General features: G+C 36.8%; 43 protein-coding genes, 1 long non-coding RNA gene and 2 pseudogenes across 59 annotated transcripts; 26 read left to right on the top strand and 20 right to left on the bottom strand.

The window, feature by feature from the left end:
* The first annotated feature begins 4,686 nt into the window (after window positions 1–4,686).
* Window positions 4,687–7,119, top strand: LOC114757462 (probable indole-3-pyruvate monooxygenase YUCCA4). Its single transcript, XM_028946522.1, has 4 exons — window positions 4,687–5,322; window positions 5,490–5,738; window positions 5,844–5,966; window positions 6,898–7,119. Exons 1-4 carry the CDS (start codon window positions 4,687–4,689, stop codon window positions 7,117–7,119), a joined length of 1,230 nt encoding a protein of 409 aa, XP_028802355.1.
* Window positions 7,120–13,320: 6,201 nt separating this feature from the next.
* LOC114757439 (transcriptional corepressor LEUNIG-like) lies at window positions 13,321–23,305 on the top strand (annotated as a pseudogene).
* Window positions 23,306–25,747: 2,442 nt separating this feature from the next.
* Window positions 25,748–26,864, bottom strand: LOC114757461 (gibberellin 3-beta-dioxygenase 1-like). Its single transcript, XM_028946521.1, has 2 exons — window positions 26,410–26,864; window positions 25,748–26,327 (listed from the first exon to the last, which is right to left on the bottom strand). Exons 1-2 carry the CDS (start codon window positions 26,862–26,864, stop codon window positions 25,748–25,750), a joined length of 1,035 nt encoding a protein of 344 aa, XP_028802354.1.
* A 1,929-nt stretch (window positions 26,865–28,793) lies between these two features.
* LOC114757460 (gibberellin 3-beta-dioxygenase 1-like) lies at window positions 28,794–29,913 on the bottom strand. The gene is made up of 2 exons (XM_028946520.1): window positions 29,456–29,913; window positions 28,794–29,373 (listed from the first exon to the last, which is right to left on the bottom strand). Exons 1-2 carry the CDS (start codon window positions 29,911–29,913, stop codon window positions 28,794–28,796), a joined length of 1,038 nt encoding a protein of 345 aa, XP_028802353.1.
* A 1,225-nt stretch (window positions 29,914–31,138) lies between these two features.
* Window positions 31,139–56,776, bottom strand: LOC114757477 (protein TIFY 8). Of its 2 annotated transcripts, XM_028946540.1 has the most exons (10): window positions 56,671–56,776; window positions 55,806–55,810; window positions 36,848–36,858; window positions 36,390–36,664; window positions 35,545–35,578; window positions 34,147–34,300; window positions 33,600–34,048; window positions 33,401–33,488; window positions 31,542–31,719; window positions 31,139–31,448 (listed from the first exon to the last, which is right to left on the bottom strand). In XM_028946540.1, exons 1-10 carry the CDS (start codon window positions 56,753–56,755, stop codon window positions 31,348–31,350), a joined length of 1,380 nt encoding a protein of 459 aa, XP_028802373.1. In that variant the 5' UTR covers window positions 56,756–56,776; the 3' UTR covers window positions 31,139–31,347. The 2 variants fall into 2 exon arrangements, with proteins under 2 accessions (XP_028802373.1, XP_028802374.1); XM_028946541.1 differs by lacking the exons at window positions 55,806–55,810; window positions 56,671–56,776 and having other exon boundaries at window positions 36,846–36,855.
* On the top strand, window positions 38,803–43,428 carry LOC114757481 (photosynthetic NDH subunit of subcomplex B 3, chloroplastic). 3 transcript variants are annotated; one of them, XR_003741568.1, is made up of 8 exons: window positions 38,803–39,099; window positions 39,238–39,351; window positions 39,696–39,749; window positions 40,317–40,379; window positions 40,493–40,555; window positions 41,068–41,246; window positions 41,628–41,804; window positions 41,903–43,428. XR_003741568.1 is itself a non-coding variant. In XM_028946546.1 (6 exons), exons 1-6 carry the CDS (start codon window positions 38,917–38,919, stop codon window positions 41,101–41,103), a joined length of 513 nt encoding a protein of 170 aa, XP_028802379.1. In that variant the 5' UTR covers window positions 38,804–38,916; the 3' UTR covers window positions 41,104–41,464. The 3 variants fall into 3 exon arrangements, 1 of the variants encoding a protein (XP_028802379.1); XR_003741567.1 differs by having other exon boundaries at window positions 41,628–41,818; XM_028946546.1 differs by lacking the exons at window positions 41,628–41,804; window positions 41,903–43,428 and having other exon boundaries at window positions 38,804–39,099; window positions 41,068–41,464.
* LOC114757476 (cyclin-A2-1-like) lies at window positions 44,882–50,028 on the top strand. 2 transcript variants are annotated; one of them, XM_028946538.1, is made up of 12 exons: window positions 44,882–45,009; window positions 46,120–46,474; window positions 46,671–46,941; window positions 47,263–47,384; window positions 47,680–47,772; window positions 47,954–48,087; window positions 48,534–48,609; window positions 48,745–48,821; window positions 48,895–48,928; window positions 49,015–49,164; window positions 49,253–49,387; window positions 49,639–50,028. In XM_028946538.1, exons 2-12 carry the CDS (start codon window positions 46,178–46,180, stop codon window positions 49,699–49,701), a joined length of 1,452 nt encoding a protein of 483 aa, XP_028802371.1. In that variant the 5' UTR covers window positions 44,882–45,009; window positions 46,120–46,177; the 3' UTR covers window positions 49,702–50,028. The 2 variants fall into 2 exon arrangements, with proteins under 2 accessions (XP_028802371.1, XP_028802372.1); XM_028946539.1 differs by having other exon boundaries at window positions 46,115–46,474.
* LOC114757474 (serine/threonine protein phosphatase 2A 57 kDa regulatory subunit B' kappa isoform-like) lies at window positions 50,505–53,673 on the bottom strand. The gene is made up of 2 exons (XM_028946537.1): window positions 51,933–53,673; window positions 50,505–51,175 (listed from the first exon to the last, which is right to left on the bottom strand). The coding sequence occupies exons 1-2, from the start codon at window positions 53,088–53,090 to the stop codon at window positions 50,831–50,833; spliced, it is 1,503 nt and encodes a 500-aa protein (XP_028802370.1). The 5' UTR covers window positions 53,091–53,673; the 3' UTR covers window positions 50,505–50,830.
* Window positions 55,928–60,101, top strand: LOC114757478 (E3 ubiquitin-protein ligase At1g63170). 3 transcript variants are annotated; one of them, XM_028946544.1, is made up of 6 exons: window positions 55,928–56,108; window positions 56,578–56,732; window positions 56,822–57,449; window positions 58,731–58,859; window positions 58,937–59,222; window positions 59,500–60,101. In XM_028946544.1, exons 3-6 carry the CDS (start codon window positions 56,848–56,850, stop codon window positions 59,731–59,733), a joined length of 1,251 nt encoding a protein of 416 aa, XP_028802377.1. In that variant the 5' UTR covers window positions 55,928–56,108; window positions 56,578–56,732; window positions 56,822–56,847; the 3' UTR covers window positions 59,734–60,101. The 3 variants fall into 3 exon arrangements, with proteins under 3 accessions (XP_028802377.1, XP_028802376.1, XP_028802375.1); XM_028946543.1 differs by lacking the exons at window positions 55,928–56,108; window positions 56,578–56,732 and having other exon boundaries at window positions 56,764–57,449; window positions 58,734–58,859; XM_028946542.1 differs by lacking the exons at window positions 55,928–56,108; window positions 56,578–56,732 and having other exon boundaries at window positions 56,764–57,449.
* LOC114757479 (dnaJ homolog subfamily B member 1) lies at window positions 60,087–63,053 on the bottom strand. Its single transcript, XM_028946545.1, has 3 exons — window positions 62,554–63,053; window positions 61,694–62,079; window positions 60,087–60,762 (listed from the first exon to the last, which is right to left on the bottom strand). Exons 1-3 carry the CDS (start codon window positions 62,716–62,718, stop codon window positions 60,324–60,326), a joined length of 990 nt encoding a protein of 329 aa, XP_028802378.1. The 5' UTR covers window positions 62,719–63,053; the 3' UTR covers window positions 60,087–60,323.
* A 1,196-nt stretch (window positions 63,054–64,249) lies between these two features.
* Window positions 64,250–66,418, bottom strand: LOC114757485 (polyadenylate-binding protein-interacting protein 5). Its single transcript, XM_028946554.1, has 3 exons — window positions 66,287–66,418; window positions 65,240–65,746; window positions 64,250–64,770 (listed from the first exon to the last, which is right to left on the bottom strand). Exons 2-3 carry the CDS (start codon window positions 65,669–65,671, stop codon window positions 64,609–64,611), a joined length of 594 nt encoding a protein of 197 aa, XP_028802387.1. The 5' UTR covers window positions 65,672–65,746; window positions 66,287–66,418; the 3' UTR covers window positions 64,250–64,608.
* Window positions 66,419–67,625: 1,207 nt separating this feature from the next.
* Window positions 67,626–71,692, top strand: LOC114757484 (psbP domain-containing protein 5, chloroplastic). The gene is made up of 12 exons (XM_028946553.1): window positions 67,626–67,750; window positions 67,853–68,028; window positions 68,223–68,331; window positions 68,660–68,709; window positions 68,928–68,995; window positions 69,091–69,189; window positions 69,417–69,476; window positions 69,738–69,797; window positions 70,202–70,256; window positions 70,587–70,636; window positions 71,427–71,564; window positions 71,606–71,692. The coding sequence occupies exons 1-11, from the start codon at window positions 67,671–67,673 to the stop codon at window positions 71,523–71,525; spliced, it is 906 nt and encodes a 301-aa protein (XP_028802386.1). The 5' UTR covers window positions 67,626–67,670; the 3' UTR covers window positions 71,526–71,564; window positions 71,606–71,692.
* Window positions 71,693–71,903: 211 nt separating this feature from the next.
* Window positions 71,904–86,073, bottom strand: LOC114757483 (uncharacterized). 2 transcript variants are annotated; one of them, XM_028946551.1, is made up of 23 exons: window positions 83,755–86,068; window positions 82,851–83,049; window positions 82,690–82,749; window positions 82,136–82,240; window positions 80,954–81,094; window positions 80,672–80,734; window positions 80,023–80,253; window positions 79,841–79,924; window positions 79,209–79,360; window positions 78,493–79,012; window positions 78,112–78,282; window positions 77,910–77,969; window positions 77,607–77,729; window positions 77,106–77,381; window positions 76,384–76,449; window positions 76,034–76,165; window positions 75,139–75,960; window positions 74,760–75,040; window positions 74,303–74,553; window positions 73,527–73,765; window positions 73,201–73,392; window positions 72,548–72,820; window positions 71,904–72,211 (listed from the first exon to the last, which is right to left on the bottom strand). In XM_028946551.1, exons 1-23 carry the CDS (start codon window positions 85,680–85,682, stop codon window positions 72,065–72,067), a joined length of 6,516 nt encoding a protein of 2,171 aa, XP_028802384.1. In that variant the 5' UTR covers window positions 85,683–86,068; the 3' UTR covers window positions 71,904–72,064. The 2 variants fall into 2 exon arrangements, with proteins under 2 accessions (XP_028802384.1, XP_028802385.1); XM_028946552.1 differs by lacking the exons at window positions 71,904–72,211; window positions 72,548–72,820; window positions 73,201–73,392 and having other exon boundaries at window positions 73,712–73,781; window positions 83,755–86,073.
* Window positions 86,074–88,093: 2,020 nt separating this feature from the next.
* LOC114757447 (DNA ligase 1-like) lies at window positions 88,094–91,441 on the bottom strand. Its single transcript, XM_028946509.1, has 3 exons — window positions 90,722–91,441; window positions 89,090–89,345; window positions 88,094–88,816 (listed from the first exon to the last, which is right to left on the bottom strand). Exons 1-3 carry the CDS (start codon window positions 91,034–91,036, stop codon window positions 88,452–88,454), a joined length of 936 nt encoding a protein of 311 aa, XP_028802342.1. The 5' UTR covers window positions 91,037–91,441; the 3' UTR covers window positions 88,094–88,451.
* A 1,484-nt stretch (window positions 91,442–92,925) lies between these two features.
* On the bottom strand, window positions 92,926–95,915 carry LOC114757446 (DNA ligase 1). The gene is made up of 3 exons (XM_028946508.1): window positions 95,186–95,915; window positions 93,819–94,074; window positions 92,926–93,479 (listed from the first exon to the last, which is right to left on the bottom strand). The coding sequence occupies exons 1-3, from the start codon at window positions 95,501–95,503 to the stop codon at window positions 93,097–93,099; spliced, it is 957 nt and encodes a 318-aa protein (XP_028802341.1). The 5' UTR covers window positions 95,504–95,915; the 3' UTR covers window positions 92,926–93,096.
* On the top strand, window positions 93,046–116,673 carry LOC114757453 (uncharacterized). Its single transcript, XR_003741565.1, has 3 exons — window positions 93,046–93,114; window positions 114,330–114,343; window positions 116,660–116,673. It is a non-coding gene; the product is annotated as an uncharacterized LOC114757453 (long non-coding RNA).
* Window positions 96,905–100,337, bottom strand: LOC114757452 (syntaxin-32-like; annotated as a pseudogene).
* LOC114757440 (uncharacterized) lies at window positions 100,834–108,218 on the top strand. Its single transcript, XM_028946501.1, is given in 7 exon segments — window positions 100,834–101,085; window positions 101,217–103,449; window positions 103,452–103,720; window positions 103,947–105,650; window positions 106,559–106,814; window positions 106,905–107,544; window positions 107,631–108,218. Coding segments are annotated over 5 exon segments (4,932 nt in total). The 5' UTR covers window positions 100,834–101,085; window positions 101,217–101,312; the 3' UTR covers window positions 107,471–107,544; window positions 107,631–108,218.
* LOC114757443 (molybdate transporter 1-like) lies at window positions 110,195–111,821 on the bottom strand. The gene has a single exon (XM_028946504.1). It carries the CDS (start codon window positions 111,790–111,792, stop codon window positions 110,386–110,388), a length of 1,407 nt encoding a protein of 468 aa, XP_028802337.1. The 5' UTR covers window positions 111,793–111,821; the 3' UTR covers window positions 110,195–110,385.
* On the bottom strand, window positions 115,312–117,820 carry LOC114757444 (FCS-Like Zinc finger 11-like). The gene is made up of 3 exons (XM_028946505.1): window positions 117,681–117,820; window positions 115,927–116,985; window positions 115,312–115,828 (listed from the first exon to the last, which is right to left on the bottom strand). The coding sequence occupies exons 2-3, from the start codon at window positions 116,970–116,972 to the stop codon at window positions 115,678–115,680; spliced, it is 1,197 nt and encodes a 398-aa protein (XP_028802338.1). The 5' UTR covers window positions 116,973–116,985; window positions 117,681–117,820; the 3' UTR covers window positions 115,312–115,677.
* A 5,656-nt stretch (window positions 117,821–123,476) lies between these two features.
* Window positions 123,477–124,966, top strand: LOC114757450 (uncharacterized). Its single transcript, XM_028946512.1, has 3 exons — window positions 123,477–123,608; window positions 124,010–124,061; window positions 124,498–124,966. The coding sequence occupies exons 1-3, from the start codon at window positions 123,545–123,547 to the stop codon at window positions 124,646–124,648; spliced, it is 267 nt and encodes an 88-aa protein (XP_028802345.1). The 5' UTR covers window positions 123,477–123,544; the 3' UTR covers window positions 124,649–124,966.
* LOC114757445 (DDT domain-containing protein DDR4) lies at window positions 124,751–129,415 on the top strand. Of its 2 annotated transcripts, none has more exons than XM_028946507.1 (11): window positions 124,751–124,832; window positions 126,284–126,443; window positions 126,808–126,918; window positions 127,373–127,459; window positions 127,546–127,583; window positions 127,667–127,748; window positions 127,862–127,968; window positions 128,052–128,208; window positions 128,277–128,369; window positions 128,482–128,542; window positions 128,969–129,415. In XM_028946507.1, exons 2-11 carry the CDS (start codon window positions 126,318–126,320, stop codon window positions 129,163–129,165), a joined length of 1,059 nt encoding a protein of 352 aa, XP_028802340.1. In that variant the 5' UTR covers window positions 124,751–124,832; window positions 126,284–126,317; the 3' UTR covers window positions 129,166–129,415. The 2 variants fall into 2 exon arrangements, with proteins under 2 accessions (XP_028802340.1, XP_028802339.1); XM_028946506.1 differs by having other exon boundaries at window positions 127,667–127,763.
* Window positions 129,416–130,043: 628 nt separating this feature from the next.
* On the top strand, window positions 130,044–133,688 carry LOC114757448 (endonuclease V). Of its 2 annotated transcripts, none has more exons than XR_003741564.1 (9): window positions 130,044–130,194; window positions 130,293–130,560; window positions 130,642–130,704; window positions 131,115–131,154; window positions 131,387–131,451; window positions 131,667–131,783; window positions 132,086–132,210; window positions 132,726–132,787; window positions 133,023–133,688. XR_003741564.1 is itself a non-coding variant. In XM_028946510.1 (9 exons), the coding sequence occupies exons 1-8, from the start codon at window positions 130,124–130,126 to the stop codon at window positions 132,783–132,785; spliced, it is 813 nt and encodes a 270-aa protein (XP_028802343.1). In that variant the 5' UTR covers window positions 130,044–130,123; the 3' UTR covers window positions 132,786–132,787; window positions 133,023–133,688. The 2 variants fall into 2 exon arrangements, 1 of the variants encoding a protein (XP_028802343.1); XM_028946510.1 differs by having other exon boundaries at window positions 132,086–132,214.
* A 266-nt stretch (window positions 133,689–133,954) lies between these two features.
* On the bottom strand, window positions 133,955–136,612 carry LOC114757442 (glucan endo-1,3-beta-glucosidase 5). The gene is made up of 2 exons (XM_028946503.1): window positions 135,774–136,612; window positions 133,955–135,071 (listed from the first exon to the last, which is right to left on the bottom strand). Exons 1-2 carry the CDS (start codon window positions 136,118–136,120, stop codon window positions 133,976–133,978), a joined length of 1,443 nt encoding a protein of 480 aa, XP_028802336.1. The 5' UTR covers window positions 136,121–136,612; the 3' UTR covers window positions 133,955–133,975.
* A 1,579-nt stretch (window positions 136,613–138,191) lies between these two features.
* On the top strand, window positions 138,192–146,509 carry LOC114757441 (protein arginine N-methyltransferase 1.5). Its single transcript, XM_028946502.1, has 23 exons — window positions 138,192–138,671; window positions 139,548–139,665; window positions 139,905–140,014; window positions 140,727–140,816; window positions 140,921–140,986; window positions 141,524–141,603; window positions 141,769–141,844; window positions 141,942–142,028; window positions 142,290–142,359; window positions 142,696–142,781; window positions 142,865–142,900; window positions 143,009–143,077; window positions 143,373–143,441; window positions 143,580–143,633; window positions 143,752–143,826; window positions 144,388–144,480; window positions 144,573–144,676; window positions 145,034–145,082; window positions 145,163–145,249; window positions 145,453–145,558; window positions 145,710–145,797; window positions 145,999–146,092; window positions 146,199–146,509. The coding sequence occupies exons 1-23, from the start codon at window positions 138,534–138,536 to the stop codon at window positions 146,280–146,282; spliced, it is 1,929 nt and encodes a 642-aa protein (XP_028802335.1). The 5' UTR covers window positions 138,192–138,533; the 3' UTR covers window positions 146,283–146,509.
* Window positions 146,510–147,205: 696 nt separating this feature from the next.
* On the top strand, window positions 147,206–150,128 carry LOC114757459 (pre-mRNA-splicing factor cwc-21). Its single transcript, XM_028946519.1, has 3 exons — window positions 147,206–147,598; window positions 147,919–148,489; window positions 148,530–150,128. Exons 1-3 carry the CDS (start codon window positions 147,243–147,245, stop codon window positions 149,364–149,366), a joined length of 1,764 nt encoding a protein of 587 aa, XP_028802352.1. The 5' UTR covers window positions 147,206–147,242; the 3' UTR covers window positions 149,367–150,128.
* Window positions 150,129–150,404: 276 nt separating this feature from the next.
* Window positions 150,405–154,791, bottom strand: LOC114757458 (uncharacterized protein At2g24330). The gene is made up of 7 exons (XM_028946518.1): window positions 154,451–154,791; window positions 153,687–153,953; window positions 153,214–153,358; window positions 151,968–152,233; window positions 151,829–151,848; window positions 151,499–151,767; window positions 150,405–151,007 (listed from the first exon to the last, which is right to left on the bottom strand). The coding sequence occupies exons 2-7, from the start codon at window positions 153,939–153,941 to the stop codon at window positions 150,748–150,750; spliced, it is 1,215 nt and encodes a 404-aa protein (XP_028802351.1). The 5' UTR covers window positions 153,942–153,953; window positions 154,451–154,791; the 3' UTR covers window positions 150,405–150,747.
* A 1,002-nt stretch (window positions 154,792–155,793) lies between these two features.
* LOC114757449 (uncharacterized) lies at window positions 155,794–158,218 on the top strand. The gene is made up of 3 exons (XM_028946511.1): window positions 155,794–156,187; window positions 157,510–157,647; window positions 157,728–158,218. The coding sequence occupies exons 1-3, from the start codon at window positions 156,114–156,116 to the stop codon at window positions 157,876–157,878; spliced, it is 363 nt and encodes a 120-aa protein (XP_028802344.1). The 5' UTR covers window positions 155,794–156,113; the 3' UTR covers window positions 157,879–158,218.
* A 1,533-nt stretch (window positions 158,219–159,751) lies between these two features.
* Window positions 159,752–162,429, top strand: LOC114757457 (glycosyltransferase BC10-like). Its single transcript, XM_028946517.1, has 10 exons — window positions 159,752–160,033; window positions 160,602–160,700; window positions 160,956–161,056; window positions 161,145–161,216; window positions 161,335–161,425; window positions 161,541–161,621; window positions 161,736–161,795; window positions 161,876–161,998; window positions 162,159–162,197; window positions 162,301–162,429. Exons 1-10 carry the CDS (start codon window positions 159,752–159,754, stop codon window positions 162,427–162,429), a joined length of 1,077 nt encoding a protein of 358 aa, XP_028802350.1.
* Window positions 162,430–163,587: 1,158 nt separating this feature from the next.
* On the top strand, window positions 163,588–166,734 carry LOC114757489 (uncharacterized). The gene is made up of 4 exons (XM_028946557.1): window positions 163,588–163,945; window positions 164,612–164,708; window positions 165,045–165,104; window positions 166,414–166,734. Exons 1-4 carry the CDS (start codon window positions 163,692–163,694, stop codon window positions 166,498–166,500), a joined length of 498 nt encoding a protein of 165 aa, XP_028802390.1. The 5' UTR covers window positions 163,588–163,691; the 3' UTR covers window positions 166,501–166,734.
* Window positions 166,735–166,860: 126 nt separating this feature from the next.
* Window positions 166,861–168,237, top strand: LOC114757487 (fasciclin-like arabinogalactan protein 3). The gene has a single exon (XM_028946556.1). The coding sequence runs from the start codon at window positions 167,151–167,153 to the stop codon at window positions 167,994–167,996; it is 846 nt and encodes a 281-aa protein (XP_028802389.1). The 5' UTR covers window positions 166,861–167,150; the 3' UTR covers window positions 167,997–168,237.
* Window positions 168,238–175,025: 6,788 nt separating this feature from the next.
* LOC114757490 (flowering-promoting factor 1) lies at window positions 175,026–175,806 on the top strand. Its single transcript, XM_028946558.1, has one exon. It carries the CDS (start codon window positions 175,068–175,070, stop codon window positions 175,410–175,412), a length of 345 nt encoding a protein of 114 aa, XP_028802391.1. The 5' UTR covers window positions 175,026–175,067; the 3' UTR covers window positions 175,413–175,806.
* A 4,848-nt stretch (window positions 175,807–180,654) lies between these two features.
* Window positions 180,655–186,547, top strand: LOC114757467 (protein ACTIVITY OF BC1 COMPLEX KINASE 1, chloroplastic). The gene is made up of 14 exons (XM_028946528.1): window positions 180,655–181,156; window positions 181,512–181,718; window positions 181,806–181,895; window positions 182,012–182,158; window positions 182,558–182,722; window positions 182,878–183,018; window positions 183,131–183,310; window positions 183,710–183,905; window positions 184,484–184,611; window positions 184,907–184,978; window positions 185,549–185,661; window positions 185,753–185,900; window positions 185,982–186,051; window positions 186,152–186,547. The coding sequence occupies exons 1-14, from the start codon at window positions 180,818–180,820 to the stop codon at window positions 186,214–186,216; spliced, it is 2,061 nt and encodes a 686-aa protein (XP_028802361.1). The 5' UTR covers window positions 180,655–180,817; the 3' UTR covers window positions 186,217–186,547.
* Window positions 186,548–188,606: 2,059 nt separating this feature from the next.
* Window positions 188,607–192,045, top strand: LOC114757473 (uncharacterized). Of its 2 annotated transcripts, none has more exons than XM_028946534.1 (5): window positions 188,607–188,759; window positions 189,497–190,481; window positions 191,329–191,372; window positions 191,547–191,629; window positions 191,663–192,045. In XM_028946534.1, the coding sequence occupies exons 2-3, from the start codon at window positions 189,637–189,639 to the stop codon at window positions 191,363–191,365; spliced, it is 882 nt and encodes a 293-aa protein (XP_028802367.1). In that variant the 5' UTR covers window positions 188,607–188,759; window positions 189,497–189,636; the 3' UTR covers window positions 191,366–191,372; window positions 191,547–191,629; window positions 191,663–192,045. The 2 variants fall into 2 exon arrangements, with proteins under 2 accessions (XP_028802367.1, XP_028802368.1); XM_028946535.1 differs by having other exon boundaries at window positions 188,607–188,782.
* A 1,123-nt stretch (window positions 192,046–193,168) lies between these two features.
* Window positions 193,169–195,955, bottom strand: LOC114757469 (cytoplasmic 60S subunit biogenesis factor REI1 homolog 1). The gene is made up of 5 exons (XM_028946530.1): window positions 195,630–195,955; window positions 194,313–194,894; window positions 194,047–194,216; window positions 193,697–193,915; window positions 193,169–193,550 (listed from the first exon to the last, which is right to left on the bottom strand). Exons 1-5 carry the CDS (start codon window positions 195,732–195,734, stop codon window positions 193,391–193,393), a joined length of 1,236 nt encoding a protein of 411 aa, XP_028802363.1. The 5' UTR covers window positions 195,735–195,955; the 3' UTR covers window positions 193,169–193,390.
* Window positions 195,956–196,992: 1,037 nt separating this feature from the next.
* Window positions 196,993–202,611, top strand: LOC114757468 (protein KAKU4). Its single transcript, XM_028946529.1, has 13 exons — window positions 196,993–197,510; window positions 197,873–197,940; window positions 198,468–198,580; window positions 198,674–198,789; window positions 198,858–198,988; window positions 199,103–199,276; window positions 199,749–200,016; window positions 200,172–200,251; window positions 200,361–200,391; window positions 200,689–200,761; window positions 201,308–201,393; window positions 201,600–201,696; window positions 201,917–202,611. Exons 1-13 carry the CDS (start codon window positions 197,222–197,224, stop codon window positions 202,287–202,289), a joined length of 1,899 nt encoding a protein of 632 aa, XP_028802362.1. The 5' UTR covers window positions 196,993–197,221; the 3' UTR covers window positions 202,290–202,611.
* A 647-nt stretch (window positions 202,612–203,258) lies between these two features.
* Window positions 203,259–207,778, top strand: LOC114757470 (COP9 signalosome complex subunit 5a). Of its 3 annotated transcripts, none has more exons than XR_003741566.1 (7): window positions 203,259–203,843; window positions 204,178–204,459; window positions 204,539–204,686; window positions 204,845–204,927; window positions 207,106–207,183; window positions 207,284–207,455; window positions 207,540–207,778. XR_003741566.1 is itself a non-coding variant. In XM_028946532.1 (7 exons), the coding sequence occupies exons 1-6, from the start codon at window positions 203,436–203,438 to the stop codon at window positions 207,371–207,373; spliced, it is 1,089 nt and encodes a 362-aa protein (XP_028802365.1). In that variant the 5' UTR covers window positions 203,259–203,435; the 3' UTR covers window positions 207,374–207,415; window positions 207,540–207,778. The 3 variants fall into 3 exon arrangements, 2 of the variants coding, with proteins under 2 accessions (XP_028802365.1, XP_028802364.1); XM_028946532.1 differs by having other exon boundaries at window positions 207,284–207,415; XM_028946531.1 differs by having other exon boundaries at window positions 207,284–207,778.
* An 8,443-nt stretch (window positions 207,779–216,221) lies between these two features.
* Window positions 216,222–222,442, top strand: LOC114757466 (plasma membrane ATPase 4). Of its 2 annotated transcripts, none has more exons than XM_028946527.1 (16): window positions 216,222–216,278; window positions 217,771–217,890; window positions 218,032–218,268; window positions 218,352–219,113; window positions 219,213–219,335; window positions 219,429–219,533; window positions 219,625–219,769; window positions 219,939–220,103; window positions 220,204–220,442; window positions 220,550–220,582; window positions 220,687–220,768; window positions 220,932–221,092; window positions 221,233–221,406; window positions 221,505–221,687; window positions 221,770–221,943; window positions 222,055–222,442. In XM_028946527.1, exons 1-16 carry the CDS (start codon window positions 216,222–216,224, stop codon window positions 222,076–222,078), a joined length of 2,784 nt encoding a protein of 927 aa, XP_028802360.1. In that variant the 3' UTR covers window positions 222,079–222,442. The 2 variants fall into 2 exon arrangements, with proteins under 2 accessions (XP_028802360.1, XP_028802359.1); XM_028946526.1 differs by having other exon boundaries at window positions 221,770–221,951.
* A 131-nt stretch (window positions 222,443–222,573) lies between these two features.
* Window positions 222,574–224,586, bottom strand: LOC114757472 (peroxidase 16-like). The gene is made up of 4 exons (XM_028946533.1): window positions 223,860–224,586; window positions 223,540–223,737; window positions 223,191–223,356; window positions 222,574–223,111 (listed from the first exon to the last, which is right to left on the bottom strand). The coding sequence occupies exons 1-4, from the start codon at window positions 224,073–224,075 to the stop codon at window positions 222,705–222,707; spliced, it is 987 nt and encodes a 328-aa protein (XP_028802366.1). The 5' UTR covers window positions 224,076–224,586; the 3' UTR covers window positions 222,574–222,704.
* A 1,113-nt stretch (window positions 224,587–225,699) lies between these two features.
* Window positions 225,700–230,201, bottom strand: LOC114757430 (uncharacterized). Its single transcript, XM_028946489.1, has 12 exons — window positions 230,085–230,201; window positions 228,721–228,769; window positions 228,598–228,646; window positions 228,068–228,138; window positions 227,805–227,863; window positions 227,589–227,681; window positions 227,302–227,359; window positions 226,989–227,125; window positions 226,855–226,911; window positions 226,522–226,619; window positions 226,239–226,447; window positions 225,700–226,138 (listed from the first exon to the last, which is right to left on the bottom strand). Exons 1-12 carry the CDS (start codon window positions 230,157–230,159, stop codon window positions 226,068–226,070), a joined length of 1,026 nt encoding a protein of 341 aa, XP_028802322.1. The 5' UTR covers window positions 230,160–230,201; the 3' UTR covers window positions 225,700–226,067.
* A 5,428-nt stretch (window positions 230,202–235,629) lies between these two features.
* LOC114757491 (uncharacterized) lies at window positions 235,630–238,412 on the top strand. Its single transcript, XM_028946559.1, has one exon. The coding sequence runs from the start codon at window positions 236,620–236,622 to the stop codon at window positions 237,874–237,876; it is 1,257 nt and encodes a 418-aa protein (XP_028802392.1). The 5' UTR covers window positions 235,630–236,619; the 3' UTR covers window positions 237,877–238,412.
* Window positions 238,413–240,371: 1,959 nt separating this feature from the next.
* On the bottom strand, window positions 240,372–244,731 carry LOC114757482 (E3 ubiquitin-protein ligase MBR2). Of its 3 annotated transcripts, none has more exons than XM_028946550.1 (6): window positions 244,626–244,731; window positions 241,975–243,102; window positions 241,829–241,879; window positions 241,653–241,751; window positions 241,202–241,366; window positions 240,372–240,849 (listed from the first exon to the last, which is right to left on the bottom strand). In XM_028946550.1, the coding sequence occupies exons 2-6, from the start codon at window positions 243,076–243,078 to the stop codon at window positions 240,691–240,693; spliced, it is 1,578 nt and encodes a 525-aa protein (XP_028802383.1). In that variant the 5' UTR covers window positions 243,079–243,102; window positions 244,626–244,731; the 3' UTR covers window positions 240,372–240,690. The 3 variants fall into 3 exon arrangements, with proteins under 3 accessions (XP_028802383.1, XP_028802380.1, XP_028802382.1); XM_028946547.1 differs by having other exon boundaries at window positions 241,975–243,112; window positions 244,626–244,730; XM_028946549.1 differs by lacking the exon at window positions 244,626–244,731 and adding an exon at window positions 243,590–243,848 and having other exon boundaries at window positions 241,975–243,112.
* Window positions 244,732–249,562: 4,831 nt separating this feature from the next.
* On the top strand, window positions 249,563–250,910 carry LOC114757456 (nucleoporin NUP159-like). Its single transcript, XM_028946516.1, has one exon. It carries the CDS (start codon window positions 249,563–249,565, stop codon window positions 250,877–250,879), a length of 1,317 nt encoding a protein of 438 aa, XP_028802349.1. The 3' UTR covers window positions 250,880–250,910.
* A 313-nt stretch (window positions 250,911–251,223) lies between these two features.
* LOC114757455 (putative peptidyl-tRNA hydrolase PTRHD1) lies at window positions 251,224–253,129 on the bottom strand. The gene is made up of 2 exons (XM_028946514.1): window positions 252,743–253,129; window positions 251,224–251,668 (listed from the first exon to the last, which is right to left on the bottom strand). The coding sequence occupies exons 1-2, from the start codon at window positions 253,127–253,129 to the stop codon at window positions 251,486–251,488; spliced, it is 570 nt and encodes a 189-aa protein (XP_028802347.1). The 3' UTR covers window positions 251,224–251,485.
* Window positions 253,130–257,676: 4,547 nt separating this feature from the next.
* On the bottom strand, window positions 257,677–259,122 carry LOC114757486 (uncharacterized). Its single transcript, XM_028946555.1, has 2 exons — window positions 258,425–259,122; window positions 257,677–258,313 (listed from the first exon to the last, which is right to left on the bottom strand). The coding sequence occupies exons 1-2, from the start codon at window positions 258,694–258,696 to the stop codon at window positions 257,869–257,871; spliced, it is 717 nt and encodes a 238-aa protein (XP_028802388.1). The 5' UTR covers window positions 258,697–259,122; the 3' UTR covers window positions 257,677–257,868.
* Window positions 259,123–262,859: 3,737 nt separating this feature from the next.
* Window positions 262,860–265,844, top strand: LOC114757454 (uncharacterized). The gene is made up of 4 exons (XM_028946513.1): window positions 262,860–263,091; window positions 263,173–263,221; window positions 263,750–265,568; window positions 265,782–265,844. Exons 1-4 carry the CDS (start codon window positions 262,860–262,862, stop codon window positions 265,842–265,844), a joined length of 2,163 nt encoding a protein of 720 aa, XP_028802346.1.
* Window positions 265,845–272,592: the final 6,748 nt, after the last annotated feature.

Raw genomic sequence — 272,592 nt, 5'->3', positions numbered from 1 at the left:
CCTATTATATACTACTCATGTCCTAAATATAAAACCCCTTTTGTAGTGTAATTTACACTATAAAAGTGATTTTATATTTAGAACCAGAGGAGTATTAATTACATCTCACGTTAAAAAATAATAATAATAAAGGAAGTGTCTAATGCTGTTGAGTTATATACATTGACATAAGACGCAGCTATATTGGAAATAAAAAGGAACAGGCTAGCTCGTTGTTGCCTAATAACATAAAAATATTTGTTTTATAATTTTGAAGGCCATAAGTTTTATTCTATATATCTAGCTTAAAAGGCAAAAGCTCAAAGTTAAGACCCGTTTGTAATCACGATTTTAAAAACAAAATTTATTTTATATTTTATAAATCATTTTAAATGGGCGCGTGATATTTTTCTAAGAAGCTCAATAACATAAGCATGTTTATTTATGAAGAATAAGTAAAATAAAAGAAAAATATCAAAATGAGATCTGCGTCCGGGGCAGACTGATTCGCCTTGGACTTGGCGTAATCAGACGTTCGAATCAGCGTCATTGCCTCCCCACTGCCCTACTCCCCAAAGCATGCTTTGTGAGCGACGTCTGCTGACTCGCCCCAACCCCTAACTTCAGTCAAATCTTTCTATTCCCCGCCCCTCAACATACCATTTCGCGACACGTGCCCTCCCCCTAATGACCAAACTACCCTCCACCGTCATTTCAGGCCCCCAACCTTTCCTCATTCTCATCGTTCTCCGTCACCTCATCGAGTTATCGTTAACGTGTTTTCTCACTTTTCTGTGGGAGGTCCTTCCTTGTCATTATAACTACAGCTCCCCTGGCTTCTATCTCCTACGCTCGTCTCCACTGATTCTTAACTGGCCAATCCGTCCCACGCGACTCGCTGCCCCTTCGTCACGTGACATCATCCTCGCCTTCCGTGTCCGTGACGCAAACTTGACTCTGCTCTATTTTCACGTAAATACAATACAATGACAGTCCATGCTCTCCCTGTCTCTCTCCTGGGTGGGTCTTGCTTGATCCGAAGTCCGACCCAGAATCTCAACTTGTGCTGCGATATTTCCTCTGTGATGCTAATTGGCAATTATTTCTAGGGTGTGTTTGACACACCCCAAACTATGGTTTGGGAAAAATGTTAGCCAAACACCCTTAAAAAAATCAAAACCATGGTTTGGGTTCAAAACCATGGTTTTGAGAAAAGCAGAAATTTTTTACTTTTAAAGGAAAAGGGGAGAGTGTGAGAGCCTATAGGATATGTATCTTATTGTTTTTTTATAAACATATTTTTTATAAATATATTTAATCTTATATCTTATAAATATATATATACATATTAATTATTTATTAATTATATTATCTTATATATTATTAATATATGTTAATAAAAAATATATTATTAACAATTTTATTCCTTCCAATTAAAATATATCATAAAATATATTTTTTTTATAATTATCATATTAATTTATGCCAATTTGTATATATAAAAAGTACTTCTAATAACAACTATCCAAACACTCACACTTCTCAAAATCACTTTTTCACAAAATCTATTCTTCCCAAAATCTATTTTTTTCAGAATCTATTCTCCAGAAGCTATTCTCCAAACCATAGTTTGGTTTCATCCAAACACACCCTAACTGTCACTGTGGGGACCTCTTTTAGTTTTTCATGTTGAGGAATTGTTAGTGTCAATGGCAGAAAGAAACCCCAGAACCGTGTCATAGAACTACGTACATATAATAGAGCTCTTATTCCGATTATATCCCTGCTTTAATAATTGTTGTTTTTAACGTTTTAGTTAAGGTGATATGTTTTGATGTAATCTTCTCCGGAACCTATATCGTTAACGATGATTGGAATCAAACCCTTTTGAATTGTATTATTATAGCCGTACCAGGAACAACCTGCGTAGTGTCGAATGATCGTTATCATGTGTGTTTGTGTGTTAGTCAAAAGGATATATGATCGATTAGCAGGGTAGTTTACTGATGGATTTCTGATGAAAAGGCTTAAGGCCTTTGTAAACTGCCTGAGCTGTACGTGTAGTGCAGAAGTTTCAGATTGATGCGTTAATTTAAGCAAAGAGAGAAACACACATCACAACGTTGTCAGCTTACGTACGTTTTCAAGAGAGAAGCTAGATATTATAGCCTAATGATAGATATAAAGGAATTTGTCAGTTCCTGCTTTCTTCAAAGCCCTTTTTTGGGTTGAGGGGAGATCAAAGATTCTCTTCACGTAACTTCTACTTTGCAAGGTACATTAACTTAGAATAGATAAACAAAAAAGATGCAATAATATATAGCTTGTGAAGTAGCTCACCTGTTTGTGTGTTGTGAATGACAACAACACAGAGCTTTTTATCTTCAGATAAAATTTATATACTATCATTCCTGTACTAACTAGACATGCCACGATAGGTATGTTGATGGATATATAGAGTGGGTGTGTCTGTGTGTTCATTGACATCGATTGTGGTTTTTGTTGTATAGGCTCCGTAGGTTTGTCTTCTTATTCAATATATAGACAGCCAAATGATGATAACGAATGAATAATACTACGGGACTATCATGTTATGCAAATCCTTGAGATTTTAAGTAGTTGCAAGAGATTTTGCTTCTGATCTGTATATATATAACAACACATAGCTAGAGGTTGAAGATTCGACAACTCAGATCTTGTGTACGATGCTTAATTATGAACATCACATAACACTGGAACCGAACCCGACCCATCGACTTTAATCCGTCACATTCACTTTTTTTTTTTAATTTGCTTTAATCAGACTATATATCTTTGTTACCTATTGCTGTTTATTTTGCGGTGATTCAAGCAGGAAAAGTCACTAGCTTTGGTTCGAACTGGACGTTATGCAAACGTCAAAGTAGGCATCAATTAATTAACAAGAAGTCCTTTAATTATCCATCTTTTTTGGGAAAGCAAAGCATTGATCGGGTTATTGATTTAATTTCAAGATCCATGTGCCTGTCATAATATGATCATTCACCACGATCGAGTTCAAAAACTATATATGGAGGCTTGATCAATTTTTTCCAGAACTAAATAATGCATGCATGTATCAATATATAAAACGCTAGAAGTGTTTAGTGTCTGGAAAAGCTTTCCCCACTACTCCACGAAAAATTAGAATACACTTGGATCTTTATTTATCGTTCAACGTGGGAAAACAGAGAGAGTCTAGTTAATATTGGTCAGGGATATTTTCATAAAAGACATCATTAAATATTCATATAAGTCTATGTTATTTTCTTTGTCGTCTTTGATAACAAAGGATCTTTTAAATTGTTTCTTAAATTTGACAGTGGAAAGAGTGTACAACTAAAATACAAAAATATCATAAAATGTGATTAGTTTTATGATTACTATTAAGAAAATATATATACTGTTCCGGTTCTTAATATAAGACTCATTTAACTAATTTGATTAGATAAAAGAAGTTAGGTAAGTTAGTTAATTATAAAAAATGTGATACGTTTTTTCTAAAATACCATAATTATCTTTCTTAATACCCTCTCTTCCTCTTCTACTTGATTATGGTTGAGAGAGTATCTATAAGGGTAATTTATAAAAAAACTGATAAATATAAGAAATAAGTCTTATATTTAGAACCAAAACTAACTCAACAATTAGGTCTTATATTAGGGATTGGAGGAGTATATATATATCTGTGTGCATGTATGTGTATATAAAAGTAATGTCAAGGATCCATCACAAACTTTAACCCCCGAAAAACACACACACTTGTTTGGACATGCACATATAACATGTCATGATATGAGGCGAACTTAGGAATCCGGACATGATGTTGTAATAATTATACCTAGGAACTAATAACCACAAGCATGATATAACTGAACTGGAGGCATGTCCGTTTGACTGCTTCAGTTATTAGCTTGTTAATAATTCGTGGCGCGACCATGCAAAATATATAATTATTATCGTTGTTGTTCTTTTCAATCGAGATACACGCACACAGAAACGTGTGTGTGGCTACCTCAACTCCCTCGTAATCCACTTTACTAGGATCCCATGGCTTCATATCTAATTTGATTTTCAGATATCGTTTTCTTATTTTTCGGTTACTATAAATAACACTACTCATAGCAGGCCTCAAGTTTGAGTAATAATACATGTATATTTATTATTTGACTTCATCTATACTTAATGATTCGTCTCAGTAATTAATCGATCCGATCGATCTATCAACTGATTCTTCTTCCCCGACAATTATGAACATAACAGATAACACTGACTTTCTATTTTTAAACCCAAAACCAGACGGCATTATCTATATAAATGAGACTGACAACTCCAACCAAATGCATCAAAACCACTGAGAAACACAGAGCATTGAGCAACTCATACGGACGATTTGCTGGTGTTTATTACTACATAAACACTGTCTCTCTCTATATATATATCTCTGTCCCTCACTAACTCTCACTTGTTTCAAATACAAGTTTGTCGCTTACTGGCTTTCTTTTGCATTTAGAAGGCACGGTTCTCATTTCAAAGTTCTAACAGACCGCTATCCATCTTTTATTACCTCTTAGAATTTTCCATCGCGTCGTAAGAAACCGAGAGAAAAAGGTTACTCTTTTTTCTTTCTGCTGGGTCCTTCCTCCTTTTCCGGAAAAGCAATCCGCTTCTTGTTTTCGGCTTTATTACATGGCTTCTTGCAAATCATCACAAGTCGAAGCAATGTGCGAGGTTGTTCCAGGGCCTATCATTGTAGGTGCTGGACCCTCTGGCTTAGCCGTCGCAGCTTGCCTCTCTCAACAATATCGAGTTCCTTCACTCCTTCTTGAGAGGAGCGATTGCATTGCTTCTCTTTGGAAGAACAAAACCTACGATCGTCTCAGGCTTCATCTTCCAAAAGAATTTTGCGAGCTTCCTTTAATGGGTTTTCCTGAAAGTTACCCAAAGTATCCTAACAAGTTTCAGTTCATCACTTACCTGGAATCCTACGCCTCACGTTTCTCACTTCGTCCACGGTTCAACCAGAACGTCCGTGAAGCCCGCTTCGACCCCACCTCGGGTTTATGGATCGTTCGAACTCAGGATTTCGTCTACATTTCTCGGTGGCTCGTTGTGGCCACCGGCGAGAATGCTGAACCCTTTATTCCTCAGATCTTCGGGATGGAGAATTTTCGTGGACCTATTATTCACACCATCGATTACAGGTCCGGCACTGATTATAGGAACAAGAGAGTTTTAGTCGTAGGTTGTGGTAACTCTGGTATGGAAGTTAGCTTGGATCTCTGCAATCACAATGCAAAAACTCACATAGTTGCTAGAAATGCTGTAAGTTGACTTCCCTCTTTGCTTTCTTTAATCCTCAAAATCGACGATGTTATCCCCCCCCCCCCAATTCGGGCAAGTAATCATGAAGTTAGAAAGCGTGTCCTTTTTACTCAAAAAAAGAAAGCGTGTCCTTTTTACTCACTTTTTTGCACAAATTTATATTACAGGTCCATGTTCTCCCTCGAGAGATGTTTGGATTCTCAACGTTCGGACTAGCTATGACCCTCCTTAAATGGTTTCCGTTAAGAATAGTGGACATGCTCCTCTTACTCTTGGCTTATTTCATCATTGGAAACACTGATCAGCTCGGTCTCCGGCGACCCAAAACCGGCCCAATGGAGCTCAAATGCATCGCCGGAAGGAGCCCTGTTCTGGACGTCGGTACCCTCGGAGAGATCAAAGCCGGAAGAATCAAGGTATAAACATACCATATGTTTCAACTTAACAAGACAATAATCTTAACTGCGAGCCAATTAAGATGCTCTGAGATGTGAGCTGATTAAGATTTCTGTGGGTTTCAGGTGGAGGATGGCGTGAAGGAGATAACGAGAAATGGTGCCAGAATGATGGATGGACAGGAGAAGGAGTTCGATGCAATAGTATTGGCAACGGGGTACAAAAGTAACGTGCCTAGTTGGCTTAAGGTAAGAATTTTAACCTCTTATCTTTCTTACGTTTTTAGCTTTATCCTATTATTATGAAACACTCGTGACTTTTCACTCTCTGGTCTCGGATATCGGTCCGTGCAAATATCCGCCACCACCGCCACCACATGTACCTACAAATGTCTTCTTCAAAGCATGCCAAAAAAAAAAAAAATCCTTCTATAATACTCTTTCAGTTTTTATTTACTATAGGATCTAATTATTAATTTAATTTTAGTTTTAAATATAAAATTTATTTTTCATATTTATCAATTTTTTCTAAATTATTCTTATAAGTAATCTCTCAACCATAATTAAATAGAAAAAAGAGAAAAGATATTAAGAAAGATGATTATAATATTTTAAAAAACATATATCATATTTCTTATAATTAAATAATTTTTTTAATTTTTTTAATTTAATGAAATTAATTAAATAGGCCTTATATTAAAGATAAGAGGAGTATTTTATTTTTGTACCTTTAAAAACTGCTTTAAATTCAAACTTCGTACTTCTTGTGACGAACATGACGAGTAACAATCATTGGATATCGTGTTGTCAACTTGCAAAATCACATCCAGCTATAAGATGTCATCTTTTCCCGTCTTCTGCAGATAAAACCCAATTAATCAAACTGACTCATCCTTCAGTCAATTCCCTCCGATCCTATTGATTCTTGTTTTCTTGTATGATACTGATCGGTATTTGCCAGTAACACCCAATGTTTGCACGTCACTGTCTTTAAAAAAAAGCTCAGCAAGAGTTCTCTCTGTTTGTTTTTTTCCCCACCGGAGCGAAAGTTCTCTTTAGGGCATAGTAGATAACTATATCTGAAGGGTTTATCATATAGTACTGTTATATTATTATAATACCTTGTTTCATCTTCAAAGAGTTAATGATGTGTTTGGGAATGGATATTTTTTGTGCACAGAGCTGTGAATTTTTCACCGCCGACGGGATGCCAAAAACGCCGTTTCCAAACGGATGGAAGGGAGGGAATGGATTGTATACGGTGGGGTTCACGAGAAGAGGGATCCTTGGAACCGCCTCGGATGCAGTGAAGATCGCCGGAGACATATCGGATCAATGGAGGAATGCTAAGGACCAGAAGAAATACTGCGATCCACAAACAGTCCTAGCCAACAGTTCCTAAACCTTTGTTTTTATTTCTTAGTTTTTTTTTTTGCCTCCCTTTTTTTCCCCCTAATTTTTCTGGCCAGCCATGATCCGATAGTATTTTTCGGACAACAATTTTGTAGAGAAATAAGAGCCAGATATTAGATGAATAAGTAGCTAGCTAGCAAAAATCCTAGGCTAGGCTATCGTATTTTTCCTTTTAAGGCTCTCAGGGATGAATAAATTGTATGCACAATTTTTTGTATTGCATCTATCAATGATGATCTAGTCTTTTGAGTAGTTTCGACTCTTATCAAGTTTTTTTTTTTTTCCATGTAAAACTTAATTCATCGTGTATGACTTGCAGAGAAAATAAAGAAGCTTATGAAATGGAACGATGGCGCCCAGTCTCAACAAAAGAGTTAACAAATTAATTCCTACTTCAGCTAAAACATAAATATTGACCCATGTATAGTCTGAAAAACGTTTGGTGTGCTTTTAATATTAAAAAGTGAAAATAAAAATGATGAAATTAACTACTGCTAGTATTGTATAGTAATAATTAAAATATCAATGCATAAACAAACAAAAAAAAAGGAGAGGAACAATAATCTATTTCCTCCAGGCAGTTGCACTGGGCATTTCTACTTGCAGCTTTCCATCACTCAAACGTTGCATCAAAGAGGAACCTACCTCCCAACTGAACCAGCTGGAAAAGGCTTTGAGCCACAACTTGTTTAGGAGAAACGTACGTGCATACCAAGGCAAACTAAAAAGCAGATAACGGGTATGTTTAGATAACGGCTATGTTTGGATTGACGTTGGGCAAAACTGACTTCTAATCCAATTGACTTTTGTAATTGAAGTTAGAGTAAAATTCAGTCAGTGTAATGCGATTTGTGTTTGGATAGGTGCTTATAAAAAGTTAGTTGAAAAAGTTGAAAGTTGTTTGGATGATTAATAGAAAAGTTAGTTTAGTTGTAAAATGACTGAAAAGGGCATGGACTTTATTGAATAGTAGTGTTTGAAATTTTATGTTTTTAATGTGATAATAGTTTGAAAAAAATATGTAAAATTATTATGAAAATATAAATAGTTTATTTGTGAGATTATAAAATAAAAATATTTGTTACGGAGAAAATTTGAAAACACATTGTAGATAATTAATTAAATATACATGATGGACAAACATGAATATAAATTAAAATTCATTTGGTCTCTAATTAAAGTAAATGAAATCAGATAACTAATTAGATCATAAGCTTTCCACAATTTTCCCATAAGTCAGTTAGAAAAGTTGATCCAGATTGCGTTGGATAAATCAGTTAGAAAAGTTACTTTTTCCCATAAGTCAGTTAAAAAAGAAACCCTATCCAAACAATCTTCTGAACCACAATAAGCCACTAACCTCAGTTTCACGCTTCCCCAGACACTTTTGGCTTCTCCAACTGCAATCCAAACATAGTCAACATATGCACACACGCAGCTAAGGTGATGTTTGAAAAACACTGGAATCAATTTAAAAAATATTTTTACATAAATCAAGGTAAATTTTTTTTTACATAAATTTAAAACTAATTCAAACACGCCTTAATGCCTTAATTAATTAGGTGATTTAGTGCAGTCACGGAAATATAGGAAGCTTCAATCCTTTCCTTCACACACTCGCAAATCAGCATAATATGTTAATTTCAATATTGTTTTCGAGTTAAAGTGGTGAGAGAAGGCAACGAAACGCTGCGAGTCAGTGTCTGTGGTTATATAATGGAGACTATGATAGGGTGGTGTCACTCATCTTCTGCACAGAGACGTTTGTACGAAACCATCAGTCCTCTCGACCTGATCTTTTGCCGCCATACGTAAGGACAATGGACAGATCAGACTCTGAAGCGAGAAGGGGGAGAAAACAGGAACTTGAGATGGCTTTGATGGTTTCTTCCTTCAATGTGCATGAAGAGGAAAATCCAACGGGTGAGTTAAAACTTACAAGGTCGTGATTTTAATTCCCCCCACTATTCCATGCACGCCTTCTACTCTCCTCTCCTCTGCTTCATGTACGTCATTTTCCTCTCTCTCTCCTCCCCATTTTGATCAGTGCGTACGTACACAACTGACCGCTGAGATTATTATTATTATTGCATGCTTTCCTTCCATACTGTGCCTCCTCGCTTTCATTTCGTTGCGGTTATTCCATTTGCTTCTCTCTGGAACCACCCCCGGTGTGTGACGCCAACGCGCCGCTCAACAATGGCAGTGTTGCAGGCCGCCGTCGTGTGTATAGATTGGCGCGTTAACACTCTGCTACGGATGCTGGCTTCCACATGACGTGAGAAATGATCATGTACGTGCATGGGGGTGTGTGGGTGTGTAGGCGGATGGACGAGGCTATGTACGAGTCGTTGTAATACTATTCGGTGGGTGGTGGGATTGAATTTTACATCGGTGGCGTGCACTAGCCAGTGTACTGCAATGAGAAGGTCAAAAACAAAGTTGTCCGTGTTGTGACGAGGTGACGACGACGACGACATAAGATAAAACAGAATTTGGGAAAGCCTGCCCAGTCAGCACTTACACGGGGCCCACCCATCCATTTGTCTCATCTCCGCTTTTCAACATCGCAAGTCAGAGCTCAATTATTTAGATTTAATGTCAACAGTTGAGATTTATTTATTTTTATTTTTTAAAAATGTTTTTTAAATAAGTAAATAATTCAAAATAAATGTGATATTTTAATTGTAAGTTTTTTCAAAATAATTTTTTAATTTATTCATTAAAAATTTTAAATCTAGACTATTAAATTACTATATCTGAATGATGTAGATTTAACCGTAAAGATAATATCATGGTGCTCATCACTGCATCAAAACTAGTTCCTCCAATTACCTTTGCCCAACATTGACAGCTATATTTGATAACTCCTTAGATTTGTGTGATAATTTGACTGAAATAAGGCGTCATGCGTGTGTGAGAGAGAGTGAGAGAGAGTGAGAGAGAAGGGAAGAAGCCGAACAGAAGGGAAGATTGATGAATGTTGCATCGCGTAATTAATTTATGTTCTAGCTCCATTTCCTTCTCAGCTCTGTAACAACATGCATATCTTTTATGTTATTACTCTGCCTTAAAAAAAAAAAAAAGGATTCGGAAAATCGGAAATGTGTTTTATTGGGTCGAGAACTTGCAAACCCATTTTCTACACGGGCAGGGCCATCAAAAGTGTAAATGGACGGTTGAGCCCGCGAATGCAGAAGCATGGGTTTGGGCCTATTAACATTATTGTCAACAAGAGAAGAAGCATCAAGGTTGTTCCCCTAGTGTTGAGGTGTCAATTTCTGATTGGAACTGACGGGGGACAAAGATACTTCTTGATTGGACGTGATCACAGAGCCAGACCCATTATGCCCAACAACCGGCTTGGACAACATTAAAAAATATTTATAAACATATTTTATGTGGGATGAAACAAAATTTTTTTAATATATTTATCTTATATTTTATAAATTATAATTAAAAAATTATTCATAACTTATTTCAAACGGATTCTAAATTGACCAAGTTAAAAAAAACATAGTACAAAATTAGAAGATTTAAAATATATTTTTGCCTATATTTAAATTTGATGTCGACGATGGCAACAATTTTCTTTAATCACCTCCTTGCCATAACTTGTATTTTATTACTACCCCGGTTCTAATTATAAGAGTCAGTTGGCTAATTTGAGGAGATTAAGAAAGTAAGTTGAGTTAGTTATTTGTCCTAAACAGGTATTGTCTTTCTTAAAATATCATTGTTAATCAAGTATATTGATTATAACTATTAATATTAGAATGACTATTTTGGAAAAAAATGTATAAATATGAGAGACAAAATGGATTGGAATCTTATATTTAGGACCAAAATAAAAGTCAAACAGGATCTTATACTAAGAATCGGAGGTAATATTAAAAGTAGAGGCAGACGAGCTTGAGCACATTCTAGGGGGAAAAAAACAATAGTTTAGCCATATTAAAATAAAAAAGTGTGATGGTCTTCTTACAAATACTCTTCTAATTTTAAATATAAGACTCTTATACATAATTGTTAAACCCTTATACACAATAATATAAGAATCTTTACATTTAGGATAGAAGAGGAGGAGTACATCAAATCACAGGGGCTACTCAAAAAGTTAATAGTTTTGTGTACGGCCAAACTACTAAAAATACCCCACGCACGTGACATGAGTAGCACGAGCCGCTGTTGATTTGTTTTTATTACGTTATTTTTGCAACAGAAAAAAGGAGTTTAGGGGAGTTTGGGAACTTTCGTGCTTTTGAACAATTTGACAAATTTAAAACTCATCCATAAATAGTCTGTCCTGTCATCGTCATCTTAGCATGGTATATGTGGATACACGTCAAACTCTGAGACCAACACATTGTGAGATAATCAAGACCCAGCATCATGGTCAAATTGATTTGAAAAGTATTTAGGTGAAGAACAAATCAAAACTTTAAAAATAATTTTATAATATACAGAGTAAATATGTAAAAAAGATCTATGAAAATAATTTTTAAAAATATTTTTTGTTTCACCAAACATATCCTTAGTCAGTCAATAAAAATAGTACTCCCTCCGTTCCTTATTATAAGAGACATTTGGTGTTTATGGTATGTTCCTATATATAAGAGACACTTAAAAGTTATCTCTACTTTTTTGTGTTGATTTCCTATTGTACCCATATTTATTGTCTCTAATTCACACACTCTCTCCCTCTCACTTCTCTTTCTTTCAACAATTTAATTATTCTCTCTCATACTCTCTCTCCTTATTAATGAGGGTATTTTTGGAAAAAAAATTATATTTTTTACACATTGATTGTTCTTAACTACTTTTAACTGCTTTTTTGATCAACGTAATTCGGTTATTCGTCTCTTATAATAAAGAACAGATGGAGTATTAGTTATAGAAATTGAACAAACATCATAAATACATATTAAATGACTAGTTCCTGACAGAATGTAGCAACCTAATTTTTTTTCCTCCAAAATTAAACATCAATATTAATATCAGTTTAATCGGTGTATAAAGTTGACAACTAATAGCATTATCTAGTAAATTGGTTCATTAGCTCATCTGCTTTACCCTAAGTTTGCTATGAGGAGAATTAGACTAGAGCAAAAATTTTAATGAGTTCGATTTAATACATTAAAAAAGTTTGGTTTTAAAATTTTGATAAAAAAAATGTAAGATAAAAAAGAAGAAATGTTAATTAAAAACTTTTAATCTCGTTTTTTTTAATTTTTTTAAATTGAACTCTATTAAAATTTTCTCCACATCTCTCTTCCTTCCACTTCCCTATTACCATGCCCACCTTCAAACTAAGAGTTAGAGTCATTTATAAATTGTTTCCATCCTTTTTTTTTTTTTTTTTAAAACGAGCCTAATAAACGCTTATAATTTAGTGGATGAAGGCTGAAGTTTAAATTATTTGGCGTATTCCCGTCGATATTACATCCGATACGTGTTGATACTCTTTATACAGGTACGTGATAAATATCAGAATATTTTTTTTTTAAAAAAAACATGTGCCTGGTATTTTTGAATATGTTTATGGAAAATGGACGAATCATAAGAGAATATACTATTAAAATACCAAGGTATGTTTATGTACCTTCCCGTATCTAACTGCGTTCTTTGTGTTTTTTTTTTCCTGACCAAAATTATCTAATCGCTTTCAAAACACGAGTACATACATAATTCATACTTATAATTTTTCTACTAAAATACTACATTCGGTCATAATTATAAGAACTAGTTAAATTCTAAAATATTTTTACTAATTAAATTTGTTGGCTAGAACTACTATTATTAGAAAAATTATCTTAAAAAATAGATAAACATAAAAGATAAAATGGATTAGAATTTTATATTTATAATCAAAATAAAAATCAAATAAGATATTATATCACAGGATGTAACATATTATTATTTATAAGCAAATATACTACTACTAAATAAAATTAGTTCAAAAAAAAATCGAGCAACTGAGATATGATTACTAACCCAATCTAAAGTGTAAACTGACAATTCTTGTTTTTTCGGGTGCCAGGAAACCATCATCATTCACTAATAAGGCTTAAATCAACAATTAAAAAAAAAAGATCAGAAAAATCAACTGATTAAATTAAATGGATAGAAAACGAACTACGAAGGGGGTTTTCTCGGGGAGAATGAATCGCGATTAATTGAGGCGTCGCTTCCTGTTGATCCGCTGGATTTTCATTTTCTACGCCGATTCTTCCTCTTCCTCTCTTCCTCCCTCTCTATCTACAGTGTCTTCGCTTTGTCGTATGCTTCTCTCTGCTGTAGCAACACGATTGAAGTCCTTCTCTCTAGCGGCTCCCACATCGTTGAGAGCCGAACAAGTCATTGCCTGAGAGTTTCCCTCCTTATTGGCTTCTACCGAGTCACAACAGCATGTCTCAGACTAACTGGGAAGCTGATAAGATGTGAGTTCCTTTTCCGCTTTATTTATTTTCTCGATATCCGCTTGTACTCTTCCCTTGCTGTGTCATTTTGCAACTCGGGCGATGTTTCACTGACTCACTCCCAATTAGTGTCTCATCTTCATTTCTCCTTCCTTGTCGATTTGGGTTATTGATTTTCTTGGAGCTACTGTGTTTGGGTTTTCGATTGGGGCCATGTTTATTTCCGCTGGTTCGGTATGCTTGGTATTTTGTAAGTGTTTCGGAATGTTATATTGGGCATCTTAGGGTTTGTGGTCTCTGCAAGTTTAAGGGACATTCTGTGGAATTGTCACTTTTGGCTGCTGAACTTTGGTTTTAGTATGTGGGTCGCCGACAATTGACATCAGCGTCTACTTACTGACACTGTAGTAGCTCAATTTTTTGTCATCTGTTCCGTGTTAGTGTGTGTGTGAATTTATCCTTCCATTTTCCAATTCTCATGACTGGTACAACGCTTTCTTGGAAAAAAATAAATTGAAATATCAGGTTAGATGTTTATATCCATGATTACCTAGTGAAGAGGGATTTGAAGGCTTCTGCTCAGGCTTTTCAAGCTGAAGGAAAAGTATCCTCGGATCCAGTTGGTAAGCTGCTGAGAAACAGTATATAATAAATAAGAAGCTGAACTTACTTGTATTATTTATATCTATATATTTATGTATTTTCTGGCTATAGCCATCTCTTTTTGCTTTTAGTTGATTTGATGTTTTTTCCCCTTGTGGTGGAGCTATTGATGCCCCCGGAGGATTTCTGTTCGAGTGGTGGTCAGTATTCTGGGATATATTTATCGCCAGGACTAATGAGAAGCACTCAGAAGTTGCTGCATCTTATATTGAGGTTTGTATTTGAATACATTTCATTGTTTTCTTACTATATGTAGCATTAGTAATGAGAAGCACTCAGAAGTTGCTGCATCTTTCTTATAAGGTTTAAACAACACTACATTCATTAAATCAAATCTGTCAGACGAAGTTTCTGATTGCAAGGAAATAAAATTATGAATTATGAAATCCAAAACAAAGCCAAGAAATGAATTGAAGGTTTGCCCACCAAATTTTGTTATTACTTACCTTTGTATGTTGATTAATGATTGATAAAAGACATTTGTGGCCGAAATTCCATGATTTCTATTTCTTGAGTCTTCACCTCTGTTTATTTATTGGATCTTCTGCTTTCATATCTAATCTATGTACAGCGTCTTTAATTTTTAATATGCTACTGTCCGCCATAAGCTTGTAGTTAAAATAAAAATTCAAGTCTTTCAATATTGTGATAAATGATTTTGTCATATCCTTTTGTTGTATTAAAGCCAAAAAGGAAAAGCCTTTTGACGTTGCTTTAATTGCTTTGTGAAGCTGCAGACATTATAGAAATATTTGATTACTTTAGTTATCAACAGCTAGTACTGTTCACAAAGTTGAAATGTAATAAGATAATGTTATGCTGGTTTGTGGAATCTAACAACATGGTTTAAAAGAGAAACAAGAGAGAAAATCCTGCATACCTTTCAAAGCTTATGAAGTGTGAAACTGCGATTGCAGACACAGTCAATCAAGGCAAGGGAACAACAGCAGCAGCAACAGCAACAGCAGCCACAATCCCAGCAATCACAGCATCAGCAACAGCAGCAGCAACACATGCAGATGCAGCAATTCCTAATGCAGAGGCATGCACAGCAGCAGCAGCAGCAGCCGCCGCCGCCGTCACTACCACAGCAACAGCAGCAGCCACCTCCACAACAGCCGCAGAGAAGGGATGGGCCTCATCTCTTAAATGGCAGTACAAATGGGTTAGTTGGAAACCCTAGCACTGCAAATGCCATGGCAACAAAGATGTATGAGGAGAGGCTAAAACCTCCCCTTCAGAGGGATTCTTTGGATGATGCAGCCATGAAGGTAAGGGGATGCTCAATCTTCTTATTATCTTATGAACTGTTGTTCTTATGATACACGTTTACCATAACCCTCTGTGGATGTTTTATACAGCAAAGATTTGGTGACAACATGGGCCAACTCTTGGACCCAAATCATGCCTCAATAATGAAGTCAGCTGCAGCTTCTGGCCAGTCGTCGGGGTGATTTTTCTTAAATTATTCTAATATTCGTTATTATTTCATTTTTTTTTCAAATTTGTATATTTGCTTAGGAAGGAGGTGGTCACACTTGATTAGTCTATAGCTGGTGGTAAAGTTAGTTTAATTTGGTTATAAATAGATGAGTTGAAGCTCACTTCATTAGGGTAATACGAAAACTGGATCTTTCATTGTAAATTTTGTCATAGTCATTTCCTAGTGTGTTTTGGTGGTCGGTGGTGGAGGTAAAATTATTTACAATGCCTCAGAATTCACAGTGATGTGCTGTTCAATTAATAGTCTTTAGCACTTCTGATTCTCTTCAAAGATAAGTGTTGACATTTTTAGCATAAAAATTTATACACTCCAGACAAGTTTTGCATGGTGCTGCTGGTGGGATGTCTCAACAAGTTCAAGCTCGTAGTCAGCAATTGCCAGGGTCTACTCCAGTATGCTATTGTTCTTGAAGTGATGTTATTTCCTTCTATCTTCTTCTGTAGTAGTTGTGCCCTGACATGCCACTTGGAATCCAGGATATAAAGAGTGAGATTAATCCTGTTTTGAATTCAAGAGCTGCGGGTCCTGAAGGATCATTAATGGGAATTCCAGGTATTCTCCTCTCTCATTCTTTTTATGTTGTAACCAATTTTGCATTATTCCTTTGGAAACTGTAGCAGGCATGCGATGGGAACTGAGTTTCATCTATTCTGATTCCTTGCCATTTATGATACTATGACTGAGGATAATTTGGGATTTAACGTTGAAATTTTATGATGTTTCTTGCTGTTCTAGTGTTCTTACGCATATACTAAGTTAACAGAAGGTTTTCTTGCGCCAGGATCAAATCAAGGCAGCAACAGTTTGACTCTGAAAGGATGGCCACTCACAGTGAGTCATTTTGAAGTAGTTTACGTTAAATGTTTTTCTTTTGGTGAATATGCTATGTCTTACTAAACTTGGTGATCACTCTGAAACTGAAAAAATATATCATGCATGCGAAGAGGTTGTAGATGGTCTTTCTTTACTTACTATTAAACATGTTGAACCTTTCACTGTTTAGAAACAATTGCATCTTACATAAAGCATTTAGCAATCTCCATCGGGATGAGTTTTGTACCTGCTCAGTACCATTTGTCAGTGAAACTGGACACTGGAGTAATTAAGTTTCCCCATACTTGTCCTCCTTTGCTTATTAGGACTTGGAACAACTGCGCTCTGGTATTCTTCATCAACAAAAGCCTTTTATACAGGCTCCTCAACCCCTTCATCAACTACAAATGTTGGCACCTCACCATCAACAGCAGCTTATGCTTGCACAGCAGCAAAATTTGTCATCCCCATCTGCCAATGATGATAATAGGAAACTGAGAATGCTACTGAGTCAAAGAAATATGAGCCTAAATAAGGACGGCCTTTCGAATGCTGTCGAGGTGGTTCCAAATGTTGGATCACCTCTTCAAGCTGGTGGCCCTCTTTTGCCCCGTGGGGAGACAGATATGCTAATGAAGGTGCTAGTTTCATTTTGATCATCATTCACACTCCATTTGTTGTGGCCTTTTAGTTTGTTCACTTGTCCTATTTATATATCTTGCTGATGGTTACAAGTCTTGTGACTGGCATTTTCTGAAAGATCCTATTATTTGTAGTTAAAATTGGCTCATCAAATACAGCAGCAACAGCAGCAGCAGCAGAGCAACAATCCCCAGCAGCAGCAACTTCAACAGCATGTTCTATCGAATCAGCAGCCTCAGACTTCAAACCATAGTATGCATCAGCTAGATAAAGTTGGGGGTGGTGGCAGTGTCACCATGGATGGTAGCATGTCAAACTCCTTTAGAGGAAATGATCAGGTCAGTTCTTTACTGGTCGCTCCTATCTCACCTGTAACTATTTATACTTTGCGGTGTGACTGGGCTAATGTTTTTCATGTTCTGTGAAGGAAAATGCATAGTTCTAAATGTGGTTGGTTACTTTTTCAATGCACAAAGTTTCATTTGTTGTTAGAACAACCCATATGTAGAACAACCCATATTCTGAAAATCATACGGCATTGATAGAGTTGTATGATAATAGTTCACCATACCTTTGGCTCTGCTATGTTGAGGCCCAAAACTCACCGTCATAGGAAGCTCCCTCTTGTATCATCCTCATTCTCTGGCTTTCTACATGCTGTCTTCAAATATGTGTTCCCTTTCATGGTTAGCCTCTTCGTGGGAGAAATAGATTGGGGATCCATAGGGGGTATTGGATCTGGGTGGGTGTGTTTGCTTGCTCATTTTAATCAAAAGATCACAAATTCATATCCTTAACGACTGAGGAGTTGGAAATGGATTTCACTTCTCACCAAAGCCTTTTGAACAAATGTATGGAATAAACGATTGTGGCAGCCACGTTGAAAATGACCCTTTTTTTTTTTTTTTTGCTTGTCATTTGGTAATCACAATTTAAACCCACATAAAATAGGTTCCTAACATGGTTTTACTGAATGCGCTTTAAGGTTTCCAAAAACCAGACTGGGAGAAAGAGAAAGCAGCCTGTATCTTCTTCAGGTCCTGCAAATAGTTCTGGCTCATCAAATACAGCAGCAACAGCAGCAGCAGCAGAGCAACAATCCCCAGCAGCAGCAACTTCAACGCATGTTCTATCGAATCAGCAGCCTCAGACTTCAAACCATAGTATGCATCAGCTAGATAAAGTTGGGGGTGGTGGCAGTGTCACCATGGATGGTAGCATGTCAAACTCCTTTAGAGGAAATGATCAGGTCAGTTCTTTACTGGTCGCTCCTATCTCACCTGTAACTATTTATACTTTGCGGTGTGACTGGGCTAATGTTTTTCATGTTCTGTGAAGGAAAATGCATAGTTCTAAATGTGGTTGGTTACTTTTTCAATGCACAAAGTTTCATTTGTTAGATGTAGAACAACCCATATTCTGAAAATCATACGGCATTGATAGAGTTGTATGATAATAGTTCACCATACCTTTGGCTCTGCTATGTTGAGGCCCAAAACTCACCGTCATAGGAAGCTCCCTCTTGTATCATCCTCATTCTCTGGCTTTCTACATGCTGTCTTCAAATATGTGTTCCCTTTCATGGTTAGCCTCTTCGTGGGAGAAATAGATTGGGGATCCATAGGGGGTATTGGATCTGGGTGGTGTGTGTTTGCTTGCTCATTTTAATCAAAAGATCACAAATTCATATCCTTAACAACTGAGAGTTGGAAATGGATTTCACTTCTCACCAAAGCCTTTTGAACAAATGTATGGAATAAACGATTTGTGGCAGCCACATTGAAAATGACCCTTTTTTTTTTTTTTTTGCTTGTCATTTGGTAATCACAATTTAAACCCACATAAAATAGGTTCCTAACATGGTTTTACTGAATGCGCTTTAAGGTTTCCAAAAACCAGACTGGGAGAAAGAGAAAGCAGCCTGTATCTTCTTCAGGTCCTGCAAATAGTTCTGGAACAGCAAATACTGCAGGCCCATCTCCGAGTTCTGCACCCTCAACTCCCTCGACTCATACACCTGGAGATGTGATGTCAATGCCTGCTTTGCCTCATAATGGTAGTTCTTCAAAGCCTTTAATAATGTTTGGCACTGATGGTCCTGGAACTCTTACATCACCCTCAAACCAGTTGGTGAGTGACTTTCTCTGTTCTGTTCTATAGATGGAAGGAATGATATGTTCCTTGCATGCAGACTCATTGCCATTCCATTTTGGCAGTGGGATGATAAGGATCTTGAATTGCAGGCTGATATGGATCGTTTTGTGGAGGATGGATCACTTGATGACAATGTTGAGTCTTTTTTATCACATGATGATATTGACCCTAGAGATACTGTTGGTCGTTGTATGGATGTAAGCAAAGGTGCAGTATACTAATGTAGTTGCCGATCTAAAAATACTTCGGCATTGTCTTCCTTTTTTTTTTTTTTTTGACCAACTGGCATTATCCTTGCAATAAAGTTTCTTGTGTATGCCTGTTTCTGATCTTGATTGTTACTAATGTAATTAGACTATTCTCTGTTCATTTTTGCCCCTTTAAATCCTCTTGTCAGCTTAAAACTGATATAAATTCTATCGTTACTGTAAAGACCTGCATTGTGTTTATATTCTATTTTGATTTCTTTCTGAGGGTACTAATTTGCTCCTGTTTCAGGCTTCACATTTTCTGAAGTAAATTCTGTACGAGCAAGCACAAGCAAAGTTGTTTGCTGCCACTTTTCATCTGATGGGAAATTGCTTGCAAGTGGTGGCCATGACAAGAAGGTTGGTAGAAGTATTAATCTGGAAAAGCTTATCTGGTTTAGTGCTTGAAGTATTTAACTGATTTCCTAACGTTAGCTGCAAATTTGTGCTTTTGACTTGGAGAAACATGGGAAAACGATTGGGACCTCTATTTTTCATTCTAATTAATGTGCAATATGACATTTTCCCTCAATGTTTTTTTTAATGCAGGCTGTGTTATGGCACACAGATTCTTTAAAGCAAAAGGCCACTCTAGAAGAACATTCATCTATGATCACTGATGTCCGTTTCAGCCCAAGTATGCCTCGTCTTGCAACATCTTCATTTGATAAAACTGTCAGGGTTTGGGATGTCGACAATGTTAGTAGTTCTTTCCCATTTTACTCAACCAGTATCATTTTGGTGATTTTTTTTTTAATTTAATTTAATTTTCATTTTCTTAAACGCAATGAAATCTAATTTGTGGAGGATAATGGTATGAGTATGATTGTTTCATCTACACACAAGGTTTATAAATAGTTTTTTTTTTTAACACATAGACGTGGGTCTTAGGTCTGGTATATTTTTGAATGTAAGGGTTGATACATGATTGTGTTTATTGTTGGTCATTATAGAATTACATAAACTATGAGCCAAATGTCAGGTTAGATTGAAGAGGATTTTCCAGTGAAATATGCTTGTTTTCCCCCTTGAATTATGATAACATGTCTAGGATAACTGTCATATACATTTTGAACATAATGAAATAGATATGGTGACATCCCTCTGAATCCGATGCTAGTCAATCAAGAAGCATTTATTTGTCAACAAGATACCAGTGGCTTGTGGGGCTTTCTTGTGAGGGATTTGGTATACACATGATACCTGTAAAGCCATGGAGACATGCAGAAGCAACTCGTATTGACATCTGATGGCATTGGTGTTATTTATGTCAAAGAGTGGGTCTCTTGTTGAAGAAAGCTAGTTTCAGCGAACAACCTTCAAAACAAAGTTATTTTGAAGCATGAATCACTGCAGAATGTGGAGGATATGGAACAGTGGTTTTCTAGCCCACCTTAAAAAGATTCGATGATTTATTGTCAATTGATTATTTAATTTTACGACTTTAATGTTAAAATTATATAAAAAACGAACGTTTAATTATCCAGACACTAATGAATCATGAAGCAAGGCATCCACTAATTCGTTGACCGGAACCTAGGCCTAGTTTATAGAGGTTATGATAAGATTTCTAGGATAACAGCTGTATACATCTTAGCATTTATTAAACATAGAAGATTAGATATGATTAAAAAATTATATGATTGGCCTATTGTTCATTTGCAGTCCTTTTCTCTCTAGTTTTAGTGGTATTCTTCCTTTTTTCACATCGCTATCCTGCTTGAGCTGAATATATCAATTTGCCCATTATGCAGCCTGGATATACAATTCGCACCTTTACAGGACATTCTGCATCTGTTATGTCATTAGATTTTCACCCAAATAAGGATGATCTGATCTGCTCATGCGATGGTGATGGTGAGATACGATATTGGAGTATAACCAATGGTAGCTGTGCTAGAGTCTCAAAGGTAGAATCTGAGTTATTATTGTATTATGTGCACGCCGTTTTTGTATCACTGTTATTGTGTACCAGGTTTTCTGCACTGTTTATTATGTATTATGGTCACTGATGGATTTCTGATAGGGTGGCACTGCTCAGATGAGATTCAACCTCGTATGGGGAGGTACCTTGCCGCAGCTGCAGAGAATGTTGTCTCTGTACTTGATGTGGAGACACAAACATGCAGATATTCATTACAGGTTTCATTTTCATGATATAAGACGCATTTCTTCATCATTTATAGAGAAAATGTTTTATCAATTAGAGGCATGCATTTCTGCATGAGTCGTGCTAAGAGCTACAGAGTTGATGTTTTCTGTCCTGTCTAGTTGTCATTGCAGGATATAGAGCAACAGTTCCTATACGTAGGAAAAATTTGTTGACTGGCAAATTCTGTCTTCCTTGCAAGTTATAATATTGCAAGGTTGAATAGTTTTTTGTTTGGAAGGGGGTGGACAAGGCTTTGCACTTAAATAAAATCTTCCATATAATGCATTTTGATGTCTCTGAAAGCATGTCAGTTGGTAAAAGATTTAAAATGAGTTAAAACATTTTAGGCCAGCTGAAGACATATTGATTTGTTAAATGATTTAAAATGGTGGTTTGGATAGTAATTGAACTAGCACTGTTCTAAGTAAACTACCCGCCAGAAGCTGTCTTTGCTGGGGGGAGATCTAGGAAGGGGACATTATTATAGTTTTTGTCGGAAACTCTACTTCTTTGCAGTTTGTCTATTGTCTCTGTTATGATTTATTGTCAATGTCGACCTTATATTTTCGGCATCTGGGAAATGAATTGTTGTCTAGTGCCCTGTCCCAGCCCTGGATCACTAACTTTCTCTTTTGGAATATGATGATACTATGATTGTAGGGACATACGAAGGCAATACATTCTGTCTGCTGGGATCCCACAGGGGAATTACTGGCATCTGTGAGTGAGGACTCAGTCAGGGTTTGGACTCTTGGGACTGGTAGTGAAGGAGAATGTGTTCATGAGCTAAGCTGTAACGGAAACAAGTTCCACTCCTGTGTTTTCCATCCGACTTATACGTCCTTGCTGGTCATTGGCTGTTACCAGGCAAGTTACATTTTGTTCCCGGTCATTTCATTTTGGTGTTATGCTTTCTTGGCGTCCATGAATTTTTGAGTAGCATATAAGAGGCAAGTCTAAGATTCAAGGCGGTTCATAAATGCGGAGTTTTGGAAGGATTTTTCAAATATTTCACTAGATAAAATTTTCATATTTGGTCATACTTGTTAGAATGATGTGGCTGCTATGAAGCTCTGTCCTAGTGGTTTTGTTTTTCCTCTTCTATATTCTGTAAATGACTCTGGTCAACGATAAGAGTGTAATTCTGACATTGTATTCTTGCTAAATGCTGTCCATGAGCAGTCCTTAGACCTTTGGAATATGGCGGAGAACAAGACGATGACTCTATCTGCGCATGAAGGTCTCATTGCTGCCCTGGCAGTGTCTCCAGTGACCGGTTTGGTTGCTTCCGCTAGCCATGACAAGTTCGTCAAGCTTTGGAAATAACCTTATCTTGTGTATTGTGCGTTGTAATGCTTGCAATTCGGGAATAGGTCTTACCACTGTTGATCACACGTGTCTCAATCACCCATTACCCGTCTTTTTTTTCTTTTTTTCTTTTTGGCTTTTTAGTGTATCCTATCTTCTATGTAATTTTAGATGCTAAGGTTTTTTTTTTTCCTTCTAATGTTGCATTTGTCGTGGTCGAATGCCTGTTCCAATTATTAGTTATCAATATATACTTTGGAGATTTCTACATCTGTGTTTTGCATCATTGTTATATTTTCAGCTCTTAACTGGTATTGATGATGGAGTTTGCTAATCATCTTTAAATATCGTGAGAGTGGGGCGAGCTATATATTTAGATTTCCAAGGCATCTATGAGACCAACATACTTAAGTGTCTGAATTTTGTTCTAACAGGAAAATGGATCCCCTTAAAATTTACTTTATCTTGTCCTTTGTTGTAAACTTTAAAATAACGAATATATTGTAACAAGCCATTATTTAAAAATAATAAATAAGTTATTAGAAATATATTTTTATTTTTAAATTTGTCTTTATAATAAATAAGAAAAAGAATAAAAAGAATATGTTGGGAGATGCAATGAGAAAATGATGAAGGGCAGCATAAAAAAAAATTAAATATTAAGATAAACACAAATTAAAGTTTATAAAATAATTTACGTCTCTTCTCAAATCTGACGCTTTATAAAAAGAAGCGGAGTGAACATGAAAAAAAAAAAAAAAAAAAGCTGCGGGGGCAAAGCGTCTTTGACTGTACTATTACGTAACGACTTTTTTCCAGGGGGCAAGAGAAGGGAGGATGGGAAGGGGGTAGGTGCGGGGGCAATTTAAATTAAAATTAGCAGCTGAAGATATATATATATAGGAGAAATAAATGAATGGTCATTATAATTTTCCTTCATTTTTCTGATGACCTTCATATCAATATGCTCCTTCGTACATGAGGACTCTGCGAAGACGAGGAACAGAGCCGCGAGGAGCAAGCAGGAACTCAGGCGGCACACTTTGGAAATGAGAGTACGAGGAGCGCATCTAGCTATCTAAGTCAGCATTCAGTGGGACCCACCCACCCCCTGTCCCTTGTTTGAACACTTCCAGCAGTCCATTGTTTAATTAGGGTTTCCGTTTGAGCTGGGGCCGTTGTGTTGTGCGGAGCCAAACCCATGCCCCGGCCCGGATTTGGACAATACGGGTATGAGTTTATTTGAAGTACGTGATGAGGCGCCTTCCTCACATACTATCCAATTCCTTCTCATCATCATTAGAAATATGTGTGTGTGTCTGTATGTATATATATATCCCCATCAAATTCACTATTCTCTCCGCCAGATCATTTGCTAGTAGTGCCTTCATTTTCGTCTCAACTTGTTCCACTTTTTTCGCTGCATACAAATGCATATGATTACTAATCACTTGATCCATCAAACATACACAAGTGACAAAACAGGAAACATAACCATCATGTTCAGGCAAAACTTTCTTAACATCGTCGTTGGAAGATCCGAGAATGGTGAAGCCTTCGTGCCACATGGACTTGGGGTAGTACGACGATATGTAAGCCGTGCCGTACCCGGTGGTGATGTTACGCGCCGGTCGTCTTAAGGCTTTCAGCTTTTGCTCAGATGGGAAAGAGAAAAGGTGCTTGACCTCATCGTCCACATGGTTGAACAGGGATCAGGGTATTCCATGGTTTTTCAGTACAGGACAATACCCCACTCCTCACATGCAACCCTTACTGCTTCCATCGCGTTCGGATCCTTCAGATCCACCACCGCTATGGATACCGACCCGTCAATTTCGTCCGAGCATCCATTTGGCCACCATGTGTGAGAATCTGGCAAGCTCCCCACCGAAGAGAAGTCTGCGGGCATATTTTTGGCTGCTGCTTTCTGCAGGCAAAGCTCCGGCCATTTTCAAGAAAATATTGAAACAAGTTGGAATAGTCATAATACTTTTGGCGTATTTATAGACGAGGGGTTGGATTAATTCATCATCCCTCTATTATTTAATTATAAACTACTCCTCCGATCCTTATTATAGGACCTAATTATTAAGTTGGTTTTAGTTCTAAATATAAGACTCATCTCTCATATTTATCAATTTTCTCTAAATTATCCCTATGGATACTCCCTCAACCATAATCAAGTAGAAGAGGAAAAATGGTACTCCTCCGGTCCTAATTATAAGACCCAATTGATTTATTTGAGGAGATTAAGGAAGTAAGTTAAGTTGGTTATTTATAATAAATAAGTGTTGTCATTCCTAAAATATCCTTACTAATTAAGTATATTGGCTAAAACTATCATTATTAGAAGGATTATCTTGAAAAAAAATGCATAAATATAAGAGACAAAATGGATTGGGTCTTATAATTAGGACCAAATAAAAAGTCAAATTAGGTCTTATAATAAGGACCGGAGGAGTATTAAGAAAGATGATTATGGTATTTTAGGAAAAACGTGTCACATTTCTTATAATTAACTAACTCACCTAACTTCTTTAATCTAATCAAATTAGTTAAATGAGTCTTATATTAAGGACCGGAGGAATATATAATTATGATGAGTAAAAAATTTATTATTATCATCATAACAAAGAGAAACATGCATTATTTCTTGCATCATAACATGGTGAGAGTTCATCCCTCTCTCCGTTGCAGAAACCGAACATTATCAATCAAATGGAGATGGAAGCCAATGCATTGTGTCGATCCTTGGCCTTGAGGGCGTCATATTCCTTCAAAGTGAGAGCTCGAAAACGAGGAGGAGATTTGAAAGGAGAGAGAAGAGCTTCAGCTGAGGGCCTATGGAAAAACGCATACGAATATCGATTAGCTGACCCGCTCACTGTGACCCGATGGAGCACCGAAGGGCACCTTCCATTGGACAGAATCTCCAGGATGTCACCAATCTGCACCACAAACATGTCTGGATCAGGGCGAACTGGAACCCACCCGATTCCTTCTTTGAAAATCTGGAGCCCACTGGTTTGGTCCTTGGTCGGGATCTCGCTCCTGGTCTGGGTTTCCACTTGGGTTTGGTGCAGAAATGTGACTATGGAGGTGTCTTTGTGCTGAGCAAAACCTATGGCCCGATCTGGCTCTGGACATCTCGGATACAAGTTCATTTGTAATGTAACGTTATCGCTCTTAACCCATTTCTTCTCTTCATCACGCACCTCCAGTAACTCCAATATTACACCTGTCACCTTCTCTGTTACTCTCTTCAGTTGCTTCTGAATTTCTTCCATTGTTTCACTGCAAGTCCACAAAAGTATCAATACTTATAGGCAGAAAAACAGTATAATATATTCCACACAGAGAACAGGCATATATATACCAGAAACGAGCAAGATCATGATCAGGCAAAACTTTCTTCGCTTCGTCGTAGCAAGAACGGTTAATGGTAAAGCCTTCGTGCCACATGACTTTGGGGAAGAACGGCGAGATGTAAGCAGAGCCGTACCCGGCGGAGCCTCCCGGAGGCCTTAGGGCTTTGGCCTTTTGCTCGGTTGGGAGAGAGAAGAACCGTTGAATCTCATCGTCCACCTCCTTCAGTAGAGATAAGGGTATTCCATGGTTCTTCAGTTGGAAAATACCCCATTCCTGACATGCAAGCTTTATCGTCTCCTTGGCATTTGGATCGTTGAGGTTCACCACCGGCACGGATACCGACCCGTCGATGATGTCGGAGCATCCATTTGACCACCATGTGTGAGAATCAGGTAAGCTCTGTGTTGAAGAAAAGTCGATGGGAATGTCCTTGGCTGCTTCACCAGAGAGAGCTCCTGCCATCTTCAACAACCTTGGGTTTTAAGGTTTCAGGAATTCTGGATTCAACTCAACTGTTGGAATGCTCAGAATAGTTAAAGAGTATTTATAGACTTACAAGGTGGACATTGGATTCATCTCTCTAGTAAATTCCACCTAATATATATTCATTACTACACAGATTTAGTATAATTAATTACATACATGCATCATATCAGATACATTTGACTGGTGTATATACACAAACAATCAGTTACTCTGCTGGACCAACAATTGAGAAATGGACAGGTGGCATGTGTATGAACGCTACACGTGTCTAAGTCCTAATTGGCCTATTCCCAAAAAGGCGACCGGGGCAAATGGGTTGCCAGATAGAACTTACCTATTAGAACGTCCTATCCTATACCATGCACACATATGTACTCTATAATTCTTCTAAATATAAGTTTTATGGAAACCATGACTTACGTAATTTTAGGCACGTTTAATTTATATATGTAATTTTTCAAAATGTATGTTATTCACGCGATTAATATATAGGAGATCAAATTCATATACTGCATGTACCAATTCCAATGCACATGCATCGTGCCATTTTATTTTACTTTTGTTAAAGTATTGGCCTGGTATCATTTTATTGGAGACAATTCTATTTGATGTACTGTCAAGCACTAAATGTGGGCACTTCTTCTAACAGAGATTCGAACCTTAATTCACGACGTTGTGATAGACTAGCCCCTTCTGCTAGACCCAACTCCTGTTAGTTTGCATCGTGCCATTTTAGATATTACTGAATTGACGTACTCTTTTTCGTACAGTACGAATAGGATGAGTTGCATTCATTTTAGGTATATTATTAATGAGGTTTTTTTTTTCAACGTACAGTATATAACTCACTCAACTAGTATATATGCATACACATTGAAAAGAAACTTTAATTTGGTCATTATATATTTCTTTATTCACCATTATGCATGAGTCATTTTCTGAACTATCTAGAAACTCACATCTCTCTGTTCAAAGAATCAGAAGAAAGCCGGTGCAAATGCATTGGATTCATGATAAGTTTTAAAATATAAGTTGTTTGCAAATCAAGGAAATTCATAATTATTTAAATACGAGTTGTCGTGGACGTAGTCACGTTTACAATTAACAGTTAAAGTATGTCAAAACTGAAAAAGTTATATGGGGATGCCCAAATAACCCATATTTTAGTTGTTAAAGTGAGAGTACATGTACAGTTGTAGAAGATAATTAGAGGTAAACGTATTAGCTGATCATTTTTTGGTCAACAACGCATTACCTCATCGGAATTGCTGCCCGCTGCTATCATCTTCAGTTTTTCTTTTCTTTTGTTTTTCCTCTACGTTGGCCGAGGTGAACAATTCTGACATCTTCAATTTCTCATGGACTACATATGAATAATATGATACTGCCAAATCGTGCATGTTCACTCGGAAATACTTTCTTAGCATCATCATAAACAGAACCGATAATATTCCATCCGCCCTTTGCTTAATGTTTGACTATCAAAAGAAGTCATGAAGATTTGGAATTCATCAATACTCATCAAATTTTAACTATTTAAATTTAATATGGACGGCTATCTATATGATTAGTTGATCAAATCTTATTTCATTCTCTCTCTCTTTTTTTTCTGTATTTTGAATTTTGATATTCAAAAAATTAAACATCCCTTGACCATGAAGGGTGGGAGTTATTCGATCTATTTTTGTTAAAAAAAAATATCTATTCAAATCTAAAGGGTTAGTCACTTGGTAGGGACAAGTAAAGAGTGAAAATTAAAAATTATGGAAAAAAATGGAATTCTTTCACTTGATTCACTAAAAGCACTTTTATTCCAGGAAGTTAAAAAAATAAAAAGTGAGAATTCATCACTTGCACAACACAAATGAGAATTTATCACTTTTCACAACAGAAACGGAACAGTAATTAAATGGAGATGGAAGGCATTGCATTGGCTCGACCCTTGACCTTGAGAGCATCAAGTTCCTTCAAAGTGAGAGCTCGAAAACGAGGCGGAGATACGAAAGGAGAAAGAAGAGCTTCAGATGAGGGCCTGTGGAAATATGCATACGAATATCGATGAGCCGACCCGCTCACTGTGACCCGATGCAGCACCGAACCGAACCTCCCATTGGACAGTATCTCAAGGATGTCACCCACCTGCACCACAAACACATCTGGGTCCGGGTGAACCGGGACCCACCCAATTCCATCCTTGAAAATCTGGAGCCCTCTGGTTTGGTCCTGGGTTTGGATCTCGCTCCGGGTCCGATTTTTCACTTGTGTTTGGTGCAGGAACGTGATTATGGAAGTGTCTTTGTGCTCAGCCAAACCTAGGGCTCGATCCGGCTCTGGACAACTCGGATACGAGTTCATCCGAAATGCAACGTTATCGCCCTTAATCCATTTCTTCTCTTCATCACGTACCCCCAATATCTCCAGTATTACACCCGTCACCTTCTCCGCTACTATCTTCAATTGCTTCTGAATTTCTTCCATTGTTTCACTGCAAGTGTCCACAAAAATAATCACTAGTTATATGTATCTGTGATGGGTATGTCACACACAGAGAACAAACGGATATATACCAAAAACGTGCAAGCTCATGATGACCGGGCAGAACTTTTTTGGCTTCGTCGTAGGACGAACCGACAATGACGAACCCTTCGTGCCACATGGACTTGGGGAAGAACGGTGATATGGCAGCCGGGCCGTACCCGGTCGTGCCGGGACGACGTCGTAAGGCTTTCAGCTTTTGCTCAGATGGGAGAGAGAAGAGGTGCTTGATCTCGTCGTCCACCTGCTTCAGTAGAGATAAGGGTATTCCATGGTTTTTCAGTTGGAAAATACCCCATTCCTCGCATGCAAGCCTTATTGATTCCATGGCATTCGGATCCGTCAGGTCCACCACCGGTATGGATATCGACCCGTGAATGATGTCGGAGCATCCGTTTGGCCACCATGTGTGAGAATCTGGTAAGCTCTCTACTGAAGAGAAGTCTATGGGCATCATTTTGGCTGCTTCACCAGAGAGAGCTCCGGCCATTTTCAAGAACCTTTTTCAGGAATATTCCCGTGCTTTAGTAATTCCAAAAAAAGAAAAAAAGAAAAATAGAAGTTCCAGTTATAATAGCAATGAATTTCATTATTTTAGGTACATTTATCTGAGATTTTTCAAGATGTACATGTTATTATTCATACGATAACATGTACAGTTGAATTAATGTTGCATGTACCAATTACAGTTCATGCATCATATCATTCTAGGATTTAATTGAATTGCGTCATTTATTCCCTGGTACAGTGTATAAAAAAACTACACTAAACTTGGTACATTATCTATGAGATTTTCTTTCAAAGGTACATAATTCACTCAATTAATATATATAATCATTGTGTAAATTGAAAAAAAAAAAAAAGAAGGACTTTGATCATTATACATTTCTTCGTTCAGCATTATTCATGAGCAATTTTCTGAACTATCTATACACGCATATCACTGTTCAAAGAATTCGAGGAAAGCCGGTGCAAATTCATCGGATACATGGTAATTTTTAAAATATTAATCACATGCAAATCAAGAAAATTCATATTTATTATTTTTGCCACACTATATATAAATAAGCACGGTCTTGTTGTGTGCCCAGCAAGGCGTTTACGGCAATACGCCCTTACATCTGCAATAGTGATTAGAGCCAGGGATATGGATAAGTTATGAGTTAGCTTAGATAACTCATATTTTCCCAAATAATTGGGTTGAAAATTAAAAATCGACTCATAAAAATGAGCCTTTTCTGGCCCAGTCATGTAACCCATATTTCCGAAAGATTTTGTTAATGGCGTTTAATAACATGAAAAATTATGTGTTGTGTGTTTAACATGTGGTGGCTTATATAGTTTTTCATTTAGCTTCGTCCCAGGAAGATCCAATAATTGTGATCCCCACCCGTTGGCACCATCAGGATGTGGTTATTAAGCTTATTTTCTATAGGGAAATCTAATTAACTAAGGCGCTGGATCAAGCTCTTGTAAGATAGAGAGAAGTATTTTCATGGTTCTTTAACTGCAGAAATAAATATCTTCTTCATTATTACTATTTTTTGTTTAGTTATACGAGATTCAGCATCACTGAATCAAATTTGAACATCACCAAGCCTAATTTATGATAATCCTCCAAAAGAAATTATCTGCATTTACACATATTGTCAGGCCAGAGCTATGAATTATGAACGACACTACGCTTTCTTTGGTTAGATATGTGAATTCTTTCCTTTGGGCATCACCAGTTTTAATACTAAAAGTCATAATCCAACAATTCTAAGGCACTTGCACACATTCATTGAATATTCCTGGTGGACTTGTTTAAACATTTGATATGATGAGGATGAGAATGAAGCTCATGATGATAGGAATAATCATAACAGTGAGAGAAGAGACTTGTTTTTAATCAGACAGATCCAAAACCAATCAACCAAATCCATCATTCGGCTCTCTTCTCTTGCGAAATGGGATCTAGCTCCGGTACTTCAACTGGGTTTTTTCTCGTATCTTCTTTAGCAGCAACACTTGCTTGAGGTCGCCCTAAAATCAACCAGGTTCACATTATTCCGTAATCAATTGAAGAAAATAAATCAAGGGTCATATCAGATTTAATTGTAGTTGAGGAATGAATACCTGGTGCTGGTGCTGGTGGTGCAGTAGTGAAGCGATCAGCAGAGGGAATGGCATGAAGCTTCCCAGTTTGAGTTTCTGCAGTATCATGAACCAGCTGTTTCACAGGAGGCTTGGACGAGCATGTGCTTGTGGACCAACTTCCTCCATTTGACCCTGCTAAGCTCATTATAACATCTGCCTGCAAACAACATCCGTCTGCATCAGTGGCCATAGCTATATCGCGCGCCCAGCCAGACGCGCACACACATGCACACGCATAAACCCACATTAACGCAATCATACATGTGTGCATGCAAAGTCAAAGTCAAATGAATAATCATGAACGGAAACAGAGTATGGAGCAAAATTAGACGGGATTGAGTGTAAAATGTTTGCCACAAGTACCTAGTAAATTGTAATTGCCTGTTTGCAATATTCATATAGAGACTTGTAGAATACAATCTCTAGAAAGAAGCAGCACAAAATTACGCAAAACATCACTATCATCTTTGAACGCAATATAAATGACCAGATTGTCTGATACTGATGTTGCAGAAAAGTTCAAGACGATGAGGAACAAAACTATGCTCAGCATCAACACGTCTTGATTCTTGACAGAGAACATAGCAGTTACTGTTAACTTCTAGTTTGTCTTGTATAATTCTAAGCCACATATGCTGTACAGCCTATGTCATTTTTCGCTCTAGCCTTTTGATGAATGCCAAAAGCATGGTTCAAAAATGTAAATGCCCGCGGGTGAAAAATAAACACCGAGACATGGCATTCCAGGAAATTAGCTACTATCAAATCAGTAAATAGATTGAAGTTAACGACAAAAATGTGAATCAAGACACACAAAAAGACAAAAGCACAAAAAACATCCTTGATACTATCAAGTCTCTCCACAGAAAAGCTGGTAGAAGAGAAATCCTGCAAACCAACATGGAAAAGAAACCTGATTCCAAACCAAACTTGTCAGGTACCAACCAAATTGAAATATAGAAACGCAAACAATTAGGATAAGGAGTATATAGCATGCTCATCAATCTTTTGTACTGAGTATTACCACAACAGAAGCTTCAATTCCTTTCCACTAAAAAACGAAAAAAAGGCTTCAATTCGTCCTTGGAATGTGAGTGGCAGTCCAACATAATATTTTACTGCCAGTACCTATATTCCACTCATTTTGAAGTAAGATCCAAATTCCTTATCTGAAGTTGAATCAGGTGACAGAGAGTTTTGGCAATCACTTTCATGCACAAAAACGCCACTAGGTGCAGATTAGTAGGATTTAACACTACAAACCACTTGCTTACCACACGCCATGAATTAAACAACAAAATGCACCAAGCATATATTACTTTCTGCATAAAAATTAAAGTATATATTCTTGTTACCTACGCTAGATATAAACATGGATAAAATTAAAAAGTATAATAATTGTACTAGTAACTGCCAATAGGTAATCTTCAACAGTGACTTTCACCAGGTCAATGAGCATTTTATGCAAATAGTTACCCTTTTTTCAGCAACGGTTACAAATTCAACATACACACCAGATTCTGCAGGCCGTAGTAGATTATTGCACCAATAACATCACATCTACAGAAAGAACTTATAATATCAAGGCCAGACATCTTTTCCAATTAAATCAGAATCACTGAACTGAGTTTAAACGTTTCACGCAATGGGGATCTGCAAAAGTTGTTGCCTCAACAGTTTCATCATGAGGAACGACAATCATGGAAATAAATTCAAGAGTAAACCATTAAAACCAGAAATACTTTCCTGCAACAGTTCACATATATACAGACCAATTTTAGGCCTAAGAACATTAAACACAGTAGAATAATACCGCCACTAATAATCAAGGATCGGACCTTATTCGGGTGGACATTATCAAACACATGAGCTTGACCTCCATAGAATATGGTCATCTGGCAGCTGGCAGATCTTGACTCATGTTGGCTGTAGTCAATAAAAGTTACAAATAATCAGTCTTCTTTTCACACAGTCAAGAAGTTGAAAATAAATAGCATCATGAAACATAAACGGGACAAGTGTATTCACCATATTTACCTCGGAGGAGTGGATGATTCTAAATCTATTATATTCATCACAGGCTTTGGCCTGCCTCCACCAAGCACCACAGCAGAAGGAGTTTTCTCAGGCGCAGCAGTTGTGATGTTTATAGAGCTCAAAATTCCAGGGCCTTTCATTCCAGTTCTAGATCCTTCATCAGCAGCTGACTGAGAGATAAATGAAGGACCAATATTGGTCTCCCTGACCTTGTTTGAAGCTATTTGGTGTGCAAAAGGTGTTAATTGAGCCCCACGTGGTGGATGCTGCATAGACGGGCCAGCATTCATAACAACAGACCGTTCCCATCTATTGGAATCAAACTTAGTTCCAGCAAGAGGCTGAAATATCTGAGAAGCTGACGTTGGCTTCAGTGACTGCATGCCAAGAAAAACTTCATCATCATTAGACCTTCTGTGAAGCTCTCCTCCCGCTGTACTCCGGAACATCTAAACATAAACACGGCTCGGTATCAAAGAATAAAAAACGGGAAAGTTATTGGCGGCTATTGTGAATGTAGGAGAAGAAAAATTGTCATATATCATACTTTCATCAAATGTGAGTTTTGAATGGAGTCAGGGACCACTTGGAAGGCATCTCTGGAGGATCCCATGAAAGCGGACTCGGAACTACTTCTCTTGTTTCCTATTAGCCTGTTGCTCAACCCAGTGTCAGAAAAATCACTCCTGGGTCCATAAAATCAAGGTAAAAAAAACCGGACCGGACCGGCCGGTTCAACCGGAAAACCGGTGAACCGGTCGCTAGTCCGGTCTGGTTTGAAGAAAAAACCGGAGGTGGTTTGAACCGGTGGGGAACCGGTCCAACCGGTAAAAACCGGTGTTGAACCGGGAAAAACCGGTTGGGCGGTTCACATGTTTTTTTTTTTGGTTGCCTAGCCACAGAAAACGACGTCGTTTTGTCCAAAAAAAACCAGAATGAAAACTCTTTGTCCCTCCCTAGGGTGCCAATCTCGACTCAAGCTGCCGGTCCTCCTCCAGTCCTCCCCATTTGGCCATTTGTGACCAAATCGCTGAGATCTCTTCCCCCTCCTCCAAGTCCCAGATTCGTGCCGTGAACCCCAACAAAATCGGATCTATGGCGTCGCCTCATCACTGACAATGGCACTCCTTCCTCTTTGGCTCCGTTCGCCGCTCACATTGCTTCGCATTCGCAGCTCTACTTCGCCTTCGCCGGTCGCCTTCACCTTCGCCTTCGCCGTTCACCTTCGCCGCTCACATTGCTTCAGATTTGTAGCTCGACTTCGCCTTCACCGTTCGCCCTCACAGCTCCCATCGCAAGTCATGAGTCTCCATAGTCCATCCTGCTTCACCTTCATCATTCACGGACGTCCTGCTTCAACCTTCGATTCAGGCATTGAGCTCTAGCCTTGTGGGTAAGCTCAATACCTTTCCTTTTTAGTTGGGTTGTTTTTTTTAAGATCGAAGAGCTGCTTCTCTCTGTGCTATGACCCTGTGACTGCTGTCGTGAGATTTCAGATTTGATAAGGGAGGAGAGTGTTGTTTGACTTGATCCATAGCTGTGAGATTTGAGAAGGGAGGAGAGCGAGATTTAAGATCCATAGTCGTTGATTGACTTGATATTAATTTTGTACAGAAGAGAAGCTATCGTTCTGTACTTCTGCATTATAATTTTGATTATACTGTGAGCTTAGTTTTTGCTGTTGTGCTGATGTTGATCTTCACATATATAATTTAATTCCTTTTGTTTAGTTGTGGATTGGTGATGGATATTTTGATTGTAAATTATATATTCTGGAATAGATTTAATCCAAACTTTAGGTGCCTAACTGATTTTGTGAATTAAATTATATTATTTTATTATGACCGGTCCGACCCCGGTTCGACCACGGTCTAACCAGTGACCCTTAACCCACTACCTGGACCGGTTGAGTTCCCGGTCCGGTTTTTTGTTCCTTGCATAAAATGGAACTCCCTCGAGATGATTTCCTACCTGTCTTTCTAGTAAATCGATGAGGAGAAAACATCATACTCTTTCAGAACTAAAATACCCAAAAAGGACCACAGAAGCTTGCCATATATATTTCGATGTTAAAAAAAAAAAAAAAAAAGATAAGGACTGAGAATCTCCCATTTTGATTTATGAAATATCAAAATAAATAATAACAACAATACAATAATTATGCGAGGACGAATAATAAATATCATCATCACCCAATTCACAGGTGTTGGTAAACACGGTAGTATGCCGAATAATTTTTGTAGTTCGAGTTTCAAAACTTGGTATTGTCTAAGCACGCATTCAGTTCTTTTCTCCACATGTATTTGAAAGCAGAAAACCAAAACAAACAATATATTGCAAAGTTAAATTATGAACAAAGAAACCTTGAATTTACAAAACCTTCCACAAAATGCTCTTGCTGACACTAGACAAATGCTCGAGGGAATAATAAAAACAACTTGGGAAAAAATGTTAAAACAAATTATAGCATGCAAATATACTGTACAGGAAAGGATGACCTGACAAATTACCTAACCAATCCACTCCATTTCTGACCTCACTAAGATCAGTCCATCAGAAAGATTCCACGCTATGAAGAAGCGAGAAAGAGAGAAGAAACGGATGGCAAGAACACACAGTGAATGAGAATCAACAGACAAACACAAAAAATCAGGTCTTCCCACAAAAAATTCTGAACCCTGCCCACCCAAATGCTGGAAGGATAGCAGTATATGGTACCAAAAAAAGTTTACTTTTTCCATTTAAACTGCAATAACTGAAGATTTAAAAACACATGGGAGACTCACTCACCAGAGCCGATGTCGGATGTGGTTGAGAAGGGACCACGGCCACCGGCAGAAGAGGCGGCAACAGACACCGATGTGGAGGACGGCGAGGCCTCGGACAGCCTCACGTTGGCGGTTTTGGGGGCCAAAACGACAAGGGAATCATGGGGCTTCGAGCCCAGAAAATCATGGAAGACAGGCTTCACTAACTGTTGGCTCGCACTGTTGTTGCCATTGTTATGCTGAGCCATTACCAGCACGACTGTAGCGCGGCCTTCTCGCCCTCCATTGCTGCTTCCGCTCAACACGCAGAGAGAGAGAGAGAGAGAGAGATGTAAGCAGAGAAGAGCACGATCTCCAGAAAAGATAAACAGAGGAATCAGAATCCTTTTATGTGAGAGAGAGAATGAGAAAGCAATAAAAAGCAAAAGGTTCTCTAGGCTACTGTACTCCTCTGCTCAACTAAATAGGCGCATGTCTGTCTCTCTCTCTCTCTCCCCCCTTCCCCCCTGTTGTCTTTTTCCTCAATTGTTTATTAGGCTGGAAGCAGGAGATCAATCATTAACATTGCGGTAAAAAATATAATTGACATTAATCTAATATTTAATTTTTATTTTGATCATAAATATAGTAGTATCAAATTATTTTATCTCTTATATTTATATATATTTTTAATATAGTTCTTTTATTAATGATAGTTTTAATTAATATACTTGATTAGTAAGAATAGATTAAGAAAGACGATACTTGTTTATTACAAATAACTAACTTAATTTTTTTCTTAATCTCCTCAAATTAGTTAACTAAGACCAAAAATAATATTATAAATATACTCCTCCGGTCCTTAATATAAGACCTCTTTAACTAGTATGATTAGATTAAAAAAGTTAGATAAGTTAGTGAATTATAAGAAATATGATACCTTTTTCCTAAAACACCGTAATCATCTTTCTTAATACCTCCTCTCTTTTTTTTACTTGATTATGGTTGAGGGAGTATCTATAAGGGTAATTTAAAAAAATTGATAAATATAATAAATAAGTCTTATATTTAGAACCAAAATCAACTCAATAATTATGTCTTGTATTAAGGACAGAAGTAATAGTATGCTAAGAACAAACCACACTGTTTACTAGCTTTGTACATTTTAAATGATCCCAATCCACCGTCCGCTAATTATGCTGATCTGCATGCTTTTTTTTTTTTTTTAAATGTTATCTTTATGTAGCGGATTTCCTCGTCTAACAATATGTTTATCTTAGATACTGTTAACTAATTGAAATAAAAATTGGATTTGACGTTAAATGTTAGGTAAATTTTTCTATTTATAAGTGACTGGATTTTGCTTATCAGACATGTTTCTTAAGATTTTCTTAAAAGTGAAGTTGTAAATTCAAACTTTTTATGTGGTAAATTTTGCATTCACTAACCTTTTTTTTTATTTTTATCTTAGTCAGCAAAATTTAGAAAGTAATTTGGAATGTAAAAACCATAACGAAAACAGTACGGAATGATATGGTAATCTGTGCAGGTTCCTCATAAGATATAGGTGAGTGAGAAATCGGCAGGCCAGCTTGTACGGGCTTCGCCCATACCTATTTTCTCACACAGGACATCGATGCAAAGGCGACTCGTTATGTATAGGGCCTACAAGTCGGCAAGGAAGTTTGTTTTTTTTCCCCCGAGCAAATGAGCATGCATTTAAATTCTATCAATCCTTCCAAAAATATTAATAATGAAGAGAAAGTAGGTATAATAAAAAGAGTTAGTCTTTGATAATGTGAAAATCAATATTTCAATTCACATTCAGAGAGGTACTTACATTTAGTATCTGATGATGTCTCGAATCTTTAATAGGAAGATAATTATGCTTATAAAAAAGTATCAATAAGATTTGGTCTAACAAAAGAAATTAATCCCTCACAATATGAAGCATCAATATTCAAATACTCGTTGAAAGAGATATGTACAATTAATTTGGATAGTGTCTTGAATATAATTATTTTCAAATACAAAGGGAAAAAAATCTTCCAAAAATTCATTTGATAAATTCAAGATTCTCAAATTCTTCCAACAAATTTTGAAGTCATTTTAGATCCTGAATGAGTTTTAAAAATGAAGCACTGATCTGAAATCTTAACTTGTCTGGAATTTATGATAATTTTTTGGGCAAAGCAGACCGAAATGAAATTTTAAAAAAATAGACTAAAAACAACTTTTTATGTTAAAAAAGGTCCTTGACACCTCCAAATAAAAACAATCATAGGCTAATTTTATCTCCTGAAAGAGAAAATACTGCAAAAGAGATTAGTATATTTTCAGTCCACTTCTTGTTTTTACGTGCACAAAGATTAAAAAAGGGTTCATGATCTCTCAACGACGCGTCGTTTTGGTATTTGCTAGAAGAGGGGATCTATGGAGCGAAGCTTCCAGCAAAACCGGAGAATGAGATAAGAGTGCGGGAACCCAAACAAGTCGACGCGGGACAGGTAGCGAGAGTCGAAACCCGTAAGGGGAAAGCGTGGGCTCGAAGCAACGGAAACTTAACAACAATGGCTTCCATTAACATACTCTCAGCCATTTCGCATCGTTCACCTGAATTGCCTGCAGGTGTCCGAACCTCTCAGAATCTAATAAGCTATTACCCCCGCCGGCGGCCCCGCTCAGTCCTGTGCGCCGGCAGTCCCTCGGGAACTCCGATCGAGAAGCCTGAGATCGAGCTCGAATTCATTGGGGTACCAATTTATATTATCATCTAGAAATTGATGCATCTTTATTCTAAAATAATGCTGAATTGTAGAACGTGAGAGGGCTTGTGTTTTTAGTTGTATTTAGATCCTTAAGAATAAGCAAGTGAAGATTAAATTTGGCAGCCGAAGCCGGGAAGTGATGGATCGTATCCTGTAGACAAAGCTAAGGCAATTAGTGGAGAGAAGCTGCTGAGGAACATCATGCTGGATAACAAGATCGAGCTTTATGCCACGTATGTAAGTATCAATATGTCATTATGTCGGTTCGACGTCGTTTTAGCGTCTTTTAATCATTTCCACATCCCGCACATGGCAATGCAATTTTGCATTTCGAAAAATTCTTGAATAAACGTGGTTTAGTTCACAAATCAATTTATGCAACAGACTCGTAAAATTTACAGCTGGGATAAGCTTTTATGTGTGCACGGCCTTGTCAAATCGATTACATGCTTCAATGATTCTTTTTCCTTTTTCCCTGAATCACAACTAATCATGCTTGCTTAATAATGAGTGCTCTTTTACGGGTTTATGTATTTTGGTGTTTTTCATGATTGCGAACCGGTTTTTCACTGTCTCAACAGGGGAAGGTGATGAACTGTGGGGGAGGTGGTAGCTGCGGAACATGCATAGTAGAGGTACATAACTAGCGCTTTTAATTGGAGCCACATTGTGAAATTCTGGTAGTACTGGCCAATGCCTCCCATAGCTTATAATTTAAAAGGGTGAAGGTTATTGATTTTTCGAATTAAATTCCGCTTGAAAATTGGATTTTGTGGATCTGAAGCTCTCTAAATTAATAGTATTTTATCGACATCTCATGGAAAAAGCTAGAAGGCATGTCATTGTGCGCCTCTTGCGTCTTATTATACATACTTGCTTTCTTCTGTTTGATTGATTGATAGTGATAGTGCAATAAAAAATATTTGGAATCTCTGAGATTGATTTTTTATTTTATGAATTCTAATATGTTGCTTGTTTGAAATGACATCAGTAAACGAAATTCATACACGAAATATCCTAGATGTTAAGATGATTTCTAAATATCATTTTTTTCGATAGGTTTTGTATTTATATTTACAATGGGCTTTTCAATTCTGAGTAGTGTTCAAATTTTACTGAACTATCTATCCATACGATGTCTCCATCACACGAGTATCTACTTTTAAGAAACATTATTTTTATTATTTTTTCTTCTATTGCAGATTATTGATGGAACGGATCTTTTAAATGAAAGAACAAATACTGAACTTCGGTATTTTAAAAAGGCATGTTCTGTCTCTACCCCTGTCCCTTGCACACGCAGAGACAGACATCTCTATGGTTCTAATAGTATGATTTATTTGTTAAAATTAGCTATGTATTTTACTTGTGGCTACAGAAACCCGAATCCTGGAGGCTGGCTTGTCAAACAATTGTTGGAAACAAAGAGAATTCCGGCAAGGTAGTTCTTAAAAAATGATGGTTCTTTGTGTATAGTTATCTTTCATGTTTGTGTCGTTATGAGTGTTCCGTGGAGGATGTGTTTTGCTTGAAGTATTAGTAGTGCAGAACATTTCAGGATTGTATCCGCGATAAAAGTATTTTTTTCCCCCTCCTTTTTGATTATTTAGTAAGTCTACACTGATTGGATATCATTTTTAAAAAGTCACATAACGCTATCTTATTTTTAATTTCAGTAGACTAATACTATATCATAATCGACTAAAATCAACAGTAACATCTTTATCAATAGGTTAAGTCTGTAGGTGGACACATATAATATGCCTGAAGTCAATTTTCGTACTCTTTGTCATCTTAAAGCAAACAAATCTAATTATTGACTGGGGACACCCCTACTGATTTTTGTGGCTGTCCTAAAAAAATGAGGTATAACGATATTGAAGGCCTGGTTATGTCGTAACTGGCTTCAAAAACAGATGCTTGCTGATTTATGTCGTTGCAATGAGTTGTCAGGTTGTTGTTCAAAGGATTCCACAGTGGAAGAAGTAACAAGCCAGGGCAAGCCAGAAAAAACCAAGCTGCACCTTGTGATGCTTAGCCTCGAAGCACCATATGTTTAATTGAGTAGGTTATTTGAGTTGGAGGCGACATGGAAATATTTTTGTGAGCGCTCGCCTGAAGCATCACCCCAGGTCATTTGTCGTACTAAATTGTACGATGATTTAGAATGTAAATGACTAAATGCGCATTTATGTGTAATGTAATTTTTTTTTCCCTTTCCATGTTATGAACGGCTTTATAATGCTTACTCCTTGGTTTATCTATCATATACAAAACTCCAAATGCTATAATTCCATGTGTAAACTATTTGATCCCAATAGTGATGATGCGGAGGTTTGGAGTAATGTTACAATTAATGTTTTTTATTATTAATTTCTGTTGTCAAGACAGGGAAGACAATCAAAATAATGCGAAATCCAGAGGCATTAGTTAGCTTCAAGTGGTTCTTTTCCTGCATCCAAGTGACAGTGCCCTACTCTTAAATATTCGTAGTTTTCTAATTTGTCGAATAGGACAGTATTGATGAGCAGTGAGGAGAATTAGAGATTATATGTTCAGACCAGACGTTTGGTTCAACTGGACTGGAGCATTGGCTCGGATCTTGATTTTGATGCGTATAGCTGAGCTGCAGAAACTTTCACTGAGCCCCTTTGCAAATTCGTCTTTCCAACCACTGACCTGTAGTCATGGTTAATAATAGTAAGTTCTGTTTTCCTCCCAATCCTCTAGTTTGTTTAGAGTTACAGCAATTTAGCATTCTGAGATTTTCTTTGCTGCTTCTGTACAGATTTGAAGGTCCCATGTGCATCCACCGCACGCTGATATCCTTTTTCACGAGCAATGCTGATGGCCCGCTGGAGCGCTGAATGCCTGAAAGAGTTGTGTCCGGTATAGTCAATGTTTGCTTTTATCTTTTATATCTAGAAAAGTAATGAAGCGGTGCGACAGTAAATTGGAGCCTCTGGCGCCTATGGTAGGTATTCTGCATCTCAATTCTTGGCCAAGCAAGCAGCAATTGTTGAAAAAAAGCTCAATGAATAATCTATACCCCTATTAGTCATTACTTGCTGTTTCAGAAATTTCAAATTCACTGAGATGTTACTTTCTCTGTATGGGGCTGGAAAGATAAGTCTGAGAAGTTGCTTTTACTCCAAAAAGAAGGAGCAGAAGGGTTGCTTTCAAATCTCGCCCACTTTTTTTCTTTGATATAGAGAGCGTTTTGGAGCTTTTCTTTGGCCTTTTCTCTTGAAGCAAAGAAGCCACCTATCCTGGGCTTTTGTAGGGTTTTGCACCCGCGCTTCGTCTGAGATTCCTGGAGAGCTAGATTGCCAAGTCAGAAATGGTTTTATTATGGTGGGATCTCTGGGCCAACTTTGATTTTAAAATTTTGAAAAGGTGGGAATGAGATATCTTGTCAATCAATGAATGCCCCCACTTAATCCCTTCAGCTTTTAAGATTGCACAAATAGCGTCTCGTCCCTTTGTTATCCATTTCATTATTCTTATTATTATATACATGGGGGAGCGGGGAAGTGAGACAATACCAGACCACTGTGTTGGGTTCTAGTGAAGTTTCCATTATGGTGGCTCTGGCCCTAGTCCATGTCTCCATTATGGTTCTTTGAAACATATTTTTTAGTTTATGAGCACCTGTTAGTGATTCTTAATTAAACTATTTGTCGCGGCCGAAGGTGCTGAACCTCGTGGATTTTGTTGGGACCCTTGCAAGTTGTGGGCACAGAATTATAGGTGGATTCCATTTCTTCGGTTTTCAAGTCGTCAGCCTCATTCATTCAATACCATTGCCTGTGGTGGTTACATTTATCAATAGCTTTAGTGGGCCAATCTCCTAGGGTTGGACCCCAAGTGTAGTTTAGTGTACCAACCCTCTTTCACTACGTTTCTCCAGTAGCAAGATGCTACATCGTCATCGTGAGCATTTGAATTATGAACATCAATTAAAACCTTAAAATTATAGTTTATTTTGTTCTAATAGTCGGTGAGTGAAACTAAAATTACAAATCCAAGGATCTCTTCTAGATGATCTTATTGGTTATTAATATATTGCTTGTAGCGGGTCATGTTAATCAATTCAAAATTCATATATCTTTCTTTTGTACTTTTTTCCACTCATTAGTCAATCATATTGTTATTTTTATAAAATAAAATTTGAACTTTTGTTGTTAAATTTGAATCTTTTCCCTAGATCTGCTGCCCGGTTTACTAAGAGGTAAAAGTTCTTGGTGATTTGACCTTTTCTTGTGAGGTGTCGGGATCATTATTATTATTACAGTGAGAATTCTGATTGAATATAATTCCCTCTTTGGGGTTTATTGTGTTGGCATACTGGAAAAGTTTATTGAATTATCATTGTTCCTCGATATAGCTACGAAATTGCGCTGAGAAAAAAACAAAACACATGCATGGTTGTCAAAACGTTGGTTACCAGGTTTTGATAGATTTTAATGATATTAAATATTCAATTTTAGAATAAAAATAATATAGAAATTAATGTTATTCATGAGTAGTCTCATATAATAAAATGTCACTTGAAAAAAAAAAACAAACTTGAAATTGCGCTGGGAAGAATGGAGCCTCGTTGACCTCTTATACAATTCTATTTACGTAGTTATTACAATAGTTTATACTCCTCTGATCCTAAATGTAAAGCCTTTATACACACTAGTATAAGGGTCTTATATTTAAGACTGGAAGAGTATCTGTTTTTGGAAAATAAATGACAATTATATTGTCATGCACATAACCATCTCTGGCAGGGTCACTCCGCGAGTCAAGCAATTTCCCACTTTCCACTTATATGGATTCTCATTAACGCTGGTCATGAATTTCGTTTTAGCATTTAATTGAAATCTATAGAGAAAAATACATTTCGGTCAACGAGATTACAATTTCCATGTTTTCCGGGGGTTGGTCTGAGTTTATTTTATTTATAAATTATAAATGGTCTGAATTTATTAAAGGATGACCATCATTAGAGTAATTTCGTTTTTACTTCTAATCTGAAAAATTGATTTTCCACGCTGGTATGCTAATAGATATCAAGTTCAATTCTTAACGCCTCAGAAAAATTCTCAAATCTAGTAATTCGGACACATTTATCTACAAGATTTTTCAAATGAGTCATTCCTTTTTGAAGTGATCCTCATCTGTATTCTATATAAATTAAGAAAGAAAATGCGTGCTTAAAGTTCAAACCCTCTTAAAAGAATAAAGTAAAAATATTTTAATCATTTCTAAATTTAACCGAAGTCGAAAATGTTATTCCATGCTAATTATGCGTGTAATTCCTGGAACTAATCCTTTCCATTTCTTTATACAATTATATTTCAATCATAAAAGTTTTGACTGGAGAATTTTTTTCACCAAGGAAAACCTGAAAAGCAAGACTTCAGTGCCCTCTCTCTTTTTATAACTTTTTACGTGCGAAGAAATTCGAATGTCTGAGGAAGGAAAAATTCAAATTTAATTTTATCGTTTTCTCTCTCTTTTTATTATAATTATTAGTTTTTTAACATCAGAAATTTAGAAGCGTCCAGCGAACGAAGGTCGTGGGCAGAAAAGTCAAAAGGGGCATAGCGGAAACACCAGATTCGAGAGTGTAATAAGAGAAAACAAATTATTATTTCTTTTTTTTTTTTGGGCAATTCGCAATTTTGAAGTTTGAACTGTTTCTCTTACGTCCCGCTTCCGCTCCGCTTATATCAACATCAATGTCCTCTCACACTAATCACTCTGTCTCTGCCTCTATCTTTCTCACCGCCCTTCACTTCCATTTCATACGCTCTCACCCACCGCTTCTTTCTCCTCCTTCCTCCCCTTTCCATTAGAGCTCTCACAGCCCATCGTTGAAGGTCGAGAACTCCCAGTAACTTAGTAAGTTCAGCTCGCACTCTTCTTTGTGGATGAATGACCCCCCCCCCCCAAAAATGTTTCTTTGTTTTTGAAACAAAAAAGAAAATTTCTTTCTGGGATTTTATTCTTTTGGATGTAGCTTATCATTTCTGGTGAAGTGGAGCACTGGAGCTTGATTGAGAGCTTTTGTTACGAAAATGTTTGTACTTTTTGGTTCTAGTTTGTGGATCTGGGCTTGAGCTGCATTGCTTCGTATTTTCAGGAATCCTATCTTCTTTTTGTCTCCTTTGAGGGGGAACAGAGAATCCGTTTCTTGTGGTTAATTTTTGGAGAATTTTCTACCTGCCTTCTAACTTGCAGCTGCACTTGATTGGAGCTAATGCTGGAGAGTTTTTCTCATTTTCGTTTGTGTTTGATTATAAAACTTAAAAGGTTGAACATGCCTGGAGTTGAAATAACATTTGTCATTAAATCAGGGCTCTTGATTGGGTTCTCGAGAATATGCTCAGAAAACCCCGCGGGCATGCGTGTCAGCAGATAAAATTATTGTAATCTGCAAAATTCTCTTAGGTTTAGTACTGAGAAAAGTGCGCATTGAGCACAAAAAAACTAGACTTTGAGCATTGTTGCATTGCCTTATTTCTGTTCATGAATCGCATTCTATAATTTTTATTTATGATCGCAAGTTTCTTCGGTTCCAGCTACCAGGCAGGAGATATGTACCCTGATTCAGATTCTAACTATTACGCTGGCTTATAATATTCTCTTCTTAACCCGTTCTCTTTTGTTCTTAAAGGTATTATTCAAACGATTACAGTACATCCGGGAACGTTTAAGGGATTTAGGAAAAATAATTTTTGCAGAATGTATCTGTGTCATTGATACAATGTGTTTGCTAGAGTGCACTTGTATACAACATTAATTGCATTTTACGATCTGTTATCAACCAACAAGGTGGTACAAACAAAAATATCATATATGATAAGTAAGATAAATTGGGAAAAACAAGAATTTTCACTAATAACATTCGCCTTACATACATCTAAGTGAATGCACAAATGTTTGTGAAATTGTTATATCTAGCTGTGTTTATTGCTGTTATCTCATGGTGTTTTGATCTTTGAAGAGCAGGCATGAACAAAATTATCGTCTGAAGCAATCAGGTTGCTTTTCTTCAAGGCACACAAAAATGAACAAGGAAAGTACTGTTTATGCTGAAGATGCAAAGTTTCCAGTCCGAATCACTAGAGCAAGGGCCAGAGCCTTGGGATCATTGGGAGGCATACCTCCTTCCTCAAGGCCATCCTTTATGCAAGAACAGAAGCGCGCCCATCCAACGAAGTCCAAAAGAGCAGCATCTGATGAGAACAAAGCTTCGGTCGTTACTATGGACGGTCTCCAGAATAAGAGGAGGGCAGTGCTCAGAGATGTAACCAACATCTGTGAAAATTCAAATGATAAAAGTACTGACGCTTCAAGTTTTCAGGTATGCTTGAAGCAACTCATAGGTTGCAAAGGCAAATGCCAAATTATTAATAGTTTGTACATCTACTGTTTTGTTTTGTATTATGAACTATTCTCGCTGAGTATTTGTCATTGTTTTACTGAGTTGCAACGTTCATATATTATCATGAGATATGGTGGTGTCAGTTGATGATACCACTTGGATGTCCATTACGTAGGCAAAAGGAGGTAAAAACACAAAGTCAGCTTCAGTTGTATCCACAGAAGCTTCATCGACACAAGAAGACGTTAAAACAAAGTTAGCTGAAGAATTATCCAAAATAAGGATGGTAGAATCACGTAACACCACTAATGCATTTAAGTTAGAAGACAAAATGCCACCACAACGATGCATGTCCAATGGTACAGAAGATTGTCTCTCGGCAGGCCCCATGCTTTCAACGCAGGATTCTGTGATGTCTGATGAGATCCTGACCGCTCCAGATAAAGGTTTTCTAATAATTTTATGGGTCACCAGTCATCTCTATTTCGCCTGCATTATAATACAGGTCTATGCTATGACTTGATAATTATATAAATGACATTTTCCTCGAAGGCTCAATGCGTGAAGGTTATTATTTGATTTATAGTGCAAGCTTGCAGCTTTTCTTCTGCATGTTTTTTCCTTTATTTAAGAACATTTTGCGTGGCTCCCCTTTTTCTAAAGCTTAAGACGTTACAAGAGCAACCCACTAATTGCCTGCATCCAAATTTTATTCGTTGTCACCCCTAATCAACGAAGTCTGAAAGTATCTTGATTGGTTAATGCAGAAATAGGGAAACTAAGAGCTTCGGATGACTTGGGCATTGTAGACATTGATTCAGAGTTAAAGGATTCTCAAGTTTGGAGTTTATATGCCCCAGATATATACAATAACATACGTGTCACAGAGGTTTGTGTTGTGGTGTTGTCATTTTGACATTTTCTTCTGATTATTGCTTCTATGCTCTTCTGTATCTGTGACAAGTAATAAATGTTCCTTATCTTGTGTCGTCCCAATCTGACAGTATTATAGCTTTATAATAATGTTCTTTCAGGACATAAGAATTAGAACCTCAAAGTTTTCTTCTAGAAATATTCTGATATTGTTGCCTAAAGAATCTTTATATAACAAAGATTTTTCAGTGGTATGAGAAAAGTAATAAGCTTCAGTAAAAGTAGTTTGATGTTAGTTGTTGGGAATCCAGCTTGAAAGAAGACCATCAACTGATTACATGGAGAAGTTGCAGCAGGATATCAATCCAAACATGCGCGGAATTCTGATTGATTGGCTTGTGGAGGTTAGTTCCTCAGTATTCTTCCCATGTTATGAATCAAAATCTTATCAATGTTTTCACTTTCTCCTCTAGAGCCTAATTGACCTAATATTTTCTCGTTAGAGTTTAACAACATTCTGATTACTATCCCAACTGAGTTTAGCCATCGAACTTCATTGTTTAATTTTCTCTATATTTCTTTCAGGTTTCTGAGGAATATAGGCTTGTTCCAGATACTCTTTACCTCACTGTGAATCTCATTGACCGGTTTCTCTCTATAAGTTTAACAACGAAACAAAAGCTTCAGCTTGTCGGTGTCGCTTGCATGCTGATTGCATCGTGAGTTCCCTTCCTTGCGATGGTCCTGATTCTTTAATGTACAATTTCTCTCATGCTTAAATTTATTCACTTTATAGATGGCAACCATTCTTTTCATCCTCGTCGGATATGGAGATAAATACAATGATGACTGTTAGTCGTTTCACAGATGTGATATATTCTGTGGCATTGTGTTGAGCTTTTAGCGTGATTATCTTGAGAACTAACAAATTTTGCAACTCGCTAGTTGTGCGTAAGACGCAACTTTGAAGCGGCAACATATCTATTGTTAAGCTATGGTCACATGGCTGTAAAAAGTTAGAAGAAGGTGACATTATGGATATAATCTGTTCCTGAAACTTTAGAGCATATGTGATGCTGCATATAAGTGGTGATGGAATATATCATCTGTTATTTCTTAACCTTTCAGGGGCTTCTAACGTTTTGTTTTCTTTCTTGGCTTGAAGAAAGTATGAAGAGATTTGTGCTCCTCGGGTGGAAGACTTTTGCTTCATCACGGATAATACATACACGAGAGATGAGGTACTTACTTCTGAGAAATATAAATTTTATGGCATTTCTATACGTTTGAGAGAATTACTTAGCAGTCTGATCAAACTTTAAACATTGATCATCAAAAGTCGTATATAAGACACCTGAATCACTGACACTTGACAGGTACTGAAAATGGAGAGTGAGGTTTTAAATCTTCTGCATTTTCAATTATCTGTTCCCACCACCAAAACATTTCTCAGGTATACATTATAAATCTAGGTTTTATTTCTGGGAAATTCCGTTCAGTTAAACTGAGCTGCTGTAATCTTTCAGGAGATACATCCAAGTAGCACAATGTTCCTACAAGGTACTAAGTTTTTAGCCCGTTCTATTACACTGACCGCAAAATAAAGAAAACCAATAAGCTAATGCTTATCTGTTCGTCTTGCACAGCTTCCCTGTGTTGAACTGGAATTCCTGGCAAATTATTTAGCAGAGCTTACACTTGTTGAATACAGCTTCCTCAAGTTCCTACCTTCCCTTGTTGCTGCATCTGCTATTTTCCTTGCCAGATGGACGCTCAACCAGTCAGAACACCCATGGGTCTGAACTTTTTCTGACTGCACTTTTTTTTTATTTTTTTGCGCGTCAATTATTCTAAGAGGATTTCCACTGCGTGTACTGTTTGCAGAGCCCAACTCTAGAGCATTACACAAGTTACAAAACCCCACAACTTAAAGCTAGTGTTCTTGCCCTGGAAGATTTGCAGCTCAATACCAAGTCATGTTCCTTGAATGCGATACGTGAAAAATATAGACTTCAGAAGGTAAGAATCACGCAAAAATACAGAAGACCGGCCCGTTCTATTTCTTTTCATGGCATATATTATACTGTGAAGTTCCCTTCCCCCCACATTAAGGTTACCTTGTTTGAAATCTATTCTTGTGTTAGTTTCGTGGTCCCTAGTCTCTTTCATATGCGGTCCATTCATTAATTAATAGCAGGAGGTTGGAATTAATGCGGTGACCTTAAGATAGTGACATGACGGTGAATTTTGCTTCTCTTCTCTTCTGACAGTTCAAGCGCGTGGCAGCATTGTCTGCAAAATCAGTGCTACCTCTTTTCGGGACTCAATTGTAGATGATGATACAGAGCTCTGAAGAAGAATCACTTGATCAATTAATGGGACTTGTGGGCCTGATTGTGACGCGATTCTGTGAAATTGGTACAGCAAGATAGTTTTCAACCAGTAGGTCTGTATGTAATGTAATGCCTTTTAGAGCTAAATATTCTTTGGTAACTTGCTAGCCTCCTACCAAATAGTGATATTGCTAACATCAACATCAACTACTCCCTTCAGGTTGCTTTCTTGCAACAAGCCTCGTTGCTCTCTCTGTCAAGGTTCCTATTGTACCCAAACTTGTGTAATGAAAAATGCCCAAAAATATATTTACGTTCTGTCTTTCACTTTTCGAGTTGTGGCGATGTCAGAACCATTGAGTGATCAAAATGTTACAAAATGGTTACTTCCCTAAAACTAAAAAGCGAAAATTTACACAAATAAAGTATCTGAATCAAATTTAAATTAACATCCTACCACATAAAAAAAATTCATGTTAAACCCAAAAAATGAATACAGTAGCTGTACTCATGTTTGTGTCCTGTCTTGGATTTGACGAATTTCATTACACATGTTCGTCGAAGCATGAACATCAATCTACAGGATGTATTAGTTAGAGCTCACTCGAATTATGATGAGTCATTTTCTGCCATAATAAACTGATATTTTTTTGTTACTAATATCATAAATGACTGCATAGTGGCATTGAAATGGTCCCAACCGCCACAGGGTCAAATAAGTAATCAAAGTAAAATGATGTGACTCGTCCCGCCCCACGCCCCCTCTTTCATGGCGGAAAAAAACGCTTACCCGGAAGAGGAGATTCTTAAAGCATAATCTACTTAAAATATCCACATAACTATTTGTCGTTGTCCTTTGCAAAGCACATATGGTCATTAGATAGTCTACCTAAGAAAAATATATATTTTGTCTGTTAATAAGCTCATGCAGAAAATCGATAGATCTACTGCATGGTCCTTCTCATAACTTACATACATGAGTTAACTAGCATTCCACACAGTCGCAATCAATCCAAAACCATGATATACAACATCAGGCTGGCAGAAGCATATAGATATCGCCAAAAACATATACCTTAACGCCCCTATTAACGGCCATTTCCACAACCAAAAACAGCTAACATGTAACTCAGGTTGTCAAGGGACACACTAAAACAGCTGTATTTCCTATCACAGGCCGGAGGCTAGCGGCATGCTCTAGTTGTTCCCATGCTTCTTTTCGCTTCTCAGCTGCTGAAATCGAGAAGGCTTCTTCCTCCTTGAAGTGAGAATGGCAGGACAGAAAGAGCTTGTCATCCATCTCTATGAACATCTTTCTAATATTAAGAGTTAAGTTGAGCACAGTTTGGCTCCAGTGGCCCTGACAGTTTCTCTCTAGTGCTGGAAATACTATGGGCAGGATCACCTGACAGTTATGTGCGATCAAGTTCACAATATGGTCATTGTTCCATAAGAAAAGGGCCCTCTCAGCCACCTGAAACAATCCAAGTTGAATAGAGCTGTAATCATTCAGGAAACCAGCAAAAGGGAGAAACGTTGCAGGGATGTCTATGGATTGGAATTGGAAATAACCAATTTCAAGAGAATCAATATAGGGAAGTGGTTTGCTTTAATGTCGTGGAAACGATTTCAGAACCTACTAGGTAACCAAAAATCTAACAAAGCACCTCCACAGAAGAATTTCCCAACACAAGGTTCAATGCAGTTAACCGCAATTCACAAAAAGTAAAGGCATCACAACTGATGCAACTGACACCATAGCCATTGCAGGTAAGCAAAATTATTTGACAGAAATGGGAGGCCCAAAAATGTTATGGATGATTAAAGCAATTCACGAAAGTAAAGACACGATAGAGCATATAATTTGACTATCTTCTCCTCCATAGCACTCTTAAGCTCTTACAATAACTATCACGGTAACAACAGAAATAACAATTTACCTGCCATAGCAGAGAGCAGATCAACCCAAAACATGCTATAGCAGAAAATAGTAACCAAACAACAGAAGAGCTAAGAGAAACTAGAAAAACAACCGAAAGAGAAGTATTTTGATGACTTGAACCTCTGATGTAAATTAAAGCAAAATGGTAATGCCACAAATAAATATAAAAGCAAAATAGATTAACAATCTTGGAAGTACCGATGCATTGCGTTTAAAGGTGGACAAATAAACAGGAATATGCTATTAAAGACGAGAATTCAGCAAATAAATGAAGTACATAACAATTTACCTGAAAGTGTAAGCTATTAATGCAGCAACTAATACGCCAAAATAACGGGACCATGACCCTCTGGAACTCTAGCATGTTGATTACTTCCAAAATCTCTTCCACTTCGCCCAAGAACATGACCTCCTTCTGACTATTTGTTATCGGCCAATATTTTAACAAACCCCTTATAACAGTGCTGGCTAGCTTCGGCTCCTTCTCTACAAACTGAGTAATACAATAAGACAATTGCTGGAAATAAACACCCATGGATTTAGGTTTGTGCAAGGGGATCAAAACTCTCCATAAAAAGATCTTGTGCTCCTCTTTCAAAGGCAAGGCAAACCCACAAATGATGCTCCCAAAAATCTCCAATAACTCAGCGATGCCATTGTGTTTCTCAGTCTCATACACAAATCGGTAAAATATGTTATTAATAGATTTCCGAATATAGGGCCTATGCACCATGAACTTTCCATAAACCTTGTGCAGAATAGTCTTCAAGCAGTCTCTTTCTCTTGGATCCTCTGAATCAAACAATTCAAGTAATCTCGAGATAAATGAATGATCGATATACTTTTTCGCCACCTTCGCATCAAGACACGGAGAATTAATAAAATTAAGCAACAATTCATACACAAACTGTAAATGTGACCAAGCAGGGTCAAATACTGGTTCATCATCATCAATCTCGCCACCAGCACCACCCCTATTAGATCGATACGGTGGCGGGAAAGCCCTAAAGAGATTAATAGCACACATTCTACTCATAGCAAGAATAGCAGGTTCACTGAATTTAGTCGACCCAGAAGCGACAAAATCGACGAGTTCAAGCAATGTTTGCCTTTTGACATCTTTTTCCACAACATTCTTACCGGCGTCAGTGAAATCGAAAGTCACGCAACAAAGGCTCAACTTGCTCACAAACAGGTTCATCTTCTCCGCATGAGGCACGTCTTTGAATGGCACCAGGGGTTCGATTCCAGACACGATGCTCGCAGGAAAAACCGCCGACGAAGAAGTGCGTTTCGCAGAATTAGACCGAATGGCAGAACTCCCACCGTTCGGCCGGTTAGCCCTGCCGGTGACGCGCGGTGTAGCGGCCACTGGGTCCCGGCATGACTCCCCCCCATGGGATTTGGATGATTTACGAGGAATCTTACTGAAGAATTGCTTCAACATAGCTATATGAAGCAAATATTGATGGACTACTAAAGCTTCAGATGGAACCCATGAAAAACCAATCCGGCCAGAAATGAGAAAATTCTAGACAAGCCAGGAAAACGAATGCATGAGGCAGGTTGTTAAACCCTAGATCTCGCTCATGGAAGCAGGCAAAAGTTAAGTATTGCATGAAACTGGGATCAACATACCAGCGTATGGATGGGATTCAAGAAACATTGGTGATGCTGCACGATATACCTCGGCATAAATTTTTTTAAAAAAAGATGAGGAATACTGAAAGTAAGAACGAAGATTAACAGTTAAATCTCCTACCCCTAGCAACCATTTCGAAATTCGAACTTCCCCCTCCCGAATAAAAGGGAAAGTTCAAAAGGAAACGGGAGGTGGAGTTAAGAGGATGAGGCTTTACGGCACAAAATCAGAAAATGGAAGCTCAGAGGGTGATGAAGATCACGGAACTACTGTTAAAGATTTTTGGCAATGCAGCATCAGAACTGTTTCTTTCAGTTGATAATGACCGATCTGAACGAAACTGGAAACCGAACAATATAAACCAGTACTAAATTCCATAATACTACATCCACATCCACAGCGTGCCTATATATTTAGAACTTATCGCAATCATACAATTTATTATTTATTTAAATTAAAAAATAATATTGAATTATTATTTATTGATCCAATGTCGAATCAGTATTTATCTTATGAAAAGTTTTAGTGCTTAATTATTGGCATTTTCAAAATAACTTGACACACACACGCGTCATTGATCATTGAAGGGAGTAAAACTGTAAAACAAAGGACGAAGGTCGATGATTCATGCTCGTGTGTCTGGGCTGGCCTCCATACAATACCCAAATCAAATGGTAGCTGCTTCTCTGTGTGAAAATCTGCCATCATTTCAGTTTCAGGCGTGGCATAATCACTATCACTATCACTTGCAGGATTTCACACAACTCATTACTTCCTCTCTGCTCGTGAAAATTAAAAGCCATTAATCATGGCCCTTCCTTTAAAGCTTACCCCACTATTCCCTCGGCACGTCCCCTGCGAATTGATTTCATTTATTATCATACTGATGTTCTGCAAAAAGCGGAATCATGAGCACGCTTCATAAGTTCTAAAGCTGGATTTTCCCCTCAGATTCCACACAAAGCTTAACCTGCTGTTTTTAATGACACAGCTCCAAAGGACATACATTAACAGCTTCAAGTTATATGGTTACAGGCAGAACCCAACATGTAACTTTTACTTACAGAAGTGCTATAAATCTGTCAACATATTCTTTACTGTTTAATGAGTTAACTCTCGAAATAGATATTGGACTTTGTCTGACATTACCAAGGTGAGATTGCTTGTATCTTTTAGTTAGCATCCCGAGGTTTCGCCTTTTACAAGCGTTGATGATGTGAGTAGAGATTAAACCTTCCTGCATTTTGAAAGGGACAAGTGATTTTAAACTTCGTTTGCTTTGTTTTCCTTTGATTTTGTTTCAAGCTGTTCATCCCAGTGGTTTAGCTGTCAAGGTACGTTTTTGCCTTTGCTGTTAAAAAAAGTATTGCCCTTTATCTCACCCTAATTATACTATATAATTAGGATAACCTAGAAAGCAAGTGGAAGCAAATTCAAAACTTACCTTTCCCTCTTCAGGCCTGTTCCAAAAGTTTCCGCAGGACCCACCAGAAGATTTGGATTCTTAATGACTTGTTAAGCTTCACAGGTTTGGTATTATACGTTCCTAACTATACCATGATTCAGCCATGAATTTTCTTTCTTTCTTTCTTTTCTTTTCTCTCTCTGTTTTTTTTTGGCCAACTCCCATTTTCAAACTTTAAACTTTACTCATATATATAATTCATTATTCATGATTTCATGTTCAACCACTATTTAATACTCCGCCTGCACATTCATTACTAACCCACTTGATTACCTACCTTGTCCTCGTGTCATTTACATTTGCGCGTAAATAGTAACTCCTCTCCTATTTTTGTGCTTTTTTTTTGTGACATTTTTTGTGCTCTTTGTTTTTTAGAAAACAAACGAAGGCATTTCATGTAAATATATTTCAAATAGCTGTTTTAATTCGTAAGCATCAAGTTCGAAGTTACTGTAAATTTGATGAAATGACCATTGGATACAAGAAGAATATTATATGTATCTTAACATGTCATTATTCATACAAATATATGAATTTCACTCATTTTTAATTGATTAATTTATTTATGAGTTGTTGTAGGAACATTCTCTACTTATTATAAATAATTCTCTACTTTACTACTACTAGACTATGAAGATTTTTCCCCCACCCCAACTAAACAAGTTGCTAGCGTCGCGTCACAAGTTGGGAGGGCCGAGTCATTTATTTTATTTATTTATCTTGTTGATAATATAATCTGATCAGTGGCTTCTGAGTCCTCGGTATTATTGTAAAAATGTCACTGTACAAATATATAAAAATGCTTAAATTTGAAAAGGGTCGTCCTTTATATATATTTAATCACATATTCAATATTATTATTAAAAAAAAAACTATTCATATGTTTTCAGCTGGTCATAACCCATAGCCCGTAAACACGAGGCTTTTTTACAGTGTTCATATTGACTAAAACGTGATCGGTGCGCTCAGTCGTCGGTATTACCAAAGATAATGTTTATTTCTTTCCTATTTTGGCCTTAGAAAACAACCCTTATGGCGATAAAACCTATCCCAACCCGTGCTCTTTTCAGTGGCTGGTATGAGCCGAGAGGGAAAGGAGAACAGGGGTAAAAGGGTCAGCGGGTAATTACACTAAAAAGCAAAAGATATTCTCAGGCGACTCTATGAAGCAAAGAAGGTGGGACTGAGATTTTAAGCGGTTCGACGCCATCCCTTTTCCCTCCGTCACGAAGTGGGCCCCATCCACAAAGTTAAGCAACTTACGGTACTCATATCCGAGCCAAGCCACAAGATCACCGCCCTCTCCACGGCGCTGTTCCATCGTCTCCGTCGCCGAGCCCAGCCGCAGCTCCAATCCGGTTTCTCTCTGCTTCTGTTCTGGTTTAGTTGCTTCCCATTTCTCATTTTAATCGAGATTTTTGCGCGTTTTGCGTTTTTATTGGCTTATGATCTTGTTAATCTTGCCGTTGGGTTTGGATTCTTTCTGTGCGGGATCTTTTCTGAATGTAAGTCAACGCATGGATTCTTTGGTTTGATTTCTTTCCTGTGTTTTAATTGGTGGACGAACGGAATTGCCGTCATTTTATCCACTGATAAACCGGCTGTTACCTTGAATTGATTTCTTTGTGAAGAGAAACTGAGATAGAGTCAAAAGAGAAGGAGATTATTGATCCTAGGGTAATATGATTGTCCAGTCCATGAGAGCCGCAAGAATTACTTTCATCTCCGTTAGTCGTGTTTTTCGTTTAACATGCTCAAGAGTCAAGAGTGATATCTTCATCATAATTTTCCAGACAAACAATTGTTTATTTTGTTTCCTCTTTGCAGGCGGGAATGCTTACGAACTTTATCAGTGGCATCTCGTGAATTAAGTCATACACGAACTGCTAAATAGATTTTTTATTTGCGAAGCTTATATACCGGAGCGGAAGAAGCAGCATTTGCTTTGACTAAGTTCAGAAGTCAAGGTGTATTTATAGATGGTATACTTTTTATGTGATTCCATGCTTCATTGGTGACTTGTGTTGGTGGACTTAGATGAACGTTCCCTCACCAAAACTATATCCTGAAGGTTTATACGACACTTGCCCATTGTTGATGGAGCATTCTGGGCCCTTGAACTGCAGTCAGGTCACTATCGACGTAGCTGGGAGTAGTGAAGCTTCCACATCTACCTCTCCGCATGATAGACATTTTAACAGCGGAGGTACATCACAACATGAAGACAGACCTAGTAGTGCAAGATTACCGGCTTCTCTGCCTTCAGTTTCTATTGCATCTAATGGTACAAATCCTAGGAATTCTTCAGTTGTAAGACGAGGGGAGACCCGTCGGAACAGGAGTCCATTGAATTCAGGGTTATGGATATCTATTGAGCTAGTCCTCACAGTAAGCCAGATTGTTGCATCTATTATTGTTTTGTCTTTGTCGAGGCATGAGCATCCACGCACTCCCCTGTTTGCATGGATTATTGGTTATGCGTGTGGATGTGTTGCTACTATCCCCTTGCTTGGTTGGAGGTATTATCATCATAACCAGGGTAGAGAGCTAAATTCATCTCAACCACGTCAAGCTTCCCCTCGAGTTAATGTTTCTTCAAGGACACTTCTTTCTGTTTCAAGAACTAATGGGGAAGAAGACGATCAGGCCGTTGTTTCATCCTCTAGAAGCAGTCAACATCCAGTCATGATGAATCCAAGGTGTTGGTTTATTATATTGTGGTTAACTAAGTGTGTTTTAATTATTATTAATTTTTTTCATTATGATGGAACTACGTCCCCTGGGTCTCTTTAAAATTATGTGCAGGATATCTGAGGCCATCATGAGGACATAATTAGTTGCTGTTTTTTAATTATCACTTGATACTATATTTTGGTTAGAATGGCAGCTTTGGTTGAAAGAATGATAGATTTCTTGCTCTTAATTTGGAAGTTATGAGCTGAACGAATGATGCCAAGGGCATTTGCAGTATTTTTTGTGTTTCATCACAACCTTTTGATAATCCTCTTTTCTCACGAGTTTTGAAGTTTGTGATTGCTCTGTACTTTATCATATCCCCTTGAGTTGTAAGTAGCCATGGTTGTCAGATATGGTAATCACTGGTCAGTGTAACACTAGGAGTAGATATTCCTCTTCCCAGGGACTGGTGTTGGCCCCTTAATAGACAGAAATCAAATATCTGGAAATTTCATAACGAGCCTAACTGACACATGCTTGTGGCATATAACAAATAAAAGCATATGAAGGAAATTCCAGCCAAACTTTTTTTTGAGTCAGAATATTGACATTAGGTGATGGCTACATCAGCTTGAAGTCTCCTGAGAGATATATCTTTAGAATCCAGATGACATTCAAGGTTTAGAAAAATTTTACGGTATTATCCCAAATGGGCAACACACAAGCAACAACCAGAGAGAGAGCTTCCCACTTATAATGCACAGACACGCTGCTTGTTGCTGGTCTGACTTGTCTGACCCTGCCAAAGTCATGATTCACTGCCTACTTGTGTCCAACCTGTACGTAGACATGTCTTTATAGAATATATATTTCTTTTCCCTCCTCTTGGCAGCTTGTTTTCGGATTAGGGCTGGGTAATGTTGCATTTGCATATGTGCTTGTCCGATAAAATGTCTTTATCTCATGATACTTCTGGTGTAATATTGAGTTATTACTTTGCAGATCCTAAACAACAAATTGGGAATATACGTCTAATTTACTAGCTTTATGGAGGTGGTTTATATGATGATCCCTCTTGTAACCATAAATTGAACATGCAATCTGATTTCAACATATCAAGCTTGGCAGGCCATGGCCCATTTAGTAAATTATCATCATTTTTCTTTGTTTTTTGTTTTTTTGCCATTAAATTATCATCATTCAATTTTGAGATCTTGATTTTCTCCCCATGATTATATAAGCTGTGGTATTTGAATAATTTAAGAAGCTGCCAAGTTCCTAACTAGTTGGTCTTTCTTGCTCAGCAGACTGAAGTCACTAGTGGAATATTTCAAAATGGCCTTAGATTGCTTTTTTGCTGTATGGTTCGTTGTTGGCAATGTGTGGATCTTTGGGGGGAACTCCTCTGCTACTGATGCTCCTAATATGTATAGGTATTGCCTTGGATCAGATCTTAAACCTTGTGCTTTCTCATAGAATCTAAATCTGTTTGCTTGCTTCTCCTTTGCAGGTTATGTATTGTGTTTCTGACATTCAGCTGCATTGGCTATGCTATGCCCTTCATTTTATGTGCAACAATCTGCTGTTGTCTGCCTTGTATAATTTCCATCCTTGGGGTTAGAGAGGATCTGACACAGACAAGGGGGGCAACATCTGAATCTATTAATTCCTTGCCAGTATACAAGTTCAAGGTGAAGAAACGTAAAAAAGGTGATGAAAGCAACTCAAATGCTTTAGAAGGTGGGATTGTGGCTGCTGGAACTGAAAAGGAGCGTGTGATCTCTGGAGAAGATGCAGTAAGTAGGCCAATCTGATGGGTTGGTTGGCGAATACCTCAGTTTGTGCTTGTTCCATTTTATCATTGCTTGCTAAACTGAAAGTGATTATATTTTTTACTTCTTGGCCGATGGTCAACTTATTATCACAAATCCCTCACTAATAGTGTTAGAAAGATCCTGCAACCCAGTTCGCCTCTCTCACAACCCTGGACTTTGATTGTTATTCTTTTTGTTCAAGGGTTTTGTCCTGCTCGCCTTGACTCTGGTTTCTGTACCATTCTGTGGTTTTCCACAGGTTTGCTGCATCTGCCTGGCAAAGTATGAAAATAACGATGAGCTGAGAGAGTTGCCATGTTCCCATCTTTTTCACAAAGACTGTGTAGACAAGTGGCTGAAGATTAATGCATTATGCCCTCTCTGCAAAAGTGAGGTTGGTGGGAACCCAATAGGACCAGTCTCCGGCGAAGGTTCCAACCAACAAAGGGGTGAGAACCGAGTTGGAGTTAGCCCAATCAATAGCATAGTATAATTACCTTGTATACGTAGGCAGCATAGGTTCTGTAAAGTCTTTTGTTTTTTTGTTTTTTTTTGTTTGGGCTTAGATAGATGGTCAATTCTCAGTATATCCATTCCATTCCATTTTTTATGATATTTTCCTATCTGGGTGTTGACAATTGTCTTCTATAGTCCTCTTTTGGTGCTGGTGGTGGTTCAGGGCCGGGCCGAGCCAGGTCCTGGCTGTGGCGTGGGAATACAATGCCTCCCTTGCAAAATCTTGCGTCCCAACATTGAAGATGGCAAATAGTTTTAAATAAAATAGGCAATCAGTCACTCAGAATACTGTTCGTAAGCTGTACCTTTTGCAAGGTTTCAATTCAGTAATTTTTGTTTTTCAAATATTATGTTCTAGAATCTAGTCTGGATACTTAACATGGTCAATACAAGTACGGATACCTTAGCACGACATTACAGTAGAATGGGCCATATTACACAAAAAACGCGAAAGAACGTTAAATATCACACAACAGAAATGGGGACTGGCAATTTTGTCTCCCCAGCATTCAACTGTGTCAGTGAATCCAAGGCAGTAAAAATGCTGCAAATATGAAGAAAGGATTCTCAACCTCCCAATGCTCGTTTGAGCCCTGCTTGTTGCTCTGACGTCAACCTTGTTGGGAACTTAACCTCAAATCTGATCTTCAAATCACCCCTATTCCCAGGCTCCTTTGCTATAGGCATTCCTTCCTTTGGAACAAGAAGCTCATAGCCAGGGCTCACAATGTCAGTCACTGGTATTGATAGGCTCCGTCCATCAAGTGTGGTTAGGTTCACCGTTGTTCCTCCTATTGCCTCTGCTAGTGAGACCCTTTGGCTCACAATCAGGTCATTCCCATCTCTCGTGTACAAATCATGAGGCTTTTCATCAATCACAAACACAAGGTCAGCTGGCAGTTGATTTGGTTTTTGATTCCCTTTATCTGGGAAAGTGATCCTGGTACCTTTCTTCCACCCGGGTTTTACATCAATGCTTAATATCTCTGTTTCTGTCACCGGCCGTCTTCAGTGTCCCCCCCCCCCCACCCAAAGCCACAGAAAAGAAAAGAGGTTAGCGGACCTGCACTGTGTATTGCAATAATTTTCTGACAACGTTTGTGTAAAAGGGGCATGTCCACACAGAGAGGGCCATGGCTTAAGCAATTATTGCTGAATAAAATTATTGACTGCATGTTATTTACTGACTGACTGTGCATCAACATAAATTTCTCCAGCTCCTTTCTTCTTGGCGAATATTTTTATCGACTTCTTGCAACACGTTACTTGCGCAATGAGTTTATTAATGAAATCAAAATAATGTCTCTCCCCAAGCATGCAGTCAATTCTTCAGTCGATCCAGAGTAAGATTAAAGCTAGCTCTCTCACCACTTATGCAGCTTTGAGTGCAGAGACATGAAGGGCATACCATATTCTAGTAATATATATTATATAAAGTTTATTTTATAGCCTAGGCATGCGTGCCAACATGGAGGGATTTGAGGTCAATTCCTCCATTTGATTGTTGCTTCAACCCTCTAATCATTTTAAAAGCTTGACGTGAAATCAACAAATTATTGACATAAGGAATATTAGGTGATCAAGGTCGACGACCTTGAGCTTGGTTAACAAACAAATGCTTTGGGGCTATTGAAATTTTATTGTGAAAGAAAGGAGGCCTTTACGCACAATTCTTCTAACTTCAAAGGAGTATACACACCGAAAGTAAAGGTTAAAGGAGTTTATTTACCCAAAAATACCTCAACACCTCAAGCCTAAACTGACGATGAGCAGTCTATTACTTGACCAGCGAAGAACTTCACATAATGTAACTCGACAGTGCAAAGGATTAAAATTGCTATAAACACCGCAAACCATCCAGCATATACCTAGGGAACTAGGATTAAAGGGACACAAAACTTGAACATGAAAATAGGGAATGAGATTGGTACGCATACCCATTGGCATCAATAGTCCTTGAGATCTTCATTTTCCTCGTAGATCCAGAGTATAACTCATCCAGGCTGCAAGGCAATTTGCTCTCCACAGCTGGTGGCTTTTTTGGCATTTGCTTGCCTTCATTGTATGTACGGAAAATGTTGTCGCCTCCACCAAAACCACCGTATATTCCGGGTCCTTCCGACTGATACCTCATGGACTTTCCTGGTCCAGATGATCCAGATCCAAATCCAAAAGGGCTACTCCCAAAGAATTCCGCAAATATGTCCTCAGCGTTTCTGGGATTAAACCCACTTGATGGTCCATTCCCTGGCGGTGGCATATCTTTCAACCCTTCCTCTCCGTGCTGATCATAAATCATCCTCTTCTGAGGGTCGCTTAGTACCTGAATGGACAAAAAAAACTTTGTACATTTTCAAAAATTGTCCCCGCATTCAACTTCCTTAAAACCTCAAACTTGTCATCTTTCTAATATATTCATAAATTTGTAGACATCCATATTCAGAGGACAACTCATCCAATAAAAAGTTGAGCTGTTGCAGTTCAATAGTATTCCACATTAGTGATTTCAACAAGGAAGGAAATCATTCTCAAATAATGTTAATGAACAAACAGGGTGTTGCTGTTGTGGATTCCCATTCTTACATAAACTTTCTCATATACCAGGGCCCTTTCGTGATTTACCCGCAGGAAGTTCGTTCTGATCATTCGATTTAATTATCAGATTTTATGATACCTGACGCACTCAGAAAAATGATCAAATGAACACAAATCTGTTAATTATTTCCCTTTTGTTTTAATTCCAGCGCACATTCATGGAAGATAAGGGAGAAAGAAATTGATAAGAAGAAATGCTTGCCTCATAGGCTTCTGAGATCTGCTTGAATTTGGCTTCAGCTTCTTTTTTGTTGTTGGGATTTTTGTCAGGATGCCATTTCATGGCCAGCTTTCTATATGACTTCTTCAGATCGTCGTCTGTAGCATTTTTATCAACCTTCAATATATTGTAGTAATCTACACCCATTTTATTTTTCTCAGAGAAACTCTATACGTTACTATCTGATCCTAAAACACCAATTGTTGTTGGGATCCGATCCTTCTTCTTTGTCCCTAGCTTACAAAATCACTGCTTCTTCCCGCTAAGAACCTCATGCAATCGTTCTTTATCTTTGGAGTTGACGTTCCACGACGATTGTAAAAGATGAAGGAGACAACGCGATCAACACAACCAGAACGAAAAAGATCTGATCAAATTACAAATTTATTAGCTGGAGAAGGAACGCAGTGCATATAATCTTTTGAAATTAACGAAAGAATGGTTTGTAGCGTTTTGATGAATATTCAGACAAGGGAGAAGAAATATATTTGAACATGCGGAATCAGGCTTTGACGTGCATTCTGATTTTCCAACAGAGCAAGAAAGAAAGGATTAAATATTAATTGACCGAATGATTCTGGTGAAGATGAACGATGATGAAACAGATAAGCGGGAGTTACGGAAACTTTTATTATCTGTTGCCCATGAGCGAGCGTCTTTTAAAAGTAGTGAAACGAGATTACATATACGAGAATATGAAATTGCAAATCCCATCCATTACCATTTTTATTCACTTTCATTCAAATTTATATTTATTTTTTTTATTTCTTCAGGGTTTACCCGTTTAGCGCCCAAAGGGCCAAATAAAAGAACAATACTCCTTCAGTTCTTATTAATTTATACTCAACCTGGTCTTGTTTATAAAACACTTCCAGCATGTTTCACACAAACAAAAAAAAACCTTAAACCTCATTAACTCTCATTTAAAATTTAATAACTTTTCAACTTTGTCTATATTTAATATACATTATACTTTATGTAAATCAAGTCAACACAGTAATAAATAAGGGATAAAATTATATATCATTACAAAAAAAATTTCTCTCAATACTCTATAAATAGGACAAAAAATGTCTTCTCTCTCTGCTCTATAAATAAGATCAGAAGAGTATTAGTTAAGCAAGCATGATCACCGAACCTACTAACAACATTTCAATTTAGGAGCAATTAAGACATTATCATTATAAAACTTCAAAGAAAATTGATACCATGATATGACATGGTGGTCTACATTGCACGCCGAAGGAGACCAGAAAGGAAACTCATTATCACTGACTTAAAAAGCGTGTGTAGTTAGTATTCAACTCTTTGCTCAAAAAAGTTAGTATTCAACTCGTTTGATTCCTATTATATTTCCGACATAAAAAAAAAATCCGGGTTTTTTGTTCTAGCAAGTTATCATACAGGTCAAGTTTACTTCTGGAAGGGTGGCCCAAAAAAACAGAGTTCACTTCTGGAAGAATATGTGATATGATATTCCCATTAACGAGGAATACCAATCGAAAGTCCTAAACCAAACTGGTTAGTAATCCAAATTTGATGCGTCGCATAGGCGGGTGTTGTAGCATTCCTCTCCTCTAAGAAGCTACTCAAGCACAGCATCCTCAGACGAGAAGGTCTCTTTCTAGCTATTTCGCTTATCATTAGTAGTCTTTGGACAAAAGAAAGGAAACAGAGGTGAATTAAAGATGCTGCATGAAATCTATTGCATAAAGAACAAAAGTTACTGACCACGGTACAATGTACAGGCAGTCAAATCCATCCCCACCGAAGATTATCATCTCAGATGAATTTGAATCCCCTTTTTGACCGTCCATTTCAAAATGGAAAGCTGCACAATTCCACATGGCACATTGCACAAGCAAACCCAGCAAAATAGAGACAATTCAGATTTGATCGCCACAACAATATAAGAAGCTGAGCACTATACAAAAGCATGAAACTGAACCATGTATGAGAGATGCCCCCCCACCTCAGTAGCCCTGCCCTAATTTTACACTTCTTAAAACACCATAGGAGTATGACTTTCTGAACAATTTACGAGACAGTAGCTGGTGCTGAGGGAGTAGAAGAAGTGCCGGCTTCGGCTGCCGCATTCTTTAGCTTCAATGAAGCAGAATCAGCAAAATTCCCAGATTCTGAAATATCACCGATATCCAGTGTCTCTGGAAGACTTTCAGATGAATGGACACCATCAAACTGTAAGCAGACAAGTGATACCAACCCAGAGAAAATTAAATGTCCATTAGACTTGAGCTACTGCTGATAAAACTGATCCATTAGACTTGAGCTACTGCTGATAAAACTGATCAGAATATTGAGTTGATTCTAGAAAATCATACATCTCTAGAAACAAATAAGCCAAAAGTGAAAAGGTAAAGAAGTTTGTTTTCACCTATTATCTTCGAATATAACACAGGACAATTTAGTTGACAGTTGATTATAATCAAAAGTCCGACCTATGGGTTACAAACAACAGTATGGAGTGATAGATTTAATATTATCTTAAGAAATTTAGCAGAGAGCCGAGCAAAATCTAGTATGCATAGAAAAATATTTCCAGTCACTCAGCAAGCAGGTGGCAGAGGAAGCAACTGTTATGCTTATACATCAAAGACACGGAGGAAGAAAAAAGTTAATCATCCATAAACATATATTATAATATTACCTCAAGCTGGCTCAGCATGTCAATAGCAGATTCCAGATCACCCCCGTTGACCATGTAGACATCGATAAGGGATTGATCAGATATACCAGGAAACGTCATCCTAAGATATTCCAGATCCATATCAGATTCTTCATCCAGCATCTGTTTATCTGCCATCTGAACTGCACCCTGAGCTACTGAACCGGAAGAACTAGATTCAGGTTGGCCCTTCACATGATATGCCTGAGAAGTAAAGAGCTTTTGAGAAGCACGAGTGCTAGGGTGGAGGCGGTGCTGATCTTGTGTTGTATGCTGAGGAGTCTGAAACCCAACAGGCCCCTCATAACTCTTATAATCACCGCCTGCTACACAGGTTCCACCATCCGCCTCCCTTTTAGAAAGAGGAATATAGGCGGCCGCGTATGGATTCAAAGAAGATGCTCCTGGCTTCATGGACTTTGCTCAGATAGACAATGTAATTTTCTTCCTTCTTTTCGATTGCGGAGCCCCCAAAATCCAAAGAACCAACTAGACAACATGCCACACAAAACATTCGAAGTGTCTTAAGACCAAAAAAAAAAAATAGTGTGTGATAAACCAGTCTGCATTAGTGATCAAAACAAAAGTTATTCTTGGTGACACATCTGTCTAGAATTTTTTACGAAGAAAATAATTTTGGCGCACATTGATATGGTATCCTAGGAATCTCCACTTGGAGCACGATTGGCGCGGCGATCGCGGAACAAACTATCCTCAGCGACATAAGCATAGATTTTAGAAGTAGATCGAAGGAGAAAGAACCAAAACAAGCCTCAAGATTATGCTTCATAATTCGTTCATATATCCGCCACTTAGTAAAAATCCCAGCATTTCTTTTCTCTAAAAAAATATATGCAAGTAAGGGGGGAAAGAAAAGGATAGGCACTGAGACACCGATCAGGAACAAAATGGATTCCAATTCGATTACTTTTTCGATGGCTACGATTACTGAAAAATAACAGTGATTCGAAAATAGAATCGCTATGATCAGAAGAGTAAAAGCACAACGCAAAGAAAATAAAGAATTACCAAAAGTGACGATGAAGAATCGGAACAAACCAACTGGATCGGAACACCGATGGGAAACAAAAGCCTGATCTTTCAGATCGCTCGAAGTGCAGAAGAATGATTGAAACGCAAACTTGTTGGGAAATAAAAAAGACTTTTCCCTCTTTAGCGTAACCGCAATTTGGTGGGAGATCACAATTTATTTATAATAATAAAAAAACGAAAATATAAAAAGAAAGCAGTGACGACGCTCGGTGAGTGGATGATTGACTGCGCCGACTCAGAAATGTTGGCTAGTGCCTGTTTGGAACCTCGATTATGGTATGACATGTTTCGGTTAACGGAGATGAGGCCTAATAAAAAACTTAATTAATTAGTAATTTTCAATCCAATCCAAATCAACTGGATAACGCATGCCTGCATGGAAGTACTATTTATTTTCACAAGTTAATTGTTTTTTAATGATAAAAAGTGTGGTTCTAATTTTAAGAGCTAGTTGACTAATTTAAAGAGATTAAGGAAAGAAGTTAAATTAGTTATTTGTCATAAATAAGTGTTGTCTTTTCTAAAATATCTCAAGTGTATTAGTTAGAACTATTATTATTAGAAGAATTATTTTGAAAAAAAAAACAGATAAATATTAGAGACAAAATGGATTGAGGTCTTATATTTAAGACCAAAATAAAAATCAAACGAGGTTCTATATTAAAGACATGAGGTAGTACTTTGTTTATCAAACATGTAATAAAAACTTAATATATACTACCTCTAGTCCTAATTATAAGAGCTAGTTAACTAATTTGAGGAGATGACGGAAGTAAATTAAGTTAGTTATTTGTCCTAAATAGGTGTTGTCTTTTCTAAAATATCCTTGCTAATTAAATGTATTGGCTAGAACTACCATTGTTAAAAAGACTACTTTGAAAAAAAAGTATAAATATGAGAGACAAAGTGGATTTGAGTTTTATATTTAGGACTAAAATAAAAATCAAACAAAGTCTTATATTTAGGATAGGAGGTAGTATATTATTTTCATTACGAGAAAAACATAAACTATGTCATTAATAATACTACTATATTCATTTATAAATCCATAATTCATAAATAATTTTTTTATAATCAACTACATATTATTTTAATACTTCATATATAATATATAGATTATAAAAATAATATATGTAGATATAAAACACAGACAGTTCATTCACAAAAATATAATATGAAAAAACTATTCGATAAAAAAATGTACATAATATAAAAACTTTAACAACATCTCATTTTTCAAGACAAACTTTATAATAAAATAGAGGATATGGTAGAGTAACTCAAAGTGTGTGTTCGATGCGTAGAATGAGGCGAGACTAGAAAAGAAGCGAAGCTGGCTAGCAGCAGCGACAGCACCGCAATGGCTTTAGCTATACACTCAGCCAGCCCTTGTCTCTTCGCCCCTACTGGCAGTAGTAATACCAATCTCTTCTTTTTCAGGTACTCATATTGTTTATTCAATCCTTCTCTGTTTTATCTTTATGTTTTCTTCCCCTGCCTGTCTTCTTTCCTCTCTGAAATCCTTGTGCTCTTGGTCCTCAGAAATCGTAGCAGGATAATTCTAACCCAGAAGAAATGCAGAGTTGGAGTATCCCAGCATAAACGAGAGATTTCTCCTTGTTCTCTTGAACCCTGTCCACAAAGGAGGATTTTTAGGAGGGATTTGGCTTTGGTGTTGTTGGGGCTCTCTTCGGTGTCCGTAACTTTTCCATTTTCTGGTATGCTTATCCTGCGCCAGGACCTCTTACTGTTGAATTCGAATTTACATTCTTCTTGAGGAAAATTAACTATGCTTCTAAAACCAAACAGTGCGATGCATAGTTCTATACATGTAGATGACTAGAGATACTTTAGTTTTGTCATTATTCTTTACCATGAATTTATCTACTCTTAATCTCCACCTTTTTTTCAGCGGCTCTTGCTGGTGAAGAGCTGAAAATGGCTTCGTTTATGGATGAAATAAATGCTTATTCTTATTTGTACCCTGTGGAGTTGCCATCTAAGAAGTTTCTCTTCAAATGGTGCGCCATTGACACTTATTTTCATTTATTTATTATGCACATTATTTGGCTTATATAAGCATTCTTTTTTGTTTTTGATAGTTCTTCATTTAGTATGGGCTTGATTGCGCATTGAACTCTAAGTAAGACTTGCACTGTTCGCATTTTTTATGTTACCTACATTGATATTCACTGTAGCCAGCAGGGGACTAACATAGGTGCTGGTGCATGTCATGAAACTTTCTGCTATAATTGGCTAAATCGCTCCCCTTTTTCTCTGGCAGTTTTCCTTGATCATTTGATCCTTAAATTCTGGAAGTCTAATTTTTTCCCCCTAATATATTTAAAGGGTAGAATCCAGAAAGCCAGAACGATACTCATCAGCTGCACCACTTTCTCGTAAGTTGTGTTGTCTTTCTTTATATAAGGGCAAAAGTTAATCCAACTAAAAGTTCATATAAAGATTGAGGTTGGTTCCACTTTGAACTTCCTTACCAGCAGCAATTAAGTTTTATTTTAATTACTGAACTATTTTTTGCTTCAACGTATCTGAATGAATGACAAGTCGTTTTCAATAGAAACCTTGAAATTTTGATTGCTTTGTAAATTGTATGCAGCTGATGCTCACCTGCGCATTGTGTCTGAGCGTGTTGATATTATTGATAATCTCATAATTTCTGTTACGGTATGATCTCGATCACGTACTTTTGGTCATAAAAACAACACTTTCCAATTATGTTTTTTTCTTTTAGCCACATCAATTATTCCTGTCTTATTCAGATAGGTCCACCAAATTCAAAGTTTATAAAATCAAAGGACAAGAGTATGTGGACCGCAAAAGATGTTGCTGATTCAGTTTTGTCTGACAAGTCTGCTCTGGTAACAACATGTCGCTTGATTATTACTTATATCTGTTTTGCTCTTGCTATGCTTACCTATGCAGTTTAGAGCTTTTTAAGTATAAGTTCAAGTTAATTATTAAAGATAATAGTTATTTCAAATAGCAGCTATTTGCGCTGAACTGTTTGCATCACAAAAGTGCTTTTCCTACAGTCTGTGGTGGAAATCTTTGAAAACTTTTAAGTGATAGCTATAACATTTTGCAGCGAGTCACCTCAAGCCAGCGCTTAGCTGAGAGTTCAGTTCTTGATACACATTCTAGTGAAGTAAGCTCTATGACTTATCTCTTCCTCCCTTCTCCAATGTTATTAGGGGGGAAATATTTATTAGCATGTTGCAATAAATATATTTCTGTTGATTGAGGGTATTTATTACGAGTGGATATTTCCAAATGGACAATTAGCAAATTTGTACAGATTTATGAGTACTCTAGACTCTAGAGCTTAAAAAAAGAAAGAAAGAACTATGCATCCATGCTTAAATGAAAGTTAATTTGCATGTTGATCTTACCTTTTGTCACCTCACAGATTGATGGCGAGCGTTATTGGTATTATGAATACCTTGTTCGGAAATCACCAACAAGGCTGGTGAGTAATTTCCTATCTTGATTATACATTAATGTGCTCTCACTAGTTAGTTTGGTAGAGCAATTTAGCCTTTACGATTTTCAATTTAGGCAATCTTATCTCTTTATTTTTCTTATTTGAACATCTTAGTCCCTTTAGTTTTAAATAAATTGTGCTATCTTGTCCTTTAATAAGTGGGTTAAAAAGGATTTGAAAATAGTTCAAGTTATTTTTCTGATGTAACGGAGGTTATCAATTGTCTATGCGTCAATTATTGTTCAGTCAGTAATTAGAGGTCAATATTGATTCTAAAACCGGAAGGACTAGGTTGCTTTTTGTGAACAAACTATTAAAATTGAAAGTGCAACTAAGCCAATTTTGTTCTTGTTCTGAGGTTATTTGATTAGTTATTTGTGATCATGTAGGACCAAGAATCAAGTATATATCGGCATTATCTTTCTTCAACAGCCGAAAGAGATGGTAAATCCTCTTATTTGCACCAGTTTTTTTAATTTTGGACGTTTGGATTGTTCCTACCTTTGTACATTGTCCTTTGCGTATTCATACAAAGCACATGAAAGAAGTTGGCGGCAATGATTTTCTTTTCTCTTTCCTGTTCTCCTATTCAATGAGGATGGTGATTGAAAATTAAAGAAAATATTTCAGCTTTAATCCATCCCTTTATATTTGTGGGACACATCAATGATGTTGACATACATCGGTTTCTTCTCATGTAACTCCTGAGCTCTCCAGCTTATATCTTCTTGCCTGGGATTTCAGTTTAAAACTTCTCTTATGCTGCTGGTACAGGTTATCTGTATTCTCTGAGTGCTTCAACTCTCAGCACACAGTGGAAAAAAGTATCTCTCTCTCTCTCTCTCTCTCTCTCTCTCACACACACACACACACACACACACAGAGGATGGACATTTTTACATTCATGTAATTTGTTGGATATAAACCTAGCCACTACTCTGCTAGCATTAAAGCCTAACCTTTCTAATTGATGGACGGGAGAAACAGGCGTAACTCTTAGTTGACATGACACAGTTAGGCTGACCGGAGACAGTCATGGCTGTTCCCTGATTTATTTATTGAAAGATCAAATAAAAGATGTGTAACAACCAAAAGGGACTATGACTGAAAACTGGCACGATCTTTTTCTTTTCTTTTTTTTTTTTTGGCGTAAAAACTGGTACGATCTTATGATGATAGATGTAAACTTGCTGATGTCCATGCTTAATTAGACTTCCTGACCTTGGCGTTTAGGTATATGGTGTATCCTAGTATCTTCAGCCTCCATGCATATTGGCAATATGAAGTATTGTGTCATTAAATGCTTTTGTAATGCTTGTGAGGAAGAAGAGTTTTGCTGCAAAACTAGTTTGATATGTCTTGTCGAGTTATTGGAAGTACATACTTCCGTGGGCGCTGAATTTCCTGAATAAATTGAGGTCCTACTAATCCGTGTATATATAGTCACCTGAAACAACGATCTCCATCATCTTATTTAAGCCATGACCGTTATGAATTTTTACCTTCCTGATTTTTACTATGAAGATCTGATATGATGTCAGAGTAGTTTATATATATCGCTTCATTTCATATCTAATTAATTTTAGCTGTGGAATGTCGATGTCATTGATGCAGATGGGACCTTTCCTTGAAAAAGCAGTGAATTCTTTCCGTCTAGTCAGTCCAACAGAAGATTATGTCCCTCCATACAAAGATCCATGGAGATTTTGGTAAACACCCAAATTTTGTTTATTTTGTTAGGCTATCATAGTCATTTATGATTCTTCTTCTTCTATTTTTGGGTGACAGTCATTTATTATTCCTCTGATTAATGCAAAAATGACATTGTATTATATTCGTTGGGTTGTCTTTGTAAAAACTCTTCAGTTCTGTTGTTCTCATTCGGTATCCTCGCTCTCGGCTACACTTGCTGAACCAACATGCTTCCCCGCGTAGAAGCTGTCATAACTCTGAACTAGTCAAACACGTTGAAATGGACTTGTGACGTGCCCAAGCTTTTTGGTGGGGGAAAAAAAGAGATTATAATTCACAATTACAAGTCAACGACCTATGATTGATTTTTAAAGTCGATGGGAATAAATCATATTATGATTGGGCCTAAATTGATGTATTTCCATTTATTATAAATTGAATATTCTGTACAAATAGAGCTCAATCCGAGCAAAAAAACAATGCGCGTGTACACTACTGCACATCTGGAAATGATTCCATATCCACTTCCCTTGTACAAAATGCTTGTGGAACAAGTCCAACTAATCCTGGGATGTAGCAGAATACTCAAAAAGAAGGCGTTTGGATGGAGCTGATTGTAAGAGCACTCGCAAGCGACTTGTAAGCTGGTAGCTCAATGTCCACCGCATTGCCATCTCTGATTCCTTCATCTGCCTCACGATTGTTGCCTGATACAACAAAATCATTTGTTTTAGATAACAATAACAATCATAATAAACGAATACAAGAGAATATCAGTACAAACTGCAGTTGCAGAAGCCAAAGAAATCAATTGGAACCATTGGATAACTACCACATCAAGCAATCTACTTTAAGTGGATAGCTTAATGGAAACTAGAGTTCTCAGGAATGAATGACAGCCTGTATCCCAGAAGACATTTAGCCATAATACCTAATCTTTTCCCCACTACCGCCGATCTATTTGATGTCTACTTATTGAGAAAGGTAGGTAAAATAACCACGTCTTCGGAACAAGACGGATTTATGAGATCTATAATGCTTACCTGAAGACGTTTCCCTAGCTGAACTTCGACCTCTGTACCAAACGATATATTACTGGCAAGTGACTTGAGAGGATCTACTGTAGGATCAACAGTAACCAAATTAGGTATCTGTGGTGCATATACTAGTCTCCACCTTGCCTGCCCAAACTCTCCCTTCCCTTCAATTCTCGGCATTAACTTTTCAAGAGTTGCAGTTGCAAGTTTTTCAAATGCCAGCTGACCATTCCCTTCCAAGATGGATTCAGCCAACTGACTCTCAAACCTTCTGGCAGCCTGCGAATATAGAAACAATTATAGGACCATGATGCTTGGAGTTCTGATCATGAACGTCCTAGCTTCCCAGATGAACTTATTTATGGACTCGACAGGCTAAGACTAGACGGTGCAAATTTTAAAGCCAGCAGCAAATATAGAATTCAGGTAACCAGAGCAGAGTGAATCTAATAAAATCAATTAAGATGATCCATGTTCATTGTTTTCATCACGTTCTTTTAGTTTGGCTTCAATTATTCCCCCTTTTTTCCTTCTCTTCCTCTAGTTCTCTTTGCTGGAGCATCTCTTATTTTAAAGCAGTCAATGGGTTTGTCTTTCAACAATGGAGGGTTTTTTTATCAGGCTATGAAGCCTTCATAAGGATGGCGGTTTTATTTTACCTCAGTCGGTGATAACGCATCCTGTTCCACAGAACGTGTTGAGGTCACCACAAGTTTGTCCTGCCAATTGCTTGCTCGACCTTGAATCCTAAACTGCCACTCAGATCCAACCAAGGCTATATCCAGCATGGGGTCTAGTCCATATTCAGGCTCAAATTTGGCAACATTTAGATGCTCTCGTTTTAACCTCACCTGCATTCGAAACGGATGGTGACATTAACAATGAGTTAAGGACTTGAAATCCAAGTCAAATGAAAAAAGCCAACAAGACTCCCAATGGTAACTGTTAATGCTACAAGAGCTAAGAAATAAGGGATTGGACAAACCTGTGTTGCAACTAGGTCCACTTCACCATTCTCAAATGTCAGTATGCCTCTAGGTTTTATCCATTTGGGGTCAGCAAGACCATTCAACTCAAGCTCTCCACTAACACCAAAATTAAGAATCAAAGGATAAACTATCTTCAACTCAGGTCCAAACACAAGTTTCAGATCACTAAGACGGGCTTCTACATTTGGTTTAATCCGCACTTGCTCCATGTCCTTTTCAGCTTGAGTTGACTTAACTGCATTGTGACATTTCTAAAGAATTGTCATGATATGCAGAAAAAGGATATTCTAATATATAAAAGCATAACAATAAACCCTAATAATTAATTAACTACATAAGAAGTGTCAAAGATTAAACCATTAAATTGGATTAGGCAGCACCTACTGTTTGTGAACAACCATGCGCTGCATGTAAAAGTAGCTTAGAATGTTTTAAGAAAGAATAACATGACCTCCGATTAAGTTTTTCGTATTGAAGCTGTACCCGTTCATTGTGCTCTGTGCAGAAACGTTGAACCGTTTCAAAATAAACCAGTTTATTCCATATTTTGGCAAGATAGAGAAACACACTGGTGTGTGCAGACTGAGAAATCTGGTCGGGAAAGAAACATCTGTTTTTCCAAGTTCATAGAATGGCCTTGCTTTCGAAGGTTTCTTCATTTTCACGAGGATATCTCACGATTATTATTTGTAATTTTATTTATTTCTTTGTTTATAATTTTTCTGATTCAGAAACAAATACAGAAAGTAATCAAAAGGTACAGTAGGGTTACCGGAAGATTGAGAAACTTTGGTCCTTGAAGCAGCAGATTTTGAGCTGAAAAAACGGGAGACATATCTGGAAGCAACTGCTTGACTGACACCAGCAGGAGGAAGCATAGACTGATTTGATGGGAATCTATTAGTAGTAGCACCACCCCTATCATGAGGTAAATATGCCTCTCCATGGCTAAGTTTAATATTCCCAGATATATTTGGTTGCAATATGGAACCAGTTATTTGCACCTGAGAGTCAACTTGACCACTGGAAGAAAAAAAAAGGGAACATACGTTAAGGAAATTCATGTATTCCAGAGAAAAAAGTCAGTTACATTAGTCAATAACACAAATGATTTTCAAAAAATATATATACATATAATATTAATGATTTGAAGGTCAAATCAGTTACATATACCCACAAACAAGTCAAGAATAACTTAAGCACCCTTCTGCAGAAGTTAAGATAACAACCTCAAAATATTTTTTGCTCGTACTTCCAGAACTTCACACTTCAACTCAATCTTGTCGTCAAGGGCTGCTTCACTAGTTCTAAGAGGAAGGTTCCCTTTTACAAGCAGTTTTCCTTTTCTGCTTACCCTGCTCTCCAATGAGGTGATGCATAACCTGTTTGATTTCACATGAACAGTTCCACCAAAGTTGGTAAGTGGCTTTCGTAGCACCGGTGAAGTTATAGATGCCCTGTGGAATGATGCATATCCATCAAGAACCGGTTGATCAACTGTGCCTCTGACCTATTAAAAATGGAAATAGGAGTATAGGACACACATTAGAAAAGCAAGCATAACTTGAATAAATAGAACTGGGAGGAAATAATATTGACTTCACCCACCTCAAGCATGACATCAGCATTACCCTGGAGCCAATTGGCATAAGGAGATAAAGCTGTCAGCAGCATCATTCCCCCATCTTTTATGTCAGCATCAATCCTGACTTCTCCAACATCCAAAATCTGCCAATTTAATCCTTTAAGGCTTTCTGCTATCTGAGTATTCCAACCTTCTTCATTTCTATCTCTAGAAAGTTTTTTGTCACTGCCATCATCAATATTCCCCTTATTCTTTTCCTTTACCCAATCAGGAACCCAAGTAGCCCCATTTTTGTCCAATTCTACCTCTTCCTGTAACGTGCTATTTTGTACAAAAGTGACAGGAATACTTCCTTGAATGAGTACATGACCATTCTGGATTATGGGTTCGCATTTAGCATTAAATAGAAAACGACTGGATGATGTAAGAGAAGCAACAACTTCTGCTCGCCCAAGATCAATACCACCAATGGCACCATCCAGGAGCCTTACTTGCACGTCACATTCTGGTTTTGCTAAACTTCCTCTGAGATCTCCTTCCATATGCAGTATACCCCTTATGGGTGCTAACAATTGCCGCAGAGAGTGGACAACATCTGTTGCTGTAGATTCAATGACCTGAACCAGAGTTGGGACCAAACTAACAGGAAAATTTAAGACAGCGAAATGTAAGTTTGTTTTAGACCCTAACAAAGTTCCATCTGCATGAATGGTGGCGTTATCCTTCTGGATAAAAATTTTCTCCAGGTGGAGTCCATCATCATTACTGTAAGCACCAACTGCCAAGACCCGCTGGGTTTTGTAATCTCCCCACTCCCAGTCCTCACCATGGAAGTCAAATTCGGCCTGATATGACAAAGAATGAGAAAGCAAATCTTCAAACACAAATAATAAAGAGTGCAAACGGAGCAAAGTTTACCACAGTGTCTCCATTTCCTCCGCCACTAGCATCAAGAGAGCCATGCCAACGACCTTTAAGTTCAGATAAACCAGGAAGGTCTAAATCTTCTAGAACTACGTCATTTAATGGAGCATGATGTCCCCTTGTTATCTGCAAGTTGTCCAAATATTCACTAACAACAGTCACTGGAGACTTCAATTCTTTCAGTTCCAGCTAGAGACTCTTAATTAATATGATTATGAGGAAAAAAGGAAATGAAAGAAAGACATATCAAATGCACTTTACGCTAAATTATGAGTACAAACTCAGATGCACCAGGTATTGCCACTACTGAAATAGAAAAGGATTTTATGATCTCTTGAAAATACCTCAAGCAGTTGTTGAAGGCTTTCACTATATAATCCAACTGACAGCAAACTCTGAATAAAAATATCCTGCAACATGCAAAACTTTTCATCAAATATATATATGTATAAACAGACAGACTCACTAAACTACTAATTGTTGAAGGAAGCAACAAAACCACGACAGAAACACTTTAAAGTCAGTGTCCATGCTGTAACAATTAAGCATAAAATAACGGATAACAATCAGCTTACAGAAATGACTGACAATTGCAGTATTATATGTTATGTGTTGTGGCCGCAGGGGGCGGGACCACTAGTAATGAAAAATTTTACTAGTACAAAGAATAATGAAAAACACAGTTCAGTAGGGAACTATCGGAGAAGCACAGGCATAAACAAATCCTACATATTCAGATTATCCATTGTACAAAGGTCTCCTTATAACATCTGTTTAATCCTACAGTATATTCATATTTCTGAAAATTAAATAAAGTATATATTCATTCTTACTTACAGGATCACTTCCATGAAGTTAAATTGGGTTGATTTTAATTTTTAACTATGGGCGTCATATATTTTTGTCTTTCCAAAAACTTAGTGGGAGAAATGATAATAATAACGAAGATAGCTGGAGTTGCGATGCTTTAGACAATAATATTACACTAATGATCTTATGAAAATCGAAACAAGAAAGCATGGTTGAAGACAATGTCATAATTGGTTTAACAGAAAGCATTGATGACCTTTGATCTTGAATGATCAGCAGGATCTGCACTTCGAGAAAGAAGCCTAGCAAGAGGAAGCATCTCAGCAACCTCAGCTCTGCTTACTTCAAGCTTCATTCTCCACCTGCCCATTGAGGATATAACATTACCAAGATGCCCAGACATAAGCTTTTTCAAAAAGCCATCCCCCTTTCTGCCTACAGGGCTTCGATCTCGGGTGCCAGGCAACACATATTCACCTTGAAGTTCATAACGACTGTAGTGTTGTTCCAAAACAGTTTTCTCAATAGTGATCTGAACAACAGTGCATCGACTAATAATCAGTATCAAACAGAAACATCACAACTTTCCATATGTGCAAAATGAAACTAAAGATAAAATAACAACATAGTTCATACAATCAACTCTAGGACATGCAAAACAAACTTATTCCTTAAATTCCCAGGATAACCAAAAGTCAACTAACATGCAGCTTAAATTCAAGTTCCAACAAATAAAAGATTGGGTCAAGGAACTCACAACATCTCCACTCCATCTAGCTGCCACATCAAGGGCTTCACCAAGTAGACCACTGAACTTAGGCCGAAGAACAGATAGAACTCCGTGTCCTCTTCTTTTCTGAAGATTCAGCTGGATTTCTGCCTGAAAACATACAAGCAACCAACCAGCTGAAAAACAACATGTATTTGAAACTTGCCAGTAAACTCCGTTCTGCCTGACATAATTGGACTAACTTAAATATAGTTGAGCTACGCATGGAAGATTATAGCAGTGCAGAGAAGAGATAGAAGACAATGAAGTAGGAAAGCATTTAAGTCATACCCTTTGTATAGTACCCCTGAGGGATGCAAGCTCCAGCTCATCAAGTGGAAAATGTCGTACCTATGAGTGAATGCCACAGAGAGATGAAGAAAAGGATGAATTTCTATGAAGTCTTTTGGAGAAATATGAAGAAAATCAAAATTTTGCAAGCAGAAAAGTCAGCAGACTCCAAACAATGGACCCAAAATTAAAACAGGGATACCTCCAAGTTAGCTGAATGAAGGGGTTGAAAACAAATGTTAGCTCTTAAATGACCCTTCTGAAGGAATATGGACAACAGTTTTCCGCTTTGTGGACCATCTTCACCACTCGGCTGTAGTGGCCCAACAAATTCCAATGCAAGACTTTCATCAGCCCGGCCAGAGGCATCCAACTGTATTCAAAAAATGGGTCAAGAAACTTTATATTTAAAAAAAAAAAACCACAAAAAAGTTTGATCGGAACAATACAGAAATTAATATTAAACTCCAACTGATTTAATTTTAACTTGTCCTTGATGATATTGGCAAGCAGTCGAGTATAATATCACAAACTAAGAAAATCTCTAGATAGAAAGATTTGTAAGAAGAGAAAGTTTAATGACCTTGATACACTCAGGAGAGACTCTCAGCAACCCAAAAAGCTGAGGTGCCAGCATCAGTTGATTCAGTTTGAGACCAGAGATTGAAACCTCACCAACAAGCCCATCTGAACTTCCTTTCTCCAACATTTGCTTCTGATGCCTGTCCTCAAACTTTTGTTCCTTATCAACAGTACTAGGTTTCAAGACCTTCCCCTGAAACTTAACCCTTCCAGTTGCCTTGAGATGCAAAGGCCTTAAAGAATCAAAAGTATATGGAGAAACCAAATTGAAGAATTCGAAGCCATGCATACGCAAATCCAACTCAACTCCATCAATAGTAAATGGAATGGTTCTTGTTGCATAAAACTCTTCTCTTTTAAGAGGAAAGTCATCAATGTAAGATGTTTGAACTCTCGTATACAAATCAAATCCAGCTGAGGAAGAATTGATGGTAATGTATTCATGAGAGATAATGATGTCTCCCCTAGCATCGCTAAAAGACCCTTCTGCTTTAGCTGCAGTCCATCTTATATCAAATCTCCTGCATTAAAAATAAATTAAATTAGGATATTTAGTGATAGATGAAGACATTCAATGAGGAAATAAGTATCAAGAAAAAAATGGAACTAGGCAACTTCAAGTATAAGAGCATAATAAACAGGAGGGAGAAAAAGCAGATAGCAGATGATATCAAGCAATAACAGTGAAATTTGGAAATAAAACATGGCTATTCTTACGGTTTCAAAAGAGGTCCTGAAACTTTTGTCTCTCCATTTAAGTCCCCTAATTTGAAAGATTGAAAATAACTGGGCATGTAACGAAGCATGATTTTATCAATGGCCAGACTTCCAGAGAAGTTCACATCTAAAGCTGTCTCATCCTCCTCACCCTGAAGGGAAAAAAGAAAATAGTATACATTAGGAGGGAAGCGGCACCTGTAGGAGACATGGCCTCCCTTAACCTGGGAGGGCAGACAAATGGGAAATGATGTTCACATTTGAGATTCCTTCCAGCCAAATAGCTGAAAACCCTAACTTTCCTGATTTGTGATAATCTGTGAATGCAAAATTCACTACATTAAGGTTTATGAATATCACTTCCTTGTACAATACTGTATGCAACCAAAGCTCGTGAGGAGGATAAATTAATACTCCTAGTAAACTTAAAGAGACATTTTTTCCTATAAAACATCAAGGGAGCCTACTTGATGGCATTGCAACCTTACATGAGCACGCTCATGCCTCCAAGTTGTTTAAGAAAACCAAAAACGAATATAAGAGAGAAAAACATGAGCTCTTAGTTTAACCAAGGTATAGTATCCCGTTGCTAAGCTGAAAAAATACAGGTCTTCTAACAAGCATCTATATACCTCTGGGCATATCCATGCATTTCCAGCCCCTCTAATTTCACCACCATCTATAAGGCTTGCCCTAATTCCATATAAATCAGCAACCTGTTGCACGAATAAGAAGATTAACAGAATATAAGATAACACATTTACAACGTGTCACCATGCCAAACTGCCTTGTGCTAGTTATCGTAACAGCTTACACAGTCATCAGTATTGAAAGTGAAATTGGCAGACACATATGAGAAAGGAACGCGATCAAATGCTGCTAGTGCACCAGCCTCTTTACTTTTAGCGAGTACTTCAAATGCTGCGGATGTAGAGTGGTCACCATGCAGTTGAGAGAATGTCCTAGAAACCATTGCACTACCCACAAATACAGGAGCATCCAATGGGCCTTGACAATTAAATAGAGCAGTTGCTGAACCAGCAATCTGCAATCAATAAATCTTAATTGAAGAATACCAAAATTGATATTGGCTAAGCAAATACAACTTTATCAGCAAGAGGAATGAATCTGAAATTGATCATAGAGGTGGCTTTCATTCATTAATTAAAAAATGTACACTTAACCCTTACAGTATGTCGTCTACAACTTACTAGTATTTTTGAAGCATTCAAACTTTTTTTTTTTTAAAGTAAAAGATTAGCTAATACTCACAATTAGCAAGAAATAAAAGTGCACTTGTAATGCCCTAAAGCAAAAGGCAAAGCAAATGAATCTTGGGAGAATGTTTCAGGAATTAACAATTTCTATTTTCGAATTTCAGAATTGCAAAACACAAAAATACAGAACATAAAAATGCAAATAACTTTATAGAAATAGACGCACTGAACTGAAGAGAAACATACAGGGAATAAGAGAGGTCTCATCTTAAAAGTTCTCATCAGGGAATTCACTTCAACGCTAGGAACCTGGACATTTGAACATATAAAATATTATAACATAAAGGAAACAATTTGAACTATCTGCCAAGACTTGAATGAGATATGGAATAAGCGAAGTAAGCTAAATACCTGCCACAAATAAATCATAATTTCTTGAACAAGTAATTGCTTAATTAGAAATATTTATATACTGAATCAACTCTTCAATAATGTAAAATTTATGACCATTTCAGGCGTCAACTACACCTGACACATGAGATGGAATTCTCCTTCTTCAGGATGAATGCCAAAATCTCCTGATGCTTCTAGAGGAATGCTGCCAAACCAGCCATTTGCATTGTGTAAGAATATTCTTTGGCCGCGAAAACGTAAACTAACCAACATGTTCTGCAAGGAGATTAAAAAAAAAAAAGAACAAATTGGAGAGGAACCAATTTAATCAAAGTCAGGAAATTTAACTCAAATACATATACAGAGTATAAAAGTTAAAACATTTTAGAGGATGGGAAGAAAATCAAAATATAAGTCCATGGAAATTAAATAAATCTAGAATTAAGGTTGAAGAACTAAAAACTGAACCCATAGTAATTGAGCCTCATCAATTCAATAAGGAAAGTGCCTGATTCTTATACCTTTAATCAGGCTAACTCTTCTACTAACCTACAAAATTTTCCTCAATTCCCAATATTGCTTAATACCTAAAAAACATCACTTCGTCTACATATAGCATCACCTCAACAGTGTGATTTTCTCTATTCATGCTACTAACCATATAATCATTCAATTGTCTCCATGATCATCATTCATATCACCTTCACATAGAGCAAATTTTGTTTTGTTATAGCTTATACCTGGGCACGTCCATATCATCAAGTCACTTGGTTAATCTTTCTTCTTATTTTCAGATGAGACTTTTATTCTCCAACTTTCCCCCAGATACTCTGTTTTCCCTGAATTTAGTTTTCTATATGCATGGGCTTGTATTCTTTGAGCCTAAAAAGCCTCAGGTCACAACCTTCTTTTTTTTCTTTTTTTTTTTTTTTTGGCCTAAACTTGTACTCTTCAACCTCAGAGGCCTCAAATCCATCACTTGTTTTAGGTTCTGAAATCTTACAGCCGTTAGACTTTGATATCATGTTAAGTTTTGGGTGAGCTTATTCTTAGACTTGTCCATGTCAACAAAATAGCTTAAGCTATTTGCTTAAAATTGTCACAAGCTTATATGCTTTTCACCTATCTCATTACTTCTATATTTTAGACTTGAGACTTTTATTACTTGGTGAGCATTATATATAAGTAGTAACCATATTTCTTCTCAAACACAGTCGCACTTTTTCTCGTAATAATTCACAAAATCTAGAAAACCCGATACATGGCAAATGAAAGGACAGTATAAGGCATTCTAGTACAGATGAAAGTAATACATACAGAAAATGATGATGGAGCATCCAATAACTGGAACTCCAAGCCCGCCACATCTAGCTGTCCGTGAAGATTGGGAAAAGTTTCTCCCCTTGACATGCACAAGTGAACCTAAGCGTGTAAACACAAGATAACTAGTAGGTGAAAATACATGAAGAGGCCAGCAGTAATTAAGCTCCTAAAAGCATCATAAAGTTCAACATCAAGTAGTCTACCAAATATTTTGATGCGTACATTGTCACATGTAAATCAAATTACAATTCTAATATCATCTAGGAGTGACGAGTGAGAGAAAAATTTGGCTATAAGACCACCCAGAATGACCAGCCACAAGTATATGCACATTGAATGTATATATGCATGTGTATGCCAGTGCGTCTGTTCATGTTTGTATTTATAAGCATACATGCACATGTAAACATGGCAGAAATATGCTTTCTAGCTGGATTCCACTATGAATCATTTATAAGTCCAACGTCAAAAATCTCATAAAATCCTAGAGTTAAAAGTTAAAGTAAATTTGGCCAAAGGAGGGCAGTATATAAAGGTTAGAAAAGCACCTCACCACTGGCTCTCCCTTTAGACCATGTTATTGGAATTTCTAGGATCCTTTCAAATAGCTGGAGAAAACACAAATCCAATAAAAGAAATGTAAGCAGCCTATCAAACTTTAATGGCAATGTAACAACAAATTGGAATTTCAAATTAGATTATACCTTACCGGTACAAACAGATTGTCAATTTTTAAGTTAGCATGCCATTTCTGCTCAATAATGTCAACAAAAACATTGGCAGACAACCAGCCACCATCTTTAGACATCATATTTGATCTCCAAGTCTTGCAATTTCCACTCAATTCCACATGTATGCGGCTATAGTGGTTCTGGAACTTCACAAGGCCATTGACATTCTCCATCTCCCTGACAGTTAAAAAAAATATTAAAAAGCCGACTTGACGCAGCCCAGCATTTCTAGTGTATAATATAATTATTTCACTTAAAAATTCCATGACTCCACATTAATACTACCTGTAGAATCAAAATACAAGAAATCCAAAATATTTTTCTCCAATTCAAACCTTGAGATTACAAAATACAACAGCCTGAACTCACAAGACTATAAAATACACAAATTATAAGTTTCCAAAAGAATCACATAGGAACAACCAAAACCACGCCTCAAACAGTAGATTGAATGAGTCATGGAATTTTGAACATCCCACGCCGGGGTACTGGAGAATTCTCTATCAAATACAGCATAATATGAAATATATTTACTTCTGAATTTTAGGTTTTTTCTTTTCTTTTCTTCTGCTTTTTTTGGGGGGGGTGGTTCTGCAAAATAGATATCTCGCCCTTTACTTTTCTTTATATGGGTCCCTCTTTCTAATAAAATTTGATCTTTTGTATGAGACCTACATATATTGATTGAATTCCTATACATGCCAGTAAGGATAGTTCATCAAACATTTCAATATAATTTATTGCTATACCATAAGGAAAACGGATTTAACAGAACATCTTTTAGTTTTTCAGAGCAATATTTAAAATCCTAAGCCAGTTGAAAGGCATTTCATCACATCAGCCTCGAAGTAACCAGTGGATCATAAGATAGGAATGGCTCACCTAACTTCTCTGTCACCATATGCAAGCAACATCACCGTTGCATCTCTGAAATGAACAGAATCCACTGTAACAGGAAGCATATTAGTAATGCCTTCAGAATGCTGAACACCTACACCATCAACATGTTCAGTAACAAAATCTTCAACTTTCAGACCCAAGTCGGGCTTCAAATTTTGAATGGGACTGGAAAGGAAGCAACATAAGAACTTCCCAACATTTCTAAAAAATGAGACTGAGCTAGATTTCAGAATCAATGGTTTAATGGACACTTGAAAATATGTTGCCAATCTAGGCTTAGGCTGGGAGAAACTTGGACTTTCAGATGTTAAACCTCTTTGAATCCCTGGCATGTTATCATCAATTTGTTTGTCAGCAATATCAAGTCCCATCTCCTCATTTTCCTCTTTACAACTATCAACATTACCACGTTCTGCAACATCACCACCAGACTTCAAATTGTCAAATTTACTCTCTTTCGTCTCTAAAGATGAATTTTGGTCACAACTGACATAATCTGAATGACCATTAACATCTTCGCGAATTGCAGGAGACCAAATTCCCAAATCTCTGACATGTGTCCCTAGTTTGCTACTATCACTTCTATTTTCATCAATGTTGGCAACAGATTCTGCACTTTTGTCAACCTCACTGATAACCGGGAGCTCATTATGGTTCATAAAACAAAAACACTCAGAAGGTGATGAAGCATCCCCAAACTTCCCATGTGGACCAGAAAAATATGCACGAGCAGCCGTTGCACTGCGTTCAAAAATTCTTCTTTTGATGGCAATGCCAGACGCACAAATGTCAATCCCATTAGCCTTCCTTTTAAACTTGTGTGCCTTACCCCTTTTTATTACTCTGGACCAAAATCTAAGCCCAGAACCAGGAAATTTCACCCCAAATGATTTTTCCAACTTTGCATGTTTTATATCATAATCAACGCCAGTGTCCATGCAATGATGATCATGCTTCTCCTCGTTTATGGAGAAAAAGGATTTGGGATTCCCTTGTACCGCAGGAGTTGCAATCTCCTTTAAATCATCATCCTCAGACAGACCAAAACACTCAGAAATGAAGTAGCCCGCCTCAGCAGCTTCCCTAGCTGCAGCATCCCTTTCTCTCGTCCAGCGAGCACCTGCTTCCTCACGTGCAAGCCTTCTGATTTTCGTCCTATGATCTATCCCTTCTTCGGTTGATAAGTGTCTCTGTACACCACCTTCTGATAGTGGTATTCCCAACCAAGTAAAGTCCTTCTTTTGTGCTACCACGACACTAGGTTGGGACAAAACAGCATCGATCACCCATTTTCCCCTCTTCAGACTTGCAAAGGGGCGAATTCGAAGTTTGACCGTGGGAGCCTCACCACATGAAAATTCTTCCTTATGTGGCCCAAATGAACATGATTCCAATGTAATGCTTAACGGTGATATTCTTCGAACCTTACCAAACTCGAGGTCCCGCTGAATGTATTCACTAATTGCTGAACAAACAGAAGGCAACAGCTTGGCTTCAATGAAACCCTTGGCCTTATTCTGCCCGTACCACGCCATTAGACATATTCCGGATATAACGGCTGTATAAACAGAGGCTCTTACCAAAAGAAGCCCCTCTTTCCATAAAGGGTTCAAATAACCAAGCAGGTCCTTGCTTCGAGAAAAGGGTTCCTTGATGCATTTTAATCTCGAACCATTCCTTAAAATAAGGGATCTCCTCAAAAACTCTACATTTTCTCCAGAAAAATACGAAAACCTGGATTCTTGGATGATTAGATTACTTTGTTTAGCAGATATAGCACATCTACGACGATCCCTTTTTGGCAACCCCCTCGTCTCCAGATGAAAGAGGTTCCTACAGTTGCTGCTACCTTCCAAAGAACCATGCAGCTCAGTCCCAAGAAATGCGCAGTAACTTTTCACGCTCGACATCTTCCCTCAAAAACCTCCACCAAATTGTTCGTGGCTCATACAACAGGGACCAAGAAGCTGTCCTTCTCAGTCCCTCACTAATTCAGGAGAACCCGAAGTATCGAGCCATTTAGAAAATGTGGGAGTAGCCAGCTATCTGGCTTTATTGGCTTCTCCTACGAACATTGGAGTAAAGGACGACCTTTCCAGGCTACCCTAATCGAAGAAGCCTAAAATTTCGCTGGTTGAGTAAGCTTTCTTTCTTTTACTCACGGGACTCTGCTTTCGAATTTTGTGAGCTTGGATTTGTTGGGCTTTGTTCGGAGGTGGGAGAAATGAAATAGTACTACATGTAAGACGAATATTTAGATGCATGGCTTGACGGAAAACCCATCGTGGCGCTTCAAAATGACAAAAACACCGGCCCTGACGGCCTGAAGTCCTGAACCGAGATTTGTATATGTATCCCCGTCATTCACGTCATTCAAGTTACACCCTTTTTTCCCAGATTTGTTATCAAACCCTGTATCTATTTGTAAGCACAGTTTGCTTAGTGGCGAACCAAGAGACCCTTAAAAGGAGCAAAATCTATTTATTCAAATTCTAAAATTATTTTCAAACAACCTACTAAAAAGGTTAAATGGATCAAAAGAAAAAAATGAAAGTGCATAAAAATTATTAAATTTTGAGGAGAAATTTAAGGTGCCCTAAAAAGGCTCGCATATAAAACTTAATTTTTTAGGGCTACCATTAGTTATTATAAATTTGCATCTCCACGAACCGATATTTTTTCGCGCGTGCAAATGAATAGTGGATACAGAGAAAAAGGCATCTGTTCAAACAAAAATGAAAAAGTATTCCTTGAATCTGCCTACTTGGACTCTTTTTTAAAAAAAAGAATTAGTAAAAATCCCTCTATAACAAATTAATTGAGAAATGGCACCTTTAATAGATTTAAAGTTATGAGCTCCTCAAATGTCAATAAGAGTGATAGGAAAAAACCGTATTGCGCTCATGGATGCCAACTGTATATAACAAATTCTCACTTACACATCACAAATCCTAATTACATATAATGGATACCTAGTTGCATATGGAATTTTATTACATATTATGGATCCTAATTATATATGATAGATCTTCATTTGCATATGGTGGAGATATTAGTTACATATGGTATATTATTGCATATTGTTAATCTAAACTTTCATATTAATAATTCTAATAGCATATTGTACATGCCTAGTTGTACATGGTATCTTATTACATAGTACAGATCGTAATTGCACATAATTTATCCAAAGTTGTATATCAGTTATTCTAATTATAAATGTAAATATCTAATTGTATATGAGACCTTCTCACATATCATGGATTCTAATTGCATATTATTGATCTAAGGTTGCATATGCCTAATTCTAATTGCATACTACAGATGTCTAGTTACATATGAGACCTTATTGCATATCACGAATCTTAATTATACATCACTGATTAAGTTTACATATTGTTGATTCTAATTGCATATGTATTATTATTTACATAAGCAAATTTCTTTGTGATTTACAAACAAATTCTTATCTACAAACACTAATTGCATATGACAGATCCCTTTTCTACCATATTAATTTGTATATAAGAATTTGTTTGTAAATACTGTATAAAAAAATTTGTTTATAAAAATAGTAATATATATGCAATTAGAATCAATAATATGTAAATTTGGATCAATAATATAAATTAAGATCCATGATAGATATACAATAAAGGCTTATATGCAACGACGTATCCACATATGCAATTAGAGTCACTAATATGCAACTTTAAATCAATTATATACAATTAAAATCCCTAATATGCAATAAGATACTATATACAACTAGGTATCAATAATATGTAATTAGAATTAGTAATATACAAATTTAGATCAATAATATATAATTAAGATCTATAATATGGAATAAAATCCCATATGCAACTAGTATCCACAAGATGCAATAAAAATTCATTCATAGCATGCAAGTAAGAATTCATCATATGTAATTAGCATCTGTCTGAATAATATGGTCTTTCTCTTATCATATTTACTGATATTTGAAGGGCCAATACTTTTACATTTATTACAGGTCTCATTCTCCAATTAATTTATCAAAAGAGGACTTTTAACTAATTTTCCCTTTTTCTTTCCCCTTGGTTCATTCCATTAGTAACGATTAATTCTGCGAAGTCCATCCAAACACGCTGTTTAAATCTCTCATTTTTGCGTCCCTCCCCCGCCGTTCAACTCTACTTGAGAGCGTCGGAAGCGCAACAAAGTCTCAGTTTAACAATCAGTTATCCTCAGATATCACCCATCTCCACACATAACTACAAATAGAGACGATTGGGGGGGAGTAAATAAACTTACTCCGGAGTTTATGGCAACCAAAACAGATTGTAAATTAAAAATTATTTCTCCAGTTCAACTATATGATCCGCCCAAGGACAGAAGAACAATGCAAAGATGTAATGTTCGTTTACCATTACACTACTAAAATCTAAAGTTATCTGTTGCAAGAAGACACGTCCGCAACAATTGAGCAACAGCTAAGCTCTTCGGGAGAGAGAATGAAAATTTAAGCTAAAGAACAAAAAGGGAAAAAAAAATCTCAAGTCCGTGACGATACAACGTCATAAGACAACTGTTTATTCTGCACCATCAAAGTTATAAACAAGTAATACATATTCCTAAACAGAGCAGACACTTTTACTGATGGCCCCGCCCCGGGGGGGGGGGGGGAACAGATACTTTTACCGCACAGGTTGCTGGTTATAATGGTTCTTCTCTTTTTTCTTTGCTGCCGCAAGCCTAGCACTTCTCGCAGCAGCCTCTTGAGCAGCAGCCCTTGCTGCAGCGTCCATTTCTTTACTTGATTTCTTCTTCTTAATCGAAGCAACTTTCTTAAGGCGCTCTTTAACATCAACAGAGGACGTATCCTCGTCCACATTTTCTGAAGCAGCAACCTCATCACCAACATTCATTGTATCTGTAGCGTTGGGCTGATCCTGCGATTCTCTCACCTTCTTTTTCTTCTTCTTGGCACTTTTGGACTCCACGGTAATATTTTCTTTCTTCTCTCCATCAGCCTCAGCATCTTTCTTATCCTGAGGTGCACCTGAAATGCATTATGAAATAATTTAAGAGAAATTCAACAACCTAGTATAATTGCCAGCTCATGCTACGCATAGAAGTTTACTTTTCCACATAAAGATAAGGTTTAACAAAGGCAAGAGTTTTAGTTCAGTATCGCCAGCTTATAGTTTAACAAAGAAATGCACCTAAAATGCATTATGATGAAGGAAAATGCATGCCATGGCACTCAATGTAACTTAAAAAACAGAGAGGAAATAATATATAGATCATGAAGCACATAATAATGCATAATTACCTCGAGACTCATCTTGACCATTACTCTCCTTCTGTGTAACACCAAAATCAGCCAAAAGAGCCTCAAGTTCTGCAAGTTCTTTCTTCTTCCTTTCTTTTTTAGAGAGCTGTCGTTCTGCCTCTTTTGGTGCCGCAGAGACTTCAGCAGGCCTCTTAACCTCATGCTCAGGTTTTATGGAGAGCTCAGGTTCATGATCATGCTCTTCCTCAACATCATCATCTCCTTCATCTAAAATATCTTCCTCACTCTCACTATCCTGTAGTCAGAAATTATCAATTACTATATGTCAAATCCAGACCAGCATCACATTCCTTATACACAAGACATCAGGATGGCCAAAAAAAAAATGACTTGGAACCAGTGGCAGAATATTTATCATGAGCAGAAAAAAAAAATTTAAGCTTACTAATATAAGTTGAAGAATCTCTGTAATTTTGCCTTCATATGCAACTAGAACAAACCCAATGTCACCTAGAATGAAATTATCCACTTTTCCCAAAAATAAAAACCCAAAACATCACATAACATGCAATAAGCACAGGCATGCAAACCTCCAGATTCACTAAAACTAGGAAGACACGCCCAAAAGGACCTTACAAGATTCCATGCCAAATAATGAACCTTTCGCCATTTTCACAACATTTATGGGTAACTATCCCCCTTATAAGATTCAAGCTGCCGAAATTCTTAACTTCAGATTTGAAGAATGTCAATCCCATATCGTAAGTAAATTATGTTCTACATAATCGGTTTACATTTATCACTCGGGTCAAATAATATTTGAGCAATGAAGAACCAAGTAGTAAAAGTTCAAAGAAAACAAACACCCACATACCAATGCCTTCAACCCTCACAAAACACTGGCTAAAAGCATCTCAACTCATTTCCACAAAACGGATACAGCGCTACAATTTCTAATGAGTTCCCAGTAAGCAAGAATACGAATAAAGCCACCATAAACATGGACAAAGAGGTTGCAAATCTTACAGAATTCATTCACAAGCAAGGTGGTAAATACAAGAGGCCCTTAAAGCTCAAGACACAGAGGGGCACTAAAACGCAATGAGCCCAACGCACTAAAATAGCTGAGAAATTAAAATGTGGCTGTACTCCCCCTATAATCAAGAATTTCTTCTTCATTTTGTCGTTCATGTGCTTTATAGCGTGCCTATGGTCCATGCTGACTTTGCTTTTTTGTGTTTATGTCTGCAAAACTTAAAAATATAATTGCCCGAATAACGTTACAAAATAAGAATAACTATTTCACCCCATTCTCTTAATTCTCTAGGGCTAGGCTAGATTTTTAGTAACTACTTATTCTATCCTATAACTTTTATTTATTTATTTATTGGGTTTGTGTTTATAAAATGGCCCTTCTCTTTTCAAAGACAGGCACCAAAGGTGGCCGGGGAAATCGCCAAAGGCACGCACCATCGCCTCACATGGTGTGAGAGGTCCTAGCCATGAATAACAACTCATGTCAAAGTCTAATGGGCTGAGGCAAACGACACTGACATCACTGATAACAAGTATGACAACACGATTATCATTGCAGTCGTGTTACATCGATTCAATTTCAAAAATAGGCTTCGTTCATATCAATGAACAGAATATAAAAGCAATTATTCCCACCTCTACATAACTCGGCTTCTCCTTACTCTGCTCCGGCTCGGAACCGCCCCAGACAGCCTGAGGCGGGGCAGTGGTCGCAAAATAGTCCTCATCGTCATCGTCGTCAACGTCCGCCCAAGATTTAGCATTTAAGGGAGTGGGAGCCCAAAACACCTGGGATTCAGGCTCCTTCGACTGAGCCTCTGATTTAGAACCCTTGCTCTTGCGCTCCTTATCGGATTTCTTCTTCTTCTTGAGGGCATCAAGTGCAGCAAAAACATTCGTGTTGTTAATCATCAACGACCCTTCGTCTCTTCTGCTTCCACCCCCTACCATTGCTTTGTATGCCGAGATCAATCAAAAGCACCAGATGTCGAGTGATGCGTATAATTTTATCAATCGGATGTCCGAAACGTAAATTTTATCTTGGTAATTTAAATACAGTTACTCAGAATAAAGGGATTGCCAATTGATGATAACTCCTATTGCGTATAATTCAACTTAAAATACAAATTCTCGAAGGACTCCAGGGGATCTGATATTCGGCCAAGACTACTAAATTCTCGATAGAAAAATCAATACAAGCAGGGTTTCTATATAATTTTCAAAGGATTATAAAGAACACGATACAGAAAGAAGGTTACGGTTTGATAGCCTCGTATAAAGGAAGAGGGGGCGGAAAGGAAACCCGGTATAAGATAAAAATCCAAAGAGGGCCCAATTTATCCGGTAATGATAACTAGGGTTTCAGCAGAGAAGATAATGTACAGAAAGTGCAGAGAGCTTTTATAGGTAGTATGGAATTTCATAGAAAACTCTCTTTAGATAAACCTTTATCTTTTTAATAAAAATGAAGCAAGCCACATAATAAACTAGCAAGTGGCAATGCAGTAACGTGTGTCGATTATAATGTCGTCCCAAAAACAAATGAGTGGTTAATAATAGAATTTATTTATTAAATTATACTCTTTTATCTTAAATATAAGATTCATTTCATAATATAAATTATACTATAAAATAAGTTTTATATTTAAAACATAATAATTATGATTTTAGTTTATATTTATTTTTTTGTGAACTTCAGTTTATGTGTATTAATGATAATTTTGTGCCGATATACTTTGTCCTTAATTCTTTCAAATTTGAATGAAAATTCAATTAGCACATTTCCCAATATTGTCGGGCACGTCCTTGAAAATATTTAGATAAAAACCACACTATAATTTTAAAAGTACTTTTACGGTTTACGAAACAAATATATAGAAGAGTTTGTCTTATTTTACAGAAAAATACTTCTGAAAAACACTTTTCAAGGTTACCAGACACTCCCTCATCTCATTTGTCTTGTAACCCCTTTCCTCACATAAATGACTTCTATCCGCTTAGTAATAATATCAGCTCATCAAATAAATTTTGCAAAGTGAACAAAAAAGGTTTAATAATTTTCAAAATACAAGCCAATTTGGATCAATCATCAATAACATTTGATCTACACAGTATAATTTGTTTCGACTTGTTTTAAAAAAACTAATCCAATCACCTCAAACATGAAATAAGATAAACACACAAGCCTAATCGATCGCATGTGATCCCGTGAGGTAATGACACGAGTTTCATTTGATGCTAAATGATGAATAAATCTTTACAGTGCAATAATTTGCAACTTGAGAATCCAGAACAATAGTACTCCTCCGGACCTTATTATAAGACCCCATTTATTTGGTCCTAATTATAAGACCCCAATCCATTTTGTCTCTTATATTTATGCATAAGATCCTTCTAATAATGATAGTTAGCCAATATACTTAATTAGCAAGGATATTTTAAGAATGACAACACTTATTATTAAAATAACCAACTTAACTTACTTCCTTAATCTCCTCAAATAAGTCAATGGGTCTTATAATTAGGACCGAAGGAGTATTTTTTCGCAAAGAACCGTGAAGCTCACACAATTGGTCACCCTCAGGCCTCAGATACCGCCTCTCTTCACATTTAACCACAAATCATGGACTTATTCCGCAGATTTATGGTAAGCAAAACTGGTTGTGAATGAAATATCAATCTCTCATTCAACTATATGATCCAATACAAGGGGGAAAAAAAAAACAACGCAGAGATATGTTGTTTGTCTAGCATTACACTACTAAAATTTCCTGAAGCAAAAAAGACATGACCATAACAATTGAGCAACAGCTAAACTCAAAAAGGAGGGGGGAAAGAAAAGAAAACGAACAGAAAATTTCTCACGTCTATGATAATACAACCAGGGTCCTCAGAGCCAACTGTTTATTCTGCACCATGATATGAACAAGACATACATATTTCTAAATGGACGTTAGTTGAGCAGACAGATACTCTTACTGATGGCCCGAAAAAACAAGGGGCAGGTGCTTTTACCGCATAGGTTGCTGGTTATAATGATTCTTCTCTTTCTTTTTTGCAGCCGCAAGCCTAGCACTTCTCGCAGCAGCCTCTTGAGCAGCAGCCCTTGCAGCAGCGTCCATTTCTTTACTTGATTTCTTCTTTTTAATCGAAGCAACTTTCTTAAGACGCTCTTTAACATCAACAGTGGACGTATCCTCCTCCATGTTTTCTGAAGCAGCAACCTCATCACCAACATTGTTTGCATCTGCAACATTGGGCTGATCCTGCGATTCTTTCACCTCCTTGGAGGATTTGTCCTTCTTTTTCTTCTTCTTTGCACTTTTGGACTCCGCAGTAATGTTTTCTCTCTTTTCTCCATCAGCCTCAGCATCCCTCTTATCTTGAGGTGCACCTGGAACGCATCATTTTTTTTTTGGGGGGGGGGGGGGGGAGTTGTTAAAGCAAAATTCACGAACACAAGTAACCCAGAATAATTGCAACCTCACGATCCGCAATGGAAGTTTGCTATTCCAACCAAACATGAAGTTTAACAAAGGCAAGAGTTATAGCTCAAACGAACTTAATAGTTCCAACAGAAAAAATAAAGGGGAACAAACAAGAAGCAAAAACTGAACTTTTTTCAAGGGATAAAGTATGATGGGGAAAAAACATGCCATGGCACTCAATGTATTTTACAAAACAAATAATAAACAATGTCTAGGTCACGAAGCATATAATAATGCATAATTACCTCGTGACTCATCTTGACCATTACTCTCTTTCTGTGCAACACCAAAATCTGCCAAAAGAGCCTCAAGCTCTGCAAGTTCTTTCTTCTTCCTTTCTTTTTTGGAGAGTTGCCGTTCTGCCTCCTTTGGTGCCAGGGAAACTTCAGCAGGCTTCTTAACCTCATGCTCAGGGTTTACAGACTGCTCAGGTTCATGATCATGCTCTTCCTCAGCATCATCATCCCCTTCTTCTAAAATATCTTCCTCACTCTCACTTTCCTGAAATCAGAGAAACTATCAATTATCGTAGGTCAAATCCAGGACGTCACCCTCCTGATACACAATACAAGAGATCATGATAACAAGGAAAAAAAAAGGCATGGAGAACAAACCAAATGTCATCTAGAATGAAATCATCCACTGTTTCCAAAAATAAAACCCCAATACATCACATAACATGCAAGAAATGAAGGAGATGTTATATTCTTTCTTTCTTAAGGATGTGAATGTTATGGGGTGTTTGGCAACCTCCAAACCATGGTTTCATAAATACTTTTCCACAAAACGAGACAAATTCCTCCACATATTTACTTCGTAAACGTAAAAACCCTTCTGAAACCATGGTTTGATTTCTATCCAAACACCCCCAAACCACCTTTATTTACCACTATTTTCATTATTCACCGTCATTCATCAAGAATCAGACCTATTGTCCATGGAAAGGGATGTCTGGCAATACAGACATGAGTCGTATGACCCTTATAGCATTCAATCACAAGCAAGGTGGTAAAAACAAACGCCCTTAGAGCTCAAGATGCCTAAAACACCTTCCAGAGAGGCACTAAGAAGCAGCATTCCCAATGTACTAAAATAACGGAAACTCAAAATGTGGTCGTCATCCACCGATAATCATCAATTTCTTTTCCGTTTTGTAGATCATGTGCTTCGTAGTGTGGCTATGGTCCCTGCAGGCTTCCCCTTTTTGTGTTTTTCTACAATACCCAAAAAATATAATTCCTTACCCAATGTTTCAAAATAAGAAACAGCTATTCAATTCTCCTAAATCTCTGAGGCTAGATAAGATTTTTGTAACTATTTATCTTACCCTGTAACTTTTTTCCTAGTTTGTGTTTATAAGATGACCCTTTTCTTTTCAACTACAGGCACTAAAGCGGCCAGAAAAATCCCCAAAGGCACTCACCATCGCCCATGGTGCGAGAGGAGCTAGCCATGAATAACAACTCATCTCAGCACCTTAGGAGACGAATTTGACATCACTGATAACAAGCATGACAACACGATCATCACAGTGCTTGTATTATATCGATTTGATTTCAAAAATCGGTACCAATCAGATCAATGAACAGAATATAAGAACAATAATCCCCACCTCTACATAGCTCGGCTTCTCCTTACTCTGCTCCGGCTCGGATGCACCCCAGACAGACTGAGGCGGTGCAGTGGTCGCAAAATAGTCGTCATCGTCATCGTCATCAACGTCAGCCCAAGATTTGGCATTCAAGGGAGTGGGAGCCCAAAACACCTGGGGTTCAGGTTCCTTTGACTGAGCCTGTGATTTCGACGACCCCTTGCTCTTGCGCTCCTTATCGGACTTCTTCTTCTTCTTGAGAGCATCAAGCGCAGCAAAAACGTTCGTGTTGTTAAGCATCAACGAACCTTCGTCTCTCCTGCTTCCACCCCCTACCATTTCGTCGTATGCCCAGATCAACCAAAACCACCAGATGTCGAGTGATGCGAATAGTTTATATCAATCCGACGTCCGAAATGTAAACTTATCTCGGTAATTTAAATACAGCTACTCAGAATAAAGCATTTGCCAAATGAGGATCACTCCTGTTGGGTATAATTAAACTATAATACCAACTGCCAAAGGACTCTAGGAGATCAGATATTCGGGCAAGACAGTTGACTTCTCGATAAAAATATCAATACCAGCAAGGATAATTTTCAATTGATTACAAAAAATGAGATAGAGAAAGAAAATTAGGGTTCGAGAGCCCGTACGGGGAAAGAGGAGGAGCGAAAGGGAACGCGGTAAAACAAGAAAATCGAAAGTGAGGTGCCAACTTCTCCGGTTAATGATACCTAGGGTTTCAACGGAGAAGAGAGGATAACGTAAGGAAACAGGCACAGGATAGAGCTTTTTATAGGTAGTGTGGAATTTACAGAATATTGGTTTTAAGTATTTTACTCGCTTGCGAGTTGATTTTCGGATATTTCCAAATGTGGAAGGAATAAACACAAGGTGTCGTTTCAAAAACTTACACTCTTTCAATGTAAAAGAGGGACATACTAGTAATAATTAATAAACTAGGAAATGGCAATGCTGTAATGAGTGATAATGTCACGTTGGCAACAAAAACAAAAAAAAGGAGTGATCATGTCACGACAATAAGAAAATGAGTGATAAATAGTACATTTTATTTCTTAAATAAGTTTATCAATATGTACAAGTTTTATTTTAGGAAAATCATGGCATACGTAATAGAACAGTGAGTGTGTAATAATTATGATTTTTGTTTACTTGTATATTAACGATTGATGATTCTGCGCCAATATATTTTTTCCTTATTTCTGATGAAATTTTGCTTGGTAAAATAAAACTCAGTAAAAATAAAATTAACAAATCGGATTAAAAATTAAATAATTTCTGAAAGTAAAAGCAGAGTTAATTAATGAAATAAAAAGTACATATTTCTAAGCAGTTAAAATAAGATTTAATATACAAAAATATCTAAATTAAAATCAACTATGATTTATTGGTTGTATACTACCATGTGCAATGTAATGTGGTGCTCCCGTATCTTGGTCAAAAAACAAATGCAACGCACCTTTATTCTTCCATAAGCCGGAATTAAATGATCATATTAAACTGTAAACGAAAACAACAGAACCCCTTAGAACAACAACCTCGATTCCAAGATGGCATCAAAAGTACAGATTTGAGGTTGAAAACTCATCCAAGTTCATCATCCTTCCAGGAGATCCCTAGGCCTAGTAAAGACGAGATGCTCATTCTAAATGGAACACCTTCAGTTAAATTATGAACCAGAAAACTTATCAGATGGCGTATTTACAGCATTACTACAGTAGTAGATAAACAGCCGTCATGCCCAGCCGTTCAAAATTATAAAACTCATGGTTCGTAACCTTGTTACATAAATCATAAAACACAAGTCTCATAGTTGTCATACAGGGTGCTATATAAAGTATAATCATTACAAAAACTTGGGAAACCGGAAAGGAACTTAAGACTGAAGAACTCTATAAACGGCTAATCAGTTATCACCAGTAAGAAGACCGTCACTTCTGTTTTCATATTCGTTAGATTGTCTTTTAATAATGATTAAGCCACAAAAAATAGGAAAACCATAAGGAAAAATATTAGTACGAAAAATATCTTGATCATCAACCGCTATTAGAAGATATGCTATTCAGATACTTTAATAGAGCCCCCTGTGCTCCCTCTACATTTGCCAACGTGTCATCCATGTTCTCATCAATCCTGTAAGTAGAAAACTTACTCAATCTGAATGTCTTAAATTCAATAGCCAGCGCCAGATAGAAAACAAGGAAACAATTATCAAATACCAGGAAAATGAAAGCCAGTTCACCTGGTCTGCAATCGAAGCATATCTAAGCAATTTTGAGGTGTTAAACTATAAATTTTTTTAATAATTACGGGATTTTCCTCCATATTCACTTTTATACTCGTCAAATTGCCTTCACTTGGAACACATTGTGGTGATGATAAGACAGTTGTAGTTGTGCCTTCTTTCACAATCAAACGAACGTAATAACTATAAATCAAGCATTAGATGGGAGGAACAACCATCCATAAACAAAACTATCACTGCCTCTAGTGCTGCTGCCAAATATGAACTACAAACCAGTCCTCCTCAGAGATTCATTTAGGACCTCAGGGTATAGTGCAGACTATTCAGCAACATCCCATCCCATTGATATTTCCAAGATATTAAAAATCAAGCTCATATGTCACTCCTCATTTACTACCAGAATATGAATAGTTTAAAAAACGCAAAAAATATTCATAAACAAGGAAAGAAGGGGAGATGAGCTAGAAAATGAACACCTAGATTTTCTTCATTTGTATTATCGAATTCTATCCTCCCAAAGAAAGATGAGAGAGTAGACTAATTCGCCCCGCATACTGAAGAGGAAATAGGTCTATGCCAAGACTATAACAACTTAAAATAAGTAGGATCAGGGAAGTAAACTAAAGCAATAAGAGGAATGAAAGCATGTGATCAGACTCCTTTAAAGTGTAAGATACATTTTAGAGATAGAGTGTAGACAGTGAACACAATGACCATCAGCGAAGGAATGAAAGGTTTTGAACCTTTTTTTTTTTCAAATCCAAGGACTAGGGGTGCATAACGTCATGAAGACCCAAAACATTGACAAATATGTTTTAGCAAGTAGTTACGTTGAGCACAAGTGAAGGATTAGAAGAAGAGGAAGAACCTGACAGCAATCTCTCCTTGTTGGGAAACAAGTGTTGCCAATTGATTGAAGATGTTGCCTAACTCATGAATAGTGGACTCGACATTCTGAAGAGCTTCAGCTCTGCTTTGCATGTAGCTATCTTGCAACGGAACTAACTGGTGTTGCTACTGCAGCAAAGGTTGACGATCTTCCTGCGACTTTGATCCGAAAAAAATTGTTGGTGGCAATGGATTAATCAGTTTAGGAACCAGTTCAACGGCATAATAGGCTATTCATCTTATGGGGGCAGGGGTATTCATCGGATAGGAGTATTTTGCAATTAAAATATTTGATCTTGGCCATTTCATCCTTAACCCCATCCCCCAATCCTTTCTATGGACTTAGGCAATCCATTGCCAGCCATCGTTTGGTGAAAATTTCTTCCCAATAATGTCAAAGTTTTTTTGCCCATGCCACTCCATTTCATTCCACCGAAAATAAAATTCCCAAACATATAGAAGAAAAAGCCTCAGATCAAGGCGAGCAACCATATAAGTAATTGAAGGCAAGAAATTAAGTTAAGCCAATGAAGATCTCACCGAAATCAAAGGCTGCGAATTTTTGCTTCTGTAGTAATAAGAACTTAGAATCATCCCATCATAGAGAAAGAGATGATTCAGGATATAGTAGTTATACTGATACTAGTTCATAGGATACGAACATTGGTGCTGGCCGTCAATCCTCAACCTTAACTAAAACCAGGGTAATGTAAAACAGAACCATAACTTACTTAGAAGCCATATGTGCTGAAGACGATGGCCCACTAGCCCATAGGGGTGCAATGGCATTAGAAGCACTAGCAGCCATTCTCGAAGCTAACGGGTGTTAGCGGACAAATGGGTTAGCAGAATCCTTTGAAGAAGTGGAAGAAAACAACTGTCTTCTGTTCTCATGTACTCTCAAGTTCTTCATAGAAATATAAATAATATCACACACCAGACACGCAAGATAATGTAAAATGTGAACAAGATCAAAGGGGAAAAAACAACTCAGTCAATTGAATGTGCCAAAAAGGAAAAAAGCAGAATGGCATCATGAAATAATAATTTTACCGAGCAACCACGCAATTGCACTAGCAACATACCTCAGTTCGCATGGTTAGGACTTCTCTAAACTCTTTCGTGGCACTCATCAATCGATTTTTAAGGTCGTCCACAACTGTGGTTGAATGACTAGTTGTGTCGCTAGAGATAATTCCACTCTCATGTCTAGAGACTCAATAGCTAAAGATCCACCACGACTGAGTTCAATGCAGTAATATCTTGCTTAATAATTGCGGTAAGCTCTTGAATTTCCATCGCTGGGTCATCAAAAACCGAAGTCCTTTTTGCCACTGTGAATCAAAATGAGCACAACGTGACTTGTCAACATTTGCGAGGTTTGATTGTAACTGCTCCATGAGCAGCATTCGGCACCAGCATTCACCATGTAGTGGTGATTTTAGCAGAAGTTAGCAATCAAACACACCACAGATCTCGAAATACATTTTTATTGTTTGGGGGGATTCATCTTGTTTAACTTGTTAATTTTTTATTATGAGGCCTCAGTCCAATGAGCTTGTGTATGACGACGGGAGGAGGGTGCACGGGAAGGTCTAATCAGATTATGGTATAAATATTCTCCGAATTCAATTATACTTACACTTCACCAGCTTAGCGAGCTTGTTAAGACATCTGGTGTATTCGATATCCAATCTTGGAAGCCCTCCTATTGAACTCTGACTGGATTGCTACATCAGATTGCAATTCTTCCTATCTCGAACTGCTGGTTGGCCCATTTAGCCCTGATCCTGAAGTTAGTGATTTCTTTAGCCTTTCCCCAATGCTCTCAAATTCTTGAGTACGATCCCTAAATGAAGATTGTGTTGATTTCACAGACATATTTGATGCCCGCCGTTCAACTTCAGAAATCAGACTAAAAAGTTTTGAATATCAATTACCCGTAAAAAAAATGCCAATCCATAACCTCAGTACAAGAAATCCGATTTTCGCTCTGGCGAGAACCAATAATAGAAAGGAGAAAAAGAAAAAAATTTCAGTAAGCTGCCTAGCTGTTTGGTACACAGGAAACAAAAAGGAGAAAAAGAAAAAAATTTCAGTAAGCTTAATTTAAAATTTTTTCAAAACGGGGTTAAAACAATTATTTTTTATTATTTTTTTATTAAAATTTTAAAATTTCACTTTTTTAATTTTTAAAATCCAATTTATTAAAAAAAATTTCTTCCTCCCCTCCGCACTTTTTCATTTTCCCGGTACCAAGCACTTCCTAAATCTTTTCACCCGAGCCAGACCCAACTTCCAGACCCTCGGCTGAAAGGGTCGAATCCTAGCCGTTAATATCTCAACCTCCTCCTCGAAAGCTTACATCTGGGTCGTTGAATGTACACATCGACGTAGAAGACCCCGAACCTGGCCAAAGATTTTCAATCCAACGGAGTCCTCTCTCCCACGTGTAGAATCTAAAAAATTCTCCGTAGTTTCGAGCTATTTCCCATTTCGATCAGTTCATCTTTTGTTATTTTCGATCTAAACCCTGGCTCCCCAAGCCCTAGTTCTTGCCCGTCTCTCGCGGTAAAATTGGACCCAAAAAAAAAAAGAAACAGAGAACTCGGAATTATCGTAAATTTAATATCATACTCATGGGCTCTTTTAGGGTTCCAATTCCCAGTTGTGAGATTCAAGCCCCAACCCATGATTCATGATAGTGATCTTCATGATTCGTTGGAAGTAACGATTACTTCGTGTTCGTGGTGTGTCCGTTGAGGTAGGTAACGTATTATAATTTTGCGATTTATATGTCTGGTGCTGTTCATTGAAATCCTCCTAGTGCATTGGACATTGTCTGTGGCCTTAGTCTTTGTGTTGGTTGAGGAATTATTTTTTATTTTTCATCAGTTTGGTGTTACAGATCTGTAAGACGTGTACAGGAATGTATAATGGAATGTGAAATTCAAAAAACTTCGTTCCGGGTGTCTGTACTGCTTGTTGTTAATGGAAGATAGAACAGAGAACTCCCATGGCATTGCAATTCCCAAAAAATCGAGATCATTGGATCTTAAAAGTTTATATAATCTGAAAGTTCCAAAAAAGACTCCTAAGAAGAACTTGAAGAGACGAGGTGGTAGCCATGAGGATGGTGATCAGAAAACGAACCAGAAAAAGAAGATCAGAAAGGAAATGTCTCTGAGTAGCTTAGAAAATGCTGATTGTAATATTAAAAAGGTTGTTGATGGAGAATGTTGCATTGGGCCAAGTTCATATGAATTGCAGTCAGGTCTGAGTCAGAGACTGAGTAGCAATAATGGGTTTTATAGGGTTTCGCTTGGTCTTGGTGATAATGCTGTTCATATCCCGAAGCGAAAGAGGGGTCTTGTGAGGCGTAAGAAATTTGAAACAGGTCAAGGACAAAATTTGTCCGGGCAGACTAGTAGTAAAAGTGGCCATGGTGATCAAATGCCTGAACTAATTAGGGATGATTCGGGCCAGGGTGCTGAGTCTTCAATGTTTAAACAGAAGGATATTGATGAATTTAAAGAAAACATGAGTAGTGATTCAAATTCAGTTCAGCATTTCGAGGGATATGAAGACTCTTCCTGTTATGCTGTTGTAAATAGCGGTGATTCTATAAAGACGTCAAGGAAAAGAGACAGGAAGCAAAAGATTTTGGCTCCAGATAGTGTTCCCATGGAGGCTGGAACTGCAATTAGAAATAGTAAACTTTCTGGTAATTTGAAGGAAGATGATGAAGAGAATCTTGAGGAGAATGCAGCAAGGATGCTATCCTCAAGGTTTGATCCCAGATGTACTGGCTTTTCTTCTACTGGTAATTCTTCTATGTTGCCATCAGAAAATAGTGTATCCGTTTCACTATCTGCTGTTCGAAATCTGGTAAGCCATGGGTCAAAGTCTCTGTCAGGTTCAGAATCAGCATCAGTTGATGCAGCAGGTAGAGTCTTGAGGCCAAGGAAACAACACAAAGAAAAGGGTAGTGCCCGGAAGAGGCGTCATTTTTATGAGATTTTCTTAGATGATCTGGATGCATATTGGGTTTTGAACCAGAGAATAAAGGTTTTTTGGCCGTTAGACCAGCGTTGGTACTTTGGAATGGTCAATGACTATGACAAATCAAAGAAACTTCACCATATTAAATATGATGATCGAGATGAAGAATGGGTTAATCTTCAAACTGAGAGGTTCAAACTCTTGTTACTTCCCAGTGAAGTTCCAGGAAATGCAGGCCATAAAAGATCTGCAATGAAAAATAGTTCTGTTCAGCAAAAAGGAAGCAAGTCCCGAAAAGAAAGACAAGGAAAATTGATTACAGAGGATGATAGCTGCAGTGGAAGCTTTATGGATTCAGAGCCTATAATCTCTTGGCTTGCCCGGTCTTCTAATCGGGTTAAATCTTCTTCTTTTAATGGTGTGAAAAAACAGAAAACCTCTGCTACATCTTTGAAACCGGCCTCATCATTATTGTATGAAGAACCCGCTGGAGGTCAGGGAGTACCTACGAGCTCCTTGAGAGGAGGTAAAAGCAATCCGTCCTGTGATTCTGTATTGCTAGATAAATTAGGTGATAATTTTAGAGAGCAGCCGTCATCAGAAAATGCTACTTGTTCTAGAGAAGGTAAAATGCCTATTGTTTACTTTAGAAGGCGGTTTCGCAGGTTAACTCTGGCATCCCATCATGTGTCCGAAGGAGAACCTGTTATCATAAGTGCCCCTGGTTCTGTTTTCTTTGATCCTTTGGTTGACAGGCTAAATGATATAAATGAACCTGATAATAAAAGCTTTGACACTGATGGGCCTTTGTTCTTCACTTACAATGTGGGAGGTATATCAGAAATAAGACTTCTGGACTTGGAGTCAGCAGCACTTAAAATTGACATAAACCTTCCAATAAGATCGGCACGTAATTATGAATTGGAGAGCTTGTGGTTGCTTAATGCTGTATTGCTTCTTCAGTATGGTGCAGTTATGACGAAGTGGCCAAGAGTTCATTTGGAGATGCTTTTTGTTGATAATGTAGTTGGGTTGCGGTTTCTATTGTTTGAAGGCTGCTTGATGATGGCTGCAGCCTTCGTCTTTATGATCCTTAGGGTATTTCTTGAATCTGCTGAGCAGGGAAGTATGTTGACATGCAACTACCAGTTACATCTATTAGATTTAGGTTTTCAGGTGCGGATGATGTCAAGAGGCAGGTTGTGTTTGCATTCTACAACTTCTCTAGATTACAGAGTTCAAAGTGGATGTATTTAGATTCTAAACTTAAGAGGTATTGCCTCCTCAGTAAACGCCTCCATATCTCTGAATGCACATATGATAACATCCACGCACTTCAAAATGGATTAAGCGAGTGCCCAATTGCTGCCATCAATGGCAAGCCGTTCTCATTTAAGGTACTTCCTCAGTATTTCCTGTAACTAATTCCATATCTCTCTTCTCTCTAAATATTTGATATTCGATATCTAATTTATTAAATTATTCTTTTCCCTCAATGTTAAGTTTGAATTGTTATAGTTGAACATTTTTTCCTGTCAAAACTCCCAAGGTTTTAAAATTCACGTCAAGTTTATTTATGTCAGGAGTATCTTAAATGAAATTGTGTAACATCTGCATGAACAGGTCATGCCTAAGAGGACGGGAATGGGGATTAATTTTATGGGAATTTCCTCAGACTTCGCTCCAGTTGATGCTAGTCAGCCTTCTGTTGCTGCCAAGAGGAAGCATCCGTTATTTGCTCTTTCTTTTGCTGCTGCACCTACCTTTTTTCTTAGTTTGCATCTCAAGTTGCTGATGGAGCGGTCAGTAAATCATTTAAGCTTCCGTGATCATTCATCAGTAGATGATCAGGAAGATGGTTACTCTAGCATTGATGATTGCTCTCATAGCAATGCAGAAATTAATTTAAAGAAAGATATGATGACTTTGTCAAATGGTGTTGCTTGTGCTGAACCAAACCTCATAATTAGTCCCTCTGTTTGCAGTGATCAAATTGCCCCTGGTAATTGCCAGATCATTGGTCTTAGTGCTGGTGGCATTTCTGGTTCCCCTGGTTCTGAGAGGCTCAGTTCTATTCAGTTGCACGAGTGGCAATCCCATAATTCTGGGTTAGAACTATGCTCTTTACCTTCAAGCTCCTTAGTTGACAAAGATAAGGCCGATGATGTTCCCCATTCTTTTCTGGGAGACCTCAATGTTCAAATTCCTTTAGCTGACCAAATCGGGAAGCCTGTGAATGATGATTTGCAGAGTGCCCATGATTCTTGTGATTTGTCTTGGAATGTAAATGAATGTGTCACTCCAAGCCCCAAATCACCTGGTCCCAGAAGTTCTTGGCAGCGAAACCGAAATAGTTCCTCAACATTTGGCTTCCTGTCACAAGGGTGGTCTGGTGGAAATGTTGACTCTTTTCACAATGGTTTCAGTAATGGACCCAAGAAGCCACGAACACAAGTTTCATATTCACTGCCATTTGCTGGGTATGATTTCAGTTCAAAGCACAGAAACCCTAATCAGAAGAGCTTTCCTCACAAGAGAATTAGAAAGGCTAATGAAAAGAAGTCATCGGATGTTGCCAGAGGCCCTGAAAAGGATTTGGACTCCTTATCTTGTGATGCAAATGTTTTGATCACCATTGGTGATAAAGGGTGGAGAGAATCTGGAGCCCAAGTTGTACTAGAGCTGTTTGATCATAATGAGTGGAAGCTTTCTGTAAAATTTTCAGGGATTACTAGGTATTCATATAAAGCACATCAATTTCTGCAGCCAGGATCAACAAATCGTTACACACATGCTATGATGTGGAAAGGAGGGAAGGATTGGACCTTGGAATTTGCTGATAGGAGCCAGTGGGCCCTTTTCAAGGAGATGCACGAAGAATGCTACAATCGGAATCTCCGTGCTGCTTCTGTTAAAAATATACCTCTCCCTGGTGTTCGTTTGATTGAGGAAAACGATGACAATGGGACTGAAGTTGCATTTGTTCGTGGCCCAAAGTATTTTCAGCAAGTTGAAACAGATGTTGAGATGGCTTTAAATCCTTCTCATGTCTTGTATGACATGGATAGCGAGGATGAGGAGTGGGTTTCAAACATTCAGAATTCTGAAAAGGGAAACAGTAGTTTGGAGGGAATTTCGAAGGTGTTTGAGAAGATAATGGACATGTTTGAGAAGGCTGCATACTCTCGACAATGTAATCAGTTTACATCTGATGAAATAGAGGAAATCATGGGTAATATTGAGCCCTTGTGTTTAGTCAAAACCATCTATGGGCATTGGCAGCAAAAAAGGCAGCGAAAGGGAATGGCTTTAGTTCGGCATTTTCAGGTACTTTCCCAATTATAGATCTTATTTAAGTATTTGTTTATCACCTTCTGGGACTTTGTCTATGTTGGTCCCATTTAGTGACTGAATATAAAGTAATAGATTACCCAGGAGAGATAAAGAGTGGTCTCATGTGGGGATGGGAATGGGAAAGGAGGTTCAAAATTAAGAATCAACTTGTTCACTTCAAGTTGAAGATGAGAAGTTTTGACTCTGTAGCAGCGCTCAATTTAGTAAAATCCCCCAAAACCGTCTGTTGACCCGCAGGAAGTCAAGAAAACAACTGTCTTACCAAAGATAAGAGTGGATGAAAAAACTCCTGATTAAAAATCCTGTTATGATGTTGTTAAAAAAAAAAATCCTGGTATGATGTTCCATTTGTGAACACCTAAATCTCCAGAAGATCACACTTTTAGAGAATCCTAGAATGAATTGACAAGAAAAAAATTATGGAAATAAGACTCCTGTGATTGTATGAAATTATGTGGTTTTGGGTGGTAACATCCTTAATTCTGTTTGTTTTTGTGGGTTGTTGAGCATTTGAAAGATATTGTTAATTCCAGTGATTAAATGCTTGCATGAACTGCTGCAATTTGTTTTCAGAGGATTTGATGTTCGGGGCGTGCATCTACAATTCACTGTTTTGAATCCTCAGAGTGTTGTGCTCCTTTGTTATTTTAGAAAATAAATATTTGTATATCTGAATTGCTTTGGTGAGTTAAGTTTTATGTTTTATTGATTAGTTAAAACATTTGAGTGTGATGAACTTTGTTTAATTTCTCTATTGCTCAAATTGCTGCACGACTCCTACTATTTCCCACACTGATAATGTTATATTTCTTGTTTGCATGATCTTTATCATTGATTATTAATTTTCTGAAATATAATCTCTAAATGTTTGCTTTGCTCAGCCTCCTCTGTGGGAAAGATATCAACAAGAAGTAAGAGAGTGGGAGGCAGCTATGAACAAGAATAATACTCTCACTTCTTACGGAGGCCTGGACAAGGTTGCAGCTTTGGATAAGCCACCCATGTTTGCTTTCTGTTTGAAACCAAGGGGTTTGGAAGTACCAAATAAAGGATCGAAACATAGATCACAGAAGAAATTTTCAGTTTCTGGGCATACAAACAGCATGCTAGGTGAACAGGATGGTTTATACAATCTTGGTGAGTTTTTATTTTCTTGCTGACCCCAGTACTCTTACCTCATTAACACATAACGAACCTTTTCCTTACATGCGAATGTTGTTCACTCAGGAAGAAGAATGAATGGCTTTGTGTTTAGTGATGAAAAGCTCACATACCTAGGCCCTAATTATGACCCTTTGGATGATTCCCCGTTGCCACTGACCTCACCAAGGGTATTCTCACCATGGGAGGCTGGCAGCATGGGATATTTTTCACTGAGCAATGATGGGTATGATAGAAATCGAGTACCCAAACTTTACAGCAAGTCAAAAAAATATGGGTCGTTATATCATGATGATTCCCAGATGATGGCTCATCACGGTCATAGAATGTCCGGAAAGAGAAGTGGGGCTGGTAATTGGAATTTGAGTTATCACTGGCCAGGCCACAGGCAGTACAAATTAGATGGCCCTTACAGGCATGGGATTGAACAATTTGATGGTTCAGACCTTGATGAATATAAGTTGCGTGATGCCTCAGGTGCTGCTCAGCATGCACTTAAGATGGCGAAGTTGAAGAGAGAGAGGGCGCAAAGATTGCTCTACAGAGCAGATCTAGCAATCCACAAGGCTGTGGCTGCTCTTATGACTGCTGAAGCAATGAAAGCTTCTGAGGACTCAAATGGTAATAGGTAGATGAACCGACAAACATCTGACATTGTGGCACGTCATGGATTCCTTTAATTTATGACAGAGCTGCATAGAGGCAAGTAAGTAGATTCCTCCTCCTCCTCCTCCTCCTCTTCTTTTTGTGTGGCTAGACACGGGTCTGGTTTTTACTTTGTCAATTGTCCAGATAATCCGTAGTGAACTTCAGTCGTGAGGTCTGAGAGCAATGAGATGGAGATTTTGTTGCTTCAAAGCGTACTCAGCAAGCTCTGACCGCCAGACCTCTCTTCAGGTTGAGATCTGCAGTGCAGGACTGTTTCACCGCTGCTATCGGGTCTATGGAATTTTGGCTGTTAATATTTGTACAGATTTTTTCTTTATTTGGGTTTTTGCCCGTCTTCCTACTTTTCCTCCTTAACCTCGGGTTCAAATGTGCAAAATGAGAAGAGGTTGGGCTCAATAAGAAAAAAACACTTTGAATGGAATTACACCCTTTCTTTCAGAGATTAAGACGTAGTAGTCTGGCGTCTGATTTGCAAGGTAGTCCGCTGCTTTCTGTGGCACATGGCCCAGTGAATGCGGTTGCTTACTTAAAAGATTGGATAGTTAGACATGGACCAAGAAAAGAGAAATTAAGCCTTGAGAATGTGTTGGTTCTGCAGTGAATTGGCTATGTCATAGCATATGGTAAATACCCGATCCTCTTGTATTATATGTAAACATGATAACATGATATAGCCTTTCTGATCAGTATTTAACCATTGCTTTAGAATAGTGGCCAGGTACATCTTCAGCTCTAACTCCCTCATTAACATCTTGATTTTGAGCGCTAAACTTGAGGAAGTGGGGAATATGATGTGAAATTATTGTGCGCATCACGATGTTAGAGAACAACAAAGATCCTAGGCCCATGAACTGATGATGGATTAGCTTATTCTACTGTTGTGTTTCAATATCTCTGGGAAACGTAATGCTGATTTTGATGTCGAAGTATCACTTTGGGAAAGAATATCCGTTTGCCTGATTTCACTGCGAAAGTGTTGTCGTTGCCTTTTGTTGTATAGTAAAGTAATAAACTACTACACATTAAATTACTCAAAGGGGGAAAAAATTAACGGATGGCATTGAAGAATCTTTAGAGTAGCCACTGTTGGTTATATTGGTGCGATAATGACCAATCGTTTGAGAAGTATGAGTCAAGCTCCAAGCTGGAACATGAGAAGCAGACAGGCAACGTCGGATTGGAGCCTTACGGTAGTGTGCCCCTCAAAAAAGTGAAGGCAAAGATGTAAATATTTTACGCTCGCCATATCTAATTAGTGTCTTGTTAGAAGATGGCCGTCCACTTTATTGTAAGCTTCGCCGAGTGCTTCAAGGTTTTTATCCTTTTTCCTTCTAACATTCTGTCCCTTGGCGTCAACAAAAGTGCGAATAATTTTACTTTAAACGCCTATGTTATAGAGTGCGTAAGCTTGAGGTAATTCTGGTTCCAAGTAAAAGACCAATTCTTAAGGCCCATATATTTCTGACTAAAATATTTTGAATGTAGACTGACGCTTTTACGCGGAGCATCATTTTTTTTCTTGGTCAGATTCGGTTAACATATGTTTGAAGCACGTAGCTTGCGTCTTTCATTTTAAAAATTTTTATTTTTCAAATGCATAACGTTGAAATAGAAACTTAAGAATTTTTGTTGATGAAAATAATACTATTGAAATTATTTTGGTTATATTTTATTGAGAGAACTTTCCAAGATATGGAGGACATGCAAATAACACTTCCCAATTTATTCTATTCCTTACATAAAGGTAATCACTTACTCTAAAAACGAGAACTTAGTTACTCGTGTCAACCTAAATCTACAATAGAATGAATTCTACTCGTTGAATAAGGAAGAATCAAAAATTAAATTTAATGAATGCAGATCTGATGAAATAGGCAGGATCTTTTAATTTCAAGCTTGTTGAGTGGGATATTAGCTTAAAGGAACAAGTGGCTGATGAATCATGGATTCGGCAAATCATCAATCTATATTCTCATTCTTTACCGTGATAATGGAGATTGCATTCATAAGGTGAGAGAGTTGGTGAAAGCAGAAGTCTTATTCGGAGGAAATGGTCAAATGCTGATAAAGCCAATATGTTCAAATTATTGGTTTTTTGGGGGATTCCAAGAATTAATGCAATGGCGTCATGCCACAGCATTTGGCCACTACTAATCAGTTTTGCATCTGATCTTCAACTTCAAGAGATATATAATATACATATATATATGTGTGTGTATATGTATATATATATATATATTCCATTCCAGGCTGATTGATGACTTCTCTTGAGGTGATGATGGACACACAAGCTTGTCTCTTTTGGTCTAGTGGTTAGTTGTGTAATGACTTGAAAGCAAGAATCTTCGCTTCTTTTATTCTTGTCCAGCAAGAATCCACACCCACTCGCTCCCACTCTGTCATGCACACACAAATGGATACTGATGCAATGGACTCAACACAATCAAAAAAACTTATAGCCCCCTTTGCCACGAAGCAGGGGAGATTTTCCCCCTCTTTTAGTATTTATCATACTTCTAATCTTCTATAATAAGAGCAACGTGGCCTCTTTTTTTTTTTTAATTTTCCTTCTTTTTTATATCAAATTATGAGAGAAGTTTTTCTTTCATGAGGCCCCCAATTGAGCATCACATAACCAAAAATGGAAGGAAACACTCCATAATCTTGAAAAAAACATTGTTTTTTTGGTTACTCAGGGATTTAGAAGATTGAATTCAAGACCAAGTAGTTATCCCAGTCTCATATACCACATATTATATATACCAAACAACATTAACAACAAACTTTATTTCACTAGATGGGATAAACGAAGAAATTGCACTATTATATACCAAATCTTCATACATACGCGCACAAACTCATACATCTGGGGAGCTAATCAAGAGGTTCCACGCATCCAAATGGTTGAAAGTGGGTCACCTTTTGTCCAGTTCCTTAGATTGAGAAGAACAAAGACAATAACTCCACACAAGAACCCAAGTGCTGCACTCGAACCCACCAGTGAAACTGCTGTGCAAATGAGCATGACAAAGGAATCCTCTTTGGTGTTCATGTCCCTTGCAGCCATAGCCAGCTCTATCCCAGCAAACAGAAGCAACACCCCTAAGATACCCACTGGAAATTGATTCAATATCTGAGCTATTGAGCTTCCAAGAACCAAACCTAAGATTAATTTGGCTGTTCCCAGAAGAGCCACACACCCTCCACTTCTGCCTCCAAACTTGTATTGACCTGCTAGCCCACCTGCCCCATGACAGCTTGGCATGGCCCCAAACCACCCACCTACCAAGTTCATTAATCCCACTGTTACAGACACTGAAGTCACTGAAACTTCCTTTCCTGGAAATAGATCTGATGATAGCTTGCACACTGCTATGACTGAGTTCAGTATTGATAATGGGAGTTGAGGGACTGTGCCCTTTATGAAGCCTTGTTTCCATGAGTGTTTGGAAATTTTCACCAGTTGAAAAGAGGATGGTCCGAATTTGATGTCATGCACCACTTTGGGATTTCTTATGAAGGCCAGAATGACACCTAGTACAAACACTATGAAAGCTGAAGGAATAGAGAACATTTTGTTTCTGACTCTGCTTCTTCTCTTTATTGTTGCATCTTCTTCCATCTTGCGTTGTTGATCATTCAAATTGGTGCTTTCTCCGCCATGATGATCTTCGCCAGCTCCGTTTACTATGACAATAAAGCAAACACATACAAGAGCCAGGACCAACCCGTCCAAACCAAACCATCCTCGGTTCCCTAAAGACTTGGACTTTGGCAAGTCTTGTATCTTTCTGACGTATTTAACAGCGGTCAAAGCGAAGGATAGGCCTTGTGCAAGCTGAACCCCCCTGACAACGCATAAAGGAATGAACCTGTACACGAGCTGCATCAACCCCGTTATACCCAGCAGAAGCAAGACCCCGCCGGTCAAGATTCCGGAGGCCATGATCTCCGGCACTGCGAAACTGGGGTCGGAGATGGATTCGGCGGCGATGGACTTCATGGGCTGGACAGGCATAGGAACCCCATAAATGGCACCGGTGATGAAGTTGTAGATGCCAGTGAAAATCAATGTGGTGCCCAGGTTGAGGTCTCTGGCTAGAGTGAGAGCCAGTACTATAGGTATGTACGTGCCAAGGTCTCCCATGGCTCCATTCAGTTCCGCCCATTGAGAACGGAAAGCCAAGTTGGCTTTCAGTTTGAGAATCGGGTTGGTGGAGAAACCAGAGGCTTGAGTGTTTCGGAGTGCCTCAAGGTCTGAAAATGGTGTGTTCTGGGACGCCATGGATGATATTCGCTCGGACAAGTGTGAGTATGAATGGGAGTGCGGTTTACTTATAATGAGATTTTTTGGGGATGAGCTGATCATGTGAAAGGGAATAATGAGCAATTGGCATATGTACTGTGATAAAAATAATAATAATTTATTCCAAATCAATTTCGCCGTGTCTAAAATGTCCTAGTTATACCCCCACAACTTAGGTGCTCGTTCTGATCCAGAGTACTCCTCTTATTTTTAATATAAGATATATTTAATTACTTTGATTAAATTAAAAAAATTAATTAAGTTAGGTAATAATCATAAATATGACATATGTTTTCCAAAGTACCCTTAGTTAACTTCTTTAAAAAACTGACATTTCAAAAAATACTTTAAATTATTTTATTAAAAATATAAAACGGTAGAATTGATGTATGTGTGGAATTAATGAGTAATAAGTACTCACTTACTTTGTAAAATATATAGGTGTATTATTAATGAGTAATAAGTATTATTATGGTATTCAATTATTTAATACGGGTAACTTAGGAAAGAACTGGTAAATATAAGAAATAGGTCCTATATTTAGAACTAAGATCCACTTTTTAATTAGGTTCTATATTAAAGACCGGAAGAATAATAATTAGATGTATTGATATTTTATACGGAGTTTTGAGAAAATAAAACATATTTTATATTGATTAATTAATGTGTCTCCTTGAGGTGTTACTATACACCATGCAGAGAGGAAAATTACTTTAATACGTCTGCGCATGCAATGCTGCCAATGCACGACTGGCGCACCCTACTTTGACTCTAATAGAATAAATTATTTTAATAAGAAAATAATTTATTATTTATGTTTTAAAATATAAATATTTTTTATATTTTTTATTTCATTTTACATGTCTTTTTCAAGTTATTTTTTACCATGCTCTTATTTATGAGATGATCACTCCACATCAAGTATAGAAGTTAGTTTAAGGGTGTGTTTGGATGAAACCAAACCATGGTTTGGAAAATAGCTTCTGAAGAATAGATTCTGAAAAAATAGATTTTGGGAAGAATAGATTTTGTGAAAAAGTGATTTTAAGAAGTGTGAGTGTTTGGATAGTTGTTATTAGAAGTACTTTTTATATATACAAATTGGCATAAATTAATATGATAATTATAGAAAAAATATATTTTATGATATATTTTAATTTGAAGGAATAAAATTGTTAATAATATATTTTTTATTAACATATATTAATAATATATAATATAATATAATTAATAAATAATTAATATGTATATATATTTATAAGATATAAGATTAAATATATTTATAAAAAATATGTTTATAAAAAAACAACAAGATACATATCCTATAGGTTCTCACACTCTCCCCTTTTTCCTCCAAAAGTAAAAAATTTCTGCTTTTCTCAAAATCATGGTTTTGGAGTCAAAACCATGGTTTTGAACCCAAACCATAGTTTTGATTTTTTTAAGGGTGTTTGGCTAACATTTTTCCCAAACCATGGTTTGGGGTGCTTGCCAAACACACCATAAGAAGAGACCTTTCTCTCGAAATGTGTTATTGGATCTTCAACTTGAAGTCCATCCAATGGGCTTGCACCCTTTATCTTAATCAAATCACAACTTGGCCTTTTCAAGTTTTACAAAGACAATGAGACCAACACTTCCCAACTGCATTTGTTTTCTTATAGCCCCTACAACTATTTCCAGTGCTAAAAATTTCGCGCATTCTCATCTTCTTAATGCTGCTTTATGAGGGACATATCATATGCTTTGAGAATTTTAAAAAATTCAGACTTCAAACAAAAATAAGATTTGATGACAATGAATCAAAGACAGATCCTGTGTTTACACGTTATTTATCTTTAGGGCTCTCCCTGATCACCGTTTTACGTTAGATTCCATTGTTTTACACCTGTCAGCACATGGGCAATCAAGTTCGTCATTCTATGTGGTAAGTGGGATATCATGCATAACAAATCCTTAAACATCTATCTAGGCCCTCCCAAATCTAGGATGTCTCTCCTGAAGACTACGACGGGGAACCCCTCCATTTTTAGCAAGGGAATGCGCTTCTTACCGTTGAACCCACAGACAAATAGGTAATTGTCCTGCTCTCTGTTTCCTAATACTTGGATATTTCAAAAGCATAACCTTTTTTTTTTTTTTTCTAAAACACGGGTATCCTCTTATTGAAGATAATCCTATTTGAGATACCGTCAGGCATTAAATATGAACACCTTTCTTAATAGGGATTCAAATCTTAGTTTATTATGTTATGAGAGACTAACCATTCTGTTAGACCCAACTTTTTGGTTTCAAAAGCATAACCGGAGATGGTAAGGAAGATCATTGTAATTTTCTGACTAGGCCCAATAGTAAGCATTTAGATGATCTACCAAACAGGCCCTAACAGAAAAATAAAGCCGAAGGGTGCAGGGAGAAGTCTTGGTGCGAGCTGGGCCTGAGGCTTGACCGTGAGCAAACAAGAGGAGCTTGATGACGGGTGCGATAATTTTAGCAAACAAAAAAAATATTAAAAGCTAAAAAGAAAGCGGTAGGTGAAAACTATCCTAACTATAAAAACTTGTTTATAGTCTATAAAACAGGTTTTATAATTAAGAGAGAAAGTAGTAAAAAAATAAAGGAGCCTGGTGTGTCACTTTATGTCAAAAGCTAGATGGAAGGCCACGATCTCATCATCTCAATTCTCAAACCTTTTCGTACACATTACAAAAGTCTGATGTGCATTCGCTTTTTACCAAAAAGATAATAAATTTCAGAGATTGCTTAAGAAAGGGATGAACGCGATTTCGGTTAGATTGATCCCATTATATCATATCTGATCAAAAAAGTCGTTTTAATTTTGCTTTGATTGGACTTAATCGAGTCTTTTGAGTTCTACTGTTGCCCGGCACGATTACTTCGCTTTCCCTTTCTCCTCTCCAAGATTTTCTTTTCTTTTTGCTCTTTTGGAGTGGGATTCTCAAAACCAGGTAATATGGTATCACATCAGGTTCTGATAATGATAACGAGAGCCTAAGCATGCTCGATTGCTTTGTTCCTTTACCAATTGGTTATTTAGAAGCAACAGCATGTTCCATGTTTCATGGGCGCTGTGGAACAAGTCCAGCTGGTTCAGATTGCATTTCAGACAATTAACGTAAGATCCAGAATGTTGATTTAATACTATTGATCTAGGGAAAATTAAGGCTTGAGTGCATTAATGCAGAACGGAAGCCATTTGACCTTAACAGAAGCGACGAGTTTATTATCTTATTCCTGTGAGTTCGGCCACAGGAGTTTGCGGGTTGAACATCGTTAGGATGAAGCAGACATCATCGTCATAACATTTTTATCCATATGGATGGATTCTGCAAACATGGACGCATGTTGGAGGATGTCTGTTCTCCTCAACTCGCTCCTGCCCTTAGCCGGGAATTAGCGAATCAGTGTACCAGCAAATAAGCATCAAATTTTCCTTTGGCGTAACATGATCAGGGGAAATGAAGCACAGGTTGTACATACAATAGTAATATATAATTCAGTTAAAAACTTGTTCGGGCTGTATACGTTGATCCTTGAGATTATAAATGACAATGCAGGAAAGTCCTGAGGAGAAGCCAGAAAAATCGGCTTCTATAATTTGATGACACGTGTATGTGTATATATATATATATATGAAGTTATATTGATACTGGAAAAGCTTAATGAGAGCCATCATCCACCAAAAAGACGAAGTCTGAGAGCCCGAAGGCGCACACAGTGATGTACAGAACGATCATCCATGGCTGCAGATAGATGCACATAAAAGACAGCACTTATGTGAACAGATGATCAACTGCGTCTCTATTCTCATGACCATGGTGGCTGTGACTGAAAAGCTTCTAGCTACGTAGTAGTGAAGATCCTGGTTTCAAAAAGTTCCTCCTTGCTAATCTCTTGCTCTTGAGATTTTTCAGAAGGACTGGATTTCTGCAGTTTCTCATCAATCATGATCTCCAGATCACGGCAAGTCAAACTGCAAAATGCTTCATCACCTCTGCAGGATCACAAAGGAAGCCAGCCTCAGATAAATTTCTAACCAGCAAAGGAAATGCAAATCAAAACAAGAGATGCAATTTTGATAAGGCCACCAACCTATAAATGTAGATATCTTTTCCTTCATCCAGTTTCTTGTTGCAGTGGTAACAAAAACTCAGGAAATTGTTAGAGGGATACTGGTTTGGAGTCTGCGAGCAGTTAGTCAACGGGGAAACTCCATTTTCCTTCTCTTCATTCTTACCATGACCCCTAATATAATTAGAATGAGTTTCCAAGATGCAATCACCAAAAATATGAGTTGTTTTGGGATTGGGACCATGGGAAATCACACATGTGTAGTCTTCAGAGTTCTCAATCTCACCAGCAGATAGCGACTCAACAAGCTCAAGAGATGATACATGTTTGGAGTTCAATTCTGTAGGCAGGGAGGTGTTTGAGTTATGGTTTCTTTCGATAAAATGAGGAAAGATTCCTTGGGTGGACATATCTTTCACTGATGAAAAACCAGAGTCCGAATCATAGTTGGAAAGATTCAAACCAGAGAAGCTTCTAAATGGATTGCAAGAATCCATTGAAGAAGACCAGCTTTTCCTAAATGGTTCATACCCTAGGCAGGTTTCTCCTATTTCGAAAAGAGTATTGGAATCACCCTTGTGAATAGCAGATCTATTCTGGGTATAAGGAAGTTTACAAAAATCTCTGGGCAAAGACTTGGATGCCTCAAAAGAATTAGCATTGTTTAGACAATTTGAGAACTTAATTTTCATTCCGGGACTGATAACTGGAATCTTACTCTCTGATGAAGATATGATCTTCCCAGAAAATTCAGAAGAATCATTAAAAGAATCAAGTATGCTTAAGCCTACTTTGCTGCAATCCCAGCTCCTCAGGCATGACTTTGGAGTTCGGGCAGTGTCACCTGAAGTTGGAACCACTTTAACATCAAGAGGAGATGTTGGGCTCCTCATTGAATCAGAATCTAACAAGCTGTTTGGTACAAGACCCACAAACAAACGAGGGATGTTGAAAATTAAGTTGTTTCTGAAATTTGTCCCCAAACCGTGAGACTGAGAATGATAGTCCCAATTATGACCCGCGCGATGTTGATCCTTCTGGAGAGACCTGTTCCTCTTCCGCAGCATTGTCTTAAATCACCTGCAGAAAACAAACCAAGTTTGATCATGTAAGCAGAAGAACATAGAATGAGTTTTCAGTGAACAATATCAATATCCAGTGACAACGCAGAATAACATATGATGCCATGACGCCATATCTGTGAAAAGATTAAACCTTCTTGAGTGCGCATGGAACAAAGCAAGCATTTATGTTTGAAAATTTAAAGAAATTTGTGATACCACTTTTCTATTGGAAAAAAAAAAGAGCCAGAAAAGAAGATAAATGAATGAAGAAGCAATTATAGAGCTCCGATTAGACGACGAAATGTCATCTCACAAAGCAGAGAAATAAACGACATTATTGACGTCAAAAATACAAAATACAAAGGTAAAACGAAATTTTGAAGACTATCATAATAATGCTCGAGTCAATCCACATCCCTTCGCTAAACAGAGCAGCGTGATAATGAAGTCTTTAAAGAAAATGAAAAGTGAAACATCCAGAAATCGCACAAGCAGAAGAATCCCAGATAGAAAAGAAAGAGCATTTTATAACTATCAGAAGCTCAAATGAAACAGATTTATCATGCATACCAAAGGACACCTCAGAAGCCTTCCAGAGTAAAGTTGAGCAGAATCAAAACAGAAATGGACTAGAAATCAGAATCATTCAATCGAAAAAAAGGGACGGACAGTCATGACGAAGTGTGAAATAACAGAGAGGGAAAAACCGACCGGGGTCTTCTCTCCTTGTGCTCTGAGAACTTCCCAGGGATGGATGCTGAAGAAAGAAGTTCCAAATGCAGTAAAAATAAGGGCGGGGTGAAACTTGTGCCGTACTCTGCTATCTCTCTCCTCTTGCATGCCTCAAAATCAGCGAAGCAATGAGCTTCTGAAATACTCCCCTCTCTCTCACTAGACAGAGACGCGCTCTCTCTCTCTCTCATAAATAAAAAATAATTACTGTTCTGATTCTATTTATATAGAATAGAGAGACAGTTTTTTTATTTTATTTACAAGTTATTTTATTAAATTTTTATCATAAATATATCATAAATTGTTATATTTTAATAAAAAATAATACAATTTAAGATTTTTTTTAATTTATATGAAATATGTAATGTGTTAGAAGTGTTTTATAAAAAAAATGAAAGGAGTATACGACAGTACAATAGCCCACAGTATTGTATGCTTTTTCCCGTTTTGGCTCGATGGGTTCATAGCAAATCAGTGATGGGAAAAATAGGACTCATCCGGTAATAAATCGTGGATGAATCGAAGGGTTAGGCTGCAGTAGCATTAACCTTTTCGTTGTTAACTGGACAACGACTTGCAGACTCAAATCAAGGGGGTAGACGTCCAATTGTATGTTACTTATTGGCTCAAAAATCTCTTTTAATTAAAGCATCTTGTTCAATATTCAGCCTCTCACACGTCAAGTTCAGGTCATTATGACTCGTCTCTGCACACGAATTCCGTTTGATTAAGGGGTTTTACAGTATTCATTCATTAATTACTACCACATCATAAAACGTGTTACGTTCAACTTATTCCAAAGAACAGGGCTTTTTATTAAGAACAGAGCTTTGATGGATGGGTCAAATGAAAGGGAAGGTGAAAACAGATTTAAAGGGGCAAGTACAGCAGCAAAACCGATGGGAGAGGGGAGGGGTATGGGGGAACAGTGAATTCTGGAGAGTGGAGACGACAAAATAGGGAGGGAAGAAAGGGTGAATTATAACTGACAAAAGTGTCTGGTCAATTGACTGAGGAAAGCAGGCCCATTTCTCGCCCCTGTCCTTTCCCCATACATAAAACAACACACGCACCATTCTACCCAACAACATTAAAAATCAAATACAATAAAACTGTCCATGCGCCATTAAATCCCCGCTTGCTTTGAGTAGAAGACAAGCCACTCTCCTCCTGTTCTCTCTCTCTTGTCTCAGTAGAGAGGAGGCTTTGAATTACTGAGGCTGGGGGCTAAAAACCTATCAATAATCATTCCTTCTAAAAACATGAGAGGTGGCGGGTTTAATGTCGTTCAAAACTCTACGTTAGTAGTATTTGATTATCTAACTAGAAAAAGAAGAAAAAACAAAAGAAAATCTTCTGGTACATGATTTTATGCTGTTGCATTCTGGTTCTGGGAAACGGATCGTTTGTATTCCTAAATATTTTTCTGTAGGGAAAGTACTAATAGAGGTAACTTGACGGGGATGCCAGAAGGTCTGATAGTGTGTATCATGATAAAGGGTGGAGGATAGGTGTAGGTTTTAGCTGTGGCAAGGGCTCATCATGGCCTCCCACTCCCAGATTTCCCCCGCGTTTTTTTTTTTTTTAAGAGTTTAGACGTGAGTATGCATTAAATGGGAAAAAAAGAATTACTGATTATAATAAAATAATAATAAATTTGTTATATTATATATCTTCCCATGTCTTGTAAAATGCTAATTCACTCTTTAATAAGGCAATCAAATAAACGATCGCGATGTTAATTATTTCGTAGTAGTACAACCCAACTGAAAGTTTCCAAATTTGCACCCTATTTTTTTTCGCTTCCTTCCATTTTTTTCTTCGTTCGGTCGGTGCTTCAGTTCTGGCTCTTGTCGTTTTATGTGACTCAGATTCAGCTTTTCAGGAGCTCGGTGCGCTGAGAGTCGACACGTGTGCGTCTCAAACGTGCAGCCCTTTTTTAAAATCCGGCAGCTGTGAGAAGAGAAGATTCTTTAACATTTATTTAGTTTTTTTATGAGTTCAGAATTTTAAATTATTTTAATATTAATCTCTCAAATTTTAAATTTCTTGTTTTAGTTTATAAAATTTAGTCCATCTTCAAATATAAGTCTCTAAAAATCTGACAATGTTAAAATCTATATTAAAATCTCATAAACAAAGTTAAAGTGATGATGTAGACTTACCAGATGGCACTTAGCAGAATCATGATTGTGTTGACATCAGAATGAAAGAAAAAAAGAACAAGTCTTTAAAATGCAGCCATTTACCCTCCTATTTTCTCTTCAGCACTATTCTTTTTTTGGAGCTGTTTGCTATGGTATATTTTATTGTTCACACAAGATCTAATTAGGTGTTATCTAGTGAGTCAACATCACTACTTTAAATATTATTGATGATATCGCAACATATTTCAATACCGTCGCACTTTCATGAACTAACATTTCAAGGCAAACTAAATTTCACGAAGTGAAATAAAAGATTTAAAATTTGAGGGGCCAAAATCAAAATAAGTTCAAATTTTATGGACTAAAAATTATATTAATCACTGTTTTTATTTTAATAAAGCTTCAAACATTTTATAAGTCGCAATAACCCCATGTCAAAGCTGGTCAAAAAAAAAAACCCATGTCAAAAGCATAAAATATGAGGCAAGAAAATATAATATCGTAACAAATGAAATAAAATACTTACTCACATATGTTTTATTATTACCCTGGAGCGAAGTTCCGATGTTGTCTTCAACGGCCAGTATAATAATGTGCTTGAATTAAATATGCATAACCAAAAAGAATAAGAAATGGCTCTAACAAACCTCAAATGGGATTGCTTTCGTGTAAAATAAAAATCAGGCGCAATGGTGCGATGCACCAACCAGACGCAAAGAAGACGACATGAAATAGTGAATGAAATGTATTGGCGACAACTTTGTCAATGTCAGCCAAAGAAAATACAAGACGATTACCAAGTCCCAAAAAATGCTTGCAGGGCATTTCATGTCAGCCCCGCCATTATTTTATTTTGAGGTATGCCATCAATTCAATGGTACACGTGCAAAGTACCATTGTCATGCATGCGAGTCAAATATTTCAACTTTTATTCATGTTTTCATGAAAAGCCGGGTTTTTCTCTCATTTTTATTTATTCGTCTTAGTTTACATTTTTGTTTTATTTTTAAATACATTTCGTGTTTTGAACTTTTAAGACATAATTATTTTTTATTTTTAATAATACACTTTCTAGGAGGAGGATATTAAATATACGTAGCTAAGATTTAAAATAATAAGGATTAAACTAAAAAAATAATTTCAAAATGGCGCATAGATTTTACTTTCCGAAAACAAATAAACAGGGAAGCAGTGGCGTTAAATGAGAGGCGGAAGAATCGATGGGGGAGAGGTAAATAAATTCAACCCTCTGACTCGTTCCAAGCTGACGTCACCTTTTTTGAGTAATGACCAATGTTTTAAAAGCCGGACCGGAAGTCGAACCGGAAAGATCAACGGGTCATGGTTTAATTGGTCGGATCGGTCGGACCGTTTGGTCAGACCGGTGATGCAATAATTAATTTAAAACAATATTATATACATATAATTAGTATATATGAAAAATATCAAATTATTAAATAATTTAGAAATGCATTTAAATAATCTAAAATTATAATGAAATCATTGAAAATGGACTAAAACCTTATATATTAAAATTTATGTATGTTTAAAATATTTAATGATATTACAAATTATCAATTCATTCAAATCAAAATATTTTTTTAAACGATAGACCAAATATCAAAACAAAAAGACTAGCGACTTACGATTTTAACACCACAATATATGAAATTTTCAATGAAATAATACTCTATGGTTATAAATAGTCTAAAAATATATTAGGATATTTAAGGGGATCAATTTTTTTATTTTTCTTCTATTTTTTTAAAAAAATTTTAGTATTTTTTCAGTCAAGCTAAAAAACCGTCCGGTTTTCTGAAAACCGTTCCGGTTCCCGGTCCAACTCCGATTTCCGGCTTAATAACGGCTCAACTCCGGTCCAATCCGGCTCAACTATATGAACGGTTTTTTGGTCCAAACCGAGCCGTTAACGAGTCCGGGTCATGGTTCAACCGGTTCGACCGTCCGGTCCAGTCCGGTTCTTAAAAACATTGGTAATGACTAATGAATGAAGCATTCGTTTCCAACCTAACCTTCTTTTTTTTTTTCCACAAAAAAAAAGTGTTTTTTTCCCTTAACATATGCAGAAATTCCGGTTAGAAGACTCATCCACCACAGTCAGGTGCATGACGCAGATCAGATCTAAATGTAGTCAGAACAAAGTTCCGGTGAACTAGATGGGCAATCCAAAAAAAATATTTTTTTAAAAAACAAAAAATATTTTTTAAAAGTATTTTTTTAATAAATCGAGACAAACCTCTTCATATATTTATTTATTATATTATAAAAGTATTTTTAAAATTATGATTTTACTTCTATCTAAATATTTTTTTAATTTAAAATTATGAGAATATACTAGTACATAGTCAGCAAAGTTGGAGAGTAGGACCCAAATTCACGGACACCCCGCTCTGACCCCCCATGTATCCTCAAGCCTCTCCCATCTGGAAACCTGAAGACGAAGGCACGTCTCGGCCTTTCTGTCTCATAGTACCTCTTTCAATCTCAATTATAAGTCTATAATAACAAATTTACACAGATTAATGAGATTAATTGGAATTATTTATTTATTTAACACGTCAAAATTATCCTCAATAGAAATCATTAATTCGAGGAATTGAGCAAATTAGTTCAGAAGTTTTCTATTTAATTAGAAATGTTACGTGAAAAAATTCACTTTAAGTAACATTAGGCGCTATATTTTATTGAAAATTCAATGTCGATGTTGAAGATTGTCCATTTTTTATATGAAACGACGAAACTGACTCAAAAGTCAAAATGGTGAACAATATACACCCAAAAATTAAGGGTGACCACACAATCACGAGAGAACAAAACCTGATAGTATTTCCAGTTCTTAATATAAGATTTTGTTTGATTTTTATTTTAGTTTTAAATATAAGACTCCAGTTTATTTTATCTCTTATATTTATGTATTTTTTTCTCAATGTAGTCCTTTTAATAATAGTAGTCATAACCAATATAATTGATTAGTAGAGATATTTGAGGAAAGACAATACCTATTTATTACAAATAACTAACTAAACTTATTTTTTTAATCTCCTCCAATTAATTAACCAGATTTTATAACTAGAACCAAAAGTAGTACTATTTAGCCCGGTGATGCATGGGATGAGGTGACATGATAACTCTCACCAAACCAAATAACCTTTTTTCCATAGTCAAGTTAATGTGGCTCATCCAAAATCAAATCTAATATCTTCAATAAATGCCGTAAGAATCTTGAAAATATACTAAAAATAATTCTTAACAAGATCAATAGTTACACCGCCAAGCACAATAATAAGTTTTTTTTTATTATTTATTACGGACGGGTATTTTAAAAGTGATTATTTTCGAGGCATCATCGGAGACACCTATATAATAATAAGTTGATGACAATCGACATAGAGCAAAGCTCAAACCTTCTTTGTCCCGGAAAAAAAAAAAAAAAATCACCTTCCCCTTCTAAACGCCCGCAGACACTCGCACCAAAAAAAAATTTGTTGGCATGTAATTTTTTCGTCATTAAATTCCATTTTTTGCCCCGTGACGCAGCCATTGGGCCTCCAGAGCCCAAAAGATAGCTCACACGAAGCACGCACCCCGCCTCCCGCCATCCTATTTATATCATGGAGAGTGATTTCCCTCCAAAGTGGCAGATAGGCACTCTGGCTGAGCTTGTATCGTATAGCCATGGACATGGAGCACTCAACGTCGATCCCTGAGCCCGAAAATCAGCTTTCCGCTCTCGTTACCAGTGAGTCTTTCCGTGTTGCTTCTAATCTGATTATTATTGTAACTGCTGCTGCTGTTATCGTTTTCAGTTTTCTTTTTTCCAACCGAATCTTGCTTCTGAATTCAAGAATTCAAGTAGCCTATTTTGAAATGCCTCAATAATTTCTCGATTTTCCAGCATAACTTTTTGTTTTGAAAAGCATTTCGTCTGTTTTGTCGCGGGCGCCACATGACTTCACAAGATCAAGCTGTCAGCAATAACACCACATGCTTAATCGCCTGCTTTTAATTGATTCCGAGTTTTGAATCTAGGAATCAGACGTATTATTTCATCTACTGAGTTCTAGGACTAATCTTCGAGCTATTGAATGGGAGCGTCGCATAATCTTCTGAGTTCTTGATTTACTCTGCTAATCTGTGCAGGCATACCGAATGAAGTTCAAGTGATGGTGGAGAACATGCTTAAGATGGTCGAGTAAGTTGTGCAGAATACTGGTCATCGTTAACTTCAGGATATTCGTTTGTTAATTTAAAATCAAAACTATGACGGTGATGGCGGTGACGTACCTTTATCTAACCGCTCTAACAACCACGAGATATTTGAAATTTGTCAGTCATTTAGTTCTTTTGTCATCCCTCGTTCATGCTTCAACTTCGAAACGCTACATTGGCATTATTTATCTGCATATATCAGCTTAGAAGCCTGCTTTAGCATTATTCATTGGTATTACTATTTATTAATATGACAACATCGATGATATTTTTCCAACACATCAGGTCGGAGCTGTCCTTTTGGACTGGCCTGTACATTTCAAGCCATCGCTTACTATCATTTTTAAATTTTAATTGGTACTCTCCAACAACCATATATCCTGATTCCTGAGCATTTTTGCTTCAATAATCATATACAGTGGAGTCAAAGAACATTCTGCCTTAATAGAGGAGGAAATAGAGAAATGCAAGGATTCTGCTCTACAGAGGAAGAAAACCTTGGATGAAGAGAAGGAGCAATTTCAGAAAGTTGCTTCTGCTGTCCTGGACATGCTCACAAAAAATGATTAAGAGGCTATAAGACATTCAGTGCCTCAAATTTCAAAGAAGAAATCTCTTTCTCTAACTTCTGCGTATAGTTCTCCACTGTGGTATATATGCAGGGCCGCAGGTTGTCAGTATTCAGCTGCTTGTCGATAAAAGAAGGTTTGGAACTGTCACCTGAAAAGTAACAAATCTCACAGACCGACCTTCGGTCAGTACTGAGTGCTCTATTTGATCTTTAGAGTATATATAGAGAGCTCATCTTTCTCTCTAAATGCGCCTAATTTTATACTTCGAAGTCTTTCTATGAAAGATGAGACTCGACAGTAAATCATCATTGATTTAGTCAGCCATGTAGAAAAACATGGTACAATAATCTCTAAACAAGAAATTGGCCTCGAGTGATTTTGAAAACAAGGATTGAAAACAAAACTATATCTAACTTATATTTTCTTTCGACTTTTTAAAATATGAATGTAATTTTTTTTTATGCATCAAATGATTCATTACATCCTGTTTGGTATCTTGCTGCCATAGGCGATGAAGATGAGTTACATTTTCCACCTACGTTTGGATGTAATTTCTTTTATCCATGAAAATGTCTTATTTGTCAATTCTTTCTTTTTTAAACAAACAAGTGCAAGAGTATTTTTTGTAAAATCTATGTTACTCCAAACATCAATTATTCCCTTCTCTATTGTATGCCTTTGTGCAGCTGGTTAAAAAAAAGGCATCACTTTTTGCAGAGGCCTCTTGGGTCCCGATTATATTGATAGCGCCGACCCTTTTTGCCATCTTCACAAAACGGTTTCGTGTCTTAGATTCGAGGACTAAAAATAAATGGTGTTTGTCGTCAATATGCAAAGAAGAGTTTCGGTCAAAGTAGAGTTATAACTTATTATTATTAGTTTTTGCCAGCAGAGTTAAAACTTATTTGCACTTTAAAAACAAGTCCTAAAGATTCACTTAACAAACTCCTAAAAATGGCGAAAAAAGCACACCAGAATTTTTGTTGTGAAAAATGTAGTATAGTGAAAATGCTTCATTTATACAAAAAAAAAAAAAGAGAGAAGAGAATGCTTCAAGCAGCGCATATTTACAATTAAAAGTCTTTCAACCAAAGAAGAAATGAGGAAAATTTTCATAAAATGTTCTGATGTTTTCATCTGATTTATTATAATTTAGAAAATGCTTCAAACAACGCATGTATTTAGTGCAATGACATAAAAGATCAGTTGTGGTTCCCGAATTCTGCAATGCTTGTTGCTCAAAAAAGAGTAGAAAGTAATAAAAAGTAGAATAAATTTGTAAACTAGAATAAATTTACAGCTACACTAATCAAAAGTAAAATATATTCTATATAACATACTGATTGATATATCAACTCGTCTTTGTGGATCCAGCTGCCCAGAAAATCTATTTATCTAATTAACTAGTCAATATAATGTGGTTAATAACTAATTCATTCTTCTTCTTTTTTTTGGCTGGGAGTTAATTTTTATGATTAAATTTATTGGAAACAAGACAAAAATTTAGGCGGGAAGGCGCCCCGTTCTCTAAAATTTTTCCGCCATTCGAACGTTTCGAGTTTTTCAGTTCCACGCCCTGCGTTCGAGTTCTCTCGCTATACCTTACGTTTGCCTTTGCCCTGCGAAACTGCAGTTGCTGTGAGCGAAGCGAGGCCGCCGGTTAGGTAATGGGAACTGTAGGAGGCGGAAGCAACGAGAGGCTGACCACCGTTGCGCAAGAAAATCCTCTGCAATCGGAGGTTTTGAAGCTACGCCGACGATGGGAACTAGCTTCTGTTCTGAATTTCCTAGACGTAAGATTTCACGGCATTTATTGGATTTTGTTCAAAAATCCCTTTTTTTCCCCCAGTTATGGGCCCTTGTAAATGGGTGACGTTGTTTTTTTTTTTTTGTTGGGGTTCTGAAGAAGAGTATGACTTTTCTTGGACGTATTCGAAGTATTTGTTGACTTGTGCCGTGAAAGATCCTTTTTTGGCCAATGGATGTAAATGTTTGACGTTGTTTTTCGTTACTGGGGCTATGCATTAGCGTATGGCTATGTGAAATCGAGATGTTTCGGTGAACAACATAGCGCAGGGCCACTGCATTGCATCTTCAATGACAAGTGCTTCAGTACAGGCCATGTAGGCTGACTTAAATCGTACTGATCTGATTCAGGTTTTTGGGCCATTAATTGGCAAGGAACTGAGACTGTCGGCTGAAGACATAGAGATGGGGCTCATAAAGCCTGATGCTTCACTAGCTCAGCTTCATGTTGTACTTCTGAAGGTAGCTTATACCCACTGATAATGTCGCGCGTGCTATTCCTGTGCTTTCTGCAGTTCCCATAGTTACTTTGCTGAAATTATTGTTGTTGTTCTTCCAAAGCCAATTAAGCGAGACTAGCGCATGTGTCAAGATGATTTAGTTGCCCGAACCTAAATTTCTAAGGAATTGCAACATTTTCTGTGGACCTTTCAAATGTGTTTTGTGAATGGAAGCATTTTTTGTTTCTATAGTTTCAAAAATAACAAGGAAAGCTAACAGGACACCGGCTGCATGCTAGTGCATTCAGTGAAGCGGTCATGTATATCAGTGTTGTAAATTGGCTTAACCACTTGAAAAGAAAACAATCAGTCTCCTCTTTCACGTGGTTAACATCATTCTTTTGATAGCTTTCTATCTTATTCCGATCTGCCTTATTTCCTTTTCTGAGTTCTAATTTCATCTGTACTTTTTATAGGGAATGCCACCTGTAAGTAAAAAACTGGATGAATCTGATGCATGGGTGACAGAGCTGTGCAAGAAACTGACTGCGTGGTGGCCGTGGGTGAGTCATAAGAAGCTTATTTGCCCGAGTTTGACTTATTCCTTTCTATTGCTGACAGGAGTTGCCTATATGCCTTTTTCTTGCAGGTTGCTGAGGGGAAGATCCCAATTGTGCCGTCCAAAGGGTACTAGTAATGCATCAAAAATTGTAGGTAGACTTTTTGCTTTGATGGAATAAAAATAAGTGACGTCCTTTTTGCTTGTGCAGAGAGGAGATATCCAAGTACAAGGAACTTGATCCATTGGATCGATTGTTACTCCTGAAAGCACTATGTGAAGTTAGAGCTGACGTATTAGTTTTCCTGGTCTCCTAAGATTGTTTCCTTTTAAATAAAGCTTGTCAAGACAGTCCTCCCAATTTGAACTTACCATGTGTATTTTCCTTGTGCTTGTTTTTGTTCAGCAACACGATGCAGTGTCATACATAAAAGATGCCTTGAAAGAAGGCACTCAAATATCTACTTTCCGGAAAGAAGCATTTGGAGGAGATGGAAAGGGGACTTTCTACTGGTAATTCTCAGGATATTAAGATTTATACGCCCTTTTCAAATCTTAGTGCCGGTTGTTGATTGATCTGTCTATTACCATTGGAGGTATGATGCAAGTGCAAAAGGCCACAGACTGTACAAGGAAATAATCACATTGAATTCAGCTACAGAGGTTAACGGCAACGAATCCTCTTCACTTCTCGCCATCAGTTCTCAATGGGAAACGCTAGCTTCCAATCTTAAAGAATTTTCCAGAGTAGCGGTAAGATCGTGTTTACTGCTTTTCCTGGATTAGACACTTTCTATTTACTTTGTTGATTGTAATGGCAGGAAGAATTCTCTTCTAGCAATATTGCAGCCGAAGTAGTTATGGGCAAGAAAATTCAAAGAGACGCTATACCTTCTCTTGAAAGGCTCCATATGGTAAGTGGGAATCCATTTCATGATGGGTGGGCTATTTTTCACTTATCAGTAGTGAGCACTCATCTCTGTTTGGCATATTAATATCAAGTATAACTATTGATCGATTCTGCAGAATAAAGTAAGAGCATTGAAAAGGAAACAAAGCAAAGAGGCGCTCAAAAGTAGAACTATCGGTAACACATGCACAATATTCTTAACATTACATAGCATTTCCTCTAAAGAATTTCTGTTTTGGTTTGGTGGATTTAATTCTTGTCGGTTTTGCTTCACACTCTGGTTTCCATATTGATCGCACTGTTAGCGCCCTAGCGGGTGGGTCTTTCCCTTTAAGTGGGTACACATGTTTGTGGGTGAGAGGTCGAGTGAGGATTATGTTTCTTTACACTGGTCTGCCAACCCCCAGTTCCAACCATGTACATACCAATGGCATAGGACTTTTCTTGGAATGCTCTCTAAAAGTGCTTTCCATCATGCTCACTATTTTTTCTGTTACAACATTTCGCTTTATTTACTGTTAACGACACTGGTTATGGAATTAACAAATTTGGCGATGTATTATTGAGGTGATGATAATTCTGATTTTTGCTATTTTGAAGCAGACACAAACCGTGCAGTTTTTGAACAAGTGGGAGTTCGCCGGAGTAAGAGGCTTGCTGGAGTTCGCAGCCATACTGTAATAGAAAGCAGGGGCCTCATAACAAATCATATACTGAGACAGAGACCCATCCGCAATTCTGCACTTCCAACTGTTATGCTTGATTCAGACGATGAACCGTATGACATGAAGACTGATTAGTGGCCTTCTGTCCATTGACAACTTTTGAAGAAAACAAGTGCATATAGGCTTTTTTTTTTTTTTTGTGGGTTTGGTTTTCAAGTGGTGCTGGTTGCTGCTACCGGGTTAGGGGGTCTACGAAAATGCAATACAACTTTTTGTACATCTGGATTCTGTATCCTTATGAACTGATGCATTTGTTGTGAAGTGGGATCGGATAACCTCTTTTGTAATGCCCGTGACGGGAATATGTAGATAGATCGTTAGTTAATGCATCCTGTTTGTCTCTTTTTGTGTTTGAGCCTTGTAAAAGGGGAGAATTACAATAAGGTCCCAAGTAATTAAAAAACAAGTCCCAGAGTTTGTCATTTTTACTGTAGACTTGTTATTATGAGCTACTCAGGTTGTTACTTGGGACTTTGTAGTGATTGTTTCTCTTATGTGGGACTTGAATGTAATTCTCCTTTGTAAAAGTTCAACTTATCGTGTTTCCCATGTAAAAGGTTACTGACATATCAGGTGATTTGAGTACTAAGAAGGAACAAAGCATCATAGTACAATCTACTGCTAGATTCTTAAGGACCTCGTTTTAGCGCGGAGAAATGAAGAAAATTCTTCTTAAATGACGGTTTTCCTAAATTTTTCATCCAGTATATTCATATTTTGTTTATGTAAATTTTTCTCTTTTAAAAAATAATTCAAGACATCTTTGGTAATTAAAAAAATTAGTTATTCCCATGCGTTAATCACTTTAAATAAAATAGAGTCCTGTTATCCCAGAAAAATAAATAAAATCGAGTTTTGTTGGAAAAATAAAATTATATTCACACCAATAATGTTCTTTGGCAATAATTAAAATTTGGCGCAAAACTATAGACTCCCGAGACGCAGCTGACTTCTGCAGTGAGAATCTGCTCCATACGCACTGCTCCCGTCACCGAAGTGGGGCTAAGCAGGCGTTCATTGCTGATTTCAATCAATGGAAAAACAATCCGAAGAAGGGTCGTTAGATTCACTCACTTCGTCGCAAGATCACCAGAACTGGATTGCGTGTGTGATTTTCTTTCCATATCTAAATTTGAGAATTTTTCAGTCAATCGTAAGCAACCATACCCTTGTTTTTGAACCCCTTCGATTTTCCTTTTCAGTGCACAAGATTTTCTCAGGACTAAACTGATCACAGACGATTGTTTCACATGGAAACTAAACACACCTGCTGGCCCAAGCGAACAAGGAGCGTTGGAAGTGTTAAGATATGTAGGTGGGGTTGATATAAGCTTCTCTAAGGATGAGCCATCAATGGCATGTGGCACCCTTGTGGTATTAGACTTCCCAAATTTACAAGTTGTCTACGAAGACTTCTCTTTAGTCGCTGTTCATGTCCCTTACGTCCCCGGTTTCCTTGCATTTAGAGAGGTTCTATCTGTTTCTTTCAGCTTCCAAAACCTCTCATTAAACATTTATTTCAGCTTTTATCTGATTGTTCTCTTGTTATAGGCTCCAGTTCTTTTAGAGCTTCTGGAGAAAATGAAAAGGTGTAACAATCCTTTCTACCCACAGGTAATTGGCGCATATCACAAAGTCATATGAATGTCCCATAAGAAAATTTCATCTGAATGTGGTTCGGGTGCTTTTGAAACCAGAACCGTTTTTATTAGTTAGCTATACAGCATACAATAAAATTATGACATGGTGGGGAGCTTTCTTAAAAGAGTGGCAACTGGTTGTAAGAAATGTCCACGTATTAAGTTGTCACTGAAGGAGTTGATATCACCTAGGAAAATGTACCTAAGTTTTTTCCTTTTTATTATTGACATAATCACATTGCTGGTGGCACCAATCCTGGTAGCTGCAGCAAAAACCTCATATGTAACGGATCGCTGGCTATTTAGGACTTTCTATTAGGTCTCATTGTTTGCAGTTAGTTTCTTCATCATTTTAATAAAAGGTTCTGCTGATACTGTTGGCAGCTGTTATTGGTTGATGGGAACGGAATACTCCATCCTCGAGGTAAGTTGTTTTTCTAAAGTGGTCTTAGAAATTGGAACACTTGTATTGTTCCTTTTAAAGCTCTTATTAGTTGATGGGAACGGAATACTCCATCCTCGAGGTACGTTGTTTTTCTAAAGTGGTCTTAGAAATTGGAACACTTGTATTGTTCCTTTTATAAACTGTTTAAAATGTTCTCCGTTTCATTTTCCCCGGGTATTCAGAGAAGTCTCTAAATCCTTAACTCCTGCAGGTTTTGGCCTGGCATGTCATCTTGGAGTTGTGGCTGATCTCCCAACAATTGGGATCGGAAAGAATGTCAGTAATGATAGTAATAGCAATCAATTCATTCTACAATAAAAGCCTAATTATTTATTTTCTCAGTCCCTCATATACCACAAAACTGATATTTGATAGACTATTATAATGGTGGTCTCTCTGCCCTTACTCATGGAATAAAAATTATATCTGTTTTTCTTGTTTAGAAGTTCTGATTTGTTACCTAAATACTTATTGAGCTTTACCTGTTCCAGCTGCATCATGTGGATGGTCTTAATCAATCTAGAGTGAGACAGCTTCTAGAAGCTGAAGAAAACCATGCTAAAGATTTTATCACTCTGGTAGGAGGATCGGGACAGATATGGGGAGCGGTAAGACATTAGGCTACTGGTGCTTGGTGTCATTTGATATAATAATATATCAATGATTATGTGCCAGCATCGATATGCCATTTCAAAATATTACGTGACAAACTCAAGTAAAACAAAATTAAATAAACTGCCATAATTTAGTGTTTCAGTTTCATGTATTTATGCAGTTCAACTTGATATCTTGATTTGGTCTGCTTTTTAAATACAAACAATCTTTAATTATTCTAAACTGCTAAAATACAACATAATATGTTTATGAACTTTTGCTTGGTGTCTTTATCCTGCGCGCTCCATTCATACAGGCCATGAGATCTACACAGGGATCAATAAAGCCAATATTCATTTCAATTGGTCATCGGATATCACTTCGCACTGCCATTACAATTGCCCAGATGACTTGCAAGTATCGTGTGCCTGAGCCTATTAGGCAGGTGAAACTTTTTTGCCACTTGGAAATTGGAATCATAAGAAATGGACTGAATTCATTGAAGGGATATAACTCATATCCTAGTTTAAGGAAAGAATAATGTTGCACTAAGCAGATAAAGTACAAGGAAATTTTTTATGCCTTATCAAATTCTTTTCTCATTAGAGTCGTTTTTCACTCCTCTTGTCCAAAAGCTGTGGCCAGTTATTTGGCTGTTATTGGGATTTACTGGAAAAGTTACTTGTGGTGGGGAGACACTTTCCTTTTTCACTTTTAATTTGTTCTCTCAAACACAATTATGTATTGTATGGGGAGTTCACCTCAAAGTCTTCTCTTGCAGACTGCTGCCTTTATTGATTCTTAGAATTTTGCTGGATCAGGTTTACTAGTGTCCATGTTGCAATTATTCGCAGTTTGACTGATTTAGTGTTTCCACATTCGGTTGGTTAATGCATTTATAGATTAGAGGATAAAAGCAAAAGTATTCGGCCCTTACATCTCCAACTGAACTGCAGGCTGATATAAGATCTAGGGACTACATCCGGAAGCTTCAAACGAATGCCAAAACCATGTAATGGTATGCTGCTATTCAGTATTCACTTTTAAACGCCTGATTGAGCTAAAATAATTTGAATTGTGCACTAGCATGATGTTTTAAGTGGTTAAATCATAATTTTTTTCACATGCACGTGTATAACTGAAAAACCCCAAGGTTTTGCCTTTCAGATAATTTATCTCATTGTGAGGACAAATTATGATATGGTTGGGCTATTTTATAATTAGTTGGTTCCCGTACTCCTTTATTCTGGCAGGTTTGATTATGCCACGAGGCTCGTGTGAGATAAAATAACTGGGTTAGACAGGATAACTGGACGCAAGGGACATGAATGAACTTTGATGGTCAACCTGCACTATATTAGCCATGGATGACTTGTTATATCCGGATAGGGCCAGCACATGAAACTAAAAGGTCAAATAAAAGGACGCTGGAACATCTTAGCTTGGTCATGAGTGGTCAATCGACTGGTCAGTAAATACTTGAACCATCTCTGACAAGGGACAGCATAATTGTCAATTTAGGAGAAGGCAGCATCCCATCCATTCAGTCTTTACATAAACTGCTTGCAAAAGGAAAGGAATGTGTGGTCTACTGTATCCTAAAAAGTAATGCTAGAGCGTCTTTGGTCTTGAAAAGGTTTGTAAACAGTTAATAGATATATCTTGTTTGGAAGGCCATGCTGTAACTGAGAAAGCGACTGGGCCTGCAGTTCTGGGATTGACCTTCATAAATAATTTATCTCATATGGATAAGTGTCATATCTTTTGTCCTTCCTGTATTGGCATGGAAGTATTGGTTGAGAATATTCTTCAAGAATGGATCTGATGGCCAAGAAAGCTGTAGTGTCAGTAGTTGCGGTTGGCTTGGAAACTATAATTTGCATTTAGAATAACAGCATTCTGTGAGAGATGATGCTCCAGCATTTGTCTTCTTTTTTTTTCACCTCAGACACCACCTCACTTGATCACGGGCTGTTATGTGCAGCGATTTTTGCCCTGTTAAATCCACATTCGAAGCAAGTACTCTTCTGTTTATGCTGTCATCAGGGGTAATCTGAAGTTTATGCTATAAAATGTCATTGGAAATCCAAATTCGCCTTTCACACAGTTTTGGTAGTTTGAAAATATATAGTAAACAAAAGAAAACTTAGATTCACCAAAAAAAAAAAAAAAAAAAAAAAAAAAGAAAACTTGAAGCTACTTTAGTTTACAGGAAAGTCAAAAGCAAAAATAGAAACAGCACTATTGTGAAAGACCCAACCCTCCTATCTGGGTTAGCACTATCTGTCTGGATCATGATTCTGAACTTGCAATCTCCAACCGAAGGATCTTGATTAGTGACGATGGAAAGGCCTGGGAACTTGCAAGCACTATCAAGCTGGTCACTTACCTGGTAGTAACTGTTAAATGCATAAGAGATATTACCCTTTGCATCTAAATTCCCACAAGAAGTCCCATATCCAAGACTAGTGCAATCCGCTCTCTCACAAGCATAAGCCACACTTGGTGGCACTTGTTGATCATTAAGGTTCGCTGAAGGCTTCAACACACACCACTTCTTCTCCAGATAATGCACGCCACTAGCGGCCACTAATCCTTTAGACGATCCAATATTAAGCTGATATTTAGGTTGGCCATCGAAGTAAAACAGACCCCAATGACGTTCAAAATTTCCAGGTTCAATGCTCTTGTGATCTTCATCTATAAGGCTGAACAAGTAAGCATCTACAGGACCAGGTCTCATTGGAGTCCCTTTTCCTGCAATATAGCGAGACATGAAACCTTGGTTGAAACGCTGAGCATACTGAAGATTTGCGTTTCTGTCTCCATCCGTTGGCCAACCAATCTCTCCCACAATTATGGGTAAGTTCCCAAACCCATTTTTCTGCAATGCCCAAACAAGCGTGTCATGGTTGGCATCAAAAACATTGTCGTACATCTTTCCATTGTCGTTTATGGGGGTCTGGTAGCCGTTGAAGAAGGCATAGTCAACTGGAAAGTTTGAGTCTTTGTAGAGACTGATGAATGGGTAGATGTTGACAGTAAATGGGGCTCCATTGTCACTTAAGAACTTGACAATTTGCAGCATAAGGTCGTGGATGTCTGGTCGGAAGTCCCCATCGGAAGGCTTGTCAGATGAACTCTGATACACGTCAGCATTTAGAGGGACGGTGACTTTGACCTGATTGGCCAAACCAGATTTGATGAGAGCTGATTGAATGTTTTGAAGGGCTGGAAGAGTTGTAGATACAAAGGTGCCGTTATATGTCGACAAGAAAGGTTCATTCCCCACTGCAACATACCTTGCAAAAATTATTAGAAGAAATAATAGGTAAGAAAGCTGACAAAAGCAGTCACATAAGGCTTAGGAAGACTTCTCAACCATCTGATTGGACACTGCAACGTAGTAAATACTCGAAACATGTGTTCCTTGTCACTTCCAAACCCCAAATGGTAACTTCAAGTCGAGATAACCCATCGTCTTAGTACGGATTATATGGGGAGGCAGCATATGATCAAACTAGTTCCATCAAAACGTGCAAGAAAGTGAACCATTATTGTAGAAATGATTAACTTTTAACGGAGTATGTAGGAATCAGAGTTCAAATCAGAAGACTACATAAAAGAAGCTAATCTGGGATTTCAAGTCTACATCTCTTCAGATAAGGAATGGTTTTCGAAGCTAACAGTGACAACTTTAGATTTCCCTTGAAATCTACATCTAACCGTTCAAAACCACAACGATTTGTCATTGCTAGTTCGTGCAAATCCATCTCACCAGGCAATAACTGATAAGCAACAGATTAACATGTTTGAATTATTCACCGAAGCCCACATATATTCCAATAAACTCGATCGCATGACCTCTTATTATGAGTCGAATATTGTTTTTCTTTTTCTTTTTTTCTTTTTGGCCAAAGAGTCGAATATCGTTAACTACCATAAGTTTCAGCACAAAGAAGCGATGGTTGAATTACTGATTAGTAAAAGGGATATAAGTTTACCTAATATCTACTCCACCAGAAGACACGTGAGACGAAACGTTCTTGGAGACCCACTTTTCAGCAGCTTGCATACTGTTGGCGATTGGAGCAAGCATGTCATTTGGAATACCCACCATCACTTGAATCCCTGACTTCTTTAGAGCATCCAGAATATTTGAATCTGCATCAAACAGTTTCATCTTCTGAATTCCATTGTCTTTAAGCATTTTTACCACTGTAGATGCTGGCAAAGGGTGTGTTGCTTGTGTCCCCCAATTCACACCAATCCCACTCACCATCCCCACCAACACCACACTACACAACAAAGGAACAATAACCCCACTGTATTTCACTCTTTCCATCATCATCTTAATCAATCTTTTCAGCCTTAGAGAACCTGAGACAGAGACCAGATAAATACAAAAAAGCTGAGGATCAAATCTGCTTTTTGGCTACTTGGGTCAGTTTGTGGGTATGAACAAGTACGATGGTTTGGAAATCAACACTAGAAGGCAGAGCTGAAATATTTGTTTACTTCAGATATGAAACTTCTCAGAATTGATAGGGAATCGTTGATGACTTCTTCATATAGAGAGGAAGAAAATACACTGATATGATATCAAATTCAGATGGAAAGCACCACGTAAGAGCAGCGAAGAAGAATAAGAAAAGCTGTAGTAAACTTCTGATTTGGTGTGGTTAAGCTTAAGCATATGGAGGAGTTTAGGAAAGATGGAGAGAGAAAGGGGAATGATCAATGAAGTATGCAAAAGAAGTTATGGTGGAGAATCTCTTTTTTTGTGTGTGCAATGAGCAGGCAACCATACGCAACAAAGTAGTCACTTTTTTAATTTAAAAAAAAAACATATATATGGAAAATCATGGATGTATATCTCATCCACGAATTGATTATATTATTAGCGAATTCCTATGATCCAGAACTGACACTGCTGGAGTAGAAAGCCTTCAATTTCTCTGACGGTTGCCTTCCTCAGACAAAGTACCTTCCTTCGCACCATGGCCTTGAGATGCTCCTTGCAGACTGAGACAGCCTCAAACCACTCATATGGACCTTTTTCCTTTTTTGGGTCCTAATTTTGTTTGAAATAAAGAATGGCATGATTTCTAAGGAGACGTTAAAAAAGGAAAGTTTAGAACTGTAGAGGAAGAGAGAGAGGCTAAGAGAAGAGTCCGGAAGCTACGTGATTTTAAAAGTATATTCAAAAACAGACGAAAACATTAACGTTTAAGTTTGCTTTAAGTTATTTGTTTGTCCCCTCTCCACTTATCCCTCCTGAGGTGCCTAGTTGTACTAATCCAAACAACCCACATGGTCGGATTTCGGATTTCCTGCTCTTTCGTGAACCTCGTTTAATAGAGACGGGAGAATTTTTTATTTAATATTAAATAACTCCCATTTGTTATTTGGATGCAAGTATAAATCACAAGTTACTATGATAGAAGGCTCAACAAGACTACTGAAATCACAAGTCAGCAGAAATGTATTGCCAATAGCTTGGTGGTCTTTTTTTGTTCACCAGAACCTGGTATGAATGAAGGAGGTTGTGTGTTGGGAGATAGAAAATTTGAATTTAACAGAATTAATAACTATGTTTGTTACGGGTGTAAAATAAAAATTAATTTTAATTTTAAATTGCCGTCAGAATGATTAAGAGGCTGAAAAGGTATAAAACGGTAGGAGGGCGGGTTCGTGGCACTTGTTGCTCTAACTCTGGCTCGCTGGGTGGGCTGTGAATATAATTGATCGGAGAGGGCCAGTGATCATTTACACCGTTTTTATGTATTGTCCAGTCTTAGCTCGCCAAAACCCCCCACGTTCACTTTGAATATTGTTAAAGGTTTCTTTTTTTGCGAAGGAATGAGTCATCAGATTCTGGAACCCATTTTGTGGCCTCAAATAACTCCCCTCTCTTGTTAGAAGGTATTTGAATGGAAATTAAATATTAGTTTTAAAAGTGATTTTACAATATATAAAATAAATATATGAAATAATTATCTCAATTTGCGGAAAAGTACTTTCTAAAAGTATTTTTGGCGACAGCCAAACACCCCTCAAGTTAATATATTTAGGATGGGAGGCAGTACTGTTTATTTTCTAAGGTGAAACTTTTCATAAATTTTATAAATGCCATATAAAATTGAGTTTAATATTCTGGATGTTTGAAATATCTGAGAAATATTTTTAAAAATATTTTTACGCACGAAATAACTTTGTTTTTTTTGGCATATTTACCTGTACGAATTTACCAAACAATGCTTAATACCTGCTTATTGGACAGTTTGGGCTGCTTAGGTAGAACCCCCAAGCCCAACATGGGAAAATTGTTGGTCTGAACCGGACCCGTTAACCCAAAACCCTAGTCCTGAGTTTATAATTCTCCGCCACGAGGGCAATGGAAGGAAGGCGGGCGTTGCGTTCTTTTCTGCCGTAAAGCCCTCCCTAAGCCCTCCTTCTCACTCGCGCCTTGAGCTCAGCACGCGAGCTTCTCAAACACGTTCCATCGTCTGTGACTGTTAGCCCTCTTCCTTTTTTTTATCACATACCTGCTAGCTAGTTAGTTATTGAGCTAGCCGACTGGCTAGTGAGGCTGGCATAGCTGATTCGGGTATCAAGAGGGTTATATATGGAGATTTGATTACATTTTCTTGCCCATCCCCCCCCCCAAGAATTCTTCGTTCTTCGTTCTTCTTCTTCTTTTTCGGGTCTTTCTCTATTTTCTCTCTGTTGCTTTTCTGCTTCCTTGCTGAAAGTTGGTGACAATGCCGCTCGGAGAAAGGGCTGGGGATAACACCGAATCACGGTATTGCGGTATAGAGACGGAGTTCAGTGATGACATGCCACATGTGCTAACTCTCCATCTCGTTTCCGGGGGATTCGATTTCGTTGTTGCTCCTCTGGTTCGTGTCGAATGCTTCCTTTCTCAATCTTCTTTTTACTTTTAGATTTCAACGTTATTGACATGAAATAATGGGAATCGATATTTTCTTCCGGCGGAAAATTCTGTAGAATATGCATTTCTAACTATTTCGGCATTTACTTTAGAAGAAACATACTGGCATTCTGCTGTATCTATGTTTCCTCATGCGGGTGCATTGTCGATGATGTGTGTATGTTACGAGGAGTTTATAATGAAGTAAAAGAAGTGACGTGGAGTTTATGTGGTGGCCAATTAGCCGCTTTTGCTGCTATGTGTGTGAATGGTCAGCAACCTCACCTAGAATGGAAATGCTTTATAGACTATTGCAATGAAGTTTCTCGACAATTAGCTGACTGGGTTTCACTGAGTGGATTTGTTAAACTACATTTTCTTACATTAGAGTATAATAAGAAGTCACGATCTGCAAGTGATGAGAAGTATGTATTTGAGCTTGTAGTAAGTCCTAACCAAATAGATTAGGCCATTTTGGTATAAACTAGTCAAAGCACAACCTTCCTATTAAAATCTGTCCTCCGCTCGGTGGCTGACAGAGTTCCAATACAATTCTTTACCTCTTACTTTTAAAAATAAATAAATAAATAAAATTTGTTGATAGCTTGCAAGCCAATCATATGTTACTAAGTCTAGCGTCAGACTCATCTGTGCGTTTGGTCCTAAGCTACCTTAAGTCATCAGCTGGTGAAAGAGAACACAAATATTCATGGTTATCATAATTCGAACAAATCATAGTTGTTGTAAAATAACCGCAATTTGCTTAGATATATAAATATTCATGGATGGATATCTGGATACTCATCGTCTGCTTTCACTTGTATATTTTAATGGTGTTATTCAGATGGATCCTGCATATCGACCAAGTTTAGTGCAGAAGGATAGTTTTGGTTCTTCTGTTCTTCCATTTGCCGGATCAGACTTGGTCTTGAGCCCTTCACAGTGGAGTAGTCGTGTAGTGGGTATGGACTTGAGTTACCAATTTTTCTTATCAGCTTTGATTGCGGGGAATTTAATTTATTCGTAGCTCTTTTCACTCTTTTAAACTGTGCAGCTCTTGTAATAGGCCATTCATGTGTTTGTGACAAGAACTATTTGTTGTGCTGGAACTATACTTGTTTATCCTTTTTGTCTGGTAAATCTTGTTAAATTCATGATTGTGCAAAATTTATAAGATGCTTAAAATGTTGCATTTCTTCAGGAAAAATTAGCTCATGGATCGATTTGGATTCAGAGGATGAAACCTTCAGGATGGACTCTGAAACCACTCTCAGACAAGAAATAGCTTGGGCATCTCATCTCTCTTTACAGGTAAGTTTTGGCATGATCAATTTACGGCAAGTTTTGAATTGATGCTTGCACTTTTGGTTTTGATTCTTATTATACCCTTTGGATTTAGTCATGCTTACTCTTGCCACTTGAACTTCTGCTATACTCAATTAGCCACCATTTTCTCTGCAGAAATGACTTGGTTATCTTTTTCTTGTTTTATTCCCTTTATTAGCTACTGTAGCTCCTTCCGATAATGGAATACTGTATCATTCTGATTAAAAGTATAAAGTGAAGAACTGAAGGGAAACGATGACATGGGAAAGTGTTTGTTTAAGAACTTGATGCAATCGAACCATTTTCTGTATGATCTATGAAATTATGTGGTGACAATTGTTGACCTATGAAAAGATACGTGAATTATATTGTTTCCCTTGAGAATCACTGACTGGATCTTGGTAAGCAGACATTTTAATTTCTGATGTACTGGAATCAGTAAGCTTATGTGTGTATGTAACATATAAAGCATGAAAGATGTTAACTTCTTCCTTCGAAATTAGGATGTGATTCAGATGCCATTTTTTTCAATATGAAATCTTACCTGGACATTAATGTGCATGTGACTAGTATATGCCCCACTCTGTGACATGTTATTTAGTATTTTGATGTCGTGGCTACCTTTATCAATGCCTTTTGTTATCTTATAGCTGTCAGTTGCATGTGGTTTTTCCCAAGTTGTTTTGATATTCTGCAGGCTTGCCTTCTTCCAGCTCCGAAGAGAACATCTTGTGCTAATTATGCTAGATGTGTGAATCAAATCTTGCAGAACCTAAATCATATGCAGGTGCGAGTCTTTCTTCAACTTTTGTGCTGATTTCTCTGTCTCTCCTTCCTAGATGTCGTTTTCCCTCTGCTAAAATTCTTATTTTCTGTAACTTTGTTATAAAGCTGTTTCTTAGGATTCCATTGATCATGTCTGATGATGATTCCATGGGTGCCAATTCTGAAACTTCGGTGAGTAAATATTCTAAAATCCTGTTTGCATGATTGCCTCGTTTTCTTTATTTGAGCCATATTGTATTGCGGTTTCTTTCTTCTTCTAATTTTAAAATCAATCTTAAATCTTATACTGGGGGGATCTTGTTGTTCTTGGTTTTTCACGAGACTTTTTAGCCTTTTGAATGAATGGATCCTTGATGCGGTACATTATGGTTGCAAATCATGTGGTGTTCCTAAATTGTTATAGATACAACATTACTGCCATTCCTGTGTGTCTAATTAAATTACATTTAAGCCCAGGATATGATAGGCCTGTGTTTTATCCATCAAGGAGTGTGTTAGACATGTATCACAACCATATTTTGAGCCTTATATTGTGAAGAAATATTCCTTGTGATATGTATCTATTGAAAAATTGTAAAAGTAATTTTGTTGAGGATCAGACTATTGAGGGGTGTATTATCTGATCTTTGAATATTTGAGTTCTTCTTAGCTGTTAAAATTATGATGCCAGCTTATTTATACTCAAGCTTTTTATTTCATGGGTTACAGATTGATTCTTGGGAAACTTGGAATTCATTTCGTCTCCTCTGTGAGCATCATAGTCAATTGTCTATCGCACTTGATATTGTGTGAGTGGTTCAGAATCAGGCCTTTGATTCATAGTGGTTTATACTTTGATCTTGTATCGTGCATCTTGGCTAAATTTTGTTGAGCTTGTTGTGCGGTTGCACCAATGTCATAGTTTATTTTAGCCATGATATGTTCAGAGTTCTTTCTTTGTTTTTTTTTTTAAGGAGTACATTACCATCAGCAAACTCACTTGGGCGCTGGTTTGGGGAACCTGTTAGATCAGCTATAATAAATACTGATGTAAGGACGCCTTGTGGTATATTATACAACCTATGCATGTTATGGTGCTGCTGAATCTGATTTTAAATTTTAAGAATTTATACTCGATTTTCGGCAGTGCTTTTTGACTAATGCTCGCGGTTATCCATGCCTCTCAAAGCGCCACCAGATGCTAGTTACTCGTTTTCTTAACCATTCTATACAGGTAATCCATCTAAATTCTCTGAATCTTGTGTTAGCCAATATCTAGGTTTGTAGTAACTATTGGATGGCATATAGCAAGTTGAGCATTTATTTCCTCTGTGGATAGCCTTGTAGTCTGAGTTTATTCTTACAATCCTGGTATCTTGTTCATCTTTTTTGGGATACTATAGTCCCCATTAGCAGATACTTACTGATCAAGTCAAATTCAAGAGTCCTGTTTTCCCTTCAAAAAGTACTGAATTTTCTTTAAACGTCTGTCCAGATAATTATTTCTGGAAAATCAGTTCATCCAAGAGCGAGTGTGGATCCAGATGCTTCTCATGCTGTTGTGGGTAAGTTGCTGGTATCTGTCTATTTCTACCCACACATGTCATCTTAATGCTGTAGATCATACTTTGAGCAGTGAACTAGTCTGACTTGTTCTTTTCGTGTTGAGCTGATTTTATGTAGTCCGAAATTGGTTATGAGCACCATGGTTATTCTATGGCACTTGCACATGTTGTATTTGCAAGTTTTCCCCTCCCTTCTTTTTTTTTGTGGATGTACATGGTCTTGTGTCTCCACATGCATTATATTAAGGTTATGATTTGCTGTTGTGTTGTATTTATCTACATTTGACCATTAGTCCTTTGGCCACGAGTATTCAGCTTTGAGTGTATTTTCCCCAGAAAGACATCCTTTGAGGCCTTATCTGGACTATGTTGCTTATCTATACCAAAGAATGGATCCTATTCCTGAGCAAGAACGCTTTGAGGTGCCTATTTTTTCTTTGTGTTGAAGTAAGGTATAATATTATCTGCTATTATCTTCCTCTTGACCTTCAGTCTCTTATTCCAGCTTGGTTACAGGGACTTCTTACAGGCACCCTTGCAAGTAAGTATTCCTGATCTGGCCCTTCAATTGTTTTTGGCCTTTGTTACTAAGTGATTTTTCACCGTTTTCTAATGAATGATGAGGTGTTTTTTTTTAATAATTGTGCAGCCTCTCATGGATAATCTAGAGGCTCAAACCTATGAAACGTTTGAGAAAGACACAGTGAAATACAGTCAGGTACGGTCATGCATTCAATCTATTCTCAATTTTGTATTAACTTGTCGGTCTGTATTTTTTTTTTTTTTAAATATAAATCTTGCAATGCCATAAATCTGATTCATTAAGTTATAGTAATTGTTTAATGTGGACCCACAAGTTCATTGGATGACTCTAGAGCAATGAGTTTCTTTTCTTAGACTCCATTTTAAACAACATAGTCCAGACTGCAGTAACTATTGCAACTGGTGGTTCTGCTTATTATGTGATGTAACTGTACTATAAAGTCTAACCATTAACTTTTTTTCCCGGTTAGTATCAAAGAGCAATATGTAAAGCGTTGCTGGATAGGGTTCCTGATGAAAAGGCGTCTGAAATTATCACTGTAAGATTTCTGGTGATCCTTTGTGCATGTTGATTTGTTGATTGTTATGTTTTAACACCAAGTTAAACATGCGTGGATTTGGATGGTGTGGGATATTATTTTGGCAGATATAATGATTTTTGGAATTCCTATGGTTAGATATTGATGGTTGTTGGTGCTGGGCGCGGACCTCTTGTTCGGGCATCATTAGAGGTGTGTTTTTGTACTTTCTATGCTATGAACTTTTGGATGTGGTGTTAACTTCAGACTTTCTGTTGAATTTAGATTGTGTATATCCTATTTACTGGGTGATTTTTATCTTCATCCGTAGGCAGCCGAAGAGACTGGGAGGAGGATAAAAGTATATGCGGTGGAAAAGAATCCTAATGCAGTCGTTACGCTTAATGTAGGGGGTTTTTTCTTTCTTCTATGGTGATTTCAACCATTTATTTTTCCATATACTAATATTCCTTGCATATTGCAATTCAAACACATTTTTTTATCTTCTTTTCCCTTACAATAGCAGTGACTGGTTTCTCTCAACTTTAGCTTAGTTTTTATCATTTCTTATGTTTCAACATGTGTTTGATGTGTGCATACAAGAATATCATCATCTTTTTTAATTCATGCATGAAAGTTTACATAGCTTGGCATTGTGAATAGTTAAATGCATTACAACTTGCTATTCCAGCACTGTTAGCTAAAAATGTTGTTGTTTTTCTTTATTGTGGATCAGCCTTTTTTTTTTTTTTTGTGTATTTAAGTTTCTTATGATGGACATTGATGGAGCCTTGCATCTTGTTGTATAGAATGTTTCTATAAATTGGTTTTCTTCTCTCCCCTTTATTTTTTTTTGGCAAATTGTTGATGGAATTGTTATGTATAGCTTGTCAAAAGTGTTTTCAAGCTGCTAAATGTTTTAATCATTTTTATCTCAACGATGGCATTGCGTTTTTTGTTACAACAGAGTTTGATTAGGTTAGAGGGCTGGGAAGGTACAGTTACCATAGTCTCAAGTGACATGCGCCACTGGAATGCGCCTGAAAAGGCCGACATATTGGTATCTTAGCATCTCTCTCTCCTTTTTTTTGTCATTTATTTAAATTATATTATTTGTAATTTAGTGCCTTAATGCGCCTTGTCTTGATCTAGGTAAGTGAATTGCTAGGTTCTTTTGGTGACAATGAGCTGTCTCCTGAGTGCCTTGATGGAGCCCAGAGGTTTTTGAAGCAAGATGGAATTTCAATACCATCTTCGTGAGTAAATCCTTCTGCCTGTATTTTTTTGTTCCCTAGTTAAATGGTACTGTAAACTCCTGCGGGATAATGTGAGGATCAAAGAACACGTGAAGCTGACAATAGCCATGTAAACTTCAATCTTATTATGTTGTCATTACCCGAATATTTGTGAAGCCTTTTGTTTTGTTACTAGTGTTAAGCACTTTTGTTTTTATTGATTTTGGTAGCATATGATTTTAGATCAGTGTCAAAAGGCAACTTTAATTTCATATGGATGTCATTAGCCAACCTGCTAAATGTTAAGGACTTTTTCATTGATAATTTCTGTTTTTTTTTTTAATTATCTTATTAATCATTGCCCACTAATCCTTTCAGGTACACAAGTTTCCTCCAACCAGTGACAGCTTCAAAGTTATATAATGATGTATGCCACTTGTCTTTCACTGTTTCATTTATGTGCATTAAATTAAATTTTTATTTAACAAGGTTGTGATTACTTGTCAGGTTAAGGCACATAAAGATATAGCACACTTTGAAACTGCTTATGTTGTGAAATTACACAATGTGGCCAGGCTGGCACCATCTCAACCTGTGAGTGGCTCTTCATGCATCCTACTTATCTTTCCTCTGATTCAGTTTATTCACAATTCTGATCTTTACACTGTTTGAGGTCCATTTATGATTTTGCTAAATACTCTTCTTTAGTAAGCATTCGATTAGAGTTCTCTTTTGTGGCCAAAAACATTTATGTTAAGTGGTTTGTCCTTGTTTGTGTGATTGTTTACCATGGACAGGTTTTTACATTTACTCATCCAAAACCCTCAGATATGGAAAGCAACAATCGATACAAGAAGTTACAATTTGTGATACCAAATGACACTGGATCAGCTATGGTTCATGGTACGTCGTGCATTCTTTTTCTCTTACTGTAGGCTATAAATTATTGACACTTCCAAAAAAAAAAAAGGTACCTGTGTTAAATATATGATACAATGCATTTCATGTTCGTGGTCTCGTGGATACTTTACAAATTTTTACACCTTGACCGCAGGGTTTGCTGGCTACTTTGATGCTACACTTTACAAAGATGTGCATCTTGGAATTGAACCCTCAACAGCAACGCCGAATATGTTCAGCTGGTATTGAACTTAGTTTCCCTTCTATTTTTCTGTTTTTCATAATTTCATCATGGGACGATAAATGATTGGGCTTTATTTATTTTATTTGTCTATAAGACGCATGTTGAAAGGTTAAATATTAGTGATATAACAGATAAATGATAGAGAGTACAGTTTTTCGGCCGGCCGCTAAACTTTTTTCGGCTTTCTAATTATTTGCAGGTTTGCAATATTTTTCCCGTTAAGGGTACCCATTTGTGTGGATCGGGGCGCTACTTTAGAAGTACATTTCTGGCGTTGTTGTGGTCCAACAAAGGTTGGTGTTAACCATATATTGTACCGTGTTTAATCCTCTTTTGGCCTTGATCCTTGAAAACTGCTTCTTCCCCTTCGTAGCATTGATTTCGTACTTTCTTAATCAGGTTTGGTATGAGTGGTGTGTTACGTCTCCCTCTCCGTCTCCAGTTCACAATAGCAATGGACGCTCTTACTGGGTTGGCCTTTAGAATACTCGAAAGTGAGGTTGAGTTTCGGACATCCCGGGGCTTTTGATATTTCACCCCACAATGTCCTATCCTCCCCATAGTTGAATTCTGATTTTTTTCAAGTTCGCCCGATGTCCTTCACTTTCTGTTCGTTCTTGCAAACCACATTGTACAATAAGATGTTTATGATAGGTTATGTAGGTTTGTGTGTTCTTGAATTGTAGTATATGGTTTCATAATTTCTATTAGATGAACGTCTCTCTCTCTGGGGTTTCTTTGTTCAGGTTCGTTTTTCTCGACTAAAAGGGTGTTTGGAAGCCCGCAAACAAGACAAACTTCTCTATATGTTTACTTTATATACCATAAAAATACTTTTAAAATTATGGTTTTGTTTTTACTTAAACACCTCTTAAATACTTTTTTTTTTTTTGGGCCCGCATGGAAGTTAATAATTAAAAATTTAGTTTTATAAAATGCATTTAATCATTATTTTTAAAATTTATCTTTGGGTCAGACTAAAACAAAGTATTTTGAACTAAAACTAGGATGGATGTTAATTTACAATCAATCGTTGGCAAGAAAAATTTATAGCCAACTAACATTAATTTAATACAGTTTAAAATGTAAAATTTTCAATTATTACGTGATGGTTCACTAAAATTTGGCATTTATTATAATTTGAAATGATCTTCTTGACGGAAGATAATTAACTTGATTTTACTATGATTAAAAAATATAAAACTATCACAGGCAAGTGAATATAAAAAACTATCTAATTACTTATTGATTGAAAATTGATTAAATTGATTAAACTGAAATTATTGATTTCCATTTGGATTAAATTAAATGATGTTTGAAAAAAATAACCAGTTGAATTGAAATTAATTATTAAATTAAATGTGATTACATCAATGTCTCCAGTAATAATTAGATTGGATTTAAATTCTGTTTAATTGCAGGGTTTTTACTCGAGCAACCGATATGTACAACGGAATAGGGTTACAGACCCCTAGGGGATCTGGTACGAATGGGTACATCCAGAGCAACAAGTTCTTTGTCAAGCCCAAGATTAGCAAGGTTGCTGAAAACGCCCGTGGATATGAAGCTGATCAGGGTATCGCAGGTGTTACTAGGAAGCCTAACAAAGAGATCCTTGAGCATGACCGCAAACGTCAGATTCAGCTCAAGCTGGTGGTCCTCGAAGATAAACTTATTGATCAGGGTTACACTGATGCTGAAATTGCTGAGAAACTGGATGAGGCTCGGAAGAAATTGGAAGCGGAGGCGGCAAGTCAGGAAAGCGATGGACCTATACCGCTGTCAGTTGCTGAGAAAAAGTAATTTCTGTCTGATTATTAAGATCTACTTGATATTATGTTTTGGAAACCATTATCCTTTTGTTGCTATGTGATTATGAAGCATTGTTCGGATGCTTATTGGCCTCTTTATTCGTTGTTAAGATTTTATGCTTTTTTTATTCGTTACAACCCACCCTCCAACAAAAAAAAGAAAAAAGACACAGTTTGCATGATTGCATTCACATTTTAAAGTAGGGGTTCATGATAAATAGGTATGAATAACTTAATATTGTTATATTGCCTAATATATCATGTTCGGTGCTCTCAGCCATGACTTTTTTTTTTTTTTCGGCCGCCAGGTTTTCTGACACACAGACCCACCAAATTGCTGCTAGAAAGGAAAAGCAAATGGAAACTTTGAAAGCTGCTCTTGGCATAACTTCAGCTGAAGTTAATGAAATGGATATAGAAGAAATTGATGATGCACCACGACCTGGTCGGAAAAATGGTACTGATGGGAATGACAAGCATCCTCTGAAACATGAGCATGCTTTTTTGGATAGAGATTTCGCTCGGAAGAAGCAAATGATTGAAGGTCAAAAATTTGAAAATGATGGTAAGAAGGACATCAAAGACTCAAGGCGAATCAAAATGGGTGACAGTCGAATGAGAAAGCAGGAGGATGATTCGTCTGATTCAGATAGCAGCAGGGAAATGAAGAGTAGTAGGAGGCATCACAAAGGAAAGAGGGGGAGTGATGATGAATATGACTCTGATAGTGATTCTAAGAGAATGGCGAAGGCTTCAAAGAAGAAGATATCTAATCAGCACAAGAGAGGCAAGGGCAGGGAAAGTGATGATTCTGATTCTGTTTCTGAATCTGGTTCAGATTCTGACAGTAGTGATGATGCAAGAAAAAGAAAGGGCAAATAAAAAAAGCTCATAGGAGGCATGACTCAGATGATGATGATGTGTTGGAGGAGAGAGAGAAAGTGTACGTGGAAAACAGAAGCAGAGGAAAAGGTATGATTCTGATGATGACTCTGATACAGACGGGAAAAGAGAGGACAAAAATAAAAAGCTCATACGAGGCATGATTCAGATGATGATGATGATGATGTGTTGGAGGAGAAGAGAAAGTGTACATGGTAAACAGAAGCAGAGGAAAAGGTATGATTCTGATGATGACTTGGATACAGACTCTGCAAAGGAATCGTACTCTTCTACTGATGAAAGTGACAGTGATTCTGATAGCGGTTCTTCTGATAAGAGATACAAGAGTTCGAGAAAGAGAGAAACTGTTTCAAGAAAAAGTAGAGACAGTGAGGAGGCATATGAAAGAAGTTCTAATCCAAATGTTAAAGGATATGGTGTGGAAGAGAAAAAATTCAGATTTGATGCTGAAGATCTTGAAGGAAAAGGAAAAAATGGCCCAAATGCTGATGGCTTGAACTCATTGAGGAAATTGTACGGTAAGAAAGAGGAGAGAAGTTTTGTGGAGGGATCCAATAGTGCAAGTCAAGAAATGTTGAGAAGCAAGAGCAAGCTTGAAGATGATCGGAGAGAGAGAACATATGGGAGGGGGGATGGTGATGATCATGGAGAAAGGAAATTCAGAATGGATGATAATGATCGTGGGGAAAGGAAATACAGAAGGGATGAGTATGATCATGAAGAAAGAAAGCACCAGAGGGATGAGGATGATGTTAGAGAAAGGAGGCACAGAAAGGATGAGGATGATGGTGGAGAAAGAAAGCGTTGGAGGGATGATGATGATCGTGGAGAGAGGAATGGCAGAAAGGGGTAGAGATGGTCATGAAGAAAGGAAGCGCACAAGGGATGATGATGGTGATCGAGGAGAAAGAAAACACCAAAGGGATGAGGATGATCGTGAAGAAAGGGAAAGGAAGCGCAGAAGGGATAGGGATGAGGACGAACGTGAGAAAGGAAGCGCACAAGGGATAGGGATGAGGACGAACGTGAGGAAAGAGCGCACAAGGGATGATGAAGGTGATCGAGGAGAAAGAAAACACCGAAGAGATGAGGATGATCGTGAGGAAAGGAAGCGCAGAAGGGATGAGGATGATCGTGAGGAAAGGAAGCGCCACAGGGATGATGTTGACCGTGAGGAAAGGAAGTACCGAAGGGATGAAACACATGATAGGGAAGATAGAGAACGGGGAAAACGAGGCTATGAGAGGGAGAGTTATAGAGATCACTCCAGGAGAGCCAGGTACTAAGATTCATGCATCAACGATATAGTAAGAGGCATGAAAGTGACGAACATGATGAAATACGGTTGAGGGATTAAAATAGTTCGTTGTGCTGCTTTAATCTTGAAAGCGCTGGGTAGAGGCAAACGAGTAGATGTAAACACCCCCCCCCCAAAAAAAATCCCCATCGCTTTCAACGACCTCTGGCCAACGTTTGTTTCTATGTTTTTTCTGGATAAGTGGAACTCGTACTTCAATTATGGTATTTGTATTAGCAAGCTCGAGCAAGTTTTTGCTTGAAACTGGGGGTCATGTATGTCAAGAAGAGCGTCCTTAGAGGGCGAGGTTGAAAGGTCTATGATGAACCTTGCCGAATTACTGTACTTCAATGTTCAACACGTCTCGCGCTCAAATCCATCCAACACCTTGTCTGACTGATTTTGCAATCATGCTATATAATTCAACTCTGCCATTCCGCTCCTGTCAGTTGGCTAACTTGAGCTGTTAGAATGTATTTGTTGTAAAATACCGACAGAGGGTGTAACTTAAAAAAAAAAAAAAACGTAAGTAGGGGCCATGGGAGAGGTGGGGGGCTTGTCCTCCTTGGGGTCAAGTAGGAATGACGTGTAAACTATTAAATTTTAAAGGACTCGACTATGTAGGAAGAAATAATTTTGCTTTATAAGATATTTCATGGGCAATCCAAGTTCAACAGTATACAGTCAGGAATTCAGAACACTAGAGGTTAATCACCAAAATTCCAAAATTGCCTTCACTTGCAAGTGATGCGTGCAATGCAACCTATGCATCACAACTGAGAGTTTCAAGGCGACATATCTCAGTTCTGTTGAGGTCACAAAACCAACTCAAGGAAAGCAACAGCAAAGTTGTTCTCCTTTATGGCTACAAAAGAGGTAAGACGTTAGGCATCTAAAACCAACAGTCCTTTTCTATTCATAAAGAAAGATGTATCTTTCAACCAACTCTCTCTTCCAAACTTGGTTTTTTGGATACTTCCTCAATCTCAAGGCTAGCATTTACTGGACTGTTGTTTGTGATTATACCGTCACCTGGAGAAGCACTAGCAGTTTGAGCCACCTCGTCTGCTTTTGGATGCCCCATATTTTGGGAACTCAAACCAGATATGCGCTCATCCAATTCCTTTGGTTTGTTCAGGGCATGGCAGTGCCGGCAATAGTAAGTAATATACGGGAAATCTGCCTTCTGAACAAGACCTGTAGAGAAATAAGGAGTTTATTCACACTTTTCCTGCCACCGTATTCATCAATACACATTGATCTACATCAAATAACAAGCATAACAGCATTGATTCACCAAAATAATATTGATACTAGATAAGCTAAAAATATCCAATCCAATCCACTCACCATTATGTATATGGCAGTTAGCACATATGAGTGCATAGGACTGCCTCGGATCCTCACCCACAAGCAATGCTACAATTCGAGCAATCCACCCCCCGTCATGTGTGGTTGAACTTTGAGGTTGGTGACGTCCAACAATTGTTTCAAGCTGATTATGCATAGAAATAAGTGATTGATCAGTACTTACTGAACCGACAAATTGTTGATTAGAATTCGACTTTTCCTGCCACCGTATTCATCAATACACATTGATCTACATCAAATAACAGCATAACAGCATTGATTCACCAAAATAATATTGATACTAGATAAGCTAAAAATATCCAATCCAATCCACTCACCATTATGTATATGGCAGTTAGCACATATGAGTGCATAGGACTGCCTCGGATCCTCACCCACAAGCAATGCTACAATTCGAGCAATCCACCCCCCGTCATGTGTGGTTGAACTTTGAGGTTGGTGACGTCCAACAATTGTTTCAAGCTGATTATGCATAGAAATAAGTGATTGATCAGTACTTACTGAACCGACAAATTGTTGATTAGAATTCGTAGGTGTAGTTGTCCCAGGACTAGTGGATCTAGAAAATGACATAGAAAAACCATTACTTCAATCAGAAATTGGCAACATATAGTTTCTCCCATTTTCATGCTAATCAGACATAAGACCCCTTTCCCAAGGATTGATTCTTCCAACGAGAAAACAGAAAACGATGGACCAAGAAGTCATGAGCGAACAAATCTCAGCCTAATTAAAATTAGAAGCTGTCCTCCAACTCCAGTAAGTGAGTTTGAAAAATTAAACAACACAATGTGTCCTTTGGCTTATGGCTTTGAATTTCTCACCATGGACAGATGAATATATTCCAAAGATAGTTTTCTGCACCAAAGATAATAAAATATAATAAAGCACAAAAGGATTACAGATAACAGCTACATAACAAGAGTTGCAACAGACGATCACCTGAATGAGCTGTTGAGTAATGTAATAATGTGTCTTCTCTTTGAGCTCATCAATTTTTGCTTGCCTTTCAGCTCGAAGTCTTTCAAGAATCTTCTGGTCCCTTCTATCAACTGTAAACACAAATCACACTTAAAAATCTGAACTAAAGAGTTCTGTTTGCCTATATACATATTAAACAACATCTTGTCGAATCTCATCATTATATTGGAATCAAGTGATAATCATCAGAGTTGTGAAACATAGCTTTTGCTGAACTTATGAACAAATGTACTGAGTTCCTTAACCAGCTGTTAATATCAAACTCTCTTCAAGCATTTTTCTCCTCTCTAAATATTTGTTGAGAACTTGTGAAACTCTTTTTTTTTATTTGCCAACAGTGAAACATAAATGAATATAATAGTACGCTACAATCAATAATTTATTCATGGCTAAATATTAGTATTGCAACTACAGCAGAGCTTCCAATTCCATGGCACGGAGAAATTTCTCACTAAGAAGCAATCCTCGCACTGGATACAAAACTACTCCTCCGTCCTCCTAATTATAAGACCCAATTACCTTATTTGAGGAGATTAAGGAAGTATTAAGTTGGTTATTTATAATAAATAAGTGTTGTCATTCCTAAAATATCCTTGCTAATTAAGTATATTGGCTAAAACTATCATTATTAGAAGGATTATCTTGGAAAAAAATGCATAAATATAAGAGACAAAATGGATTGGGTCTTATAATTAGGACCAAATAAAATCAAATGGGTCTTATAAAAGGACCGGAGGAGTATATACTTTTTTTCCTTTACAAATCACTGAGAAGTTATTGAAGGCATTTCCTCAAGTTGAGATGTCAATCTCCAATTATAGGCTTTTGCTAGCTTTTGAAGCTTTTCTAGCATAATGTTGAATGGAAACCAGAATATTTCAGCAACTCAAAATTGTTCTGTTGACTTGTTTGCCAGATTCAGATTTAGGAACACAAATATATTCAATCATACTAGAAAACGAAGAACATACATCTGGAACTTGTGTTTTCTAACAAAATACACCAGCTCCGACGTACATATTATAATTTAATTGTAAACTTCGGTACTCACACATCCTTGCAAAGCTGATAAATGTTGAATAGGCAGCGGTTGATACGGCAGGCAAAAGAAACATAGGCAAAATCCGGATTGCTCTCATCTTCCAATTGATATCTTTTGATCTCGTCATCATCATAGCATATATTACAGCAATGACCTGAAAATTCAAATCAAGCAAAATCCAGAAATTCCTTCTTTGAATATGACCCAAGAAGGCCGCGGGGGAAAATAGAACTCACAGTAGAATAATATTAAATTCCAAGGCTAATGTAAGCTTCAAATCCTATGATATTCTTAGTAGCTTTAGTAACAGTGAAAGCTTCTCTCCAGAACGCAATAAAATTCCACAAATGGTGGATAAAGCAAAAAAAAAAAACCCGAATTGTATGACAATTTTTCAGCGAAAGTTAAGACATAGAAAGGCAAGCACTATTGCTTCTCACTTATCATCTATAGCACATTACAAACAACTAAATAAAACACACCTCAAATATAACAGAAAATAAGATGAGGTGCCGGGTTGTTCGCCTCCAAGATCGAGATCTCCTACTCATCCTAGCCAGAACAACAGCTTCTTCTTTAGAAATGTATTCTAGTTTCTTTTCAAAATCATCCCCATGTGTTCTAAATATTGCATTCCAAATTCTGGAAAAAAGTCCCTTGCGCTTCTTTCTATTCCCAGTGGCAGTAGAAATGGTCTCTTTCTTTTCATCTTTTCCAACTCCTGTGTCATCAGCCATCTTTTTGACTTCCTAGAACGCGTGTAAATCATCACAGATCAGATCACTAGATCAGTAGTCATTATTATAGCATGAAAACAAAAGCGAAAAAGACGCCGCTCTTGGTCTACTTAATCAGGGCACGTGTCAAGCCAGTCCGCAAATTTCAATTAAATGGGGGGAAATGTACTAAGAACAATTATCGATACTACGATATCCATTTAGTCAATCTTACTTAAGCTGTATATCTACAAGTTCCTCACTTCCTCCCTCAGCCAATCGCTCAGAGAAACTAAAACGATCGGCTGCAAAGACCACTACCTTAGTCGAAAGCTGCCGGTTAAAGACCACAGTAAAAGCTCAAGATTAAAAGCATTTGGGTTCCCCATCGCAAGTATTACACAATAATTTGATGCGTTTATCAAAAAATTTCTCCCATTCATCAAGGCATCAAGCAAAAAATCTAAAGGGAAGAACCTTTAAAAAGATGGTGCCGAATAAGAAGAAAGTATCAGATCGAGGAGACAAACCTGAGGGAAGAAAAAGGGCGATGGTGGGCGCGAAATGCTTCGATTTCACTACTCCTGTAGTGAACTGAGAAGGTAATGAAGTTGATGATGGAGCGAAATGCGTGTTAGCGGGTGTGTGTATGGTGGGGTGGGAAGGAAAGACGGGAAAGAAACTTCGAAATTAAGAAATGGGGCCCCCCCCGTTCGGGATTTCCACTTTGCAGACACGAAAACACGCAATTCCAAGTTTGAAATTAACGCCCCCAACTCAGCGGACAGCTCAGTGCTCCGTGCCTCTTCATCGACCTGCCATTAGTGCACTTGTCGTCAGACTACCAAAACCCTCCCACCGCGCCGCATTCATGGTCAATGCTCCCCCGCTCTGGGTACATGAGAAGGAAGATATTTTTTTTTAGCGTTAGATAAATTTTTTATATGAATATATAATTTTATTTATTATTTATTATTATATTATTTTATTTATATAAGAAATAATATATATTAAATAGAGATAAAGTTAAAAAGTTATTAAATTTTAAATGACTTAATAAAACATTGTTGAAAGTAATTTATAAAATAGAATTAGAAGTATATTATTTTTCTTATTAAAATTGATTTCATTTTTTTACCGGAAGAATTTTTGTCCCTAAAAATTATTGGTTTCAAATTTTAAAAACCAAAACTAGATATTAAATTTTATGCACGAAATATAGTATTAACTCTTTTAAAATTATAGTCCCACAAAAAATCAAATTGTTGGAAAATTAAATTTAATCTTATAAACTAAAATTAAAAATGATGCCTAGGAATAATGATACATGGCCAAGGAATTGGGAGGTAATTAACTTATTAATGAAACTTATATACTAATACGCTTAGTGGATTTTATATACTCCTTCGGTCCTTAATATAAGACCCTTTTAACTAATTTGATTAGATTAAGGAAGTTAGATAAGTTATTAATTATAAGAAAAGTGACACATTTTCCTAAATACCATAATCATCTTTTTTAATACCCCATCTCCCTCTTCTATTTGATTATGGTTAATGGAGTATATAGGGGTAATTTAGGAAAATTGATAAATATAAGAAATTGGTCTTATATTTAAGACTAAAACCAACTCAAAAATTGAGTCTTATTTAAGGACCGGAGGAGTATCATTTTTCCTAATATTTATGTTGCATTTTGATTTGATGTTGATGATGATATTTATATTTTTTTACCACTGAATTATTGGTTAGATTTTAGATATTTGAAGAATCAGTACGAAGTGTGAATAAATTAAATTAAAGCGAGGTTTATGGGACCTTGTCTTGTGAGTTCCGAGGCCCACAAAATCTTTCCTTGGCGCGGAAAGGAGGGATTTTTCGAAAGAGATTCGACTTGTTTCCAGAACGTTCTCCTCCAGCTAAGAAAACCACCGCATGCCCCATCGGCGCCTTCCTCGGTAAGATGATTTGTTAGCTTCTGGACGTTCTTGTCTCTGCCAAGTGATAATGATGACTGTTTCTGATTAGTCTTGATTTCCGGAAAACTGAGGGTGATTCCTCTTTGAACGACGATTTTGAGAGCTCTGCGGTTAGATTTTGCGACAGCCACGTTGCGGTAGGATCCGGCTGGACAGATGTCCGGCTTACGATAACGTCGTCGTTGGGAAATTGAAGCTGAAGGGTAAAGCATTGGATGTCAAGGCCGGTGGAATTAAGAAGAAGAAGAAGCGCGATAGAGTCACTGTCAGTTATCTGTGATGAATCAAGGTGACCATAATACCTCCTTCTGAATTTCTCAATTCAGATGCCATTGAATTGAAATTGAATATAAAGCTTGAGCGGGCTCAAATAAATCCTGGTTTGGATCTTTCTTTTTTTTTTTTTATTTTTTGTTCATTTTTTCAACACATTGTGCATTGTTAAAAATGGTGGAAGAGTTGTGTTTCTGTGTTTTTCTAATATTTCATTAGTTTGTGTTGGTTGGTGAGGGTGTTAGATGTTCTGTTTTCACGAGTAGATGTGAGTGTTAGATTCTTAATGCTGATGTTCGAGACTTCCAGTTCACTAAGAAAAGATTATATTGTTTTTGCTCTTAAAGTTTTGTGTGGTTGTTTTAGGTCTGTTGTGTCACTTTTTCACAGGAAGTTGTTGAATCTAGGAATTTTCTTAGCCCAGTGACACTATTGATGTTGCAATTTATCGAAAAATGAATGTATTTTGATGTTATCTTGAGGCTTCTGTTTTTTGACATGGATTTTGTGGGGTTGCTTCGTTTCAATAGGATAACATTTTTTGGTATTGTCTGGGGAAGGAAGCAATACGATGATTGTCTCCATTACCCTTTAGAAGAGGGTTGAGGTTATTAGCAAATCAACGTTGCCAGATATCTTAAGGCATTTGAAGTTGTAGGGCATTTGTCCATTGATTTGCAGCATTATCGTACAAGGCTGGAATACTTTTGAGTCGAACAAATTTGTTTTCTTTCGCATTTTAAATCAACAGACATTTGGTCCAGGGGAGAAAATTTTACCAGTGAACTAAACATAAATATGAAAGATTTCATCTCAATGGCTAAGAAAGGTGCAGATAGTTTCCAATTTTTTATTCATCGTGATGGGCTTTTATTATATACCAATTTTATCTTTAGCGTGTGAGAGATATTTATTTTGTGTGTGGTGTTTGTTTAAACCTATGAAGTAGGGAATTTAAGGTCACTTCTGCTGCTCTGCTGATGATTGGGGACCGATAGATTATGGACTTGATATGGGTTGTTCTTTTGGTATTGGCTTTTGTAGCTACGCTTTCCAATTTAGTTTTAGGGGTGTACTTTGGAGTTGAGTCATCATAACTAGAGATATCTGTTGATTTAATCTTGTAAAATTGGACAACAAAATAGATATGTTGCAACTACTATTCTTTGGTTAGTTTTGATATAATTTCTTCTGGTGTCTGATGCTATCTTCTTTCCATTGTTGCAGCTGCTGTCACTTCCAGACTCCATAATTTTTTAAAGTTTTTATAACAAATAATTCAATATTAAATTCGTCATTATGATCTTAGCAAATAATTTAGAGTCGTAACTCTTCCAGAAGCTGCATCTCTGTGAGCCTTATACTGCGGCTTCAATTACTGAATCCACGATCCAAACAGTTCTGTTGCGAGAAAACGAAATGTGACAACGATGGATTGCTCTGTAGAATATTTGACCTCAGCTCATCACGTTCTAAGTCAGTCACCTTCTACATGAATTTTTGATTGCCCTGGTTTAACAATATCTTCTGTTAATGTTATTTTCTTCACTTTGGAGGCTGTTAGGAGGTGGCAATACTTTATCAACGGGTTTAAATGAAGTTGGCATGAACGAGGCTGATAAAGATGGAAGCAACGATCAAGGTGCTACATATGGTGATATTCTAACGCCAGCTGAGAAACGATTTCTCCAGCAGACTGAAAATTAGAGCTACAGAGGCTGGTAAAATGGCAAGCAAGTCTCATCGTGATCGGATCCAGGAATTCAATCGGTATCTGGCCAATTTAAGTGAGCACTACGATATTCCCAAGTGGGGCCTGGCTAGCCCGCTCATAGTCTGCCATCTCATTCAATTTTATTTGTATTACTCAGTTAAACTGATGCAATCTGGATTTAAAGTCTAATTGAACTTGAAGTGTGTGTTGGATGTAGCTCCGAGCTGAATTGGACTGAAAAAGACGTTGTGCAATAGTATGAGCAACGTTTTAATGGCTAAATATCTTTTGTTTTATTGATTGATGGTACGCTAACAGCACATCAAGGTTTAATTTGAACTCGGTAAATCTGTACGATTGCTTGTGTCAAAAGCGAAGGGAATCTATTTTCCTTTCTGAAGATCAGAGAGAAAGACCTGATCCCCAGAACCATTCTTGTTGCATTTTATCCGCCTCTCAGCGGGAAACACGCGGCACGATGCCTTATTTGATCTGGATAAGACTTCATGGATGGAGGTCCCTGTGTCGCATGATTGTCAACTGAAATGGAAAAGCAAATTTATCATTCTTTTGTTATGGTTAATTAATAATTTTTTTAAAAAAATTCAGGTAAAAGTATAAATATCATTTTTCATCATTCATGCCATTTTATCCATCGTAAAGTATTTCACCCTCGGCATGACATTTATTTAAAATGTATTTTTTCTTTTTTATATTTTTTTTCCAACCGCTTAAAGTTACTACTATTCTGTAGTCACCGACTCACTGTTACACAATATGTTGTCTGTGAGATTAATTTTAAAAAAAAAAAGAGGACAGGGGACCATGCTCTCCTCTGTGCTGGATATTATAATGTTATCTTTCTCTTCTAATTATAAAACTAGTTGATTAATTTGTGGAGAGTAAAGAAAAAGTTAAGTTAGTTATTCGTATAAATATGTATTGTCTTTCTTAAAATATCCTTGTTACTTAAGTGTATTAGTTATAACTACCATTGTTAGGAAGACTATCTTTAAAAAATGCATAAATATAAAGACAAAGTGAATTAAGATCTTATATTTATGATCAAAATAAAAGTCAAACAAGACTGGACAGTATATACCGGGGCAATGTTGTCGTGTGACGTGGCGAAAGCACCAAATTTTGCTCCCCCGTCTTCGCTTCTTTTGGCAAACTTGAGTCAGTGTATGAGCGACCAGGGACACAACCACAATTCTTTTCAAAAACTATTATCGAACATACTTTCTGGATCTTCATCCATTGTGGTTTCCTTCATTTCGCAGATTTCTGGATCTCTGCATTGCGTCAGAGGTATCGATAATTCTGAACGTTGTTAAGATTTGGATTTTGGTCGTCCATTATTTTTGATCATGAATCAATTGTGCTTGCCAAATGCCACACATGTACGTGTGTTCAGTAATGATGATGAGTTGTAGGTCGTCTGTGTCATTTTGTTTGTTCATAGATCTTCATCGCTCTGTTAATTTAGACGTCATATCCCGTCTAAAACATGCTCTGAGTTTCAAATAATACTAACGTACCTCATTGCAATAGCAATATCCTGGATAAAATGTCGCGTCTGGAATATCGGACAAGCGCGGTAATTGATAAATCTTGAAATCACGGTTTATTACTTATGAACTGATGAATTTGTGAGCCACTCTTCCTTTCATCTTTTTGGGAATTGTTAGAAAAAATTATTAATGGCCTTTTCCTGTCTTTTTTCCTCTTGGGAACAATGGCACCAGGTCGGTGTTGAATATGATAGCCGAGAAATGTTTGATCAAGTTGCCGAGGTATCTTCAACTTGCATGAAGAAAGTAAATGCATGGCTGTAAGGTGTAAGAAAGCTTCTCAATTCTGATCATGGTGGGAGCAAGAAAGCGGTTACTATTAAGGAGGCATTCTAAGGAAATAGTAGCAACTTGTATATTGATCATATTCCTTGTTGTTATCCATACTTATATCTCCAACGATCAGCCTCCGAATGCCTTTCCGCAAATAACTGATTATGAGATTGAATCTCGCGTTGTTAATGAGGAAATTCTCAAGATCTCGCCGATTGAAACCAAGAACCCCAAAGTTGCCTTTTTGTTTATGACCCCAGGTCCATTGCCTTTTGAGAAGCTCTGGCACACATTCTTTGAAGTATGGCATTCTTATTCCATGAACGTTTCTTTCTCTTCTACTTTCATGAGTATCAATTCTCTCTTTCATTTTCTCACTTTTGACTCATTTTATTTGTACTATTTTTATGGTAATAGCTATACCATGGGGTTTTTCAGAGTAGTCTTAAGCTTATGCATATAATGCTACAGCAGAGTTTTTTGTGAGGATTGAATTTGAGTCATCTTATATCATGTCGTTCTTCTTGGATTTTGGAATAGACTGTAAGTGAGCTACATATGGATGGAGAAGTAAAAGCTGTCTTGTGCTATAATATGTGTGTGAAGCTGGGTGTCCTCTTCAAAAAAGGGGATGTACCTAGGGGAAAGACCGATATCCCAGAATTAACTAGAGTCTTGAAGCATTATGATTCTTGTGGCACTAAGTCACTCACTGCTTAATCCTGATCGTATAACCTGGAGCTTTGCTAGAAATTTGTGATCACTTATGACCGGTGCATAGAATCTGATTTTGCAACTCCTTTCATTTGAATGCTATATAGTTATGTTTAAGTCCTACTTATTTGAATTCTAGTAACAACAAACCGCAGGGTCATGAAGGCAAATTCTCTGTTTATGTGCACTCATCAAAAGAAAAGCCAGTACATAAGAGCCGCTATTTTGTTGGTAGAGAAATTCATAGCAAACCGGTAATGAGATTTATGTGATTGTTTTTCGTTGGTTTTCAGATGTTAACACTGGATATCTCACATTTCACTTTATAAATTCGGGTATTGTTTGGAGAGCAAGAACTTACAAATGCTGGGGAAAACAACATGCAGATTGTCCTCTAATCTAATGATATATTTGTTTAGTATTTAATTTCATTATACTTAAGATGTGAATGGTTTATAACAAAGAAGGAAAGAATCTAAGTCTTGAAACCTGCTTCAAAATCCTAACAGGTAGGTTGGGGAACAATTACCACGGTTGAGGCAGAAAGGAGACTTTTGGCAAATGCACTCTTGGATCCTGATAACCAACATTTTGTTTTGCTGTCTGACAGGTTTTTAGTTATCTGGTTGTTTTTTTCGCTAACCCGTGCTTGTTTTAAGACTCAATCTGGTTAATTATATTTTGAAATTCTGTTTCAGTTGTATACCTGTGCGTAACTTTGAATTTGTGTACAATTACTTCTTGTTAGCAAATGTCAGCTTTATTGAATGGTAAGACAATTGAAAGCAACTTCTATAGATTAACTGAAGTTATAGCAACTTCTTTACACTCTTAATCTGGCCCTAATCTTTCTCTATTTTTCTTCCCCATTTTCCCCCTGAAAAACAGTTTTGTGGACCCTGGTCCTCATGGAAATGGCAGGTACATAGAGCATATGTTGCCTGAAGTAGAGCTGAACGATTTCCGAAAGGGATCACAGGTATGATGTGTACCAAGATCGTAGAACATATTTGGATAGAGAGAAAAGGGCACTCAAAAGAAACCCTTTTTTTAACTGATATGCCGTTGTTTCTGTTGTCATGTTTGTGTTGCAGTGGTTTTCAATGAAACGGCAGCACGCTACAATGGTTATGGCTGACAGTCTTTACTTCACAAAGTTCAAGTTTCATTGCAGGGTACTATTTCTACGTACAAATAACTTGTTTGATGAGGCTTCTAGGAAGAATGAAAATTGGCAGCTTATCATACAAACATCCTATATTGTTCATTGTTTAAACCTTTTTTGGCAGCCAAAAATGAATGGACGAAACTGCTATGCTAGTGAGCATTATTTGCCAACATTCTTTAATGTCAGTGCACTAATCTCTTCTCATTGTTTTGCAACAACAAAAATCTAGTCTCCTTTCCAACTCATTTGGTTTGTCCTCAGAAGTTTGATCCAAATGGAATAGCAAACTGGTCAGTAACATACGTAGATTGGTCTGAGGGAAAATGGCATCCCAGATTGTTCAGGGTTCAGGATGTTACCTCTAAACTTCTGAATGCCATATCGGTATGTGACTTGAGCCTAGAAAAGCATATATATAGAGAGAAGGGGGAGAGATTCAGAAAGTTTACTTACATTTTAGATTCCGGTGTTTAAAATGTTACTCCCTTCCCTCTCTTCATCTATTTACCATGCTTGCTTAACGACGTTATCTCATTCACCGCAGTCAATTGATGAGAGTGTGCATTATACAAGTGATTCAAAGGTAGAAGTCTCAGTTCTTGATAGTGGGATAATGTTATGGGTATTTGTGGGAACAAGCAATATGATGATATTATCTGGTTTTCAATCTTTAACATGCCTTGCAGAGATCAGTGCTGATCACACCATGCATCTGGAATGGGTTGAAACGACCTTGCTATCTGTTTGCCAGAATTTTTTACCCTCGAACTCTGGACAGACTGATGCACCTTTTCTCCAATTTTACAACTTTCTGAATTGATAAGATTCTGCCTAAATCTCTGAACGAAGATATAGCTGCTGATTCCGTCTGAACCATTTTTTCACTTTCTGGTGGTTATTCGCATACGGAAAACTGAAGAAACAGAGATGAAAATTTTGTACATTGACAAGGAAGGAGGAGAAGTTTTGATCTTGCTGGATCTTACTCTTAGGTGACCGTAACGCATGGGCAAGTATCAGCAACCCCGCATCAAATGCTACTTTCTGAATGGCTCAGTATGTTGTTGTTAAAGGGGTTCATCAGATAAAAGCAGTTAAACACGGAATTTTATGCATATATAGAGGCTGATCATTGCAGTAACTTCCCTAGTGAGCTTGAATTGATGTGTTAGGATTTTTATATGTATTGAGATGAGATTTATGTAATCTATATTAAATGCTATTAAATATTTATACTTATAAACATTTAGTTTGGTGAAATAAAAAAGAATGACTAAACATTTTTCGAACAAAAAAAACAGCTATAGAGTAAATTTTTGGAACCCATATCCTACCGACACTTTTTAGTTTTTACACGGCATTACGGCAACAAGCAAAAGTCTTCTTTTTTTTTTTCCATGGGGGATGGCAAAAAAATCTCACCCATTTGGAAAGAATTCAATTCAAACGCATTACTGACATTCACAAAAAGTCAAATCCGTGATTTTGCGCTTTCACTTAACTACCTTAACCTTGACCAGACCACATGTTTAAACATGTCAAATTGAGAAATGTTTTTACGTTGGGCACGGTTAGTGGAGGGAGAGGCGGTTGGTTTAAGACTAAAAAGTGATTTGGAAAGCGTAATGGGATGATCCTTGGGATGAGGACGCCGTGTCTTAATTACGTGGACAAAATATTAAATAAATATAAATGACCCAAATAAATAAATGCGGCACACTGGTCTGAACCGAATCGGAAGGGTCCAAATTCATGTACGATCCGAGCTCGTGTGGTCCGTTCGATTTCCGTTTCCGGCGACAAGCAAAGGCCCCACCCTGTCAGTGACCCATCATCGACGGTCTAGATCGTTCATGAAATATCACACCACATCTCAACCCTCCGTTCAAATTCAGAATCGCGGTAAAAGGCGCTTTTTTAACTTCTCTCATTTCTGACTGCCTAGTCTGCCTCAGCGAGAGCATCTCGTATTTTCATGTTCCTGTATCAATCGAACCCACATCTTTCAGGACTAGAGCTCTTGTGATTTTTCATTTTCTCGTCGAAGAAGCATTAACTATATTTAGGGTTCTCTGCTATGGCTCCCAGAAAGACCAAGGGTAACCGAGAACAGTCTACTGTACCTAGTGCGACGACGTCCGTTAGGGTGACTCGTGCCTCCTCTAAGCGAGCCGCCCAAAATTCTTTTTCTGTCTCTGAGTTGCCGGAGAAGAAGCCCAAGAAAGCGAAACGAGCCGGCAAGGGAAAACCGAAGGAGGAGCCGAAGGAAGGCCGAAAAGAGAAAACCAAAGCTGGCGATGAGTCGAAGCAGACCATCGTGATTGAGCACTGGTATGCAATAAGTTTCGTTTTTGGCTGTTTGCCCTGTTTTGGGTTATTACTTTCTCGTTCCTTTTAAGCATGTTATCGCTTTTTGATTTATTATTTACTCTTTGGGTTCTGCTGAATGGCTTCCAAAGTGTTCTTTTATAAAATATAAAGATAAAGAGGAGCGTGAGGAGGGTTTATTGTTTATGAAATGTGAAGATTTTGATTCTGGGCATTCCTACTGATGCCGGCAATGCCAAAACTTGTTAGGAAGATGAGGAGAGGTGTCAATATTTAGTTACTTGAGTAATCTTGACTCAAGTATTCCTTTTTGGGCCGCATTATTGTGAACTTTTATAACTTGTTTCTGTTCCTCAGTTGGTGCTCATAAAGATGAAATCTTTTTTTCTTCGACTATCCGAAATAAGTCGATATTTGAAGCCCCATCATACGCTGGAATTTCAGTGAATCACCCAAAGGGCTTTGTTAACATGTTCAAAACAGATTTTCTTTTCTTGTGTTCTTGACCGTCTTGAGTCCTCCAATACATTCAATAAGATGAATCGACGAATTCCAAAGCATCTAGTAGCTGTCGGGTTTTTGTGAAATTTGAGTTTTTCCAGTTTCATTTGAAGTTAATATACTTGATTCTTGAAAACTGCTGATAATTAAGAATTTTCCTTTCACTAGTAAACAATGCAATTCATTCAAAACGAGAGCTAATCTGGTGAAAGAAGGTCTTGAGAAAAGTGTTCCTGGGATCACGGTGATATTGAACCCTGAAAAGGTACGCTGTGGTGACTGTTAGTTTTGCTGTTGTCTTTTTACTTCATTTGATGAAGCTGAATGCTTGATCATATTTTTATTCATATTGGATGGGAAATGAAAATGTGGGACATTAGTTATATATGGATGCTAGGCGATCTGCATGTTGGGGAGGAAAGTCGTTGGTATTTTTTGGTTCTTACTTGTGTAACTCTGTTTTCTCTGTGGTATATATAATGTTTTTTGTTGAACTATGGGAATGATTATTAAGTATAATATGATTTGTTATTTGAATAGTCGTTCATTGTCGAGTTGTGATTGATTATTGATGATGCCTCTGATTTCTTGCTTTGAACAGCCAAGAAGAGGTTGCTTTGAAATACGGGAAGAAGGAGGTGAGATATTCATTAGCCTCTTGGTAAGTCCTTCTATAGTGTTATCAAACCCAAATAACTTGAATAATTGTTGCTACTTCTTTTATCTGATTGAACGGAGCTGCTATATTAGAAATTTGCTTTGTAGTCGTAGCATCAGATCAATAATTAGCTTATAAATGTCTCTTTCCCAATCAATGCTGAGGTGAAATTCCCTTTGGTTTTCTCATAGTAGATTGAGGCTAGATTTCTTTCTGGTGAATCAAGTATGTTGAAGGGATTTATAGAGTAGCATACCATTGATTATCAGGCTTAAATATTTGGTAAAGAATATGCTTTAAAGTCCACATTAAGAGGGATATTTAGAAGCTTGATAATAAAGTCAGATTTGTGGATATTTGAATTTTAGAAACTGGTTTGTGATCTTGGATGTAGGTTCATTCTAGAGGTGTCAAATCACTTTAGATTTAGATTTGTCCTGCGTGTGTTTCATCAATGGCTTTTGAAGAAAGTTATTTAATCGTAATTGGAATTTTTTGTAATATGAGGTTTCATCGGTTGATGGAAGGCTTGATTTTACTTTGTGGCAATTTATTGAATGCCATGAATGTATTGGTGGACGACAAGTGAAAATCGCCCCAAATAAAGTTGACTCGGCATTTCTTCGTTTTAGAAGCTCAGTGTGTCTCAACGTCATTTCTTCATTTCTTCTAAACCATCAAGTATTGCAAGAGTCTCTTGAATTTGGCAACCTATATTGCTAGTTAGATCTGATGAATGTGATCTAATAATACTATAATACTATCTCTGGTCCTTAATATAAGATCTTGTTTGATTTTTATTTTGGTCTTAAATATAAGACTAGAATCCACTTTATCGCTCATATTTATCTTTTTTTTTTTCAAGGTAATTCTTCTAATAATGGTAGTTTTAGTCAATATACTTGATTAATAAGGATATTTTAAAAAAGACAACACTTATTTATTATAAATAACTAACTTAACTTATTTCTTTAATTTCTTCAAATTAGTCAACTAGTTCTTATAAATAAGACCGGAGGTAGTATATCACATAACTATAACACCAAAGAAAGAATGTCTTTCAACTTTAATTCCTTATGCATTCAGTTGTATGTATATTCTTTTGCAAAGTAATTGTTGCTTTAGAGTTTAATTCTTGTGTTAAAATAATTACTACTTTAGACTCTGTATGAAAATAATAGTAACAGGGGGAGCTCGTGCTATAATATTTTTAACACAAGTGTTTTAGTCATCTATCTTAGATTTTGCCACGAGCTGTCAGTAATTTTAAGTTGTATAGTCATAAATATTACGATTATCTTGTATTTTGCAGGACATGAAGCGTCCGTTTACACCGATGAAGCAATTAGACATGGACAAGGTGATAGCAGATATCATTGACCAGATTAACAACAAATGACGACCTCTCCGACAATGGAGGGAGGAATTTCTGGTCCAAGTGGTCATGCCCAAATGTCCTAATGAAAGCATCATTTTAGTCGCACTTGTCGAATTGTATTGTATTTTTTAGATAGTGGTTTTTGGTTTGATAACTTTGTTAAGGATGACACATGATTTGGGTTGTCGGGAACGACTCTTTGCAAACCTGATTCAGGTTTTGTCGATCATATCCCACATGTATGTTGCCTGCCAACTCACTACTCTTTCTGATTGTTTAGATTTCACGTACTTTAGTTAACTTGCACAACAGACTGGAGCCTTTTAAAGAGCGGCAAACGAATAAAGAAATAGCAAAAATCCTAATTTTAGAGCAACGACGTGCCAGCATTGGCCATCTCCTAATTCCTTTTTAAGCAAAGACAAAGCTTAACCGTCCAAACCATGCTCTAAATAGGAAAGCTGAGAAAGGTTCGTTCCCGGGCCGTACCAAATCCCACTTTCAGTTTTCAACTCGTTGCTCAGCTTCCTCCGGCATTACTTGTATATATACCACTGTCACTTTTCGCAAATTCCTCAAGCTTTTTGGCTCTGTTGTCATTCCACAAAGCACTCATTAGAAGAAGAAGAGACAAGAAAAACAAAGAGAAAGTCCTAAAAAAGCCTTTAAACATGGGCCCCACGAGTCTCCTCCTTTGCTTTTCTGTTTTGCTAGCTCTCTCTTCGGCCGCTCAGGCTTACAATATCACCAGGTTGTTGGCACAATATCCAGATTTTGGGTTGTTCAACCAATACATCGGTGATTCCAGCCTCGCCGGTGAGATCAACGGACGCGGTACCGTCACGGTTTTGGCCGTCGACAACTCATCGCTCTCTTCCATCTCCGGCCGGTCCAAAGACTCCATCAAGGCCATCGTCAGCGCCCACATCATCCTCGACTACTACGACGAGAAGAAGCTCATGAACATCCAGAACGACAGCACCACATTGACCACTCTCTACCAGTCCAGCGGCGTCGCAAATAATAACCAGGGTTTCCTCCTCGTGTACAACGCCGGCGGCGGCCATTTCTACTTCGGTTCCGCGGTGAAAGGCGCTCCTCTCAACGCTCAGTTCGTGAAGACCGTCACTACTCAGCCTTACAACATCTCCGTTCTCCAGGTTTCTCAGCCTATCATCCCCCCAGGCATTGATGCTCAGAGTCCATGGCCCGCACCTGGAGCTCACACCACTTTCCCACCGAAGCAGGACGACGGTTCGGAGGCACCGGCGGAGTCTCCGTCCGATGATGATAGCGAGGCCGATGCACCAAGTGATGACACTGGTGATGGTGATGCCGAAGCTCCATCCCCTTCACCGAGCAGTGCACCTGTACCTGCACCGGCAGATGCTCCGGGACCGTCCGATGATTCGGCTGCCGATGACAGCGACTCGTCTTCTCCGAGCAGCTCCACACGCGTCAAGATGGGATTGGTGGGAACAGCCATGGCCGTCGCTTCCCTTTTGGTCGCCTTGTGACTCGAATGAAGGAATGAATGAGAAAGGGAAAGAAAAGAAAGGACAAGGAAGAGGAAGAGGAAGAGGAGGAAGGACATAGTTGTCACTGGAATAACGTGCGGGGAAAAAAAGGTGGAAAACGTTTGAGAAAAACAAGTGTGGGTGATTAATTAATAAAAATTCATCAAAATAAATTAAAAGAGTGTTAAAAGTCTAACACATATTTATTTTTGGGGGGTTTTTATTGGGTTTCTCGTTCATTTTTATGTGCAAGGAGTGGCTTATCATGACTATTACAATGCACCCTGTGCAATAAAAGATTGGTATATGAACTCGTACTTTCGTGCTCTTCAATATTTTTTGTCTGTATGCTTTATATATATTACTCCCTCCGTTTTTTATTATAAGAGACAAATAATCGAATTACGTTGATCAAAAAACACAGTTAAAATTAGTTGAGAACAATCAATGTGTAAAAATATTGTGAAGCATTCAATACTAGATTATTTACATGGATTTTTCTTTCTGGTGTTCTTTTTATGTAGTTACAGTATCGCAAATAGCAAATTTTATTTTGGCATCTGTTGAAATTAAACTTGAAAGGCCATGTTTAGTGCTAAATATGTTGCCAGTAATGGAACGAATGATACGAGGCTGCATATACCTTATTTTTCTCAGCTCATGAGAGTGCACAGTAGAAACTGGAATTTACAAAAACCAGCTTCATTTCGATTCAAAATTTAAGTAAAAATATACTAGTACATAATATTATGAGCTTCCTGTTAGATTATAGAACCAACACAAAACATTGAAACCTAATAAATCTGAAACAGAACATATGAAACAAAGAAACACGTCGAAATATAAACTGAAACATGTGTAAGATCTTATTACCCTACCGCCATGCAAGACGCACATCACGGAAAAACAAGACACAGGACATCGATGAACGCCATTGATGACCCTTAAGGTTAATTGGGACATGGTCCCCTAATGTCTAGGAGCTTCATTTCAATTGTCTCATTATTTTGGACACTACTTCCTCTTGTTTTTAATATAAAACCTCGTTTAATTTTTATTTTAGTTCTAAATATGAGATCCTAATTCATTTTGTCTTTCATATTTATCTATTTTTTTCAAATAGTCATTCTAATAATAGTAATTCTAACTAATAAAATTGACTAGAAAGGATGTTTTAGGAAAAACAATATTTATTTATTACAAATAACTAACTTAACTTATTTTTTTAGTCTACTCAAATTAGTCAACTACTAATTCTTATATTTAGGACCGAAGGTAGGGCTTTTTTCTTTTTCTTTTTTTTTAAGGTTGAAACCACATATTGTCCTTTGAAAAATGGAAATAGAGGATCGGATCGAATTCTTCATAAATTCTACCAATGACTTTGCTTGTTGACTATAAATATCTTAAAAATACTATGCGTGCATGCGTGTGTGTGACTATCGGTGTGCGTGTGTGTGTGTGTGTGTTTTTCAGAAAACTGTTCTTCCCTGAGAAGATGATGGGAATTAGGAAAAAAAGAAGTAAAGAATATAGAAGAGAAATAGTCACGGACAAATGTTTATTATTAATTAGCACATTTTGTAGATATATATGTGTGTCTACGAATCGACGAGAACTAAAGCTAGCTCCTGGTACGTTATCTTGTACGTATGTGAATGGCATCTTGTTGATGACGGTTCCACACTTTAAGAGGATAGTGTTATATATGTGTGTGTAATATTATATTATAAATTATATTACTATTTCAGGTCTTTAATATAAGACCCAGTTAACTAATTTGAGTATATTAAAAAATTAATTAAATTAGTTATTTGTAATAAATAGATATTGTTTTTTTCTAAAATATCTTTGTTAATCAAATATATTAGTTAGAACTACCATTATTATAAGAACTACTTAAAAAAATAGATAAATATTAGAGATAAAGTATATTAAAATCTTATGTTTATGACCAAAATATAATATAATATATTATAATATATTATATTCTAATTTTAAAAAAAATGGATAATTCTGGTTTCAATGTTTTGTATTGAAATCAAACGAGCTCTTATATTAAGAAACGGGAATATTATATTATATTATATTCTAATTTTGGTGCTCAGATTCTAATTTTAAAAAAATGGATAACTTTGGTTTCAATGTTTTGTATTGAAGTCAAACAAATTCTTATATTAACGACCGGAGATATTATATTATATTATAATTTTGGTGCTCAGATTCTCATTTTTAAAATGGCCTTTTCTTTATCGTATACACAATCAACATTCAGCCCCCCCAAATCAAATTTATACATGCCTTATGTCAACTCTTGTGTGCTCCCTGTAATTAACAAACATTAAATTCATCTATGATGTGATTGTAAAGACGAAACACATATACCTGTAGGGTGTTGTCTTGGTAAGCTTTCACTTGTTCATAAATAATGGATCCAGCTAGCTAATTAAGTTAGCCTGCATAGTTAAATTCACATCACAGAATTTTCTTTGTTTAATCCATCTTATGATTAATAATTAACGTAACCGATTAAACATGTGTATGAGATAACTTGAGCAGTCGCAATTAATGTCCCATCATAATCAAATGATGATGATTATATATAATTAATTAGTTAATTACTTATCAAGTAAATGGTGGAATATATGCTCCTTCACACTTCTTCACCACTATTACTGGCTTACCTTTGCAGGCATTCTCTGACCTCTCTCTCATTTTCTTTTTTCTTTTTCTTTTTTCCCTCCCTATGTTATTATACAAGGCATTAGATGCTTCTCTTGTCCATCGCTTTAATCCACATTTTATATATATCTTTCTCAAAGGAATATATAATATGGTGTGAGATCTCTCACACAACAAAAACAATTCCAATTCCAATATTCCTAATTACGATAAAGAAACCTAATTATTCACCTAACCAGAATATGCTATTCTAATTAATTTTTCGTTTAACTTTCTTATCTTCTGCTTTATATATATGTCATCGATATCCCTGGAATCAAATACAATCCGATGGATATGTATTAATATTTAATTAAATCGTGGCTTGATTATGGGGTACCTATCCCTCGAAGAACGGACAAATCGTTATTAAACCCTAAGTGAATGGAAATTGAAAAAAATAAAATAAAAAAGCTTTCTCTTTATTGAATCCCGGCCATATAAATTAAAACCTGTTAGAATCAGAATCTCGATCCGCTAGCTAGCTAACCCACTTCAATTAGAAGTAGAACTCTTCATGATAATGCGTAATACATACCTTAACGAATATGATATAGCTGGGTACTGTATTTCCTGGCTTCTCGTGAATGGCTTATAATAATAAATCAGAACCTTGATTTCTACAAACTCCCAAACTTGTTGGTTACTCATCAAATCGCTAACATATATGAAAGGAAGAATGCTGATAAGGCCCCAAAAAAAGATTTAGATGAGAATAATTAATGTCAGCTTCAGAGAACGGTATGTTTTACAACTGGAACTGATATTGATATATGTTGAGATGTGTCGTAAGGGATATTTCCAGAAGTGAAATATTGTAAAGTAGTTGTACAAGTTTGAGAAAACTAGGTAGCTAGCTAGCAGCTAAGTAGGCTTTTGTTATGATGCACAAGCTTTTATATATATGCAGAGAATGTGGGTTGGAAGATTCTATAGAGGACCTAACTTCCCCCCCACGAAAGTCATTTTCAAGTGCTTATTAATGAAGAAGGCATATATTTTCCATAAAGTTTTTGTGGGTGCCTTACGGAATTTAGTGACATAGCCAGCCCCCACGAAAAGTTTTTTTTTTTTTTGGGGTTGTTGTGCCTGCTTGTTTTCTGTTTCTGTTTGTCATTTCTTGTCAACAAGTGAGAAGGGATTAGAATCTTTTGGATGGGCGATCGTGTCGTGTAAAATTCAAACAAAAATTGGAAGAATGAACGATCTCGTAATTGGGAAATATGTGAAGTCTCTTTTTTATCTAAAACTGGCGGAGAGAATGAAATCGAAAGCTGGAAAATGGGAGCAGGAAAAGGAAGTTTTGGGACAGCGTCACGTAGGATTTTGGGAAGATCATAGGGAGTTGTCTGTAAGGTCTGTGTTCATGGGATTTTTTGCGGCTATCCTAAAGGCAAACACATAGAAACATGCCAACATGAAGTAACACTTGGACTTCTCAAGGAGGCACGAGAACGAGACTTGTTTGTTTTTGGACCACGTACGCCATTTAATTTGAATGGAACTTTAATTTGTTCATGCCTGTCAATTATATTCTAGCCATCATCTTGGAACCTAAATATGCCACTGCCTTTAATTGCCTATGCCAGAGTAATTACTTATGGCTTGATATATATATATATATATATATATCACATGATGTTATCGTGCTTTATCAACATTCAAATCTTTGTTTAGGTTGTTTGCCAAAAAATTAAATCTTATTTATTGATTTCATTGAGCGTTCTTTTCAATCTCCTTTTATCTTTTCTTAAAGGAATTCTTACTATTTAATTTATCCTCCTCACCAATGCCTCACTTCAATGGCCTTTTCTATGCCTGTCCAAACTATTAAAAACGATTTTTAACCATTTTCTTTTTAATAGACACCACACCTGCTCTTTCTCTCTAACTATCTTTTCAATGAATATATAAACATTTATTGATTATACATACCATTCAAGACATAAATAAATGTATTAGAACTAATCTGTCTGGCCGTTATTAATCAAGAAAAACACAAACACATAGTGGGCATAGAAGTTTCTGTCAATGTTATCTTTTGTTCCAGTGTGGTGTGGTGTTGTGGAGGACCATGCCCATGTGATGCCGTGTGGGGAACCCAGCAATTTGAAGCAACAAAGAATTCTGTGTTATATCAGCTGACCTAAATTTAGCCGACAATGATAATGATATATCTTCCATATTGGAATTAACTGCTTGTGGTCCTTTCTTTGAACATATAGTTTTTGATTGTGAAGGGCTCCATTATTATTATTTCTGATTTCTTGACCTTGATGTGTATATATATAAATGAAACTACACATGAGGACTATGTTAAATCATGACGTCCCAGAAAAATTTTGTTCATATCTCAATCATCTCCTAATTATGGGAATATATGATTGGTTCACCAATCATCACATACTGACACCAAGAAATTCAAGAAACAGCATATGTACAAAAAGTAGTTATGATACGTAAACAGAAAATTAAGGTTAATTAGTGCATGAAATTAAACTTATCAGCATAGTTTTTTTTTGGGGGTGCATTTTCTTCATTAAAGATCAATTTATTTTTGCCCCCTTTTCGTCATGTGATTGAAAATTTCTTTATTCTGTGAAAATGCTTGGGAATGAAGAATCTTGAAGGAGAAAATGGCAGTGCAGGGAAGGAAGAACTTCAGTTTTGTAAGGCATTGAAGGAATAAAGAGCGAAATAAAGTTAAGTATACTGGCCAGCTGTCATTTGTGGATTCTTTTCTAAAACAAAACACCTATTTATTACGAATAATTAACTTAACTAAGTTTTTTAATTAATTTACTCAAATCAGTCAACTAGCTTTTATATTAAGAACCGAATGTAATATAAACAAAGACGAACATAACAATCAATATGTGACCTCATATTCTGTGAAATTAAATATTAAGGAGTACTAGTACTACATAAAAAAACGAAAATGCATATGAATAGTAATGATTCGATCAGCTTCCAGAACTAATTATTTAATAACTCTAATTAATTAGCCTATGTTTATCATCAGGGTTAGTTAAGTAGCGATTATTTGGCCTTTGTCGGCCACAACGCTTTCATACGCAGCAAACTCATGCAACAATTTGTTCTTAATTATATACCATTAAGTACTTAATACATAGTACATATATAATTACGTACGAATCTTGTGTTAAGCCATGCTTATTATAAGATAAAGAGAGCTAATCCGTGCGTAGCTGGCTATATATATCTTCACACGCCTGTATATATAAATTAGCTCACATTATTTAATATGTAATCGTATCATTAATGATTTCAGCGTGACCAAGTATTTATTAGAACAAACAACCAAAAAGTCAGAAACAATTACCAGCGTGCTTTGCACTTGACTAATTTCGATTTTATATCCAGGCACACACACACACACACTGAAGACTGAAGAGCATGATGTGATTAACAAGTCTGAAGAGTAGTACAAATTACGAAAGGCATTTGGAGGTTTAATTGATTTGGGGGTGATTTAATTGATGAAATAACAACCTCTATCTATCTGATTCTAAATATAAGAACTAGCAGAGTAGTTTATTATTCAGTTCATTTTATTTTTGAAATCTATAATTTGTTATTCAAGTTATACCCATTAATTGTATTTATTGAGAGGATTTTTATTGAAAAAAGTTTCCAATACAAATAATTAAAGAGATATCTTACAATAACAAACTTAATTAATTTTATTAATATCTGCAAATCAAATCAGTCATTTAACTCCTATATATGTAGGATAAGAAGAGAAGAGTGACTAAAGATTTGATTTGAACATGTGGTGTACCAATTATTCGCAATGACGAGCATCATCATCGTTGTTCGTCGGACGAAATATCTGTAATATCAAACATGCCCACTTCTCTTCACGTGGACTACCCGTGATGTAAGTGGGCGCACACAAACACCCTCCTTTCCTCTGCGATTGACTTTTGTATAATATGATTATATATATATAGCAGATTCGCTCTGTCTAAATGTTAAAAAACAAAAAAGAAGCAGCCATATTGAAGATTCTCACCCAAACTAAACCTCATTGCCGGTTCTTGTATGCCCTTCCGTTCATTAGCCCCTTTAGAGGAGGCATCCATGTAGTCTCATATTTAAACCACTCAGATCCCACAATATCTAGATTCTATATATGCCAACCCCCAAAACTACTCTTTTCTTTATTTTATTACCATTATATCCCCACCCAACTTTCAGACATTATATTTCCCTCTTGTTTTATCTGTCTCACACACACATATATATACCCCCTCCTGGCCTCACCAACTCAAACCAGCCAAGAACCCACTCCATCATTTGTTACATCATATCATAGTGATCATAATAATGTCAGGGGTTTGGGTGTTCAAGAACGGCGTTTACCGATTAGTGGAGAATCCTCAGGCGGAGGGGTCGGACGGCCGGCAGGGGAAGGGAAGCGGGTCGAGGAAGAAGGTTCTGGTGCACCTGCCCACAGGTGAGGTCGTGTCTTCGTACAGCTTTCTAGAGCAGATACTGACTGGTTTAGGGTGGGAGAGGTATTATGGCGGGGATCCTCATTTGTACCAGTTTCACAAGCATTCCTCCATTGATCTTATTTCTCTGCCCAGAGACTTCTCCAAGTTCAGCTCCATCAATATGTACGATATCGTCATCAAGAATCCCAATGTCTTCCATGTCCGTGATATGTGAGTCTACCTCCTACTCCATCCAACCCGTCATCGTCGTCTCTTCTTTCTCATCCGTCATCTATTGATTTCCATCCATCATGGTTTTCTTTCCTTTCTGTTCGTTTTTAATTAAGGTCAGTCCCATCAGTTTCTGGTGTGTTTTCTGATGTGAGTGTGCTTCGTAGTTCATCAGTTTGATTATGGAAGCTTTTAGTAGCAAGGGTTTGTTTGTTTGGCTTCCTACTTTACCTATCTATCTATATATATGCCTGTGGATATGTATATGTAGATCAGGAATAAATTAAACATGGAACGGTGTTTTAAGATCAGAAAGTGTACTACTGTGTGCTTGGTTTGCTTCTGATCATGTAACGTCTTTGATATTGGGATGAATCGATATCCCTTTATGGATTTAATTTCCTGTCTTGGCTTTCAATTCGTGAGCGTGAACGAGAAAGGGTTGGCTGAGTTGGGAACAAGACGGAAAGCAAAATCTCACTAATTAAAGAGTATATGTGTTAATAAATGGAAGTCATTTTTATTTTTTATAATTTTTTTCATTAAAATTAGTTGGATGGATGAAATGAAAGAAAAAGATACTTTATATGATTTCGGGATATAATATAATAAAAATGTGAGGAAATTAAGTTTCGTTTATCTCGTCATATAATAAAATCGTTGCCTCCACCAACCTTCGTCAGCCTTTTCAGACGATGCAACAGAGAGAGAAAAGGAGTTTTCATCATTGATGATCTTTTAGATTCTGTCCTCTGCCATGTCAGCATTCTATAAGAGAATGTGAATGAATGGAAAGTCCAGCTCAGCCATAAAGGTCCCACACGCGTTTCCTTGATCCATTGGTTAATTAACGTAAAGCTCAAAGCCCACAAATACAATTGATTAATAAGGCTGGCTTTTGGAGCCTGATGGAATAAAATTTTATTTAGTCGGTGGTGGAACAATGAGGGCAAATATATATATATATATATATATATATATATATAAAATGCCCCTCTTCATTGATTGACGCGGCAATCTTTTTCCCTGTAATTATGCCAACATTCCATGCTAGTGTTTTCCTGAGCCAAATTCGAAATCGAAGCAATACTCGTATGCCCCTTTTGGGGTATTAAGGTGAAGAAGATGTTGATAAACTCTTTATAAGACCTGTTTAACTAATTTGAATAAGTTAGTTAATTATGAGAAATATGATTTCTTTTTTCTAAAACACTATAATCATCTTCTTTAATATTCTCTCTCTTTTACTTGATTATGGTTGATAGAGTATTTATATTTGGTATCAAAATTAATTCAATGATTAAATCGTATATTAAGGACTCGAGCAGTAGTAATTTTCCTCTTTGTAAAGCACTGTGATGATTATAATTTAATTAAAACATGACCTTCTGCAGATTTTTTAATATAATTAAGACAGTGATGAAAATTAAGTTTGAATGAAATAGAGTTGATGATCTGGCTGATTAAAAGATACTCCTCCGGTCCTAATTATAAGACCCAATTGACTTATTTGAGGAGATTAAGGAAGTAAGTTAAGTTGGTTATTTATAATAAATAAGTGTTATCATTCCTAAAATATCCTTACTAATTAAGTATATTGGCTAAAACTATCATCATTAGAAGGATTATCTTGGAAAGAATGCATAAATATAAGAGACAAAATGGATTGGGGTCTTATAATTAGGACCAAATAAAAAGTCAAATGGGGTCTTATAATAAGGACCGGAGGAGTAACATTTTAAGTATTAATCTAATGAATTCATCATCGAATGAATTAATATTTTGCAGTGCGAAAAACATGGAGTAGTGAGGGAATGCTGAGAAAATGAATTATTTGGAAGTTGACGAAGACATGATCTTCCAACAACTTAAAGAACCAGTTGGGCGAGTGAGTGAGAATCTTGGAACCAATCATTTGTGAACAAGGCATCGTACCTTTTGGCAACCCCCTTTGAACAATTGTTTAGCATGTTTCCTAGTCCTTTTCGCATGGGGCCGGGGCTTCACGTGAAAGCCCACTCGGACACGTGTCGCTGTCTCCAGAGGGAATTGCCACCTCATCCCCCCCGTGCTGCGTCGTTTTAACCGCATTCCTTCTCCGTTAAGTTCGTACATGGTCTGGCCCCCATTAACTCTAATTTTTGTTCTTGCACCGAATTTATAAAAGAAATTGAATATTAGAATTTTTAAAAGGATACAGAATTTAAAAGAAGTAATGATCGAATATTGACATCAAGGGTTCATCATTGGTTCATAAACACTCTAATTAAACAATAAAACAATATATATGTATACTCTCTCTCTGTATATGTAACACTACCAACTTTAGTTACATTAGTTATAGAACAGATAACAAATCATGCGGAGGGAATTATACAATAATAATTTGTAAAATGCGAAATAAATATATGAAAGAAATTTTGTTTTGATTTATGTAAAACATACTGATAAATACTTTTAAATGTGATTCCAAACAGGTTTTAAAAATCATCATCCTTACCCATACATGCTTTCTTTGGTTTAAATATGAAAAGTAAAGTATTTATTTTAGTATTCAATATAATATTCTAATTTTTGTTCTATAATATATAATTTTTTTAAGGATTAATATAAATTTTGGTTCATCAAGTTTACCTTTATTTTTATTTTGGCCCCTTAAGTTTCTTTTCATTTATAATATTGCTCCCTGTAATCTAATAAAAACTTGGATTATTTTGCCTCATGAGGGACTAAAACCTATGGTTTGGAACTCAATGGACCAAAACAAAAATGAGGGCAAACTTGAGGGACTAAAGTTTATATTAACTTTTTTTTTTAAAATCATCATTATTTATTATGTACACCAAAGGATTTTCATTAACGAGGCAAAAATTAATACTACCTCCGATCCTAATTATAAGAGCTAGTTGACTAGTATGAGAAAATTAAAAAAAAATTAAATTAGTTATTTGTAGTAAATAGTTGTTGTCTTTCCTAAGATATCTTTACTAATCAAGTGTGTTGGCTAAAACTATAATTATTAAAAGGACTATCTTAGAAAAAATTGAGTAAATATGAGAGACAAAATGGATTGAGGTCTTATATTTAGAACTAACATAAAAGTCAAACAAGATCTTATATTAAAAAACGGAAGTAGTATCTATTATAAACAACTAATTTTTAATATTCATAAATTAATCATCAAGTTTCTATGTTTGAGATGGGAGATAGTGGCTCTCAGACCAGTAAAAACTAAAAGCTCTCAGGCTACTGTTCAAATATCTGCTGAAAAATGTGTTAATATTTAATACTCCTTTGGTTCTTATTATAAGACCCAATTTGACTTTTTATTTGGTCCTAATTATAAGACCCCAATCCATTTTGTCTCTTATATTTATGTATTTTTTTCCAAGATAATCCTTCTAATAATGATAGTTTTAGTCAATATACTTAATTAGCAAAGATATTTTAGGAATGACAACACTTATTTGTTATAAATAACCAACTTAACTTACTTCTTTAATCTCCTCAAATAAATCAATTGGGTCTTATAATTAGGACTGGAGGAGTATCTCATAGTGTTTTAGTAGAATAGCTGTGCCTGAAAAAAACTGTCACGTTCAAGTCAACGTCATGAAAATGACTGTTAGATCCATGTGATGCCCCCCTACTCCACTGCAAATTTGAAGACGACAATGCATGGGAGACCCTTTCAAAACTCAAAAGCTTTATGAGTTTCAGCTGTGGGCTTCGGATTAAGGTTCCATGCTGGGAATGAGAGCCCATTAGCTTCAGATTTTGAAGAACAAGAAGAATAGTGTGGGCCAGAGGGACTGTGTGAGAAAGAGAGAACGAAAGACGAGAGGGAGATGCCAACAAGAAGAGTTGGTCACACTCATAATTTAGTATACTAGATCATGAGTTCGATATAAAGATTTTATTAATAAGCGATTTGTAAGTATTTTTACAAGTATTTTTTAAATCAGGAAGCATTTCTTCACTATGATAAGTTATAGATCTAACTTATCTAAATTTTTTTGGACAAAGAGACGCTGTAATGAGAGTATGGTAGAGGGATTGTTAGAGTTTTAATAAAAAGAGGGGGGAGGCCTGAGGCTTGAGTTTTGATTCTTGAGTCACACCTCACACGGAAATTTTAGTTTTAGAATATTTATTTTCTGAATATAAATAACTATTTTTATTTCATTTACATATTTTTAGCAATCATTTTTTAGATTCTATGATCTGTTATCATCTGTTTAGATATAAATGATACTTTATTTTATTTCACAAACAACGGCTTGTTTTATTTTCATATAAATTATTTTGAAATTTATTTACCCCCTGCATATTAAAATTATTCATTTACATTCTACAACCTCCACTCCAGTTCTAAATATAAAAGCTAATGAACTAATTTGAGTATATTAAAAAAATAAGTTAAGTTAGTTATTTATAATAAATATATCTTTTCTTTCCAAAAATATCCTTACTAATTAAGTGTACTGGCTATAACTATTATTATTAAAAAGATTATCTTAAAAAAATGCATAACATAAGAGATAAACTGGATTGTAGTGTTATATTTAGGACCAAAATAAAGTCTTATATTAAAGACTGGAGCTAATATTTATTTATAAATATTGATTATATATATAAAAAATCATGCCTGCCTTTGCTGATAAATTACCATTTTCAATCTTTAATATAAGAGTTAATTTAACATACAAGTTGATTCTAATACAAGATTACAATCCATTTTGTCTCTTATATTTATCTAATTTTTTTAAATTAATCTTTATAATAGCTGGACACATTAAATATTTTATCAAATGATAATTTTAATTAATACACATGATTAGTAAGTACTATATTCTAAAAAAAATAATACTTATTATATAAATAACTAACTTAACAAATTTTTTCAATCTATTTAAATTAGTTTATTGACTTTTATATTAAAGATTAGAGCCGGTACATGAGGATATAATAGGTATAATAGGAAGATTCGTAAACTTTATCAGATAAAATTGAGATAAAATTTTTATCAGATCGAAAAGCTTATTCCAAACTGGACAGTTTCATGCCCTGACTGCTTTAAGAGTCCAGTAATCACAAACTTATCTCGGAAATAAAAAGGGAAAGTCTGGCGCTTTCGCGGGCCACATCATATCGAGAACTTCTGTGGCTATCCTCTCTCCCAACTCTCAAAAGTCGAAATTTTAGAACAAAAATCATAATAAACAGCTTGCAACAATTTTTCGTTTGAGTGAATGACAAAAACTTCTAGCATTGGTTGAAGGAGTTTTTGTTTTAGACGACAACACTGCCTGCAAGCTGCAGATTCTCTCAAATTCAAGCATAGAAGATGACCCTCCCTTCCTTAATTTAGGATTTCAGCTTTCGATCTCAGTCCAAATTCATTCACCCATGGACTCAGTTTGTACCAATTCCTTATATGCACAACCTTGTAACATAGTTTACGACCCTTTTCACTCTAAGAGTCGATCATCACGGACTTTGCTTTCATCGTCTTCGTTCATATCGTTGAGGGGAAGAAGAGGTAAGAAGTTATGGCGGACGCGAATTTTGAGTTTAGCCGTGGCAGCTGGTTCCAACGGCAACGTTGCTGCCACAAAAAGCACTTTAGCTTCCGTGGCTGAGACCGTTAGCAGGGCCTCGTCGGTCAGCAAGTCGAGCAGTGCGCTAGAGCAGCTTGACATTGAGCGCGGCGTCTGCATTCCATATCGCAAGTACTCTCCCGAGACAGTATGACTTTACTAGTTCTTTCAATTTTAATTTGAATTTCTGCTTTAGTTTCAATTTCATTTATGTATATGCGCCTAGGCTTAAAATACGGCTAGCTGTGCTAACTCTGCGCGTTAAGTCCGCTCTTCCGTCAAGAGAAATGCCGTTTGATTTTTTGGAAATTCAAATCGTGAGACATTGTTTCTGCCTTCAAGCAGTGACCATTACAATCAATGAACAAGTGTGCATGATCGATACGGTTAAAATCATGGCCAAATTTAATTGAAGGGTGTATTTAATTTGGTCCAATAAGTTACATGTTTGATTCTAACTTGATGCTACTTGCTGTGTCTAATTTTTTCTCGCTGGTAATTAGGTCAGGAACAAGGTACTTGAATCAAGAGGGGCAATTCTGTCACTAATGTTGCGGGGTGTGGAGATAGTTTGGAATCTGGGCTTTTACTGGTCTACCTTGATGTATGATTTCTTAGTTGGAAGGGATGAAGAGGTTGTTCCATATCGTGCTCGGCAGCTTAGGAACCTCTTGTGCGCTTTGGGACCTTCTTTTATCAAAGCCGGTCAGGTATGCTATGGTTCAGTCAAATAATAAGACCAACCAGGTCTTAGCTTGCATTTAGCTGTTGCTTACAAGTTATTTGGAATCTGACAGGTCCTTGCAAACAGGCCTGACATCATCAGAGAAGATTATATGAATGAACTATGCATTCTGCAAGATGATGTGCCCTCATTTCCCAATCAAGTAAAACTTGTTGCTGAGTCCCAATAGTTTTGTCATTTGATTTTATGTATACTGCGGTTCATTTTGCTGATTACTGGGTTATTACGCTTTTGATGTGTGGCTTAAAAATGGCCTAGATTGCATTTGGTATTATAGAGGAGGAACTTGGTCGGCCCATTGAAGCTGTTTTCAGCAGAATCTCATCAGAAACAATAGCTGCTGCAAGTTTGGGTCAAGTTTACAGAGCTACTTTACGTGCCACTGGCGAGGACGTAGCCGTCAAGGTGCTGTGGAGCTTTTCCTTGTGTTTAACTTCTGTTCTCATACCTAAGCATAGCATCTAATTACACCCACTTCCTGCCAGGCTGTGTGATGGTTCATTGATATTTGCATGCTCACTCTGCTTAAGAGAAGTCACTTTAACTCTTGTTTAGGTCATCAATTTGCAAGCTTTTTGACTTTTGCCCACTGTTTACCTTTTCTCCCGTTTTCCAAAATCCAAATAATTATTGATGGCATCAACAGATTTAACTCTTCAAGCTATTTCCATGGTTTCCTGCATGTAAAGTGCTGCATATCTATATTCTCTTTTTTAAAAGATAAACAAAGGGGAGAGGGAAAACGCAAAATGTTTCGAACAGGGTTATTTCTACTTCTGAATATTACCTTTGGTATATTTGCAGGTTCAAAGACCTGAGATAGAGCCCATCATATACCGAGATCTTTTCTTGTTCCGGACTCTTGCTTCGTTCTTAAATGGACTTAGTATGCAGAAGTTGGGGTGTAATGCTGAGCTGATAGTCGATGAATTTGGTGAAAAACTTTTGGAAGAACTTGATTATACCTTGGTACATAGCTGTCTTGTCCTTGGAATAGAAATACGATGTGTGCTTTGAATGCATGGAATCACCAAAGAAGAAATAGTGATTCCAATAGTATATTGAGTAGGATTTCTCAGTATACTTTAATTTTAAATGTGCTGATGTCCTTTTCTTTATTTCAGGAAGCCCGTAACATTGAAGACTTTATTGAGAATTTTAAAAATGATCCCACTGTCAAAATTCCTCGGGTTTACAAACAACTTTCTGGTAACCGTGTCTTAGTAATGGAATGGATTGATGGTATTAGATGCACTAACCCTCAGGTTTGTTTAATTGGATCAGTGATGTTGTTATGCCTTTACTAAATGTGTATGCCTCAATCAACATTGTTTGCCTTTCTGTTGTAACTTGACGGTTTTCTTGCTTGTGAATCAGGCCATCAGAGAAGCTGGTATTGATATGGATGGATTTCTTACAGTTGGTGTGAGTGCTGCTCTGCGACAACTGCTGGAATTCGGATTATTTCATGGCGATCCGCATCCTGGAAATATTTTTGCCATGCGCGATGGACGAATTGCATATGTAGACTTTGGCAATGTTGCTGTTCTTAGTCAGGTAATTCATATTCTGAGCATTTAGAGTCAACACCTTGTGGCTCTTTGCTGGTATGTCCTTTAAATGATTGTAAAGTGCACTAGAATTAAGGGTTCAGCACGTTTCCCATATGTGGGTGCCTGCTGTGTCATTAGATATCTGCAGATACGCCTTTGAAGAGCATGTGTTGCACTGTGCATGTTGTTTTACTGTATTTCATCCATATCTTGCTTTGATGTGAGAAAAAAATATTATAGCTAGATCTGCTTCTTAACAATGTTTAACGGTTTTTTCCTGATCGTTCCCCTCTCCCAAAATGTCTAGCAAGTATATAACTTTCAAATTAATTTTTTTCCAGTGTTTGAACACATATTGCAATATGCTTTTGGCTGACATGTTAATATGCATCCATTTGTACAGCAAAATAAGCAAATTTTAATCGATGCTGTTGTCCATGCTGTAAATGAGGACTATGCTGAGATGGCCAATGACTTCACTAGACTGGGCTTCCTATCACCTGGGACTGATGTCACTCCTATAATTCCAGCTTTAGAAGCGATTTGGCAGAACTCTGCTGGGAAAGGACTGTCAGATTTTAATTTTCGTAGTGTCACTGGTAGGCAATATATAATTATATATATTAACCCAGTGGTGCCATCTGACTATCTGATCTGAACTTTGATGCACCTCTTTGAGATTAGTTCTTTGATTTTGGGTCTGGAATTTTTTTAATGGTTAAATTGTCTAATTCTATCGTTTCATCTTTCTCAATGGCTCCCTTTTTTTCCGTCAGTAAATTACTTAAAAAGAATTCAAGTTTACTAGCATAGTTGAGTTTGATTGAATTGACTGGAGTGTGTCAAATATTGTTACGGAAGAAACTAATTTGTAGTGTTGTTTATATATGTTTTGTCGTGGAAGAATAATGTAGCTCTTGGAATTTCTAGGATGATTAGATTTTCTTGAACGATCAAATTTTCTGTTGGACTCATGATGAATTGCTAATCTCAAAAGGATACCATAGTTAATGCAGACCTCTCAACATTCCCCCCCCCCTTTTTGGGTAATGATGCACCTTTTTAGCATTAGTTTGTGGGTGTGAGAGAGAGGGAGGAAGGGAGGGAGACAAGCTTCAGTTGCTTCTAATCATGCATGATTTCATGTAAACTGATTCTGTGGTAAAATATGCTGCAGGGAAGTTTAACCAATTGGTCTACAATTATCCCATTCGTATACCTGAAAGGTTCTCCCTGGTAATCCGTTCTTTACTGACTCAAGAAGGCATATGTTTTACTCTCAAGCCCGACTTCAAATTTCTCGAGGTAAAATATCCTATGTTTCTGAGTTCTTTAGGATATAACTTAATTTAGACAAGCAAATATATCCAGAATGACTCGGGATAAGGGGGCTAAAAGTTGGGGGGTAAAAATTTATCATATATGGGAAAAAATGCATTTTCCACATCTGCATCACAGGAAGCAGGGACAAAAATAAGTTGAAAGCTTGGTATATTTGAGAAGGCATTTCATTACTGTAATCCAATATGTCTGAACATGTCTTTCAATTTTTTTAATCACGCCTATTTCAATGTAATCACAAGTTTTGTATGTTAAATAGGTTGCTTATCCATATGTGGCTAAGAGACTCCTAACAGACCCAGATCCAGCTCTACGTGAACGTCTCATACAGGTTAGTTTAAAGCTGGAGCTCCAAATGCTAGTTTTAGAAATAGAATGGTTTCTTATGTTGTTGATAGTCCATTGTTATGGTCGTTGGAGGCAAAGCTACTCAAAAGTTACAGGCTTGGTCTAGTATAATGTAGCATTATGTCTTGGTGTCACCAGGTCATGGTTGCATCATGCTTCACCCACGCTGCTATGATTTTAAAAAGTGATTCTGTTATATTGGAAGAACTAAAATATCTTCCCTCGTTTTTTTCCTGATATGTGTTAAATGTAATAGCTATAATTGAAACACTGCATTCAAATGCGCAAGAATCCTTGCATGAAGTGGAAAACGTTACTACCGTTTCTTTCTCTTCCTCTTCTGACTTTTTGTCAAAGTGCCGGACCCAAGTTGTTGTATCTGCTTGAGAATTTCAATGCTGTGCAATTTGATAATAGATAGCTTGGCTGTTATGGATCTTCCCAAAAAACTTCGGTGATTCTTGTTTTCCCTTCAAGGCATTAAATCCAAACTGTTGTAATTGCTATGTAAACACGTTTTTTTCGTTGGCTTAAATAACTTTTTGCTTTTCAGGTTCTATTCAAAGATGGTCTGTTCCAGTGGAAACGGCTTGAAAACCTCATTGTTCTTGCAAAGGAAAATGTGGCCAAGATGAGTAGCAATCCGGCATTGCAAGTTAAAGACAGGTCTATGTATTTTCAAAGCCACAGGATGTGTTTGGTTTCTTAATTTTGAATCATCCAATAAGTAATATTCACCTAAGGCTAATCCATACAGGCAAAGAACAAGAAACTTGCGACTTGAAAGAAAACTGGACCTCACAGACACCATTAAAGATGGAGCTCGCCTTTTCTTTATTGATGAAGGAATACGTAGACAGCTTCTTCTTGCTTTGACTGAGGATTCAAAGCTTCATGTAGAAGAGGTTTGGTCCTAATATACCGTCTCCTCTCTCTTAGAGGTCTACAATCTTGGATTCATGGATTTTGATTTGTGTTCTGTGCAGCTTGTTGATGTGTATAGGCTAGTAGAAGACCAGATAGACATACCTTCAGTGGCTTTAGAAGTAGCAAGAGGTAAATGCTCGGGCTTACCCTGGACTTCCCTAGTTTAGATTGTTTGCCGGCATGGCTTGCTGCGTATGGCAAACTAAATCTGCTTCTATTCTGTTTGTAGACTTCCCAACGATTGTCAAAGATCTCCTACTTTCCTGGAGTGACTCAGTCTTGTCCGATAGATAGCCAAGTCCTCGGACTTTCAGCATTAGGAGTACAGAATCTACTTATTGGTATACGCCTGTCATGTTTCTTTTTTCCTCGATGGCAAAAAGGGTTCACTTTATCAAGTTACCACATGTATAGGAATAACATTTTGCTAAAGTAAAATGATTTACAGTTTCATGTGCATAATCCACAGATTCATAGTTTTTAACTTTCATATTATCTTTTTGCGCAATCCCGATTGATGTTTGATCATGTAATCCTTAATTTCCGCGTTGCTGGGAATAAGGTGTGCGTTTTTAATTTTAAATTGTTACTTGTTAAATGTTAATGTAATCCATGAGTTGATCTATTGTGCTAGAGAAAATGGACGGGACTGTCAATGTGGCCGTTGCTAATTTTATACTGACTGAGTCGATTGACTATCATTTTAGATTTTTAATGCTGCTATTTTCTTAGGGATATGCTAAGAACTTGGTGCTGCTAATTGTACAATTTGTCGTACGAAAATAGGTTTGATATGGTTAATAATTTACGGTGCATGTCGCTGGAGAGAGGTCGGATGGGAATAAAAAGAGTTGGACTTGCTTAATCTACCTCTCTTCAAAAGAAGCTTCTTTATTTTTATATATAAGTCATTTTTAACATATTTCATTAAAATTGAAAAAGATTAATTTTTAAGTTAACAACTTTTAAATTTTATTCAAAAATAAAAATATAGGTAAAATGGTATATTCATGTTAAAAAGCTAATAAAGTGAGTTATAATAAGACAAGTAGTGGGTGATTCTTAGGATGCGTTTGGATGAAACCAAACCGTGGTTTAGAAAAGTGATTCTGGAGAATAGATTTTATGAAAAAGTGATTTTGAGAAGTGAGAGTGTTTGGATAGTTGTTATCAGAAGCACTTTTTATATTACAAATTATTAAAAAAAAAGTTAATATGATAATTACAGAAAAATAGATTTTATGATATATTTTAATTTGAAGGAATAAAATTGTTAATAATATATTTTTTATTAACATAATTAATAATACATAAGATAATATAATTAATAAATAATTAATATGTATATGTATTTATAAAATATAAGATTAAATATGTTTATAAAAAAATATGTTTATAAAAAAAATAACAAGATACATATCCTATAGACTCTCGCACTCTTCCTTTTTTCTTCAAAAGCAAAAATTTTTTGCTTTTTTCAAAACCATGGTTTTGGCCCAAAACTATGGTTTTGGTTTTTGGGTGGATGTTTGGATGATTTATTCTCCAAACTATAGTTTAGAGTGCCATCCAAACACAGCCTTAATCAGCTTGGTGCTTTGATTGAGGATTTTGACTTACGGAGTGGAGATACGGCAGCAGCGAGGAGTGTGGTTTTAAAGCACGGCAAGCAAAGCAGGTCAGAATATAAGTACTCCATCTGTCTTTGTTCTGCGTGCTCTCACAAACGTGTGGGTGGCGTCACGACGTTGACCCCTTTAACCGCAGCCCTCAAAATACTAACACCGCCTTATTTGTTAGTCAACCGTGTTGGGCTCTTCTATAGGTACATTTAAAATAATTTATAAATAAATTTTTAATTATTATTTACAAAATATGTGGTAAATATGGAAAAGATTTTATATCTACTTAAGGAAATGTGTTTATAAGTTATTTTTAATGCCATGCCAAACAAAACCTCTAACTGCTACAAAATCTGCATTTTATACAGTCAACGTAACCCCTTCTTCATGTTAAAATTTCAAGGCAAACAAGTTTTATCTATTCATGGGACACACGTGGCATCAGGTTGTTGAAGATTTGCCACCAGACAAATTTTTTTTTTTTTCCATTTCAGTAATAATATTAATAAATTAAATATTTATGCTTTATGCGTTAAATTTCTACATTGACCAAGTAGAGATCCTTTTCCACGCTCAGCAGTTAGCAACACGTTGTGGAAAAGTTGGCTTTGGAACCAACGGTTACCAGGCAAGTTCACCATGCCTTTTTTAACCAAATGTCGGGCTTTGAAGAGAGAAAAAAGTGATTTGCAGTAAGCAGAAAATCAATTGGCAGGCTGGTGCCCACAAATACGAACCGACATGTTTCTGGGACGAAAATGGCAGGACCCTTGAATGCCCAGATGGGGACATCGATTTTTCAGTTTTTTTTTTATATAAAATTTCATTTTGTTTACTTTTAATATTCATCACAAACTTTAAAAATTCATCCTTAGTTATCCCTTATCCGTGGACCGTGAAGAATCAACAACTTATTTCTCAGGAGGCAGGACCCAATTCGGGCCGGGTTTGGGTCAATGCAATTATGCAAATTCAGGAGGGCACTAACGTCATTTGGCTGGATGTACGACCTTTGCCTTTATATCTTTCTTCGGTGAGGGAATAGCATTTGGAAGACGGGAAGAAAGAGACCCTACCTACTGCGCCTCAAACCGGAATCTCCATTTTCGTGAAGATCACAAAGCTTTCTCTTTCTCTCTCTCTCACCCCCTTTCTCTCAGTCGACTATTCTTCGTATTAGTTTTGCATTTTCAGTCGTCAATTCTCATATATAAGGCAAGCTTGAGCCTATTCTTAATGTACTCGATCGCTCGGGTGCCTCACACTTAATCTTGTGGTTTTACTCTTGGAGTTCGAACGCAGTTTTTGTCCCCGCGATTATAATTTAATTGTTATCTTTCGTATCTACTGGTTTTACAGCGACTTTATACCCATTACTTAGAATCGGTCAACTTGGTCTATGTTACTCAGCAGAGAAATTGGGTTACAGAATCACGATTTTCTGTTATTTAACATTTTATTGAGTTCTTCCTGCCTTGTTAGGTTGAGTATATTATTATTTATTGATTTTCTCGGCCAATATTGATTGCGTGTTTGGTGTACCTGTTTTCTGTATTCACTAAACTAATAGTAATCTGTATTGTTATGCAGAATATTTACTTGATTTTGGTATTGAATTTTATTTGTAGGCTTATATAGGTATCAGCTTTGTGTTTAGCTAAAGTTTTGGATGTGGGAGGTATATTAATTATAGATTTCAAGTATTTTGTTAGTGGAAGCCATATAGTCCAGCATGATGTATCACTTTCGAGGGAGATGATCGGGACATCTGTTGTGCTGAAGCATTATATTGACCTTTGCATAATTATTCTTTTTTCATATCTCTGATCTTGGTCTCTATAACATTCTGAACGGGTTTATGTCTTCCTAGCACTTCAAATTTTTCTAGTCATTTCATTGCTCAGATACTTTATTGGAATAGCTTCTAAACTAGTCGTATCTTATTCTGTTAGGTTACAGTCAGAATTCTAAATATGTTACCACCTACTCAGCAACATGATCTGATGTGAGAAAATGCTAAGCACCAGCACAAATTTCATATAAGTGGCCTGTTCTTGGTTTTCAGACCTCTTGTAATAGTCAGTCAGACCGCATGGAGGATATACCAGATACCCATTGGGAAGACGTAGTCTGCCCCATATGCTTAGATTTTCCTCATAATAGTGTTCTACTCCAATGTTCATCTTATGATCAAGGGTGCCGTCCCTTTATATGTGACACAAGTCAGTTGCACTCAAATTGTCTGGATCGTTTTAAAATTTCATGTGGCATGCCATCCTCTTTGATGTCTGATGAAACCTCCATGGAAAATAAAGAGTCAGTGGTATCAGATGACCGATGCAAGCTGAGTTGTCCCTTGTGCAGAGGTGAAGTGTCGGGGTGGATTGTTGTTGATAAAGCCCGCATAATTCTGGATAACAAGAAGCGTTGTTGCGATGAGGTGCAATGCTCATTCATGGGAAGTTTCTTGGAGCTGCAAGAGCATGCCCAACAGGAACACCCCCATGCTCGGCCATCGAAAATTGACCCTGCTCGTCAGCTTGATTGGGAGAATTTTCAGCAGTCTGCTGAGATTGTAGATGTTTTGAGCACTATCCATTCAGAAATACCTCGGGGGGTTGTTTTAGGAGATTATGTGATTGAATATGGAGATGATGATACTGCTGATGAGTTTGAAGACTTCCCTGGAGATGAAGGCAACTGGTGGACGTCTTGTATCTTATATCAGGTGTTTGACAACTTCAGGAGTTCCAGAAACAGAAGGCGGTCAAGAGTTAGTGATTCAAGAAGGGGTAATCGCCGTTTAAGCTATGATACTTCAAATTCTGATGAAGGTTCTGTAGCATCAGTCGAATATACTGATTATAGGCTAGATGACATTGATGATGAGTTTGTTAGTACAGTTGGCCCCTCAAGGGGCAGCAGTGGTTATCGCAGGTGAATAGCTCTTCTTTATCTTGACACTCTTTTGCCATTTGCAGCATTCTAATAATAATGTCCTTTACATCTTATGTTGACTTTCCGATTTGTCAATATTTGGCAATTTCAGTGTAAGACTTTGTAAAGAATGTTTAATGGTTAGGGCTACAACTAAATTTGTGCCAAGCTTCCTCACGCAAGCCAGAACAAGTGACTGAAAGTTTCCTTCTCTATTTTTGTGATGACCATTATGTATCTCAGTGTAGAGACCTTGAATCTTTTGGAGTTCTTTTTTATGTTTGTCTTCAAATCTACTATCTTAAGAGGTTGATGTGGCGTTTGCCTTATGGCATCAGAATACATGAATGCCCTTTGCCCGTGTGTTAATGTATTACGATGAGAGAGAGAGAGAGAGAGAGAGAGTTAGTTTTCAAAGGCTTGGGCTTGTTTTGGTACTCTACAATTTCATCATTTCAAGTTGACAAACTTGATTAATTTATCAGTCTTAAATTATTGGGTTTCATTCAAGTTTACATCATACTTAAGTTGTCTTAGTTGTAGATTCCGTGCTAATTAGAACTAACTTTCCTTTTCTGATAGAGAATTCATTCCTACAGTATTTCAGAAAATTGCAGGCTGATTCTTTCATTTCTCATATTTGATGATGGGCTTAAAGGCTTCTTGCTTAAGTCGTTAAGGATGAGATTTCATCTAAATTTAAGCAATTTTCCATTACCATTTTCCCATGACTATATGTGATTGGCGACTCATATTGGTTATAAGTGTGCTCTAACAAATTTAATATGCCTGAATTTGTATATATTTCCGTGCTGTCATATCATGGATTTTTATTTCTTCATTTTAGATATCACAGGCGCCGATCCCGCTTCTATGACAACTAACTACTAGGTATGTGGTGCCAGTGAATAGTCTTGCATTTTCCTCTTTTATTATATGTAACGTCTTATCCTCCTAAATCCTTCTATTGAGGATTGCTTTCTTTCTGACTTTTGAAGCAGTGGTGCCGTGGGCTTTTTATTTCATTCCCTCTATATATTCACTTATTTTTGAGTTTGCTAGCAGCACCTGAATAGAAGGGGAGCAAACTGAAAGGCGGAGTTCCACAGGACATGGGAAGCAGTATGATCTCCGTGCAGCTCGAATACATTTCCAGTATGATCTCCGTGCAGCTCGAATACATTTCAAGGTTACATTAGTGGCATTTTCAATGAGATGTGCTGAAGGGCAACTTTACAAACTGGACAGTTGCATTTTTGCTTGTGGGTCACATACTGGAAGCTTTGTTTTATGGTTAGCTTTAGACGCTCCATTTGTTTGCTCGATCCTAATGAATGCGGGGCATTGAAAACCTGTTAATTACTCATGTGCAACCTTCTAGTGTTTCTGCAAGCATTCTGATGCTTGATTATGATAGAACTAGTTTACATCTTTTCCCTGTACATATAGCTAATTGATTGTGATATTTTAGAATAATAACCATATAATAGCTGTTAGCCCTTGTTTTCTTGAATGTGTATAGTATTTACTTTATAATTTTACATAACCATAGTGCTCGTCTTTATCTGAGCTTGTGGTCTTATTAATTAGACGGGAGTCGCCACAGATGTAAAATGAGGGGACTGCGATTCTTATCTCCTCTATGGCTTTGTCTGTGGCTTCTCAGATCCATCACCTGTATGAGAAACGTTTCTCCATGCAGTCTGAGACGTCCATTTGCCGTAATTGGCCCTATAATTGAAATATATACCGAAATTTCGTTAAATTTCCGTTTCAAATTGGCAATGTAGTCCTGGACAAACAATTATTAAGTGAGTAATCGCTTAACACACTGCAGCTCCAACTCGACCTGCACATGCATACGTCGCGTCATCTTTCCCTCACTTCTAATGCTTCCGTAAGGACTTTCATTTGTTAAAATGCCTTTTCAAATGAAAGAAAATGTCCATTAAACTCCAAGGAAATTGTTTAGTTAGTATAAGATGAACCCCAAAGGTTCAACGAAAAGATGCCTTTATTCCATGTTCATATAAGCCTCAATCCATACAAGTACGTGGAATATTTAAAGAAGATGCGGGCTCGATGAGAATTCCCCACAATTGTCATCATCTTCCAACAGTCGTTGCAACGTGGACGTAATCGAGGAAAAGGTTGTGAAGTAAACGCAACATGTTTGCAATATTTGTCAATCCTACCAGTTTAGGGAAATAGAAAGCCTTCTTACTGTACTAACTACTACGATGAATGAAAGAGGAGCAATGATCGACAACTAACATCATCATCGTCGAGATGCTATGCCGACCTTTATGAAGAGTTCTATTGCCAACGGAACAATGAATATTGCGGACCATGTTCGGGGAGTTTGCATCTTTCAGGGGATGTAATTAGACAAGTTGGATTAGGGCTTTTTGCGATTGATTTTTACCCTGTTTGTCATCACGTTTAAAAATCATTTATAAGTATGTTTCATATAAGATAAAACAATTTTTTTTTTTTTCCCATACCTACCTTGTATTTTGTAGAATAGTACCCTTTAACAGCTTCCCCTACGTTTTGCAGGCCATTCCCAGCCTTATACCATCCATGATCGATTAATTTCCAATACGTAATGTCGCTAACAAATTCACTAGCCATCGGCCTAAACTCATCCCCGGACTCAATAGTACCCAAACCCAGCACCAAAGAGCTATAATCAAGTCATGCAACATCTTCCAGTAAGTAAAACATCGTGTCATTTCATCAAGCATAGACCCACAAGTGCCAATGCCCGCGGGAAACTCCCAGTGCGGGGATACTCGAGGGTAGCCAAAATCTCAGACTTGCTTTAGAAAGCAAACTCATGACTAAAAGTTATACAGTTGAGATTAAATAACACGGGGGGAACACAAAAAGGGTAGGAAGCAGGGGGACTAATACGGAACATTCTTTGGCAAGTTCCGGATGACGTTACTTTTCATCCCTATTTTAGAACGCATGGCTTCCACGCCAGACCTATTAATTTCCTTCAGCACTTTCATCCTCACCATATGCTCCCTTGATTGCACAGTCGCCAAACCCATGTTCCTGTACCTGCGAATTTTTTTTTTTTAAAAAAAAAAGATAATGAACCCATCTTCACCATATCACTTACATAGTGTTAACTCGACATATCTCCCTGATACTTTGGAAAAAAATAAAAAAGAAAAAAAAATAGAGCACAAAGTTAAGAATAAAACCTTGAAGCCAATGCCGCAGCAACAGCCATGTTATTTGTGTGTGATGGACGGGGCTTTTGACGATAATAACGCAAAAATTCACGAGCGCCAAGTGCTCTAGTTGATATTCCATCATTTGATTTCTTAGTGATCACAAGCTCTGATCCACAGCTGCCAAGTTCTACGCTGTTGGCCGTCTCACCTGATGCAACTAGTTGCTTCCCTTGCTCATCCACATAACTGAACAAAATTAAGAGCATTGAGATGAGAAGGAAAGGCACGTCATAATTACTGTACGGGATCAAGAACAGAAGCTTGAACATCAAATTAATTGGAATAATTCCCAAAAAAAAAAAAAAAACTGTATTAACCTGCTGCTATAGTCATAGAATTCTTCCAGCTCCACTTCCTCGTCATCATCATCATCACCATAATGCACTTTACAGTGACTTTTGGCCGCCATGTGTTTCCTAACTGCTTCCAGGCTGCTGAAAGGATGGCATCTATCATTGCAGTAAAGACACATATAATCCCTCATGACCTAGAAAATAAACAAGGGGGGCAAGAATGATGAAATCAAGCTTTACTAAGCATAATAAAACAAAAAAGGCACGTATCAGTAGCCTGTAATTAATACCTTGAGGCCTAGGTAGGTAAGCAGGCCTTTTGGATCCTTTAAATACTCAACATCTGGAACGAAGAACCCATGCTGCTTGTGCAGGTGAACAATGCAACTCTCTATAGTATCATGCTTTTGATCACACATAAAACAGCATGACGGATCCAAATCCCCATAATCATCATCATCATCATCTTCGTCCATATCAACATTGTCATCATGCTCATTCACATTCAAACCAGTCAAGGACGTTGAAGCATCATTGATCGAAGGATCCTCAGGATCAACCTCCTCCCATTCATCTTCACTTCCTTCACTTTCATCATTGTCTACATCTCTTCTGGGAAGAGGTCTATTCACTACACGTTGTGGTAGCGGCTTGACTATTGCCTTGTCATCTGAATGACTACTTCCTTGAGATGCCCGCATCAAATGACCACGGGATTTGAGATGCTCAGCATGAGCCTTAGAACTCTTATAACTTTTTCCACAAAGGCCACAGCTATAGAGCATGGGAGTTTCATTTTTATCTTTCTCTTGAGCAGCTGCAGACTGTCTGGCCATGAACAGTGCTTCTGTCACCCCAGGAACGCCGGCCACCTTTTTGTGGGGAAAAAAGGCAAATGAGTTCATTTTATGAGAAAGGAAAAAGCATACGATGATACCAACAGAATCATTTATAAGTTTAGACACAACATCTAGGCAAGTAACGAAAACCTCCCTAGAAAAATTGAACAGACAAATTAACAATCCTTGCACAATAAAATCCTGTATTCAGCACAGAGCGCCATAAGGCATCAACTGAAAGCTGAGTTGCATATTTACGAGTAAGCGTACCAGGCACAGCATGATACTACGCGTCAAATACTGAAAAATTGATTTTAAGATACGAACACAAAAGGCGCGCCCACACAGACATTAACTCATGAGAAACATAAAAATTGAGTTCTAAGCAAGCTATTCTAAAAAAGTATAAAGACAAGCGGCTAGACATTAAGTTTTTCCCACTTTTTTTTAGCTGTTTTAGAGCATTTGGGTTTAAAACCAAAAGGGAAAGAAAGAAAGAATATGCAATGTGCACCTATCTAAGATGGCAAGGTCTACCCTTATGACGTATAGATGCAAAAATTGAACGAAAGTAATATCAATAATGAGCAATAGCGTATTCATCAATCCAATTTACTTGTTCATAATTGAAAGGCAAAACATTCAGGAGCATAACCTCGTCGGAAATATACTGTTTATATTCAGAGTGTTGTTTTGGAAAAATATGCGAAAAAAGATTCAGAGATGCAAAAAACGATCATGAATAAGTGTGAAGTTAAAAAGGGAAACCTTGCGCTTGAGATTGTATCGGTGCCACTCCGATCTGTAATGAAGCTTTTGCTCTGCATCGTCGCTGAATTCTTTGTTGCAAGCATTACATGTCAAACCTGGCATGATTAAAGACTTCTTACGAATCAGCCTTAATTATCTTGGTCAGGAGAATTCCCTCGGCGAGCCTGATATTGTTTCGGTTCAGTGATCAAATATAAAGCAGGCGACGGCTGGGAGAGACGAGTCGGTGATGAAACGAAGGCGACTCACTCTTCGATTGCGCATGTGCTTATCTCACTGGCGGCCCATTAGGTCTGCTCACCGCTCCGTACACCTCCCGCCATTCTACATTTTGGCCTGCTATGTTTTTTGAGCTTTCTTTAATTGTTTATATGTTGGCCCAAAATATCATCGTGTAAACCTATATTATTTATAGAGTAAAAATATTCTTTTTTTTTGCCAGCTATAGAGTAAAAATATTCTAACCACTTTCCTATTTGATTTTAATTGTATAGAATTATTTTTATTTTAAAAAACATTATTTCCAAACTATTTACATTATTAGAAGATATTCAAAAGAATTCAAAAAATATATTTATTAATTGAAGCTATATTAGAATAGTTTTTCTTTATCACATTATCATACTAAATTCCTAATTTATCTTTTAATGGCTTATTTGATGCTTATGAGTAAACGTTTACTAAATTTAGATAAAACTTAGGAAAAACTGCAAAAAAAAATCCCTAAAATTGAAAAATTGTACACAAGGACCCCTTCACAAAATTGTTGTCAAAACCCATACTAATATTATAATTGGTTTTTATTTATAATTTTTCTATTTTGATGGTTTTTTTTTTTACAGTTTTTCCTAAAACTTAAGTAATTTTAACTTAAAAAATATTAACATCTTGATTGAAAATTAGTAATTTTCTTAACAAATCTATTTGATCGTAAGCTGCCTCTAAAACAAGAGGAAGTTAAGAAATAGAAGGGTGCCGTTTATATGAGTACAATTTTAGTTAATACAGAAATCATCAAACCGTATATATTTGGTGGCCAGAAAAGAAATAATTTGTTTGATGAAACAAGGAAAGAAACAGAAAGAAACTAAAGCTAGCGCGTGGCCATCACAGCATCACTCGCCTCCTCTTCCAGCAGCTGCCAAATTTGAAATTTCTTCTGGATATTTTTTAAGTGAAAAATGGAATAACTTTTCTTTTCTTTTTTTGCTTGGGAAACTTTATACAGCAGATTAATTTCCAAAAAGGAGCACTCTATTGAATGAAAGACGAAAATGAAATGAGTGTTCGGCCGAAAAAAAAGACGAAAATGAAAATGGGCAGTGGGAGTATTAATCTTAAAAAAAGGGACGACGATGAGAGGGGAAAAAAAGAAAGATAGAGAAAAAGAAGAGGGGAATAAACTGAAGATAACCGCTCCAACGATCAAATGGAGGATTGTCAACAACATTTCTTCGTTCTGTTTCTCTCTCTCTCTGAGCAGAGGTTTTGAGTTTTGAGGGACAAGAAGCACAGAACTCCAACTCAAAACTCTGCTCCCTACCATCTATTGCTGATTATTCTTTCGTCTCTGCTTTCGTAGCGTTGCCATGGCTTCCATTTCCAGATCTCGACGACTTCCCGAGCCTCGATCCGGCGGCAAAATTGTCCGACCCCGCCGAACCGCTGCCGCCAAGACTCCTTACGACCGGCCTACTCCCTCCAATTCCACCTCTCGGAGCCCTAGTTGGTTCTCTCGTTTCGTTTTCTCCCCAACACGTTCCATTGCTTCTGGTGCTGGGAAACTCCTATCCACCGTTTTCGATTTAGAATCTTCGCCAACGTCCTCGTCCTCGTCCTCCTCTTCTTCCTCGTCTTCTGCTAATGATTCCACTGCTGGTAATGCCTATACCGTGTTAGGATTTTACAGGTTTGAGTTGGGTGGTTGATTTACTTGGAATTCTAGGGTTTTAAGTCTCGTTTATTCTTTTGAAATTATTAATTCGGAAAAATTTTCTATCTTTCTTTTTGAACTGGAGCATGCAGAACTTTGATGTGCCTAGCTTAGCCTTTGACTTGGTGCAGGTGCCCCACAATTATAGCTATCGGAACTTGCTTAAGTAGATTTACAAAATGCAAGATATCGAATTATGTATTTCCTTGCCTGTTTGCCTTGCTTTATCGAAAAGCAAGAACGTGACTTTTGTTTCGAACCTCCTATCTCCTCTTGAGTAATGTGTCTGCGCTGTCCCGTGTTGCAGAGGAGGAAATTGGCACTGCCAACGATGAAAATGGTGTCTCCCTTAAAGGTGCCGATATGTTGAATAAGGTAATTGACTCTCTATTATCCTCTATTGTGCGAGAGATGTTCTGCTAGTTTGCTTATTCAGCAATCCTGTTCTACTATACTTTTATGCCTTTCTATTTTTGAAGTCCAACTGCTTTTGTCTATTGTACATGCATGAAATTGGAAGTGGACAGACATGCATGCAGTCGCTTGCAATTATTTGTACATATCACAGGCATGGTATGATTCATCATGTTTTTGTCCTAGACATTTTGCTCTACTTATATATGGACATCCGATAGCTTAGTGGACTATAGTCTTTTACTTCTCCCCCTATACACTAAAAAAAGAAAAAAAAAGAAGAAAGGAAACTGTTTTGACCGGTCCATCTAAATGATTCATAATCATTTCCGAAGTGGATTGGACTGAGAATACTACATATATCCTTTTCCGTTTAGCTGGAGGCAGTTTTGATCAATGGTTTATATTTGCATTAATCTCCTGGTTCGTGTGAGAGCGTTGTGCATAAGTTTTTTTTTTTTTTCCTTTTCTTTTTTGGGTTCTGGAAGAGTGGGACATTGGAAGTGATCAATGCCTCTGGGAAGGATCTCCAACCGGTAGTTTGGAGTAGCAAAACCAAGCGTGTCATTGAGCAGCTAATTATGCGTGAGACATTCTCAAGGTGCTGAAAAATTAGAATTTTTATGGATTTTAATACTGTTTATAAAAGAGCTTTATAAGAATAAGGTTTCAAAAGAGCTTGATATTTGAACAGGGAAGAATGTGATCGATTTATAAGAATAATTAGATCAAGAGTACTTGATACTTCCAATGAAGATGATGAACGGAACCAGAGGCCAAGTGATATGCTCAACAGGACTCTTGCAAATGGTATGGTCTACCACACAACTCTTATCTTGGATGATTGCTGTTACCTGACCTTGTGTTTTCCAAAACAGATTCACCTGATCTCAGTAGTGCTGCTGTTATGGAGGCAAAGAAATGGTTAGAGGAGCAGAAGTCCAGATTAGATTCAAATTCAGATCTAGGTTATGGAAGTCACAATTTAAAGATGGTTACATTGCCACAAGTTAGTACTTTTTTTCTCTTTCTCTTGGTGGCAAAACATATTGTAATGCTTACACATGCTTCCTCCTCCCCTTTGGGTTGTTTGGTTTTACCAATGTATTTGGCTGCTCTGTAGGCTCTCAAAGATGAAGGATCGCCTGTTGATTTGGCTAAGTCATATATGCGCTCGCTCCCACCTTGGTCATCTCCTTCCATAGACCATAGTAAGCCTTTGACACCAGTTGGAGTTCAGCTCTTCAAAGAAGAAACTCCATATCCAGTCAGTGGCTATTCTACATCGTCCGCCAAGGTGCAATTGGCTAATTTTTTCTTCTTCTAATTATGTGTACATCATGTTCGTGTTGCTTTTGTTATGACTGGAAGGGCTTGTTTTGTATCTAGACTGGTGTTTTTGGCTGGATGTTGTTGACTGGTCATGATTCTGAACTTTAGACAATGAGTCTCCATTTCTTAAACTGACTCTCCCATAACAAGAGATATAGATAAACCCTAACAGTCATTAATGCTGAAATTCATGATGTGCTAATTTGTATCCAAATGGACATTAGATTGAGGACCAGACAAACTTATTCATGGAGGTTCTGGTTTTAGCACTGCATGAATAATTACTTTGTTGAGGAAGTTATATGTGTTGTTTCTATAAAATGTCTATCACAGCTGGGCTTTTACTTTTTAACAGTTGATTCTGTCATTGAAGTGAAATATCAAAACATTCTGCTTATAGATTAGAGCATGATTTATGTGCTGATTATGGGATGCAGTTGAAAAGGGATTCTCCGACTACTGGTTCATGGAGTATTCAGGATGAAATACGAAGAGTACGTTCCAGGGCAACTGAGCAGATGCTTAGTTCACTTCCCTCCTCAAAAATTGATTGGTCTGTAGTTGCTGTGGAATGTAAAAATAACGTGAATCCTTTGACTACTGAAAATATCGAAGCTACTGTGGTAGAGAAAGTGCCTCATTTTACCAATTCCATAGATGCATCTTTGAACTTGGTCGATGAATATAATGCTCATTCAGCTCCAGGTATGATTCTTCGGCTGTGGGAAACCCATTGATCTGTTCAGTGGTATTCACTCTTCTGTTGCAGGACATATGACTTTAATAGATTTTTCGTACTCTGGAACGTGAATTACTTTATGCTGACGTCTAAAACATTTGTCCTCATTTTTTGCCTTCAGATTTGGAGAGGAAACAGGATGGTGTTCAACTTGAAAGTGTGCCATCTGATTCAGCTAACATTAATGTAGAACAAAATCAGGTGCGTGCTTATAGGCTCTCTTTTTTCCCTTTTTATGATATTCATTATCATAATTCTTTTATCTAATGTCCTAACATAGTTTTTTTTTTTTTTTTGGCGTTGTTATAAGGGCTCTCAAGTCAACTTTCAGCAAACTGAAGGTAAATACTGCTGCTATTTTACCAGGTTAAATTATTTATCTGTTCCAACTGTACTGATTCCTTTACATCATTTGATTTCCACATTTTTGGGTCATATATTGGCTTAAATTATGGCATCACAAGTAATTAACCACCTCCACCTTAGCACCAAGAAATAAGAAGTTTGTAACTGGGAATTTTGTGCTTTTAGTTGCTGTGCCTTAATATGAACAACAGATAAAACACTTATGCATGCCCGTAGTCTTCATTTTCCTCCATTAAAAGTTTAATTTCCATATGAAAAATCATGCCATGTAGGTTCGCAAGATGACTGCAGAGAAGTGACAATTTCAGGGCATAAACTATCGTCAGATGATATGATAACAAACAGGTTAGAATATATTTTTCTTGATTACATTCCTCTCTTTTCAATAATTTTGTGTTAAGTTTTCATCAGGTTAACATTTAACTTTCTATATTATGATATTATTTTATTTCCTCAGCCCATTTTGACCTCTCTTTAACGGGGTTTCATTTTATTATGGAGTGATTAGGAATTATTTTTGAAGTTCTTAGTAGTCTATAAATTAACCTACAACAATGACATTGTTTTCTTTTTTGCTTTTCTGAGGGATCGTAAACTTTCTGGCTTCTAACATGGTTAAAAATTCAGTATGGCGCTTACTATGTTTTATCATGATGATGGCACTTTCTCTGAATTACCAAGGAGAAAATGTTCTTATTTAAGGCGTCACAATTGCGAAATTGCTTCAATGAATATTAAATATGTCTTGAGTTTGTAATCCTATTCAAGCATCTATGATTACCGAGTATGTTTAATTTGGGGAATCTGGATCGTGTCTATTCTTTTTTCCCCCTTTCTGGAGTATTTTTGCTGTTATTTGTCTTGTTTTTAACATTTCATTGAATGTGATAGGGATGGTGGCATGGTTAAAGTAAATGGCATCAGTGATATGAATGGGCCGAACTATGATATAGATTCAGCGAAAGAAACTATAGAAGGTATTCTTGTCTCCTCTTCTATGAACATGTTGTACACTTTCTGGATGATCCATTTTCATATGTAGTGCTAGTTTCTACATGACTTTACATTTATCTATTATGTAGGGTTGAAGGATGCGTGAAAATTTCTTATTTTAAAGTGTTTAGTCAATACATTTTATCCAGCATTTCTGAACCTTAGATTCTTACCCCTCTTCTGAATGCAGCATCAGAGTCTGTATTGCCCGACGGAAGCTGTTCAGTACTCAAAGAGAAGGTAGGAGCAGATGTATCAGCAAATGGCTTCCCCACTTCAGGACCCAGGTAAATATATAGTACCTTAATTTTGATTGTAAATTATGTTTCGCTAGTAACTGTAATCAAAGTGTAGGTAACACAAACAAGCCCCACTCACTTGATTACTAGGGGAAGAAATAATTGACTAGCTTGAAAAACCATATCAGGAGAATCGGTGAACATTTGGTGGCCAGTTTGTCCTTACGGTGAAAAACTAAACTTATTTTTGTATTTCCATGCTTTTTAGTAATGCAGGGCAAGGTACTGAACAAAATGATAAAACATTGGATAACAAACACGATACAGTTGGTTTAGGTGATGAAAGGATATCTAAGGGTGTAGCCGACCAAGAGACTTGTGAACCGTTGAGTGGCACTTGTATGGAGGTTCCTCATATGACTGCAAACAACAACATTGCGACCAATGAAGATGACGGTGTTACCACTGGCTCGCAGAACAGTTCAAGTGTGCAAAATGAGTTTGAGCTGGAACATTCCGAGGTTGTCCCAGAACGAGACGTTGTGGCAGTGTCCACGAGGAGTACTGCTGAGAAGCAAAAGGGTAAAAGAATTACCAGATATAACCGAAGAGGCAGAAGCAGAGGCAGGGTTGCCAAGTAATGAAGGGGTTGTATCTTGTGAGCCAAATCATCTGTAACTTACTGTTAGAATGTAGGGATTGTGTGTTGTGCATCTGCAGATTAATTTGTTGTGAAATCAATGTTTAGGAGTCGACGCCTTAGTTGGGCTGCATTTTCTTCTTGCCCCTTCCGTTCTGTTCTGCTTGGTGATTGAGTCCCACGAGGTAGGTTCCGGGGAATTGGATATGTATATGCATTAGCTGTGAAAATTGGTTAAATGCATCAAAGTCGAATTTTGTTCGTTTTCGGAAATTAAACAGAATGCCTGGCTTTAATTATGCACCATTTGGTTCTTCGAATGAGTTGGAATCTGTTCTGTTCTGTTTCTTATTTATCCCTCCCCCCTTCTTTCTTCTAGTCCTGTAATTAACCTTTCAGCTCGAGTTATCTTTTTATAATCATATTACCATTCATGCACTATTTTATGATGGCTCGGCATCAGTTATCACAAAGAAATTTCAATTTTAGTGCAGTTATTAAGTGTAATGGAATCAATTTCTACCAATTGAACTGATCATCAATATTTTTATCCACAATAAAAAGAGAAGCTATTATGAGAGTACAAAACGTTTGCAATATGATTTTTCTGAAAATATGTTCTGCAGGTTAGCAGCTGGTGAACAATAATGCATTTTTTTTATCTTCTGTTTTTTTTTTTTTTTTTGTGAAATGTTTAAGTGAGACTACTTATGAGAACAAATTTGGAAGAAAAAAAAATTGAATAATTTATTTTGATTAAAAAACCCTTTTTTATTCCACCAACTAATTCATGCTTAACCTTTTAATCTGTATTTTATTTTTATGCTATGAACCATTGAGCCTTATTTTTTAGTAAAAAGTACTAAATCTTACTTGTTTGTTCAAGGCTAAATTAAATTATAAATAAACAATAATACATATTGACCGAGAGTTGATACGAAAAATTATTTTAGCTTTGCCGCTAACCCGCGGCCGAGCCTGGCTTTTTCGACTCGGGAAGAAAGAAGATTATTCTTTGCCGCTAACTCAGACTGTCATACAAAAGGGCTTACTTCCCTTCAATTTCCGTTTGCGGCAGAAACGAGATAGAGAACATCAAAAGGGCCCGTTTCCTCCAAACATAGTATACAGTCTACTCACAGAAAACATGGAGCTTTCCCCCTCCTCTGCTGTGATCGCACAGCAAACTTGGGAGCTGGAGAACAACATCATCCCCATGGACTCTCCCACTACCAGCGCCGACCAAGCATCCGACGCCATCTTCTACTACGACGAGGCCGCCCAGAGCGAATTCCAGAGAAGTAAGCCTTGGGTTAACGACCCCCACTACTTCAAGCGGGTTAAGATCTCCGCTCTTGCCCTCCTCAAGATGGTTGTTCATGCTCGCTCTGGTGGCACTATCGAAGTCATGGGTCTCATGCAGGGCAAGACGGATGGCGATGCCATCATCGTCATGGACGCTTTCGCCTTGCCCGTCGAAGGCACCGAGACTCGTGTCAATGCCCAGGCCGATGCCTACGAATATATGGTTGATTACTCTCAGACTAACAAGCAGGTTTGTGCTTACGTGCCGATGTTTCTTTCCCTTATTTTTTTCTCTCTCTCAATTTGTTGTCTTCCTTCCTGGTTTACTTAGAATGAAGTTCTAAGGATTCCTTGGAAAATGGGAAAACCCTAGTCCATGGTAAAGGTCGCAAATTTGAAAACTTTTGTTTATATGTTGTTTTCCCAAGTTATTCACAAAGTTTTTTACTTGTGTAATTTGGATTCAATGATCAAATGCCCTAGTTCATGAGAAATGAAATTCCATTGCCACTGTGTAATTTGGGGGATCTAAGTTAAAACTTGAGCGTTTTTATAGTTAGCTCACGAAGTATATCCTCGTATAGGCTGGCCGTCTGGAAAATGTTGTTGGATGGTATCATTCCCACCCTGGTTATGGATGCTGGCTTTCGGGCATTGACGTGTCTACGCAAATGCTAAATCAGCAATTTCAAGAGCCCTTTCTGGCTGTAGTCATTGATCCCACAAGGACGGTTTCTGCTGGTAAAGTTGACATTGGAGCATTCAGGACATACCCAGAAGGTTATAAACCCCCAGATGAGCCTGTCTCTGAGTACCAAACGATCCCGTTAAATAAGATTGAGGACTTTGGTGTTCACTGTAAACAGGTTATTCTTCTTTCTTGCCCACATCTTTTAAGAACACCTGTTCTATTATTTTTTTAACTCCATTTGTGTGCTTTTGCAGTACTATGCGTTGGATATCACTTACTTTAAGTCTTCTCTTGATTCACATCTCTTGGACCTTCTATGGAACAAATATTGGGTGAATACGCTTTCATCTTCTCCATTATTGGGTAACGGAGACTATGTCGCTGGACAGATATCAGATCTAGGTATTGTTATGTTGCGCACTATTCCTTTAATTTCTTTGATTCCAGTTCCGCTGACCCAACGCTGAATTATCATATTTCTATATTTTTGCTTAAGAATTGTCATATGGATACGAACGTTTAAGTATAAATATCTTGGTTGCTTTATTTCATTATTGCAGCTGAAAAGCTAGAACAAGCAGAAAATCAGTTGGCGCACCCACGTTTTGGGTCATTAATAGGCCCTCCTCAAAAAAAGAAAGGAGTAAGTAATTGTAATTTCCTGCTTGGTATACGTGGTGTTACTTCTTGTTAGTTTGAAGTCAGACATTAGTTCAACCTGATATGAAGAATGCGTCCCTATAACTTGCAGATACTCAATTCTTCCTCTCTGTTTATTTACCCTCTTCGTTATGTTGTGGGGTAACATTGATATACATCTTCCCATTGAAATGTTATTCTAAGGTCAACTATGAGAAGTGAGAACCCATGATCGGGATTTGTTTCTATCCCTGCATTGGTTATTGGCATTTCTAGAAAATCTGCAAAATCAACTTAGCTATAGGATGAATAATACTCATTATGATAGCTGTTTTGACTTTGGATTTAAGCCACACCTCTCATGATCTTCCCATTAGTGAACCCATGCCATGGGATTTGGGATTAGAAATCATATCCCATGATAAAATTTCCCGTCAAATCCTGCATTCCATCTTGGCATATAAAGAAGAGATTGATTTACTGGATTGTGTTGGAGCTGGATATATGTTACTTGCAGAATTTCCCATGTTTTTTTTTTTTAATTTTTGTGCGCATACAATGCATTGAATAGAGGATTTTTTTTAGTCTTGGAAACTGGACACCAGCTTGATAGATGTAAACTCAATAAGGGAGTCATTATAAGTATCAAAGTATTGCACCTTCTAAAGGGATAAACACACATAATGTGTTTTTAGACTTACCCCTTACATCATATGTTTTTGACTGTTTCCATTCTGTATGCTTACTCACCTTTACTTGACCTTTAACAAAAGACCATGCAAGAGCTTTTTTTTCCCGTGTAGATCGAATAGCAGAACTTGTCTTGCCCTTCCTGTCTTGAAGAGGACGATATTAGTGGAAATTTTCTAACTTCTTCTAAGATCCATGCATGTTCTAATTACTTGCTTATTCATTTTTTGTTCACTGGAGGACTTCTTTGAAGCCCCCTTATCCCATACCCACTTGAAGTCAATATCGCAGTTCTTTAGAAATTGGAAAGAATTTTTATGAATGTGAAATGGATAAGTCACAGCTAGACTGACGGATCTGATTTTAGTTTCTGTATTCCCTCTTAAACATGGTTTCTTTGTGAGTTTTCCTGGGAAAATCATTTGTTTAATTTCCCTGAAGTTGGGTGGTGCTATTATTTTGAAGTGATGATTATTTCAACTTTCAACGTGAATTCTTCTCTTTTCTGTCTTAAAGAGTAGCCTCACGTGGTCCTATATATGCTTGATTCGTTAATGCTTAATACTCTACTTAGAAGGTTATATATTTTATTTAAATGAATTTGTCAATTAGGTTTGCATCTGCCTTGAGCGTATTTCTGATTAATTTTCTCTGGGCACTAACGACTACTTTTAAAATTACCATGGCTTTCAAGATCCCCTTATTTTACTAACTGTTGAGCTGTTCTGCATTTACAGCAAACCTATACATAGTCCAACCACTTAAACTTCTGAACCATAAAATCCTCTTTGAAATTTACCCTTCAAAATTTAGATCCTTCTTTTCTGTTCTCTATGAAGGCCATGGGTTGCATATCACATCAAATTTTTTTTCATTTGTCCATGATTTGCAACTGAATGTTTGCTGTAAAAATTTAAAATATTGAAACAAGACATCGGAACTGGACGTGTAAAGGGACAATAGGATGGAAATCATAAAGGTTGATAAGTTTAGGGCTCAGGAGTGTGCAACTTAAAATTGAAACTTGAGAGCCTCCCACCCGACTCCTTGTTTCTTTCTTTTTCTTTTTAAATTTTTTAATTTGGGGGGCTTGGGGGGTATGTGGGGTGGGGAAGGGGGTATTTGCATCTTTCCTAAGTTTTATTGAAATAACGGGTGGTCTGTGCTCTCACAAATACACTCAAAATGACCTCAAATATAAATATGGAGGTTCGATTAGTTTAAGTGCACCATAGTGTTTGGCTAAACATGCTACCATGCAACCACTATAGACAAGAATTTTTATTTTTTTGGGGTTCCTCTTAGATATGGCCGCGGCTCCCCCAGTGTGCGATATTTAAAATAGATTTTGTCCTTTCAACATGATGGCCACCTTACCTGATCTCAGTGCCAATGTTTACATCCTCCACCTCCTACTCTCCCCTTCTCCCTTTCCTTGTGCTTCCTTTTTACCTGTTTTCATATCATATGCATATATCTATACGAATCGCAGGAAGAGTCTCCACTTGCTAAGATTACTCGTGACAGTGCCAAAATTACTGTGGAGCAAGTACATGGTTTGATGTCCCAGGTTAGTCCAAGTGGACTGAAAATTTGAAACAGTTCTGCTAGTCTTCTGAAATTTTATGCTCGAACTTTAGGTCCTTACATGACTTCTAATATATAAATAGGTCATCAAGGACATCCTCTTCAACTCTGTTCGTCAAGCAAACAAATCCGCTGCTGAAGCATCTGGCCCTGAACCGATGATTGAAAGCTGATTCTGGCATCATGGAGAGTTGCATTTTTTTAATTCCTTTTTGGTGATTTCTATTCATCCTCTGCTGATTCTAGCATCATCTAGTGTGTCTTCTTGCCTGCTTTTTCCTTTCTATCTCCATCACTGCTTTCTCAAGACCACCCATTTATTTGCTTCTCTTATTTTAGGGGGATATTATGGAATATGGTACTATTATCAACTAGGCAATCAACAACAGACTCGGGTCTTCTTGAGAATGGTGCTGCTTTTTACCACTGAAGCTCATCATTGTGTCACCTCAAGCTCAACTTTTGGTTGCATTGGAATCCGACGATTATCTTTTTCTTTTAAGCATGTAATGACATCTATTTAGAAAAATTGCGTTCCCTGGTCATTTTGAACTAATTCTAATTGTGTGGCAACAATATTTTTCTGTTTGGTGTCACCAAAAAAAAAATATATATTTTTCTGTTTGGCTTAGCGCTTGATTGTCTTCCCTCTTGGTATATACAATGAGATTAAACTAAAACATGATGGTGAGAATAAAAAATGTTATCGTCACATTACTTTCGGAAAGCAAAATAAATGAAAAGGGCTGAGGAAGATATAAAGAAACTTTTATCTGATCCTTTGTTATTGAACAAGCCCTTGGGTACCATAAGCGATTGGCGACTTGCTCAGATGGCAGTGGCTCCTGTTGAAAAGGCTTTGCCACTATGGATAAGTTTTACGTGAAAAATATTCTCGAGTTATGAACGGTTAATAAATGAAGCTGAGAGGTGTAAATTGCTCGCATCTTGAAGTGGGTTTTGCTCCGCAAATGGTTACTGGTTTGATTTGAACTTTGTTTTCTCCATTATTATTATTATTCTTCTCTTCCTGAGGCCGTGAGTTATTCTTCTTCTCTTTATGTAATTTTATGTCATTTCAAGAATCTTAGGTCTAATATCGACGGAAAGCAAGAATCTTTCAGCTGATGGTTCATAAAGCTATCATGTGAATCGGATATATGAAGAAAGAATAAAGGTACTCACAGAATAACCAAAAAAAAAAAAGGTACTCACAGAATAACCAAGAGAGAGAGATCTAGCATCTTACTTTCAACCGGAAAAAAAAAAAAACCAAATATTCATTGTGTTTGGTTCGCCATGTGGTTTGAGAAAAATCCAATCATGTGATAGTAACTTGTTAAAATTGTGCATTTAATTTTTTAAAAAATATATCTTCCCTGCATTTTTGTTAAAAATCATATAATTAATATATTTTAGCTGAAGAATATGAAAATTAAAACGTAAAAATCCGCAAGACCTTTTTTTTTTTTTGGGGTAAAGTGGTCATTGAAATGTTCCAAATAGGATATGCATGTAAAGTCTCTTCTAAAGTGCAAGTAACCCCCATGGAGTGAATTAAAAATATGTTGAATGATATCATTTTTCTTGTTTGTTTGTTTGAGAGTTCTTGACCTGGAGAGAGTTATGCGCCCTGTAACATCCAAATGATATAGAAACAAACTTACGAAGATCTTTAGGCAAAAAAATGGAAAATAAAAATTTTAGTATTGCAGGGCTTATTGGTTTTGGTTGGGAGGATAACATAGATTATAATGATAAAGATGGTGCAACATGAAAGGCCTTGTAAAAAGCCGTACAGTTCATCAACTCCGCTCAGCACTATCACCATCTCTCACCAAAAATTGTCCTTTGACAATTCAATTTTTTTGTTCCCAATCTCTCTCTCATTATTACACTTGTGAACTTTGTTTTTTTGGTTCAATTCTCTCAGATAGTGCCTGTCTCAACCACACAAGTCTCTTCTTATTTCCTTTTCCAGAATCTCTCTTCCTTCCACACCTAAATCTTCCAAGTAAACTCCTAATTCTGCTTGTAACTTTCACAATCCTTACACCTGTACACGCCCTTCACTTTACTCTGACATGCCTATTTCTCTTTTTCATGTGAACTCCATCTCACTTCTCACGTTCGTGTACTTGTTCATCATTTCAGTTTTCCAGAAATCTTACCTGTCCCCTTCGTGAAGCAACTTTTGTCATGGAGCCCCACAGTGGAAAATAAACCAGAAGTGTTCATGTCATGCCACGACTGTGATAAATCTTTTCTTTTTACATTAACATGTGACATGTGCTTATATAAATCATTTTCCATGTTCAAAAACTAAAGGGGGTAATTCGAATTAACCTCGAAAATCCTGCAAAATAGTGGGGCAAAAAGAGAAAGAGAACATTAGGAGAAGGGAGGTTGAGAGAGATAGGACTGTGGAATATAAATAGCATCAGAAAGTAATTCGGAGTTATCACAAAATGGTTATGAGGCCACAAGTGGACAGGTTTTGTGCAGTGCCATCAACTGTATTTTCAAGTGCCTAACAAAGATATGTGTCTGAAATCATTTTCGAAACCATCTCATTCACAATTTATATATATATATATATATATATATATATATATTCTCTCTGACCCACTGCATCCCATTCTGCTAGCGTCCTCCACCATCCATGCCTTGTGTCTATTCCTTCAGACCTAGAATCTTTACCACAACTCGTTGCTCATCATTAGTGAGCTAACTAAATCAAGCAATTATAATGCTTCTCAAATTGCCCAGCTATAGTCTCTGCATTCATCTTTGACACCAATACTTAGGTACCTACCCAGAAGGAACAAAGGGAAGGGAAAAAACAAACTGACTTTAGCAGTAGGAGCCGTATTTATTCTTAGGGCATCTCTTTTGGCTTTCTTTGGGCATATTTATTTTATTCCGAGAAGTGGGTCTAAAAGAGAGGACCCCGCATTGCAACTTTGTGCGGATTAGGGTGCCCCAAAACCGAGGACCATCTCAATCCTCAACCATTGCTTGCTTTCCTGCCTGTTTTTGCTCTGTTTTATTCTCTGATTTCTCTCTCTGTCCGTGGTGCTAAAGTTTAGTGATACTTATCTTCTCACGCCTTCCACTACTCAAAACCTTGTTCTAAAAGCTTCCTATTCATATTCTCGATCGTACAGAACCAGTTGTTATCACCTAGATGATGCTCATCAACAAGTATTATTATTAGTTTCCCAATCACCATTTCTTCTGACCCAGGGAAATCATGATCCTGTTCTTGCCTCTCTGTCTTCGCTTTTGAAACTTAGACCTAATTTTCGGGATCAGATCAGTTCAAGATGTTTATTAATATTCGGTCGTGATAAGGCAAAAGGGAGAATAATAATTCAAATCAAGGGCCTTTCTTTTTTTCCCCTTTTTTGTTTTTGTTGAGAACTGGAGATCAACAGCTTTAACAGTATTCCTATATTCAAATTAAGCCTCTCTTGTGTTTTAGGAGACATCACTTTCGTTGGTGGATGAGATTAACCAACTTTGTTTTGACATAAGTCAATGTTTAATGGGTTTGGGAGTAGAATAAATTCAGTCACCATGTGATGTGAGCCCACCCCAAGCACATCAACTCCTCCTTTTTCCGTACAGATTGATGTACAATTTGCTAGGCCTCCCATTTACTTTGAGAAAATTACATGCGAAAAAGTTCATGACTTTACGATTATTTATAATGAAAAAAAAAAGAGAAATATTCAACTTTGTCGTATATAACTTAATTATGATTTTCCAATGAAAGTGGATGGTATATGTTTGGAGATAAAATAGCAGGAACGAAGGCATCCATGATTGGGTTCTTAGAACATTGAAGTGCGTGAGTGACCACTTTTTATCTTCCCTTTCCAGAGTCCACTGCCCTTTTTTTCCTCTTTTTTTTTTTTTAAATTCATTCCACTCAAAACTTCAAGCATACCAATTTATCAGTAACTTTTGATTTTGAATAAATTTTATTTTTGATTATAAAGGAGTGACAAAGATCTGTTTGGCTCAGCATGTGGCGCGGAACTTTGTCGAGTCAAGATGATGATGATGTTGCCAAGAGCAGAGCCAAGGATGTAAATTCCCATACCAGCAGATTTTAACCGTAGAACAGAGTCCCCTGTTTAAGGTTTTGTGGTTGGAGCTGGCTTATTATTAGTTACGATTATGTCCTGTCCTCGATTTTTAAGGCTGTACCAAACAAAAGAAATCAGGAATAGGCATTAACTATTCCGGATTATGATGTCCCCTTGACTGTCCCATTAACCATGCAAATTAACATGGGATCTGTTTATAGTTCTGTTCTTAATCAGTACTAATATTTTATCATTAAAGTCACCAAGTGGACGCTAGAAAGCTACCTGCCCATATTCATGTCCACCTCCTTCTACCTAAAGCCCCTGTGCGTCTGCAAATTTGATTTTGGAGCTAAGCAAAAAGCAGACGTACACTTGCATCGACTATTCCAATTTCGCTTGCTAAAAACAGGGGATTCAATTAAATTAAGTTTTATTTGCTGGTGGATGCATTTATATTAATATTTTGCTATTGACTGGGGAAAAAGTTGTATCCATGAACATACCATTACTTGGTTATTAATCAGAACCTTTATGTTGTTGGAGTCCACTTTGAATGGGGTCCAGAATGCAAATTGTTCCGTCAGCTTTCAGTCTGAACTCACCGAAATCTCATTGGCATAGTGGGGAATCATAAATTTGTAATCTGTACCTTTTTATTTAACGCGAGTGAGAAAAAAAAATACTACTACCTCCTGTTTTTAATATAGGAGTTTGTTTGATTTTTATTTTGATCCTAAATATAAAATCTTAATCTATTTTATCTCACATATCTATTTTTTTTTAAGATAATCTTTTTAATAATAATAATTCTAGTTAATATATTTGATTAATAAAGATATTTTTAAAAATAATATATATTTATTATAACCAACTAACTAAATTAATTTTTTTTAATTAATGCTATAAAATACACAGCGGTTTGGAATGTGCGTCCCTTCCATTGAATGATAGTCCTGAAGTGTACGTTTCTGTACTTGCTTTCTATGCCCAACACGTATGATCTGGACCTAAATTTGGTAACACCAATAAATAAATAACAAATACTATACAATTACTATCATCACGCAGAGTGGTGACAGTTCATGCATGGACCTGTATGGGTACTGAGATGAAAAGTAGGCCCTGAAAATAAAATAAATTCAAATTATTTAAAATACACTGCTTAAGATTCTTAATATAAAAATAAGTTAAATATTTTAAATAAATTTAAAAAATAAATTAAATTATTTATTTATAATAAATGAGTATCATCTTTTTTAAAATATTCTTACTAATAATATTGATTAGAACCATCATTTAATGAAACATTTGACATGTATAACTATTACAAAGACTATTTTAAAAAATAAAAATAGGATTGAAGTATTATATTTAAGACTAAATTAAATATTAAATTAACTTTTATAATAAGAACAGGGGTAGTATGTCAATAAATTAGAATTATCATTTTGATTTTATATGCAATATATATCTTTCATAAAGAGGTTGAGTATATATGGAGAGAAAAAATATCTTGATGTCCTATTTTTTTGGAAAAAAATAAAGAAAAAATGACAGAAAAAAAGCTGAAATTATAAATTCTAAATCAGGTTTGGTAATACAACTTTATTTGGTATTGACAAGTTTAAATTTACAAATGATAATAAATTTTTGTTAATATTTTTTATTTGGTATTTATAAAATTTCAACTTTTTTTTAATCATTATTCCAAAAATAAAAAGGCGGATAACTAACCCGTGGTTTGGGCATTGGGAATAGGAACAAGTTAAAGTGAGATGAACATTACATTGGGAATAGGAACAAAGTGGGCGCACAAAACTTTGCTGCCCCTAGCAACCACAAATTGACACGTGCCCCGTTTTGTTTAAGGCAGAAGAACCGACAAAGTAGTACTTTCTATCCTTAATATAAAATCATGTATGACTTTTATTTTGATCTTAAATATAAGACCTCAATTCACTTTGTATCTCATATTTATACATTTTTTTTCAAAGTAGTCCTTCTAACAATGATAGTTTTAGTCAATATATTTGATTAGTAAGGATATTTTAGGAAAGACAACACCTATTTAGAACAAACTAATTCAACTTACTTTCTTAATTTCCTCAAATTAGTTAACTAACTCTTATAATTAGAACCGGAAATAGTAGTAAAGAATAGTGGACGTGAACAACAGACGAATCGTAAGGGACCGGGTTAGGATACGAGAAAGATTAAAATTGAACTGTGTTTTCCGTCCTCCATTTCTCCTCTTTCCTATTTGACTTATAAAATAAAAAATAAGTATATGAAAACAAATTATCTCAATTTATATCAAATATATTTATAAATAATTATAAATATAATTCTAAATGGATTCTACATATCATCTGGGTTGACCAACGAGGGTAAGATTTTAACGGGAAAAAAAAAAAGTTAAATGCACTCCTAATTAGCAGCAGTGGCATATATAACGAGCAAGGATAAGTAAGCATCTTGCGCACCAGCTTATCCGACATTAATATGCGTGATTGATAAATTAAGCAGCAAAACATCTATAAATAAATATTAAATACAATATTGGTGCACTGTGATTAATTGTGAAAGGCATCAAGCTGAATTGTTGATTTTGGCTACAAAGGTACGTACGCACGTGCAAAAAGTCTCCATATTAATTCCACTTTCAGTCCTCCTTTTATGTATGTTTATGAGGACGAATCTCATTTTATTTGTAAACGACTATTTTTTTTATTTAATTATGCCTATTTTTCGCCTCTCTTTCAATTGAAGGCAATATATATATATATATAATTATATATAAATGAAGGATCTTAATGGAATCACAGTGCAAAATGATTAGATGCGACCTTTAATTTATATATGTGTGCTTTATTATATTGAGAAGTTGTATGATAGAAGAAAAGAACAACGAGGAAGAAGTTTCGTAAATGGTTAGAAGTGGTAGCATGCACGTGGAAAGAACGAAGAGAATAAATCCACACTAATAAAAATAATTATTAAAAATCGTTAATTGTGCATCTTGAATTAATTATGTGTTTGGAGGACGATAATTTCAGACGTAATGTGGATAAGTTTTCCATTTGTATTGTCTATTTAATAATTGTTTTTTGTATAACCAACAAAATTTACTTAGTGATTTATTAGATAATTTTATAATATTTTATTGGTTAATACTAATAATAAATGTTTGTTTTTGATATAGAGAATTTTATAACTGAAGTATCCAACGACTTATTTGTTTGGTAAAATCAAAACAGGGGACTTAGATTTGTTACAAAGAAAATAATGAAATAAGTAAAAATAAAATTTTATAAGTAGCCCAAGCATGTCAAATAATTACTTTAATCAAGCAGTCGAATATGTCATAGTCCATACCAGTAATATTTTTGAAGGAAAAAAAACATGGAAGAATAATATATTTATAATAAACCTGTTATAATTTATTAAGGTATTCTCTCCTATTTTTATATAAAAAGTAGATAATTAATTTATAAATATTAAAATATTAGTTAAGTTAGCTATCCATAACAAATATGCTGGTTCTCTAAAATATTTTTTTTTAATCATGTACATTATAATTATCCCGATTAAAATTCATAACATGTGCAATTAATAGGATGTGGAAAAAAATTATAGATTTGAGAAACATGGTAGATAAAAATCTTATATTTAAAATTAAAATAATTTTTTTGCTTGATTCTTATATTTAGGATTAAAAGTAGTATAATATAGAGTGAAAAAATTGCTATGCATCCCAAATAAAGATCTTACTCACTAAAATATCTAGTTATTAATATGTCATGACCAGTTGTAATTTAATGCAAGATGTTTTAGTGATCAAATTCTTATTGCACAATAATTTTTTTTTCAGATATTGACTGTGGAATGTGGGATTAGAAACTGGGTATATATCTCACATGATGACTTCTCACACGTACCAAATTATGAAAACACCAAATTTTTATGAACTTTTTCATGACACCAAAACTGGGTAAGGAAGTGGTTCTTACGAAAAGATGTAGGGTAGCAAAAATGAGTGGGCGTGGCCATGGGAAGAGGAGAGAGTTGGCGCATTTGTTTTTAATTAATTTACTACTAATGGAGTGCTAATTAATGACATTAATAAAACACAATAGATGTAAGAGACCAAATTAAAGAGTCATAACTCTTGCAAACAAGACCTTCCCCGAGGAGGCAGGGGAGTGGCCATATTTTTGGGGGGGGGGGGGTAGCCGTGGGAGGTCAAAAAGCCTCTCAGAAGTTCATAAATGCAGTAGTAATTCTCATTCTCAACATAAAATTTATTTAATAAATTTGATTAAATTAAAAAAAATTAGAAAAGTTAGTTGATTATAAGAAATATGACATATTTTTTTAAAATATTATAATTATTTTTCTTAATATCATGTTTTTATTTCCTATTTGATTGTGGTCAAGAGAGTATTAACAGGAGTAATTTTAAAAAAATTGATAAGCATAAAAAATTAGTCTTATATTTAAAATCAAAATCAACTCAAGGAAATGAAGTATATTTTAGAAAAAAATGACAAAAAAAGACCACCTAAATAAAAAAAATGTAAACAGAGACTCATGACAATATTAGTATGGGTTTTGACAATAATAGTATAGATTTTGACAATAATTTTTGTGAACGGGTACCTGAATGTAACTTTTTAATTTTCAAAGTCTTTTTTTTTTTTTTTACGTTTTTCTGTATTTTATTATTATTGTTATTGATCTGGGAGGGGAAAAGTAGAGGGCGGGACCCAGGGAAAGAGGAGCAGCGTCATAACAGAAAGGGGAGGGAGGAAGGGAGGCCGAGGAGCATACACACACACATATATATAAGGACGCACCCAAACTCACATCAGACTCTCTATCTCTCGTCTTCTTCCCTTTGCTTCCGTTGTCATCTCAACTCAACATGCCCGTCGACAAGGCCATCAGTCTCGACGAGATCAAAAATGAGAACGTCGATTTGGTACCCTCTCTCTCTCTCTCTCTCTCTCTTCCACTTTCATATGTTCATTCCCACTTCGTTTCTTTTCTCTCACTCTCTTTCCTTCAGCTTTCTGCCTTCTTTACTTCTAAATTCTTCACACTCTGTCCCCCTTAACCTTCTTTTCATGAAACTTCCTCTGCCTTCTTTTCTTCTTCACCCTTTGCCTCCCTAATCTTTCATGCTTTCAACTATATATATATATATATATATATATATCACTCTCTTCTTAATCACAAGCCCCGTTTACCATTTCTTTCTCACACTCTTCAGTCGAGCTGCCAGTTCAATTTAATAACTAACTTTGTCTTAACATACTTATTCCTTTAATTTCTCAGCAATTTAATCGCCCTCTCGTCTCGTTCTTTTAGTCTTGTTGATCTCAATTTATTTCATGCTGCTTATTAATAATTTTGTTATTATTCATTTTATTTTTCTGACGTTATTAATGCTATCATATTTTTACCGACAGCATTATTAACACTGTTTGACCCAAAAAAAACATTATTAATACCGTTAATAGCGAAAATGGTGGTAATTCGAATATGTTTGGCAACATAGCGGGTTCTCCACGCACGTTTCTGCTCACGCTCTTTCAACGCCGTTTGTTTCTTTTTCCTTTTTTGGCCATAACGCCGTTTGTTTCACACCGTAGAAATTATTATTTCCGCTCAACTCATTTGATTTTTATTTTAATTCTAAATATAAGATATCAATTCATTTTATCTTTTATATTTATGCATTTTTTCCAAGATACTCCTTCTAATAATAATAGTTTTAATTAATACACTTGATTAGCAATGATATTTTAAGAAAGATTACATCTATTTATTATAAATAATTAACTTAACTTATTTTCTTAATCTACTTAAATGAGTCAATTAGCTCTTATAGTAGTATAAATTATCTGAAATTTGTGCCCCTATACACAGCGAGGAATTCTCCAAATTAATTAATTTAACTGCTTTTATGATCAAGCTGAAATATTTCGGGCGGATTTAGAGATATCGAAATTATTATCCTTAAATTTATTCATTCACAATCTACTCTATATTATATGATTATGATGCTGCTTTTACGTAATATTGGAAGAATATTTATACTCATGATGGTATATTAATTAGTATTTGCTTATGAAGCTAGGTAAATCACCATGTATGTTAGCTTCATGAATCATATATGATTCACTGTGCTTTGTTTACTGGCTGGAATATTTGGGTCCGACTAAAATGCGAGTATTGTTAATCTGCTGGTGTTGGCATCACGAATTCACAATAGGACGTAGGACTTGAGTCGCCATAACTGATGGTTACCAGAATTTTTTTGTTTTTTTTGGGTTGGAGATGATGACCAGAATTTTAATACAGAGCTTAAATGCATCATTAACAATCCGGTCATGGATAAGAAACAGATTCTTCCGCTCTTAAAGCATTCCGACTTCGGAGATAACAAACATTAATAATCTTGTGACCAGGAAAAAATTCCAATAGAGGAAGTGTTTGAGCAGCTGAAATGTTCAAGAACAGGTCTATCCTCAGACGAAGGAGCCAATCGGCTTCAAGTGTTCGGACCAAACAAATTGGAAGAGAAAAAGGTACGTTTCCAGATACTCATGCGTCAGTTTATCCTCCTCTCGTGTTTTTGTGAAAGCAAGCCATTACATCTGTTGGCGGCAGCAAAGGAGGAACATTGCATTGTTTCACAACAACATCTTGGTCTTGTTTCATGACAACAGGAAAGCAAACTTTTGAAGTTCTTGGGTTTCATGTGGAACCCTCTGTCATGGGTCATGGAAGCTGCTGCAATAATGGCCATTGCTATGGCCAATGGAGGAGGAAGACCTCCAGATTGGCAAGACTTCGTCGGAATCATTGTTCTACTGCTCGTCAACTCTACAATCAGTTTTATCGAAGAAAATAATGCTGGAAATGCCGCTGCTGCACTTATGGCTGGTTTAGCTCCCAAGACCAAGGTCATAGTCAAACACCATACAGTATATACTCTTCCTTGGACTTCTTCTTTAAGACTGGTTTAACAACCTCTTTGTCTTTGCAGGTTCTGAGAGATGGTCAGTGGAATGAACAAGATGCTGCAATTTTAGTCCCAGGAGATATAATCAGCATCAAACTAGGAGATATTATCCCAGCTGATGCACGTCTTCTGGAGGGTGATGCTTTAAGTGTTGATCAGTCTGCTTTAACTGGAGAGTCTCTTCCTGCAACCAAAAACCCATCGGATGAAGTATTTTCTGGATCAACTGTTAAAAAGGGTGAGATTGAAGCAGTTGTGATTGCCACTGGTGTTCACACCTTCTTTGGTAAAGCTGCTCATTTGGTGGATAGCACCAACCAAGTTGGTCACTTCCAGAAAGTCCTCACAGCCATTGGTAACTTCTGTATTTGTTCAATCGCTGTTGGGATACTGATTGAGATCATCGTGATGTACCCAATACAGCATCGCAAGTATAGGGATGGAATCGACAATCTCTTGGTTCTGTTGATCGGAGGAATCCCAATTGCCATGCCTACTGTATTGTCGGTGACAATGGCCATCGGTTCTCATAGATTGTCTCAACAAGGTGCAATCACTAAGAGAATGACTGCTATTGAGGAAATGGCAGGCATGGATGTTCTGTGCAGTGACAAGACTGGGACTCTCACATTGAATAAGCTAAGTGTTGACAGGAACTTGATTGAAGTGTTTGCTAAGGGTGTGGAGAAGGAGTTTGTGATGCTTCTTGCAGCAAGGGCTTCCAGAACTGAGAATCAGGATGCCATAGATGCTGCAATTGTTGGGATGCTGGCTGATCCGAAGGAGGTGATAGAATATCCAAAAAAAAAAAAAAACTCCTTTTAAACTTTGGGATGAGTTTTATTTACCCAAGTTCTTAATTTCTAACTACTTTGAATTGGATAGGCTCGAGCTGGAATCCGGGAGGTTCACTTTCTGCCATTTAATCCCGTGGACAAGAGGACTGCTCTTACATACATTGAGTCAGACGGAAGTTGGCATAGGGCTAGTAAAGGTGCTCCCGAGCAGGTAAATAAGCACTCCAATGGCAACACCCTGTGATGAATACGAAGACTAGCTAGGTTTATTCAGTGAACTGAACCATGTTTTTGTCATGTTCAGATTTTGAACCTTTGCAACTGCAAAGAGGATGTGAGGAAGAGGGTTCATACATGTATTGATAAGTTTGCTGAGCGTGGACTTCGTTCTTTAGCTGTTGCAAGACAGGTTTGCTAATCTAGTATTAATCTTGACGAATTTTCCCGCCTAACCGAACAACACCCTTCCCTTATTGTTGCTTTGATTATTTCGTCTCCAGCAAGTGCCAGAAAAGTCGAAAGATGCTCCAGGGGCACCATGGCAATTTGTTGGTTTGCTACCCCTCTTTGATCCTCCTAGGCATGACAGCGCTGAGACCATCAAACGAGCTCTTCACCTTGGTGTCAATGTCAAGATGATTACTGGTAAGATTATAGGCTTTGTTCATGTTTTATTCTTTTGGTAAGAATAGTATTATGGCTGGAATCTTAAAAACCGAGTAGTTTTAGCAGTTACTATGTATATATTATAACTGAGACAACTTTGTCGCTTGGAATAGAATGAGAAATTGATTGTTGTTGTCTTGTTCTATAGGTGATCAGCTTGCCATTGCCAAGGAAACTGGGCGAAGGCTTGGAATGGGGACAAACATGTACCCATCTTCTTCACTGCTGGGAGGAGAAAAGGATGCTACTGTTTCAGCTCTTCCGGTTGACGAATTGATTGAGAAGGCTGATGGATTTGCAGGAGTCTTTCCTGGTACCTACTTCGACCATATCTATGAGTATGTATACGAAAATGTTGATACATTTTCCCAACATTTTGACGTTTTTGCTTTTTGTGGTATGATATATTATAGAGCATAAGTATGAAATAGTGAAAAGACTGCAAGAGAGGAAGCATATATGTGGAATGACAGGAGATGGTGTGAATGATGCGCCTGCATTGAAGAGAGCAGATATTGGAATTGCTGTTGCTGATGCGACGGATGCTGCCAGGAGTGCTTCTGATATTGTCCTCACTGAGCCTGGTTTGAGTGTCATTGTCAGTGCAGTGCTCACTAGCAGGGCTATTTTCCAGAGGATGAAGAACTACACTGTTAGTTACCTTGCATAACTCATTCTATTATCTTAGCCACTCCTTTGATGGTTTAGGATGCCAAATGTGACCTTTTTTTTTTTTTTTTCTGTTACTGAATTTGGCAGATTTATGCTGTGTCCATCACTATTCGTATCGTGGTAAGTATGCAGATAGGTTCACACTACAATATATTAATACTGATACTTGTAAAGAAATCTTGTGATTTATACTAATTATTATTATTATTATTATCATTCTGCAGTTTGGTTTCTTGTTTATTGCGTTGATCTGGAAGTTTGATTTTGCACCCTTCATGGTTCTGATTATTGCCATACTAAATGACGGTAAGATTCTTCAACATGTACGTCAAATTAAATGTCTGTGCATGGCTGATTCTAATTTGTGTATTGTTTTTAATAGTTGAAGGAATTGCAATTTGTTGACGGACATAAATTCCAACAAAAAAGAAATTTAGTCTCACATTATCTTTAACCATGAAACCTTCAGGAACCATTATGACAATATCCAAGGATCGAGTGAAGCCATCCCCACAGCCCGACAGTTGGAAACTGAAGGAGATATTTGCTACCGGCGTTGTGCTTGGTGGTTACTTGGCACTAATGACAGTTGTATTTTTCTGGGCTATATATGATACCGACTTCTTCTCGGTAATAACTCAGACTCCATCTTTTACTCTTAATATATTTAAATAGCGGATCAGCCGACAACATCAAAATAAGAAAAAGAGCAGGACATTATTCAGCAATTCAAGCTCTAAGAGTTATATCTTGATGTCTTACTGTTACAGGACAAGTTTGGCGTGAGGTCTCTGAGACACAGACCCAATGAAATGATGGCGGCCTTGTACCTACAAGTCAGTATTATCAGCCAGGCCTTAATTTTTGTCACTAGGTCTCGTAGCTGGTCCTTTGTTGAAAGACCCGGTCTTCTCCTTCTAAGTGCTTTCTTAATTGCTCAGCTGGTAACTCTCATGCTTGAAACTTGAAGCTGCCTCCTTAGTTTTGTCGAACATTATTAAAGTGAATTGTACGGTAAAATCATTCATTATGTGATTGACAGGTAGCAACTTTGATTGCTGTGTATGCACACTGGGAATTCGCAAGGATTAAGGGAATGGGATGGGGATGGGCTGGTGTAATCTGGCTCTACAGTATAGTGACATATATCCCTCTTGATTTGCTCAAATTTGCTATCCGCTACGGTCTCAGTGGAAAGGCTTGGGACAATATTTTGGAGAACAAGGTAGCTTCTTTTCCATTTCTCCGTTGTGTTGTGATCCCCAGTGTTCAAGATTCTAAGTTTTCTCATGCTTTTGTAATTGCAGACTGCCTTCACCACCAAGAAAGATTATGGGAAAGAAGAGAGAGAAGCACAGTGGGCAGCCGCACAGAGAACTCTTCATGGTCTTCAGCCACCAGAAACTACAAACCTTTTCAATGACAAAAATAGCTACAGGGAGCTTTCAGAGATTGCAGAGCAAGCCAAGCGACGAGCTGAGGTTGCAAGGTAGCCCTATAACTTTTTTAGCTTCAAGCTTACTCTCCAAAGGGTTTATTACATAGTTACCGAGATTTTTTTGTTTTGGGCTCTTTTTAAATTGGCCTTGCAGGCTAAGGGAGCTACACACTCTTAAGGGACACGTTGAGTCAGTGGTGAAGCTGAAGGGACTTGACATTGATACAATTCAGCAGCATTATACAGTGTAATGAAGAGCTTGGAAAAGCCTTGAAGAAGTAACATGAGCGCTTGTCCAACAACTAATATGACCAATATAATGACGAAGAAAGCACTGAGTTAAATCCATTTTTATATTAGAAAAAGTAGTTTTTTTGTTCCTTCCGTTGTGGAGAAGCCACTAGTGTGATCTAGTGGATATTTGCAAGAGCTCCCTTTCACTTTTGGTACCAAAATAATACCATTGTTATGGAAGGGTTTCACCGACATCCTTTCTGCTTTCCGTAATACTAGTGCTATTCAGGTGACATTGCAGCTCCTTATATTGTTGTTGCTTAATAATTTTGTAGTCATTTATATTCTTTAAGGTACATGCATGCATAATTCGCGCAAGTCTTGTCACTCGCTTAAACAATCATAACTCTTGCTCTCTCGGCTAATGGTCTCAAAAGGCGATTATAATTCATGAGGCAAAGCTTGTATGATTAAATGGAGACATTCCATACGTTACGGCCTAAAAGATTAGAATGAAACAAGCATTGATAAATTGTAAAGAAAAACGGTGAAGAAGTAAAGGACGGTGATCTAATTGACCCTGGTACAATCTTGCCTAATTTCACCCTGGTTTCCTGTTTTGACCCCAATCCGTCCGAGTTTTGTCATGGCAGTTACAAAAGCCTGTTCAAAGGCTGTGCTGTTGGATGCAAACAAGTTAACCAACTTCCTTGATCTTCTATCAGTAAACAAAGTTTGATCAGATGTTAAGAGTCCTTTGCCTTGCCGAAGATTCTTGAAATACTGATTATCAAATATCCAAGGCGTAGTGGGGTCCAAGCTTACGACAATTCTGGGGTCTACATTTGTTGGGCACCAGTTCCTGAGCTGTTGTGCATAACCCAAATCAAGTGTTGGATCAATACTGTTCCTGCTTCTGAATCTGTAAATGCGTCTAGAGAATTGACTGCAGTGAGAGAAACCTATAGTATGTGCTCCTGCAACAATCCATTTCAGTTCAGATCATAGTTTCTGTATCCGATTAATGTCTTTGTTTTTCCATTACAAATGGATTACCTGATAGAGCAACTAGATCTGTGAGACTGAGACCATGTGAAGCAAACATTGCCTCCAGCTTAGGTAATTTGAAATTAGCATGAGGAATGCGGCGTCTCACACTGGCTTTCGTGGAGATTCTCCCGTCAAGCCTTCCCAGCTCTACTGTATAAGACGGTCCTCCTGTCTGCAATCAAGTAAAATTGTACTTATAATCACAGTGTTATGCTACTCCCTGGGCAAAGTTAACTCACTAAAAGACTAATAACACAAAGTCACTGATAATGACTTGTACTGTAGAACTGCTCATTGTGTACAAAGATTGATTTGATGGACTAGAAATGGATAGCAAAATGGTATCCTTATGTACCAGTGTAATGACATCCCTTGTGGCCAATGCCAATATATCAGCACATGAAACCTTATTTCTACAGCCAGGGACCTCTTCAACCGCAGCCTTGGCTTTAAGCACAGTATCAAACCCGTCACCAGCCAGTGACAGATCAATGGGATTGACCTTCTCTGCTGCACCGTTTCTCTTAGCCAGAATCACAGAAGCATCACATCCCTATCCACACATACACACAATATAAGCTTTCAGGAAGATATTGCCAAAAGGCTTGGATGGATGGATGGATGGATGATGATGAAGAAGAAGAAGAAGAAGAAGAAATGACAAGCTTTGCTGACCCTAACGAAGCAATCATGGAAGAAAAGCCTAAGTGTAGCAGGCGCAGTTACAATTGTCTGCTGGAATTTCCTTTCAACTGCGGCTCGAATTATCGACTCAACATTTGGGCATGAATGATTGTAATAGTCCACCTGAAGTTGGCCAAAACTTGCTGCTATGAGCTGCAAAGAAAGCAGGCTAACAAGAAACAAAATGAAGCTACTCGAGGAACTCATTTTTCTGTTGCTGGTTTTGGACTTGTTACTCCACCATGGGTTTATTGGTTGTCACTGCACTAATAGTCAAGATGATTTTCTGGAGAGAATCGTAGAGGGTTAAAAATTTGCAAGAGATGGACCAAGAACTACATACCTACAGAATTTGCCTTCGGAGAACGTGCAAGTGTTTTAATAATATCTGACAAAGCACACGTTGCCATGCTGCTTAATAATTTTTAAGAAGAGGTTGCAGTGGAAGCTCTTGGATTGGTGCAATATGGCCAAATGCGTTTTAAAATATCATAGTCACGAGAGAAAGTTTATCTGGTCCCTGAGGGCTGACACAGCGTGATTAATTCTGACTTATTTTACTTGTGCTTTTTGTTAGTTTCCTCCAAAATGAAGATAGTTGGTTTGTACATAATCTCGGAATATTATGAATTGGACAAAACTGTATGTCATTAAGTTGCCATTACATGCACTAGGATTTTTTTTAAAATTTTTTTTTTTTGTAAAAAAGCATGCTTTAACTGCTACATGGTGCACTCACTAATTCTGAAGGTGTTTGCAGCACTTACTGATAGAGATTCCATTATCAAATAGCTCAACAAATGGAAGAGTGACACTTTCCACTTTGCCATGTGCCCTCCTTAAATCTTACACTCTCTCTACAAAAAGGAGGAGACGCGTGCTGAGACATTTCGACTTGCATAAGTATTGCCTATCTTGTGGATACTCGCAGGGGTAAACGACATTGATCTTAGAAGGAAAAAATTACCCTCAAGATTCCAAAAGTAGAGCAGAGTGAATGATCTAAATCGTAGTACACTTGAACCATAAATTGCTCAAGATCAATTGTAATATGTCAAAAATTGCTTGTAAATAAGGAATTTGCTTATAAAATGAGCTAGTCACCTACCAAAACTAATGAAAGATTTCATTAACATTTCACAAGATTAAAAATTTATCACTGTTGTGGTATCCCTCCCATTTACAACTGTCAATAATTTACTACTAATCTTTAGGAATTTATGACTCTGTTTCATCTTAAAATTTACTTCTAGTAATTTATAATTCATCTGAAGCAATTTACAAGGGATATTCAAGAGTTTACAGCTGAACTTGCTAAAACCTCAAGTTCCTCACTGTAACTTTCCAAATTTCACAGCCTTCGATAGGTTTTGGTGCCTTCCGAGGCCCGTCAATGTCATTTTCCCTACTCATGTTCTAACACCTCACCTCTACTGAACTTTTTCACCTTGAGACGATATCAGCTGGACATCATGTACAAAATCCCGATGCTTTTAATGCAGAACAATACTTTTTTCACCAATACTTTTTCCCCCCTTTGGGGTGGGGGTGCTTAAAACTGAAGTTTTTTTAATAGACACAGGTATTTTCTTATTGAACACAATTATGGCTAAGGCATCGGAAATTCAAACCTTTTGATAAGCTATAATGTAAACGGCCCCTGTCATTAGCATAGGCTGCATTTTCCACATTATGTACGTAGCCCTTAATATTTATTTATTTATTTGTCGTCTGGCACCAAGCGATTCCCCACCGCATACAAAGTATTTCAATCTACTGGAACTGTTAAGTAACATGGAAACATCAGTAAATAATTGACGTGTAACGTTAATCACATGAAAAGCCACCTCCATTCCCTAGTTGAAAACTCCAAAATAACCTCATGCCTTATTGTGCAATGAACGGAAACTATGAAAGAAAAACTATAATTGAGAAAATGCTTCATTCTAATTACATGCTAGTGTATGAGTTTTGTTGTAGTGGAGAATATGTCTCCAATAGCCTACCGAACTAGCAATCCAACAAACCACAATAGGTATTGAGAAATCACATGGGGCGCATGCAAAAATTACATAAAAATCAGCTCTGTTCAAATCCACTTTGACCAAGTAATAACTGGAGCCTGTAAGAGTATTTTTCTGCTACTTGAACACCTATCCCCACCAAAGGTTTGCACAGATCCAGACTGGAAGCATAGCTTTAGGAATTCGCTCTTTGGTTAAACATCTGCTGAAGCGCATGTGGTAGATTCAACACAATCTCTGCGTATGCTGGAACCAGGAAGCAGAATATAACTCCTCTGATTAACACAAAATCTGCATAGCCGAGAAAGAAACATTGTTATTTAGAAATGAACCAACAAAGTTTTACCTTCTGGTAAACTCATGGTTCGTAGGGCATCTTCTGCATAGGTTAGGCGAATGGGCGGATTAGTTCCCAGTAGTCCATCTTCCTTCCTGTTCAAAGTCGCCGTAGCAGGAGTATTTTTCTTGGATTGGTGCATTGGCCATGCTAGCACTCTGATTCGAGTTGGAAGCACAGAAATGAGATCCGCATATCTAAGGCTGACAGTTACCTTGCTGCAAAAAGAGAGATTTTTTTTAACACATTTTCTTTTCAGTTTCTTAGCATAAGATCACAGCAAGACCCTCACCAATCAAAATCCTCCAGTACAAATTCAATCATGTTGTAAGGAAGGCTATGATACAGTTCTCCAATTTGATTTCCATAAAGTTCCTTTATAAGTCGTACCTGCATAAAGAAATCAAATACATGTACACATACAGTTTAATAGGTGTGATATAAATTGATATTACTATTTAGTTTATTCACTTTTTTAACCGCATGCATGAACTTTATAAGTGGATATGCTGCTCAGTATCTGACAGCAAATTCATGCAGATTATGAAGACAAAATATTCTTGTTCCAAAAATATCAAAGCTTGTCTCAATGATCACATAGTAGAGACATACATGGGTAGTCTACCTGTTCCCGTCTATCTACATATGCTTGCAGAAGATCTCCGACATGATCTATGAATGTCTGAAAGCAAATCATTAAATCCAATGCTTAGAAGATTGGAAACTAAACAAGTGAATCCAGCACAGCAAATTACCAACCATTGCATTAGATGAAAGCAGATCGTTTTCAGCTTCACGTATGGGCAGAAAAAATGGAACCGTGTGTTCAAGAACAGTCATCTTTTCAAGAAATGACTTGCTTTCAAGCACACAATGGTACAACTCACATGGTTCTCCTGCCAATACATAATATATCATCAAAGCTTGACAAAGACACGGGGATGGGCAAAGTAGAAAGATCCGACCTCCCCTTTGTAAATAACGGTGTCATAGCATGCTAAAACAAAATGCTCGTGTTGCCACGTTCAGTAAATTTTTGTCAAGGACTAAAAAATGATTTAATCCTAATTACCAGCAAAAGATGTCTCATATTGTATACCAATCCTAGCCCCTTCCAAACAGCAAATTACCTGCTTCAAAAAAAACTAAACCACTATCAAAGAATAGACAAAAAATAAAACTAATCTAGGCACAGAAACATTATTATCATTGCGAACTCCTGTCAATACCAAATGAGAATTTTTCAAAAGGTACTATCTAGATGTTTTCCTGAGGGCACTCCAATATGTTAGCTTGAAAGTCATAAAAGTCTCATCAAACGCTGATGATTCAAGCATGCATCAGCAGAATATTACTTGCCTTGTTTCCAATTTTGTAAGTAATTTTTTCCTGAGGGCATTCCAATATGTTAGCATCTCCAGGCATTGCCTTTCTATCTGCCTCCATATGCACCTAACAAAAGCATATATCAACACGTCAAGCATTTGATCATGCACAGATTAAGCATCAAATTTGATACTCAAGGAGACTACTGAACTCAAATATCTAAAGATGAGTATGTCAACAAGGCTGTACCCGCTCTCTTATCGTTGCTAACAGACCATCATTCCACTGTTCTCCATCTAAGCTTACCTCTATTAAAAATAAAAAGGAAATAAGCTTTTTATACATCAGAAAATTGATAAATGACTGAGAATACAGACTAGCAATTCCACAAATGAATAAAGACAAAAAAGTGAGCAGTCACGTGATTATATTTCAACAAACTAAACCATATTCACATCTCATAAATTTCTGCAGCTAAAGAAAGAATCTAGCTAACACCAAAATCGACATACCTTCAGTTTGAGAAGCTCGTGCAGCTTCAAACTCTTTCTGTAGACGCTCATACATCATCTTATCAGAGTCCCTATGAACCCAGGAACATAATTAAAAACTATCATCACTACTGCATGCAACACCACATGAGTATTCTTGAATAATAAAAAAAGATGAAAATCACCACATCTGACACGATCAGGTAGCTCATACTTGGATATGTAGGGACTTTGAAATGTTAAAAATCATCCAAAATGCTGATAGAAAGCAAAAGTGAATGAACAGAGATAACCTTTGGAGAATTAAGTAAATCATGGAAAAATGCATCCATCGTAACAACTAGCCAAACAAGGGGGTATTTAAGTCAGTATACAATTGGCCTACAAATCACTCCAAGACTTCACGATTTTTTTTTTTTTTTTTGTGTGGGGTGGGGTGGGGTGGGGTGGGGAGACAGAATTATCATGAATGCACTTGCAACATGTGTGATGATGACTTTTGAAGGATAAGTTTAACCAAAAAAACTCATGCACCTAGAGGATCTTTGTACCTAGAAAGACGTTCTGTCAATTCTCCATGCCTTTTAAGCAAACTTGCAACTGCCATAAAATCATAAGACAATATTCTTAGTTAATCACAAAATGAAAGGAAACTGCTGAAAATTTAGACTTACATCTAGCCCGTGTAGTCTCCAATTGAATGTCATCATCTTGCACAAAATTCTGATTTAAAAAAAAAACAGGGTCATTAAAGGCTAAAATCAATAGTAATGGCATGATATGGTTAACTTCATGATTGATAAGTTAAAGCAGACTTTTAATTTAAACTTAAAAGTATGTAGAACGGTAATTAGGTTGAGCGGGGAAAAAAAAACTCCATTCCCTTTCAATAAGGTCAAAAAATTCAAACGTTCTGGATGGAAAAAATCACATTGAAAGACATATCCCCAAGTGGGCCTAAAAGTACTAAAATCTAACTCAGCAGGATCAAATATCAGATGGTTTTAATTTTTGAAAAAAAAAAAATTGAAAGTACGTAGATTCTGCTCCCAATCTCGTGTAGGATCCAGTAAGTCCATGAAAAGCAAAATAAAGTTTTCACTCTCATTTCAATCAATCCTATATCTTAGTTTCATTTTTTTTCTATCGAATCAGAGTATAAGAAATAAACCAAAAAAAACAAAAACAAAAGGAATGGTGCTTCCATCCAAACCAACATGTAAACCAGAAAGAAAATACAAACGGAATGAATCATTGCAGCACAATCAAACACCCTAGACTTCATAATATCATAGCTTATAATCTAGCTGCTTGTTTCCCCAGCCTTGCCTAGAGATATTCTGGTGATCTTGAAAAGCCAAGCAACCAATTCATATCAGAAAATCGCCATGGGCCTCCTAACTATATTTGGTAACTATAGTCCATAAATTCTTTCCTTTTTTAACTAAAAATAGTTAAAACGGAGGCAAATCAAAGCCGAACGCCTACAAAATGGGGGAATTTAGATCCCATAACGGTCTATAGAATATAGAAGTTGAATAAACATCAGTAGTAACATCGCTTTTACTGTGTTTCCTTCCTCCAGCTTAATTCATCAATATAAATTGACCAGTAGGGAAGGAAACCAGAATTAATAGTTGGGGACGAAAATCTACAGCAGAAAAGGGAGTTACTTTTTCCTTTCCATTATCGTTTGCAGTATTGCTCAGAAGTTTCTACTATCAAGCAAAGTCATCATATTTCATGTCGTTTATGTTAATATTAGAACACAGGTTTCTACATCAACATGAGAGTGTTAGGTTTGATTTTCTAATGGTAAGTGCCGTTAATCAGCATCCCCGACCACAAGCATGGCTTGGAACACACTTTAATCGATTAATTCTGCTATTTATAAGACCACAATTGCAAATACTTTCTAATATATTCAGTATTTCATCAAAGCAAGGCAATTGCTCAAGTGCTGGAACCCGTGAAAGTCTGAGGGAAGAAAATAAATTTAAAATCGCAGGTATGAGAATAAATGGTTAGTGAGATAAACCTTGCGCGTGGAATCGCCGGGAAAAGGGTATTTTCTCGGTTTCTTCCTCAGAGATTCTTCGACGTCGCTCTCCATTACTCTGCGTTCTCAGCGAAGAAGAGAGAATGCCATAAGCTGGTCTTGTGGCATCGGAAATAAAATCTTTTAAGACAAACAAAAAATCCATCGTTTTTAAAATTTTAATCTTATTTATTTATCATTTTAAAAGTATAAAACAATATTAATAATTGTATGATATTTTTAAGTATTTCAATTAATTATGGAGAAACATGATTTTTATGAGAATAAAAAAAAATTAAGAGATATCAGGAAATTTAAACAACAAATGGAGCGTTTGTTCGTTACTGATTAATAATTTATTTTATTTTGTTATGAACTTTTATTTTTTAATTTATATTTTAATACTATTTTATTCATTTAGCTGAATATTTTTTTTGGGAAGATAACTACAAAATACCATGTGAATTTTAAAAAGACAAATAAATCACCTGAATAAGCAAAATGACCAAATGGGCATGAGGTACTAATCTGGAATTTGCATTTTTGGTATAAAGACTGAAATGTTCTAATTGTCTCTGAACACTAAGCAGTGTATTCGTGCAATAGAAAAAGGGAGAAACTGATTTCCTTTGACGAAACCAAATCCAAGTTCCTGTAGTCACCAAAAAGGGTTCTTCGAAATCACATTGCCGCTGTCGCAGGAGTAGATTGTTGTCGCTGAATTTGGTTACCATCGTTGAAATACATTGCCCTGTCTGAAATAACTCGTACTCCCTAAGATTGTCGTCGTCGAAGAGGTCGCTAAAGTAACACCAACTGTGATAAACAAGTAGGAAGCTTAAATATTATTCTTCATAGAACATTTTCGATGGGTTCCCACAGTTTAAAAATGTTATTGTCTAGCATTCCTCTTTTTGGTTCTGTCTCTGTTCTTCGCATAAAACCGTTTTCAAAGAATGTGAAGCTGTCTAGTTTTCTAGTATTATTAAACCATTTGTCCTGAATTTTACAAAACACATATTGTGATTTACAACTTTCATAGTGAAAGTGACCACTTTGTTAATGGGTTTTGTAACATGTTTTCAGGAGATAAATAACTTGTTTGTAAAAACTAATAAAATTCCACGCTAAATTTAACAAAACATATAGTAAGATTTACAACTTCCGTAGTGAAAATGACCATTTATTCAATGGGTTTTGCAACCTGTTTTTAGGGGATGGGCAACTTGTTTCTAAAAACTAATAAAATTTTAGCTAAATTTGACAAACACATAGTGGGATTTACAACTTTCATAGTGAAGATGATCACTTCTTCAATGGGTTTTGTAACATATTTTCAAGGAATGGGCAATTTGTTTCTAAAAACTAATAAAATTTCTTGCTGAATTTTACAAAACATATAGTGGGATTACAACTTTCGTAGTGAAAATGACCATTTCTTAAAAGGGTTTTGCAACCTCTTTTCAGGGGATGAGCAACTTGTTTCTAAAAATCAATAAGATTTCACGTTGAATTTTACAAAACATATACTGGAATTTACAACTTGTGTAGTAAAAGTGACCGCTTTGTTAATAGGTTTTGTAACATATTTTTGGGGATGAGTAACTTACTTTTCACCACCAATAAAATTTCACGTTGAATTTTACAAAACACATAATGGGATTTACAACTTTTATAGTGAAAGTGACTACTTCTTCAATGGGTTTTGTAAACATGTTCTCACCGAAAGGGCAACTTGTAAGCATAAATAAATCATTCAGTGAACGTGCACCTGAAGTACATCACAATAAACATTGAACTATTAACTTTCATAATTAACTACATGTATAATAAAATCTACCATTCACGTAATAGGATTTACCAAAAACCAGTAGGCATATGACAACAGTTGCATACTTGCATTACGTAATTGCATGCCACTATTTTTTGATTTCTGCTTCATCATTCACTAAATATTGAACATAAACCCTCAAATGCAATAATCATGTTCCTATTTCACCATAAAGCAGCCATAAAAATGAATAATCCAAATCCCGCCATCAACTTCTACTCACCCACAACCAAAACCCACCAAATCAACAATGTCTACAGAATAGTGATGTGGAGGAGTAAGATAATAGCATTTCCAACATTCTTCTTTCTTTCTTCCCATGTTTCATCAACGTCTTCCTTTGTTTGCTTTCTTCTCACTTTCAGCTCCTTTTTACCTTACTCATCAGGGCAATTCGGTTATTAGGCTAAAAATCTAAATTTCAAATTGGTACCCAGTGTCCTGTTTGTTATTTTGCTTATTCAGTACTTATTTGTCTTTTTGAAATTCACACGGTATTTTGCTATCATTTTCCCTATTTTTTATAATTTATTTAATTAAAAAATTTTCTCCCAATATTTTTACATGTGCCCAGTTTTTGATTGGAAATGATTCTTCTGTTCGTCAATCACACCAACCCAATTACTTATTTTGAATTTTGATTTGCTTTACATTTAAAGTTAGATGAGTTGGATGGATCCTAGAGCTTTTTATGATTAGAATTAAATATGTCTCCAAACTTAAATAACGTTTTTAAAAGTACTTATAAATTACCTACCAATAAAATTCTCATATTAATAACAAAACTTAAACTCGTATTTAATTGTTGGTCCCTGGCGAGTTTATTCAGCTTGTTGGGTGGAGCTCCTTTCTCCCATCCCTATGGTTAGGGGTATTCATGAAACCTGGTTGCTCGTTATGTTCGTCCAAGTCCGCAAAAAAATGCCCAGCCTGCCTTAAAAAAATTGGCCAGAAAAAACTACTAGGCATGTTTGAGTTGGGCAAATTGTTGGGTACGGCTGGGCATTGGGCATGATATGCTGTCCTACCCATTTAGCCCTGCCCGCAAAAATATATATAATTTTATTTATATATATTTTATTTGCCTCATATTTCTTTTTCAAATCAAACTCACTGTCGCATCAATATTCAGTGTTCATTATACTTATTTATTTTTGAATGATTTTGAGAGTTAGAAACTAGAAAAATAATTAAGTTTAATAAAATATACAAACATTTTTTTGTCATAGTCTACTCCTCCTAGCTACTACGAAAACTAGTTTTATAATATATTAATTAGCAATAACAAAATTAAGGCCAAGTTGCTATTTTAATATGAAGTTACATTAGGTTATCTAGAAGAACATAAATAATTAGTTAATTAATATAGTATATTAACTTGTTGGGCATGAAAGCCCGCCCTACCCAGCCCAAACTCAATAGGGCTTTTCATGAGTAAGACCGGGCAACAGGCTGCATTTTTCAGCCCATTTATTTTTTGGACTGGGTATCAGGTAAGGGTTCTGCCCTGTCCATGTGCAGCCCTACCTATGGCTACTACATGTTGGGTGGGAGATGACTATTACTGGACGAGTCGAGGAAATCAAAATGTGGCACAGGGAAAAGGATGATTGGCAATGGGGTGATGTTCCTTCAGTGCTGAAAGTAGGAAAGATCGGCCATTGACTAAAATACACTTTTAGTTTTTCACCTTTACATAAGGTTTTATTTTAATTTTAAAAAGTAAATTTGTAATCCTCTAACTCTACAACTGCTAACAAAAAATAATAATGTTGAGCTATTCGATGTCAATAAAACATTACCAAATACTAACATATTAAGTTTAATTTTCAAAATAATCATGATTGTTACAAAAAAATCATTTAAGACTAATAATTTTAGGATTAAAGGACTAAAAATATATTTTTTAAAGTTAAATGATTAAATTGAAATCTTACATAAAGTTAAAAGACCAAATGTATACTTTAACTTTTTTTTTTTTAACCCATTTGAGAAAGTCTTGAGGAAAATAGAATACTATTGTTTAACATTTACAAATTTCTCTGATTTACATATCAATAACTTAACGAGTTAATAGCAGTATTGATTTGATTTTTTGGCCTCCACGTTTTCGTAATTTTGTTCTGCTTTTTATTGACAATAATTTCTCTTATTTCTTATTTAATATATTAATTAAATTTTTTATTTTTACATTGTTGTTCTAATTAATCTGACTAAAGGCCGGAGGTGGAGGTCAACGGCATTCAATCCGCAACACATCAATACTTACATTACGAACATTCCCTAAATTCTTTAGCGCATGTGCCCAAACCAAACTCTATTGAAACACCGAAAAATTTAAAGAAGGTTGCGTCGGAGTTATCATAAGAAAATGCGACAACTATTTTTATTTATAACTTTAAGATATCTATCTTTTATACTAAAAAAAATCATCATTGTTAAAACAGAAGTCAATCAATTGACTCACTTATGCCAACTCATGCAGTCATCTCACTAAAAATATCAATAAAAACTTCGTGTTTAAAAATTTTATTAGGCAGAAGAAGATGAATTTAAGTATTAACATTTTATGTATATAAATTCTTCAAAATAGTGGTGTTTTTTTTTATACGTATCAAGTCATATAATTAATAAAATTCTCAAATAAATATTTTTCACTGATGTTTTCTTTTATATTATTCCTCTGATTCTAAATATAAGACCCATTTTATAGTGTAAATTATACTACAAAATATTTAGGACCGGAGGAGTACTTCTAATACTTAATATAAAAATTAGTTTGATTTTTTATTTAATTATAAATATAAAATTCTAATCCATTTGATATCTTATATTTATCCATTTTTTAATATTGTCCTTGTAATAGTTGTGCATATTAAATATTTGATCAAATATTAACTTCAACTAATATATATAATTAGCCAGGATATTTTAAGGAAGACTATCTATTACTTCTCCGGTCCTTAATATAAGACCCATTTAACTAATTTGATTAGATTAAGAAAGTTAGGTAAGTTAGTTAATTATAAGAAATGTGACACGATTTCCTAAAACACCATAATCATCTTTCTTAATACCCCATCTCCCTCTTCTACTTGATTATGGTTGAGGGAGTATCTATAAGGGTAATTTAGAGAAAATTGATAAATATGAGAAATGGATCTTATATTTAGGACCAAAACCAACTCAAGAATTGGGTCTTATATTAAGGACAGGAGGAGTATTATAAATAACTAACTTAACTAATTTTTTTAATCTATTCAAATTAGTTAATTAGTTTTTATATTAAAGAAGTAATTGTATTAATAATTTTTAAATTTTGCCAATTCCTACTGAGAAGAACACTGAATATATTTTCCCCGCGGGTGATATTGTCCCCGACTTCTTGCTCACCTGCCCTGTTGTACTTTAACTAACAAGATGAAGCAGTTTAAGCTCAAACACGCTAGCCAACGAGTTGAAGGTGAACTACATTTTTTCCCTAGCAAGAAAAATGAAAGGTCCAAACCTCGCGTCTTTATTAATATTCGGAAAAAAAAAATTGAATAGAATGAAACATAAGATTTTTTATTTAATTAAGAATGTTCTAAAAAGTAGAGAAACCAATTTTGCTAATCATTGATCAAATTAAATTGCCAATTACACTGGAGCTATATTGCAAGTAAAATAAATAATTTTTTTAATAGGGAAGAGGAAGACCAGGAGAGAGGGATACCGAGAAGGACGAGTGCAAAAAAAAGAAGAAAGAAGGAGGGATGGTAATATAGCAGCGATCGAGCTTCACATAGCGAAGTTCAACATAAATCTGCAAGCAAACCTCAATCGAAAATATTCGTAAAATTTTGAGGGAAAAATAGAAAAGGAAAGAAAAAGAAAGAGAGGGCAAGAGAGAGAAACAGAGCGAGGCACAGCAGGAGGAGCTTCAGAGATTGGAGCCTAGTCTAGTGAGGTTTGATTTCTATGCAATTCTTCAGCTTCTCTAAGGTCAGGGCTCAATCAATGTGTAAACCCTTTCATTTTTCCCCTTACACTTGCAAGCTTTAGACTTTGCTCTTCATTGTGCTTCGTTCCATTGCAATTTGTGTTTTGTTGTTCGTTCGGGACTCAATTTTGTCCAACTCACTGATCTCCTCCCCCCAACTTCAAATTTCGAATTTTGAAGTTCGAAGCCTTTTGAATTCGGTCAAACAATGAGAGTTTGAAGTGGTACAGTGATGTAATGTTAGCCTCGTGCTGTTCGAGACAAGGATGGTGTTTCGGACCCGAGTTTGATTATTCAAACTTAGGGTTTTGATTTACCATGACATTCAATTAATTAAGTTTGATTTGCTGGATTTTGTGCTTGGGCCTTGCGAGTTCCGCAGTGGTTTGATCCCTAGGGTTTTGCTGTCGGAAAGATGAGATTTGGCTTTTCATTGTATGGTCTATTGGTGCCTAAATTTGGGAATTTTCTTGCATAAGAGCAACTATTTTCCGGTTCTGAATTGGAATATCCTATTGGGTTACTTAATTAGCATGACTCTTGCATCTGGTTGTTCTGCGAGGCAGAGCATGGGGCAATTTACTTTTATTCAATGATATGGGGGAGGGGAAGCTTAGAGTTCTTTGGAAACGGAAATAACTGCAATCTGGCTCAAATTGGGGTTACAGGTGGGTGTTTATTTTGTGAAATTTGAAGCAGTGTATGAATCTGTCTATTGAAAAATGCAACCCCAGCAGAGCTCAAGAATTGATTTGGGCGAAATAAAAGCCCAAATTGTAAAGAGGATTGGTGGCGATAAGTCAAAACGGTACTTTTATTACCTGAACAAGTTTTTGAGTCAGAAGCTGAGAAAGAATGAATTTGATAAACTATGTTATCGATTATTCGGGAGGGAGAATCTTCCATTACACAATCATTTTATGAGATCAGTTTTGAAGAATGCGTGCCAAGCCAAGACGTCTCCTCCAATCCAGCCATCAGGTCCCTCGAAGTCTGGAGCACTGGCAACAACAATATCTCCTGGTAGAGAAGATGGGCACGAACACAGTAGTTCTAGCTTCCAAAATCAAAGTCAAAACGTATCCATTTGGTCAAATGGGGTTTTACCGGTGTCCCCACGGAAGACGAGGTCTGGGATACGTGATCGGAAGAACAGGGATAGACCCAGTCCACTTGGACCTAATGGAAAGGTTGATTCCCTTCCACACCAGTCCCTAGGTACAGAAGACAGTGGCAGTAAGGTTGATACGGAGAATGGGACTCTTACTCCGTGTGATTATCAAAGGCCAATACAGCAACTTCAAGCAGTTGCTGAGCTGCCTGAGAATGAAAGGCGGGATGCGGTTGAGCGTTCAGCTGAAAAACCAAGAATACATGGCAAAGGGCCAACCGGGTTATCAGCTGTTGAAGATGGGGAAGAAGTGGAGCAGTCAACCCACTTTTCTAGAAGTCCCTTGCAAGCACCACTTGGAATTCCGTACTGCCCAGCAAGTGAGGGTGGAGCACGCAGAGCCTTGCCTGTGGTTAGCACAGGTGATTTTCTTAGCTGCTATGACAGTGGCTGGTTGTCTGACACAGAAACACTGAGAAGGCGCATGGAGCAGATAGCGAGAGTGCAGGGCCTTGGAGGTGTCTCCATGGAATGTGCTAATACATTGAACAATATGGTGGATGTGTATTTGAAACGTCTAATTAAGTCATGTGTTGGCTTAGTGGAAGCTAGGTCCGCAAACGAACTGAGGAAGACCTCTTCCCAGAAACAGCAGATTCAGGGTAAGGTCATCAATGGCATTTGGCCAAGTAATAATTTACATGTGCAGAGTGCTGGTGGGTCAGCAGAACCTGTGCCTGATCGCAGACCACCGTGCTTGGTATCTTTCTTAGATTTTAAAGTTGCCATGGAGCTAAGTCCGCAGCAACTTGGAGAAGATTGGCCGTTGCTGTTGGAGAAAATTTCTATGAACGCGTTTGAGGAATAACACTTCTATGAAGATTTGTCTTTCAATGCCAAAGTTGGGTCAATTTCTTCTGGTTCTGATGGCTCGACAATGATTGGTGATCATTAGCCTTCTCAGTTGCATTCTCATTGCCAAGATGAATCAGATGACCCCAATGTTCTGTCTCTTCCTGGTTAAAATGCTGGGCTTGAGCTCCAACTTGCCATGTCTTTGCTATTTGTAGGGCCTGGATGGATCAGAGATTTATTTAACTGTAACCAGGGGTACCAAAGAGCCCAAACTGGTTACACTGTTGTATGTTTAGCATTGGTGTTGGCTTTTGTTTGCCATCCCTAGAGATATCGAGCTTTTTGTTTACTTTAAAGTCGATGAGAAAGAAAAGTAAGAAAGTTTTGCAGGTTTACTTTTGTGGCTTTTGGATCAAGGAAATTCTCACATGTATAAGGGCTGCAAAGTTGCTGTGTATGTATTTTTAGAATCTGAGGATTGATTGAAACTCGATATCAATAACACATTAACATATATTAAAATTGCCTCGATGATTTCATTTTTTCAAATGTTTGAAATATTTGATTTCACAGATCCCTGAAAGTGTTTTGCCTTTCAATTCTGTCATGCTGGTTTGTAATTTGTACTTCACAGAGCACACTGATTTTGATGACAATAAATATAAAGTGTATGCCAGCGTTGAAATTTTCATCATTTCTCCAATGGAACGGCTAAATCATAAGCTGCTTAGTGTCTAAGTTTATTTATTTATTTCTTTTTTATTTTTGACCTGACTTGGTGTCCAAGTTTAAAATCATCTGTATCATCAGTGGCAACACGCACAAACATAATGCAGGGGATTAAAATCTAGTTACATCTCGTGTTATGATTCTAGTGAAATAGAAGTAGAGTGAGAGGGCATGAAATTCGAATTCGATCGTACACCTTCATGTGGATATTGTGGGTGTGTATCTAATTCTTCGCAGGAAAAAGCAGTAGAAGGAAAAATAGTCGTTACTCCGGTTCATGTGTGACTAAACCTTTCTGAGGCGTTAATATAATAAACAGAGTGGCCACATATGGTAAATGAGTGAGCTTGTTTGGAATTATGGCTGTAAGTATTTATAAGCAAGTTTTATACTCCTCCGGTCCTTATTATAAGACCCAATTTGATTTTTTATTTGGTCCTAATTATAAGACCCAATCCATTTTGTCTCTTATATTTATGTATTTTTTTCCAAGATAATCCTTCTAATAATGATAGTTTTAGCTAATATACTTAATTAGCAAGGATATTTTAGGAATGACAACACTTATTTATTATAAATAACCAACTTAACTGACTTCCTTAATCTCCTCAAATAAGTCAATTGGGTCTTATAATTAGGACCGGAGGAGTATAAGTGGAGACAAAAATTTTCTCACTTGCTTATTTTATATTTTTATAAATCATGATTAAAAATCTATTTATAAGTGATTTTAAATGCTTCCTGTGTTGCTAAGGTTTTCATGGAATTTGGGCAGGACCACAGGGATTCATGTATTTTACGCTCTTTGGTATCTTAGACATTGACATTCCTTAACAATGCATTAAGAAAACAGAAAGTGGGATCAAAATCTGACATTTTGCAAAGCAACCTATTCAGATATTCAAACAGAGATTGATTCTTTTGAAGATGGCTACACTTACATGTACATTTCTTGTGTGACTCGCTCGGACATGAGAATCCACAGCAAAAATGAGGCAGGAAACAGAGTGAGCTGTTCTAACGGGAGAAGTCAGGAAATTCAGTAAAGTGTATCATAGTGCCATCAACTTTTGGGTCAAGCCATTCTGACAAGTAATTGTTCGGTAATGCCAAGAGTTGTTAAAGTTGTTCTTTTCAAATAATATTTAATTCTAGACAGTAAAATGAGATAAAACAATAACAAAAAGCAAGACAAATTAGATGGGGCGATTGTGCTTTGTCTGGAACCAACTCTTCTAATAAATCATTAATCAGAAACTCTTCTAATAAATTAATCAGAAGATCTCGATTAATGGCTTTTTTTAGTATCATTTTTAGTCTCCTCCTAGACTCTTTGCTTGCCCTTTTTTATTGGCACTTCTAATAGCTTTTTCTTCTCTCTCTCTCTCTCTCTCTCTCTCTTTCCATTTAACCAAACTATCTCAAGTAATTTTCTGCCAGTTTAGTCCCATCTTTTTTTCATACCTTTTTTGTTCAACAATCATGACAAGCTTTAATTTAAATATCTCAATATAAGCTCTCAATCGGAATCAAAACTTCATAGAGGAATCTTTCATTATATCCCAAAAATTTGGATCTCATTATCCGCACCACACTTCACTTTTATCATATTCTAGACTATTCCCTAAAAAGGAGCAGGAATATTTGACTCAGGAGATGCTATCTTAACAACACTTGCGCTATGAGAAAAATTGCGTGAAAACTACTGCAAAACTAATAATCGTTCCATCTAGTTAGTATCCTACTATCAACGTGACAACATATAGCATCTAGATAACATGCATGCCAAAAGATGGAATGTTCATTATTACTGGGGGTAATTTCAAGTTTAAAAATGAATATGAAATCCTTTCCACTGCAGAAACTAGATAAAGGAGGGGGACAGGTAGTTCAAACGAAGCTTTATGCAGATGGGACACTTGAGAAGTTCCACAGTCAAGCCAGCGCCTTGTGTCACTGACCAGGATGAAGATAATGGCTATGTACAAAATGACCAATAAGAAATTACAAGTAACAGCTCTAATTTGTACAAAAAGCAAATAGGATGAGAGAGGAGGGGGAGCTATAAGTTGAAGAAAATAACTATCCCAGCTACTGGTCAGGCCTGATCAGAGGCAACAGATGAATCTGAAGGTACTGCTGATGCTTTGCAGATAGGACACCAGTTCTTGTGGCGAAGCCATTGTTGTATGCAGCCCACATGATATCCATGCTCACAATGCAGGCTCCCCACTTCATCTCCAGCCACATATTCATCCTACAAATCCAGAAACACAAGCATCCTTTACATCTTTTCACATTATAACCTTCACATTAAAAACCAGCCTAAATAAATTTATTTGGGGTGTGGAAAAGTTGGGGACTTTCTCACGTAGGTTACTCAACTAAATACTGGTTGGCCCCTTTTTTCAATTTAGACTGATGCGGCTGTCCTTATACGAAATGATACCTAATCTAGTTCACAGCCGTGATCAGCTGAAAATTACAATTTGTCAATTCAAATCCTTACAACGGCAATAATATGCTTATGTGCATCCTCAGTTTTAGCTGTGTTGAACAAAATAAGCATAATTCTCCGTAAAAGGCTTCAGTAGAATAGAGGAAAATACCTGGCAGATGCTGCATTTGATATCGTCATTAATAATACTGCTACTCTCATCGTCATCATCCGAAGGTGTAGGCTGATAGATGCTTCTTTTAAGGCATTCTGACAGTGCTTCCTCTGTTAAAGCTGTGCTCACAGTACCCATCCTTTCTTCCAGGGCTAATAGTTCCTGGCGTTGGTAAGAAGAATTTGAGACGTTATGATACAGTCAGTAGCGTCGCTTCTAAAAGACATATCACATCCCTCAGAGTCAACTAATGTTTCAAACCACTTACTAGAATGCCTATCATTCTTTCCATGAACAGCACTTAAATTATATCGTGCACCATTGGATTCATAATATGCCATTTTAAGACTGCTTTTATTCAAGCCAGCAGTATATGAAAAACATTGTAAAATAAGAAAGGAAATTGAATCATAAACTCAGTTGTAGAATTATTATGGCATTAACGAACCTCATATGACATATTATCAATATCCATACGCATGTCTCTATGCTGATCATACGAGTATAGTCCATTAAGGAGGAAATTGGTCTCTAGAAAACGAATTTCCTGCCAAACACAAAAGAAAATGTCAAATAAATGAGTTGGTTGTAAGATCCTATGTTGAATATAACATCAAGAAATACCTCCTCTGTCAGCTCTTCATCTTGTTCAATCCTCTCAAGTGCGAATAGTACCTGTACAGAAGTATTGAAAAACGAGTTGGTTGTAAACTACCCATATTAGGACTGGTAAAAAGAAAATACATCTCCACGTTTTGAAGGAAAATTACCTCAGCAACACTGTTTTGGTGCTGTTGTCTACTTCGATTTGTCAGAGGATAAGTGATGTCAAATTCTGCAGGAGATGCAGGCTGCCCGCTTCTTGAACCTGGTCTACCATGGGAGCTCGATTGAATTAAAGGAGCCTCTGCAGAAGTATGATGTGGGAAGACAAGTTCACGAGACACAGATGGTCTCAAAGCAGGGGATTCATTGGGCTGCATAGAGTGTGCATTTCCATGGCTTGGAAGCCTTTCCCTAGCATTACCTCCCATAGACCTTCGAGTTCTAACTGATGCAATGTTGTCCCTGTGAGGAGGAGTATTTCTTGATCTTCTTGGATCATAAATAGATATGCCACTTCCAGAACCAGAATTCTGTCTTTCCAATAAAGACCCACTCGACTTCTTCCCCCTGGCAGTGGAACTATTTTCCCTTTCATAATTTCTTCTCTTCACCATATCCTTCCCTCCACTCATGATTGAATCTGAAGAGGAACAACTTGTGGAGCTGACATCATTTACTGAGTTGCACTTGGTGTTCCTCAAATTATATCGGCTGGTACCAGCACGTGTCACTGAGCCAATGCTTTTAGTTTCCTGACCATGCAATCCAGGTTGACGAAGATTCCTTTGGGACCTTGTTTTCGAAACTCCACTAGTGCTTGCTACTTCCATCAGCATCACGTTATCAGACTCTGCATGTCCTTGCTCAGCTTGAAGCCGACTTTGATAAGTAGCAGATGGAGGGCTTTCAGCTTCATCCTTTATGCTGCTAGTTTCAGATGAATCTGTCTCTAACCTTGAGGATAGTGTTTGCCGAGGCACATTAAGGGACTTCCTTGGATTACTAGTTCCTGAGAAACTTCTACAGGATCTTCCAATTGCTTCCTTGCCACTTAAAGAGGATTGGGTTGACGGCCTCAAAGATTTACCTTTTCTACAGGAAACATTCTCAGCAACTATAGAAGAGTGAATCCTGCTACTACAATTAGGTCGGCTGCACAACTGACCACTTTGATCCTTTGTATTAACAGCATTTCTGAATAAATGAGGCGCTCCCTTTCTAGAGACCACATTCCTATCAACAGCTCTTTTACCAGCATATATATCCATCTATTGTTTATTTTTCCTTCAGATCTGCAACACACTGGCATGATGTCTCAAATTAGTAAATACTCATACGGGAGCATCAAACGAGTGCAGATATCCAAGTAAAAAACTCATAAGGCCAAAAATAGCAATAATAGTGAGCGCAGGTAACATAATACATGCATGACTGTCAGAAGAAAAATACACGTTTGGATACCGTCACGGCACATAAACCAATTATAACTTTGGATTCCATCACGGAAGGGGCGAACTTTCTTTTATTACTTTTTGATATTAGAAGAAAGCACGCTCAATCAGACATGTTTAAGGAAACCAAACAATATCAAAGCAGAATACTAAATCATTATAGTATTCCGAAATTTAATATGAGCTAACTTTGAGTGTTCTATATTCAAAATTCGCATGATAAAAGGAGAAAACTCAGATGAATGAATCACAGAAGCCAAAATTAGGAAGCCCGATTGGATATATTTAGAAAATCAGAAGGAGGACCAGCATAAATCCAATACTCAACACTTTTGGCAAGAACTCAGCTTGAGTTATTGAATTTGTAAGCATCCCGGTACAAACCACGTAAACAGTTTCCAATCAGCCACCATAACTTTGTTTGCATATTTGCCCTGTTCTTCCCGGGACTGAAGTCAGAACTTCCAAGCCACCACGTCTGAGGGGTTGATGCTAGATTACATGTAATTATAGCCAAATTTAGACGTCGTAATATATGTTTACTGGAAATGCTATTACTTTGACAGAAGCAATGAACATATATATTTATGGGTTTTTTTTTTTTGGTTGGGCCGCCCCCCCGGGGGGGGGGGGGCATGATTCGATCACGATCAATGCCAACAAAGACACCCGATTCCTCAAAAAACAATTAATCCTTGGCCACGCGTGAATGAAAGTACGAGGTGAACGTCTTCAGGAATGACCCATGAACCCGAAAGCGCTTGGATAATACATGCACTTGCAGGAGGAAATTAATGTTTTGACGTCGTCAAATGTACAGTCACAATAACAGGGGAAAAGGGGAGGACGAGAAGCCCGATCGCCACATGCTCCTATTCGTCCCAAAAACGTGGGGTTAGCTTCGCTTTTGAAGTTCATGGCTTCGCTTCATTTTTCAGCTCACAATTAAGATACAGAAGAGACTTTGTCTCTGCGATTTCATAGCTGAAAAGAAGCTGAAAGCCACCGAAAGATCACAACGAAAAGGAAACTAACCAGAATTTTAGGTCCTATTCAAAAAATCCTCAGCCAAGCGATGAAAAGTATTGGAACAGAAAACAAAAAGGGAAAAGAACAGTAAATTTTCACAGCAGTAAGTTTCAATAAGGAACAAAAATAAAAATCTTATTGGCGCTGCCAGTATGAGATAGGAACACCGGAACAGAACACATAAGAAAACCAATACAGTACACGTCTAGGAGGATATTCAGTCATCCATACGGATTATTTGAGACACAGAAAAAATGAGCAGAGGGAAGAGCGCGCACACAGAAAACAAGCTGAGTCCAAAAGGAGCAGCGTAAAAATTAGAACTTGGTGGCTACCTCCTTCTTCTTCTCGTTCCTTGTGCCTTCGAAACAGAGAGGAAAGGAAAAAAGAGGAGGTGGGAGAGTTGAGGAGGGGGATGAAGAAGGATATAGAAGGAGTGAGAGGCGAATGCAAATACGGGAGAGATCCGATACCGGGGGAAAAGTCCAATTGAATTAAGGAATATGAATAAAGAAATTCTTTTGAGGGAAAAATATGAAAAGCACGTACTGGGTGGCGTCCTATGTGGAAGGGTTGGATGAGAAGAGTCAAAGGCGGACGGCTTCGATTCGACTCGGACGTCCTACTCCAAGAACCTCATAGGCAAAGTCAGTAAAGTGGGATTCATGTTGTTCTTCGCCAAAAGCAACGAATGTGCAGGCCCCATTTGTTCCCTTCTCTTATCATAACCTCAGCGATTCAATAATACAATATTATTTTCATTTCTAATTTTATTCATAAAGGCTCTTGTCATATAATAATAAATAAATAAATAAATAAAAAGACAAAGTGCTCTCCCTCTTAAAACTCACAATTTATAAGAGAACTTCCATGTAAGTGGGCTACAAAGACTCTTGGCAAAATATTATTAAGAAGAATTGAAATCACGTTCCAAACAAAAAATAATTACAAAATAAGTTTTAAAAATTGTTATTGTCTATTTTGAAATTTATCATTATAGGCTACGAATATTGTTATTGAGACTTTTTAGTAATTATTTTTTTTCTTTACGACTTGATTGTAATTCTCTCATATTATTATTCTTTTATTATTTTTAGTGATGATATTTATATTTTTATGCGAATAGGGTTATTTTAGTTAAGATTTGTGACAAAAAATATTGATGAAATTGATAAGAATATCAAATTAAAAAAGTTGTGAAACAAGACTTTCCAAAAAAAATCTCTTTTTCTTCGGGATCACATTTGTCATCAATCTATAGCATCTTATATGAATAGGATCATAAGAAAAATTTTATAAAGAAAATTGATAGGCAAGGGAGAAAAAAAAAAAAGATATGACCTTTGGTTCTATGACACGTGTGCGCAGATATATAAAATTAAAATCCATCATTTTATTTTCAGTTTCAGTTTGCTGTTCGGTGTAATTTCTCATTTTGGTTGAGTTGATTATCACATTTATTGTGATTACTGTTAATAATATAAATTTGTTTCCCTATTTTATCTTCATTGGAGTTTCCTATTTTTATTCTTCTCTTGCTGTTTTTTTCCCCACTCCATAAACTATAGGCAGTTCAACGATTTTAAAATATCCTTTTTATTAACCGTCCGCCGCCTTACATGATTAATAATAAACCATCCCATAATCCAAATGGATCGTGGTCGTTAACTCCGAAAGGTTCTACAAAAATCAGGTAATTTTTTATAGGATCTGAATAAAAATTAGTGACCGAGAATAAAGTTCACGATACGCCCAACAACCTTTTACGAGTTATTATTCTTTTGGATTTATGCTTTCCTGTATTGTTGTAAAACTACGAGTCTTTAGCGTATTAAAAGGGAGAGGGAAAAAAAAAGAAAATTTTAATAAGCTCCATCTAAAAAATTAAAAAGTAGGGTTTTAAAATTTTAATGAAAAGAAGTAGTGACATAAAATAATAATAAAAATAAATTCAAAGTTTTAATTTCAATTTTTAAATTTTTTAGATCGAACTAATTAAAATTTTTCTTCCATTCCTGTCATTTTCCCTCCTATCAAATGGACGCTAAGAAAATATATTACTTTCATTTTAAAACTAGTAATTGTTTCTCTCGAATTTTCCCGGGAATTTGAATTTCTAAAAATAAAAATAAAATAAATTTGATATGGAATCTAAATAAATTGACGGGTTGCCTGCCATGTGTCAGAGAATTAACAAAACGAGGCCAAAATCACGCAACGTGATAACAATTTAAATATATGAATGGTATGAACACAGAATTTTCCGGCAAAAAAAAAAAAAGGACAGCAATTTAAAAACATGAGGCAGTTTATTTGTCATAAAAGCATAAACCACACATGAAATAAAAATAAAGCGGCATTAAATTAAATTACGTGTTTTGTGTTGAAAGGAAGAGTGATATGTTACTTGTGTATGGCAGACTTAAAACTGAATATTGACCTGAATTTCTTTGAAGAACGTAAAGGTGAAGGTAAAGGCCAGCCTGAGGACCAATAGAAACAAGCAAAGGACTTGGTTGGTATTCTCTCATTTTAAATAATTTCATGAAGCGTGTGTGAGAGACATGTCAGACTTGCACAACATCACAAGTGATGGGATTGCCCTCATCATCATATCTTTGCTATTATTCCCATTTGAAATGTAAGAGGTAATTACGTGCCTAGCAATAAATATTCACACACAATTAAATACTCATGTGATTCTTAATACAATATCTATTTAATTAAATTGATTAAATTTAAAAAGTTAGATAAGTTAGTTGATTATAAAAAATATGACGTGATTTTCCTAAAACACCATAATCATTTTTTTTAATATCCTCTCTCCCTCTCCTACTTGATTATGATTGAGAGAGTATCAATAGAGATAATTTTAAAAAAATTAATAAATATAATAAATAAGTCTTATATTTAGAACTAAAATTAACTCAGTAATTAGATCCTACATTAAAAATCAAAAGAATGTACATCATACAAAACTTGAAAAGAGTTGGGGGGTTGAGAATGAGTTGCACTCACTTAAAAACTTGGATTCTTAAATACTTTTGAGTAATAAATCTGACTAATGGAGATTTTTTAGCAATTTTTCTTCTTGAAAAATGAATACATTATTTTTTTAATAAATAAATAGTTTAATTATTTTTTATATTTTATAAATTAGTTATCTAATTTTTATATTATTTTTATGTTATGTCAGTTTGAGTAAGAGAATTGCACAAATTAGGTTGTTTGTCATATTGCAGAGCGGCTTTGATTTTATGGTTTTTGTGCTTCGTTTAATTATTTACACGAAAACAAACATAATTTTATAAAAAAATTTCAAAATAAAAAAAAACGAAGAAATGTCACTTACAACTGTATCAATTTTTTTTTTTTTAGTAGTCTAATTAGGCACGATTAAATGACCGCGATTCCCCTTCATTAGTAAATCATGGTCGAAAAAATGAAGACTGCACCCAAAAACCAAGCTCAGCAAATTCATCTGTCAATTAATTAATTAAATCCTTGATAGATGGGATTTAATGATTGCAGCAATATCCATTGATTAATTTCAGCGGTGAGTGAAAACAAATATATTCTTATTTAATGTTGGATTTCAAATCAATCAGTTATCCCATATATTAGAAGACAAACCGGATATATTAAATTAAAACAGAAAAAAGGCCATCAACAAATTAAATATGAAAGGCTGGAAGGCAGCCATGCGTAGTAAAGGGAGGGAATGGATGAAGGTGTTTTGTGAACGATAACCATTCCCATTTGACTTTGAGTGATGTAACGTTTTGTTAGCTTTCACTCTTTGTTCTCATTTATTTCTTCTTTATTAGCCGTCTTTTCATCTTTGCTTCTTTTTATCGATTTTTTGGATAAACTTCATTAATGACCGAAATTAATAGCCATCCATTTGGACCACATCTGAGGCCCATAAATTCTCCCTCCCTCCCCCTATATATGACAAAAAAAACCCTGTAAAACTATTATTGGGTTGCATGCAGGAGTTAGAAAATAAATGCTTTTTAATTAAAAAAAAATGAAACATTTTTCCCAAGACTTGAAGAAGAAACAGCTTGTTGGCTTTTAGCCCCACAAAAGTTGACGAAAGGATTATCCAAAATTGTTGAATTTCAGCCAAATATTTAATTGGATGGGAAGGCCTTCCTTTGTGGGGCTAGCTTATGAAAAAGGAGGGCCTAAAAAAAGGAAAGGAGATAGAATTGTCATTCACCGGAAAAAAAAATTCCATTTATCACTATATATTCATTTATATCATTTCTGTTGATATCTAACAAAACTTTAAAATTATTTTTATTTTGTTTAAATAGAAATACATGGATGCTTCAAGACTACCGGAAAGTCAAATTCATTACTTTAAATACTAGTATTTGATACCACAAGGCATGGGTCAAATAAACAATCACACAAACTCTATAGTTTTTTTTGTTTTTGAATAATCAGAATTAGGAGCTGGCATCATCAACGAGTTGCATGGTTTTTTGGTTTGCCCTGTAGGATGAAAGAAATAATAACAATTATGTGTTGCAGCACTTAGTAATGTTATACATGGAGAGGCGTGTTTGGTCCAAACAGAGGCGAAAGGCATAGTCAAGCTGGCGATGCCTTAATTTACAACAAAGAACGTGAAAAGCAAAGATAGAATCGATATAATTAGTGAATGACTAATTCTCAAAGGTGTGGAGTAATTACCCCACATTTCATTTTTAATCCTGTCATCTTCTTCTTCCTCCTCCTCTTCTTTTTCATTTTGCACATGCTTGTCAACTTTAATTCCTTATATCAAGGTACGTTATCTCATTTCAACCTTCTCTGTTTTATTTATTTGTAATCCGCGCTTCTTCTTTCTTTTTTAATCTTGACTTTCCAATCAACTTCATCAAAGACGTGAAACACAATCGTTCATTGTCACATGATTCATAATTTTTTTTTTTTTGGTTGAAGCTCTCTATTCTCTTCGCGGGGATTTAGGGTGTCCAAAACGTAGTAATTTCTAGCTATAACCTCTTATATGACAATAGTTGGGCACTTTTTGTCGTGAGACTTTCCTTTGTGATTTGTATAGTAAATCAGTAATATCAAGATGACTGAGGCTAAGACCTAGCTAGGAATATCAAGATTGAAAATTGTGTATTTCCTTAATAATGCCACAAAACAAGGCGTGACATTGTTATTTATTTGATGATAACGTGCAGATTCCTTTTTGTGGAAAACATATCGGAGAACTGAGAAGTGAGACACGTAAATATATAAAGAACAGATGGCAATATCAATAACAAGAGCAAAAGCAAAAGAAAGCAGCGGAATTGAGAAGGCGAAGAAGGGCCCAATCCCGATGTCCAACTCTGAAACTACACCTAGGAGCATCAAAGAGAGCACAAAACCATCCCACAGAAGCACCTCAAATGATCACAAGGACAAGACATGGGAGAGACGAATGCCAAGTTATGTGAAGCCTAAAACAAGCTTGCGTTCTGAGTCTCAATCCCCGTCATTGAAGCAATTTAAGAGTGATGTTGCTACTCAGAAGCCTAGTGTAAACAGAAAGCCAGTATCAGATTCCATTTCATACAAACCTAAGGCCAAGGAGGTCTCCTCTTTAAGGTCTCAGAGCCATAAAGCACTTGTCTCTCTTGGCCCTCCTCACAAAACACCATCACCTCTCCAGACCTCATCTACTTCAACTCCTTCCCTACCTAAAACCATTTTCTCTTCCAAACCCATTTCTAAGACAACCTTAAAGACACCCAAGGTTGCAAATCCCAAACCAGCATTGTTGAAAACGGGCACGACTCCCAAGAAGGCTGCTCCTGCCACCAGGAAGAAGGTAGTTTATGCTCCAGTCAACTCAACAAATATTCCAGAGAGCTCTAATGTGACTGCAAAAACCTCTAGACTTGAAACTGTGCCCCCAGCAACAAAACAAGAGCAGGGAGCATTAAAGGTTGAAGATGCCGGACACCAAGACGTTGTAGAAGCATTCCAGCTTCCACCACATGTTGATAATACTGAACAACACGAATGCGAACATGAGCAGCAACACAAGGTTGAGCCTGATCAACCTCATATTCAAGCTAATGACGAGGGGGCAGTTCCAAGTGTGCCAGAGGGTGAGCCAGTTTCTGTTACTGACGTAGAGGAAGCGAAAGGGAAGCCAAAAGGAGAGAAAACAAAGGATGAGCATGGAGATGAAGAGACTACAAGTCAAGGGGAAAGTAAAAATTGGAGACACCCACAAGAGCAGCTTGCAGGTGATGGAGATGTTGAGGTCACAGAAAAGGAAAAAGAAGAAGGTGGAGTTATAGAAGCTAGAGAGAGTGAGAACAACAATGAGGGAAAGACATTGAAAGAGAAGAAAGGGGAGGAAACAGGAATAAGTGAAGGTAAGACTCACGGTGATGAACTTGCACCCAAGAGTGAAGTTGCAGAGGTCAAGACAGAGTCCAAACCACCAAAAGAAGAAGCAAACGTTATCGAAGAGACAGCAAACAAATTGATGGAGATGAGGAAGAATAAGGTGAAAGCACTGGCTGGGGCGTTTCAGAGTGTCATTGACCATCAAACCTCATCCAAATGAAGCAAGCCTCGTATTTGACGAGGGTGCCTCATTGGTACAGATTATCCATACAACCTGAGTGCAGAAAAATTAATACAAAAGATGGCATACGTGGACAATATTTTTAGACGATAAGCAACTTGCTCATAAAAACTTGGAAGGACCTCACAATCAAACTTTGTTAAATATTCTAGGGTAGTTGATTTCATCGTTGATTCAACGAATAAGAAAATGTTGTAACATTATCTTTCTCTTATATATGTACATACATATTATTGTACAGATTCTTTTGTCAAATTAATGCATATAGTAGGATACCATAGAAATTTCGATCACGAAATCTACCGCCTCAAACCACCGAACAATTGCCTCATTGGAACACGATCTCTTTCATTGAGTAAATAAAAGGATTTGAAAGTTTACAACCATGAAGGCCAGCATTTAAGCTAGATGTAAAAAAAAATTATCACGGATGCATTGTTAATGGACTTACTAATCAGCCGCTCCATTTGAAATCTGTTTAACAGTGTAAGAGAATATGCCAGAAAAAACAAGCACTTTGCATCGCATTTCAGTGCATTTCCTCCCAGGTAGCAGGAAAAAAAAGGGATGATATCAAACATGGGATCACTTGCAGAGTTTCAACTTCTTAAAATACGAAGATACCATTGATTTTGGATAAGGTTTTGTTGCAAGGCATGTTGGTATGTTTTCAGGTTGTTCAATCCACAATTTGTGAACAATGCCACCAGATGTGAGCTTCTCAGACAAGTTTATAATCTGAGGTTCTCCTTTCACTTCAAGTGTGACCTACATTTAAAGAGTAAGAAGAAATTTAATGAGTAAACTCAGTGACGTAAAATTTTAAAGCAATGACGTGTAAGCCAAAACATCAGCTTCTACACTTTAGCTCTGTTGGCGCGATAAAATTACAGAGTAAGGCCTTAGAAGCCAAAAGATCTAATTTTCTTTCATAGCTATCAGCTTTTACACTTTAGCTTTGTTAACTTCATGTTGGACTTTTATCTTCCATATACATCAATCAATTAGTATTTAATCTCTTAGTTCCAAGTTTAATGAGCAGAAGTTAGAGTGTATAAACATCAAAATATAATAAAACCAGTACCACTACACGCTTTCGCAATTCATGAAAAGTGTAGCACATTATGCAGATTCCATATGATGCATCGCAGTGAAAAGGAAAAAAGTAATATACAATATTTTCCTTCTCTTAAAAAAGCCTGATTTTGCACAACTCATATTATCATCTCAACATTCCTCTTCTAAATAAAGGAGAAGAATGGCAGAGAACAAATGAAAAATGTAACGCAGCATATCTGCTGAGTTAAATTATCAATCGAATAAGAAACTTAAGATTTGATACCAAATATATAACAATCCAGAAAATTCGTGCCAGGCCAAAAGACCAACTTTGACAGAAACTTAAAGACCACCAAATGCAAAATGATCATTCTTCAACGGATTGAGACCTGCCTCCCGAATTCTGAATTCATCGTATCCATTATCTTAAGTTCAAGAAACATTTATATCCCTAGCCGCCTATTTCTAAGATATGTCTGAACTGGATCCAAGTTAACATAAACAAAACTGAAGTTACTCATAATTACTAAAATTCCAATGTCATCGAGATAATGCTAATGCCCCAATGAACTTCCAGCTCCGTCGATCGCCACTACAAAAGAAAAAATTCCACATTCTTTCTTTCTCTACGATTAGATTAAGGAATAAGAAGATATCCTAATTTTACACAGAATTGCAACTCATTGCCCAAAAGACAGAGATGACGATTTGGGAATTAAAAAAATATAATTTCTATTAGCGTAATACCGAATGTCGCTTGTAAGAGGGAACAAGAAACCTTACCTTGTGCATAGAATCTATTTTCTCCGGGCTGCAGTAATCGACGGTGTGAGGATCATCTTTATTGGACCAGATGGCTGACACAGAAGCATGGCAACCTTGTGTAACCACGCTTCCAAGGGGCCAAGTGTCAATCAGGTCTCGCCGGAGCACCACGTATTGCACGATAACGTCGGCGATTTCGGCCTGCGACTCGTCATTTTGAGAGGAAGTACTAACGGGAACGGTGGAGGACGCAGAACCGGGTTGACTCATCGAGCGAGCGCTGAGTCTACTCACTCGCTTCCAAAGAAATGTCTGTGTGGCCCTAACTCTCGCGCTTGAGAAAACGAGGCTAAGACCAGAAGAGGGACAAAGGAAGAAACGACCCGATGAGACGGCCCACGCCATGAAAGTCCGCCGTGAGGGGTGACGAAATACCTTTCTTTTTTTTTTCCCCCCTGAATTACTGGCAGTTATTTTTCGGCGCCCTTTTTAGTTTTTTTCCTACGTTTTCTTGGGTTACCATGAAAAGTGACTCTCTCGTTGACCTTGAAACAGTGGAACGAACTTCTGAATCCCAAAGTCAAATGATGTACTCGGATTTCAGTAATAAGAACGCCAATGGAAATTGACCCCCAGGTAACTTTAGTTGAAATTATAACAGTTCAGTTAGCTCGGTATTGACTATTGAGCATCCAGCTAGTCTCCTGGTCTTTAATATAGGACCCAATTATTAATTAGTTTTGATCCTAAATATAAGATCCATTTCTCGTATTTATCAATTTTCTTTAAATTACTCATATAGATTCTCTCTCAACTATGATCAAGTAGAAGAGGGAAAGGGGTATTAAGAAAGATGATTATGGTGTTTTAGAAAAAAAGTGTCACATTTCTTATTATTAACTAACTTACTTAACTTTCTTAATCTAATCAAATTAGTTAAATGGGTCTTATATTAAAGATCGGAAAAATACATGATTAGGTGGGAAGTTTCAATATTCTAAAATCAATTAAGACAATAATAGCCCCAAAAAAAACAATTAAAAATGCTTCCATAGAAAAAAAATATTTTTATATCTATCTTGTATGTGGTAAAATTATTTTTAAAAAGTTAATTCAAATTTTATGTTGGAAGAAAACATTATTTTTTTCACCCTAGCTCATTTGTTAAAAAAAAGGGGGGTCATATGGGCCAAGAACCTTGATTGTTTTTTACCCCTAGGGTCTGTTTGGTTTGAGGGGAGGGGAGGGGTAGGGAAGGGGAGGGGAGGTTTTATCCTCACCTTGTTTGGTTTGATTAAAAAGGAGGGGAGGAGAGGGTATTTAATGATCCCTTGTTTAGTTCAAGGAGGGGAGGGGAGGGGAGGGATAGTAATAATCAATTTACCATTTTACCCTTACATATTAGTTTATATTTTTTATTGATATATTATATAAATTAATTTACATCTTAATTTAAATTATATAATTTAATAAAAATTCAGTCTTATCATGTTAATATGTGTATTAAAAAATTGGTATAGTAATTTTTTATTCTAATTAATATAATAATATATTTAAAATAATCAAATTAACAAATTTTATATGCTCTAAGAAAAATAAAATTTTATTTTCTTTAGGCTATCTTTTTTCCAACTTTAAAATATATTTAATAAATAATATATTTATAAAAAACAATTAATTTTATATATTATAATTTTTTATTTAAATAAATTTTTATTTTTAAATAATTTTTATAATATATTTTTAATTATAATAATGTATATATTTTTTATTCTTTTACTTAGGATAATATATTTTTTATTTGAAATAAATATTATAATAATATATTTTATGGATAGAAGTGGAATATTAAAAAAACCATAAGGGCATAATAGTCCAAAATTTTGGCTCCCCTCCAAAAACCCTCAATTTGAAGGGGAGCCAAAATGGGGGAGGGGAGGGGACATTTTAGCTCCCCTCCCCTCCAAAATTTTTAACCAAATGAGGGGAGGGGCTCATTTTCCCTCCCCTCCCCTCCCCTCCAACCAAACACACCCCTAGGGATAAAGTTTGTGTTTATCGAGCGATATGGCGTTGCCACGTATATATGATGAATAACTTTCCGGACCAGCACCCAGCAAACCTTGAATTGAGAGTGAAGTTCATTTCGTGGAAACAGCCCAAGAAATGGGGGCGTGAAAATGAAAGTTAGCCCAATATATTCACCTAGCTAGTGATGACCCAAAAAACGGGAGGTCACCAATTCCGGATCCAGATCTTCTCAATGTCCTAAAATCCTGTTCGTCCACATGATCCAAGAGCGTACAATGTACCACGTCATCAAGACGCTTAAAGATGAATCCTCATCGGCGCTGTGCTGCTTCCTGTTCCGAAATCGGATTTCACGCTTTGATTTGATTTTAAATCTTTAACGCTGTCTCCATGCTAATTTTACATTTAATTTGATCATAAATACTAATATTATCTTTGATCATAATTATATGATCCTATTTGTAAACAGGGCATAAGGTAGTCTAAGATTTCAATATATTTTATTACTTATATTTATTTTTTTTTTTAAAAATAGTCATTGTAACAAATTTGCATGTTAAATGTTCTTTTAAATAATAGTTATAATTAATACATATGATTAAGAAGAGTATTATAAGAAAGATAACATCTATTTATTACAAATAAATTATTTATAAATTTTTTTAATCTATCTAAATTAATTAACTAATTTTTATATTAAAGAGTACCACGCCTAGCTCAATTTTTCCTCGTGATATCCGTACTTTGTGGTGTTTGGGCCTCAGTCCATAACAGGTCAGCAAGGGACATTAACCTTTGGATCTGCTTTGGATGTTCTGAAAGCGCGGTATTACTGTATTAATTAATCATATTTTTCTGTATATTTATACTAAACATGAACAATATTAAATGATACGCGATGACATCCTCGAATCCTTCGGGGTCGCCGATGATGTTGAGCAAGAGCCAAGAATGTGCTTGAGATGAGAGCTGCTTCTAATTAAACATGAGTAATCCATATCAACCCTGTCGGTTCCCTTTTTTTTTATCGGACCTGACGCGCGCGCATATACATTTGATGAATAAGTACCTTTATTTTTATTTTTGTTCTAAATATAAAATTTTAATTTTTTTTATTTTTATTTTTGTTCTGAATATAAAATTTTAATTTATTTTATTTTTTATATTTTTTTAAAAATAAATATTATAATAATAGTAATTATTAATATAAGGATAGTTTAGAAAAATAATAATACTTATTTATTATAAATATTAACTAAATTTATTTTTTTAATATAATTAAATTATTTAACTAGTTTTTATGTTAAACATATTTCAAAGCGTAAAGAAAATTAAGCAGGAAGCAATCTGGTTAAGTAGAAAGCAATCCAGCATTAAACTATATGTGATAGGTTAATATTATGTCACATCAAGATGTAGGGCGATCTTGAAGCCAATCCCCTGTTCTTCGCTGCTTGTCCTGTGACTTTACTTTAGAGTTGTACTTGCATATCTTATTATGTACCATAAAATGTTCAGTATGTACCGACTACCGACCCTGCTCCTGACCTCTCTGCCTCCCTTCTCCTCTTCTTCTAAATTGGCAATTAAAAAAAAAAAGATTATTAAACAAGTTGCAATAACATTTTAAAAAAATTACAAATAAAGACTTCCTAGTAAAATTATCTCAAATTTAGAAAATAACAAATAAAGACTCAGTTTTACTTTTGCAAATATGAAATTGTAGTGAAATGTCTAAAATATCTTTCAGCCAAATGACAAGTTCACTTTAGCGAATGACAACTTTAGTAGACCAAATCATAACTTGGCTGAGGATATGCCAAATAACGAGTTGACTATTAGAAATAACAAGTTCACTTTAATGAAAGAAAACTTCAATAGACGATGGGACATTTTAGATATTTCACCCACATTTCATATTTGCAAAAGTAGAACTCGATCCTTATTTGTTATTTTTTAAAGTCAGGGTCTTAAATCACAATTTTACATATTGAGGGGTCTTCATTTATAATTTTTCCTAACATTTTTTTTTTGGCCAATTTTCCTAACATTTTTAGGAGACTTGACTGAAATACACAATTAAAACTAATATTAATTATGAAATAAAATAAGCAGCACGAATAAGTATATTTTTCATAAACAATAAACATTGATATTCATATACTAACTCCAGTCTTAATCATAAAATCTTATTTATAGTCTACAAATAATATTTTATAATTAAAACTTGGAGTAGTATTTAAATCGTACATAATGCATTAAGCCGCGATAGAAGACTATATGCACGCGAAGAGGGTAGGTGTATATTACTCACAAACAGAAAATATTAAGTTAAAGTTTACCTGGTCCAAAAGTTTAGCCTAATTTGATTCCAGATTCCTTGTTTTTGTTCAACACGTTGACAGAAGGAACGGACCCAAGTTGCTTTCGTAACTCACGAACGCATTATTAAACAGAAGTCCCAGATAAAGTCATTCTTCACGCCTTATACCCAAAAATAAAAAATTCAGAAAAAGAAGTCATTCTTCATGCGGGTTTCAATAATTAATAATTAACAAGACAGGATAAGATTTGTCCGAGATACTTTCAGTGAAATGGAATACTCAAATCCGCAGGCTTTTTCAATCCGTAATGCTTCTGACTCTTAGTATAAAAATTAATGAATTAATTTGATAAAATTAAAAAATTTATTAAGTTCTTTATTTATAATAAATATAAATCAAATTTTTTAAAAAATATACCTACGAATTATATACATTAACTAAAACTATTAATTAATTAAACATTTAACATATATAATTACTAAAAAATTATTTTTTAAAAAATAAATAAATATAAAAAATAAAATTAATTGGAGTCTATATTCAAAATCATATTAAAAATTAAACTAATTTTAATATCAAAAAACATATTAATCAAAGTCCATCAACTTGTGTTTCTTCTCTTCTCTCTCTTTTGAACACTAATGCCAATACGCAACTCAGGAATCAAGATCAAGAAATACGCATCATACTACTCGTGTCATTACATGAAGCTTCATTTTTTGGATCCAACTCTAAAACCAAAACACTGAAAAGTGCCCGCTTGCTGCTAAGAACAAAATACGTCACATGTTAAGCATCTTCTTCTTCTTCTTCGTCGTCATGTTCTTTAAGATCTGCAAGTGAAAAGCTCCTTAGCCTGAAGCTCCCAGCTGGTCGAAGCCTCGTCAATTCTGGTGGTGCCGTCTTCTGTCGCCGTCGCAGCGGTATTTGATCTTCTTGTTTCTTTTCCTCTGTTAACGAGGAGGAGGAAGAGGAGGATAGCGACGACGGTGACGCGGCTAGCTTTCTACATTTTTCTTCTTCTTCTTCTTCTTCATGGAGGGGTAAAAGAGGCATGGATTTGGGGTTAGACCAGCTGTAGAAAGCGGATCTTCTAGACAACCTTGACGCCATGAGAAGTCTTCTTCTCTTGTTGAATGGGTTCTCTTGTTTCTGCAACTCCTTCACCGACCTCACTTGGCTCAAATCTGTGAAAGACCTTGATTTTCCATCGAAGTGACCCGACAATCCCTTCCTGCATGCATCGCTCCCGTTAATTCCTATACTCATTAATCCAAATAAGATTTCGGATTTTGGTCAGATTTAACATAAGCAGGAAAAATAAAACGAAAATGAAGGAACTAACTTGGTGGGAAGCGACTCCTCTAAAGAATCCCAAGAATCTAATCCTATTCCTCGATTCAACTTGCTCTGCGTCTCCTCACTGCCTTCTTCATCATCTTCTCCACTTTCATCTGGAGTTCCGATGGAGGACGAACTCCCGGATGAACCATCGGCCGCAAAAAACTGGGGCGGCTCCATAACCCGGAGAACCGACCCGTCCGTTTGGTTTTCACAGACGAACGGCGGCGGGGAATCATCGTCGATGGTCAAAGTGGGGCCCGGTAAAACGTCCATTTGAATTTGCTTTATCCTGGGAGGGGGGAGAGCATAAGGATGGTAATTAAGCGAGCGAATAGGGGAGTATGGGAGTTTTGCGTGGAAGGAAAGGGGTTTTGAGAACAGAGGTGGATTGTTTTAGCAGATAAGGATAAAGGCGCAGGTGAAGGCTCTGGGTTGAAGAAGGATTGATTTTTGAGGAGAGAGGATATGAACTATACAGCAAAATGGGTGTCACAGAGAGAGAGAGAGAGAGAGAGAGAGAGTAACGTCGCCGGCGGAGGAAAAGGAGGGGACGGACGCAGAGGAGAGACGCCAGAGAAACTGAGATTGTGATCACAATTCCTTACTTTCTGACTAACCCAACCTGATAGGGTGAACAGTAAACGAAACAGCACGCACTTTGCACGCTGCCTGAATTATAGAGAGGATCCGCTTTTCGGCTCTCCAAGTTTTTAGTCTGTTTACCTCTCTCATGATGATGATAAATAATCCATTTAGCTATTTTTTATTTTTTAAATATTATATTTAAGATCAAAACTAGTATTATATGAGTAAAGAAGAATGTTTGTGTTCATATATATATGTACACATGTATAATATTAAGTTACATCATTTATGTGTTTATAAATTACAAATATCTATGATTGAAGGAGATTGCGGGTGAAGAATATGGTCTATGAGGATTGCGATACATCGTTGGCAAAAAGATTGAAGACTGTGAAATATAAATTTATACTATCTCCGGTTCTTAATATAGGATCTTATTTGATTTTTATTTTGGTCTTAAATGTAAAACCCTAATCCATTTTGTTTCTCATATTTAAATATTTTTTTCAATATAATCCTTTTAACAATAGTAGTTATAGCCAATACACTTGATTAACAATAGTATTTAAGGAAAGACAACACATATTTATTACAAATAAATAACTTGACTTATTTTTTTAGTCTCCTCAAACTAGTCAACTAGCTCTTATAATTAAGACCAGAGGTAGTATGTATTTGTTTTAATTTCATGCTATGCAAAATAAAATGTACTCAGTGTAGACTAAAAGCGTGCATAACATCTGTTCTTTAAAACATTTAATATTTAATTTTTATGGTATTGTATACATCAATAATCTATTCCCAGAATTACAAAATACAAATTTTGATAGATGAGATTTATTTACACAGGGCTTATTTAAATCTTTTAATTGAAAAGGCAGACAAAAATATTATCATATGTATTTTAAATTTGTTTTATGTTTTCAGCTTCTTTTTTACCTAATATTTTTCCTTTTTTTCTTTCCCGATATAAAATGACTTACGCATTCAAACGGCTATGCGTTATCCAGGTCCGCTTTTTCAAATGAAATGAGCTGATAACGCTGGAGAAGAAGACAATATCCAGACGCCACAACCTCTCGTGATTTTATCCTCTTCTTGTTTTTCTGTAAATAGATCCAAACAAAACCGCATTATTGCCAGCTTGATTCATCATTATTGACTAATGTCTCCGACTCCATATTTAGTTTTGTTAATAAATACACAGTGGGCTTCTATGATTCCACTAAACAGGGTCCAATTTAATTTGGGGTCCAGAATTTTTATCATTCCATCAAATACTCCTCCGATCCTTAATATAGGACTCAATTATTGAGTTAGTTTTGATCATAAATATAAAACTCATTTCTCATATTTATTAATTTTTTCTAAATTACCCTTATGGATACTCCCTCAACCATAATCAAGTAGAAGAGGGAGAAAGGTATTAAGAAAGATGATTATGGTGTTTTAAAAAAACGTGTTACATTTCTTATAATTAACTAACTTACCTAACTTCATTAATATAATCAAATTAGTTAAATAAATATTATATTAATGACCCGATGCGTATAATATAAGCTCGAAACATTCTCATGACCTCAGAGACTTTTGAATCTAGAATAATAAGTCTGTTTTTTTCCACGAAGGAGGTCATAAGTTTGTGTGGGTATGTTTGTGTTAGAATAGGTTTAGCTTCCTAACAGATTTAGGTGTAGCAGAAAGAACTAAAAAGTCTGAATACCTGTTAAAAAAAAAAAAAAGCTCATATTTAATACTCCTCCACTCCTTAATATAAGACCCAACTTTTAAATTAGTTTTGGTCCTAAATATAAGACTCATTTCTCATATTTATCAATTTTCTCTAAATTACCCTTATAGACACTCCCTCAACCATAATCAAGTAAAAGAGGGAGAGGAGGCATTAAAAAAGATTATTATAGTGTTTTAGGAAAAATGTGTCACTTTTCTTATAATTAACTAACTTACCTAACTTCCTTAATCTAATCAAATTAGTTAAATAGGTCTTATATGAAGGACCAGAAGAGTATTTAATTATAAAGTGATATATGCATGGTGTTATTTATTAAAGAGATGGGAAATAGATGTTAGCAGCACGCGCTGGGGAAGCACGTGGACGCGCGCATACGCAAGAAACCGGGCGTCGCACGCAAGGGGTGGAGATTTATGAAAATGATAGTTTGTTGGTGGTATTATTTATGATAAGCTTTAAGTAGCCAATTCATAAATAACAAATAATTAAGTAAAATTAGTTAAAAATAAAAAAATAAAAAAATATTTTATTTTATTTTCAGATATAGAAAAAAGATGAAAGAGAATATATAAAAAATGTGACAAATGGTAAAACAAACCTAAATTAAAATTTATAAAACGAATTATATCTCTCTTTAAATTTGAAGTTTATATATTATCTCTGGTTTTTAATATAAAAACTAGTTAACTAATTTAAGTAGATTAAAGAAATTATTTAAGTTAATTATTTATAATAAACAAATATTATCTTTCTTAAAATGTTCTCACTAATCAAGTGTATTGATTAGAATTACTATTATTATAATAACTATTTAAAAAAGACAAATAAATACAACAGATAAAATAAATTAAAATTTAAAATTTAAAATAAAAATAAAAATTAAATAAACTCTTATATTAAAAAGAGTGGCGGTACACAGGAGAAGAGATTAATTGGGGGCCAGTTTGATTCTAGGACGCGTCTCCCGCACGACCTTTTACCCTGTTCATAGTCGCATATACCACTGCATTTCATTTGTTTAATATGTTTTTTTCTAAAATAGAGAAAAAAGAGGTGATCATTTTATGATACATAAAATGAAAGGAGGGCGTGTGGCTGGAAAAGCAAGGAAAGTGAATGGCGGATGAGGATGCCTAACTTGGTTGACCCTACGACCCAACAGGCCATCCATTGGGCCGTTCCACTTCACTTGCATCATTATGTTTATGAGTTACGATACTGGGAAAGCATAATTTCAAAAACTACAATAATAATTAAAAAGGGTTATAATAAGGGGAAATTGTAAATAAAGACCCCCCAATATATAAAATGGCAATCAGGGACCCCCAATTTGAGAAATTGCTGCAGAGGACCCGGTCCCAATTTGCAATTATGAAATGTAAGGAAAATGGCTGAAATGCCCCTCACTCATCATGACTGTTAATGAAGGCAGAGACCAGGATTTTAATGGGTGGCGGGAGAGCTGGCGGAGTAGGATGAGCCGAACGAATATGTGCGATATTGGGATCTTCGAACATTGGCAATAATGCGACTAACTTACTGAGTAAACCATTCTTGTATTGTTCCCTGTAAGAGTTACACATCGTCACATTCTCCATCTTCATCTCTGCTGTGTGGGTGAGTAGGCTGGAGGAAGGGAGGGAATGGGAGGTGTAGTTGAAGATGAAAGATATGACAATGTAGGAGGTTGTGGTTAGTTGGAGGTGGGATATTTTTGTTTTCGTAGTCTGAACGGTCATCTGTCATTTGTAGTGCACGGTGCTGGTTGCGATGGGGAAGGGGTCAGAGTGTAGTGGTTTGGCAGAGTGTAGGTTGGATAATGGCCGTTAGTTTGACCGTGAACGTTGAGGTGTTGCCGCGGAATGAGGGAATGACGATACCATGATTTTCGGTGTTGAAGTCGTCAAGCCCTAAAGTGAAGTTGTGAAGCCCTAAAGTGAAGTTGTGAAGGCCTAAAGTGATGTTGGGAAGACAGGAGGTCACGGGTTTTTAATTTGGTATGTAAATGGTTGAGTCGATGGAATAAATGAGTAAATATTTATTAGTGAAGCTAACGTACTGACTAAACGTAAATTTTTGCTGCAGATTAGTATGAAAAATGGATTTCAATAACCGAAGAAGCTGTGGGAAGGAGTTGTTCTGTTACGTGCACATTGGTGGACATTTTGAAGCAAATGGTGAAGGGATAGTTAAATATATTGGAGGGAGTGTAAGGGTAACCAGTATAAAAGAATGGATAACAGTAGACGAGTTGTGTGGAATAATTTCACAGTGGATAGGCAATGATGGTGGTGGATATGAGATTAAGTATAAAGTTAAATTTGATGAGAGTACATTGATTGATCTTTGTGATGATGGTGATATCAGCAACTTGTTTAGATATAATGACAGCAGTGGTCATGTGTATGTAGGAGGGAAAGGGAATGATAGGGAACGTAGAGCAAGGAATGATCCAGACGTGTAAGTGGTTATGTTTTCCAATTGAATCTTGTTATTTACTAATATATTGTTGGTAATTCGTATAGAAATATTGTAATGAAGCTAATGGTGCTGCAGTCCTAAATTGTAATTAGTAAATGCAAGCATGTTATTGAACATAGTGGACATGTCATTTCCATTTGTAAACTTGTGTTTTAGAAATGCAGACTTGTTATTAGACATAAGCAGAGATTTCCATATGTAGACTTGTAATTCAACGTATTGAAGTTATAATTATCATATACGGACTTGTTATTTAGATCTGTAGATGTTATTTTACTAACCAGTAGTTTCTATATGGAAACTTGTTATATGAGTAACTCAAGTTGTAATTACCTCTTACGGACTTGTTAATTGAGCAAGGAATTGTTTGTAGATGTAGACTTGTTATTTTAGTTAGTAAAGTTGTAATAACCATATGCGGACTTGTTATTTAGATATGTAGACATGTTATTTTATTCAAACCTGTCGTTTGAATATAGCTGTCCTAACTTGGTATTATGGTGGCAGGAGTGAGAATTTATTTGGACTTTCACAATATATGAATACATTTGAAACGACCATTGGTGATGAACATGAGCCAGTGAATGTTGAGAATGGAGTTGAATGCCTAACTTTTGAAGGAGGCGGATCAAGTCAGAGAAGCAAGTGTAGTGGTTCAGAGAGTCAGGGAAGACTGACGGGCGAGATGAATTGTACGAAATGGGCAGGAGTGTTTGTAGGAGTGGGCCAATATGTTCCACATGCTGTTGCTTTTAGGGAAGCTGTGTACAGGTTCAGTATTGCAGAGAAGTTTGCAGCAAGATATATCAGGAATAGTAAGGAGAAGATGAATGTGAGGTGTAAAGTAGAAGGGTGTCCTTGGAAGATATGTGCAAATGCTGTTGGAAAGAACAGTCATCTATTACGTGTGACTACATTTTGCAATAAGCACATTCATTCAGCCCAAGACAATTTGATTGTGACTTATGGTGGGAGTGCTGCGTTGACATCATCAGTAATAGTTGAAGAGATAAGGGACCATGCTGAAAAACGGCCCACTGAGATAAGGAAGATGTTGGAGAGGGAGTATGGTGTGAGGCTTACATATTGTCAGGCATATAGAGCAAAGGAAAAGGCAATGGAAGAAATACATGGGAAACCGGAACAGTCCTATATGTTAATACCATGGTTATGTGAAAGGTTGAAGGAAACTGATGACAAAACGGTTGCTGAATGGGCCTCCATTGGTAATAGATTTGAGCGTGTGTTCATTGCATACGGTGCATGTGTTGAGGGTTTTTTGAACGGTGCAAGGCCTATATTATATGTTGATGGTACTCATTTAAGTGGTCCATATAAGGGGACATTACTGTCAGCTTCGGCATATGATGCGGATAATGAGATGTTGCCGTTTGCAATAGCAGTGGTGAAGGGAGAGAATCTTGATGACTGGACGTGGTTTTTTCACAAGATTAAACAAATTGTTGGTTCAATGCAACTGACTATTGTGTCAGATAGACATAATTCTATAATTGGTGCTGTGCAAGCAATATTTGGGGGTGAAAGGCATGCATACTGTTATAGGCATGTGAAGGAGAACTTTAGCTCTGAATATATGAAATTAAACAGAGGTCGGAGAAGGACAAGTGAAAATTCAAAGGAAGATGCATTAAAGGTACTGGATAAAGTGGCTTATGCAAGACTTGCGGATGAGTTTGATCATGCGCTGGATGATCTCAGAACCATGTCTCATGAGTTATATGAGTGGGTTATCAATCAAGGTGATGTGGATAGGTGGGCATTGAGCAAGTTCCCATATAGAAGGTGGGACAACATAACAACTAATTTAGCTGAATCTTTTAATGCTTGGATGGTAAGGGAGAGGAAGCATAACGTGGCCCAAATGATCCATGAGCACCGGGAGAAAGTAGCAAGAAAGATGCATGCATCATATGCAGCAATGACTAAGTGGAGTAATTGCGTTGGGCCAAAAATAGAGGCAAAAGTATTGGAGCATGTGTATTTCGGTAGGTACATGCACTGTGAGAATTATGGAGGGGGAAGAATATGCGTGCACACATCACGTGGAGACCAAAGAGTGGACCTTGGCCTACACAAATGTAGCTGTGGAACTTGGCAAATGTTAGGGATTCCATGCTCACATGCTTGTGCAGCCATTAAGACCATAGGGGGAAACGTTTATGATTATGTTGAAGAGTGTTACAAACGTTCATCCCAAGAAAAAATCTATGCCCGGAGCATGGTTCCAGTGGTGACAATTGATATGCCTCACCTGAATGACTATACGTTTGAGAATCTTACTGCTCAACCCTTGCTTTTACCCCCAGTCACTGCTAGGCCTTCTGGAAGACCAAGAAGAAATAGAAAGGAATCACAATTCCACAACAAAAAAATATATCATTGCACTAGATGTCTTCATCCTGGACATACAAAGAGGACATGCAAAAATCCTAACCCAAGTTGACTTCCACTTACAAATGGGACAACTAATTTTTTTGGCACATATAGGGTTCATCCTTCTTAATTTTTTTGGGAGCAGGATGTTAGTAGATGTGCACATATATTTTTTGTTACTTCTATGTTTGGGACAAAGGGACATTAAGTGGAAGATGTAAGTTAATGTGCACTTGTCATTGAATGTTGTAAAGAACTTGTTGTGTCAAAGAAATCAGAACTTGTCACTTCTTGTTATTTTGCATAGTTAAGTTGTCATTTGCTTTTGTGCACTTGTAATTTCATGTTCATCAGAAGTGGTTGCTGTCAGAAATGTGCAAAGTGTAATTCCGTGTTTATCAGAAGTGGTTGCTGTCAGAAAACGAAATGTGTCAAAACCTTATAGGAACTTGTCATTTGGCATAGTAAAGTTGTCATTTGGCAATATGAAGTTGTCATTCCGTGTTTATCAGAAGTGGTTGCTGTCAGAAAACGAAATGTGTCAAAACCATATAGGAACTTGTCATGTGCCATAGTAAAGTTGTCATTTGGCAATATGAAGTTGTCATTCCGTGTTTATCAGAAGTGGTTGCTGTCAGAAAACGAAATGTGTCAAAACCATATAGGAACTTGTCATGTGCCATAGTAAAGTTGTCATTTGGCAATATGAAGTTGTCATTCCGTGTTTATCAGAAGTGGTTGCTGTCAGAAAACGAAATGTGTCAAAACCTTATAGGAACTTGTCATGTGCCATAGTAAAGTTGTCATTTGGCAATATGAAGTTGTCATTCCGTGTTTATCAGAAGTGGTTGCTGTCAGAAAACGAAATGTGTCAAAACCTTATAGGAACTTGTCATGTGCCATAGTAAAGTTGTCATTTGGCAATATGAAGTTGTCATTCCGTGTTTATCAGAAGTGGTTGCTGTCAGAAAACGAAATGTGTCAAAACTTATAGGAACTTGTCATTTGGCATAGTAAAGTTGTCATTTGGCAATATGAAGTTGTCATTCCGTGTTTATCAGAAGTGGTTGCTGTCAGAAATGTGCAATGTAATCACTGTCTTCAAAAGTATGAAAATGTATTAAAACCTTCTGGGAAATTGTCATTTTCCATAATAAACTTGTCATTTCCCTTTCTGAAGTTGTAACCTTGTGTTTACCAGTAGTGAAAATCCAGTCGTTTCATGAAAACATTATTCGAACTTGTAACTTTCGCTAGTGAACTTGTCACTTTCGTTTGTGAACTTGTCATTCTATGATTATCGTAAGTGGGAATCCACTAGTTTCAACAGAGAATCTCGGTTTCATGAAAACTTTATCGGAACTTGTAAATTGCCCAAGTCAACTTGTCAATTTCCTTAGTGAACTTGTCATTCCGTGATTATCATAAGTGGGAATCCACTCATCTCAACGGAAAATCTCGGTTTCACGAAAACCTTATGGGAACTTGTAAGTTTCACTAGTCAACTTGTCAATTTCGTTAGTGAACCTGTCATTCTGTGATTGTCATAAGTGGAATTCCACTAATTGGAATAGAAATTTTCCCTTGCATGAAAACATCTTGGGAACCAGTGATTTGGCATTGTCAACTTGTCATTTTCCTTTGTCAACCTCTCATTCCGTGAATCAATGTGCAAATTTAGCCACCTTTAATACAGAATCACAAATTTGTATGAAAACCTTTTCACAAGTTGTCATTGGCCATAATGAACTTGTCGTTACCTGTACTAAACTTGTCATTGGCCATTTGGCCTGACTAAAGGGAAATTTGTCATTCCAAATATAAGTGCTGTTATACCATCAATCCAAGCATATCATAACCATTACAATAATTGGCATACAATTTCAACAAATGAATCAATTGACAAAGTTAGTAAAAGTCACAGCCTAATTTAAATGCTCTCTATAAAGACGTTCTCCTCTTCTTGGTCATTCGGCCCTTCTCTGGTTGTGAGATAAGATCATACACATTGTGACGGCATTCATTGTCATCATGGTTCACCAGCCACCACATCAGCTCGCGCCGAAAAGAGGACACATCAGCCTGCACAGCAAGTTTACCACCAAACAAGTCACACGTGGTCACTCTTGATTGCACAATAAATAAGGTAATGTCAATACCTCGGTATATTCAAGGGAAACATCAGGCTCCCATTTCTTGAGCCATATGAGCACATGCACACCACAGTCCCTCCTGCCCACAACACCACCCTAACAGTTTCAGCTCCTCAAACCAACACAGCCAAATAACATATCACATGAGTAGGGTGTATACACTCACAAATTTTTCTGCTGTGGTACATCAGGCCAGACAATTTCCAAGTTATCACTAAAATCTGGTCTGACCATGTGAAGTATGTCTTCAAACCGATCCCTCTGCACATATGCCATATTCATCAAAAGGATAACAATATAAAACTGTCATTTCCCTATCTAACATGCACAGGTCAGTAACATCTTACATATCCGGTGATGGCCATTTCTTGGGGGTCATATGTGGCTGCCTTCTGCTTGGAGGTGGTCTTCTTACGCTGTAAACTTGCTCGCATGGAATCAAGGACATTAAACTTCTGGGTCTTTGGTTCGAATGCAAAACAGAACCAATGCTCCCCAACTAGAGCAGGACCCAGAATCAAGTCACAGTCACCTATGTTGTAGCCAACATAATGCGGAAGTATTTGTCGTGCATGCTGGTTAGGATCCCAACGAGCTGGATCACGGGTCATTATGGCCTGTGAAATGCAGAAAACCAAGTTCTTATTCACTGTAACACACTTTATTCTGTCATTTTCATTTCCAATCTTGTAAATCAACAAAGCCTATTAGTAATACAGAAACCTCACCATGAAGTCTGCATCAAATATATGCCTCTTAACTCGGCCTTCAACTGCCTGCTGCTCTTGCACCAAAGCCTTACAGACCAACGACATCACTCGGTTACTCACCCTGTTATTTCCACCAAGCGAATGCAGCAATCGTCGGGGGATGTCTTCATCAAACATTCTGATCAAAGGACTGAAACATATTCAAGTGAGTTACTAGATGTGTTATGTTAACATGTAGTCAACAAATAAGATCACATAAGCAAAGATTTTCACTTACATCTCACCCTCATCACCTTTGACAGCTCGGCTGACTAAGTTGAACAAAATATCCTTGGGCTCCATAGGCCTCTTCACTCTTGATTGTGCCTTCAACTCCAACCAAGGAGACTTGATCTTGCTGAACCGAACCCTAGTAGATCTCCTTAGTTGTTGTGCCTCCACAGATACAGGTTCTGGATCAGGCCCAACATATTCAACAATGGCCAGGGGGGATACCTCCATCGGTGAGTGACCTTCTGCCTCATCACCTTCAATGGTGGGTGACACTTCCCTAGGGGGACTGGCTGCAGGTATGTCACCCTCATCACCTTCAATGGTGGGTGACACTTCCCTAGGGGGACTGGCTGCAGGTATGTCACCCTCTGCATCACCCTTGTATTCCCTCTCCCCTTCGCTCCTGTCATCACCATCCCCTTGACCCTCTTCCTCCATCTCTTCATTGTCGCTGTCATTCTCTGTGTCGCCCTTCCCATGACTGTCTCCATCTTCACTGCTTACTTCATCCTTCTCCTTTTCCTCAGTTGTGTCATCATTGTTGCGCCTCTCCTCCTCATCATCTTCAGAGTCACTTCTATTTGTAGGCACTGTCTCAACCCGAGCCTTTCCTCTTGATTTACCCTTCCCACCATCTCCCTGTCTTGGGATTTGCACCTTCACCAACTCCTCATCCACCATTTTCATTAGCATCTTTTGCCCTTCCTCTATCCTCTTCATTAGGCGCTCACGTAACTTCTTCAGCTCCTGCATGTAAAAGACATTAATCAAGTAAGTATATACAACAACAAGTTCACTATGGAAAATGACACCTTCACTATGACATATTGACAAGTTCAGTAAACCAGATTACAATTCAGGTATGGCAGATCACAAGTTCATTATACAGAATTACAAGTTTAGTAAACAAAATCACAACTTAGGTATGGCAGATCACAAGTTTATTGTACCGAATGACAACCTCAGTAAACCAGATTACAATTCAGGTATGGCAGATCACAAGTTCATTATACAGAATTACAAGTTCAATAAACAAAATAACAACTTAGGTATGGCAGATCACAAGTTTATTATACGAATGACAACCTCAGTAAACCAGATTACAATTCAGGTATGGCAGATCACAAGTTCATTATACAGAATTACAAGTTCAATAAACAAATAACAACTTAGGTATGGCAGATCACAAGTTTATTATACCGAATGACAACCTCAGTAAACCAGATTACAATTCAGTATGGCAGATCACAAGTTCATTATACAGAATTACAAGTTCAGTAAACAAAATCAGAACTTAGGTATGACAGATGACAAGTTCATTATACCGAATGACAAGTTAAGTAAACAAAATCACAACTCACGTATGGCAGATGACAAGTTCATTATACCAAATGACAAGTTCAGTAAACCATATCACAACTCGTGTATGGCAGATGACAAGTTGATCATACCGAATGACAACATCAGTAAACCAAATTACAATTAAGGTATGGTAGATCACAAGTTCATTATACAGAATTACAAGTTCAGTAAATCATATCACAACTCACGTATGGCAATGACAAGTTCATTATACCGAATGACAAGTTAAGTAAACAAAATCACAACTCACGTATGGCAGATGACAAGTTCATTATACCCAATGACAAGTTCAGTAACCATATCACAACTCGTGTATGGCAGATGACAAGTTGATCATACCGAATGACATCAGTAAACCAAATTACAATTAGGTATGGTAGATCACAAGTTATTCATATACAGAATTACAAGTTCAGTAAATCATATCACAACTCACGTATGGCAATGACAAGTTCATTATACCGAATGACAGTTCAGTAAACCATATCACAACTCACGTATCGCAGATGACAAGTTCATTATACCGAATGACAAGTTCAATATACAAAATCACAAGTCAGTCTACCTATTGATAAGTTCAATATGGCCAATCACACATAATAAGTATTGCGCAAATAACAACTAAGTTTGCCAAATTACAACTTAACAATGACAAAGCTCTATGTCACTATAGCAAATCAGAACTTCAGTATAGGAAATGACAACAATACTATGGCAGATAACAAGTTCAGGTTACGAAATAAAAACTTTAGTTTACCAATTATACCACATACCGGGTCCAAAAACTCTACAATTATCCTCTCTTCTTTCCCTGTCACAGCTTCACTGCCTTTTCCTCCATACATAATTCCCCTAACACTCTTCCTCTCCTTGCTGGCCAATTCTTTTATCTTCTCATCAGTCCAGTATTCAATTGCAGTAGTGGACTCTCGGCCAACAGGCGTGTTTAGGTTAAAATTCTCACCAAAAAAAAGCTGCAAGCCAGCCACATATATACAACATTAACGTTATGCACATCGGTAATCAAATGCAAACACAATGACAAATAAAATAGTCATACCAGAAGTAAGTATATGCAGCCACCAACAGTGCTACTCCCCTGCCCTATTGCCCCGCCTGTACCCTTTGACATAGTCTCCCCATTTCTTTCCAGAGGTCCTTTATAATATAGGTAGCCCAATCATACTTTCCAAAGTCATCCATTGTGCAGCGCATGACTCTAACCAACTTCTCACTCACTTCTGAGCTTGAATTCGGACATAGAAAAGTACCCAGGTGTATAGCACAAATAAAAACTCGAATCTGTGATCCTCCTCCCCTGAAACAATGTCGTTTAGTATTTTGCTGAATGACACTTTTCGATATTCATTTCTCAACTCCTGATACGTAGCATCACTCTCATCAACTTTAGTTTTCACCTCCTCCCCACCGTGACGGATTCCTAGCAGTTGCTCAACATCTTCTGCTCCTATTTCCTCTGATTTGCCCCTGATTGTAAATTGATGCGTTGGCGGGTCATATGATCTCAGCATGGTCACAATGAGATCACGGGGTAGTCTCTTTAATCCAACCTTCAACAGCCTCCCGAAGCCCATCCTCTCAACCCTCTCCCTTAAGTCTTCATTATTGTTCACAAAGTGCAGTAATTTTCTTAATCCCTTCAGGGACACCCGGGTTAGAAATGATGGGACATGTTTCTTTTTCTCCTCTTCTCCCTTTTGTGCCCTTCTTTTCTTCACCTCCTCGGTGTACCTCATCTTCTCTTCAGCCAGGCCCAGAGCTTTCCATGCATTTGACGCAGCATCTCTTTTTTGTTTGGCTGTCATGTCAGGGTCAGCTATTGTGGCCATAAACTCACTTCTGAATAACACCCAACCGTTGTGTGCCTTTTTTGATCCAGAGGCTCCTTCTGATGCCATCTTCCTCTTCCTGCAAAATATTCAACATACAATCCTTCACAACCACATTTACTAACTAACTATCACCTCTGTTTAACACCTATTCTGTAACCAACAGCCTTCTTACATCACCACCATTTACTTCTTATTTCGAAACATGAACTTGTAATTTCATATAAGCAAGTTGTTAATTTCTCAAAGTAAACTTGTTAGTCTCAACTACTTCTCATGCTTGTTATTTCTCATCATCATTAACTTGTCATTTATAATTATCAACTAGTTATTTTACATTATAAAGTTCTCCATTTGTCATAATCGCCTTTCTTATTCCCAACTTCTTATTGTCATTTTTAAACTTGTCATTTCCTATTGTTAACTTGTTAGGAACCATGGCAACCTTCTTTTTCCCAACTGCTCAATAACTTGTTATTCATTATATTCAACTTGTTATTTTCTATTACCAACTTGTCAATTACACATTCTTATTTTGCATTATCAACTTGTCAATCCCCCTACTTCAATTTTGTCATTTTAAACGACACTATCACTTCAACATCTCT

The sequence above is a fragment of the Neltuma alba genome, unplaced genomic scaffold (genome assembly GCF_004799145.2).
Source record: "Neltuma alba isolate B1F8T4 unplaced genomic scaffold, ASM479914v2 tig00010596_pilon, whole genome shotgun sequence".
In the NCBI taxonomy this organism is placed as follows: Eukaryota; Viridiplantae; Streptophyta; class Magnoliopsida; order Fabales; family Fabaceae; genus Neltuma; species Neltuma alba.
Note: the sequence above shows the minus strand (reverse complement) of the source record. Positions and strands in the feature narration are given on the sequence as shown.

Excerpts from the sequence above, each read along its gene's own strand:
- LOC114757479 (XM_028946545.1), bottom strand. The coding sequence starts at position 62,718 with ATGGGTGTAGATTACTACAATATATTGAAGGTTGATAAAAATGCTACA. Across the intron at positions 62,080-62,553 it reads AGATCTCAGAAGCCTATGAG|GTACTAAGCGACCCTCAGAA; the intron begins GCAAGCATTTCT and ends TTGTCCATTCAG. Across the intron at positions 60,763-61,693 it reads AGGACTATTGATGCCAATGG|ACGGCCGGTGACAGAAACAG; the intron begins GTATGCGTACCA and ends GGGACACTGAAG.
- LOC114757442 (XM_028946503.1), bottom strand. The coding sequence starts at position 136,120 with ATGATGATGGAAAGAGTGAAATACAGTGGGGTTATTGTTCCTTTGTTG. Across the intron at positions 135,072-135,773 it reads TCTGGTGGAGTAGATATTAG|GTATGTTGCAGTGGGGAATG; the intron begins GTAAACTTATAT and ends AATTTTTGCAAG.
- LOC114757454 (XM_028946513.1), top strand. The coding sequence starts at position 262,860 with ATGGATTTCAATAACCGAAGAAGCTGTGGGAAGGAGTTGTTCTGTTAC. Across the intron at positions 263,222-263,749 it reads GCAAGGAATGATCCAGACGT|GAGTGAGAATTTATTTGGAC; the intron begins GTAAGTGGTTAT and ends TTATGGTGGCAG. Across the intron at positions 265,569-265,781 it reads AACCCTTGCTTTTACCCCCA|GATGTTAGTAGATGTGCACA; the intron begins GTCACTGCTAGG and ends TTTTGGGAGCAG.
- LOC114757445 (XM_028946506.1), top strand. The coding sequence starts at position 126,318 with ATGGGAACTGTAGGAGGCGGAAGCAACGAGAGGCTGACCACCGTTGCG. Across the intron at positions 128,209-128,276 it reads AAGAATTTTCCAGAGTAGCG|GAAGAATTCTCTTCTAGCAA; the intron begins GTAAGATCGTGT and ends TTGTAATGGCAG. Across the intron at positions 128,370-128,481 it reads CTCTTGAAAGGCTCCATATG|AATAAAGTAAGAGCATTGAA; the intron begins GTAAGTGGGAAT and ends TCGATTCTGCAG.
- LOC114757468 (XM_028946529.1), top strand. The coding sequence starts at position 197,222 with ATGGCTTCCATTTCCAGATCTCGACGACTTCCCGAGCCTCGATCCGGC. Across the intron at positions 198,989-199,102 it reads AGATGGTTACATTGCCACAA|GCTCTCAAAGATGAAGGATC; the intron begins GTTAGTACTTTT and ends GCTGCTCTGTAG. Across the intron at positions 201,394-201,599 it reads AGCGAAAGAAACTATAGAAG|CATCAGAGTCTGTATTGCCC; the intron begins GTATTCTTGTCT and ends TTCTGAATGCAG.
- LOC114757444 (XM_028946505.1), bottom strand. The coding sequence starts at position 116,972 with ATGCTGCGGAAGAGGAACAGGTCTCTCCAGAAGGATCAACATCGCGCG. Across the intron at positions 115,829-115,926 it reads AAAGATATCTACATTTATAG|AGGTGATGAAGCATTTTGCA; the intron begins GTTGGTGGCCTT and ends GTGATCCTGCAG.
- LOC114757485 (XM_028946554.1), bottom strand. The coding sequence starts at position 65,671 with ATGAAGCCAGGAGCATCTTCTTTGAATCCATACGCGGCCGCCTATATT. Across the intron at positions 64,771-65,239 it reads ACATGCTGAGCCAGCTTGAG|TTTGATGGTGTCCATTCATC; the intron begins GTAATATTATAA and ends GTCTGCTTACAG.
- LOC114757466 (XM_028946526.1), top strand. The coding sequence starts at position 216,222 with ATGCCCGTCGACAAGGCCATCAGTCTCGACGAGATCAAAAATGAGAAC. Across the intron at positions 220,443-220,549 it reads AGAGGATGAAGAACTACACT|ATTTATGCTGTGTCCATCAC; the intron begins GTTAGTTACCTT and ends TGAATTTGGCAG. Across the intron at positions 221,952-222,054 it reads CGACGAGCTGAGGTTGCAAG|GCTAAGGGAGCTACACACTC; the intron begins GTAGCCCTATAA and ends TTGGCCTTGCAG.
- LOC114757483 (XM_028946551.1), bottom strand. The coding sequence starts at position 85,682 with ATGTCGAGCGTGAAAAGTTACTGCGCATTTCTTGGGACTGAGCTGCAT. Across the intron at positions 74,554-74,759 it reads CGAGCAAAAAATATTTTGAG|TGGTCAAGTTGACTCTCAGG; the intron begins GTTGTTATCTTA and ends TTTTTCTTCCAG. Across the intron at positions 73,766-74,302 it reads CAAAGTTTCTCAATCTTCCG|TTAAGTCAACTCAAGCTGAA; the intron begins GTAACCCTACTG and ends GTCACAATGCAG.
- LOC114757446 (XM_028946508.1), bottom strand. The coding sequence starts at position 95,503 with ATGGTAGGGGGTGGAAGCAGGAGAGACGAAGGTTCGTTGATGCTTAAC. Across the intron at positions 94,075-95,185 it reads AGAAGCCGAGCTATGTAGAG|GAAAGTGAGAGTGAGGAAGA; the intron begins GTGGGGATTATT and ends CTCTGATTTCAG. Across the intron at positions 93,480-93,818 it reads TGGTCAAGATGAGTCACGAG|GTGCACCTCAAGATAAGAGG; the intron begins GTAATTATGCAT and ends GATGCGTTCCAG.
- LOC114757473 (XM_028946534.1), top strand. The coding sequence starts at position 189,637 with ATGGAGGATATACCAGATACCCATTGGGAAGACGTAGTCTGCCCCATA. Across the intron at positions 190,482-191,328 it reads GGCAGCAGTGGTTATCGCAG|ATATCACAGGCGCCGATCCC; the intron begins GTGAATAGCTCT and ends TCTTCATTTTAG.
- LOC114757461 (XM_028946521.1), bottom strand. The coding sequence starts at position 26,864 with ATGGCAGGAGCTCTCTCTGGTGAAGCAGCCAAGGACATTCCCATCGAC. Across the intron at positions 26,328-26,409 it reads CATGATCTTGCTCGTTTCTG|TGAAACAATGGAAGAAATTC; the intron begins GTATATATATGC and ends GTGGACTTGCAG.
- LOC114757457 (XM_028946517.1), top strand. The coding sequence starts at position 159,752 with ATGGTGGGAGCAAGAAAGCGGTTACTATTAAGGAGGCATTCTAAGGAA. Across the intron at positions 161,057-161,144 it reads TTTGTTTTGCTGTCTGACAG|TTGTATACCTGTGCGTAACT; the intron begins GTTTTTAGTTAT and ends ATTCTGTTTCAG. Across the intron at positions 161,796-161,875 it reads ATTTGCCAACATTCTTTAAT|AAGTTTGATCCAAATGGAAT; the intron begins GTCAGTGCACTA and ends GTTTGTCCTCAG.
- LOC114757458 (XM_028946518.1), bottom strand. The coding sequence starts at position 153,941 with ATGGCTGATGACACAGGAGTTGGAAAAGATGAAAAGAAAGAGACCATT. Across the intron at positions 151,849-151,967 it reads TAAGCCAAAGGACACATTGT|AATCAATCCTTGGGAAAGGG; the intron begins GTTGTTTAATTT and ends TCTCGTTGGAAG. Across the intron at positions 151,768-151,828 it reads AATCAATCCTTGGGAAAGGG|TAATGGTTTTTCTATGTCAT; the intron begins GTCTTATGTCTG and ends TTCTGATTGAAG.
- LOC114757472 (XM_028946533.1), bottom strand. The coding sequence starts at position 224,075 with ATGAGTTCCTCGAGTAGCTTCATTTTGTTTCTTGTTAGCCTGCTTTCT. Across the intron at positions 223,357-223,539 it reads CAAGGGATGTCATTACACTG|ACAGGAGGACCGTCTTATAC; the intron begins GTACATAAGGAT and ends ACTTGATTGCAG. Across the intron at positions 223,112-223,190 it reads AGATCTAGTTGCTCTATCAG|GAGCACATACTATAGGTTTC; the intron begins GTAATCCATTTG and ends GGATTGTTGCAG.
- LOC114757456 (XM_028946516.1), top strand. The coding sequence starts at position 249,563 with ATGGCAATATCAATAACAAGAGCAAAAGCAAAAGAAAGCAGCGGAATT.
- LOC114757460 (XM_028946520.1), bottom strand. The coding sequence starts at position 29,913 with ATGGCCGGAGCTCTCTCTGGTGAAGCAGCCAAAATGATGCCCATAGAC. Across the intron at positions 29,374-29,455 it reads CATGAGCTTGCACGTTTTTG|TGAAACAATGGAAGAAATTC; the intron begins GTATATATCCGT and ends GGACACTTGCAG.
- LOC114757447 (XM_028946509.1), bottom strand. The coding sequence starts at position 91,036 with ATGGTAGGGGGTGGAAGCAGAAGAGACGAAGGGTCGTTGATGATTAAC. Across the intron at positions 89,346-90,721 it reads AGAAGCCGAGTTATGTAGAG|GATAGTGAGAGTGAGGAAGA; the intron begins GTGGGAATAATT and ends TTCTGACTACAG. Across the intron at positions 88,817-89,089 it reads TGGTCAAGATGAGTCTCGAG|GTGCACCTCAGGATAAGAAA; the intron begins GTAATTATGCAT and ends AATGCATTTCAG.
- LOC114757441 (XM_028946502.1), top strand. The coding sequence starts at position 138,534 with ATGCCGCTCGGAGAAAGGGCTGGGGATAACACCGAATCACGGTATTGC. Across the intron at positions 145,250-145,452 it reads GGCTGGCACCATCTCAACCT|GTTTTTACATTTACTCATCC; the intron begins GTGAGTGGCTCT and ends TACCATGGACAG. Across the intron at positions 145,798-145,998 it reads ACGCCGAATATGTTCAGCTG|GTTTGCAATATTTTTCCCGT; the intron begins GTATTGAACTTA and ends AATTATTTGCAG.
- LOC114757486 (XM_028946555.1), bottom strand. The coding sequence starts at position 258,696 with ATGGACGTTTTACCGGGCCCCACTTTGACCATCGACGATGATTCCCCG. Across the intron at positions 258,314-258,424 it reads GAGGAGTCGCTTCCCACCAA|GAAGGGATTGTCGGGTCACT; the intron begins GTTAGTTCCTTC and ends CGATGCATGCAG.
- LOC114757484 (XM_028946553.1), top strand. The coding sequence starts at position 67,671 with ATGGCTTTAGCTATACACTCAGCCAGCCCTTGTCTCTTCGCCCCTACT. Across the intron at positions 69,190-69,416 it reads TGTCTGACAAGTCTGCTCTG|CGAGTCACCTCAAGCCAGCG; the intron begins GTAACAACATGT and ends AACATTTTGCAG. Across the intron at positions 70,257-70,586 it reads TTCAACAGCCGAAAGAGATG|GTTATCTGTATTCTCTGAGT; the intron begins GTAAATCCTCTT and ends CTGCTGGTACAG.
- LOC114757482 (XM_028946550.1), bottom strand. The coding sequence starts at position 243,078 with ATGGATATATATGCTGGTAAAAGAGCTGTTGATAGGAATGTGGTCTCT. Across the intron at positions 241,880-241,974 it reads ACCAAAACAGTGTTGCTGAG|GTACTATTCGCACTTGAGAG; the intron begins GTAATTTTCCTT and ends ACTTCTGTACAG. Across the intron at positions 241,752-241,828 it reads ATGAAGAGCTGACAGAGGAG|GAAATTCGTTTTCTAGAGAC; the intron begins GTATTTCTTGAT and ends TGTGTTTGGCAG.
- LOC114757467 (XM_028946528.1), top strand. The coding sequence starts at position 180,818 with ATGGACTCAGTTTGTACCAATTCCTTATATGCACAACCTTGTAACATA. Across the intron at positions 182,723-182,877 it reads AAGAACTTGATTATACCTTG|GAAGCCCGTAACATTGAAGA; the intron begins GTACATAGCTGT and ends TCTTTATTTCAG. Across the intron at positions 183,906-184,483 it reads TAATTTTCGTAGTGTCACTG|GGAAGTTTAACCAATTGGTC; the intron begins GTAGGCAATATA and ends AATATGCTGCAG.
- LOC114757481 (XM_028946546.1), top strand. The coding sequence starts at position 38,917 with ATGGCTTCCATTAACATACTCTCAGCCATTTCGCATCGTTCACCTGAA. Across the intron at positions 39,100-39,237 it reads TCGAGCTCGAATTCATTGGG|CCGAAGCCGGGAAGTGATGG; the intron begins GTACCAATTTAT and ends TAAATTTGGCAG. Across the intron at positions 39,352-39,695 it reads TCGAGCTTTATGCCACGTAT|GGGAAGGTGATGAACTGTGG; the intron begins GTAAGTATCAAT and ends CTGTCTCAACAG.
- LOC114757489 (XM_028946557.1), top strand. The coding sequence starts at position 163,692 with ATGGCTCCCAGAAAGACCAAGGGTAACCGAGAACAGTCTACTGTACCT. Across the intron at positions 163,946-164,611 it reads ACCATCGTGATTGAGCACTG|TAAACAATGCAATTCATTCA; the intron begins GTATGCAATAAG and ends TCCTTTCACTAG. Across the intron at positions 165,105-166,413 it reads AGATATTCATTAGCCTCTTG|GACATGAAGCGTCCGTTTAC; the intron begins GTAAGTCCTTCT and ends TGTATTTTGCAG.
- LOC114757449 (XM_028946511.1), top strand. The coding sequence starts at position 156,114 with ATGTCAAGGCCGGTGGAATTAAGAAGAAGAAGAAGCGCGATAGAGTCA. Across the intron at positions 156,188-157,509 it reads GTTATCTGTGATGAATCAAG|AAGCTGCATCTCTGTGAGCC; the intron begins GTGACCATAATA and ends TAACTCTTCCAG. Across the intron at positions 157,648-157,727 it reads CTCAGCTCATCACGTTCTAA|GCTGTTAGGAGGTGGCAATA; the intron begins GTCAGTCACCTT and ends TTCACTTTGGAG.
- LOC114757491 (XM_028946559.1), top strand. The coding sequence starts at position 236,620 with ATGCAACCCCAGCAGAGCTCAAGAATTGATTTGGGCGAAATAAAAGCC.
- LOC114757487 (XM_028946556.1), top strand. The coding sequence starts at position 167,151 with ATGGGCCCCACGAGTCTCCTCCTTTGCTTTTCTGTTTTGCTAGCTCTC.
- LOC114757476 (XM_028946538.1), top strand. The coding sequence starts at position 46,178 with ATGAACAAGGAAAGTACTGTTTATGCTGAAGATGCAAAGTTTCCAGTC. Across the intron at positions 46,475-46,670 it reads CTGACGCTTCAAGTTTTCAG|GCAAAAGGAGGTAAAAACAC; the intron begins GTATGCTTGAAG and ends TCCATTACGTAG. Across the intron at positions 49,388-49,638 it reads AAAAATATAGACTTCAGAAG|TTCAAGCGCGTGGCAGCATT; the intron begins GTAAGAATCACG and ends CTCTTCTGACAG.
- LOC114757430 (XM_028946489.1), bottom strand. The coding sequence starts at position 230,159 with ATGGAGAGCGACGTCGAAGAATCTCTGAGGAAGAAACCGAGAAAATAC. Across the intron at positions 228,647-228,720 it reads GGAGACTACACGGGCTAGAT|TTGCAAGTTTGCTTAAAAGG; the intron begins GTAAGTCTAAAT and ends ATTTTATGGCAG. Across the intron at positions 227,682-227,804 it reads TAGCAACGATAAGAGAGCGG|GTGCATATGGAGGCAGATAG; the intron begins GTACAGCCTTGT and ends TGCTTTTGTTAG.
- LOC114757469 (XM_028946530.1), bottom strand. The coding sequence starts at position 195,734 with ATGCCAGGTTTGACATGTAATGCTTGCAACAAAGAATTCAGCGACGAT. Across the intron at positions 194,217-194,312 it reads TTACCTACCTAGGCCTCAAG|GTCATGAGGGATTATATGTG; the intron begins GTATTAATTACA and ends TTTATTTTCTAG. Across the intron at positions 193,916-194,046 it reads TTCTATGACTATAGCAGCAG|TTATGTGGATGAGCAAGGGA; the intron begins GTTAATACAGTT and ends AATTTTGTTCAG.
- LOC114757478 (XM_028946542.1), top strand. The coding sequence starts at position 56,788 with ATGAACGTTCCCTCACCAAAACTATATCCTGAAGGTTTATACGACACT. Across the intron at positions 57,450-58,730 it reads CCAGTCATGATGAATCCAAG|CAGACTGAAGTCACTAGTGG; the intron begins GTGTTGGTTTAT and ends TTTCTTGCTCAG. Across the intron at positions 58,860-58,936 it reads GATGCTCCTAATATGTATAG|GTTATGTATTGTGTTTCTGA; the intron begins GTATTGCCTTGG and ends TCTCCTTTGCAG.
- LOC114757490 (XM_028946558.1), top strand. The coding sequence starts at position 175,068 with ATGTCAGGGGTTTGGGTGTTCAAGAACGGCGTTTACCGATTAGTGGAG.
- LOC114757455 (XM_028946514.1), bottom strand. The coding sequence starts at position 253,129 with ATGGCGTGGGCCGTCTCATCGGGTCGTTTCTTCCTTTGTCCCTCTTCT. Across the intron at positions 251,669-252,742 it reads AAATAGATTCTATGCACAAG|GTCACACTTGAAGTGAAAGG; the intron begins GTAAGGTTTCTT and ends CTTTAAATGTAG.
- LOC114757450 (XM_028946512.1), top strand. The coding sequence starts at position 123,545 with ATGGACATGGAGCACTCAACGTCGATCCCTGAGCCCGAAAATCAGCTT. Across the intron at positions 123,609-124,009 it reads GCTTTCCGCTCTCGTTACCA|GCATACCGAATGAAGTTCAA; the intron begins GTGAGTCTTTCC and ends TAATCTGTGCAG. Across the intron at positions 124,062-124,497 it reads AACATGCTTAAGATGGTCGA|TGGAGTCAAAGAACATTCTG; the intron begins GTAAGTTGTGCA and ends AATCATATACAG.
- LOC114757477 (XM_028946540.1), bottom strand. The coding sequence starts at position 56,755 with ATGGAATCACATAAAAAGTATACCATCTATAAATACACCTTGACTTCT. Across the intron at positions 34,301-35,544 it reads AATCATCTCGAGGGAGTTCC|ATTTTATGGACCCAGGAGTG; the intron begins ATTTTATGCAAG and ends TTTTTTACCTTG. Across the intron at positions 31,720-33,400 it reads ATAATGTCCACCCGAATAAG|GCAGATGTTATAATGAGCTT; the intron begins GTCCGATCCTTG and ends TGTTGTTTGCAG.
- LOC114757443 (XM_028946504.1), bottom strand. The coding sequence starts at position 111,792 with ATGGCGTCCCAGAACACACCATTTTCAGACCTTGAGGCACTCCGAAAC.
- LOC114757474 (XM_028946537.1), bottom strand. The coding sequence starts at position 53,090 with ATGTTGAAGCAATTCTTCAGTAAGATTCCTCGTAAATCATCCAAATCC. Across the intron at positions 51,176-51,932 it reads TTAATAGCTTACACTTTCAG|GTGGCTGAGAGGGCCCTTTT; the intron begins GTAAATTGTTAT and ends GGATTGTTTCAG.
- LOC114757470 (XM_028946532.1), top strand. The coding sequence starts at position 203,436 with ATGGAGCTTTCCCCCTCCTCTGCTGTGATCGCACAGCAAACTTGGGAG. Across the intron at positions 203,844-204,177 it reads ACTCTCAGACTAACAAGCAG|GCTGGCCGTCTGGAAAATGT; the intron begins GTTTGTGCTTAC and ends ATCCTCGTATAG. Across the intron at positions 207,184-207,283 it reads TACATGGTTTGATGTCCCAG|GTCATCAAGGACATCCTCTT; the intron begins GTTAGTCCAAGT and ends ATATATAAATAG.
- LOC114757459 (XM_028946519.1), top strand. The coding sequence starts at position 147,243 with ATGTACAACGGAATAGGGTTACAGACCCCTAGGGGATCTGGTACGAAT. Across the intron at positions 147,599-147,918 it reads CTGTCAGTTGCTGAGAAAAA|GTTTTCTGACACACAGACCC; the intron begins GTAATTTCTGTC and ends TTCGGCCGCCAG. Across the intron at positions 148,490-148,529 it reads CAAGAAAAAGAAAGGGCAAA|TGTGTTGGAGGAGAGAGAGA; the intron begins TAAAAAAAGCTC and ends AGATGATGATGA.
- LOC114757462 (XM_028946522.1), top strand. The coding sequence starts at position 4,687 with ATGGCTTCTTGCAAATCATCACAAGTCGAAGCAATGTGCGAGGTTGTT. Across the intron at positions 5,323-5,489 it reads ACATAGTTGCTAGAAATGCT|GTCCATGTTCTCCCTCGAGA; the intron begins GTAAGTTGACTT and ends TTTATATTACAG. Across the intron at positions 5,739-5,843 it reads TCAAAGCCGGAAGAATCAAG|GTGGAGGATGGCGTGAAGGA; the intron begins GTATAAACATAC and ends TGTGGGTTTCAG.
- LOC114757448 (XM_028946510.1), top strand. The coding sequence starts at position 130,124 with ATGGAAAAACAATCCGAAGAAGGGTCGTTAGATTCACTCACTTCGTCG. Across the intron at positions 130,195-130,292 it reads GATCACCAGAACTGGATTGC|TGCACAAGATTTTCTCAGGA; the intron begins GTGTGTGATTTT and ends TTTCCTTTTCAG. Across the intron at positions 131,452-131,666 it reads CAATTGGGATCGGAAAGAAT|CTGCATCATGTGGATGGTCT; the intron begins GTCAGTAATGAT and ends TACCTGTTCCAG.